This window comes from Lissotriton helveticus, chromosome 12 (assembly GCF_964261635.1).
Source record: "Lissotriton helveticus chromosome 12, aLisHel1.1, whole genome shotgun sequence".
In the NCBI taxonomy this organism is placed as follows: Eukaryota; Metazoa; Chordata; class Amphibia; order Caudata; family Salamandridae; genus Lissotriton; species Lissotriton helveticus.
Genome location: NC_136073.1, coordinates 278,465,541 through 278,738,227, shown reverse-complemented (window position 1 = coordinate 278,738,227; position 272,687 = coordinate 278,465,541). Strand labels below are relative to the sequence as shown.

Genomic DNA, 272,687 nt, shown 5'->3' with positions numbered 1-272,687 from the left:
TAAGTAATGTATCATTGATTGCTAATTCTTGCCCAGTCTCCTCTTGTACAATATAAGCTTGATTTTTATTAAGTATGTCTTACCTTGGGCTTCTTACTGCCTTTTGTATAGTTGCAGCTAGCCAGAGGAAGGTCTACAGCATATTGTTTGACATCTGACATTCTCTGAGCTAGAGAGGTGTTTGCCATTCTCCAAGAAGTGACAGGAACATAAATTAAACTCTTGCCTATGAGTTAGAAGCCTTGCTTAAGATCTCCACTGGACCGACCACCGCTGCATCCACTTCACATTCAAGAAAGCAACCACGCACCAACGCACCCAACAGCTGCCTCGCCGCTGCTGGGGCAAAATCACAGAGGACCAGCTAACCTCCGCCCTCACCCTGAACCCTCCAACCGACCCCACCGGCCCAGATACCACCGCCCAGAACCTCAGACAGTGGATCGAAGAAAGACCGCACATCAGACAACCACGCTGCCCACAAGAACGCCATTCGCAGACATCACCAACTCATCAGAACAACCAAGAGATCCTCCTTCAAAGCCCGCCTGGACAACAATGCACACGATTGCAAAGAGCTCATCAGCATCGTGAAGGAACTCTCCAACCCCAGCGCTAACACCAACAACATCACACCCTCGCAAGGACCGTGCGACTCACTGGTCACCTTCTTCCACCGCAAGATCGTCGACATCCATGATAGTTTCAATGTCCCGCCCGCCTGCCCCGACCACGACAGACCCCACCCCGAACGCCACCTGCACCAACCAGCTGACCTCCTGGGCCCACGTCAACGAGACACAAAAGATCATGAACTCCATCCACTCAGGATCGCCAGCAGACCCCTGCCCACACCACGTATTCAATAAAGCAGACGCCACCATCGCACCCCAACTACGAAAGTTCATCAACATCTCCTTCGACTCAGCGACATTCCTGAAAAGCTGGAAGCTGTTGTGTGCCCCACAAGGCTTACCTTTGTTTGTGAAGTAATTCCGCAGAGACAAGAGCCACCGCCCCTGTACCCACCTGACCCCGTGCGGAAATAAATACCCGGCAGGGAGTAGATAGACCCAGGGAAGGGAGCCAAAAAGGAACTGAAGAAGGCTTTGTGGTAGTAGATCTTGGGTGGTATCATGGGCACCAACTGGAGAGACAAGAGAGACCCAATTAGAAAGAAACCCACACCTCCCCCTTCCTAAGGCTACTTCCAAAACACATACAGAAGGGAAAGTCACCAGGAGCAACTCACCAAGGCTATGAAATCCTTGAAACCCAAAGGAAAGGAAGATGCTCCCGTAAAGGAAAGGAAAACAATGTAAGCGCTCCTGCGCGGTAAGTATTCAAAACACAAGTGCACCAGCACTATCCTTGTCATGCAAGCACAAACACTCCTTTGCGTATGCAAAATAAATGATGAGTAGCGCCCCCCAGCGCTGTACTCACGTGAACCACCTAAGCGCTCCTGTGCGGTGAATAAGCTATAACATAAGTAGGCGCTTAATACATCAGCAAATGAAAGCGCTCCTGCGCGGGAAAGATGAGTGACTAAAACCTACAGCGCCCCAGCGCTATAGGTCAAACAAAGTGATTGCGCTCCGGCGTGGGGAAGAACAATGAAGAATTCCGGCAGGACCAGAACGAAGAGCCAGGCGCTGAACCACAGCACCGAGACAGCCCTCATTGCCGCCACAGACTACATCCGACGCCAACTAGACAACGGCGAAACCTCGGCCCTCATCCTCCTGGACCTGTCAGCCACCTTCGATACGGTCTGCCACCGCACACTAAGAACACGCCTCCAAGAATTCGGGAGAAAGCCCTGGACTGGACCACATCCTTCCTCTCTGGCAGAACCCAGAGAGTCCGCCTCTCACCCTCCCGATCCGAAGCAACCAACCTCATCTGCTGCGGACCCCAGGGCTCATACCTCAGCCCGACACTGTTCGACATCTACATGGCCCCCCTCGCACAACTGGGCCGCCAACACGACCTGAACATCATCTCCTATGCTGACGACACCCAGCTCATCCTCTCCCTTACCAAGGACCCGCATACCGCCAAAACCAACCTCCTCGAGGGTATGAAGGCCGTCGCCGAGTGGAAGAACGGTGACCCAAGCCCACATTGGGCTTCATTAATTTCAAGCGCCCTAAAATTCAGTGTTCTTTGTAGTACATGAGTAGGAGGGGTTACATGCGCACCAGTGTTTACTTAGCAGTATGCTATGTGGGGATTGTTGTTTACAACTGGGTCACCTTTAGTTTTGCACTCTAACTGGAATTCAAGTTACTTTTCTTAGTTAATGGACTAGCTGTGAAGTTGAGTAGTCAAGGTCTACCATAGGAGATTGGTAGGGATCAAAATTGAAATGCAGTATGACAAAGTAAATAGCGCTGAAACTGTACAGCCAGTGCTATAACTTATAAGAAGAATACAGATTGTATTTACAGGCAGATTTAAAAAGAAAAAAAACTATTAATTATATCATACACAACAAAGTCAAAGTGCTACCTCGTTCTGTGGCTGATATATGATCCCAAATGTTTGTGTGACAGGCATAATTCATCCCCAGGGCCAATGGTGTCCTATGTAATCAGGACTCTTTGGGTACTTTTTGATTTTTTGACGTTTACTAATTGGTTCATGAGATACTCAGAAGGGACTTGGTTATATTTTCCATGGTCGGAGATCTCCTCTCTTTGCGGGGCAGTTCACTTTTTATGTTCTCTAGATTATAGCAACAAGGATTTCCAGAAAGGAAGACAGAAACCCAGCAGAGGTCCTGTTTTTACCAATGCATCTGCTGCGGGCTGATGCATAGAACGCCTTGCAGTCAAGACAATGTAGAGTAGTATTGGTTGAATCCTCTTTTGTTGGCCAGAGTGGGTTACCTGAATCAAACCAAGGGTATTTTTGTTGACAGTCGTTTCCCACCCCGGATGAAGAGCATCTGCAGTTTTTTCTCTTTATTGGAGCTGGGTTTTCAAGAACAGAGGTTAAAGCGGAGAGTTCAAGATCGGAGGCAGTTGCCAATATGTTCTGTTGATCCAAGCCAGACAGTGCCCCAAAAGAAGGCTATGGGTGCTAGGCGACAGCTGTTCATCCACGAAGTGGGGGAGGACGAGTTTCACTCTAGCAGAAGAAAGGGATAGGAAGCCCTTCTGTCGCCCAAAGGGTAACAATGGTTTCAGATGGGGAGCGGTCCGAGGTTAAAGTACACACATGCGGTCAGGTCAACAATGGTCAAAGGCAACCTGCAGGGATGCCACCATCTTGTGTATCCATGCACATGGTGTCCCAAATTACCATAATCATTCATTTAACCACAGTGAAACATGCACTATCCACATAAGATTGTCGATGGAACCCAGCTGTAGGGGACTGGATGGTCCTTCTTAGAACCACAGGTAATAAGACTTGTAGTACTGAACAATAAATATGCTGCCACCAGACACATTACTTATATTATGGGGTGGGGATTCACTTTAGGTAACCCCTTGCACTGGAACCCATTTCTGGCTACGATCAGAATGGCAAGAATGTGGAGCGTCTGCAGCGGCCTCTAAGATTATCAAATTCACTGGAGGAAAAAGAGAACTGATTAGGTAAAATGGACAAGATTGGGAGGCACTTTGTCCCAACACTGACACACAGCATACATGTATAGTATATCTGTGACTGGGATCATTCAAGGGCAGTGTGCCTGCCTGTAGACCCCAGTCTTTCCCGCCTTTAGAACGAGAATCCATACACAATTAAGACTCTAAGGATAAACCCATTAGAATATAACTGGGCCAGCTGTAGGATATCTTCATTCCACGGTGCGCAGCTTCGCAAACCCCCCCCCTCCAGTGTTTGTGCAGTTTAGGTCCGGGACAATAAACTCCTTAAGTCCTGTCATGGATTCTAAAAGCAATGTGAAAAGGCTGTGAGTAGAAGAGAGCCCGGAATGATCTCCCTTAAGAGATGAGATCAATAGCGTAATCTACAGTACTGGCCTCATTATCTATTAACGATACTTTTCCTGAACCCCAGCAGATGCTAATAGCTCGGTGGACATCCTGCTCGCCTCGAGCAATCCATCTTACTTTGTTTTAAAATAGCGTGCCTGTTTTAGAAACCTGATCCAGTCACAGTAAGGAATACAATAGCATCTTTTTGTGGACACTTGTGTCGCTGTGAGCATCTGATGAGGACGTGAAGTGGATGTTCCTCCTCGAGATTTCTTTTGTCGCCCTGACTGTAGTGGGAAACTCTTCGCCTCTGCCCTGTAACTATTAATGCATGCAGATTTAGCCAGGAGTCCGCACCCTACATGAAGGTATGATGTGGGGAATCAAATGGTCCGCAGTAAAGTGGTCAATGTAAAGGCCCGCTTATTTGGTGAGCACTTTTTGGGGAGCAATGCATAGGCTTGACTGAATGCATGATTAAGTAAATTTGCAATTATTGCTTGTTGAATGCTTTACACTTTTGGGGAATACTTTTTTGAGTCCAAATTAAATACTCTAATATATTACCAGATATACTTTGGTGGCTGACTTGTCCCTTAAGCAGAGTCTTTTTCTCTCTCTAACCATTTTTTATTATTTTCATCTTATTCATCAAGCGCAATATCCGCATAGAGCATCTACGAAAACAATAATGCAGTTGTAGCAAGTTGTATAATGTTTCTATGCCCATGTGTGCATTCATTACAACACATGACTTGTGTATCAGTAGTAGCAACGTGGGGGAAACAACACAGACTGTGGGAATCACAGGAAGGGGGTTCAAAGCAACACTGGGTGCATGAAGGGGTCATGACACGGAGGGAGGAGTAACAGAAGGAGAAGTCTGGTGGAGGTAAGCAACGTAGGAAGTGGGAGAAAGACACAATGGCAGAGGGGACCGCACAGGGGCAGCAAGTGTGGAGGGGAGGGAGAAGTACACAAGAGCGACAATAGACAAACACACACACTCTTGTAAAGTTCTAAAAGATAAAGAAGAAAGTAGTTCCCAAAAAGGGAGCAATGGAAGTTCATAACTAATAGATCCATGCTCTGACAAGCCCAAAAAGAGTTCGTGAAGCCCACACATGCTAACACGTTAGAAGCAAACAAACAAGAGTAACTATGAAACAAACCAATGGTAAGAAACGGGCAAGCTCTTTATACCAGGACTCGGCAACTCTAACACAGGCGCCTGTCAGTTATCCCTCATTTCAGAGAAGAACATGAGCCTGACTACCTGAGGCTAGCAAAACCCTGTTCTCTGTTTTGGAGAATTGGCAAAATGAGAAAAACCTCTGTACTCAAAAATGTTGGAGAAAGTGTGTTTGCCAAGATCCTAGTGATAATAATTCAACCTCTCTAATGTTTGAGATTCTGGCAACACGCGCAGAATGCTTTATTACATTTAGCAGTTGGTGAAATATACACAAAACCAATCCCCCTGGAAAGGTCCAAACCTTTACAACCGGATACAATCACTCACATTTCACAGGCCACACAGATGCAATCCCTTAGCAGCTAATTGGGAAAGGGGGATGAACCCTCCATCTAAACCTCACACTACGGCATTATCAACAGCATCAGCACCTATACAAAATTCTTATCCTGCAAATACGATAACTAGTTCCCATGACAACCGGAGCTCAGCGCATATTATCCTCAAGGCATTCTCAATCACCCTACTGAATAGTGAAGGAAGTAACTCGGTAAAAGACACTGTCCCTAATCACTGGAATCTAGGTTTATCAAGCAAACCACACACAGGTCATGTGTATACCTCCCATCTATCTCCATCTCCTCAAAGGGAAATCAAAATCCTTCAATTACAATCCGACAGTGTATTTTAGGACATTCCAAACACTCTACACGAAATGAATAAAATTATACACTTCACAGAAAATAGTCACTCTAAAATTAAGCTTATTCAAGAATTAGTTCATGATCTCCAAATCAAATAGACAAAATCGACCGCGCAAACATCTTAAATATCTATCGGAATATGAAATTCAAGCCTTACTTCTATCCTTGCATCTATTCTCCCCATCACTAGAGACAATCAGATATCACTCCTAATGAATACAAAAAGAGCTACTTTGCCCAATAACAGAAAGCTCAACCATAATAATAAGTTCCTGTAGTCCAGACATAAATCCTGGGGAAAACAATGAAATCGCAATTATGGCTACTAAACTGCCGATCAGCAGTGAAACATGCCTCAAACATTGCTACCCTCATCATTAGTCATGAAGTCAACGTGACAATTCTAACTGAATCTTGGCTTCCCAAATCATCTTCCCCTTGCATGTATCTATTGGTTCCTCCCAACTATAACACTGTGTGACAAGACAGACTAAGCAAGACGGGGAGGTATTGCTTGCATACATCACTCAGATCTCTCAGTTACCCTCTTACACACTAATCCTCTTGACTCCTATGAATACCTCAGACTTTCTATAAGAACTGCAGATAATCAACCATGCAAATTATTTGCATTCTACCACCCCCCCATGTGTCAATACCCCTTTGATAGATGACTTAATGGAGATTATTACTGCAAATTCTTCTCACTCCAATTATATATTCCTAGGTGACTTTAACTTACATTGGGGCTATCTTAATGATAATTCAGTGTCCTCAAAGATTTCCTAGCAGACCTAAATCTTACACAAGCCTGCACACTGCTGACACACTCAAAAGGCTCTACATTAAACTCGATTATTTCTAAAGACAAGGCTGTTAATATAAACTTAATTGATCCATGTGATTGGTCGGATCACCATGCCATAACTTTCCAAATATCTGTCATACAAAAGATAAATACTACACAATCCTTCAAAATTAAACAGTGGGTACGAGACATTAGAGACTTAAATAATTAGCAACTTGTAGCACGTTATGAGAAGGCTCTACACCCGCCTAATAACATATTAAACGCTAGCGAATTTATGGAACACTACAATTCAACAATGACTAATATGATGTCTCCTTTAAAACTTAAAAGAATACCAGTTAAAGATAAGTAACCTTGGTTTAGTGTGTCGGTAAAAGAATAAAGGCCAAATCTGAGACTAGCCGAACGGAAGTGGAGACAGCACCCATCTTCCTCCGCAGCTAAAACTCCTAAGACTAGAAATGCTTACATCAAAAGTATTCTCAGATACAAAAAAGCATTCTTTAGAACTGAATTGGATAATGCTAAAAACAGACCCCATAAACTCTTCAAAATGATAAAACAACAATCTAATAAATTAACCAAATCCTTGCAAGAATCAAAATCCCAACTGAGCTGTGAGGAATTATCAGCCTTCTTTACAACCAAAGCCAACTCTTTGGAAAGTGACCTTAGGGTAACCACAGGTAACATTAGAACCCCACTGCCATCCCAAAATGATGAACCCATACACACCTCACAGACAAAGCCCAAATATAATGCACAATGGTCTGCCTTCAAGCTACATGACCATAATGCTGCAGCCAAAACTCCCTTGACTGTAAAACCAAAAAAATCACTACAATGATCCTTTCCCCTCAAAATGCTTGATGATTGTCAATCAAATTGTTATTGTTATCTCCATATGGACAACGATAATCAATGCATCTCTGTCTTGAGGTTCCTTGCTAGACTGCCTAAAAACAGGACAAGCCCTCCCCATCGTTAAAAAACCGACAGGAAACCCTTCCAACCCAAATAATGTTGGTCCGGCGACCAATATTCTCTTATTAGCCAAATTGCTACAAAAATGCGTGCAACAACAACTGAGCCAACACAATGCTAAATTTAATCTACTGGACAATTGCCAATCTGGGTTCAGACCAGATCACAGTAGAGAAACCGCAATACTGCATATAGTGGATGATGCTCTATTGGCACTGGATCACAATAAAACATGTCTATTAGTTCTGCTTGATCTGTAATCTGCTTTTGACACTGTAAATCATGAAAAAATTGCTAGCCCATTTAGAAAACAGCATGGGGTTATCAGGAATTGTGCTAGAATGGTTTAAATCCTTCTTGCAGAACAGAACACAAATATTTATGGTTAACCAGGATCTATTAACGCTGTCTCCTAATTCGACTGGCGTTCCGCGGGGCTCAACACTATCTACATCTCTATTTAACCTATATGTCGAACCACTAACTGAAATTCTACAGCACACTAACATCTCCTTTCAGATGGCACCCAGGCCTATATTAAGATTTCTTTGCTGGAGATCAAGAGAATGAATAATGCCTTAAAGGTGACTTTACAATGGTTACCTAGCAATCATCTTAAACTAAACATTCAAAACATGGAATTCCTATTAATATCGCTCCCACAAAAGCTCATCTGATGTTAAGGAATGGACCAAACTGATCACTGCTCTAAATTGCACCCCGGTCCTAGCTAACTCAACCATATCTCTAGGAATTACGCTTGATAAGAATCTGAATATACAAACCCACATCAAATCTATCATTAAAGAGACACTAATAGGATTACCCAAGATCTCAACAGCTCCACTAATATCTGCACAAGACTAATAACAGGTTTAGAAAATATGACCACATCTCTCCACACTTGAAGGCTCTAAACTGGCTGCCATATGAAGCCAGAACACAACTTAAACTGGTATGTATTATACACAGAGCGCTCCACTACGAAACACCGATGTACCTAGCCCAGAAAATTGAGATACCTGGAAGAGGCAGATCTTCTTGGAGCGCCAGAGACCTGGTGCTGAAACCTCATATCTTTCAGAAGAAGAAAACTTATGACAAAACATTCTCCGGAGCTGCTCCTAGAATCTGGAACTCGCTTCCTCCAGACATTAGAAGATCTCTCTAATGAGTAAATTCCTACCATAATCAACTGCAGATCAAATACATCGCTGTCAGTTGGCTAATGTGTCGCCTAGACCTTCCGGGTATGGAATCCGCTCTCTCCAGAATGATCCCAAGATGTATTATAACAGTCATCTCCACTTCTCATGGAGTTACTTACTAAGTGATCAGACAGATGCTTATGCCCCAGTACGACACTACTGTGTATAGCGGCTTACTACTTATTTAGGAGTGAACTTCTTCTTGACCTTATACTCAATCAGCCCACATGGTATATATGGATGGAATTGTTTTATTCATGTTATCAATGTATTCATATTATTTGTGTTATGATGTCTCCTTACCCTGTTTTGTGCAACTGTAAATGCCATTTAATTGTGAAGCGTTCTGATACCCAACGGGTCATGTTCGTGCCATAGAAAAACAATAAATAAATAAATATAAAAGATAATGAGCAATTGAGGATACACCGAATAGGCACAAAGTACACCTAATGCAAGAAAGTGCCTCTTTACTTTACTTTCATCGAGTTAAAAACGGCCTTCCATAGGGTAGACCTTTGGAACCTCTTATGGACAACATTAAAAAAAATGGATATCCAGGGCCAGTGCCTTTAAGCCGTGATACACCTACATGAACAGATTAAGTACTAGGGTCAGATATGGTAGGGAAGGGGAACTGCTTGGATGTAAAAGTCCTCTGCATGGTAATGGACCTGCACCCCTACCCTGAGCGCCCTAGCTGCATGGATATCTGGACCCTGGTACTGATTTCTGGTCATTGACAAACACTGATCATGCATGTGTACCTTGACCTAGTGCCGTCTCATGGTAATGTGCTATTGTTAGACTCAGAAGGAAACATAAAGCGCTATCCCCATAGTGGTAGAGGTCTACTGCTCTCGCTAAGAGTTAAGTGACATAGGAACGGAATATGAATAATATCTATTGTGTTTTGAAATAATCAATAATGTGAACATGCCTTTTGACCTTTGTCACTGGATTGGTGCCTACACGGTGCACTCATATAATGTTCTGCTGCTGTGTACTTAACTCACCCGTAGCCTACATGATGACTAAATGTAACGCCATACAGCTTGTGATGCTTGCGTGTTGGGTGTGTGCCTGTGCTTGGTAAATAACATGGAGGCCTGTGGGTTCCATTCTGATAGCCCAGGGCCTGGAAAGGCTAGTTGGAGCCAAGGAATTCAACCCCAGGTTGGAGATGTGGATTGCTGACATTCCTGAGGGCACACTGGAGGAGAACAGCAGAGCATCCTCTGTGCACATCAAAGGTTTCTTTGATTCAGAAGGAGTTACTAGTCAGTGGGGCCCGGACTCATTATCAGGAGAGATGGTGGATATGATAAGATTAGCACTGTAGACCCAGTTAATCATAATAGAGGGGAGGGCTTTGCCCCTTGAACTTTTGTGAGGCATATTTCAGTGGAGGCTGACAGCCAGCTGTGATCTCTGGTTACTCCCATTTTTATTTTGAAGGTTTTATATAGCGCGAACAAGATCCTTGCGGATATCAGAGCGCTTTACACATAACTGGGATAAGAAAAAACAAGCGAGTGATTAACAAATGATTTTGTGCACAGAGGAGCTGAGGGTTATCAATGGAGAGCAAAGTAAGATAAGGTAAAAGGTACATAGTAGAACAGTCCAGACATGTAGTAGAAGGATAGATGAAGAGTCTCAGAAGTTCCATAGCATATGTTCAGGTGAATTTAGCCATGAGGATCGATTTGACTTCTGGTTTGAAAGATGCAGTGGAGGGGATAAATCTAGTTTCTGGAGGGAGGGCATTCCAGATCCTGGGTGCCATTCCTGAGAAAGAGCGTTTATAAGTTTTTTCCTTCTGGAATCTTTGTGGTTTCAGAAGAAGATTTTGTGTGCTTCTTGTTGCTCTTGAACAACCTGAAATTGTCAGTTTCTGAGTGAGGTAGCTGGGCGAGTTGTGGTGTGTGGCCTTGTGTTTCATGCAGGCGATTTTCAGATGGATTCTAGCTTCGTAAGGTAGCCAGTTCAGAGATTTTAAGTCAGGAGAAATGTGCGAGCGCTTTTTTGATCCAGTGATAAGTCTCGCTGCAGCGTTCATAGAGGCTCTTAGTGGTGTGGTTGTTGATATGGGGAGACCACAGAGGGCGACACTTCCACAATCTATCCAAGGAATAACTAGGGCTTGTACTGCGGTTTGGAAGCCCTTGGCTGGGAGGAAGGGTTTAAGCTTCCTCAAAGTATTGATTTGGAAGTTAGCTCCTTTAGTTGCCTTGCTGATATGATGTTGCATATTGAGATTGGCGTCAAGGGTTACGCCTAAAGATTTCGCTGAGTCCACGATGGTAGGTTGGATGTTGAGTGCGGTTAGGTGTTGAAGCCAAGCCTGGGTGATAGGGATTTTAGCGGGAGGTGCTATAAGAAGGAATTCTGTTTTTAGAGCGTTAAGTTTGAGATGGTTCTCGGCCAGCCATGTCTGAGTGCTCCTAAGTGTTGTGTTGAGTAGTTTGATGTCTTCAGGGGATTGTATTTTGAGGTAGAGTTGGGTGTCGTCTGCGTTCATGTGAAATTGTACATAAGATGCTTGCAGCAGTGTGGTGAGTGGCTCCATGACTAGATTGAACAAAGTTGGGGATAAAGAGGATCCTTGTGGGACACCTAGTGTGACAGGAACGGGTGAGGACATTGTGTTGTTGATCTTGAATTTCTGGGTCCGGTTATGCAGAAAGGAGGTAAACCACTTGAGTACAGTCCCTGATAGACCCATTCTGACATTCAGCAGCTCGAGTAGCCTTTCGTGTTTGACGGTGTCAAAGTCTGATGAGAGGTCGAGTAGGATGAGGAGGCAGGTATCGTTCTGATCTAAAATTTGAATTGCGTCATCAATTATGTGAGTCATGGCTGTTTCCCTGCTGTGTCCTGCTCGGAAGCCTGATTGGTGTGAGTTGAGGAGGTCAAACTGATCGATGTGTTTTGTCAATTGTAGGTGTACACATTTTCCCAGCAATTTGGCCAGGGTAGGAATATTTGAAATAGGACGGTAGTTATTTACGTCCGTAGGGTCTGCTGTGGGTTTCTTAAGTATGGGCGAAACTTGTCCCACTTTGAGGGAGTCGGGGATGAGTCCTTGTTGCAGTGAGCTGTTAATAATTTTGGTCCATAGCGGGAGAAGCAGTGGGATGAAGTCCTCTACAGCGTTTGCAGGAAGGGGGTCCGTGAGATGATTAGAGGGTTACAGGGTACTGAGCATTTTGCTTAGTTTCTTCTGTGTAGGTGTCAAAGGACGACCATGTAGCATTGTTTTTTGATTCAATGGGTGTTATGTTCCGGGGGCTGGAGTAAAGGCTTAGATCATTGAGGAGATCGTTCCTGATGTTATCTGTCTTTAGGTTAAAGAAATCAGAGAATTCTTCACATGACGGTAGAGTGCTAGTCATACTATGTGATTGTTGAGGTTGCTCCTTGGATTGGGTTTTGATGAACTCAGTACCCTGAACGATGTTAGTGTTAGTCTGCTAGGCATGAAAATCTACATAGTCGTGTCATGGTTGTGTCGAGTTGAACCACACCCGGAACTTCCCACTTGCAGTTCACAAAAAGAGTTGTGATGCAGATGGACAGGCATTAGAGACACTACACCTCACCACAGATATAGAGGGGGTTATGTTGGATTTTAATAATATATTTCCGACTATGTAGATTTTCATGCTTGGCAGACTAACACTAACCATCGTTCAGGGTACTGGGATTTGTGTATTGAATTCCGTTGAGTGGAGGGCTTTCCCAGTGTTGCCCACATTCCCTCTTGGCTCCTTTGTGTATTATATTTTGATGAACTCAAACAGCTTTTTAGGCTGTTTTTTTGCTTGGTCAAGCTGGTGGCTAAAGAAATCTGCCTTTGTGCGCTTGATTTTCCTAAAGTATGCGTTTCTCTTCTTCTTGAGTGTTTTATGGTGCATAGCCGAGGGGGCTGATCTCCAGTTGCGTTCTGGCAGTCTCATGGCTCGTCTATTTTCGTTAAGCATACCATCGTACCATGGTTTTGAGTTCTTAGCGGAGACTCTCTTAAGTTGTAGGGGGGCGACCTCATTGATTATTGAGGTCATTGAGTTAAGGTAGTGGTCGGTGAGAGCCTGAACGTCTGAGGCACCGGTAGGGGGTAGGAGAAGATTGTAGCTGGGGGAAGGTAATGAGTTGGGGTTGAGTTTCTTCAGGTCTCTTTTCCAGACCTTAATTTTGGTTGATTGAGCAGGGTTGAGTTTAACATTTTCATTGATGAAGAATGTGATAATGTGGTGGTCAGACCAGTCACACGGTTCGATTGAACCAAGTTGGGTAGATTCCGCTTTGGAGATGATTAGATCAAGGATAGAACCTTTGTCATGCGTGGGGCGGTTGCAGATTTGGGTGAGGTCTAGAGTGTTGACTTGAGGAAGTTTTTGAGACTATTTACCACCGCGTCTTTGTGATCATTCCAGTGGAGGTTGAAATCACCCAGGAATATTTGAGTGTTTTGACGACCGGAGTTGGTTGTGATCACGTCCATGAGTTATTGGGTGAAGGTGAGGTTGTCCCCAGTGGGTGGTAAATGATATGTAGAGAGCATACTGGTTTGCCCTCGCTAATGACGTCGAGGCAGAAGTGTTCACAGGAGGAGAGTATAGGGGAAGTGGCTCTAGTAACTGAGAGGTTGCTCCTATAAATGCATGCGATTCCACCGCCTGTCTTGCCAGTTCTATCCAATCTGATGATATGGTGGTTGAGGGGTACTAGAATGTCAATGAGTGGCGATGAGGATTCTGTTAACCAGGTTTCAGTGAGAATGGAAACTATGCACTCTCCACTCCCTATGCACTTTCCACTCTCCACTCCCTATGCACTCTCCACTCCCTATGCACTCTGCACTCCCTATGCACTCTCCACTTCCTATGCACTCTCCACTTTGCACTCCATATGCACTCTCCACTCCCTCTGCACTCTCCACTCCCTCTGCACTCTCCACTCTCCACTCCCTCTGCACTCTCCACTCTCCACTCTCTCTGCACTCACTCTCCACTCTCCACTCTCCACTCTCCACTCCTTGTTTCACTCAAAAGAGGACTAGGTACAGGAGCCTACAACGGGTTAATAATTAAAGGGGATCAAACAGGTTACGTCTGTTAACAGTATTCACCCGAAACACAAATTAACTCCATGTAGAATTACAGATGAATGGTGGGCACAAATTCTTTAATAAAATGGAAATGAAACACGGGGAAAACATATACGAATCAATTCAAATGTAAACTCAAATAATCTTAACCAAGCCGACCCGATTTTATGCAGTGCATTACGTTACGGGAATGGAGGCTGAAAGCAACTCACCTGGACTTCGGTCGGCCGCGGAATGGCCAAAACAAACCTCGACGAGCAAAAAAAAATAAACCCCGCCCACGGCCGCGATGACGACATCGCAGAGGCGGAGAGCGAAAAAATCTCGGAACGCCCACGAATCTGGTCAGGCCATGACGGACAGATCTCTGTTCCAATGGCTAGCCTCCATGTATGGAGCTAGCCAATGGAACAGAGGGCGGGACTAAGCCCTACACTGTAGGGACATAAGATTTCTCCTGGGCGGAGCTAGGAGCTCCGACGCCAGGCGAAACCTAAAAATGGGTATTATTACTGTCTTTTTCCATGATGGTAATACACCCGCCTTTGCTATAGCGTTAAAAACATTAGTAAGAAGAGGGGTCCAGAGTTCCTGATTATCTAGGAAGAAATCTATAGGGACACCATCAGGTCCCGGTGCTTTTAACCTAGTGCACTGTTTCAAGGCGTGGTTCATTTCTTCTAGGCTAAATGGTGAAAGGCCTTGTGCAAGAGACACCAGTAGAACTATGGGCAAAGTGAGTGCCTCTCCAGAATTCCCAAATACTGTTTCAAAGTGGGACGCCCAGGCATCCTCCGAGACATGCATATCCCGGTGATAGCTGTGTATTCTTTGAAATAGGGGGCATTTATTGCGCTCCTGAACCATTTACTACCGCGCATTACAGCTGTGCTTTGTATTTTCTCTCATGTCTCCTCTTTCAGCGCCTGCAATATTACTAGTCTCGCAGATTTATAAGTATGACAGAGAGATCTCACCAGAGTGGTGTCTCGTGGGATCGATTGCACAGCTCCATGGAGTAATCTTAGGAATTTGGAATAAGGAACATCAAACCACCGTACTTGCCTTTGTTTATTGTGTATTTTTAGGCAAAGTAAGTTCTCTTTAATTTCTGCTGAAGATAATTTAATTGGGTGGTAGCCCTGTCTGTGCATATTTGAAGTTAATCTGTGAAACTGCTGTGCGAAATGTGGCATGGACGCCAATTAGAAGTAGCCAGATACAGAAGCTGCTAGCCCTGGCTTGCTCTTTGGTACCGCAGTCACTGTTCCTTTCAACCTTCTTCTGAGGGGTCAAGAGAACAGCAGGAGGAACACAAAATAGAAAAGGCTCTCTTTTTCTTCTACTGCTCTTCAGCAGGAATACAAGGCTTTAAGAGGCTAGGGGTGGTTCAAGAACTTAACTATTTCATACCTTTGGGAATCTAAATAACCATGATGTCACTCCCTCCACTCTAGGTGAATCAATGTCCCCGAGATGAGGTTTTACAAATTCGCAACGGGGGAACTCAACATCAAAGCAGATTAATATTGCAGAAAAAATGTGCAAAAGCATGCACTAGCACTCTTAGGAAGGTTATTCCTCATTTTTCAAATAAATTATAATTTAGGAGCAAATACCTAGTGGTAATTACATTTCTGCTACAGGACGTTTCCTACTGATTTAGTGCAGATCATTAATTTTATTTATTTATTTATTTATTCAAAGTTTTATATAGCGCGAACAGGATCCTTACAGATATCAGAGCGCTTCACAAAGACAGGGAAGGGGCAGTAGGAGTCAACAGAGATAATGGGAGACAGTATAATAGTCAATAACATGGTAATAACATGGATAATAAAAACATACATAAAACCAATCCATATACAATCAGGTAAGGGAGTAATATAGGAACAGCACAGGTCATTGATCACACTACAGAGGCATACAGGTGGATCAGTAAACCAGCGTGTATCATATCTTGGTCGGTAGTAAGAGAGTAGCGTAGTAGTGCCCCCAACAAGTAGAGTATAGTGCCAGGGGATAGGGTGAGCAGTGATACAAAGCAATGCAGAGTCTCTGTACCAACATCTATAACGATCAGGAGATCTTGGCCAGAAGGATGGTTTTCACCTCTTTCTTGAAGAGTGCAGTGGAGGAGATCAGCCTGGTTTCAGGAGGGAGTGCATTCCAGATCCGGGGAGCCATCCCTGAGAAGGAGCGCTTGTAAGTTTTCACTTTCCGGAATCTACGAGGTTTCAGGAGAAGATTTTTTGTGCTCCTATTGGATCTCGAACCTCCTGATATAGACAGCTTTTGAGCGAGGTAGTTAGGTGCCTTGTGGTGCACGGCCGCGTGTGTCATAACTGCAATTTTTAGCTGTATTCTGGCTTCAAAAGGCAGCCATTTTAGAGACTTTAGGTCTGGGGATATGTGCGAATGCTTTCTAGAGCCAGTAATGAGTCTCGCGGCAGCGTTCAGGGAGGCTCTTAAGGGTGCTGTTGTTGATAGCGGGAGACCGCTGAGGGCCACAATTCCATAGTCTATTCGAGGGATGACTAAAGCTTGTACAGCAGTTTGGAAGTCTTTGGCCGGGAGGAAGGGTTTAATTTTCCTCAGCGTGTTAATTTGGAAATTAGCTGCTTTTGTGGCTTTGCTGACGTGCTGCTGCATGTTGAGCTTGGCGTCGAGTGTGATGCCTAGGGATTTCGCCGAGTCCACGATGGTAGGTTGGACATTGAGTGCTGTTAGGTTGTTGAGCCAGGTTTGGGTGGTGGACATTTTCGCCGGGGGTGAGATGAGTAGGAACTCAGTTTTCAGAGCATTTAGTTTGAGGTGATTATCGGCCAGCCAAGATTGGGTGTTAATAAGCGTGGAATTCAGATGTTTGATATCTTCCGGGGATTGTAACTTTAGATAGAGTTGTGTGTCATCGGCGTACATATGGAATTGTACATTGGATGCTTGAAGCAAGGTGGCGAGCGGTTCCATAACGAGGTTGAACAGTGTAGGGGAGAGGGTGGATCCTTGTGGAACACCTAGATCTACAGGCACAGGTGTAGATGCACATTGTCGATCTTGAACCTCTGAGACCGGTTGTGAAGGAAGGACGAAAACCACTTGAGAACAGTTCCCGATAGCCCCATTCTAGTACTTAGCAGCTCCAGCAAATTCTCATGTTTGACCGTGTCAAATGCAGACGAGAGGTCAAGAAGGATGAGGAGGCAGGACTCATTGCGATCCAGAATTTGGAGGGCGTCATCAATTATGTGTGTCATAGCTGTTTCAGTGCTATGTTTCGCTCTGAAGCCTGATTGATGAGGGTTGAGGAGGTCAAATTGATCAATGTGTTTTGTTAGTTGTAGTTGGACACATTTCTCCAGCAGTTTGGCCAGTGTGGGGATATTGGTGATGGGCCGATAGTTGTTTAGGTCAGACGGATCAACTGTAGGTTTCTTGAGTATAGGCGTGACTTGCCCCACCTTAAGGGAGTCTGGAATGTGGCCTTGTTGTAAAGAGCTGTTGATGATCTTGGTCCAGAGAGGGAGGAGCAGGGGGATAAAGTCTTTTACAGCATTAGCAGGTAGAGGGTCTGTGAGGTGATTAGAGGGCTTCAAGGTGCAGAGCAGTTTGTGTATTGCTTCTTCCGAATAGGTATCGAAGTACTGCCAGGATGCCTTGTTTTTAGGTTGGGTGTCTGCCTTTCTGGTGTGGTTGGGGTATCGACTTACATCCATGATGAGGTCATTTCTTGTGTTGTCAGTCTTTAGTTTAAAGAAAGCAGAGAAGGCTTCACAGTGTGGGGTGTCATTTGTTGTGCTGTTTGATTGCGTGGGTTGTGCCTTTGTTTGGGTCTTGATTAGCTCGAACAGCTTTCTTGGCCTGTTCTTCGCTTGGTCCAACTGGCGGCTGAAGAAGTCCGACTTTGTGCGCTTTATTTTCCTAAAGTAGGCATTTCTCTTGTTCTTAAGCTTTTTGAGATGCAGTGCTGAAGGGTCCGATCTCCAGGTGCGCTCTGCCATTCGCATATTACGCCTTTCGTCATTGAGCCTGTCATCATACCAGGGGTTAGAAATTTTGGTGGAGACTCTCTTCAGTTGCAGAGGGGCGACTTCATTGACTATTGTATTCATAGAGTCAAGGTAGTGGTCAGTCAGTGATTGAACATCTGAGGCACCTGAAGGGGGAAGGAGGAGGTTGCCGATGTGGGGAGGTAGTGTGGAGGGGTTAAGATTCTTCAAATCCCTTTTCCATGTTTTGGATTTGATTGGTTGCGTAGGGTTAGGTTTAACTTTTTCGTTGATAAAGAAGGTGATACTGTGGTGATCTGACCAATCGCAGGGTAGAATCGCCTCCAGTTGAATAGCGTTCTCTTTGGCAATGATGAGGTCGAGTATCGCGCCTTTGTCGTGTGTTGGTTTATCGCATAGTTGGGTGAGGTCAAGCGCATTGAGGAAAGTTTTGAGACTATTCACCACGGTGTCTTTCTGATCATTCCAGTGGAGATTGAAGTCACCCAGGTATACTTGAGTGGTCTGCCGACCGGCATTGGAAGTGATCAGGTCCATGAATTGTTGGGTGAATATGAGATTGTCACCAGGCGGGTGATAGATGAGATGTAAAGCACAGACTTGTTTGCCCTCACTGGTGATGTCGAGGCAGAGGAGTTCACAGGAGGAAAGGGAGGGGGAGGTGACTTGAGTAACGGAAAGGTTGCTCCTAAAGATGCATGCAATTCCCCCGCCCGTCTTGCCAGGAGACCTGTCCAGCCTAATGATGTGATAGTTGGGGGGGACTAGTATGTCCATAATCGGGGTAGAGGCTTTAGTGAGCCACGTTTCCGTTAGAATGGCTAGGTCCAGCTCCCTATCTGAGACGAGATCCGCGATGTCGGAGGAATGTCTCTGGGCCGATCTGCAGTTTAGTAGGATGCATTTGAGTTTGGGAGAGAGAAGGGTGGTCGAGCTTTCTAGTGTAAGGGGAACTTTTCTGAGGTTGTTAGGGACTGAGCCTCTGTTGTTGAGTGTTGGGAGCCTCAGAGGGTTAGTAAGAATTGTGGGTATGGGGATGTGTGAGTTGGAAAAGTCTTTTACCGGACCTGGGCCATAAGAGCGTAGGAGAGAGCATAGGTCGCGGTCCGACAAGGGGTTGAGAACACGACGGGGGCGGTGGGGGGTAATTGAGTTACATACTGTTCAACTTCTTCCCCAGAAACAGGTCAGAGCTCGTCAGCAGGTATCAGACTGCGGCAGCCTTAGGCCCATCCAGAAATGGAGGTAACAGAACTCCATACGTGTAATGGCTGGAAAAACTATTCCGCTCTTTCTTGACTGGCAGTTAAATAAGGTATGTCCACCTCCCCTTTCTATGCAGAAGATGTGGAGTTTAGGAGTCACTTGACACAGATCTAATTTTTGAAACCTTGGCTAGGACTATAAAAAGTTGCCTCGGGGCTCAAGTTGTTGAAACTGCGCAAAGGTTGAAATGTCCCCCTGTTTTAATCAATATATGGGCAACAAGCCACAGAACTTTGGAAGCCGCAAACCAAAAAGTCATATTCAGTACCACTGACCCTCGGCGCCCTTAGGAGGAAAATGAGTTCCATATAAAAACTATCAAATAAAAGTAAATGTTCTCCAATGGATGCAGGAATTCAACTCCACTTAAAAAAAATTCAAAAGCAAATACAAAAATAAAATAATGATAAGGGGCAAACTGCACAACTCTTTAACGCTAGCTCCTGGGAAGGGTTGGGAGCGGCGAACAGTCGTCAGCTAGTGACAATCTAGCTAGAGCACTCACTGAAGATGAGTGCAATGTCTGTGTGTCATGTTGGTTAGTGCCATTCCATGTCAGGTGCTTTACAGCAGTTATAAGGTCTTCTTAGAGTTTCTAGTTGCTCAAATGGGTGTAATTTCTGATATTTATGTTTCCGATGTCTTTATTGTTTGATTTTTGCTCAAGAAAATGTGTCACTCATAGTCGTTGAATGTACCTCATAGTAATACTGAATGTAGCAAAATGTCACACATAAGCAATCTGAAACCTTGGCAGCTATGTCTAGGGGGTGCAAAGGTTTTATTATGCCAGCCTTATGTTTCCGTACTACTGATTACTTCACTTAACGTCGTTTGTTGAGTGTCCTGCTTTTCCTTCCTCTACACCCAAGTGTGTTTTTGCTGTACTTGAACTCAAACAGCCAATAAATCTCCAACTAACGTAATTTTTTTATTGCACTCTCTGATGTATTAACAAAGCATGCAGACAGGAGCCTGAAGTACAGTGTTTTGTACCTTGCGTGGCTTTTTCTCGCGGTTTACTCAAGGTTCGCAAGGAAAAGGCCTGCCAACTTATGCTTGCATACAAAATGGAGAAAATGAGGAGCATGCAACATTTAATGCTCCATGAAAGCTCCATTACTCACCAGAAAGCTTAACCACTTATAATGTTGCAACCTCTGCATATTTTATGTCGATTTAGCAAAAAGAGGCGGAGGGCGCGAGAAAAAAACACTTGGCATATCCCGCAGGTCAAAGAGACATGCAGGGCTCGCTCTGGCTGTGTCCCCATCTTTGCTTCTGTTTTGATTCTGCAGCAGTTCAGGTTTCAGGCAGACTTTGGGCCCCTGTTAATCAGGCTTTGGCTTGGAAGGTTACATTTACGTCCCTTCTTCTCAGGAGACCTCCACAAAGCCCCTTTGTCTGAGGATGGGAGACCATGAAAAGTTGATACCGTCCTGTTATTAAAGAGGTTCCAGTAGCGGCCCAGCGCGCACTGCCAGGCACTCAGGGCTCTTATTAGCCTCAACAAGGGGCTTTTCATGACTTAATGCGGCCATTCTTCCAGGAGGACAGAGCCACAAAGCAAAGGCACGCGCAGCAGTACACACTCGAGGCCCTGCCAAGCTTACTTTTGGCTAGTGTTTGCACCTGGCTCGTTATTCACCAGCCTGGCCTGTGTTTCAAGTCCAGGCTGATACAAGATATTGGGAAATGCAGTGAAAAAAGACAGCAAAACAAAGAATTCCGTAAAAAAAAAAATCTGAGCTTTCTAAATCGTTTCAGCGTGATTAACTAGGCTGACGGACGGATAATTACCATGTTACAAAAGTATGATAATTTTAAACAAATTTTTTTTTACCGACCAGCTCTCGCCTGTGCCTGAATACCAAAACGTAAAAACATGGCGTTTTTCCACCAAGAAATGTTGAAATCTTATTTTTTGTCCGAGAAGACAGGCGCAGTCCGTGATGCCTTGTGGGTAGTGTCACAAGCTCACAGCACTGTAACGTTTCAGTGCCCCAATCTCCTCTATTTCGGGTCTGCTTGACAGCTCAGCGGTCGCCGTACTTCATGTGATCAAAAGAAGAGCGTTCGAGACGAGAGTACCACCGAGAGGGAAAGCGGCTCTGCCGCGGTGTTGGTTCACCGCAGTACATCTTTTGATTTCTCAAAAGCCATGTGCTTCCACAGAAAGAGTTCTTCATCCAAGCAACTGCGATCATCATGTGTGTATCCAGCAGTTCGATCCAGGCCCTTTACCAAGCAAAGCTGCAGTGTTTGAGCTTTCGGTCTTGCACATGCTAGTGTGATGGCCAGAGCTTGCCCTTTATGGTCACAGAAGTGCCACTGCAGTCCTGTTGAACAACTTCTTCTCAATAATTATAGTTTGTTCTTCTGTGGTTGCCATGTCTTAATGTTTATGTTCAACACAGCAGGGCTGTGTTGGTTATGGTGGCAAACCAATGACCAAGGCTATAAGCTAGATATGTTTATTATGGAAAGTTACAATAACATCAGTGTGTTGGCTCATTTATTGTGAAAAGGATATAAGGACATTTTCTTAAGATCCCTTTCTTTTATTTAAAAAAGAAAAAAGCTTGCTGTGGTCAGAGAGCTTTTAGGATCATTGACCGTCTGTTGTGGAATGTTTTCCCAATTCATCTTCGTCAGACTTCTGCGTACGATGGTGACTAATTTATTTCTGTGAGGTCCCAATGCTATAATACCGTTCTGGTGTAGGCTATGCTCAATAATGCATACATATATACACATCAATGTATCCTATAAAGAGGCATGTATAATTTTGTGCATCCTATAATGATTCATGGAATGCACAGGAACAGAGTTCCAGTTGTGAATCTTTATTCAGAACTCTGTTCCTTCACAAGAATATGCATGCACGTGAGAAGCCTTGCCACTTGTTCTTTTACATCTGTAACAACACAGCATCAAACAACCCTTCCCGCTGTCGCAATGTTTCCTTAGATGAAAGAATGAGTATTCAAATGATGCAAATTGAAGTTATGTATCTAAAAGGGGCAGGTGGACACGAGAGGAGTGGGTCATCTCTGATCGAATCCTCACGATATTTACCATGTAAATATCAAAGCAATAAGGTTGTTGAGGGTTACCCACGTAAAAACTACTATAGTCCAAGAAACCTCAGTGTCTCAAGTAGATGGATTTTAAAGAAATGTAAGGCGAACCCTCACCCACCAACATAGGTGGCATGCTTCATCATTGGGTAACCTCATCAATCTAGAATTGTTACAAGCATAAATGGCTCCCTGTATTCAGGAAGTGATTTTTTGATATATATGGGATCTGATGAATTACATTAAGAATTCGTATTAATTTCCTAATCATCCTTTATCCATGGAAGACTAAAGGGATGGTTAAAAAGCTGATTTGGGATGCTGGGTTTAATTATGCAAAGAACAGATCGAAGCCCTTGTTCGAGGTTACCACTCAAATTACAAACCTATCCACCACTTCCTAAATCATCAGTTGCCCGCTGCAAAAAGTCAGAGACATCCATATCTCGCTACCCACCAGCGACTCCCCAGAAATGGTGGAGATTCTACCATGCACAGAGCTGCATTCATGGTCATCTACAGCGAACGATCTCCAAAGTAACATCCTCGAACCACCTTCAGGACGCCATTCCAGGTTATATTTGCAAATCTCTTGCCACATACCTACACCTCTAATGGACTAACATGGTCAACTCCTCTCTATACAAGGTCTAGTTCCAGGACGACTACAGGTGAGTCAAGTCTCTCCTCACTTGTAAAAACAACCTTTTGAACCAGAGAAAAGGAACAACTATGGCCAAGTTGCCACTCTACTATTAATAGGCACTCATCGAAAGGTGCATAGCATCCCAACTCAAGTCACACATTCGAACAAACAACCTCCGAGACACTCTCCAATCAAGTTTCTGCCAGGGCAACAGTACCGAAATTGCAATTCTCCAAATAGTTGATGACTCCCTTAGAATCCTTGACTCCGGTAACCTCAGCCTCCTGGTCCTCCTGGATTTGTCTGCTGCATCCAACACTGTCAGCCATCTGGGACTCCTTCGGACTCTAGAACAACACTTGGGATGTGGAGGCACCATCCTCAACTGGTTCTTCTCCTACCAAATCAACCGTTCACAAAGTTTGAAAATGGGTAACTCGTTCTCAAGACTAGTCAGTGTACATCAAGGGGTCCCTCCCCAACCCTCTTTAACCTCTTCCTTGTACCACTATGTGTGATTCTCAGAAACAGAAACTGAGGGATTCTGTTCCACTTCTACGCTGACAACACTCAAATATACATGAAAATCTGATCCCCAGAAGACGTTGGCCTTCTCTCAACCATGCTCATTAAGATTCAAAACTGGATGTCCAACCACCATCTAAAACTCAACCCACCTAAAAAAGAATGTATTTTTATTTTGCCTCGGAAAGCAAAAACTCCAGTACAGGAATGGATGGCTAACTTTCCCGCCCTTGATGGCTGCCCTACCAATGTCCAGAGGGCTAGATCTCTTGGTATCACCTTTGACAACCATCTCACTCTTCACAGCCACATCACAACTATAGTCATAAGTGCACAACACCAACTTAGGCAGCTTTGGGGGATCAGACAACTAATCCCAAAACAAAACCTTAAAATAGTGGTGCAGTCTTTTGTGTGTCTCCAGACTAGACTGTGGAATTGATTTCTCTCAGGTATTCTCAAAGCTCACCTAGGCCCACTGAGAGCAATACTACATGTAGCAGCGCACCTTGTTTAAGGTCTCAAGAACTTTTACCACATTTCTCTGCCTTGCTAACCCTCTAATGGCTTCCCATAGAAGAGCAGGTTTAATTCAAAACCACCTGGATTACCCATGGTGCGATGCACTTCTCTTCACCCTCCTATCTAAAAGAGAAACTGAAGAACTCTGGAGCAGATGGGGGTACCAGAAATGCCCAACCCCTGCTCCTGGAACCACCCACCTTCAGTCGAGAATGATAAATGTAAATGAGCCAGTCATTATCTGGTAGTGCTACAGGAATCTGGAACTCTTTGCCTCCCTCCCTCCGCATAACCACCTTCCAACTCACCTTCAAAAAGGACCTCAAGCTCCTCCTAGACACCTTGGTTAACCCCCCTCAACCATACTTAAGTACTCTCTCCACCAGGATCTGAACTACCTTCATTATGTGACCCCCCACCATCTAAATCAATGCTTTAACTATGTATGACCTTTGGCCAAATGCTGCAGGTGTCCCATGTGGTAACTCATGCACGCATCCACCGATGTAAACATCGAAGTTTAATTACTGTAATTCGCTATAACCCATGTATCCTTCTACTGTTGTAAAGCGCTCTGATGTCTTTTGGCCATGTCTATGCTATAAAAAATTACAAAAATAAATAATTATTGCTCTTGTATCCAGGGATGCTGGAACAAATTGAAGTTAACAGTGCACCGCCTTAGGTTCTCCTTGGGTCTCGCGCATTTTTTCAAAAGTAGCCCTTGAGCTTGGACTGTAAGACAACTTTACTGCGAATGCATGTGCCACAGATGGTCTGTGAGATGACCTACAACATTGTAGCAGTGGTCTCACGGTCTACTGTGTTGCTGTTTGAGAAACCTTTTCTGTCTTAAATGTTGCCACACCCCTCACATATTTTCTCTTTATATTTGTAGCAGCCTTAACTCGATGATACAGGTTTGTACATCAACCTGAAGTCTTTAGTCCTGTCCAGGTAGAAGCTGACCGCCTTCTTGGGGTCCAGGCGATGAAGTCTTTCCTCTTCCTTAGAAGGGTGAGGGTAAGAATAGAAAGAGGGCAAAGTGATAGATTGCACTAGGTGGAAAGGAGTGCCCACCTTAGGCAGGAAAGCAGCTCTGTTCCTAAGAATCCTCATATCTGCATGAAATGAAGTAAGAGGGGGCTTGGAGCTAGGCAGTCCTGCCAAGTGTCACGCATTAGGTGAGACTATCGCATTTCAGTGTGGTGGTCCGCATCACCGCACTGAAATGCAAAGTCACGCATTTCCGTTGGTCACAGATCTTTACTTGCACTTAACTCAGTCCCTGGGAATGAGGACGTGACAGGCTGCAGAGAATGGCCGGATAACAAGGGTTCCATTATAGCCATTCACGTAGCAGCTCTATGCAAGAGATGTTCGGCTACAGTGCGATTCCAAACATCTCCACACAGACACTAGATCAGGTGGTAGGAAGAAACTGTGTGACATTTCCGGTTATGCGAAGAATTCTTGTGTTACCCGAGCATTACCAGCTACGCTGTAATAACTCACTACCAGGCCCGGACTGGCCATTGCGGGCACCGGGCAATCCCCCGGTCGGCCGCAAGGGTGGGGGCCGGTTTTGGGCCCTGGGGGCCGTTTTTGTTACAGAGCCGTTTTTGCAGCATAGCTGCAAAATCGGCCCTCTAACAAAATCGGCCGAAAAGCGGCCCTGGCAAAGCGTTCGCCCCCCCGAGGGGGGGGTGGCCGAGCACTTTGCCAGGGCCGGTTTTGGTTCCCAGTCCGGCCCTGCTCACTAAGCAGGCAAATGCCAGATCGGAAGTTATTCGTCGGTTGCTAAGGGGAACAGATCTAGTGGAAGCCTCAAAACTAAGCAGAGTTCAACTTCACATGTGCTAGAATGCGCATTTCACAGAATGGTGCTCTGCTGTCAGCGCCCGTGTTAGGTGTAGAGTTGTGATCTACATTCACCGTTACAAAGTTGGGGTTTGTTTTTATGAAATACAAGATTGCGTGGCTGCACCGTTCGCCGAGAGTCTACAATGTCCAGTTTGGTATTTCATTTTTAAATGAGGCTTATTTTGTCTTCCCTTAACAGACAATATCATCCTAATATTAAAATGCGCAATGTATGTGCTTAAAATTATTTTAAAGCTACCATAAAGCGTCATCATCACTGTGCTGAGCCTGTACTAGCTGTGCTCGCTGTCTGACTTTCTTTGTTGCAATGGATGCACTGATTAGGCCCTGCCACAGTGCCCGGTGCCCCTCCAGTTCGGTGTGGGCCGGGACTCTCAGCCCAGACAGAAAGGAACGTCTTGAGAATGGCCCTTCACCAGCCGTGGTCTAGCTCATACAGTATTTTTCTATCTACGGTGCCCGAAGCCAGAATGCAGCTGCTGGTCTCTCTCAGGTCGGTCGAGTCCTCACTTTTCAAGGTAGGAAGGATTGAGAACATTGAAAAAATATACTGTATATTAACATTTGTTCATGTACACATAAAGCCATTTGTATTCACTTTTAACATGACTTTTCAGTTTTTGTTTATTTTTATGTATCAGTCAGGTATCATTACGCGAAGCTCTAAAGCACGTTTACCTGCTGTTTGTAGTATGAAAATACAGACTTTAGTGATTATTTTTTTCTAATTTTCTACCGACTGGTACAGTGAAGTGAGAGTTTTTTGGGTGCACAAATGGGTGTAAATTCTGATATTTATATGTTTCCCTGGTCTTCATTGTTTTATTTTGCTTGTGAGAAAGTGTCACTCATAGTTGTTGAATGTCACTCATAAGTACACTGAAAAAATGAAAATGTCACTCATAAGCAAGCTGAAACCTTGGCAGCTATGGCTAGTGCTTGCAGCTCACTAACCCTCCTAGCGCAAGTGATTGCAATTAGAAATATTGTCTTAAAAGCTAAGAATCTCAAAGGACAACTATGCAAGGGTTCAAAGGGAGACCCCATTAAAAAAGTAAGCACTACATTCAAATCCCACTGAGGCATGATAAGGGGTGTGGGAGGAAAGTTATTGGTGAGACCCTAAATGAATCTCATGACTATGGGAGATTTAATTAAAGAGGGTTAGTATTGCAAACAGACAAAAGCAGAGATGGCAGAGAAGTAGCCTTTAACAGTAGCTACGCACAACCCTGTTGTGCCAGGGAAAGAGAGAAACTCAGAATATCAGACAATCGGGCACGCAATGGATCAACTGATCTCTCTCCACACCACTTTACAAACTTGGCCCGCCTACCAGAATAGACAGATTTGTTGGAGTGTTTTCTGGCCGATAAAATAACATCCACCACATCCGGCGCGCAAGAGAAAGAACTCAGGTTGCCTTGTTCAATCTCCAGGCATGAAAGTGCAAGTTCTGGAGGTGGGGGTGTAGAACCTGCCCTTTCAATTGCGAGAGGAGGTCTGCCCTGAGAGGGGGGGTGGAGCAGCGGGTGCAATGAGAGGTAATGGAGGTCTGTGTACCACACGCTTCTTGGCCAGTTCGGGGTGATCAATATGACTTGGGCCCAGTCTTGATGAATCTTCCTCATAATTTGATGAATCAAGGGTATAGGGAAAACGGGTAAAGAGCTCTGAGCCCCAATCCAACTGAAACGCGTCCCCCAACGCTCCCCGCATTGGATACTGGAGACTGCAGTGCGCGTTCTCGTGAGTGGCAAACAGGTCTAACCGATAAAATCCCCACATCCTAAAAATGCGATGAACCACCTCCGGATGGAGACGCCACTCATGATCGGCTGAGTGCTGCCAACTGAGACTGTCCGCATGCACATTCAGCACTCTGCCCAGATGATTTGCAATCATGCAAATTTGATGGTCTGAGCCCAGGACCAGAGTCGCAGAGCCTCTCTGCAGAGACGATACAATCCTACTCCTCCCTGTTTGTTGATGTACAATATTGCGGTAGTGTTGTGCGTCAGGACCTGAACCAACTGCCCGAGAAAGGAAGGAAGGAAAACTTTGAAGGCCAAACATTTGGCCCGCAATTCCAGAAGATTGATGTGAAACAATCTGTCGTATGGAGCCGAAAGGTATTTGACCTCCAGATGAGATCCCCACCCTAGAGTGGAGGTATCCATTATCACTGAGGCCACCGGAGAAGGAGGTTGAAATGGCTTCCCTTGAGACAGATTGTCCGAAACACTCCACCATAACAGTTCCGCTGCACTGTCTCTTGATATTCTGACCACCTCCCTGAGATCTCTGTTGTGTTGAAACCATGGCCTGCGTAGGAACCACTGGATGGCCCTCATGTTCCAGCGTGTATGGTTGACTAACAGTATGCAGGAAGCCAATAGACCGAGCAGGCACAAGACCTTTAGGACTGGAACAGCTGCTCCATTCTGAAAAAGTGCAATCATAGCCTGGATGTCTTGAATCCTCTGTAGAGGCAGGAAGACACAACTCACAGTAGTGTCCAGTACTGCCCCTGTAAACAGGTTGTGCGGAGAGGACACAAGGTGAGATTTGGGTACGTTTATTGAAAAACCCAAGTCGAACAACAGACACGTTGTTACTTGCAAATGATGCAGCACAACCTCATGAGACTGCTTTGAGCAGCCAGTCATCCAGATAGAGAAAAACAGGAATCCCTGATCATCTGATATGTACTGCTACCACTGCCATCACCTTTGTGAAGACCTGTGGTGCGGATGTAAGACCGAATGGAAGGACAGCAAACTGGTAGTGTTGAGATTCCACCGTAAAACAGAGATACTTCCGATGCGACTTCAGGATGGGTGTGTAAAAATACGCATCCTGCAAATCGATCGACACCAACCAGTCTTCCCGCTGCAGCACCAGAAGAACTTGAGCCAGGGTCAACATCTTAAACTTCTCCTGCCTGGGGTAAAAATTCAAAACCCTGAGGTCTAGGATTGACCTCAATCGACCGTCTTTTTGGGTATCAGGGAGTACTTGGAGTAGCATCCCTGACCCCTTTTCTGCTCCTGAACCACCTCTATCGCACCTTTCTGCAGCAAAGATAGAACCTCCTGTTGTAGAAGCAACAGGTGCTCCTCTGAGCACCAACCCTCGCAAGGGAGGAGAGGAGGGGGAATATCTTGGAAGGGAAGGGAAGAGCATACCCATTTTCTACAAGATCCAAAACCCAGGGATCTGAAGTAACAGATCTCCAATTTCGAAGAAAATGGGACACCCGACCTCCCACAGGACCAACATGCTCTAGGATGGAGGATCTAGAGCTTCTTCCCTGCGGTACCAGTTGGAGGGACGTAAGAGGAGGAGACTTGCTGCAGAGCTGAGCCTTGCAGACGACCTCTACCTTTTCCTCTGTATGACCAATACAGATGGTTCGCCTGTTGCTACTGCTTCAAATGTTGCTGTTGTTTGGCCCGAAAGGAAGGAGTTCTGCCAAACATGGGAAATCTGCGGTACCCAAAACATCTGGGCTGGAACTGAAGGCCCAACGATCTTGCGGTGGCTCTACTATCTTTAAAGCACTGTAGCACTGAGTCTGCTTTTGTACCAGAAAGGTGAGAGCCATCAAAGGGCAAGTCCAACAGGGTAGCCTGAACATCAGATGAAAACCCAGATCCCATTAGCCAGGGAGCATCCTGGTTGCCACTGAGGAACCCATAACTATGGCGACAGAGTCCGCAGTATCAAGTCCGGATTGAATGACCTGACGGGCCGCAGCTTGGGTGTCCAATACAACTTCCACAAAATGGGCCTGAATATCTTCGGGAAGCTTGGGGGGCACCTCCTTTGCTGAATCCATCAGAGTGTGGATATAGCAATCCCTCAGGCATGACGCATTTGTCGATTTCAGAGCCATACTGGCTGAAGAAAACCCTTTCTTAGCCGGTTGCTCCATTCTCTTGGATTCTCTATCTGCAGGCGTGGATGGGAAAGAGCTTGCAGACTGTTTAATAGAGCATGATGCCTGGACCACTAAGCTCACATGAGATGGGTGTGTGGAAAGGAAAGCAGGATCTCCAGGAGCCAGCTTATATCTTCTTGCAAACGATCTGGACACTGCAGTCAATGGTTTCTGCCACACCTCTAAAATGGGCTCAGTCAAAGCCTCATTAAATGGAAGAAGAGGTTCTGAAGCAGAAGGAGAATGAAGAAATTCTGCAAATCCAGTAGATCAGCTGCCTTCCTTATCATAGAATGGTAAGAGGAAACCTCCAGCGATGGTTGGCCTTTTGGTGAGGAGAGCTCCCACTCAGATGTGCCCAATCCACTATCCTCCAGCAGTCCCTCAAATTCCTGCATAGGGTCAACAGTTTCACCCTCTTCAGGCTCTTCCTGCTCCTCCTGATATTCTTCTTCCTCCAGCAGCCTCTGTGCCTCCCTTCTGGATCTCATCCTAGGGACCAACGTCGGCTGAATCATTCGGGACAGGCATCGATGAGGGCTCCACATGAATAGTTGAATGCGCAATGCAAGGCCGAGTCGGTGCCCGACCAGATCTCGTCCTCCTCCGGCCCTTTTTCTGCTTCTTCGCCCTAGTAATCATCAGCTTGGTCTCCCTCTCTTTTAAGGCTTTAATTCATGTGCCTGCATGACGAACACCCCTCGACGCTGTAGTGTGACGAGAGGCACCATAAACAATCCTCATGGGGGTCAGTGATAGACATATGACCTCCACATTGCTCGCAAGGCTTAAAACAGGACTTCTTCTGGGTAGCCATGACACTGCTACAATTTCAGGAAGAACCTGCAACAATGAAACTCCAGAAATGGAGAGCCTTGGAAAAAAAATGTTAAGAGTCGACAGCACGGAAAAAAGGGAACTGACGTTAGCACGCCAACGAGGACTTCTTATGGCTCCGATGACGTCAGGCGGAGTCGCGTGCGTAGCAGTTCCATTGTGACTGTCTCCTCGAAATGGGAGAGATATGGAGAAAAGTTTCAGTGGAAAGCTGCACATGGGGTAGCTCATAAGGTAAGGACTCCACAGGCAGATGTATCCATCAGAAATATGTTTTTTTTAAATCTGCAGATTAGACAGCACATGTAGTATTTTGTGACAAATGTGGCTTTTCCATAATTCAAAGATGTTGCAGCCTCAAAATTGCATCATTCCAGTGGCCCTGCCTATAAGTCAGCCCAACTCTGGGTTTTGGTGTAAATCAGAGATGTGCCTGGCATTTCCAGGTGTACATCAGTCCAGTTTTAGTGTATACTGCCCAAAACAGGCAATAATATTGTACACATATGGACAGAGCCTACACATTTTAGTATATGTGTCATCCTTATGTGTAGATGTTCATACGTTTATTCTCTGTCAATAAAAAAAAAAGATTAAAACTGTTGCATAATTCAAAAATACTACTATCATCTGGAAATCGCAAGCCTTGGTCAGGAGGAAGTTTACAGGCTCTACAAAGTGAGACAATATATGCTGAACTTTCTGTCTCAATAATGCAAAAAAGTGTTCATTTTGTAGGACAGGTCTGATGCTTTCCGTTTACTGGAAAGAAGGCCAGAAAATGAATTTGGGTAAGCAAACCTGCCCTGATTTCAGAGTTTTCCAGCAGCTACAAACCTCGTTAAGACTGCTCAGTTGTAGAGTGTGTAAAAGAACACAACTTTTAAAAGATTTAGTACCGCTAATGTTTGCCGTGTGTGCCAGAGGTGTCCCCTACAGAGGTGTCGCGTGGGGCTCTGGGCAGAAACCACTGCTGCGATAACCAGAAAAAGGTCACACAGATTGCTCGGAAAAAGCGAGTAAGTATTTCAATACTTCATGTAATTTTACAAGCACTGTAACTACTCATTGAAAAAAGGCCAAGTTACACCACAACAGAAAGCTGTTGATACGGTCATGCGCTGTTGACCTAATAACTGATGCCAGAAAGACCTTGAGTCACAAACTAATGACACAAACTTAAAAACACCTTGCACAAGAATTAAAGGTGCAAGTCTAAGCACGGACAGATGCTTCTATATTTTCGACCTCAGAAGGGTTAAACTCTGAGTCGGCCACTGCAGCATTTTAACGTGTATGTACCGCTTCCATGCAGGTGTCCAGCCACAGGTCTGCGTCCCAATATAAAACCTTTCCCTTCTGTTAATAGACATTTTTAAATCCGTGCATGAAGTGCTGTCCTTTGAAAGTTGCAAAACAAACAAGCAATGACTGGTGAAGGAAGGGGTGGAGGGAAAGACACAGGGGGGGGGGGGTATGGGTGAAGCGAGGGTATGGGGATAGCATCAGGAAAGCTAAACGGAGAGTGGCCGTCATTGTGGTATTGGACTACAAATAAAGTCCCTGAAATCGGTAGGGTGAAAAGGATGCGTGTTGCAGCCCCCAGTGGCGGCTGGTATTCAACTGCGTGGGGAGGGTGAGTCGCAGGGGGTGGCGGTGGGAGGGGTTTGGAGGAATGAAAAAAATAAACACTTACCCGTCTTCTGCCATAGCCGCTGCCTCCTCCTCCTCCTCAGTCCTCTTTGCCCGCTTTGAGGGCAGGAAGCACCCGGCTCCCAGCCTCCCGATAGCCAATTACAACGCAGCAATGCAGCCAGTGCTTAATTTGTAAAATATGAAGTCCAGGTGCTCAAATGTTTGTCGGAGGCCACACCCATTTTCCCGGCTCCACCCACTTCCTTCACTAGCTCCACCCACTTCATCTATTGGCTCCACCCACACCCTCAACTGGCACCCAAGCCATAAACCGTTAAAATGTCACACATGTCCTCAGGCCAGAACGCATGGAAATGTTACACATAGTGGTATCGGATCCCACCTGCACCAGTCAGCCAGAGACAGGGCCAGAGAGGCTGGCTCATGAGTCAGGGTCACTGAGGCAGCGCCGGTAGGGCAGTCGCAGTGAGAGTGGGTGCAGCAAGCTGCTGTGCTCACTGGTTGCAGCATAACTGATGGCACATCGGTGGCAGTAAGATATCATGCGACTGGGAGGGACCAAGCCTACCGGGCCACATACGCGCTCAGCTGCCCAGTGACGATCATGAATAATTATGAAGTGCGGTGCGGTGCCTGAGAGAGCAGGTAATCTAGTAACTAAACCGTAATTATCAATGACATCTGTTTAAACACTTCCCCGCAGCTGCCATGTATAGATTGCTGTTACAGTTTTAAGCTATGTGACTAGGTTAGTGTATTACTAGTAGGTACTAGTAATTCTGATTCTTATTTCCTCCTTCAGCCTGTGCCCCAGCCGGGGCCCTCACTAATTGTTCCTGTCGACACACCTGGCAACTCTAGACCTCTGCTCTGAGTCTGGTGGTGTTTAGGGCAGGCGCTCTCACACTGGCAGAGCTGTGCCACTGTGACTAGTTTTGTATTCAGAGCTCCTCACCAGCAACGTGACTGGGGGCAAATTAACTTCGCTACCGGCTGAGCCAGTGAGTGAGACATAGAGACACTTCTCAAGGATATCGGCAGCTGTATTATTATTATTTCTTTCCCTACCTAGGTGCACCAGTGAAGTGTTGTGACTTTACTAGAGACAGAAGTATTTATTATAAAATTAACGCTACTGTGGTAAATAAATAAATAATACCCTATTTTTGACTAGACATATATCATAACAGATAGCTCAATAAATAAGAGTCAAGATTCGAGGTAGTAGGAGTTTTGCAGGTTTAATACAGCATAAGGACAGGAACAGGACAACCTGCATAGGAATAGGATGACAGGGCCCAGCAGCTGCTGGGGCTGGGTCTGGGATGAGCGCGCTAGCTTTTAATAACAATACATGAGCATATATACATAGCGCAAACACATAGCATTACATTGCAGTAGGCGTAGCAGTGGGTGGAGCAGAAGGCGTGACGCGTAGCAGTCGCGAAAGATAAGAGTAAAAAGAAGGTGTAACTCAGACATGTGATGCAAACGTAACAGAATATGTCATGAATGGGGCGGAAACCATGGAGGGGGCTACCTAAGGAGCCGGGACCTCTAACCTGGTGGTGCGCGCAAACTGGCAATGACGTGTTACGAGGAGAAGCTGGGGGCTATGAACTCTGTGCTAGGAGCAGAGACTAAAGTCTGGAGGGTCGGAGCGACATGTACCTAAACCCTATCTAGTATCTGATGTTTAGAGAACATGTTGATATAAACTAAGAGTCATGAGGGGAAAAGCTAACTGACTCTAAGGCTGGAGCATGCATTTATTCTACCTGTAGTGCGTGATGAAGAATATTAAATGACCATTAAATACAGTATTTCTCTTAACATGGAGCCGAATAGGCTAGACAATGACGGAAACTATTGATGCAGTTCAGTAGCTTAGGAATGCAGAGAAGGAGGGCTGAACTGATAACTGGAATCATAACATATTCTTTGGCAGACTCAGAGGCAGAGCCAAGCTGCACCGGGCACTGCGAGGCAGGAAGTAAGTGAAAGGTCGAGGATACAGGTGGGGGCTGGATCGCTCCTCAGCAAGGCTTCAGGAGACAGGAGCTGAATCTGATGTCCGGGCCCTGTTGAGGCCTGGAAACGGGGACTTTATAATGAAATAACGTGCACACTGAGAAACGTGGCAACGTAGCTTTACATAGGCCTGATATTCGTAGTATTCACGAGGACTGGAAACTGGCATACTAGAGGAGGACACAACTATAATTGCGTCATTAATCGGACATGGGGAGTACATATGCATATTGGTCATGCACACATAACGTATGATGGATGACACGTAGTGACACAGAACATGGCAAAATTTACTTTTCCACATTCCCTCCTTGTCACTACGTTCCCATCAGGAAACATCAATATTCATGATACCATCTATCATTTCATACAGTACCATTTGTTCATCTCGAATTGTCTTGGAACGGGATTTAGAACGGGGCTTGGGACTAGGAATACAAGAGGTAGCACACATGCCGCAAATCGCAGGGCCACATTGTATACAGAGGCAGCAGCTGAATATGATCGCTACTGCAATACCTAGAAAGGACAGGACTTTCCATCCCCATGCAGAAATTATATTCCAGAACCAACCGGACCATGTCCAGGTGCCTGGATCTTGGTGTAATAGATGGGCAATTTTATGAAGTCTGGTTATAGCTGAATAAACAGACGGCGCGTTATTTGGAATGAAAATGCAACAACTGGATCCGATGACTCTACAGGCCCCGCCCCTATCGGCCAGTATGACGTCAAGGACGAGACGATTCTGGAGCACAACAATTCTCATAAAGGATTGCTCTTCGGTTAAGTTACCTAGAGCGGAGGCAGTCTCATCTACTACAGCTTCAAGGGTTCTTGTTAACCTACGGATTAGCTTACTGTTTACAACTGTACCTAAATAAGGGAACACACCTTTATCAATGTCAATGAATTGCTCTGCAGCAGTTTCAGTATAATCGACAATCGGGAGATTTCTCTTGTGTCTGGTATGTACTAGGAAGGAATTCCTATGGTAGTCTGGTGGGGCTAGAAAAACAGGTGGCAGTAGGAAGGCAATGTAACAGGTTCCCTCCCAATCGAGGGGCAGACGAACATATGCGGTTTGATCACAAACAAAGTAAGAATGACGTGAAGCTTTAAAAATAGATTTCCCACTGTCACTATACTTGATAATAGTAATACAATCACTATGTCCTACGTGTACAGAACCATAATTACGAACACATAATTCGCCTTTGACTGGTAATACTGAAATAGCAGGTGAGTCTGGAGTAGTATCAGACTGAACATTCAGGACCATAAAATTCGACGAATAGTTACCTAAATTGTACACTTCATTTTCTAGATCTAAACCTGTTCTGTGGGGGAGACCTTTCTTGTCTGGGAAACATGTGCTGTTAAGAAAAGACATATCTGTTAAGGATGACGTTAACGTGGACCATGCTCCACATGAACCATTATGTGAAAAAGGATAAGGAAAAAGTGGCAGAACTCCCTTTGACGTCTGGAAAGGGGGGAGTCGACCACACACCCAACAATTAGTGGCATTGCTGGTCTGGTGTGAGTAATGTAACATGCGGATAAATGTATTGTTACGCATAGCGAGGCGGTAGGACAGCTCGTGAGGAGGCAGATCACTAAACGTGTGCTCTATTGTAGCATTAGCAGACTTATTTACATGTGAAACTGGGAAACATAGGTAAAATGCATAATTGGTGCAAGAAATCATTATGCTGAGAAATAATATGAAACTTAGAAAAACGATACATCGGTTTGAGTTTTGACTAACTCTCTCACTATGGGGGTCTATTTTATACATGTCAGAAACAGTCTAACCGTTTCACCTAGGGGAGGACTTAGACAATCAAACTGACTGACTTATTTTACTAGACCGGAGTTTCTGTTTATACTCCTGTTGCGGAGTTTTCTCTAACAGGGGAGGGGTTGTGTCAATGTCATTTGCGGGACAGTCCTTAGGAACAATGTTTTGACAAGTCTTGATATCCTGGGAAATGTTCTTGAAGACCGGCTTTAATCCGTAGAATTTCTTGACGTGCGAAAGGTGCACCCAGCCGCGGCGTCCTTCCAATTTCACAGCTGTACGGGTGGTGAGGAGGACCTGACGGGGCTCCTTCCAACGTGGCTCCAGCGGACTTGATCTGTCAAAGTTCCGGACGAGCACCATCGAACCTGGAACGATCTCATGCGGTGCCACCTCGGTATTGTCTGGAAATGCGGCGGCAACCTGTGAACGACATGAGTTGAGGGCAGACATCAAGGAAGCTAGGTAATCTGTCAGCATATTACATGAAACATCAGTAATACTTCGGGGTCTAGGAGTACCCCACATGTTAGGGGGGGCGGCCGAAAACGACCTCATACGGGGACAGACCTGATCTGGAATGTGCGACCATGCGCATATAAAACAAAGCAACTGGCAGAGCTACTAGCCAGTCCACACCCTTATCTTTACATATTTTGGCAATTCGAATTTTCAGAGTCTGATTATGTCTCTCGACTAGACCGGCTGCTTCAGGATGGCGTACACAATGAAACTTCCACTGGTACCCTAACAACAGGGAAACGTGCTTCATCAACTCAGATGAGAATGGCTGACCGTTATCAGAATATACGACTCTAGGGAGTCCATATCGAGGGAAAAATTCACGAACCAACTGCTTGGCAGTGGTCGCGGCTGTGTAATCTGGGACTGGATATGCTTCTGTCCATCTGGACAAAGCGCATACAACTACAAGGACATACTTGAAACCTCGACATCGCTCCATCTGAATATAATCCATCTGGAGGACTTCAAAAGGGTGGTCAGGGGGCTGGAAACCACCTTGTTCCACCGGGACACTTTTACCTGGATTAAACTGACAACATATCATACAGGTACGGACTTTCTGCTTGGCTGCAGCTCGTAAATGCTTGTTGAACCAAATGTTCTGGATACTGTCTAACATTGCTTTTTCTCCTAAATGTGCTGGACTATGTGCGGTATTAATGATGACTTGAACCATAGAGTCGGGGAGAAACCATGCGGTCCTACCCTTTGTTAACCATCCTTGATCTGTCTGGACCCCTCCTTGTTCAGACCATTTCTTGATTTCATCGGGAGTAGCATGTAACTGGATATCTATGACATCTTGAGTAGGGTCCTTAACGGTCATACATGTAGTCGGATCTGGAGTGTGTGTCATGTTAACTGGAATGTCTGGAGTCTGTGCTGTAAGCTTGGCTGTGCGATCTGCTAGATCATTACCTTGAGAAATAATGTCAGTAACTTTCGTATGTGCTTTGCATTTCATGATAGCAATGGATGTCGGTAAATGTATGGCATCTAACAGAGCTTGAATAAGGAGACCATGCTGAATCTTGGTTCCATGAGAAGTCATGAAACCTCTCTCCTGCCAGAGCACTCCAAAGTCGTGTACAACTCCGAATGCGTAGCGTGAATCCGTGTAAACGTTAACTTTCAGGTTCTTGGCGTGTATGCAGGCTTGTGTCAGAGCAACTAGCTCTGCTGCTTGAGCGGACAGAGTGTCAATGCGGTGTGTCTTAATAACTTCAGTGTCAGTAGTCACTGCATACGCGGCGACTAGTTCTCCTGTACTAGTTCTCATACATGAACCATCCACATAAAGTGTCAGGTCAGGATCTGGTAACGGAATATCTGTCAGATCTTGTCTTGGCTTTGTCGTAATGTTGACTACTTCCACACAGTCGTGTGCGGCAGGATTTGAATTAACTGATGGCAACAGTGTAGCAGGATTCAGAACGTTGCAGCGTCTGATTTCTATGTGTGGCTGGAACAGTGTCAATTCATAACCTGTTAAACGTGCAATTGTCAAGTGCTGAGTTTGTGTTCGGTTTAAAAGAACTTCCACGGAGTGTGGGACTTGTACTGTCAAGGTATGTCCTAAGACTATGGAATCACTTTGTCTGATAGCTAGTGCTGTGGCTGCAACTGACTTGAGGCACGCAGGCAGAGCCTGGGCTACAGGATCTAATGTGCTCGAAAAATAAGCACAGGGCTTGTATTGTCCTGCTTGATCTTGTGTGAGAACAGATAATGCTGTACCTTCGCGTTCAGTGACGAAAAGTGTAAAAGGCTTACTGTAGTTCGGCGTAGCTAGAACTGGAGCTTGGCATAAAGCTTTCTTTAACTCGTTGAAACTAAGTGTATGTTCAGATGTCCAAGGGAGGACAGTCGATACGGCTGCCTCCTGTGTCGTTAACTGTATCAGTGGCTTGGCTAGAAATGCATACTGAGGAATCCATTGTCGGCAATAAGAAGTAAGGCCGATAAAGGCACGTACCTCCTTCTGGGTCCTGGGCTGAGGAAGACTCGCTATCAACTGGATACGGTCTGGTGTCAACTGCCTACCCCTCTTGGACAGTAAGTGTCCTAAGTAGACCACTTGCTGGACACAGAATTGAAGCTTCGAAGGGGACACCTTGTGCCCCATCTCGGCTAGGAAATACAGAACCGTCAGTGACGCTCGCTCGCAGTCACGTTCAGAACGGGCTGTGATCAGTAGATCATCGACATACTGGAGCAGGGCAGTGTCAGTTGGCATGTGAATGTTGTCTAGTTGTCTCTTAAGTGCTTGACTGTAAATACTAGGGCTTTCTGTGAAACCTTGAGGAGCGCGTGTGAACATATAGCTCCTTCCATTTAAACAAAATCCGAAAAGGAACTGGCTGTCTGGATGAATTGGAACACTGAAAAATGCATTCTTGAGGTCTATGACAGTGAAGAACGTGGCTTCGGAATCAATGGCTGTCAATAGGGAAGAGATATCTGGGACAACTGGGTACTGAGGGATAATACATTTGTTAAGCTCTCGTAGGTCGATCACTAATCGATATACTGGGGGTGCATTTGGATCAGTACGTTTCATGACTGGAATGATCGGAGAATTACATACGTTGGAGTCAGTTTCTACAACTACTCCTTGAGCCATGAGCTCGTCTATAATTTTGGATAAGGCTGCTACAGCCTCAGGTGGCAATCTATACTGCCTGATTCGTGGTAACACTACACCTGGTTTCAGGGTCACACGATGGGGTGTGATTTGCATGTAACCTACATCAGTTGGACCTTGCGCCCATAAATGCTGCGGGACATTAGACAGTCTGGGATCAAAATCTCGTAATACATAGTGACCCTTAAAGTCACGTAGGAACAGACGTATTCCCTCTGGGGAACAACATATAACTGCACCTAACTCTTTCAGTGTTTTAATGCCTAATAGATTTTCTGGACATGATTTAGTAAGTAACAGATCAGTAGTGCGGGACAATGGACCTACTTCTAGAGTGACTGGCTTTGAAATCTCATTAACGATAGGCTTTCCTGAAAATCCAAGGGAAACATTTCTTGAGCCTGAGAGCGGAGCCCCTGGAACTTCGGCATGACTAATTGTGGTCCTACTTGCCCCTGTATCAATCAAAAACTTTCTGTCTTTCCCTAATACTTGACTGTGAACATAGGGACCTTCTTGATCTACAGGTATCTCGATGAGAGGCAAGCCTACCTCCCTCTCTAGGCTGTTTCATGAATATGGCTGGTACTCTGGATACTCAGACTGTGCATACTGGTACATCTGTGATGTAACATGCTGTGTTGCAGCAATAGGCTGCGGTACTGTAACTGTCTGTGGTGCATTCTGTGACGGAGGAGTCTGTGAAACTTGTTCTTGTCTAGGCGGACGTGGTCTTTCTTTAGTCTTACCAGTAGCTATGTTATGTTTCAGAACCGTACACTCGTTTATGAAATGACCTGGTTGTTTACAATAATTGCAGTTCCCTTTAACGGGTGCTGCAGGATGACTGGCTTGATTCGGACCCCTCTTCTGACTGTCTTGAGGAACAGATTGTGCAACTAGTACTTTCATTTTCGTGTCTTTCATACGTTTTCTTTCGTGTTCTTGTTCTTCTCTGATTCTATTCTGGTGGTACTGGAGCATCTGGAGCATCTGGGACGGAGTATTAGCTTGCCAGGTACTCTCGACCTTCAAAACTCGGTTTTTAATTGGTGGGCTTGAATTCTCGACTAATTTAGTAACGAAAAGGTGAGGGTATGACTCACTACTTGTCTTGAGACCACTGTTGATACTAAAGCACTTTTCAAACCTAGAATAAAAATCACTAATATCTTCATCTTGTTTCTGTTTACAGGCTGAGATTGTGTCCCAGTCTTCCTTTTTCGTTGTCAATAATCTGGGTAAAACTTGAATCAATAATTCTGGTAATTCTTTACATTTCTCTCCTAGACCAGTACCTGGTACTCGTATCTTATCTTCAGCTTCTAGGACTGCCCAATCTATCTTTTTCTCTCCCACCTCCCATTCTTTTTCCTTTAGCTTTTCATACACCCCTGCAGGCAGCAGAACCTTTAACATTTTAATGATATCTGGGTAAGTGTATTCTCCCATACGGAGCATGTCTTTTAATTCTCTATGGAACCCTGCTGGATCTTTGTCATGACAGGGAATTAATTTCTTCATTTCGAGGAGTTCCATCTTTGTGATTGGAGTGTATACAAACACTCGCTGCATTTCGCCACCCGTTCCTCTGACTGGGTGGACTTCTCGTAACGGATTCTGTCTGTCTATGTAGAATGATTTACTTTCTGGGGGTGAGACATGAACAAAATGTGGGTTCAAGAATGTTCTATATTTATGACGCTGTTCTAAAATGACACTAATTAAATCGGTACCTAGACCTCTCCATCTATACTGGAGTAACTCGTTCAGGATATCATGTAACGGGCCTGGATCAGAATGTTGACCCTCATACAGAGTAATGAGGTGCTGAATCATATACATACCCACCAGTCGCTGCTCGGCTGGGGGCATTTTCAGAAACATTTGTGCCACTATTTCGTCTGGAAAAGTGGTAGAATCAGTAATCCATCGGACTGCTGATCGGGCTAGTTCTTGTTCATGCATAGTACTTAACTTACTATAACCGATTCGTGATTTCAGAATGTGATCGGTAGCTTGAAATACTTGTTCTAGGGAACCTTGTTCTGGTGCTGGATGATGGAAAATAGACTTGGGTTCTAGACGTAAATGGCGATCTGGAAATCTGGGTTTTCCTACATACGCTATTCTGGCAGTATTCTCGTCGTCTTCCTCTTCAGGATCAGAGGTACTTTCTTTCTCGCTTACTTGTGCTGCTTTACGCTGTTCGTGTATCTTTATTATTTCTCTACGGATTTTCTTGTACATACTTTCCATGGCACCAATGGTATTGTGCTTTCCTTCGGCTATATTATCACTCCACTTTGTTAGAGTTTTCATTTCTTCCGGGTCTTTAGACGGGTAATCCTGTTCTCTTATTAGACAGTTAATTAAGAACTTTAATATCATGCGCTGAATCTCGGCTTTCCTTTGAGACATGGCATCACTAATACTTCCTGGGTCATCCCCTGTACGGATGAAACGATATATCCTGTCTAGATCTTCTTTCATATTCGGCAGGGTGACTAGATACTCGGTCACCCTCCTTACGCGTACTGAATATAAAACCATATTAAACTCGCCTGGAACTGGGTCATAGACACATTCACCAAGGGTTTGCCTGATCTCTGCAACAGACTTATTACTCTTAGGAGTACGCTGTGATGCTTGAGCATGTAATTCGAGTGCTGATAAACGCTTGTATGGCGGCGGGGTTTGAGGAAGACCTCCTCCTGCGGCCCCTAAACTGGAATCATCAACTGATGCTTTCCGTCCTGGCAGGGTCGGTAATTGTAACGTGGGCTGGACTTGTATGGCGGGCTGACCTGGGGGAGCTGTTAAGGGCACCCCGGTGTCTGGAGGAGCAGGAATTACCTGATTTACAGGGACTGGCGGAGCGCGAACAGGATTTGCATATTCGGGGACTGTGTCGTCCAGATAGGACGAAATAAAAATATCAGCTGCGGTCGGTTTGTGACGTAGCTTGGTCGGAACTAATGGTGGCGGGAAATTACTGGATGCCTCTGGGGTCGTTTTTGGCAAGCCCTCAGCAAGAAGAGGATACATACCCTTGATGAGGGCATTCCTCTGTCTGTCTAATTGCTCAGTTCTAACTCGTTCACCTATCTCGATTAATTCTCTTTCTTGGGCTCGTTCTTGGGATTCTCTACTTAGTTCTGACTTTCTGATTTCTTTTTCGGTTCTCTTATGAGCTTCTTTGCGCCATAACTCGATGGCATCTTTCTGCGACTGTCTGGTTTTCTTTTTCCATAATGCCTCCTCTACTCGCATGATGCATTCGGCATCCCATGTACCCGATACGGGCCATCTATACTTTTCTTCTAACTGTTTGGTATACTCTACCCATAAATCTAGATACAATATGGCGCTTATGCCATGCTTCTGATACATAAAGTGACCTGGACTGTCCCTGGGCGGGACGGGAACTGCTGCTTCCAGCAGACCCTTTCTAGTTTTTAACTGACGTAATTTTGAGAAGAGCGGCATGACTGGACTATAATCTGGACATAATACAATACACAATGAAAACACGAAATCACGTCGCACTCATACCACAACATTAAAATACATGAAGAACATTATGAATAACAGTTCGAACAGAATACCACCTGAAAATACTTGAAATTTCTCGAGAACAGAACTGACTAGAACAGAAACTAGATGCACTGCTGAAACAGTACGAAACTTACCGGTCTCTTAAAGAGACACGTCAGGACCCGCATCCACCGAAGTGGACACTTCGTTTGTGGGACTGTGTACCACCAACCCACAGACCAGAGTCAATTAAATTGACCCTGTCTAGATACCACCCCAGTAACGGTACTCACCGGGCAGCAAGAACGGAAGGCCTCGGACTGGACTGGACTGCTACGACGACGAACTTCGGACTTCAGTTACGGGTGGACCTCCGGATACCTCGGACCTTGGACTCTTGGCTTGGGCTCTGGTCGGGACTCGCCGCGTTCCTCCACCGTCTCGTCTGGATGCTGGACCGCCTCCTCCGTCTCCTCCGTGGGCCTGAGGGATACTTGAGCAGAAATATCTGCCACTGCGCAGAAGAGTTCCGTCACGACTGCAGAGGGTCAGGGGTCGGCGTGGCTTCACCGACGCGTGGGGAAAGGGCAAGTCCCTATTCGGGCGCCACTATGTGGTAAATAAATAAATAATACCCTATTTTTGACTAGACATATATCATAACAGATAGCTCAATAAATAAGAGTCAAGATTCGAGGTAGTAGGAGTTTTGCAGGTTTAATACAGCATAAGGACAGGAACAGGACAACCTGCATAGGAATAGGATGACAGGGCCCAGCAGCTGCTGGGGCTGGGTCTGGGATGAGCGCGCTAGCTTTTAATAACAATACATGAGCATATATACATAGCGCAAACACATAGCATTACATTGCAGTAGGCGTAGCAGTGGGTGGAGCAGAAGGCGTGACGCGTAGCAGTCGCGAAAGATAAGAGTAAAAAGAAGGTGTAACTCAGACATGTGATGCAAACGTAACAGAATATGTCATGAATGGGGCGGAAACCATGGAGGGGGCTACCTAAGGAGCCGGGACCTCTAACCTGGTGGTGCGCGCAAACTGGCAATGACGTGTTACGAGGAGAAGCTGGGGGCTATGAACTCTGTGCTAGGAGCAGAGACTAAAGTCTGGAGGGTCGGAGCGACATGTACCTAAACCCTATCTAGTATCTGATGTTTAGAGAACATGTTGATATAAACTAAGAGTCATGAGGGGAAAAGCTAACTGACTCTAAGGCTGGAGCATGCATTTATTCTACCTGTAGTGCGTGATGAAGAATATTAAATGACCATTAAATACAGTATTTCTCTTAACATGGAGCCGAATAGGCTAGACAATGACGGAAACTATTGATGCAGTTCAGTAGCTTAGGAATGCAGAGAAGGAGGGCTGAACTGATAACTGGAATCATAACATATTCTTTGGCAGACTCAGAGGCAGAGCCAAGCTGCACCGGGCACTGCGAGGCAGGAAGTAAGTGAAAGGTCGAGGATACAGGTGGGGGCTGGATCGCTCCTCAGCAAGGCTTCAGGAGACAGGAGCTGAATCTGATGTCCGGGCCCTGTTGAGGCCTGGAAACGGGGACTTTATAATGAAATAACGTGCACACTGAGAAACGTGGCAACGTAGCTTTACATAGGCCTGATATTCGTAGTATTCACGAGGACTGGAAACTGGCATACTAGAGGAGGACACAACTATAATTGCGTCATTAATCGGACATGGGGAGTACATATGCATATTGGTCATGCACACATAACGTATGATGGATGACACGTAGTGACACAGAACATGGCAAAATTTACTTTTCCACACTACCACAGTGATTTCGCACAAATGAGAGCTTAAATGTCCCTGTTCCAAGCACTTGACTGTATCAATGATGCACTGCATATTCCCAAAATTACGATCACTTTACAAGGACACCAGGCTAGTGCCCTTTCATTTCTGTGATTTGGAGCAGTTTTAAGATTTTCTTAGTTTCTTTTTGCTCCAATATGTGTGTCATTTCTAATGTTTATATCAATTTCCCTTGTCAATACTGCTTGATTGTGCTCGCGAGTAAAGTGTCACTCATAATGGTTGAAATGTCACTCATAATTACACTTAAATTATAAAAATGTCACACATAGCAATTTGAAACCTTGACAGCTATGCATAAGCACCCATGCCAAGATAATGGTTGGTGCTGAATTGCGTATAGGCTATTACCGCTTTCCTGACTTATGCCGCCCGACCTCCGGGTTGTGGGCTAAAGGGCTGTGTACTGTGCGTTGCAGTGCCAAATGCTTAGCACATGTTGGATGTAGGAAGGTTGTCCAAACTAGTTGTATACTGTATCGATCTGCAATAAAAACATATTTTCAACAAAAAAAAAGCACCCATGCCATAAACCATGGAAATGTCACAAATAAGCAAGCACCCAAGCCATAAACAGTGTAAATGTCATACTTAAGCCCTCAGGCCAGAAAGCATGGAAATGTCACACATAAGCACCTAGGCCAGAAAGCATGCCATAATCCGTGGCAATGTCACACATAAGCATCCAGGCCAGGGCTAGGCCAAAAACGGTGGAAATGGCACACATAAGCATCCATGATCCACGCCATAAACCATGGAAATGTCACATATAGGCATCCAGCCGGGGTGTGTTGTTGACTTCCAGCCACAGTACAGCTCTGATCTCATATAGGCATCTCTGGGGCAGGGCTTATCACCACAACACCCAGCTAAGCACCCATCTTGGTAGGGGTGGCTTAATTATGCAAAGTATAACGCAGAATTACCAAAATTACTCCTTTATTAAAATTCAGGCCAGGCCTTCTTGTAAGGAATCAGTGTCTCGGACACTACACCATGCAACAAAACTGTACCAGCATTGATGGACAACGTGGCAGGGCGTCTGGCAGCAAGGATATAGAAGGGAACATAATCACAGAGAGGAGGGGTATGGGCCAAAGGCTGCCAAGAAAGAGGCCATGTGGAGTGACGGAGAAAGAGAAAGTGTGATAATGGGGTAGAGAGTGAGGGAGGCTAATATAAAGAAGCAAGAGAAATAAAGGTAAGAAAGAAAATAATGTGGAAGGAAGAAAAGAAAGAAAGATGCATACACGTGGAAAGAATGGGAAACTGAATGAATGAAATGATGATGTGTGGACAGGTGAAAGGATGGATATTTAATGAGTGGATAGAAAAGTGGGCGCAAGGGAGAAAACATAGCTAAATGGTTAGTTGGTGGGATGGAAGGATGGATGGGCTGAATGGTGCAATGATGGACACGTGGGGGCAGAGTAGATTGGATGCAAAATCAAAGGATGGACAGATAGGTGAAGGATGGTGGCCAGATAGAAAGGTATGATAGGAGGAAGAATGGACGGATGGATGGATGAATACATTAACACATGGGCAAAAGGATAAATGGATATGATTGATAGATGGATCAAAAGATGAATGAATGAAAGGGTGGACGGAAAGGTAATAAAAAGGAGGGCTGGAAGTGAGAGACGATTATAAACAGGTATGTGGGTGGATGAAAGGATGGTGGATAAATGGATGGAAGAAATGGTGAACTGAGCTCTTCAAAGATGTGTTGTGCTTGCTTGCTTCAAAGTGGGGGTCCTGGCTTCTCTTGTTAGTTTCGTACTTGGGTTTTAGGAGCAGGGTTCGGAGTTATTTTGGCATAGTCCAGTCCGAGTGCTGTGCTGGATTGATTTAAACACTGGAAGCGTTGGATCTGGACAGTGCAACCGCGCTCTGTCCTATTTGAATTAGACATTACAATACTGCCCGGACAAAGAGGCCCTACTCGAGATATGCCTAAAGGAAGTGGGTGTGTACTTATATGTAATTGTAATGATAGGCGCTGAATCATAATTCGTAATTGGTCAGGATTAACATCAGGTACCTGGCAGTGGCACCACTATTTCATGATTCTAAATTTTAAAACTCAGCGCTATATCAGTATTAGCCGTATAGTATTATATAGTCAGAGCCTCCGGTGCCACCGCCGTTTGAATTCGAGAGAGGCAGCCCTCGGTCTGGGGTGTTTCCTGCTCCCTACACCCTTCAATGGCAGGAGATATCCTTCTGGCAAGGGTGGGGGGGGCTCTTACTGTCAGGCTGGGGGAGCCCCGCTGACTACTGTGGATTGGACTGGACAAGGCGAGCGCTCCAGGTGTCAGACAGACTAAGTCCGGGGGTGGGGCCCAGGATCAAACGCCGCTGAGGTGTGGGGGCAACGGATGGCTCGGTCTGAGGCCTGGATATAAAGTTGGAAGCCGCCCGGGCGGCACAAAGAGCAGCAGCACCACCAGACACAGAGACAGCCTCGCCCGTAATAACCACTATGGCTCCGATGCCAGGGTCCGGGGCCCACACGACGGGGCCCGCAGCCCTTACTTTTCTACGATCCACAGTTAGAAAATACCAGGCAGTAAAAGCGGAGGGTGAGGTCCCTTACTCCTAGTCCGACATTGTTGGCAGGGTGTCTTTGACAGGAAGATCAGACTGGGGCAGAAACAGGCACATCAGTCTTACCTCATACAAGCGTAAGGGCTGGGGCACTGTCAGGCCCTTGCCTGCCCACATCCTCTTGATAGTCCATGGTCACAACTGGATTACCATAGATCATGTTTCACGCGAATGCCCCTAGGCGGTCAGTCACAGACCAGTACCTCAGAGTCTGGAAGGCCTAGGTCAGACTCAGCCACAGGCCGGTGCCCTTGAAAGACCAGTAACTTCTTCCTATATTTCCTCCTTCTCTCCCCCATACCCAAACGCATTGTGTAGCCAGCTGCCTTCTTAGCAAACTTCCCGCTCTCGCTCTGGCAACATGACTGGAGGTGACGACTTCCCACCCCTCGCGGCGCCCCGGGCAGACTTTGCATTACATCCTGCCTCAGTGGCACCGCGGGCATCAGAATAGGATACATTGTAGCAGCAGTGGCGCAGCTGCAATCACCATGGGAGCAGTGCGTGCAGGCCACAGCGCTGGAGTGATAAGAAATCTGTGAGGGGTTTTGTGTGTTCAGAAATGGTTGGCACACAACAAATAGCGGTGAGAGTAAAGAGAAAAGCTAAAGTTGAATGGTGCTTCTTGGTCAGAGGAAACTCAAAACCTCTGAAAAAAGAGTGGGGAAGAACCCTCCCTTCTAGTTTAAATAAACACAGTCCAGAGCACACAGGAAAATGCATCTTTCTGTGAGGGTAATCACATTCGTCAATAAAGATAAGATCGCACACAAATAGTATTATCTGTTAGTTTTTATCGGTCAAAGTGGTACTCCTATCAAAGGAGATCCAAAGAAAATGAAACTAGCCGACACGTGTTTCGTCGAATCGGGCAATCACCCGTGACTCTTCAGGGCTGGGGGTGATACAAAAAGGATAGTACAGTAATGGTGTCACACATGAGGATCTCACAAGTTAACAATTGTGAGCGGAAATGACACCTTGTGCTAGTGGAAACCATAGAGATTTGTAATGAAGGACATAAAAAGTGACTCCAAACTTTTTAGACAGATAACAACAAAGTGTGTGTGGATAAAAAAGTCAAACTAATAAGTCATGTTATGCTACCAACATTAGACATCATGTATGGGAGCAATGTCAGAACCTAGTAAAAGAATTCGAAAATGAGGATAGAGGAAAAAATGGAGCAAGGGAGAGAAAAGGAAAATCGAGCCTTGGACACAAAAGAATCTAACATGACGATCCTTGCTATACCTATGGCCAAAACATAACAATATTATGTAAAACACGCTACAATGGTGAGTGAATTGAGGTGAGTGAGTATCCAACAAATATAAACATATGATTGGTAAAGAAAAAGAAAAGCACGGACTAAGCTCCTAACATAACAGCGCTGGAGTGATGACCTGTAATTTACAACGAGGCAGGGGCCCTCCGGCCCTGGCAGTTTCTAAGTGTGACAGTCTACCTCTGAGGCGGGCTGCTGCTGCGGCATCCAATTTTCATAATTTTACACACAATCGTGTGCAATACCATCTCTTCACCGGGGAGACCCGTGTGATTTTAGTGAACAGCCAACATCGTGTGTAGACCCGGCCCTGGAAATTAAGTGCTGGTGCTTAGCACCGGAAAGCACTGGCACAAATTAAGCACTGAATGCAGCGTTGTGATTGGTCTGAGCGCAGTGGATCGGCACTCAGCCAGAGAGTGGGATGCTGGGCATGTTTCCCTTGTAGGCTACAATGTAGCCTACATGGAGAACATACAAAGTGCGCATGACTGCCCCCAGCCCGAGACGGCCGGCCTAAGCGTCATGTGTACTTGGAGTGGGCAAACCACTTCTCTCCTGCCCTGCTCTGTGAGCAGAATAGGCTCACCCCTACCCAGCTGAGCAAGGGGAAAATAAACTAATAATAGCAATGAGTTATCCTCATTTTCTTTTTTCCTTTTCGACCTGGTCAGGAGGGCGACGCTCCTCTGCCTTAGTGGAGGAGCGGCCACTGGCAGCCTCAAGGGGGGGAAGGGGGGGTGGCAGTTTTGGGCATTATGTGCCGCTGGCCCTCGCCACTGTGGACAAAGTCAGAGAATTAAAGGCAGCAAGGGTCGGGAGGTGGTGTAGGACGACGCATGAGCTGAGGCAAATTCAAACAAGCATGAAAGGCAGCAAGGGTGGCAGGTGGTGTAGGGAGGGTGACAAAACAAAAAGTAGTGCGTCAAAATCCATGTAACAGAGTCAGTCACCAGGGTGGAAACAAAGAGCTAAAAGGAGCGACAAAGAAAACAAAGGGACCACAGAAATGCAAGCTTTTACGAGCGGCACTACAAAGAACCAATTAGAAGCGATGGGCGTGGCCAAACACACAGAGGGAATACACCATGCCTCACAGAGAAGCGCATGCGCGCTGCCTAAGCTCGACCTAAAAATTGACCCTGGGTTAGACTGCAGGGTGAGCGACTGTGTTTATTGAAGACAAAACACAAAGGAGTAAATGTCTAAATAAAGCTAACATCGGTGGGTAACTCAAGGGTATTTGTATCCTCAGGTCACACAGCCCGTCGATTATGGTGCCTTCAGCTGTAGGGTAGATAGGAGGGAGTGGGTGGGAAGGGACAATTATGAACTGACTGAACAGAGGCGCAGCTACATAGTGCCAAAAAGAAATAGGACTGGAGGTTCAAAAGTGTTCACCGCCTAGGGCCGCAAAACACCGACACCAACACACAAATGATAATTATTCTTTTTTGAGGTTTAAACGCATTTTGAAAATGCCTTGTTTGGAATGTTGCACCTGGAAATGTTCACAACAACAAGAGTACCAGAGGGTCAAGACAATAACAAGGAATATTAGGATAATGGCTGGGAATTTAGTACTACTGGCTGTCTCCTAACTCTTCTTAAAAAGTAAAAATAAGCCAATCAAGTGTATGGTCTTGAACACCCATCAGTCACCACTCGGAACCGCCCTTCATCATTTGGGGTTCTGGGGACCCACACACAAAACTGCCTGATCTTAACCAGGAAAGGGCCTAATAGATGATAAACGGTCCCTCCTGTGGGCAGTGTGGGGTTCACCTTTTGTCAAAAAGTAGTTGGTTATATATATATGTATATGAGTGGCATGGCTAATGGGGTAACAGAAAATTGTGCAGTGCAGATGAAATGTGATACCAAACCATGAAAATAAAGTGGTTAAAATTGGTTAAGGAAGCCAAAAATTAATTTAATCGGATACAGCTTCCAATGCCAACATTAAAAATAGCCAAGACAGAGAAAATTTATAAACTGTCTAGTAGTGGAACGTGGTCAACATGTTTCAGCAAATCATGGCCAAGTGGCCTTGCTTTCTTCAGGACCTTTTTCAATACGACTACTGCTACTGCAAACAAAACCAAAGTGTGAACTTAAACAGAAATAGTGTTCTAAAAGTGAAACAACTCAGATACTGGTATACAAGTTACCTGGACCTCCTAGGTGTACTCTTCCGTATCTTCTTACAGACTCGGTTGTTCACTAAAAGAGTCAAAAAAATAGCGTGAGCACATCACACACAACCTGTCTCCAAACATCCTTGTCCAAATTATCATAAGTAAATTTAATCATTGATAAGGCCCATAACGAAAATTAGGCCAATAGCACTGTATGCACTAATGTTTCCCAGTGTGCATATAACGTGAAAATTTTCAAATTTCATATAATGCATCTTACCCGATGTGTAAGATGTGCAGACCTCACCCCACCTGGCTGCGGCTCAGGACATAAGTGAAGCACCGCTCTGTCAAGGTGAATAAATGCACGAATGAATCACTCACCATAAGTGTATTAAAACACAGCATAGAAATCGCTCCAACTGGAAATGTCACATTTTGTGTTGTTATGTCCCATGATCCTACTGTTACGGTAGGCAAAAATTAAAGTTGGTCAATTAAAATTGGTATCTGCGCGAGCTGCCAGGTAAATACAGGTTTTAGGCTACACAGTGAACTGCTAAGAACAATATATCAGTTTATTCCATTTGCATCTTGGAAACGGTATTTCGTTTTTTCTGCTGGCAGCGCAGTGTGTCCAAAATCCCATACATCTCAACTGGGCCCAGTCCAAAACATTTGCACCTGGTAAGTGGACCTTCCATCTTTGCTGCCAGGAAGTGCTCCTTGGGAGTTCCAGAAATGAGATGCATTGCGTATACGTGACTAATTAACGCCACAAGGGGACTTGGAGAGTTCCCCAGCACTGCCTGATGTCACTGAATGGCTCCTGTCCTTGAGACATAGTTATTACAGCGAGAGCTCTGCCAGCAGGTTTCAAAGCTCCCACTTCCCTCCCCGTGCCAGGCTCTTAGCTAATGTCTGGCACCAGCCAGTGGAAGACTTTGAGGAGCCAAGGTACTTCAAATTTGCAATAATATCTTCAATATGCATAACAGGCTGGTGACAGTGCAGATTAGCCGAAGGATCTCACCTTTTCACACACCAGTGTCAGCAATTTTATAGATAGGAATGTGTCTAAGGAGAATATATGATGTTAGAACGCAAACCATTACACCGCATGCTTTTACAACGCAGCTACCATTACATCACATGTTTTTACAACACACACCATTACAACGCAAAATCATTTGAATGCACTAAAACTTCAATAACAGAGCAAACCAATACAATGCATACTATTACTACGCATACCATTACTATGCTTTTTTAAAAATATAATAGTATTTAAATAATATTTTAACTCTAAGTCTAACTAACCCCTGGGACGGGATGCAAGAGAGATAGGGGTTTTAGGTGGGGAAGTGTATTAATTCATGGTTATCCAAAATTAATAATTGGGTATTACAATGAATAATCTGGTATTAAAATTAATACTTGTGTACATTTCCCATAATATTCTCTTTAATCACTTAAAAAGTCCCAATATTTAAAAAAACAAATGTAAACTAACCCCTGTAAGAGGATGCAAGTGAAATACGAGTTTTGGTTGGGGAAGTGTATTAATACACGGGCATTAAAAATAAATATTCATTTATTAAAATGAATACCTGTGTATTTTAATATGTCACAAAAATAATAAATACCTGCAAATTATTTTTTAAATATAAAATGAATCCTTGAAAAAAGAATAATATATTTTTTAACAAAAACAAATGAACAAATGCACAATTATTAAAACACCATTTTCCAAAAAACAAAAACGAAAACCCTGCAACTATTTATATGAATGCACCTTAACCCACAACTCACCAAAATGGTGGACATTACTAGAAAAAAGATATAACAAACATTTTTAAAACTATCAAAATAATTATAGTTTTTGTCAGCTTCTAAATCACAAAAAAAACTGTGCACAAAAAATATTTTCTTTTAAATTATCATTCAACATCAAAAAAACTTATAAAAGTAGCCAACCACTATTTTGAAAACAGTGGTAAACTGACTTCCACAGTGACTACATGCGTTTTTCAAGGCAGGCAACAGTTGAACTTTGAAGAACACAAACAGTGCCATCTACAGTCTGAAGTAAGTGTACAATATAATTATGTTTTAAATACAATATTAACACATAAACCGAAAAATTACATTAAATATTTCACATGTTTTACATGTCCATCCGCCGCTTTTCCGCCAGTCGGCAATCGTTACGATTGCCGGCTGGGTGGAGCTGGGGCATAATATGGTGGCGGTGCCTGGAAGCCACCACCATCCATATTATGATGCCTGTTTGTAAAGGCCTTTCCATGGTGGCAATGCCGCCATGGAAAGGCTGGCGAGGGATGTACTTTAGGAGCCCGTAGCGGGCCCCCGGGGGGGAGGTGGGGAGTGCACTTTGGGGGTACCCATGGTACCCCCCGCATTCCCATGCACAAGGTGACAGACACCGCACAGTGCCTGCCACGTTGTGCATGGGAATGCACAACATGCCTTTTAACCATTGCGATGGGTGCTGCTGAAATGTGGAATGCGACCACCAGGGTGGCAGTCGCATCCTAATCAGTGGTGCGGGATCGCCGCACGTCTGGTGCCGTTCCCAGCACCACTAGGCTGGCGGACGGACGAAAGTCCGCCCGTCATCCTAATCAGCCCCTAAGAGTAACACCCCAAACCTTTTCTGACATTAATATTCCTCCTGAACGTTCTATAACATTTTCTAATAAACCATTTCTTTTAAATGACAATCAAAACCCTCATAAAAGAAAACTAATCTTTAGCACACCCCATAATCTTGTTAAGTTGGAGAGTAGTGATATTTGGATGATGATTGGGACGTTTAAATCCACACACCATCACACCCTATCCATTCACCCAAATATACACTATTCATGCCTATATCAACCATATAGTTGCTCCATTAGTGTACAGCTTACTCCATGATAAACAATACTCAACATACACTACTACAATTTGAATTTAAAAAACTAACAGCACTTTGTTTTTTTCCTCCTGACTGTGTAGACGAATACTACACTATTACAGTATCTGAATACTTTACTAATCGAAGACAAATTGGCACCCCTACTAAATTACTTCGAAGACACATGGATTGGCCATCTAAGCAGGCCAGGTCGAAGGAGGAAACCACATTTCCATGTGAAGTGGTGGAACTGCTACTCGACCTGCTTAGGGAGAGGAGCAAAAACAAACAATGCCGTAGAGGGATGGCACAACTCCTTCAAAAAATCAATTTGGAAAACTCATCATAACTTCTATCACTTCCTGGAAATTTTGAGGAAGGAGCAAAGTTTCCAAGAAATGAGAATGTCGCAATCTTGAACTGGTAGTCTGAACCTATGAATTTCAAAAAGAACTAAAGAAATGTCCGAGCGACTATTGGGTGCAATTCAACAATTTTCGTTGACGGTGGCTTCAGACTACCTAGATAATATTGCACACATCGTCCATTTCTAACTTCATTATCTCCTATACCTCCTTAATTGCCTGTTTTGACTCAAAATACCCCCTAATTCAATTGTCATAATACTAAAATTATATTAAAAGTCGGGTTTTCTTACCTTCTGATGTCTTCTTTTTTCAAATCTTGGACTTACGTTTAATTCAGTTTTTCACCAAGAGTCCTTTGTAGTCATTTAAACCATTGCAAATCTATAATCCTTGTTGAAATCCTTGACCGAATGAAACTTTTTTAAAAAGAGCACAGTTCTGCGTAAACATATTTTTACAGTTAATGAATAAACTATAAAAATTTCTGTGCACACCAACAAAAATCGCACCCAAAATAAAAATCCAGAAAAAGTAAAATAGTGGGGCATAAAATGCAACAAAAAAAAATCCAGTGATGCAATGCAATATTGATCGAAATCCAAATCCGAAATAAATCCACATCCAAAAATCCTACGTTGCAATCTCTTCTAGAAAAAAAAATTACCATCTCACAAAATCCAATATGCAATGGTTTAAAAATTGTCCAAAATGTTTTTTTTCAAAACACGAAGTCTTTTTGAAAGTTCCTACGACCTATCCCTATAACTGCGATGCCGCATTAACTCCCCCCCCAAAAAAAATGTTGCTTCAAAAACTAAACCAAATACGATTACTTTCATTACACTTTGGTTTAATAAAATGTATAATCTTTATAATTTAATACATTTTATTAAACAAAAAGTGTTACAAATGACTGAAACCCGATGTGGGCATACTACTTCAACCTGTTTTGCAATGAATTTTTACGTTAATACACACAAAATGAACATAAAACACATTTACGATTTCTAACTACTTCCCTCCTCTCTCCTTAAAATGAACATTACCACTATTTTTAATTTTTAATAATTAAAATTCGCCTTACCTTGATGGAGCTCTCCCTTGCATCTGATCCATAGCGCAACGATCCTTGTAATGACGAAAGTTACGTATACGCGGCAACGTCATGTCTTTCTGTAAAAACGAAAAAAGTACAATTTTCACCGTTGACTTCAATGGTGAAACGTGGGAAAACCTAAATTGAAATTAAAAAAAATATGTTACTGTTCATTTAAAATTCTAGATTCTTTTAAAAAAAATATTATTATTAATAGAATATTTTGTGAACATTTTTTGCATATTTATTTATGTTATAATTTTTTATAAATGATATTGAGGTGTTAAAAATGTGTATTTGTATTGTTCCATGCTTTAATAGTTCAATTATGTTTAGTATATTTTTAAATTGCATTTAGATTTAATTAATATGTATATTAAAAAAATGTTATTCTTAACATTTTTTAAATTCATTTTTTTAATATATTACATTTTGCTCTGATCCCCTCTCTCCAAATACTTCCTTTTATTATAAGAACTTAATTTTTCAATTAATTGAAAAATATTTTTATATTTTTTATGAATGTTAAAAATACATGTATTAAATAATAGTAAAAGTACTCTAGTATTAAAATTATTACCCGAGTATTCATTTACTACCCCACCCAAACCCTTATTTTCCTAGCATCCCATCCCACTAGATTTGTGCAATCTATGTTTTAAATAAATACACTTTTATTACATCATTTATTACTTTAAAAACATTTTTTACCTGTGTATTACATATTTTTTAAATTACCTGAGTATTAATTCAATAAATGATGAGTTCTTAAATACTATAATTCACCCCCTAATGTTTCATTTAAATGTGTTTTTTTAACCTTTTAAATATATTTTTAGATCTTTTATCATATAATACTCTATTAATAAAAATATTAACTGAGTATTAATAAAACACCCCCACCCAAATCCACAATTAACTATTTCTTAAAATATTACCTGAGTATTCATATTCCATTGCAAATACTCTCAAAATAAGTTTAACAAAAATCTAAGTTAATTAATTACAAATAAAAACTTATGTCAATATATTACCTGAGTATTAATAAACACTCCCACCCAAATCCACAATTAACCATATTAAAAAAATTACCTGAGTATTAATATTCCATTACAAATACTCTACAATTAATATTGAAGAAAATTAAAGTTAAATAATAACAACTTAACTCAAATATTTACCTTACAATGCGTTGTAAGGGCATGTGTTGTAATGTAGTGGCTCACAACGAATCTCAATTTTGCACACAATAAAGTAAATATACACACTTACATTCAGATTCGGAGGAAAAATATTAGTTGGAACAAAAACCAATGGGTTGCTGGTGTGGGTGCCCTGGAAGAGTCTAAAGGTGTTCAGTGGCCATGTCACACTCAAGAAGTACTACATTACATCATCAACTCTTCCCTCCTCTATCCCCTCTTTACTCACCTCAGACCTCTCTACTACTCTGATCTCCGTATAACCCTTTCTAGACTCTTCTCTCCTCTGTCCCTCATTGACTCACCCCAAATCTCATCTAATATGATCTCCCAAATAACACTTTCTAGACTCTTTCCTACTATCCCTCCTTTATCCTATTCCATCAAACTAACAGACTCACACGTCCAGTGCTCAAATTAATAAAAGTATATTTCCCTACACAAATCCATCACTAATACTTTGGGTTCCGTAGTACAGTGCTACTCGCTGAAAAGCGCTTCAACACCTTGTTAGGGGTAGTAAGCGCTATATGAATACAATTTTTTTATTTTATTTTATTTTTTTTCAATTTTCAAAAAGAGCTTTATTTCTCACAGCAAATGAGCCACACAGTCGAATTCCTACAACCCTGGGGCCGGCTGGCGAGGAACACAAGGAAAAGCAGAAAAGCTCAACACTGGCAAGGATAACACAACCTCTCTGCCGACAACCCAGGGGTCCGGCGGCGTAATAGGTGTACCGGTATTGATAACAGACTATTGGTACTCAGTTGAAAACAGTGTGTATTATACATCACCCTGTGTATTGATGCGTGATGGCGCCTGTGTGCCTATTCTGCGTGACCCAGCGATCCTTCAGTGACAACAATTTATCTGAAGGTTTATGACCAACAAAACCCAAACACTAGTTACCCACCCCACTCCCAAAGTCGCATACCCCTAATTCCCCCCATGCGTGGCTCAATGTCTGAAGCCCCCCGCCCACCCAAATGTAATCGGTTCTGCAATCATGCACAAACAAGACAATGCAGGTGGTAGTGCGAAGAACCCTGTGAAACGCCTTACTCACAGTGTACCTGAGCTCCTGGAGACAGCCCTGCTTTCTCGGCAATCCGAGCCATCATCGCCTTAGTGGCAACAGCATCTTTCAGAGCAGCTCCTCCTCCAGTTCCTCCCCACTGTGTGGTTCTATGCTGCACGCAGGCGAGCCAGTCGCTACTGTGGTCACTACGTTCGCTGGCGGCTCCTCTGTAGCCGACCCCTCCATCGCTGTCGCCTCCGCGTCCCTATCTCTTAAATGTGTTTGGTACAAGCCCCAGAAATTCTTGGGGCGACTGACAGGGGGGAGCAACTCACTGTAATGTTCTGATTGTGTGCCCCAATATAGCATATCATGTGCCCAACGATTCTTCGTCGGGAGTGGCCCTCTCATCCAGCAGAGCACCACAAAGCGCCTGGCAACTAGCAGTCCCATGTCAGTGAGTCTCCGGACAGCCGTCGGGAGACCCCTGGAGTAGCCGAGTAGTGCAAGTGCCGGATCCGGAGCCAACTCAAGCTGCAGAATTATGTTCAACTCTGCGAAGACGTCATCCCAGTATTTTGAAATCCCAGGGCACCTCCACGCCAAGTGCATAAAGTCAGCAGCTGGTACGTGGCATATTTCACATTCCGCCGATTGGCGAAGACCGTATCTACACAGTCTCTCTGGGGTGTAATACACTCTCTGGAGGAACTTGAAGTGGACTAGCCTATTTCTGCCATTCAGGAAAAGTTTCTTAGTGTTAGTACAGCAATATCGCCACATATCATTGTCAATTGTGGTCTGTAGGTCTCTCTGCCAGGCCACCCTGGCTTTTACAAGTTGTTGTCCTTTGTTGGATATAGCCGTCTTGTATAGGTTAGTCAGCAACTTGCATGGCGATTCTGTCTTAATGACATAGGTCAATTCGGGGACGTACGGCGGTTCCGCCAAGTCTGGTCCCAGTAAGCCCAATAGGGCACTGCGCACTCTATGGAATTGAAACCTGCTCAACAGGGACGCAGCTCCGCCGTCCGCCGCCACCTGCTCCCAGGTCTTAGCAGTGCCGTCCAGGAATAAGTCGCCCACCGTACAAATGCCAAACGCGGATAATGCCTGCACCACTCCTTTCTCCCTAACAGGCAGTTGCCACAAGGCCCAATCCATCCAGAGGCATGCTAGGCGAGTATAACAGCGCTCCACTCCTGGCCTGCAAGAGGGAGTGCCAGGCGTGATTCGTAGCGGTTATGGAGTCCAAAATACCCGTTCTGCGGTCTACCGGCCTGAAAATCGTGGCAGGAAGTGGTACTAAGTCTGCAAAAACCCGCTCCATACGCACGTGCAGGATGCACGGATCTCCATGGATCCACGTGTGCAGGTGGGCAGCCTGCGCGACCCTATAGTAGAGCTTGAAGTCAGGAGCGCCTAAACCACCCTTGTCGTACGGCAATGTGAGGAGAGTCCATCGTACTCTAGGCTGCCCACCCGCCCACGCAAGCCTAATCATGAGCTGCGTCAGTGTTAAAAAAAAAATCTTCAACAGGACCATCGGGATGGCATGGAACAAGAATAAGAACCTGGGCAGTGCCAACATTTTCATTATGGCTATGCGTCCCATGAGAGTCAGCGGGAGCTTGCACCAGGCTTCCATGTCGTCCTCTAGTCTGCTAATGGCAACCCCATGGTTTTCCTTCATCAGTATCTGTGGGTCAGTATGTATGCGGACTCCCAAATGTCTAATCGGGTCCTGTGACCACTGCAGAGGGAATTCCATATCAAACCTTGTAGTAGCCGGGGTGAGGGGGAAAGCTAGCGACTTCGCTCAGTTGACCTTCAGTCCAGAAAGTGCTCCAAAACGGACCACCTCTCTGAGCATAGACGTCAGGTTCTGTTCAGGGTTACGAACATACAGCAGGGTGTCATCTGCGTATGTCGATGCCACGATTCGATATGATGGAAAACCAATACCCTCATTACCGTGATATTCTGTCAAAGCGCAGGCAAGTGGTTCAGCTACCAGCGCGTATAAAAGAGGGGAGAGCGGGCAGCCCTGTCGGGTGCCTCTGCTGATCGGGAATGGGTCTGTCACACGATCTCCAACGCGGACCCTGGCTGTCGGCCCATGATACAATGCGCCTATCATTTGTAGAAACGGCGCGCCCAATCCCAACCGCTGCAACACCTGTCTCATGAACGGCCACTCAACAGAGTCAAAGGCCTTCTCCATGTCTAAGAAGACCGCGATAGCCTTCGCATCTTGTTTCACATGTTGTACAGTACCGAGGACCGTGCGAATGTTATAGGTCAAATCCCTACTCGGGATAAATCCCGCCTGCTCCGGTGCAACCAGCTTGGGGGAAAGGAGAGCCAGTCGGGTAGCCAACACCTTCGCATAGAGCTTGGCGTCCACGTTTAATAGGGACAGAGGTCTGTAAGAGCTGCACTCGCCGTGCGCCTTACCTGGTTTGAGAATTGTGACTAGCAATGCTTCCCGCAAGGAGCCCGGCATACTACCGCTCTCACAGATGGAGTCAAAAAGCATGGACAGGTGGGAGATCAACTTGTCTAGAAAGGCTTTATAGAAGCTCACAGTGAGTCCATCCGCGCCCGGAGCGCTGCCAGATCACATGCTCGCCAGCCCCTCTTGTATTTCATCTCTTTCAATGGGCGACATAAGGAACTCACGGTGCGTGTTCGTAAGCATGGGCATTTCTATATGTTCCAAATAGTCCGTCGTTTCCTCCGCGAGTTTCCCTCACTTGGAGGAATAAAGGTCGGAGTAATAACTCCGAAACCTGTTCGCTATCTCAGTGTCGTCAGAGAGAACCTGGCCGTCCGCAGACTTCAACTCAGTGATCTGAGGCTTTCCCCTGCTACCTTTCAGAATTCGAGCCAGGAGCGAGCTAGGTCGCTCTCCCTCACCATATGTCCTTGCAGTCGCATATTTTCCCATGTGCTGGACTTCCCTGTCTGCTTCCTCATTATATTCAGCTATCAAGGGTTTCACTTCCTCCATCACTGCTGGGTCCGAGGCGCTCTCCTGCAGCCCCTCAAGCGCTGCCAGCGGCTCTTCTAACACCTTGCTATATGAATACAATTACAATACAATGCAGTCATTGTTCAGGTAGCTGGAGCTTCAGATGTAAGAGAAGTGGAGGTCAAGCCAGTTACTACGACTTCCTCAGAAATCTTCAGTAGTGCAGCAGTCATATTTGAGAGTAGAATGTGAAAACGTAGGCAGAAAAAACACAGACTCCAAACCATACATTCAAAGCCTCACTACAAAAAGTTTGAGCTTTGTTTAATCACACCCTAAAGCACTTGCTCTCAAATATTTTAGAACTTAAGTTAAAACTCTAAATTAACCAAGTGCTATTTATATGCAAGTGAGTTTTGGCTCCATATAGGAAAATGAAATTGAAGTCTAAATTATTGTAGGGAGATATTCATTTAAGGTCGAGGTTATTTAACTCTTCCTTTTGGAACAATATTTTTGCAGACGGTGTTTTGTAGTCATGTTTTCACATTGAAACATTCTGCTATGATTGTGGGTGGGGCATAAGCTGGACACCAGAAGTATCTATCTAATTATGAGATGCCTTTTATCAAATTCTTACACATTTTTACAGCCCATTTTTTAATGTCTAAACATTCTGGTGTTTCCATCTACCATATAAATAAATATGAATTCCAGGTAGTGTATTTAGCTTTATAGGTGTTCTAATTTTTCAATAACACATTTACAAACTGACTTTTTCTAGCCACACCTGTTAACAAAGTGTATACATATTTAGTCATAATGAAATGAAGGTGTTCATTGACAAATGGCCGCTCAAACAATCAATCAGAGTACTTGTAAAGCGCGCTACTTACCCGTGAAAATCTCAAGGCGCTAAGGGGAGGGGGTGCTGCTACTGTTCGAAGAGCCAGGTCTTGAGGAGTCATCTGAAGGTGAGTAGGTCTTGGGTCTGCCGTAGGTGGGTAGGGAGGGTGTTCCAGGTCTTGGCGGCGAGGTAGGAAATAGATCTGCTGCCGGAGGTTGTTCGTTGGATGCTGGGAACAGCGGCGAGGGCGAGGCTGGCGGAGCGGAGCTGGCGGGAGGGGGTGTAGAAGCTGAGTCTGCTATTCAGGTAGGCTGGTCCGGCATTGTGGAGTGTTTTGTGTGCGTGGGTGAGGAGCTTGAAGGTGATCCTCTTGTCAACGGGGAGCCAATGTAGGTCTCTCAGGTGGGGGTTGATGTGGCTGCGGTGGGGGACGTTGACGATCAGTCGGGCGGAGGCGTTTTGGATGCGTTGTGGTCGTCGTAGGTGTTTGGCTGGGATTCCTGCGTAGACTGCGTTGCCGTAGTCCAGTCTGTTGCTGACAGGGGCCTGTGTCACCGTTCTTCTTGTTGCAGTCGGGATCCACTTGTAGATCCTGCTGAGCATGTGGAGGGTGTTGTAGCAGGAGGAGGAGACGGCATTGACCTGTTTAGACATGGAGAGGGAGGAGTCGAGGATGAATCCTAGGTTGCGTGCATGGTCGGTGGGTGTCGGTGCTGTTCCCAGTGTGGTCGGCCACCAGGAGTCGTCCCAGGATGAGGGGGTGGGTTCGAGGATGAGTACCTCCGTCTTGTCCGAGTTCAGCTTCAGACGGCTGCTCCTCATCCAGTCGGCGATGGCCTTCATTCCCTCGTGGAGGTTGGTTTTGGCGGTGTGCGGGTCCTTGGGGAGGGAGAGGATGAGCTGGGTGTCGTGAGCGTAGGAGATGATATTGAGGTCGTGTTGGTGGGGCACTTGTGCGAGGGGGGCCATGTAGACGTTGAACAGCGTCGGGCTGAGGGATGAGCCCTGGGGGACGCCGCAGATGATGTCGGTGGCCTCGGATCGGAAGGGCGGGAGGCGGATGCTCTAGATTCTGCCGGAGAGGAAGGACGTGGTCCAGTCAGGGGCCTGCTCTTGGATTCCGGCTTCTAGGAGGCGTGTCTTTAGAGTGCGATGGCAGATCGTGTCGAAGGCGGCTGACAGGTCCAGGAGGATGAGGGCTGTTGTTTCGCCGTTGTCTAGTTGGCGCCTGATGTCCTCTGTGGCGGCGATGAGGGCTGTCTCAGTGCTGTGGTTTCGTCTGAACCCGGACTGGGACGGGCGAAGATGTTGTTGTCTTTCAGGTGGCGGGCCAGTTGCATGTTGACGATTTTCTTGATGACCTTCTCCCGGAACGGAAGCAGGGAGATGGGCCGGAAGTTCTTGACGTCCTTGGGGTCCGCCTTGGGCTTCTTGAGGAGGGTGTTGATTTTGGCGTGTTTCCAGCTTTCCGGGAATGTCGCTGTTTCGAAGGAGCTGTTGATGACCTTCCGTAGTTGGGGTGCGAAGGCAGCATCTGCTTTGTTGAATACGTGGTGTGGGCACGGGTCTGACGGAGATCCTGAGTGGATGGATTTCATGACCTTGCGTGTCTCGTCGTCGTTGACGTTGGACCAGGAGGTCAGGCGGTTGGTGCTGGTGGTGTTCACAGGGAAGGTGGGGTCTGGCGTCGTTGGGGCGGTGATGGTGTTGAAGCTGTCATGGATGTCAGCGATCTTGCGGTAGAAGGAGATGGCCAGTGAGTTGCACAGTTCCTGTGAGGGCGGTATGTCGTTGGCATTGGCGCTGGGGTTGGAGAGTTCGTTTACGATGCTGAAAAGCTCTTTGCTGTCGTGTGCGTTGTTATCCAGGCGGTCTTTGAAGAAGGATCTCTTGGCTAATCTGATGAGGTGGTGATATCTGCGGGTGTCATCCATGTGGGCTGCGTGGTTGTCCGGAGTGCGTTCATGGAGCCATATCTTCTCCAGTTTCCGGCATGCACGTTTGAAGGTCTGCAGCTTGTCGGTGAACCAGGTGGCTCTCTTGCTAGTGTGGTTGTTGGAGGGTTTCTTGAGTGGGGCGAGGGTGTTGGCGCAGTCGTTGATCCACTGTCTGAGGTTGCAGGCTGCGGTCTCTGGGTTGGTGGGGTCGGTGGGTGGGTTTTGGGCGAAGGTGGTGATCAGCTGGTCTTCGGTGACTTTGCTCCAGCAGCGGCGAGGTAGCTGTTGGGTGTGGTGGTGCGTGGTTGGTTTATTGAAGGTGAAATGGATGCAGCGGTGGTCGGTCCAGTGGAGTTCGTGGTGTGGTCGAAGGTGACATGGGTGCCTGTGGTGAAGATGGGGTCCAGCGTGTGGCCAGCGGCGTGGTTGGGTGCGGTGACGAGTTGTCTGAGGCCGAGGTTGGCGAGGTTGTCGATCAGGGTGGCGGAGTTGGCGTCGTTGTTGTTCTCGAGGTGGAATTTCAGGTCCCTGAGGAGGATGTAGTCCGTGGAGGTGAGTGCGTGGGTGCTGGCGAGGGAGTCGCTGAATTGAGCTCGGGGTCCGGGGGGTGTGTAGATGAGTGTTCCTCTGAGGGTGGTGTTGGGGTCGGTGTGGATCTGGAAGTGCAGGTATTTGGCGGTGTTGAGGGTGTCATCTGCGTGGGTGGCGACCTTGAGGGTGTAAATGTGGACGATAGCTATTCCTCCTCTGATTCCATTGGTGCGATCCCTGCTAGTGATCTTGTAGCCGTCCGGGATGGCATTGGCGATGTCGGGCGCCGAGGAGTCATTCCACCAGGTCTCGGTCAGGAAGGCCACGTCTGGGGCGGAGGCGTCAAGCAGATCCCAGAGCTCGACGGCGTGTTTGCGTGCGGACCGGGTGTTGAGGAGTATGCAGCAGAGGTGGTTAGGTCCAGTCCTTGGGGTTTGGTGGCTCTGTCGCAGGTGAAGCTGCAGGTGTGGCAGGAGAAAGGTCCGTGAGTCCGTTTCGAGGCGGCTTGGCAGCAGGGGTGGTTTCGGCTGGTGTTGAGTGCGTAGAGGGTGCTGATGTCGTAGCGGAGTCTGGTGTTGTGGCGTTCCCGGGGTCCAGGGGTTCTGGCGCTGGGCGTGGTCCAGGCGCAGACGGGTTTGCCTTTGGCGCACCAGCGGCACGGCCTCCATAAGAGGGGGAGAGGGAGGGAGGAGCAGCTGGGAGGCGGGAGCGGGGTGGCCAATGGGGAGCAGGGGGGCGGGGCCGTAGGGACACAGCGGCGGAAAGGAGCGGGAAACGGCAGGGAAACAGGCAGGCAGCAGGGAGCAGGTACGAGGCAGCTGGCGGCCATGTGGTGGTGTGGGGAGCGACCTGCCTGCAAGCAGGGTCAGAGGTCGCTCCTACGCCACTGCGCGGCCTCTTTAAGAGTAGGAGAGGGAGGGAGGAGCAGCTGGGAGGCGGGTGGCCAATGGGGAGCAGGGGGGCGGGGCCGCAGGGACGCAGCGGCGGGAAGGAGTGGGAAACGGCAGGAAAACAGGTTGACGACAGGGAGCAGTTACGAGGCAGCTGGCGGCCGTGTGGTGGCGTGGGGAGCGACCTGCCTGCGAGCAGGGTCATAGGTCACAGGCAGGCCCGCAGAGGGGCTATACTGTATCGGACTACCAGATGTCTAAATGCACATTCAAAATATGTATCATCCATCAACTAGATGCATAAGTTTCTGATGCACGAGGCATTAAGGCAGATATGTAATTATGTCTAAGGTGGCGTGGGGAGCGACCTGCCTGCGAGCAGGGTAAGAGGTCGCAGGCAGGCCCGCAGAGGGGCTATACTGTATCTGACTACCAGATGTCTAAATGCACATTCAAAATATGTATCATCCATCAACAAGATGCATAGGAATCTGATGCACAGGGCTTTAAGGCAGATATGTAATTATGTCTAAGCCTGCAACAATTTTGCCTGAAAAAACATTATTTTTTACAGCAAATTTAACTCAAATTGAAACGGTAAGAGATATATTACTTACAAGCGACCCTTGACCCTTCCAGGTAGGTCGCTCCCCCTCCGCACAGCACTGCCTGTGCCTCCCTGCCCAGCTGCCGCTGCTGAGGAAGTTCGAGGCCCTCCTCCACCCGCAGGCTACCACCTGCACCTCATCCCTGGTGGCCAGTGGTAGGCCGTAGGTTTGCTCATCCTCCATTGTATTGCCTGTATTTTCTTTCATTGCTCCCGTTGTAGTGACTGCATTTTCATTGTTGTGTCTGTGACTGCTGTTGTCTGTCTCCCCCGCTGTCTGTACGTGGTCTGTGCCCGTTCTCTCCCTCTGTTCCCCTCGCTGCCCCCGTGTCTCTCTGTCCGGTTTTTCCTTCTGTTGCTTAGCCGCCCCTGCATTTCTGTGACCTTTCTGCCTTCTGTGCCACTCGTTTCCCCCGTTTTTTGTGACCTTTCTGGCCTTTCTTGTGACCTTTGTGGCTCTGTGCCACTCGTTTCCCCCCGTTTTTTGTGACCTTTCTGCCCTTTTGTGTGACCTTTGTGCCTCTGTGCCACTCGTTTCCCCCCGTTTTTTGTGACCTTTCTGCCCTTTCTTGGGACCTTTCTGCCTTCTGTGCCGCCCGTTTCCCCCCGTTTTTTGTGACCTTTCTGCCCTTTCCTGTGACCTTTCTGCCTTCTGTGTCACTCGTTTCCCCCTGTTTTTTGTTACCTTTCTGCCATTTCTTGTGACCTTTTGCCTTCTGTGCCACTCGTTTCCCCCCGTTTTTCTGTGACCTTTTTGCCCTTCTTGTGCCCTTTTGCCTTCTGTTTCCTTCGTCGCCCCTCACCGCCCCAGCCGCTGCATCCCCTGTGGCTCCACCCCCCTGACTGCCCATTCGCTGCCCCAGCCTCCCGCCTCCCAGCTGCTCCTCACTCCCACCTCCCCATACATGCCGGCCGCTGCGCGGTCGCACAAATGGCGCGCGGCAAGCCCGTCTGTGCCCGTCCATGCCTGGACCGCGCCCAGCGCCAGAACCCCTGGCCCCCGCCATGATGACCATCGCCACTATGATGCCAGCACTCTGCACGCTCTCAACCCCGGACAGATCCACAACTGCTTCAAGGCCGCCCACAAACGCACACACGGTCCCTTAACCTACCGGAACTGCAGCTACACCAGCCACAGAGCCGAAGAACCACCCGCCAAGAAAGACCTCAACCACCTCCGATGCACACTACTGAACACCCGCTCTGCACGCAAACACGCCATCGAGCTCTGGGACCTGCTTAACAGAACCTCCCCGGACGCCGCCTTCCTGACAGAGACCTGGTTGAACAACTTCTCCGCACCTGACATCGCCATAGCCATTCCAGACGGCTACAAGACCACCCGCAGAGACCGCACCAACGGAGTCGGAGGAGGAATCGCCATCGTCCACAAGAACAGCATTAGGGTACCGACCCCTCGGATCCCGACCCCAGTTCAGCAACTCCATCGCCTACTTCATCAGCACGCACGCTCTGACCTCCACCGACTACATCCTCCTCGGAGACCTGAACTTTCACCTTGAGAACAACAACAACAACAACTCCACAACCCTGATCGATAACCTGGCCAACCTCGGACTGAGACAACTCGTCACAATGCCCCCCCACTCCGCCGGCCACACGCTCGACCCCGTCTTCTCCTCAAGCCCGCACGTCTCCGTCAGCCACACCACCGAACTCCTCTGGACCGACCACCACTGCATCTACTTCACCTTCCAGAAACCCACCGCACCCAACAGATCCCCCGCCGCCGCTGAAGCAAAATCACTGACGACCAATTACATGCAAACCTCGCTCTCCGCCCACCCACCGAACCCTCCAACATCGACATCGCTGCCCACAACCTCAGACGCTGGATCGAGGACTGCGCCAACACCCTCGCCCTGCTGAAGAAACCCCCCCCAGAGACACCAGCAAAAGAGCCAGGTGGTTCACCGCAGAACTCCTAGATTCCAAGCAAGCCTGCTGGAAACTAGAGACGAAATGGCACAGTGAACAAACTCCGGACAGCCACGCAGCACACAGGACGCCGTCCGCAACCACCACCACCTCATCAGGACTGGCAAAAAGACCTCCTTCAAAGACCGCCTCGACAACAACGCACACGACAGCAAGGAGCTCTTCAACATCGTGAAGGAACTCTCCAACACCAACGATATCCCCCAGTCGCAAGACCCGTGCGACTCCCTCGCCACCTTCTTACACCGCAAGATAGCAGACATCCATGACAGCTTCAACACCCAGACAGCCCCAACAGACAGCAACACAACAGACCCTCCGCACACCATCGACCATGTCCCCTTGCTAGCCTGGACCAGCGTGAGCGTCAATGACACCATCAAGACCATAAGCACAGTCCACTCCGGCTCTCCGTCAGACCCATTCCCGCACCACATCTTCAACAAAGCAAGCAGCTCCATTGCACCCCCACCTACGCAACGTCATCAATCTCTCCCTTGAGACCGCAACCTTCCCAGAGAGCTGGAAACATGCAGAGACCAACGCCCTACTAAAAAAACCCAAGGCAGACCAAAGAGACCTCAAAACTTCCGACCCATCTCTCTGCTCCCCTTCCCGGCCAAGGTCATCGAGAAAATCGTTAACAGACAGCTAACCCGATACCTTGAAGAGAACAGAATCCTGGACCCTTCCCAGTCAGGGTTCCGCAGCAACCACAGCACCGAGACCGCCCTTATCGCCACCACCGACGACATCAGGACCCTGCTAGACAACAAAGAGACTGCAGCACTCATCCTCCTAGACCTCTCCACTGCCTTCGACACCGTCTGCCACAGCACACTACGCGCACGCCTCCACGTGCAGGGACCCAAGACAAGGCACTGGAATGGACCACCTCCTTCCTCTCCAGCATAACCCAGAGCGTACTCCTCCCCCATTCCGTTCCGAATCCTTCAAGATCATCTGCGGCGTACCCCAAGGATCCTCCCTCAGCCCGACACTGTTCAACATTTACATGGCCTCACTTGCACACATCGTCCGACAGCACGACCTCAACATATACTCCTACGCAGACGACACTCAACTGATCCTCTCCCTCACCCAGGACCCCATCACCGTCAAAGCCAACCTCTATGAAGGAATGAAGGCCGTCGCCGACTGGATGAAGATCAGCCGTCTGAAGCTGAACTCGGACAAGATGGAGGTCCTCGTCCTCGGCTCCAACCCGTCAGCCTGGGACGACTCCTGGTGGCCAATGGCACTGGGGGCAGCCCCGACCCCCACCGACCACGCACGCAACCTGGGAATCATCCTCGAATCAACGCTCTCAATGACCAAGCAAGTCAACGCCGTCTCCTCCTCCTGCTTCAACACCCTCCGCATGCTCCGCAAGATCTACAGATGGATCCCGACAGATACAAGGAAGACAGTCACCCAGGCCCTCGTCAGCAGCAGACTCGACTACGAAAACACCCTCTACGCGGGAGCCCCGACCAAGCTCATCAATCGACTACAACGCATCCAAAATGCCTCGGCATGACTGATCCTCGATGTACCATGAGACGGCCACATCACCACCCACCTGAGAAACCTACACTGGCTCCCCGTCAACAAGAGGATATCCTTCAAGCTCCACATCCACGCACACAAGGCACTCCACAAGACCGGCCCAGCCTACCTCAACAGACGGCTCTCCTTCTACACTCCCAACCGCCAGCTACGCTCCGCCGACCTCTCACTCGCCACTGTCCCGCGCATCTGAAGAACAACCACCGTCTGGAGATCCTTCTCCCACCTCGCCACCAAGACATGGAACACCCTCCCACTGAGCCTACGACAGACCCAAGACCTGCTAACCTTCAGGTGGACACTAAAGACCTGGCTGTTAGAACAGTAGTGGCAACCACCTCTTCCCCCCAGCACCTTGAGACCCTCGCGGGTATGTAGTGCGCATAACAAATGACTGATTGATTGATTGAATAATACAGATTGAGATACCTACCATCACTTTTCACCTGACCCAAAAAAAAATCATGAATCCTCCTGAGTCCTCTCTCAGAATCCAGCCAACCTCCTTCTCCCTCTCCTGTCTGAGCTCTGAGTGGCTCATTCAATGGCCCTTGGATCTGCCTTCTGACCCCTTCGATTGATATTCGCCACTCAATGTGCTGGATACGTTATATTTGTTTACACGTCCATAGTGCTCTGCACATTTCTAAGCATGTTAAAGGAGTTTAACGTGTTATAAGGAGCAACAGCCATGTAATCGCTGCTATCAAGGACGTTCTCATAGCTGCATCACCATTCATCATAGAGCTTATCAGCAAAGCAATGGTAGTAGAAAAAGAAGAAAAGTTAACTGGAAGAAGCAGACCCGAATAAATCTTGTGCCTTCCGATTACACAGCACAGGGAAATTACAAGTGACATGCTGGCATCTCTAAATATTTCAATGACAATTTAGCAGATACCAGTTAAAGATTATCAGCAAATTTCTATTGCTCCGATGAGTCTCCTATTGAGTATTTAACTGGAGTGTATGACCTATGCATGTAGGTATATAGCAGCCAGTACAACTACGAGGAACAAATATCCGGTTCCGTCTCTCCCTTTTCTAGGTAGGTATCCCACATTGAGACCCACACTTCCGCACCACCCTTGCCATGAGCGACAATATGTCAATGTCTCCATAGGGTCGCCTTAGGACATCCTTCCACCAGTTCAGGATTAGAGGTGCTGCTGCCTTCCAAGGCATTGCTATGTGTCTCTTTGCTAAAATTAAGGCCACATCTATAAAAGTCCAAACCTATTTCGTTGGTATTGAGCAGGTCATCAGTCCTAGGAGGCATACTGTGGGTCTTTCAGTATTAGTCCCCATCACCTCGGTCAGACCCTTAAGTACTTCATCCCAGAATAGCGACACTCCAGAGCACAGCCATATCATTTGCAGTAAATCTGCCTCTTACACTTCATGGCCAGTTAGTTGATGCTCAGGGATACATGCATCCTATACATGTTGGGGTCAAGTAGGTGTGAAGTATATATTTAAATTGCAAGTATCCACAGCTATAATTTCTGAAAATGGATTTTACATTCCCCATACATTTTGTCAATTGTACCTCAGAGAGCTCAGATCCCAAACGTTGCTCCCACCATTCCTTTGGATATCCCATTTTCATCCCCACATGCTGCAGGAGCTCTGAGTACAGGCATGTGACCGCCTTTCTGGGAATGCCATGCGCCAGTATTATGACTAGATTCCAAGGAAGGTGATTGTTTTCCAGACTACCAAAACACATTGTGCAATGACAGTGTGCAAACACAGTTTGACTCAGTTAAAGTTGGCAGGGCTACAAAAGGGGTGAGCGATCATCAAACCTGATAGCACTCTTGCTTCAAATCAAATGCTGTATAATCTTCTGCAGGAGCACTTCTGATCAGTTTTTACTTGTTAGTCCCGCCCACAGGAACAAGGCCACTGGTGCAAAAGTCATTGTCAAATTCCTAGCCCTTAACTTCATTGCTAAAGATCCGACCTGCTTTGATTTTGTGCTTTTCGTGGTAACCGACTGTTAACACATGACATGTGGCCAATTTTCCAGTAGTACTCGACCTGGTGAGCATTGATGTGCAAAAATGAAGCATCTTCACTTAAAGGAACTTGGAATGTGTTTTCAAACATACACACTAGAACCGAATGAAAGCAGGTAGGCTTCAGCAAACAAGGAAAACTCTATCACACTGAACATTAAGATCAGGAAAGAAAACAGAGAAGATATAATAAGATTTCGAAAATTAGAAGTAAATGGGTATTTTTGAGAAGTTTGGCTTTGACACCCAAAAAAATCAATTTGGACACTTACCAATAATGCTTCTGGGGCTAAAGCAGTTTTTGCACTTGCTCAAAAGTCAACGGTACCTTTATCTCTTCTCTAGAAGGCCAGTGTGCACACCAAGTGATCAAATGAATTAGAGGCATATCAAACCCGCCTTTGATGAATCGAGTGTGCTAGAAGTGTGTAGCTGAACTACTTCAGGGGTACCTACTGAGGTAAGAGCATCATGATCGCCACAGGTAGGCATCAGTTACTTGAGATACGTAGATACTGATCACCATTAACACCGGCCAGTCTCATCTACTCTACCTTCACGGCACCAGACTGACAAGATGAACTTCTCTCTAAGATTCAAACATTGTGACCTTGCTGAAGTAGCCACTGTAGGTTTCTTAATAGTCTTAGACACAATAGGCTTTACAATACTGCTTTGATCCTCAGGCTTGGCTTTGTGATTGGAGGGACAGTTCTCTTCTGGATTACTTTATTCATCCATGCCATCTCACCATATACCTTGTCTTGCTAACACTTTTCAATGTTCTTTAAGGACACATCAGGGATCTTATTTTAGCATTCTGAAATTTGGTGGTCTCTACCTGATGGGTTTGCTGGTCACACCTAGTCAGACCTAGGTGGACGAAGCAGAGGCAGGCCAATTGGTAATTCATTTAAAGCAAGGAGCTTAATGGCATGGATTAGAGGCAAATTGTAGGCACAGTCGATAAAATTAAATTACAATCAGACTTTTGGCCTGCTTATATTACCAGGCAGCGGTCTCAAATTTTCCTCAGGAGTTGGCTTTGAGATAGATTTTGATACCACACCTTCCTCAAAGGTCACAACACATACATATATCAATGAAAATCATTTGTACAGTGGAACAGAATTTGAAAATGGGAAATGTTTATTTGCTGGTCTGCAGAAATTAAGATTTTAAGATTTCCAGATCTACACGTATTCAAGTCAGTGCAGCCACACAAGTCTTGATCATGGACAGTGCTCACTCATAATTGGTGTTCTGAGGCAGTCACTAGCCAAATCAGGCTTCCACCTGTGATGCAGAGGTTGCAGGAGTTACCTAGTTTCTTGGTTCGTCCCGCTTCAGTCTCACTAAACACCGTGGAAGAGGGAAAGGGGAGAGGAGTTAAGAAAACAGGAAGCAAGGGAAAACAGGGAAAGACAGTGACAGAACCGCTCAGAACAGGGAGGCGTAGGAAGAAACAGAGAAAGGACAACATGGAAATGGAGGAGAAGAGTATAAAAATGGCATTTCTCCCTGTCCAACAGGAAAACGCCAACTTGCTGTAGAGCGCAAGCCAAGTGGAGAATGCTACTGCAAGAAAATGCTAACGTACTGAAGACTCGCTCATGGACAGAATCCCGGAGAAGAATGCCAAAGAGTGAATAGGGGTTGAGATAGATGCCTTTTCCTTTAGGGCTCGAGGATGTGCAAAGGCAAGGTGGAGCCACCGAAGCTGAGACAAACAAGCAGGACCAGGACGTCATGGCGTTCTCAGTTGGATGCAACACTTTCAGAAGGAGAAAGTCTGAAAAGGACACAAGGGAATGGAACATCTGAAGACGTGAACCAGAAGTGGAAGGGGGTTGCTGCTAAACCCTTGTGGGCATCACACCTGAAGTCCCTAAAGCCATACTGCACCCTAACTTGAAATAGATGGGAGCTGGCCCGCATTCCTTTACAAAAGGGATCCACGTATTATTAGTAACATTGTTATAAATGTTTGTTTAAAAAAACAGTTCCCTAAGGGAAACCGGAGACTGTGTTTTTTAAAAGAACAGACGTAGAGAAAGAATAAGGTAAAATAAAAAGGAAAAGAGGTTGTGGGGATAAATCCTCTTCGGGAACTTTTACTAACTTGAGACTTGTTTCAGCACCTTTAGATCCTTACGGGTGAGTAGCGCGCTATACAAATTTTGCTGATTGATTGATTTGTTCAAGCGTTCCACAAGGACAACTGACACTGGATGAGGTGCTGGCCTCTTCTCAAAGCCAGCAAGAACGAATGCAAAACAATACTGTTACCTTGGAGGCAACCGATGGGGAAAATACCACCAGATATAAGGACAAGATTGATCAGTAAACTGTGTGCTGTGACTTTAACAGACCAGAAAATAAAAACTAATTTTCCCATGAGACTTTAGTTTAGTTAGGCTGTCCTGTTTTCAGTGTTTATTTTTAGTGGATGTCAGCAGTATTTTCGCAGTGTTTTCCAAACCTTTTGTAATCTGTGCTTAACAGTGATTATTCAACTGCCTAACCTACAAAACAGATACAACTGTGTTTTTCCAGTGTTTACAAAACATTTTTTTTTGCGATGATTGTTATCAAGTACATATTTAATTAAAAGGAGAAGTAATGCAGGATGTGTATGTACTGTCTTCCCGTTGGCAGTGTGTCGAATGGACTTATCTTAGAATGTTTAAAGCACAGAAAGTCTAAGTAATCCACTGTCACATACATACCAAATCACCTCTCACACTCACTCTGTCTGGGTTACAAGACTATTAATGGAACATAAAGTAAGAGTGCTGTAGTCAAGTCTTTTTTTCGAAACAAATCCCTGGACACAGTTGGGGGGACATTCATCTATGGCCTACTGAATATTATGACTATGTAGACATGGTCTTAACCCTGCCATGGGCATAGTACCTTGAAAAACCTTTAAAAGTTTTAATTATACCACATTGACTAGTAGCCCTGCATTTTAAGGCAGCTGAAACTTGATGCTTTACGCATGTTTGCAATAGCTTTTCTGCACCTTTTGCCTGACCACATTAAAGTGGTGCTGCTGTTGTGTGGACATACATAGCTGCCATGTCTCCCCATGGCAAATGTCTTCACTTTACGTTAGTCCTGACTATTTAACATACATCACGCACTGTATTCTGGTACCTGCCATGTTGCGGTTAACACTGCAGCAAAGTGCAGTTGGGTTAAAAAGCCAGGATTAGCTGATGTTATAGCACAAACCAATGGGACACCTTGTAGTTATGAATTATTTTGATATGTGGGACCTTGTGTCTTGTTTTTACCACGAGCCCATATGCATGGTGTCTGCACTCTTTTCACAGGTACCTGCCACTAACCCTTGTGTTAAATGCTTCAAGCCTGGGGTGTTTGGCAGGTGTCCTGCTATCAAGACTGGAGTGTTAGAAAAGGGGGTTGAGGTTTCAAAGGGTTTTACACATTCAGTTTTAGAGGGTAAATGTGATAAATACATATTGGCTGGGGTTCTTCTTAGCAAGCTACCTCACCAGTGAAAGAATTAAACACTGCTAATTGTTCAAATATTATTTTAATATTCCCAGATCCTCAACAGTGTATAAAATAATTAGGCTAGACACATGATTTTAAACTCTGCACCTTTAATCCAAGTACACAAAACTGGAGAAAACATAAGGAAAATAGGAGCAATATTGTAGAAACACCCCTAAACAAAAAACGGAAGCACAATATTCTTAGACCAGTCATTCTTGCTGCTAACTTGCACAACAAAGTAACATTGTGTTGGCTCCTTGAGGAAGAAATAAAAATGACTCATCCTCTCTCACCTTCCTTCTTTTTTACTTACATTTTAGTTTGTGGTGGTGTAGGTGTTTATCAGTGTTTATGTTTACACTAATGAGGGTTGTTTCCCTTTCGTTGGGGTTTTATCAGTTATTATATGTTTAAGCCTAAAAAAGGGTAGCCTGTGTCTCTGTACCCAGTCAAATCAGCCACACCACATCACTGCATGGCTTCATTCATATGAACTCAAGAGTTCAAACTAGGGTGGTACAAAATAAGTGTTTATGTAGTCATAAATTGTACCAAAATGACCACCTACACTTACTTGTATGTTTCTACTTTGACAATAATAAATGACTGCATATTTGATAATTAAGAGTTATTTTGAAATAAAAATGTTAATTTGAACACCTAGTGGCCCATTAGGATCTCGGAGGGGATCGCCACTGCCCGCATGGTGGTAACGATCAACCCGAGATCCGTCCCTGCCCACCACCCATTTCCCCCCACCATATTACTATGGCGGGGGGGACCACGGCGGAAGGATAGACCATCTGCCGCTTTTCCGCCCGGTCAACAAGTCGACCGGGCGGAAAAGAGTTTAATATGGTGGCGGTGTCTGTCAGACACCGCCTGCCATATTACTATGGGTGCGGAAACATGCCCTTCCGTGGCGGCAGAAAGGCATGCGGGAATTGCTTGCGGGGGCCCATTGCAGGCCCCCAGGGACTCTGGGGGGTGAGGGGTGCACATGGGGGGTACCTATGGAACCCCCTGCAGTTCCATGCACAACATGGCAGGCACCGCGCGGTGCCTGTCATGTTGTGCATGGAAGTGCACGACATGCCTTTCTAGCATTGTGGTGGGGGGTGCTGAGTGCACCGCCCGCCACAATAATGTCAGGAATGCAGGATGCGCCCGCCACTATGGCGGGCGCATCCTAATGGCCACCATGGAACCCCCGCCCTTATAGCGGGCGGTCCCATTTCACGATAGGATGTTGTCCACCCGCCATCCTAATGACCCCCTTCATTTGGTCAAGTGGACATGATCAAGCCACCAGGCTACAAACGAAAATTGGTACACCATGGTCATTACCAGTTAGAATGGAGCAAGATTTTTTTGATCTTACTTTTACATCCCCTGCTGCACTCGAACTATTTTCCAGTCCATATTTTTTATGAGGTAGCCTGCCCCTGTCTGACATGTACCTTTCTGCTTTCTTTTACAAAACCATTTGTGTCATAAGGGTCTGCTTCCTAGCCATCTGGCACAACCTAAGTTCTTTTTAACAGGATTCCCATTATCAAGGCTCAGTGTATACCCCAGTGAAAGACTTTGGGAGCAGTTGGACGTGCTATATTGTAATAAGCGTGGAGTCATGAATTCCCAATAAAGACTACAACAGCAGTCAGTTGAGGAATGCATGCAAGAGGATACAGCTATAGATTAAAGCACCTCTGGACTGCATGGGAGAATGGCTCCAAACACTTATAGTGCATGGAAGCTTGAAGATTAAACAGACCTAATATGCACATTGAAGGTGCAGTCCTCATCAAGTAGGACCACTATTGACTAGACCTTGGAGTTTGGCGTAGGTGGCTCCCCAGTGCAGAAGGCCACATATAGTTTTGTCCACGATTTGTGCACCTGCTCACTATCAGGTGAACATAGTATTAATGTTTAGCTTCAGGAAATTAGTGTGCATCCAATGTTGGACAGTTCTCAATCACTCAAGCTGGCTGCAGAGCTTGGAACATGTTAGACGAAACAAAAAATAATTGGATGACGTTTCAGAGCAGCCAAAAAGTTTGATGATCGGAGTGAAAATGCCTTACATAAATGTTGGAGGCCCTATGGGACTGCACATTTTAAGGGGAAGCTTTGTGAGTGATATGGTGATAGATTTAGGGTCTAAGATAACCCTTGAGGAAAGAGGGAAACCAGGCAGATGCAGTTTTGGAGATGCCAGCCTCCTAAAGCCCCATTTTGAGGACAGCGCAGTCTATGGTATCTAGCGAGGCAGATCAGGCATGCTAGATCTGGTCAACCAAAACAGATCTCATTTCAGGTGTCAGGATACCAACTGATACAGGATCTCTAGGCATTAAACAAGCTCCTACAGACTACCATGTTCAGGATGGAGAAGCTGTAGGCAATAGCTGAGTTCATTATGCAATTCAGGGGCATATTATCAAGAACGGCGTTAAAATTATCGCTGCTTTAACGGCAGAAAACTGCTGCTAAAGCGGCGATAATGGGCTTGATAATATGCCCTGGAGAATTCTAATAGAAGCCCATGTTCACACCAGAAAGCGGCAATCATTTTTAACGCCGTTCTTGATAATATGCCCTTCAATTTTCTGTGCACTAGATAAGCAAAATGCCTACATAAATATTTGGATACACCATTTTCACCAGAGGTTTCTGTGATTTCTTTATTGGTTGTCTGTGCTTTACTTTGCATGTAAGGCAGTTAAGTAAGTTCTGACACCACTGGTGGGCATTCTTTCAAACAAAAGTATGTCTCCTCCCTTACCACAAATCTAAAATACCGGGTGGTTTCTGGCACACATTTGTCCAGGTTTCAACAAATCCAATCACATCTGCTGCCACTAGCGGGTCTCCACATTCTAGTGGTGGACAACTAAGAGGCAGACAGATTAAATGGGAGCTTTCCTTTGTCTAAGTTCTTCTTCCAGACTCAGTATAACTTTTTAAACATCATTTGCAGTTTGGTTGACAAAGCATGGCTAGAGCCGTTTTATTCCAGGCTGAATGTGAACCTGCACAGGTTTTCCTTCAGGCTTCCTGACTCACCAGCTTGCGGGCTGGGGGTCATTGCCCTTGCTCAAGTGACCACCAGGTCTGGTGAATATCTTTTCTCTCTTTTCCTCCAATCCCTCAAGCTTGATCATAAGGATACACATACCATTCTAGGAACTACGATTAGACAAGGAGGATTTCTTCCATTACTGCAGAACTCACTCATTTGTTTGCACGTCTCAGTTGCAAAATAGAGGGCCTCAGGCTCCAGAGGAGGGGGTTTCCAAGGAAATCACCATAGGATTTCAACAGTTCCATAGAGCTTCTAAGCTCAGGATATTTGTGCAGCATTAGGGATTATTCCAGGGCTGATGCGACTCTATGAGTTGTCTTCCAGTAAAGTGTGCTTTGATTTAGGTTTTTTCTTTCCATTACAAAAGTTTTTTCCTAGAGCTGTTAGCCACTACCCTTCAGTGAACAGCAGCTGTCACCACCTGGGAGTCCTGGGGATTCCAATAGGCTATGTTTCCTATCTAATTCATAGTTTAGAACTGGTCCAGCCCTCTTTTCAGTCAGTTCTTCCTTTTTGAGATTTGCCACTGTCTTGAAAATATTAATATCTGACTCTTTGAAACGTTAAAGGATGTATATATGTATACAGTATTTTTATGGCGCAAACCTTACCAAAAGGCAGCGAGCTGATGAGTGCAGCAGCACAGGGTGGTCCTAATGAACACAGGGATGTTGTTCCAGATCCCCCTCAAACACAGAAAGACCGTCACTCACGCCCTGGTCACCAGCAGGTTCGACTACGGCAACGCACTCTATGACGGAATAAACAAAAACCTCACCCGCATGCTACAGAACATCCAAAACGCCACCGCAAGACTGGTCCTCAACCTGCCAAGCCACTGCCACATCTCCCAGCACCGGCGCACACTCCACTGGCACCCCATCGAAGCTAGAGTCACCTTCAAGATGCTAACCCACGCTCACAAGGCCCTCCACGACGCCGGACCAGCATACCTGAACAGCCGACGCAAATTCCACGCACCCCAAAGGACCCTTCGATCAGCCCAGCTCTCCTACGCCGTGGTCCCCCGCACCAGAAAGACCAGATCGGGAGGCCGCTCCTTCTCCTCGCGCGCGGCCAGTGCCTGGAACAAATTTCGCTCCACCTCAGACAGATAACATTGCTCCCCATCTTAGCAAGAAACCTCAAAACCTGGCTCTTCGACAGACCCCCTTCTTGATGGACTGGAACCTGCAATCCCCCCCCCCCCCCCAGCTCCTTGAGACCCTTACAGGGGAGTAGTCGTGCTTAACAAAAACTTCCTTTGATTTGATTTAGATCATGGGTGCATTGATGGAAAAGGCCCGGTGTCATGTTTTTTAACAGCTCTTATTCTGAAGAGTGATAGTGTCCTGGTTGCCATTGTGCGGAGTACCACTAGAGAGGGCCTGCATGATCAGTGGGGGTGGTGGCTATGATATTATTTTTAAAATGATGCAGCTGGGTTTGATGATGATGATGCAGGCTGGAAAGGGCAGCCAATGGAATCCATTTGGATGAAGGTGATGTGATCTGTTTCTCCAGGCCCTGATGATATGTGCTGTTGCGTGTAGAATGTCCTTAATAAAGGCCTGTGTGGATCCTGAGAGGCCATGGTGCAGGACGTTACCATCCATCCAGAAGTGAGAGTGGTGATGGCTTGAAAATAGTTTTGAAGTTGCTTTCTGGAACAAACAGCTTCACTTTCTTTAGACGAGAGAGCTTGTAGTAGGCCACCTTTAGTTTTTTTGCAGTGTATTCTTTAAGGGTGAGGTTGGTGAATCCAAGTTACATGGCATTCAGTGAAAGTTGGGGGTTGAAGCCTTCAAGGTTCATTGCGCCAGATGTGTACCGTTTCATGACAGTTATTCTTGGAAAATAATCGGAATTCTGTCTCTGTTAGGTTGAGCTTCGAGTAGATTCTGGACATCCAGGTCTCGACGACGTGCAGGCACTTTTAGGCACAGATATGAACCACCTTATTTAAATAAATTGGCTATACACAGATATAGATATCAGCAACATATATCTTTTATTATTTTTGTAGTATATCTTCTTTCGAATCAATTTTCATAATTTATTCATTTCAATCAGAAAGAGGGGGGAAATACCATGGGAACAAGCAATCCTGTAAATATTGATTTACATTCAGAAAAAATTGTCCAACTCTATAGAAAGTAAAAACATCAAACGTCAAAATTTTTAAATGTATGGATGATATAATGATGATGAACACAATGTAATTAAACAGATTCAAAAACTAATGTACAAAAATACGATGTATACCCCCTCTCATGTATATATCTCTTTTTTTTATTGTTTATTATGTAAAGGAGAAAAAAAGAAAAAATATTGTAAATATATATGGATGGTTTGGCCACTAGAGTGTATTTTAGATTGTATATATAATATGTGACATGTAACCTATATACACCGAGTTAGATTCTGATGTAACACTGCTTTATTGAAAACTAATCTGGTCTATAGTTACTAGACACTTAAGAACTCAAAGATGCTCATGGTTAGACTTTTGGGCGATGTGATGCCACTGGGATATGGAAATAATGAAGGATACCTACCTCTATATGATTAAATTATATGGTTTTGAATTTTTACATCTCCACGGTACATTTTCGACATCTTAATGTAACATTACCAAGCGCACGCACGATGCGTGGTATTAGAGCGGTTTATCCCTTCTTACCAACACAATAACGATTGCTCACCTATCAACATGAGCTTTCTTAGTTTGAGTGATCTACACCACCAATCGGATTAATTTAGAGTAATGATGGCCAATGGGATAGATCGCTATATCTCGTTACATGGTTAAACATAGTAAAACCAACCCGGTTGGTCTTGAACTTGCCCCGCGGTTTTCTAACCCTATAAAAACGCCTCTACCACTCTGAGCAGGTTACCTGCCTGTAATAGGCCCTTCCGCGTTTGGAAAAGTAAGATATGGCACGATGAGGAGAGTGAAGAGAGAAACGATCTGACCACTAAATAGGTTTGAACTAGGACGATTAAATGGTGCAATGTTGATACACCACAATAGGAACTGTTTAGACAGTTCCTATGACCTAGTATAAGATATAGAGATCTATAATATGGGACTAATGTAGTGTTATTCTCCTTTTTGACCCTACCCGTTTAAACAGATGAATATCCTCCCTGGTAGGACAGCCGTTTTCACATCTTTTGTGCATCGTCTTCACCACCATCAGTTGCCACAGTTAATAATTCTACAATGAAATCAGTGAGTATTGATATTAATGTTAACATCACGCTGATTATCTATCTAAGCGTTATTGGATCATCATTTTATCTCCGTTTTAAATAATACAGTTAAGGTGACCATATTTTTGTATTTCGGTCTGTATCTGGCAATTTGACCATATATCGGACCCCCAGTACGGACTTTTCCCCTTGGTCAATCATCGAGAATTTAATGGTATGTAAAAGTATGCGCAAATGTCGCAATAACTGCTCATTCAAGATAAAACCTCCGACCCTATTTGTGACATCAGTCTTAATAAGTCTGGACTCGTAGTACAGCGGTTATCCAATTACGAATATATTCTCATCCTGCTTATATAAACAAGATACCTTTTGCTAGGCGATAATGCATTTATCTTGTTAACTGGTACATATCTGCCTGATATGATCGCTATCAATACGTTATTAACTGATATTTAGTAGAGCGCTCTAAAACAGATACCCTCTGAAGTACATGCATACCATGTCCATGACCTTCCTATTAGTCGGGGCAGTATGTGTCTAGAATTATTTGATCTACAATATAGGTGATTACTCTCTAATATAGAAACGTGTCTTTCACAGTGAGGTTCGGAGCCCACGCATTAACCTTTTGACATTCAATCAAGCAGAAGTTTTTCTATGGATACAAGCATCTCCCTATACTTGGTAAGATCTCTTTACTTGCCAATATGAGCAGGCATTTAAATGCACATTAGTAACTTCTAGTCCTTGTTCTTTAAGGTGGTCTACTTGATATTTCCATGTCTTTCCATTGGTACTCTGGTCCCTGATCCTAGTTGACTAGTCGGCACAGAGGGAGGACTCTTCTATGTTTAAATCTATTATGGAATGCTATCGATCCTAACGTATTTTGGTCATTCAGTATATTTAATTATACAGAATAATGTAATGTCTTTGCGAGAGTGGATCAAATGTGTATAGGGGTCTTAGTGGTAGATAAAAGTGAGTAGGTTACATATGTATAGTTTGTATAGTTTGTATAAAATGTGTATATATATGATATATGTATGGCGATTTGTTACTTGTAAATATGAACTACAGCCTTGACAGAAGAATAATGAAAGAGAATATATTACGAATGTAAAGATTTTCATAAGTTTGTACTAAATGATGTATAACCACCTAAAAATTAATTAAGGAATATTTGTGTTTTTTCTTATTGTAGTTTTGTTATTGTGCAATAGACGGCTACCTGATGAAGGCATGTATGCCGAAACGTGCGTAGTTGACACCTGCCGCACTGCCTACATCACTATTACGTCTATCGTATTTATGGATGTATGATTATATGTTGTTTTTCTTTCCCCCCCCTCTTTCTGATTGAAATGAATAAATTATAAAAATTGATTCGAAAGAAGATATACTACAAAAAAGAATAAAATATATATGTTGCTGATATCTATATCTGTGTATAGCCAATTTATTTAAATAAGGTGGTTCATGTCTATATTGTTGATTTCTCTTTCAAATATATGTTGGTAGAACACAAACTATTTTCTTCCTTTTTAAATCATTCTCTAGCTAACCCTTTCCTTATTGGTAAATTTCCCTATTTTTGGCTAGATGTTAATATAGGGGTCTCTTGCTTCCTTAACTTTTAGGCACAGAGGCAGAGTCACAAACGACCTATGCACTCGTGGAGGAAGTCCCGCACTCATGGCAGGTTCTCTGTACTGCAGTTACCCATTTTGGAAGTCCCACCACGAGTACCGGCCCCCCACCACGACTGTGGGGCCTCCACCATGAGTGATGAGGCCCTTTGTGAATCGACCCCCTTATGTCTGAAGCAGAGGAGCCTTTCAAGTAGAGTTGCGTATCATCGTCTTAGTGAATCTTGATGCTGTATCTGTGAGTAGGGAACAATATGTAACCTTCAGGTACTCTGCAAGGGATAGGGATATTTTGGAAGCTAGAAGTGCCCCAGTGAAGGACACTGCTGATGAATCCTATTCGAGATTCCAGGGTGATTACGAAGGAGACATGGTTAACTGTGTCGAAGGCATTTGAGAGGTCCAGCGATATCAGGAAACAGGAGTCATGTTCTTCTGTGGTCAGAAGACCATCATCTACAATGTACAATGTAGCAGTCTCTGTGCTGGAGCATGCTCTAAAGCCAGACTAGTAGACATGCAGGAGATAGTTAGTAGTTGAACAGACCGTTTCTTTTTAACTGATATTGCTAATGAACGGTGAGTGGGTGATGGGCCGGTAGTTGGTGAGTTCATTAGGGTCTAGTGTAGGTTTCTCTAGAAGTGGGAGGATAAGGCCTGTCTTGAGAACTTTGAGACCATGCCTTGAGTGAGGGAGGCATTGACAATGGTTGATGAAAAACCATTGTCGACAACATCTGCAAAAGATAGGGCTTTGTAAAATGATCATTTGGGATCCTATTGGAAGGGTTTGTTATGAGAGATGAAGTAGGCTTGCTGTTGTCAATGTGCTCCAGGATCTTTTGGATTTTTTCACTGAAGAGGTTGAAGGTGTAGAGTTGTATGTTTGTAATGACCAAACACTTGTGGCTCCTGATGGACTCTGCAGAACTCTGCCGTAATCATTAGAGTGTAGTGAATGCAGGTTTAAAATGTTGAGTTAGAGGTTACACGCAGAAGAATAAAGACGTGTTATGCTAAGCTCCGTGTGTGCCGTAGTCATTGGCGAGTACTCAGGCTGGGCAGGACGCTATAACTGGCGACGAGATAGGAGATAAGGAACCCGGAGATCGACAGTGCTATTCCAGAGTGTTTGCTGTGGTCCAGCAAACTGCTTGTGCATGACAAATATGCCGAAGCGCGGAATTGACGAACAAGTTACTTACCTTAGGTAACACCTTATCTGGTAGAGACGTGATCTAGCTGCAGATTCCTTACTTTTGAATTTGCCAAGCGTCAGTATGGATACGGAAAATTTTTCTTTGAGAGAATACCCCTGCAAGTCGGTAGGTGGCGTCGGTCTGCAATATCCGTGCTGGAAGTGACGTCCACGTCACCTATATAAGCACCACCTCGATGTGCTGACCTCAGTTACTTTTCACGACTTTCCAAGTCAGAAGCGGGATTCCTTGAAGCGCTTCAGTGCTTTGTCTGCCTTGTCTCTGTAGAGACAGGTGCCACCAAAGGGCATGTCCATGAGCGAGGCCTGGACATCCCCTGAAAAGCCAGATGTTCTCATCAAGGTGTGGCCCCTAACAGCTTACACTGTGGAAATCGCTCTACCCAGCGAGTTGGTTGTGTATAAACCACATCGAAAGGAGAACTTTGCTGCATCTCTCCCATCTGATACTGCTTGGGAGAGGATGACCCGGGCCTCCACTAGGACCTGTGGCAGCACCTGTGCAACTGTTTTCCACAGAGAATAGGAATATTGGTCCAAAAATCATGCAGCATTCATCCAACTGCAATGCAAGACTGGCGGGAGAAAACATTTTCTTGCCCCCAATTATCAAGCTTCCCTGTCCAGAGGAGAGGCAGGGAACATGCCATGAAAAGTGGAGGTTTGGAACATCAAGGTCTCTGGAGTGGGGTGGGTGGTGAGGAAGTTTGGGGCACCCGGGGCAGGGCAGTGGTGGCGGGCTATCATACTGTTCACAGGAGTGCTGTGCTGGGCTTGGGCCATGTTCTTAGAAGAACGTTAGTGAGGGCTTCGTTGAATTGGAGCAAGGGTTCCGAAGATGAAGCCCCCGACTGTAGCACCAATGTCAAGATGTTAGTTTTGACCGCCACTGTGGTGAGCTGACGGTCAATTACCTCAGCTGCCCTGCACACCACCATTGCATAAAATGCACCGTCCTCCATAGCCATGATAGGAGAAGAGGGCATGCCAGTGTCTGGGGGGGTGTAGTCACACCACTGGCCTCACCCAATTCCTTATACCAGACCATGTCTTGCTAGTAGTGCTGGTAATCTAAAGGGTCCAGTGACTGCTCCCATTCTTCTACCAAGCCTGGCCTGTCTGAATAAGTTGTAAAGGAGAACGGAGGGTGGGGCCGGGAGCCGTTGTTTAAACAGGTCCTGCACACAGGGCTCCTAGAGGACTATGCTGCAAAAGGTATGCAATTCCTAAAGTGGATGGGGGAGAGACAGGTCTTTCTTTATGATGCCCTCACACACCCCGAAGGATGTCATGCTTCATCATTGGGCTTTGCTCCTCGCCAGGCCGGCGCTGTAATGCCCGACGGGCTCACCGTAAACAGGGCTCTTTGCCGGATGGTTTAGGTAGATCCTAAATGGTGTTAGACCTCTCATCTATCACTCAAGAATGAGAGATGAGACAGCATCTTCGTGACCTGGGGTGTTTCTGCAATCTTAAAGTCTGACAACGGCCCACATTTCAACAGTCGATAATTCAGAGACTTTCTCGGTCATAATAATGTGAAGCAATTCCAATGGCCTTATCAAACGTTTCATGAGTACTCTAAAGAAAGCTGTCTAGCAAAGCTTGACCTTAAAGCGGTTTTAAATTCCACTCTTCAAGCTCACTGCTCGACCTCTCACTCGACCACAGGTGAAACAGCCCTGCAACCTTGATGTTCGGGAGAGCCATGACAACCAAGTTACCTCAATGGATCAACAGAAAAGCAAATACAGAGGAAGAAACATGAATGAAAGACTTGGATCATAAGATGAAAATGAAGACCTATGCAGGCCACATGTCGACTTGCAAAAGATGTCATGGGTTAGAGATCGAGTTTCGTGCATGATCCCTTGGAGGCTGAGAAGGGACTGAGTTCCTGTTTTGTGGAGGATACACACTTTTTAGATGGTCCCTAGTTGTTTTGGGAGGTGGAGTAAGTTGTTACTCTCATCCTTTAAATACCTTGTTCTGCTAGGAAGCCGGTGCTTGGCGTTCGCTCCCTTGGATCCTCGCTTTGCCCTCTGTTTCCAGTTCCTGACTCCTTGCTCCTTGCCTGCCTGCCTGCCCTCCTCTCCAGTTCCTGACTCCTCGCTCCTTACCTGCCTGCTCTCCTTTCCTGGTATCCTCCTTTGCTCCCATTCCATATGGTGCTTCCTTCCTTCAGTTAGCAGTAGTCAGGCTCCTCAAACTATCAGCCCTGGGTGAGTTTCTATCGCCCACCCTGTTGTGATTGTGATTACCGCGACCGCGCGCATTCCTGCGGCAGGACAGCAACTTCTCACGATCTACGCGGTGATGGAAAATCATCGTGAGAAGTTGCTGTCCTGCCGCCGGAAATTTGGAGCCCTGTTATATTGTTTTGGACAGGGAGTTATTTTAAAAAACCACAACCTCGCCAAGACTGAAGCACCACATACAAGTGTAAAAGGAAAAAGTTCCCTTTAAACAAAGATCCCCATATCAGGAGGATATACATCATTTCCAAGTCTTGTCAAGATATCCTTATCTGACTTCAACAATCTAAAGGTTCCGGACGGCAGGAGTAACCCCAAATCTTTTTAGTTTATCAGAAAATTTACATCAGCGATCAGATAACATCCGGCTATAAAGACAGAAATTAAGAAGTTATTTGGAAATCTTAGTACAAACCCTCAAAATAAAGAATATCGACGCGGGCTCAGTTTTACCAAAACAATTTATCTACACATCCAAAAAATTCCGATCATAATCATTCGTGGCTGCTCCAGAAGAAGGCGCTGGTCGCCGAAACGCGCGTAGAGTACCAACTTGCCACTCATTCCCCCTTTACTTGTTGTTTACCAAAAGAAATGTTTTAATACATAAAATGTTTTTATTATTATGTCAATTCTCTAAATGTAGAATTTTTTAATCTGAACCTTTTTTTAAGTCTTGAACTGTGATTTTTTGCTTAATTCTCAATAAAATACTGGAATTTTACTTTACTGTTGTAGCTTAATTTCCTTTTTTCTAATATTGACATTGATCTGTGTTCTCTATGATTGCCTAGATTGTTACTCCCTTCTATCAGTACCTTCCTTGTTCGGTGCGTGAACCAGCCCCAGCTCAAGCCGCCGCCCTCCTCCCACCCCCATCCCTACAAGTTGTAAAAAGAATGACACAGTATCATAGCACTACCCTGCCACTCCCCATAGAAGTAGAGATATTAAACAAGTGGCAGTTTTGCGACATGAGTCTCCAATAGTAGCCCTCAAGGGGCCCGTGCAGCAAAGGATCAACAACGGGAGGAGGAGACCATACCACCAGCTACAAGTCCACAACGACGCTCCTCAAACAGTTAGGGAGCAAGTGCCCTCCTCCTCCCCCGTAAGGATGCAAAAGAGAAGCATACCCGTCCCATCCCCAGGCCCCACAGCCCAAAGTACTTTACGATTCAGAGAAGTCCACAGCATACGTCCGTTCCTGTTCAGTGCTCCGCCGTCTCTCGCGACGTCCCCCATCGAGGACTAGCAGATCTCGACCTCCAGGAGGGCTGGCTCTGTGCATCTACTTCCAGCCCCTCGACCGTGGACGCCGGGGACCCGGCCTGAGTGTCTCTCCAGTTCTCGCCACATGCCCGGTCACGAGCTCGAGAAAACTCCCGATCAATCCAGTCCTGTACATCCGCCGAGGAAGTGAAGAACAAAGACTTGCCACCAAAGATAACCTTCAACTTGGCCGGGAAGAACATCATGTACTTGACCTCTTGTTCTCGCAACGCTGCCTTGACTCCCGTGAATGAGCTCCGCTCCTTTTGTACCTGAAGAGTGAAGTCCGAAAAATAACGGATAGTGGCATTCTCATATTGTAGGTCACCAGCCTGTCTCGCCGTCTGCAGGATTGCGTCCCTGTCGCTGTAGTTTATGATTTTTGCAATTATTGTCCGGGGCGGAGCCCCTGGCTTAGGTTTAGGGATTGGTGCCCGATGGGCGCGCTCGATGGAGAAAAAGCGGGACAGCCGTTTAGGTTTGAGGCAAGTGAGGATCAGCTCTTCCAAAAATAGTTCAACACTGGGCCCCTCAAGGTCCTCCAGAACTCCCACCACGCGAATGTTGCTCCTGCGGGCCCTCCCTTCCTGATCCTCCAGCCGCAGGGACATCTGGCGGTGTTGATGTACCAGGTCATTGACGCGTTGTTCCAGTGCTTTCGTCGAGGTTTGGAGTTCTCGGATCCCAGCTTCATTAGATTTAGCCTTCTCGGAGGTTTTGTTAAGATCTGCTCTCAGGAGGTTGACCTCTATGGAGACCTTGTCGATCTTGGTTTCAAGGGTGGCCCCAAGGGTCTGAATGGCGGCCATAATGGAGGCCAGAGAGGGTTCCCCCTTGGTGGGCGTCCCCCCAGTTGCACCCTCGGTCTGAGGCGCTGTTTTCTGAACCGTATATTTATCCAGCTTGTTGGACTGGGAGGTCGTGGACTGTTTGGGCCTCATGTTGGAGGAGTCCGGTCACTTCGGCCAAGGGAGGTGCCCCACAGGCACTGCGCCGCACTAGTCAAACCCCAGGGCCACTAGACCACCTCCAGGCGTTTCCGCGTTTCCGCGTCCGCCTCAGTAATATCCCCTGTCCGGGTCCAGGTCCCAGGGCAGTAGGCGTCCGCCGGGAGAGCCCCGAAAGACAGACAAGGCAGTGTTTCCGGAAGCGTCCAGTGCCCTCACCGCTGTAGCTCCTCAGTCGCCAGAGGTGGGCCCCTAAACATACAGTGGGGAGCAGTGTAGTCCCAAGCCGCTCCAGGCACAGGGTGGGTCACCGAGCATGTCCCCAATAAATCAGCAGGATGAACCGGGTGTGAGGAGGCTTCCGGGGACTCAAACGGGCAGTTAAACACTGTTTAGGCCCATACATCGGCCACCCAGGAAGAAGCAGTCAGGGCGCAATGGTGAGCAGTGGGGCTTCCTCACACAGGCCCTCTACGAGCCACGGCCACCACAGCCCGATTTAAAATGGCGGCCCGGGCCTCCGCCCAAACAGGGTGTGCTCCGGAGCGCCGATCGTCGGGACGCCCCACGACAGTATGGAAAGCACCAGGGGGGGCCTCCGAGAGTCAGGAGGAGGGCCCCCGACCGGCATTCACAAGTCCCAGGGCGGCAGATCTATTGTGGCGCCTCAAGTTCCTCCCGGACGATGAGCCCCGCCTAGGCCCCAAACCCGGGCACTCTGGTGATTCCGCGGCCGCACGGAGGCGACCTTAAGTGCAGGCAGGCACACGGCGTATGGTCCCGAGGTCGCAGCACCGCTCCAGAGACTCGCAGCGGGATGGGACCAGGATCGCTGCCCTCCGCTCCCCCGTAGCTGAGCGGCAGTGTGCGGGGAGTGCGGCAGCAATACTAATGTGCGGATTTTACCGGGATGAAGGGCTGCGGCTCCGGGGAGCTACGGGGCTAAGCGGCCATCTTCGCTGGCGCCTGGCCATGCCCCCCAGTCATGGACATTTCTAATGCCTGCCCACAGATTCAGAAGGTACAGTCGGGACATGTGACCCAAGCATCACAAAGACTTATTGAAGAGCTCGAACTGTATGTATTTGTAAAAAAAAAAACATTTTTTATTGAACAGAGAAGGAGTTGTAGTGTCATGTGAGTTTATAATGACAGAACCCTGTGGCTCCTGATGGACCCCATAGAACTGTGAAGTAAGCATTAGAGCGTAGTGAATTGAATGCAGGTTTAGAATGTTGAGTATGCGGTTACACGCAGAAGAATAAAGACGTGTTATACTACGCTACCTGTGTGCCATAGTCCTTGGCGAGTACCCACGCTGGAGAGGATGTTACAGAACGCATTGCACTTTTTTTATGGAGTGAGAAATACATGTGTCGAACAGTGGGGGTGATGCAGTGCTTGATTGTTTTAAAAAGCATTCTGTTTCTGGTATAATATATATTGCTTTGGCTAATATGATGAGATGCCTGTGTGTCCCGCAGAGAGACTACAGTATTTTTCTTTTTTTATATATGTTTTTATTAATAGAAGAAAAACAAGAGAAAATAGTACACATATCGGGTATCATACAATAGGACACATTACAACGGTGGACAGGCAAATAAACTAATAAGGTACAGATCAATTAAGGGAGTTCGAGACACCAACATTAGTGAATACATGACAGGAGAAAGGACATCACAATCCGCAACCCCGCTAAGCTGAAGCAGTCAGAGTCTGTCCACCCACAAATCAGGATAATTAAACCAAAGTAGACACCCGAATATGAGAAAACTATCAGCTCAGGATAAACAATCCGCCTCTTGTATAAGGAAGGAAGAAAGGAAAGGAAAGAAAAAAGGCCATAGAAACTAAATAAAAACAAAACAAAAGGACCCCCCCATCCTGCACCCCTGCAGATGGCTACGGCCTGACCCCACTAGCAGCGTGCCTGTCGCCCCACTAACTAATTCCTAAAAGAAGGAAAAGAGTGGAGGAGGAGATGTCATACAGGCTCCCGGTCTCCCCTTCCCCCGCCAGAAGCAGAACGACCCCTACATTCAAACAAAACGTTATAAAAGGTAAAAATTACTAGCCAAGCAGATCGGGGAAGTTATAAAAAACGCCCGACTCCCGCATCATTATAGGTAGCATGTCCCGGTATTCAAGAAAGTCTTTATATCAAACCCAGACAGTCCAACTCATCCCTGGTCCTTCCAATCCTCCGTGCGAGCGCCCACCGCTAGAACCGCCATAATCACCGGAGAGACAAAGCGTTCAGGAAAGTCAAAACCGGCACAATCGAAGCGAGTCCAAAGTTTTAGTACTCGAAATCCACCAAGTACACAGATATACTCTTCCACCGACATTAAGCCTCGAGAATATATTAGAACCAACTGGGAGAAGAAAAATGGGAAGTCAATCCGATCAGTACTGAAAGTGTTCTCCAGGAGTAAAAGATCAGCTGTGTCTATCTTGGGCGGTATCGCTATTGAATATGTTGAGTTTTCAATAGTTCCGAGCTCGCAAGCTGTTTTTCGGGAGCTGACAAAAGACGCCAGTTCTGGGTTCCGCAGGGGTCCCTCCTTCTCGAGCATAATCAGCTGCGCGGGTAACACCACGTGTTCTGGTTCTGGCAAAGGGTCTGAGTCCGGTCTCAAGCACACAGTCTCTACTGTTACGACCATTTTTTGGATGATGGCATTGACTTGCGAGTGAAGCGCCCGAATGGCGGTCATTACTGTTCTCAGCGACGGTGTACATTCCGCCCGCTCCATATTCTCTCGCTCAGCGACAGATCAGATCGTTAACCCCGGAGGTCGAATACTCCGGGGGGAACAGACACGTGCGGGGCGGACGGTAACGGTGGGCGATCTGTCGATCCTGCGATCTCTGCCCCGTCGCCGCCAGCGAGGATCCAAACCCGTCGACCCCGGGGGGTACAGCAGGTTCTCCGGGTAGAGGACTCCCGTCCACAGTCCCAGATGCGTCTTGCCACCGTTCCCTTAGTATCAACCGGACCACAGGACCACCATCCAAATCGACCAGGATATTCTCCACTTTCGGAAGACCAGACTCCGCCCAAGTCCCGCGGCCGTTGTTGTCCAACTCCAACCCGGCCGGGTCAGTACTCGAGGCCCCGGCTCACACGCTGGGTTAGGCCGAGAATGAAACACGGCGTAACTTCCTCATTCTAAGCGATAAAGATCTCGGGATTGCACCTTTAGGTGCAGCAACGATTCAGCCACGCGGAAGTCTGGTGAGAATGCAGGATTAATAACAGGATATATCAGCAACTGGCGGAGGTCGACGGAGCCGGGAGCTTACGCGGCCATCTAGGTTGCTAGTGTAGCTCCTCCCCCAAGACTACAGTATTGTGAGGTCATCTGCTGTTCTGTTGTTTTTCTATTTGGTTAGCCGTCTGTGGATTGACTGTTAATTGTCAGCAAGGTCTTTAGAGTTCCAGGGTGCTGAAGACTCCGGCTTGTACGTATGTTTTTTAATTGGAGCGCTGATGTTCACATGGTTTTTTTTTTTAAGTGTTTAAAATGTTTAGAAGGGTATTGGAGTTGGATGTGGAGTTGACAGGGTAAGAGATGAGTTCAAGCATTTGTTTGTCTATGGAGAAGCCTTTGAAGGATCTCAGGTTTGGTCTTCTCGTTTGGGTTGACTTTGGCTTGTTGGCAGCATGCTCAGCAGGGAAATAGCAATGGTGAAATAGCTAGTCCAGTCCAGGGTTACGGGTGGTTTGCATTGGATTGTTGATGATGCTGAGAAGACAATGTCAAGAATGTGGCTTTGGAGTGTGTTGGCTGAGTGATATGCTGTACCACATGGAGTGTGTCGATAAGGTTGAGGAGAATGCCTCTTGAATTTTTAAAAAATTTCTGTTGTCTGCAGTTTTTAATTCACCCAAGAGAGTAAAGTGGGCAAGTCGAATGGACAAGGTGGCGAGGAGATCTGACCAAAGCTGGACTGGCCATAACGAGTATTGGGGCCGATTTTGTTACTGAAGGTAGGGGGGGGGCGTTTTTGTAGGAGTGCAGCCAGCAGTTTTGAACCCCGCCGCAGAGTTCCTTGTATATCCAGTAGTTTTCAGGCAGCAATAAAAGTGTCAATATAACTCTGGTGATTAATGTACCTGCTGGAGAGAGAAAGGGGTTTTGTCTAGTGGTAGTTTTGACTCATCTAAGCTAGCACAGAGAGCTTATATACATACTGAAAAGGACGTGTACAATGCAGATGACAGAACAGTATTTTATCTGCGTAGCTTAGTTGGTTACTACTTATGTCACAAAAACACTTTTATTACTGGGCAGTTCAAATGTTACAATTATAATCTAGCACAGTGAGCAATGAAGTGTCATCAAAGAGCTGCATGTAAACTACATGGTACAGGTTAGAAAATGATGGTTCCCAACCACAGAATCTTTCCTTATCCTAATGTTGCTAAAAAAGGGTTTGTTTGTGTAAAAATAAAGTCTTATTACTAAAGCCAACGCCAACCACTGTGTTACATTCTGAATCCTCGGTTTGTACTTCTCTAGACCAAGCACTCTCAAAAAATGTCTACCAGTATGGATAACATGAATCCTACACCTTATAGTCGATTTTGTCTCATGTAAACTTTTCTATACACTAATTTACACATGTATGATTCATTGTTTCTGTATTTGTGTGTGATGTAAAGTGCTCCGGCAACCCTACACTGGTATGAGAGGCGCTATAAAACTAATGAAATACATGTGAGATAGAGGCTATGGGGAGATGAGGGGCAATGTTGAAGGGTGATAGTGAGGGAATCATTGAAGGGCCCCAAGAATGATAGGTGAATCCTAGGGCACGCTGAGATCATCATTTACTGCCTTAAAAGCGAACAAAATGTGATATGTAATGGAAAATGTGTTGTAGCATGCAACATTTTTTACCAAAGTTTCTGGGGTGGGGGGATAACCCTCCTTGTATTGGTTAGGCTTGCTCGCTGCACTCACTATGCACATGATGGGGGTTGGTCTAAGAACACTTGCCGGAGCTGCTTTGGGTTCCGAGTCCGGCCCTGTATCTGACTATTCATCAAAGAATTCCTTGTTCTGTAGTTGAGAGAGTAGGTTGTGGTTTGAGTTGCAGAGTGTGAAATGCATGCCTGCAGCTCCATGGAGCAGAGTGTTACTTTCTTGACTAGGTGCAGGACCTGGAAGATTTATGGATGACAGTAAGGCCTCCTCCCTTCTTATCCACACAATGGATACTTTAGACTGTGGGAAGGAGGATGCCTAGGAGGTGCAAGGTTGTGGGTGTGATCCATGTTTCTGTGATGAAGGGGCATCATGAGGTATGCAATGTCAAGTGCATGGAGTACTGCAGAGCTAACGTTAATAAGCATGAGTTGGAATGCGTGTTCTGTAGTTTGAGGGTCTGTGCTAGTTAGGGATATGTAGGAGATTGGGTGTATGTGTTGTGCGAATGCAGGTTGGGTGTATGTGTTGTACGAATGCAATGTCAGTAGGTCGATGTTGGGAGATGGAAAAGTCCTTCGCATTGGTTATGGACGTGAACCCCTGCCCTGAGTGCCTGACTGTTCTGTTGTATGGATCCCTAATGCTGATTTGTGTTGCAAGAGGCAAACATGCATGTGCGCCATGACATAATCCTGTCTCATGGACTACACTCTTGTTGGACCTGGAGGAGTGCACAAAGCACTTCCCTCAGTGGTTGAATGCTACGACTTGCACCAGGAGTTAAGCAGCACCAGCGTGGTGGTGGCAGCATTCCATGTAGTGATCAGGTACTTTTAAATCTGTTTTTATCAAAGTGGGGAGAGGGATGGGGGGCTTTTTTCCACTTGTCAGAAGTGGGAGGTCCAGCACAACTAGGTGCCCCAATCATAAAGTCAAAGAAGGATTGTAGTGCTGTTCCTCTGGTCGGGGTTGAGAAAGTCACTAGAGGTGTGGAGCCCACTGTGTCTCACTTGGATTTACAGGGGGAGTCCATTTGTTGGAATTTAATGCCCTCACACACCCTTGCAGGTGTCATGCTTCATCATCTGGGCTGCTCCTCGTTGGGTCGGCGGTGCAATACCCAACGGGCTCACCTCAAAGAGGGGCACTTTTTCGGAGATCTTTTTTTCCAACAGCCGTTTGGTGAAGTGCGGGTTTGGGGCCAGAGAAAGTGTAGACGCGATCGTGAGTTAAAAATGAGGCTGGGAGTACCTGGAAGAAGACTTTTATTCTGGGGGTCTGCTGCCTCAGTTGAAAGTAGTGTGACTGACACATTTTGGGGAGTAATGTCCCCTGTTATTGTGTCGGTCGTGATTCATTGGACGGTCAACATGTGAACTAAGCTGGCTTGGTTAACCACCTTAGTTCACATAAGACACCAAGCCACCTCGGCCACTGTTACCTTCAAGTTTGCTGGTTCACAGGCTAGTAACTATCTCTCTTTTCTCTCACAGGTATGGCCTGACAGCTGGTTAATTTTTATATATGTAACATGTACACCTTTGTTTCCTTCAAACAGGCAGTTCCAGCCCATCACAAGTACATTTACACTACAGAAATGTTTTGATTGCATCCCTGTTGAACTTATCAGCGCTAAATTAACGCTAAGATACCTCAGTGTAGATAGTTCAATTTCTATTGGTCCTGACAAATCGCGAGTTGATTGACACACACGCGAGAAACATGTTGACCGTCCAATGAATCACGACCGACACAATAACAGGGGACATTACTCCTCAAAGTGTGTCAGTCACACTGCTTTGAACTGAGGCATGAGAGCCCCCAGAATAAAAGTCTTCTTCCAGGTAGTCCCAGCCTCATTTTTAACTCACAATCACCTCTACACTTTCTCTGGCCCCATACCCGCACTTCACCAAATGGCTGTTGGAAAAAAGATCTCCAGAAAAGTGCCCCTCTTTGAGGTGAGCCCGTTGGGTATTGCACCGCCGACCCAACGATGAGCAGCCCAGATGATGAAGCATGACACCTGTAAGGGTGTGTGAGGGCATTAAATTCCAACAAATGGACTCCCCCTGTAAATCCAAGTGAGACACAGTGGGCTCCACACCTCAAGTCACTTTCTCAACCCCTACCAGAGGAACATAACCACTATCCTTCTTTGACTTTTTAATCTGTATCACTGGAAAGAGGCCTACAGGCTCACTCACTTGTTATAGTTCGACTGCTGTGTGCTTATCTTACCCATGGCCTACATCTGTTAGATGTAGAGTGCTGCCCATGAGTGGTGACTCAGTGCTGTATGTATGAGTGCCAGGGAAGGGTACAGTACAGGGATAGATCAGTGCTTTGCAGTACATGCATGGTGAGTGTGATACATTACATGAGAGATTTAATGCTGTGCAGTGCATGACCAGTGGAAGCATGTGCTGGGTGTATGTGTGCTTGAAAGGGTTATGTGTTGTGCAGCGCACATGATGAATGTGTGCCTTGGCCATGTGTGTGTTTGCACGTAGCATACCACAATACAGAAAGAAGACAATACTGAACAGTGCGTGGAGCGAATGTGTGAGCTGAGTGTATATGTGTCTGTGAGGGCACAATGCATGGTGGCAACAGTACTGGATAAATGTATGTGCTGTAGTCATACACTGAGTGGTATTGTACCAGTAATTATATATTACACGAAGTACGCAGGGTTCCGTTTTGGAAAGCCCAGGCCTGCCTGGCGAAGATATGAGGAGTAGATGAATTCCTCCAGACACATTTGTGTTTTGCTGCATTCCGTGAGTTGGGTGGGAGTCACTGGAGGAAGGGAGAGAGAGCCTCCCCTGTACACTTCCAAGGTGTGCTCTTTGATTCATTGATAGATCACAAGGAAGCGGCCTGGACACATCTCATGGGGGACATCACCCAGGGAAACCAAGACCACCTGCTCTGAAGCCTGGGGCACTACCATCTACCTGCTAGCCAAGACCACTGTGAACTTCGAGGAAGAGGAGTTTGTTGGAAGGAGCGATGTCCAGTGGAGAGTCCAACCGAGTGGACTCCCAGTACAATTTGTGAGGAGACAGCTGCTGCCTTATCGGGCCATTGCCCGTGTGCAGATTCCAGTCATCGACCCCCATTTGCCAGGAGGGGCCGCCGTTAAGATAGCCTTGATCAGAGTGCCATGTGGAACCAGTAAAGCGGTTTCGCACCTGCAGCAGTGACCCCGTATGCCAGGAGGTGCTGAAGTGAAAGTTTTTGCTGGATCAGAAATGCAGAGGCCTTGTTGAGCCTAGCGGTGACCACGTGTGCCAGTAGGGACCGCCTTAGCACAGACTGCCCTGTGGTGAGCGTCAGCGGCTGGGCAAGTGGAGATATGGCAACCATGTAGGCCAGTAGCGAGGATCGGGCCTGACTCCCGAGAAATATGAGCCAAAATGGCAACGAGGATTGAGCCAGAACTACCGACGTGAAACTGAGGAAGACACTGTGTGTGCATCACTGCATCAACAGGACCCCAGCCAGGAGCGCAGGAATGCAATCCACCCCCATATACCCTTCCTGTGCGGGGAATGCAAGACTTAGCATGCAGGAAGGGCACCAGAGAACCTCTGGTCGCTGCTGGAGCCAGCCACGTACGCTCAGAAGAGACCTGCGTGCAGCCGATTCTCCGCACAGGACCGAAGCAGTGTGAGTGCCCACGTTTGGGGCACTGCTAGTCTCCTCGCTGATAAAACGGGTAAGACTGATTACAGGCGTCAGGGAACTCGCTACTGAGGGCGCTGCGGCGCCAATAAACTTTTGACTATTTTACAAAAAGGCTGAATGGACTCTTGAGTTAAGGCCTACAAGTGAGCATTCCCTGGATGCAGCCACCAGTGAATGGGAAATAACCCCAACACATTACAAAGAGCGGGTTGGAGAGGGAATTGGTAGTGAAATACTAGAGCCCTGACCTCAAGGGGAAATATGTTATTGGTTATATATTTTATAGTATTACTTTAAACCCTTAGAGTTAGAAATACAATACTTCTTTTTTGCTACACAAAGAAGTAATTTGGCTAGACATTGATTTATTGAGATTGCTGTGAGTTATGAGTCATGTTCACTGACCTGTATTCACACTTTCCCCTGAAGGAGCCATGGACTGTTCGACCATAGCTGCCACTGAGAGTCAAGTGCAGAAGGGGTACTTGGCCCAGTTGCACAGGATCCACAGAAGGTCAGACCACATGGCATCAGGAGTAAAATGCCACCAGCCCCACGGTTGGACCAAATAGGACCATGGCCCTCTGAAAGGGGTCTAGTCAGTCTAGGTCTGATTGTGATTGTTTTTTTAAATTTTTATTGGAGTTTTCAAAATTATACCTAACCATAAAGTAGGGTTATAATAGGAGCATAGCATTTCAGTGTAGTAGTACAAAGAAAAACTTGTATAACATCAACGTACATGAAAGTGCGTCCAAAGCAGTCATAGCTAGGCCGATACAATCTCTAGATATATATCTGTACCCCAATAATTCAATCAGAATAACCAGATATTTGATACAGTGATTTTGGAAAGAGGTACATTCATTACGGTTTGTATTTAGTTAACTACAGATCCCGTGGGTGCAGGCTGCGCCTGTGTGGGGGTGCTATTGCTTTCCTGGGCTGCTAATAGGTACATTTGAAACGGTTGCCAAACGTCTACAGGTCGAGAGGTCGGTGGCTGTAGTTGCGCATATGTGTCACTCGTGGTATTACAATATGTCATACTATGAAGCCATGCATTGAGTGTGTGGGACTGTGTGCAGGCCCATTTAAGAGCCATTTCACGCGTGGCGATAAGAAGCGCTATAGCAACAAAACGGCTTTTGGATTTGGGAAGATCATGAAGGTATCCCAACAGTGCCAACAAGGGCGATGGCGCATTCTCGACCTCCACCATCTTGGATATTTTCCCAAATATCGATCTCAAAATAACCCTCTATTCTAGTGCAAGTCCACGTCGTGTGCAAAGTCGGCCTCCGGACAGCGACACCTCTGATTGTGATTGTTGAGACTGGCAGTTTCGGGTACTGGGTGAAGAGCATGATTATTTCTTACAGTAGTGGCTGCCACAAACAAAAAGTTGTGTGGTGAGTGGAGGAGGTGCGGGGTGGAGCACGCTGGGGGCTACCTTTAGCTGCCGGCCGCCACGTGCCTCGGTGTTCCTCTGCTTCCTAGTCCCAGCAGACACTGGGACAACAGCAGAGACTCCATGTGCAATCCCCGCGCTGCTCTCATACTATGAGAGCAGCGCGGGGATTGGCCTGAGCGGGCTGGTTTAACGCTCGCTCAGGCACAGGGAGTCGGTGCTGTTTCTCCAACCCGGCTGTGCAATACAGATGGGTTGGATAAACCTAACTGAAGATGTGTGTTTGGACGGACTAAGACGGCCGGCCAAACACATATGCGCACTTAGAAGTGCACTTCACTCCACTTCCTCCCTCCCATGGCCTGGCCCCGCCCTACACACACTGTCTCAGCCCACAGCTGAAAAATAAAACAATAATAAAATATTGTTTTCTTTTCCAGCTGGTGGCTCTCAGTCAGCGGGCAACACTCCTCTGCCATTGCGGAGGAGCCGCCCCTGATATTTTACCTTGTAGATTTCAGTGGAACAAAGTTTCTAGCCCAAGGCCTTTCCTGGCTCAAACATGAGATAAACTTGTCGGTGTCCATCCTTTACAGGCCCAAAAGGTGATGCCCTTGTCTGCTCTGAGTAGGGACACCTGGAAGATGGGATTCCCTGAGGAGTAGACTGATTAGGGAGAAAGCCGGAAGTGATACCACTTCGTGTGCCAATGGAAGATGGGAAATGTATTGATGTCACTTGGCTAGTTTCTTCTTTTAAAGAGGGTTTTGGGGGCAAACAAGTGAAGTCACTGCCTGTGCAGCTGTATAATGGGAAATTAATTGATGCGACTTCCTGTGCAGATGCATCATGGGAAAATGCAGTAATGTCACTCCCAGTGGAGATGGATGATGGGTAGCAGTAACATTGGCCAGATGTCTGGGAGAATTTGGAGCTCTCTTTCCCACTGCTTACATTTTAAGAGAAGATTTTTCCTGAAATCTGGTTGGTTTTATTCTTAAGTCCCCCTTCTTTCTTTTTATATAGATCTGTAGATCATATTTCATTTTCTTTTTTAAATCTTCGGCTCCTCCGCACCTCTCTACAGACACCCAACGGCTGAAGACATTCTTCTTCGTACTGTGAATACGAAGAGTACCAGGGGCCTTAGTTACGAAGAACAAATCTATGAGTAGATGGATCTGGTTACTCTTCCTCTATGGTTCAAGGCAGTTCAACCCAGGAGGGTGCAACTTTGTCAACAGGGCCCCACAGTGCACCAGGTGAGCACGCAGTAGAGCAGTACTGGTGAAGGACAAGGGGTGAAGTTCCACTCTATTCTGTTCTTAGGTTTTGAAGTGTTTAATGTAGTTTAGCTTATTGTTTCTTGAGCTTGCATGAATCCAGTAGCATCCTGGTGCAGAATATTGACTTAAACTAAGACCTTACAGCCAAATCACATGGTTAATTACTCCTGAATTACTTGTTTTGTAAGTTTTGAGAGCAAAACTGACAAGAATAGCTAATGGGTACAGGAGCTGAAAAGTTGGCACAACCTCAATGGGGATATTGGATTCAAAATAATGCCTTCTTAAGAAGTCCAATTGAAACCGCAAGGGCTGACCACACGGATCATAAGGAAGGAAAATAGATAAGACACAACGCAACCACAAAATGTGGAATTGCAAATATGGTCAATGTCTGGATTCATGCACTTTCGCTTTGAATGCCAATGACTTTCACAGGTTAGCTACTGCATTTATTGCAGTTTTGAATAACAGTTTATTAAGAACCAAAGGTACCATTGCGTCTCACTGGCCTTAAGAAGCCCAACATCTGCAGTCAGAACTTAAACACAATGCCATCTTCATATCTCATTTACTTTTGGCCTTAAAAGTACTTAAACATGTCCGTGCTGGAGAATAACATACAGGTATCGAAATCAGCATAACACGAAGGGGTCTCCTGAAAATGTGATCTGGAGATGTGACCTGGGAGAATCTTCCTGACTTTACATCCTAGGTAACCTACTGAACATGAGAGGAACGTGCAAAAGTGGAATAAAGCTTGAGCCACGGGCCTATGAATCCTGGAGAGAGAAAGTGTTCCTTATTACAGGCAGTGCCGAAGTTCTATTATATACTGTTCTTAGCTTTAAAAAGAGTGAATGTCAGGACTCATTTGGGGTTCAGGGGTTTTTCACCCTGTGGTACCCTATACGTATGTGCGCTGCCTTTCATACATGTTGAAGCATGAGAGGTCAATGCATGGCAACTGCTAGAGTGCTGCCGCATTAAAAGTAAGGGCAGGGATGAATAAAGAGAGGTACGGACCCAAGTGCTCACTGGCAATCTAGATTACCCAATTCTCACTCTTCCTCATCACAGTCTCTCTGACCCACCCCCTGCAGAGTCCGACGGGTACATTTGACAACAGGCACATATGTAGGAGGTCAGCCATGTGCTCCTCAGACAAAGTCTTTGATTTAAAGCACTTACCATCACTCACACACAAGCGTCTACTGGACCTGGCTCCATCTTACTACAGCAACCCTCTTCTGTCTGCTTCACTAACTGCACATTTTAGACTATCCGGACAGCAAAGTACATAAGCAAAGCAAAGCAAAGCTCAAGAACAACTATGTGGGACAAGGCTCCAAAATATGCAATCCTCAGAACCAAAATGGAGCACTGAGATCCTCAAAACTTGTCTAGTTCCCTCTACTTTTGTAGCACAGCGCTGCCCAACTAGCAACAGAGATCACACAGACACAAATGCCACAGTGGGAGCACTTCCAAGGCTGCTTCACCCGCTATAGAGGTTTTTCAATTTAAGGCCCAGACAGCAGCCTTGTATGGTGCAGAACTTTGGGGTCCGCATTGCAAGCGTAGCTTTGAAGTAGGCGAAAATAAATTTGTCCGTAAGCTACCGTTATTACCAAACAGAACTCCAGTGCTTCCGGTTTTCCTTGACATTAACTTAAAACGCACTGACAGCCTTGCTGCATTACGCCCCCTCTTGTGCTGGATAAGAATCTGGACCACGGATGAGCTTGTCCATTATAAAAAGGGGCTAAAAGAGATAATGCCTTTTGGTCTTCTAAAAGATATTCCATGGTTCAAACACATTGCTACCTGGTTTACAAAAATAGGATTACTAAATTATTGGGAACATCCCCTTGAATTAACAAGGGCCTGTAGCAAGATAGTAAAATCGACATTTTGGAACTACTTAAGCAGTACCTTGCTACAAGATACCAGTTTGGGATCTTTAACTATATCGTTTCTCCAGTTTAAAGACACCCCTCAATTTAAATCCTTGCTGGATGAGGTAACCCTCCGGTGGCGAAATCGTTATACCTGAAATTCAGATATGGGGTTTTGTAAACCAATGATAAGAAATCCAAATGGGGCAGCAATCCAAATGATAAAGATTCTGATAAGTGTAGCTTCTGTAAAAATGTTTCCCTAGTCAAGGAAAATGGTATGCATAATGTATTTGTTTGTCCTGCATACCAATATCCAAGGGAAATATGGATTAAACCTTTATGTAATAACCTCAAATTAAGACATTGTAGCCAGGCAGAGCGGATCCTACGATCTGACACCACATGATTGGTGGTTTTTTGTGTATCAAGATTTCTCTGCAATGTAATGTATTTGAGAGCCAAAAATGGTTTGAAACTGTAACTGCAGTAGTATGCTACTCTAGTAATCAACGGACATAATCAGCCTATCCAATTTAATTTCAAATAATGATTGTTTTTAACTTTGGAAAAACCTGTGGACAACTAACTTTTAGAGATTTGACCTAATAGCAATACTGCTAATTCTGATGAAATATCTGCCTTTTTAAGAGAAACCCCTTTCTCTTTCTAAAACTCTTTTTAACAGTTTTATACTTATATTTATATTCATATTTACTGGATTTATAAATAAATGTTTTTACAACTAAATATGTTTTTATCTGTTGAATGAAGATGTACTGTGGAAATTCTGACCCCATCTCTGTTATTTGGCTTAACATTGTCGAGGTTGTATTATTGATGTGATTTTGATATTAATGTGATGTAATATCTTATGCACTTTTATGTTCTAAAATAGACCGAAAATAAAGTATTATTGTAAATGCCACAGCAGCAGGAAGAACTGCACTCTGGGAATGGGCACACCTTGCACTTCCTGCTTAGTGCCGTGGCTTAATATTACTCTTATTACAGATGCATTTTTTTGGACCAGTGAACGTGTTGGATGTTGACAGCAGCATAAATGAGCTACAGGAAAGTGATACAATTCCCCACAACTAAAAAATAGGATGAAATTGCTTTATATTGCTATAAAACGTCTGGGCAATATTTCTATTCAGTTTTTACCAAATGTATATTCATGGGCGTCCGCAGAATTTTTTCCAGGGGAGGGCAAAATGTTAACGTCATCACCATCCTCCGACATGATGTGGCCAGGTGGGAAACAAGAAACTATGGGGCACAGGAGGAGCCATGTACCTCTGAATGCCCCTCATGCTATTTTCCAAACTCTCTGCACTTGCTAGGATATTCCTGTCCATGTGACAGACCGGCTACCACGATGGCACTGCTGAGCTCCACAAGTATTTTCCATCTATAGATATTCTGTGTAATATGTACACCTTGTGCACTCATGTCTATCTGGGTGTGTGCAAAGAGCCACAGAGACTGCTTCTGGGGTAGATTCCAATTCGGCGTCAAGAGACCTTTGGTATACGTGCGCTCAATAAATTGCCTTTAACATAACAATAATCTTATACAAAGAGGCTGAGGCAATAGAGCATTGCACCTAACAAACAGTCCATGCACAGTCGTGTGTATGCAGCGGACATTTAAATAAATAAAATAAATAAAAACAAAATAACAGCAGGTTGGTCATCAGAGTCGAGAGTGGTGTAGAAATAGTAAAAGGGTGGATGGGAGATAGGCAGGTGGTGGGAGCTTACAGGCAGGCAGGTGGATAGTAGGTTAAAGGCAGGCAAATGGGTGGGAGGTTAGAAGAGGCAGGTGAATGGGAGACAGGCAATTGGATAGCAGGTTAGACGCAGGTGGGTGGGAGCTTAGCGCCGGAGGAGGCAGCAAGATGGGAGCTTAGATGCAGGCAGGTGTATGGGAGACATGCAGGTGGATAGTAGGTTATAGAGGCAGGTGGATGGGTGCTTAGAGGAGGCAGGTGGATGGGAAGGTAGAGGCAGACAGGTGGATGGGAGCTTAGAGGGAGGCAGGCAGGTGGCGGTTATTGGCAGATGGATGGATCCGACCAGGAAGTGATAGTGGTGGCTGTCTATTAAGTAAAAATGTAGTGACATACTCAAATGCATTCAAACTTCCCCAGACAGTGTGGTATATTGTTTCCTCCACGGGGCACTGTTGGTGTCAGGTGGAGCAGGGGCTGGCCTTGTACCCTTAAGTGGCCGGTGACTGCTCCATAATGCGGGGTGAACTTTTCTCCCATACACCTTTGGCTGCAAGGCCCTGTTTGTGCACATCGCTATAGTTAGTACTTTCGGTTGGCCATTTCCTTGCTTTTCCTGTTCTCAAGTTGGTCCAGACCTCACACGCAGCATCTCCTAAGGGTGCCAGGGGCAGGTGCGTGCTCCCTATCCCTGTCACCCGCTCGTGTCCAGGAATGTTTGGTGCTGATGCTGCTCTGAGCAGGCTTCATACTAGCCTCCTGTCCTCTGAGGTTGGAATGCCTGTCACACACACTGCACCATCTACAGGGTGCAAAGGGCATGTTCCTCCCCTTACCCAACCCCCACCCTCCTCCAGAACCTCTGGTTCAGGACTGTCATAGGGCTCAGAGCACACACCTTCCTCACCTCCTGCCCCCTGAGGTGGAAGCGTTCCTCACACAGGTGTCCATTCCCTCTCAGTACCAGGGCAGTAGCTGGCTGGAGCTCTGAGTAGGCCTCTTCCTGGGTGCTTCTTCCCTCTGGCGGGTCCGGCCCTCACACACAGCCCCAACAGACGAGAACCGCGGTCAGGTGCCCACCCGCTCAGAGCACCACGCCCCAGCCTCGAAGGCTCATCCACGCCACGCCTTAAAATATGCATTACTGGAGCCCCTACCACCAGGGGTTGAGGGTGAAAGCCAGGGTGCTAGGTCGCCAGTCTCCATTGATCATGGGGAGGTCTAGGTGCGTTGCCTCCGAAGCCTCCACATGTCCCCAAGTGTACCTGGCCACTGTGGTGCTGCTCTGTTGCGGACCGAGGCGCATTCAGAGCTGGACTCAGTCCTTTTACAATCCTAGCACTGCTTATTCCGAGGACTCCGGTTAAAACACTCACATAGACAGATCAAAAAGATTGACCTAAGTGCCCTTCAAGCAAAATATTTACATATTGTATGGTGAATGGGAGAGAGTGATGTACTGAGCATTCTATGAAGCAGGTGTGACTGCCACGTACATAGCATATCTCTGCTGTGAGAGTACCTTCTCAAAGCGGAATCCCACCATAGGTGTCCAGCGGGCAGGTATTTTCATAAAGAAGTGTCTGGTGTAGTGGGTACACATAGATCGTGCTAACGTCCATTCCGAGGCTGCACTTTGGATTAGAAAATGTCAGAAAAAGACATTCCCAGCAAAAGCTATTACTTCCTTTTTAGCTCGATTTGACAGGGGAAGGAATGAAGCACAGGAGAGGAAAGAGAGGGTAAGAGGCAGTTCTTGGAGATGAGTCACGGTTTTTCAGCAAGTAAGGAGCTAGACCGAGACAGAAAACAGGAGAGGTTATGACGTACTTGAAGCTGTGGGAGCAGGCAGGCCCGGACCTTCTCTCTTATCTTGCCGATCAGCCGTTTTCCCACTCATCAAGCAGGGCCTGCAGACAAGCACCATTGTGGAGGGCTGTCCTTGACCCTATGCGCGGTGCTTTACAGCATAAGATAGGTGGCGCAGCACTCCGTCATGACAGGGATTTGGAGCTGCTGGCCTAAAATATATAATGAAGAGGCCTGCTCGCAAAATTAAAAGATCCATCCATTCTAGTGTCACGGCAAGAGCTAGGACAGCAAGCAATATAAAAAAAGAATGGCACCTGCGCCACAGCACCAGTACCGCTGGCCTGGGTGATCCAGGGGGGGGCAAGTGCCCCTCCTTGCCCCCCCCTGCGGACGCCCATGTGTATATTACTACAGAAGGAGGGTAACCAATATCAGAATTACGTCTCCCTCTAAAACAAACCATACACCTTCTGCACAAATAAATCGGGCTCCAAGAGCATGTACTGTGTCTTGGACCAAAGGCAAGGAACCAAACTGTAGATTGCGAGTGTGGGTTTCACACCCTGGCTGACACTGACATCAGAGCTTTAGAAAACGGCTTTGAAGAGGAAGCTTTAAAATCCCATTAAAACAATTTCAGAACTCATTCCACACCTTAGGAGCCTAATACTTCCATTGTCTGAAGTGGATGACTTGCACGACTCAAAATGAAAGTTAATTGAGAGTTGGGAGAGATGCCTGGAGCATTCCTCGAATTTCTTCTTTTGTCGGTTCTGAGAGCAAAACTGAAGACAACACCTAATAGGTGCAGAAGCTGCAAAGTGGGCAGTCCCTCAATGGAGGCCCAGAAGGCACAATAATGTCATCTTAAGATTCCCGATGCAATCAACAAAGGGCTGCCCACTGACCACACGGAACCTAGGGCAGCAACATCAATAAGACACAAGACGACGAACAAATGTGGAGTTTCTACCATGGCCATTGTCTGGGTTCATACATTTTTGCATTGGATACCAATGACGTCTACTTTTTGTGTTGCACTGATAGCATTTTTGTATAACTCTGTGATAAAAATGCAAGGGACCATTGTGTCTTAATGGCCTTAATAAGCCCAACATCTATAATCATAATGTAAACGCAATGCAAGTATGTCCTTGACATTTGGCTTTAGAAGTACTTATAAATACTTAAAGGACTCAAGAAAAGCAGTGCTTGCCATGTTCTTGCATGTTCTATTGTCTTTCTCGGTGTAACTACCACTGGTTTGCTCTCTGTTTGTCACCCTTATCATACCAGCCCTGTTCCCCTTACTCTCAGCTTCTCTTGCCTGGTGCAAAAAGATTTAGAAGAACTTCCCTCCGATGACCTGCCTTGACAAGGACTCTCTGTATAAGGGTTTTACCATCTGAAAGCTGAGGTTGGAAAGGTGTATAAAGACTGAGCGCCATCTAGTGCCCGACGCCAAAATAACCAGCTGCAACTGCTTACGAAAAAGAACGATTAAAGCACATTGCTTGCCACCATTCTTAGACCAAAAAAGAGGTAGGAGTTTTTAGGCATTAACACATGTATGACATCCCTGAAGAATGTGTCACCCGTCCTTTGGCCCGAAGGGGATCAGGGAGAAGCAGATGAACTCACTGAGTGAGTGTTGTTACTAGGACACTCTTTGTGACCTGTTGCTACACAGCGCTCTACAGAAAGCACTTTGCCCTCTAGGCTACTTTATACCGCGTCAAACCCGTGACCGGTAAATTACACACACACAGATTCTTCTATCAAACGCAACAGGGAATATGTGGCGTACTGACCAGAGCTGCCAAACTTGAAACAATGGGGGTGGAGGGCATGGTGGGTCAAGCACGAATATCAGGCTCAGTCCAACACCCAGGATTATGTGATAATCACCTAAACGCCCAGTGCCTTAAAAAGGTGCAGCAATCTGGTCATTTTGTAAAGAGCTCCAATGTCCTTGAAAGAGGTGGTAAAACTGCAATAGCCAGCTTAGCTATCTTAAATGACTCTACCCCTAGGCCTTGCTGTATACACTGAGAAACCTGCAGCACGTGCCTCAGCCATGCTGTGACGGACTTGGCCCTCACTTGTCCGCCTCCTTGCTGAAGCCAGCCTTCCCACGTCCTACTTTCCCCCATGTAGGCTTGTTCCTGGAGTCATTTTTGTACGTCCATGCCTATTTACAAGGATGAAAGAAAGCTACAAGTAGTGCCCGTACGGGCTAGTGTTTGAAGTCTCTGAAAGGATCAATGTAACAGTGTGTCTGCTTCCTTAGGACCCTTCAGATCGCCTCGCTCAACCTATGAGACCTCTTCCTGTGCCAGACTCTGCTGCGGATTTCCTCCTGTGAGTGCTGTGCGCTATCTCAGTTCCACTCTTAAAACACAGCTGCATTGAAACATTTAAAAGACATTTGTGTTTCTTGCATACTTTTAGCTCAATCGACTGCTGCGTGCGGACTGAAGTGGAAAGCCTCTGTATCTATTATCTATGAGCGAGGGTGCGGCGCAAGTAGGGTGACCAACTGGCATGGGTGCAAATTCAGGACGGTGAGTGTAAAAATTCAGGACAAAGGGTCAAAATTCAGGACAAAAATTCCAGACAGGAGGTCAAAATTCAGGACAAAACTTCGGGACAAAAGGTAAGTTTTACAAACACATCCGAGGAGGTCGCGCAATAGTATATAAATAAGTAAATAGACAACCACTTAAGTACAAATCAAAATAAGTTTATATTATGTTGAGTCAATCGGTTTTTCAGTATGCCCGCAGCTTGCTACTTTAGACGATTCAAAACTCGCATCTCGCTCCAGCAGGTATTAGTCATCAGACAATGGTGAACCACACCTGAATATAAGTGAGGTCGCTTTTATTGTTGATTGAATACTTCTGGATATACAAGGAACTTTGCAGTGCCAGCCCCCAGTAAATAAACCGCCCCAACCCCCTCTCGAGCCTCCAAGGGAAACACCCGATCCAGCCAATCCGGCCTTGCCACCACCCTTCAATGGTGCCGCCCCTCGCCTTCACATAGACTGTCTCTCATGTGTATTTAATTTCTTTTTTAGGGTTAATCATCCCAAGTATGTAGGGCAGGGTGTCGGAGTGCGATACATCACACACACACACATTATATAGAGACAATGAATCACATAAATGTGAAAGTCAATGTATAGGAAATGTTACTTAATATAATGGGTGCTACAAGGTGTAATTCTTTCATCTATCATTCTGTCCTTCCATCTGTGTGCTCATCTATATCCAAACGTATTCAATCATTTGCAAATCTATCCGCCATATATCCTTCCTTCCATCCATCCCAATCCACCCTTTCACTCATCCGTCCGGTATTCAACCATATACTCTTTCACCCCAACCATCCGTACACTCATCCATCCACTCTTCCACCCATCCATCTATTCACTCATCCATCCAGCCATTTACCTTTTCATCCATCCAGCCATTCTTTCACTTACTCCTCCATCCATCCAGTCACTTCTCCTTCCACCCATTCACCCTTTCAGTCATTCATCCTCCCTTTCTCTCTCCATCCCCCTTTCACTTATCCATCCATCCATCCTTCCACCCATCCACTTATCCATTCATGAATCCATCCATCAAGGCTATTACTCATCCATCCTTTCATTCATCCATCCATCCGTTCATGTATCCATACACCCTTTCACTTCTTCACTCATTCATCCAACCTTTTTTCTGACTACCCCCTTTCACTCACTCAATCAATCCTTATATCCACTCTTTCACTCATCCATCCATCCACTTATCAATTCATCAGTCCATCCATCCTTTCACTCATCCATCAATCCATCCATCCTTTCACTCATCCATCCACCCATTCACTCACCTATCTACCCTTTCACTCATCCAGCCATCCTTTCACTCACTCATTCACCCATACAGCCATCTATTTACCTTTTCTTTCATCCATCCATCCTTTTTCATTATCTATCCATTCACCCTTTCATTCATCCATTCATCCTTTCACTAATCCATCCAGCCATTCACCCATTCCTTCACTTATTCACTTACCCGACTTTTCACATTATGAGCTGAGCCTTTGTCTGCAGAGTTGCAGACAGAAGAGGCACATCAAGAACTTCACCCTTGCTATAGTTCCGAAAGCAAGGGGTGCGGTGGTTGAGGGTTCACTATGCCCCTGCACATAGGCAACCTGAAAACTAAGAAGTCATGAATCGTGCATGATGCAAACTGCCAGGACATGAGGTGACTGTGACATGGTGGTGTTTCCAGGACTTTAAGTGGGGAAAAAAACCTGGGGGGGGTCTCTTCAAAGGGATGTTCGATGTCATTAAGGGCGTGGCTTAAAACACCTAGGCTAAAAATCTGTGCTTAGCATAGTGTTCCACCCGATTAGTATTTGCTGTTTTGGTCATTGCATCCAGATATATAATATAGCAAGTATCGTTATACCAACAACAAGCCAGGACTATTGGCTTTGTTAATGGTTGTTAGTTGCTTAAAATAAAAAAGCAGCAACCATGGCTTTGTTGAATATAATACTGATTTTTTTACTTGTTTCACAGGCTTCTTTATATTAACTGTATTCTCACGTTGCAGCATGGGTGTTTTACCTTGTATCTATCTTACAGAATGCCCTGCTGTACACTGAGGCAGGAGGAGGCCACCACAACAGCCCAGACTGCCCCCATTCTCATTCTGTATGTGGCAATCATAAGCCCATACAGAATAACAATGGGCGGGGTGGGGCTGCTCTTGTGCTCTAGGAGTGTGAGGTGGCCCCTCAGGGGACAGAGGCTTCTCGCAGGGGAGCAGTGCTGCTCCCTCCAAGGCCATATTTACGGACAAAAGGCGTCTGTAAAAGGGATCCTCACAGACGACGGACGTGAGGTCCAAATTACGGACCATCCGTGAAATTTACGGACGGTTGGGCAGCCTAGGCGCAAGGGCCAGAGCAGCCGACTGTGGAACCAGGTTCGAGTCTCAGCTTTGGCACATTATCCTGTGATTCTGGGTAAATCACTTAATCTGCCCATACCTCAGAAACAAAAATGAATGAGTCATTGTGTAATATAACGGGCGCTCATGTAAAGCGCTCCAATACCTTCGGGTGGAGTTCCCAAATCCCTGGTTTCTAATTATGTCTTAATGCTCTCACCATCTCAGCTGCGGCCTCTTTTCTCGCATCGCCTCACAGTAAATGAGAGTCACTACCACGTGCAGCTTGAACTTCGGCCTTAGAAAAAAGCCGCAGGATCTCCCAGGGCAATCAGTAGGAGTTAAAATTGCCATAAAACTGGTAGTTTATCACCTAAATTGTGACACTTGAGCATTCGGGCTGTAACAAAATATGCCCCAAATATTGGTGGATGTCCAACCACCTCTCGTCAGCACCCGCTCAATTTGAGGTCAGGGGAAGTGGTTTCCTGACAAGGGGCCGCAGTCGGCTCTGCTGGTGGAAAGTGTTGCTTAGAGCAGCTGCTGGGGAGAAAGCCCATGCAGGATCCATCTAACTTGGGAGGCAGTGGTCGAAGTGAGGGAAAAAAGTAGGGGAACTGTGGGCAGAGACTCCGAGGGCAGGGATAACCCAAGGATTGGATGAGTGGGCGGAATCAGAGGTGTGGTCAGAATGTGCCAAACATGCCGATTTTTTTGTATTTGTTTTGCATTTCACCGACGAGTTACAGCTTATTGTGTTATTTAATTCAACCAGTGGATACTCTTGTTTATTTAAGGTTTAATAGGAGTTATTGGCATTTAAATACATTCACAAAGTGGGATATATTTCCAATCACATAATGTCCCAAATACACTTAAAAGTGGAATCACAAGTCATTTGTCTCCAAGGCATGCAGTTTCTCTCATTAGCACTTCTCCTCCCTCCTTCCACAAGAGCAGTTCAAACATGAATCAGAAATATCCTAGTTTGCAAATGTTTACTATATAATTGTGGCTCTGCCATATTTGCCACATAATACATCATCCACTGTATAATCTTACAGTTTTAACTAATCATTTTTGTAGCTCAAAAGGATAAAAAGTTACAAAAAAATGTGACGTGAGTTGCTGCAAAGTGGACGGCCCTTTGCAAAGGTTGACTGATCACCTTTCTCACTGCTGCATTTGTATGTTATACTGATACTAATGAGGCAGAATCTTTGCAGAGACTTAACGTGTAAAAATGTCTAAATAATAAAATATAAGAAAATATGTTGCATTACGATGTAGCCTTTTTTTTGTTGCATAATTTAATCAACACTGCAACATAATTTTTTGCCCCATCGCTGCATAATTCCAGTGGCTCCAGAGCAGTTAGCACATGTTAAAAGTGCTTGTGCATGAAGCAAAGAGACTGTGAAGTTTGCAAACTAGGTTTGGTGTGTGTGCAAATCCTGAATTGCCGATCCTTGGTGAGTTGCAGCTACTACTGCTGAAACAAGGCCAATAGAGGTACCAATGGGTGAGGCGGACTGGCCTCGTTGGCAGGGCCGGTGGCGCCCTGTGCAACAATGTTTGTTGGTGCACCCAATGATCACCTATGCCTCGGACTCCCTCACCACCACCCTTTAACAGTCCCCCTCAAGTCTCCATAACCACACTCTTTCTCAGATGCATTTAATTTGATTTACAGCGCCACTCATACCAGTGTACGGTGTCAGAGCACTTTACATCACACACACTACACAGAGACAATCATTTATACGTGTGTAAATCACTGTATAGGAAATGTTACATAAGACAAAGGACTACAAGTTGTAGAAGCCACATGACAACCATACTAGTAGGCAGTATAGTTTAATAGCTCACTGTTCTATGTTAGGATTTTACCTTATAAACTGTAAGTAACAAAAGGATCTCTCTGACAAAAGCAGTAACCTACTAACCTAGTTAACATTATGTGCACTTTGTAATCTGCATGGTACATGTTCTTTGCAGCAGGCACATTAACCCTCTGTGCTACCTTTCCAGGAGTCAACCCTTCCACTAGACAAAACACCGATCTCTCTCTAGGAAGAACATTAATCACCGAAGTTATCATGACATTTTTAATGTTGCTGAAAATTACTGGAGGCCAGGAAGGGGGCAGCAACTTTTTTAAAAACCATAAGATACTTGCAAACACTACGCACCCACCCGAAATAGGTACCCAGTGCGGTCACACCGTTCGCACCGCCTTAACCTGCTCAAAGTTCACGTGACCTAAGTGACAGAGTCATAGTGACTGGATCACTGTTGCTCTAGGGTGTGCTGCTTCGTAGGCCTGCCTGCAAGACTGGAGATGAGCTTCAGTATGGATTGTGGTGGACAGGCCTTCAAGGTTAACTCACAATTGACGCCACTAGGGTACACCTGCTTGTGCTAAGACATCAGGCCTTCTAAGGTCTAGTGGGGACTTCTAAGGTCTAGCATAGGAATATGGTCCCTCAGTAAAGTGGTCTGGTGGACTGGTCATGAAGGCTGAACCCGGTCCCCCAGTCCAAATCCCACAGCTCTGGCCATAGTGCCACATCCTCTAACCCACTGAACACCATACGGCCTCACTGAGAGAAACTTGCACTGCCTTCAGCTACAACCTAATTGTGCCCGCTATAAACACTTGGATATGGCTCAATTAAAATGATGCACTGGATAAGAGTAATATGCTGCCTAAAAAAAAAAAGTAAAAGCAAACACTCATAGGGAATGCAAGATTAAGTAAAGCATGTGAAATGTAAGCAGAAACAACATGGTTACCTTAACAATTTCTCACTCACTATTCAGAAATCAACGAATGGTTTTACCTGAAAAGTTAAGGACATGGCTACTGGGCCCTGAAGGGAACCGTTTCAATGTCAATTGCTTATATCCTTACAAAACGTAAGCAGTATGGTTTAAAAATAACACATCCACAAACATAGAGCCATAGTACACATTTTATTTTCCAATCCACTCATCAACCAGGTATTACAATACATCCAGGAATGGTGAACTTCCCCACCTAAGGACAAAAATGCTGTTTAAAGTAAGACGAGAAAACAAAAGTAGCGCTTCACTGCAAAGTCTGTAAAGTGAGGCTGGTGTGTTTGGATGTGAATAAAACCAATCTGGCCACTTTGCACCCACTCTGTCTTGCTTTATTTAGTTATGTATTTATTTTTCATATTTAAAACCTTTTATTTCTCTCCATCCCGAGGCAGCACTTTGGAATAGATGATGTCAGAAAAAGGGCAGTTCCCGCAAGAGTGTTTTTCTTTTTTGGGTCCATTTCACAGGGAAGCAACTAAATGAAAGAAGGAAAGAGAGGTTGTGAACCGTTTCTTCAAGTCACGGTTTCCAGTAAGTTAGGAGCAAGACAGAAAGAGAGGGAATAATAGGAAGTGGGGGGGGGGGCAGCTGCCAGCACAGAAAAGAGGAGGACATTGTCCGTGTCTTCTCTGGGCAGTAAGGAAGAGACTGAGTCCTTTTCCTTCTCTGCCCATCCCCGAACGTCCACGAAAGCAAGCCGAGCCTTATCTGAATGCCTTGGCTATTTCTGCCGTCCTGGGGCAGAGTTTTTAAAAGAGAAAGTAGGGGAAAGGAATCTTTTTAATACACTTTAACCACTGTTGGGAGGGCCCCTCAGAAAACCAATCCTGCCAATATTTTCCCCATCAGCCCCTACCATGTAAAGCACTGTGGACAGCAAAAGTCCACAAAAGACCCCAACATGCTGGGCGAAATGAGACACAAAGTGTGAGTGTAATTTACCTTGTTTTATCAGAAGATAGATCCTATTATGGGTCTGTCATTGATGTAAATAATAAGTGTCGACAGTTCATTATTTTCTCCACAATTTCCCAGAAGTCACTGAGGTGGTGCTGCTTTGGACAAAAACACAGCCAGCCTGGCAGCACACTAGATGTGGCAGGTCGGATGTGGTACAGCCCCTGCAGCTTCACATCCGCTGGCCACCAAACGATGACATAAATGTAAGATTCAAAGGCTTGCTCCCGGACCTTCCTAGTGGCGAATGGGTGATGCTACTCATAGTTACTCACTTGAAAAATGTAAGTCTGCTGTGCTGTCAAGCCAAACTCTGCACATATTGACAATACCGTACACCACCAGCCCGGCCACCTCTAGCTTCAACTGCAATAGGGGTGAACATCAGCTTTTGATATCGTTCACTAAAAATAAAAGCATATCTTTGAAAAAAAGGAGTTTATAGACGTGGCACGAGTTTGAAAAAAATAGGTCCACATTTTTCATTTTAAAATTTTCAAGTCTAATCCATAGTATGCCTACTATGCTGGTAGGTGTCAGAACGTTTTGAGCTTTAAAGAAAAAAAAAGTTTGAATTGGCTGTGGAGTTCATATGTGGAACTCGCTAGCCAGATTGCTTTCATATGTTCCTTTTGATCTTTTTCACCAGTCTGATGCCTTACAGCAGAGCAAGTTTCCCGCAGATGTATTAACCTTTTCCATGCTCATGACGAGCTCAGCTCGTCATGAGGCACGGCACTCCGGTGCTCATGACGAGCTGAGCTCGTCATGAGCCGTGGAACGCTCACACGCGGGGATAATACCCCTGCTGTGCTGAGTGTTCCACGGGAACGGGTGTGGTTATGACGAGCTCAGCTCGTCATGAGCACACAAGCACTATGCCTCATGACGAGCTGAGCTCGTCATGAGCACCGGGGCGCTGTGCGCGCCCCCCGCACAGCGGGGTAATATGCCCCGCACAGATGGGGTTAAAAGCAGTTCCAACCAGGATAACTTGCCCACGGTGCTCAAGGCCTAAACTGCCAATGGGAGCACAGGGCGTACTTCTCAACATTTGATTGCCTCTCCCTTATCACTCACAGAAGCACAACAGCTAATTGATAATTTATTTATCTATTTCTGAGAGTTTGTCAATTTCTAAGAAGTCAATTTCGCTTTGCCAAGCAAATGAGGTAACTTGGTTAATGAGACATTGATTGATTTTACAAGAAGTGAGTCGTCCAGATGCTCAGGCATAATCCTCGAAGCTAAGGAATGCCAGCAGGCACCTGAGGAGGAGCACGCAGACGGCGACTTCAATTCAAGTACAACACCCCAAACCGGATGCTACATCCGTGTGTTCACTCACGGCTCCTTCAGCTCAATGCACCACCACCCTCAAACCGGAAGGTAAACCAGCTTGCTCACTCACGGCTCCTTCAGCTTAATGCATCCCCGTCCTCAAACCGGATGCGACACCCGCGTGCTCACTAACGGCTCCTTCAGCTCAAAGCAACACCGACCTCAAACCGGATGCGACGCCCGCGTGCTCACTCACGGCTCCTTCAGCTCACAGCACCACCTCAAACCGAATGCAACTTTTGTGTGCTCTCAGATAACACTCCCGGCTGCAGCTGTCCACTGAATGTTCACATAACAGACTTCAGCCAAGAAGTCATTCGTTGGATGCCTCCATGACACACCTGAGGGTGGTCCAGGGAATAAATGTGTATAATAAATGCTCACAGACATTACTCGGGTTGTGAGTGTCTCTGGTTTCAAATAACGCTCTAGACTGCCGGTGTCTCATGGATGCTCACTGATAACATTCTGGGTAGGAGGATGTCTCCTCAATGCTCATGTCTGAACCTGTGGCGGGTGACTCTAAGCTACAGTGGTCTGGTGATGATCCACAATACCACTCCAGGCAGAAGGCGTCTTCTGGTCACCCACTTGCACCAATCTAAGTTGGAAGGAGATGCAACCACACTCACAAAGGAACTTTAGGCTCAAGGTGCCTTCCAGGTCCTCACTCTTCTGTTTGAGGAAGGGGTGCCCTGATATTCACAGATAATACTCCAGTATAGCTGTTCCTACTGGGTGGGTGCGCATCCAAGATGCACCGAGGGATGATGGGGAATTCTGTTCACAAACATTGATATAAGCTGAAGGTGCTACCTGACAACTTAGTAAACACAGGAGGCTGCAGATGTCTCTGGATGCACAGACTAACCTGTTGATGACAGTTCACAGGCATCAGTAGCCAGTGTCCCACAAGGGGCTCTTAAATAGTAGTTGAAGCGTCTGAGGCTTGTAGGTTTGGTGCCCCAGAATCCTTAGTGTTAAAAGCTGCGGCTCAGTGAGTTCCCCTTCGATTGTCAGATCACAACTGAGATTTGGAAAGAGTTGTGAATGATCAGCTCCACCACACAGGGACCCAGAGAGCCCTTGGCTGCTCACGGGAGCCCTTGATGTAAAGCCTGTCTGTGTACTGAGTGCTCACACCAGGGTCTGCAGAGAAGATTCCAAGGTCGGTACACATTTCCTCACTTGAACAGACGGTATTCTTTTGGAGTTTTGATCCAGGTGGGAAATGCTTGACACCTTAGCTCCTTCCAGGCCTTTTGATATGTGGTTGCCGCCTGCTTGTAATCCCAAAATGTTTCCAGATTTACAGTGCTGTAGAAAAAGACAAGCACAAATTAGTGTTACTTTAGGTTTCCTGAGCACTTGCTCATACAATGAGAAAATAATCTGATTTGTAGGAATGCGCTTAAGAAATTCACAGGCAAGTGTTGTGTTTAGAAGACACCATCCACTGAACGCATCCATGAAGAGGATTGATTCTTCACAGACAAAAGAATAAGCAAACATTGAAACCTCCCTTCAGACGACAGACCTCACCAGACCCAGCCATATTATACACAGTACATAAACGATTCATTCATCCTCTGCGTACTGTGTGTACTTTGCTAGGCACAGTTTAGCATGTCTTCCTACAACATCACAACTATACTGACCATTGATCAGAGCCAGCTGTCTGTTCTTGCCCAAATTAGTGAGACATAGATGTACAGTGGCAAGATCCATGCCACTGTCACAGACGAGGACAGCCTGAATGGGTGTACTGACTAGGCCAGAATCCACTTCAGAACCCAAGGTTAACCCTACTAATCCCTTGTAAGTAAGTAAGTAATGTTTATTGTATAAAGTGAATTAAAACTAATACAAAGAATGGAGGTAAAAAGTACATGATTCACGAGAATAGCAAAAACAAGTAATTAAAACAGATAAAGGAACGTTTGCTGATAAAAAGCTGTGGCAAGCGTTACTAGGGCCATTAAGCCTAATGACCTCAAGTCCTTTGATTGTTCATTAATACCTTGGGGAATGTACTACCACTTGCACTGGTTCTTGTTGCCTTATGGGCAGTGTTAGTAGCTTCCTTGGTGCTGACCTTAGGACAATTGTCAACAAAAGTGTGCCTCCCAGACCATACATACATTTACATACATTTCTACTATAGGAATCTACAGTCTTCTTATACCTGTCCATAAAATGACCTTTTTCTTTCGTTATCTTTTCCAAATGAATATTGCTGCCGTGATTAATTTGCAATTTGCGAATTTATATTTTTTCCTATTCAAGTTATGTACACATTTTTAAATATACATAGACTATTTACAAATTACACCATGACAACAGAAGACAATAGGTATTCAATAAATAAATAAACTGCATTTTGTGCAACGTGAGAAGTGTTAAGTTGCAGTAATCTATGTCTAATGATTATTTTAACAAATGTTACATTCACAAAAACATCAAAATGACTGACATTACAGTGCTTTATTACTTATATGCAACACATATTTACAAACTCCTCACACCTCAATTCCTTTGAGGATGAATCTTACATTTCAAAAACAACAAATGTTATGGCCTAACTGGTGTCCCTAGGGTGATTTTTGTAGGGACTGTGCCAGTACCTGGTGGACTCTGATCAGACCTCTCCCAAAGAATTGGGAAAGAAGGCAGACAAATGGGTCTGAACCAGGGATAAGTAGAAAAATAATGATGGTGGCGGTGACCAGAAGAAGCAAGATTCTTCTAAGGCCCAAGAGAAGGCTGGGCAGAAGGGTAAAGACAAAAAGGAGTCTTTCTTGAAAACGTATCATCAGCTGTCACATAGAACGTGGATACTCCATATTTAGATACATACCGCTTCCACTATATATCAGCCCTAAAGAAAGTTAAGGCATAACATGTGGCTCGACGAAACACATGTTGGCTGACAGTCTAAGTTATACTACTGCTGTTTCAACTGGATGTACAGAAACTTTCCCTTTGGCTTGAATTGATAAATTGGATTAAAGTGGACTAATAATATACAACCCTTTGATTGGACGTCTGACTTTGTTTGAGCATTGAGTGCTCAGAACCTTTGCTTACAATTAAATGTATGTTTGGACAGTGTGGGTGTACGCCCAGAGTTCTGTCTATGTGTGCTGTTGAAGTGTGGTATGTGACTGATGTTGTTCATTGTGTTTGCCACTGATATGACTTTGCAGCGTGTTAAACGTATCACAATAGCCGACTGAGAACAGCTCTCTCATCATTCTCTGATTAAATAAGTGCTTCACAGATAAGGAACTTGTTAGGACAGATAAATGCTAGTATAATGGTAGGTAGTGAACACACTAAGCCGCAATACTCTGGTCATAAACCATCTGTTTCCAAGTAATCTTTGGTAATTCAATATGCTGATGGTTAGTTTTCACACAAGATTCTTGTTGGACTATGATTAACAAGAGGAACAATATATGTCGGGTTCAGACACAGTTTAGGTTGGTTACGTAAAAGTAATTAAGTAACTCCTGGCAATTGATATAGTGGTATCCCAACACATAATTATTATAGAGTGTAAGCCTTAAATAATAAAACAAAAATATTAACACCATGGTCTAATACAATGAAACGTCAAACTAATACAAGACGCTAGAGAAGGATATGGGAAGTGTGCACAGTCGACCATTATGGTACATTCTGTAGAATTGTGAAAATGATTAGCTTAAAAATAATACTGAAGTAGCCCACGTGCACAGAAACAAGCTACTGATAAATTGGTTTTTAAGATTAGTCCTTTGTTTCTTTTAATATGAGTCACATCCTTGATCATTCTCCTTAGGATGTCATAAAAGATAAAAGGCTGAAATGAGTCGACTTTAACATGCAAGAGATCTACTGAAAAACTGTTAAATAAGAGACGGAGTGCTACAGCAAATAAGGGAAACTAAGCTAAATCCTACACTGTCAAGAAATTCAAGTCAAGGTGTGTTATTCAAGGACTCCTTGGAGTAGAAGAATGAACAAGTTACTTACCCTCAGTAACACTGTTTCTAGAAGTGACTATCTAGCAGTAGATTCCTCATCTTTTGAATATTTCCCAGGAGTCCACTGAATCTGGAAACATATTAGCAATACGCATGCGTGCCGGAAGGTGGCACTATGCGACATCGCACTGATGCCGTTTCACTCTGGAAATAATGTAAGGTGCCTATGTAGGTGCCACTCCCGTGCATTGACAACAGTTGCTTTCAAGACTGTCTGTGCCCCCAGACGCGGAGCCTCAGTAAGCAAATTGTTGTGACCAGTGTGCAGATTCCTAGATCTTATTATTGGATAGAGACAACCACATAATGGGGAGGACAGGAGGGCCGGGGAGAAATTTGCAGCTAGAGTCTCTACCACATAGAGTGTTACTAAAGGTAAGTCTGTGGATGAACTCAAACCAGAAAGTCCTGCAGGAACGAGTGACAAAATGCCACTCTCAGAAAACGGGACTATTCAGACAAGTGTTTTGTGAATGTAAGGAGGGACGCCCACGTCACCACCAGGCAGGTGTCCAGGACAGGGACTCCACATGTCAACACAGCGGTAGCAGCTTTGGTCCTGGTAGAATGAGCATGTAGTCCTTCCAGAGGCTGCTTTTTAGCAGATCATAATGCAGAGCACAACCCAGCGAGAGATGTTTCTCTTCTGCACAGCCTGGCCCTTTATTGCTCCAGAGAACCCCCATAAAGAGCTTTCTCAAGAGTATCAGCGGAAAGGCATAAGGCATACAAGAATTTTGCGTTCCAATCAAGGTGAAAAGCATCTCCAATCGAGAGACACCTCAGAAACGCCAACACGTAAAAGTGCGGACATTGAGCTTTCTCAGCAATGGCAAACAGATCGAGCCAAGGTTCTCCACATTTGTGGAAGAGACCTTCTGCCTCCTCCGAATGTAAATGCCACTCACGATCTCCTAGGCTCCGATGGCTGAGCTCGTCCGCCCTGGCATTTAACAATCCTGCCAGGTGGCCCAGACATTCCCAAAGGTGAATGGCCTCCTTGCACAGGGTTCATGATCCCACCCATTCTGTCTGCCTGTTGCAGTACCACAAGACGGTGGTGTTCATGAGCACTTGTACCAGCCTCCTCTTGATGGGTGGAAGGAAGGCTTTCAACGAGGGGTTGGCCTAACGGCTAAGGCGCTCGACCTCGGACCTGGGGATCTGGGTTCGAGTCTCGGTAACGACGCCAAAAAAAAACCTGTGATTCTGGGCAAATCACTTAATCTCCCTGTGCCTAAAATGAAAGTGTGTCCTCATGTAACGTAACTGGTGCTATGTAAAGCGCTCTGATAACTGATTCCCTTCGGTTCTAGTTCGCGCTATATAAAACTCTACAAAAAAACAACAAAAAAACGCAAAGCGGATAGCCCTCCGCTCCAGAAGGCTGATATGGAGCCAGGACTCCACCAGAGCAGAGGCCTCCCACCCCTGGTATACAGCGGTTTGCTATGGCTTGGCAGGACCTTTACCGTTCCCGCCAAGCCATAGCAAACTGTGCTCTGCTTCTAGCGAGCAAGAGCATAAAAAATGCTCTTGGTTGCTAGAAAGGGGGCACAATTGCTTTTACATAGAGGGAGCCGGCAGGGACCGTGGGGCCTGCAGGCACTCTCCACAGTCCCCATTAGTGGTGAGTAGGTGCCCTGGGTGGGACTAGCGGTACAAAAGGGGGTGGTGATGGACGGAGCATCTGAATCAATCAAACACTCGCACCCAGTCAAAAGATCTGGGTTTAATCCATCACTGTTCTTTAACCCACTCTGCCACCCCAGTTCAGACATGGCTATATGCAAATCAGTCTGACCCTGTGCCTCATGGGAACAGTCCAGCCCGAACTGCCAAGCCATGTCTTCCCTGGACCGTAAACAAGCTTCCGAGGACCGGTTTCTGGCATTCCAGCCGTCTTCAGCCCGGCTTGCTTGAATCCAGTGGCAAAGTGAGCAAGGGACTCTCATCTGAGCATACCCGGCCACACTTATGGCGGCCAAAAGCGGTACGAAAGGGGGTGGTGATGGACGGAGCATCTGAATCAATCAAACACTCACACCCAGTCAAAAGATCTGGGTTTTAATCCATCACTGTTCTTTAGCCCACTCTGCCACCCCAGTTCAGACATGGCTATATGCAAATCAGTCTGACCCTGTGCCTCATGGGAACAGTCCAGCCCGAACTGCCAAGCCATGTCCTCCCTGGACCGGAAACAAGCTTCCGAGGACCGGTTTCTGGCATTCCAGCCGTCTTCAGCCCAGCTTGCTTGAATCCAGTGGCAAAGTGAGCAAGGGACTCACGTCTGAGCATACCCTGCCACACTTATGGTGGCCAAAAGCGGTACAAAAAGGGGTGGTGATGGACGGAGCATCTGAATCAATCAAACACTCACACCCAGTCAAAAGATCTGGGTTTAATCCATCACCGTTCTTTAGCCCACTCTGCCACCCCAGTTCAGACATGGCTGTATGCAAATCAGTCTGACCCTGTGCCTCATGGGAACAGTCCAGCCCGAACTGCCAGGCCATGTCTTCCCTGGACCGGAAACAAGCTTCCGAGGACCGGTTTCTGGCATTCCAGCCGTCTTCCGTCCGGCTGGCTTGAATCCAGTGGCAAAGTGAGCAAGGGACTCACGTCTGAGCATACCCTGCCACACTTATGGCGGCCAAAAGCGGTACAAAAGGGGGTGGTGATGGACGGAGCATCTGAATCAATCAAATACTCACACCCAGGCAAAAGATCTGGGTTTAATCCATCACCTTTCTTCAGCCCACTCTGCCACTGGGACTAGGGCACCCACAATAGAGGCTGCACCTCAGGGGATAAGGTCCCCGGGGACGACATCGACCCGGTGAAGGCGCCGCGTGGCCCCCCTCCCTTGAAGTTTTATACAATGCTTTTTTTAAATGGCTGGGCCGCGGGGGTTGGGCTCTCTGGGGCTGAAATTGGCCCGGGAAGGGGTGGCCACCAGCCCCCCTCCCCCAATTCAATAAGTTCTGGCCCCGGGGCATGGGATACCCAGGGACAAATTTGGCCCAGGGAAAGGGGGCCACGTGCCCCCCTCCCCTAATATATAAAACAACCAAAGATGTCACCGGAGGCCCGTCCCCTTTCACCACCACCCTGCAAACACACCTCCTGGCGCACAACTGGTTGGGAGATGAAGTCCCCAAGCTGCAGAGGGTCCTTGGGGACCAATAAGCCCTCCTGTTACCTCCAGCAAGTCCCAAACAGCGAGATTGCTGAGAGAACTTGGGGGACCACTCTCCCTTTCTCCACCATTCTGCAAACATCATTTGAGATGTCATCAGTGATGTCACTGACTATGTCATGAGTGATGTAATATGTGAGTTCATATGCAGGGCATTGTGGGGGCATAAGTTATAGTTAGCTTAGGTAACTATAACTGCTGAATTTCACTGGTTTTGTATTAGTGAAATCTGAGCCTAACTATAGCGTCCCTATAACCTTTTGTTTTGTATATATATTCACACAAACACACACACACATATATATATATTTTCTCGTGAAGGAGATTGTCGTGCATTTCTACAACGTGTTCGCCAGTGACACGTTACTGGAAGCCCCCGCATTACAAGTTGGCTCCGTTCTCAGTGGCGTGGGCGGCTGCGGCTGCTCGTTGTTGTTTTCCGAGGTATCGGATGTTCGGAGCTCACCTTCAATCTGGGAGGAATGGACGCGATGCTGAGGATAGTATGCCTCACAATGGGCCTGATGCACTGACATTTGGGCCCTCTTGTAATGGACTCCTAGAGGCAAGGTTGATGCGGTGTGGGGACTCGAGGGGGTGCTTTGTTTCTACACACATCAGGACAGTGGCAGTGTTCTTTTCCCCGAGTCCCTTCGAGCCACATTGTTTTTTCACCCAATCCAGCATCGCCCGGGACCAGAATGGTGCACTCTGCAACATGCGGTCCACCGCTACACAGTGGACCGGTATCATGGGCGCACCAATCCACTTGGAGTCAAGGGTGAAACCAATCAGCTCAGAGCGGGACATATTTTATCTGTGTTTGGGTACGCCTCCTGAATCACTTACCTGGCACTGAAGAAGGCCGTCAGGCCGAAATGCATTTGCCTCGTGTATTTCAATAAAGCAGCCTCCTTGATGTTCCCCTGCTGTGGCTTCCACTCTTTTTTCGTGAAGGAGATATTGGGGGGGGGGGTGTGTGTGTGGTGTGTGGTGTGTGGTGTGTGGTGTGTGGTGTGTGGTGTGTGGTGTGTGGTGTGGTGTGGTGTGGTGTGGTGTGGTGTGGTGTGGTGTGGTGTGGTGTGGTGTGGTGTGTGTGTGTGTGTGTGTGTATATATATATATATATATATATATATATATATATATATATATATATATATATATTTCATATATACACACATATGCACCAGAAAGAAGTGACTCGAAACAGATGGACTTACCAAAGAAAAAATATATATTTCCACTACAACGTTTCAGCTCCCGCATTCCTCATGTACAATGTTGTAGTGGAAATATATTTTTGTCTTTGGTGTGTCTATCTGTTTGAGTGACTTCTTTCTTGGATATTTTATTTCTTTGTGACTCATTATATCCTTTGGGATCCAGATTTTTGCTCTGGCTGGCTGTTGTTTTCTTGTGATCATATATATATATATATATATATATATATATATAATAAACATATATATATTTTTTTTTTCCAAGGGTTGTTGATGTGGAATTAAGAATAGTCAATTTATATTTGCCTACATGTAATTACCTTCGCAACAGTTTGATACTCCTCAATAATATGTCTATCATACTTTTGCAGCAATTTTATTATGCTCGATATTCTGACACACAACAAAATTCACACAAGCACCATCAAACTACTCCCTTTGCAGTGTGCACTGTGCATAATATCGCCCACTATGCTTTCAAATGCTACACGAAAAAACATGTGCAGCCCAGACTAATCATTTACTTTGTAAATGCCTTTGGAGGTGGAAGTGCCGGATGCACAATTCATAAAAGCACTGCAGTGCCCGTAAGGGAGTGGGAGCAGCCTTATCTGAAGATACAGCCAACGCTGTATTGAAGTGACCGCGGCAAATGGCACCTACCAGCTGTGAGTCACTCCTAGTTTATTAGTCGCAAGTCCAGCAAGAAATAAATACCTCATAATGGAAGAAGATTAGATACCAACAGTGGGTGGGACCAGGATGCACAAATAACCGCAGTGTAAAGAATGGCAGGTGCAAAGGACAACCTGAGAATGTGGCCTTCAGGATCCTTATCATGTTCTCATTAAAACTGTTTACAGAGCTGGGCATTAAAATCAGCTTGAAAAGGATGTATAACCAATTAATAAGGTATACTCAAAAGGAGATTGTGTTGCCGTGGCTAACCATTATAAAATATGTGTTACCCTGGAACCACTAAGGCTGAGTTGCCATGTTAGCCTCAGATGACCCTTGGCAGGACGTGTCATGCACAGCCTTGTTAACCTACTTCAAAGAACTCAAAATCTTGAGATATTGTCTAGCACTGGTGTCAGAATAATAGGCTCTTAACATAATTCCACAGATGGTTTGACCTTCTGCAGGTCATAATTCGTATAACTTAACACAGGCGGTCAACTTCAAAATGAGCACAGTCAAACTGGCCGTTCTCTTTTTGGGCTGAGAGGAGCCCAGCACCGCACCCTCTCCAAAACTGGGACAGGAAATTGACCCCATTGAAAAATGCAACCACCTGATCGGTAAGCAGGGCTCTCTAGCTGCTGCTCAAATCTGTCAGAATGGACTGTTTGAATATTTAGTTATTGGATTTTCCACAATTGGCAAACAAAATATGTTTGAAAATAATAATGAGATAAAATGCACTTCAAACAAAGATCAAGATGAGATGAACGCCCCCAGCTTAACAGGCTGAAGATAGAATCAGAAACAAAAGAAGTCCGTCAAAAACCTTCCTCTTGTTCTTACTAGAGTAAGTCTCGTCCTTAAAGTAGCTAATTTCGATATTTGAGTCATCTAACTTTACAAAACCTACATTCTTCCACTCATGAAAAACTAATCTCTTAGCAGCTATTGTTGCATATCGAACCCAGAACTTTGTAGCGGATATTGTATACATTAAGGAACAATTTGTAACCTACACTTCCGTTTCTTACAATTGAACTGTTTCTCTCTATTGTTAACTTCCAATAACATAATGTTTTCGGACAGTCCATCAACATATTGTGTGTTTAGTTTGTACTGTTGGTCCCCCCGGTGGTCACCCCTACACTTAAAACTGAGGACTGGGACTCTCAAGTTAATTATCCCACGATTGCACACTCACAATCATTGCATTTGATTTGAGTTATGGTGGGTTTGGATGTTGTGTGAGTTATGGATTGTGGTACTAACCAACTTGCATATTTGAGTGGTTTTTAGTTTGAACTTGGCAGGCGTGGTGGTTGGGTAGGGCTGTGGGATAAAATTACAGAAGGCGATTGGGGGGCTATGCATTTTGATTAACCAAAGGTTGTGACAAAACTGCTTTCATTGTCTCGTCATTTGGGTAGTCGGCCTTCCACAATCCAACTTCATTAGGTTTCATTTAACCCCCAGTACATCCTCCCAGCTATAGGCCTCAAAGGTGATTTGTCCCCAGGCAGGAGAAGGAATCCTGTAATATAGAAACGATTTGACCCCTTCAGTTGCATGGACGTAAATGACTGACTGGATATTGATGCAGGATTATCTTTGACCAGGGTCTCTTCCAAGCAGGGATATTGGGGTATCTCTTATTGAGGACCTCAATTTGCTGGAGACGCTATCTTGGAATATTGCAGGCTTGGGTAATAAAAGAAACAACACCTTATGGCTTGATTTCATTTAACCATGTTAGCGTTTTGTGTTTTCAGGAAAATTGGGCAGTGTCCAAGATTTTCTTTTTGGAAGATTTTAGATTTTATTCCTCACCACCAACCCCAGTTTTGTCAGGTAGAGTTAAGAGTGGATACCCGGTCTCCGAATCTCCGAGCGGTCTTGTTAACTTTCCCCAACTCACTTAAATTATTGGTACTTAATCTTTATAATCCCAATACCACTTCGAGCACTCCGGAAGGTTTGGGAATGTTGAAACAACTTCTAGAGGATATCAGAGATGACTCATTTGCCTTTATTTCACTGGTCCTTACAACAGATTTTAATTTTCGTATGTGTAGAAAACCCAGCTGTATGATGGCATCAGGGTGGGATAAAGAGTTATCAAGATATTTGCATATGGAACAAATGCCACAAGGTGACCTTCTGAATTTGCTTTTATGCAAATATAACTATTGTTTTTTTGCTGGCTACATTCCGACCTAGGATCCTATTGTGAAAACAGCCTAACATTTATTGGGAAAGGGTCGTCCAATATGATAGATTATATTTCTGTTCTCCACTCTCCACGTTAATGAATTCCTATAAGGTAATTTGTAGAGCACACGGTGCTCTTAACCCTTTTGCTTCGCTGGGACATGCTTAAAGGAGGTCTCCTGAGTCACTGCAGCATCTGCAGAAAGTTACCCCAATGAATAAAAGGTTCAGGTTTAAATGGGATAAAGTAATCGTCTCCAAACCGCTCGCTAACTCGAATCAAGATTTTGAGGTTTGTCTCTCTGAGGAGAAGACGAACACTGCAGCAGTGGCCACTTTTAATATTTGTGAAAAGATCAGGGAGAAGCTAGCGCATCCTTACCTGTCTAACCGGCATGTAGGGGGTTCAACAACATTTGTTCTAGGGTGCATACAAAGCTATTGAAGGCCTTGAGGAGTAATCCCAGGGAAAAGAGTATGGTTGTGGCCTGTCGACGGAAATATAAAGACTGAATAAAGAAGAGGAAAAAACAACTAAGAGAGGAAGGATGGGAACTGTTATTGAAGGCAAGTACTCATAGACCTAGTGCTATATTTTGGGAGTCAATCGTCTGATTTTCACTATGTGTTCGCATATTCCCAACAACACTTGATCAATTACTTTAAAGGAATTTACTATTCACATGTTAAATGCAATCAGGGGACCTCGTTGACCACTATTTCTAGTACTTCCAATATTTCCTTCACAAAAGAAGAAAATGCCATTACACTTTTAACCAAGAATAAAGCACCAGGCCCAGATGGGGTTCTAGTTGAGGTTTTTAAATTGGAATCTAGTTTCCGGGCAACAGTAATTACTCAAACAATGAATCCTGCAGCAAGAGTTGGGATTGTGAAGTCCTCGTCTCAGTATATAGTGGTCCCAATATTTTTTAGGAAAGGGGACACAAAATCATCCCGCTGTAATAAGCCAAACTCCCTGATTCATTTGACTATCAAGATTCGTAGACACATGGTTCTAGCCACACTTACTGGTGGGCAGAGGATAATCATATCATTTCAGACTCCCAGTACGGTTTTAGGTCGGGTCAGGGTACCATCAATCAATGTTTCAACTTATATTTTATGATAAATAAATATATGGTGGATAAGCATGGAAGTCATCTTATGGTTTTCATGGACCTTATGTCCACCATTGACAAGGTTAACAGGGAGAAATTATGACCTTTGTGGATTTCCATTGGGCTTGAGAAGGACATAGGCCCAGATGTACAAAGCTTCCCATTTGCATTTCTTAAATAGCGAATCCGTAGGAATCACTATTTAAGAAATGCAAAAGGATATGTACTAAATTTGCGTTTCCCTATTAGCGATTCCTACAAAGTAGGAATCGCTATTAGGGAATCGCAAATAGGAAATGCCATTGCTTTCCATGGGCAAAATAGTAAATGGTTTGCACTTCCTAAATTGCGATTTCCTAATACGAAATCACAATTTAAGAAATGGAAAGCCCTATCGAAGGGAATCAAAGTTTTCCCCCGGCACATCGGACGGGGGCTTTCCGTAGGTGGCCTCAAGGCAAATGTAGGGTGCTCACGGATCTGTTTGATGGGGGCTCCCTCAAGACTTTTGCGGACTGCAGGGAGGAATTTAGAGTGCCGCTTGCGGCCGGACTGCAATACGCTCAACTGAAACACTGGGTGCTAGCAGACGATACCTATCATGCGGCCACACGCGCCTTTACTCCGTTTGAGCAATTGGCTCGCTCCTTTACAGAGACGAAGGGACTGATCTCCAAAATCTACCGGATTTTGCAGCACCGCACACTCCGCCTTCCCTGCCATATCAGCAACGCTGGCACTCCCTCTCGGGCGTTGACATCACCCCGGCACAGTGGTCCAGATTATGGCGTGACATACCCCGGATTTACCATAGTATATCGCAACAGGAGAATGCCTACAAAATGACGACTCAGTGGTACTACACGCCGCAGCGGTTACATAGAATGTTCCCGAACTCTTCCCCCGTGTGTTAGAGGTGCAGATCTGCGACTGGGGATTTCCTGCACATATGGTGGACCTGTCCCTTGCTGACCCTCTTTTGGAAGGAGGTCTTAAGCCACATCAGGGGGGTGCTGGGGTTTCCTCTGCCTGAGGCCACTTGTACGATACTACTGGGTATTAAACCTGCAGGATTGAAGGCCCTCACTCTGAGCGACTGGGCGCTGGCGCTTCAAATGCTGGGAGCGGCTCAGCAGCTCATTCCTCTGTACTGGAAGAAGGTAGAAGCCCCGCCCATCGCTGCGTGGTTTGTGCATCTCTGGCATGTCATGACAATGGAACTTCTCACAGCCCGGCTGCAGGCCCGAGATGTGCGCTTCAAAGCAGTGTAGCAACCCCTGGTGAAATATCTATGCACTACAGAACAGGCGCGTCACATGCCCCCTAAGCTGCGGGCGCTACGATTAGTGGAGGATGCTGTAGTTTCCCCTGACCCCGGTAGATTGCTGGTTTGAGTGTGTGAGGCTTTGGGCATTAGCAATGACGTCGATTGCCCTGACGACTAACACAGTGCCCCTTCATCCCCCCTCTCAGCCCCCACTCTTGGCATCCAGTGGCTCTTCTCTCTCTTCGTCTTCACTTTTCCTCTACTCCTACTGTCTTCTCTACCTTGCTGTCCTTTTTTCTGACGGTCTACTGAAGTTTTGACCATCTTGGTCCTATAGTTCTAACCCTTTGGGTTTAACCCCATGGATGCTCAGCATATTCCCCTCCTGTGCTGAGATTTGATGATTCCCATTATTCATGACGAGCTGGGCTCGTCATGAGCGTGCGAGGAGGCTACTCCATGACGAGCCCAGCTCGTCATGAGCGTGGAAGGGGTTAATGGTTCCAGATGTTCCGAGGATTGGATTATCTTGTGCAGTTATTACACAGGCTCTGTTGACTGAATATGACGCGACCGGCCCTTATGGGTTGTAGGTAAACCGCTGTGTATAACCTTGAGCTTGAGTACTGGCAACGGTTTTCCATTTTTTCATGGTGTAACGCGGCCGGCCCTGTTGGGTTGTAGGCTTAACGCTGTGTACAAATCACTCCACTGCAACCCCCTGTTATGGGGATGAAATAAAAAGATTTGACAACAAGAAATGGAAAGCCAAGGGTGCCTCTGGGCATAAGGCCCCCCTGACGGCACCCCGAATTTCCTAGTGCACATGTAAGTGCACATATGCCCTAGGGGCATATGTGCACTTCATGTTACATTAAAAATGCATTTGAAAATGCATTTTTTCATTTTGCACTTGGTTACCATCAACTTCAAGTCGATGGTAAAAGCACTGCCTAAATACCAGATTCGCATTTAGGAAATGCTACGTACAAGTGCTTTAGGAATCACAAATAGCTAATCCATTTCTGTGATTCCAAATCACGATCACAATTTGCGATTTCTACTGGTTAGAAATCGCAAATTGCAACAGTTTGTGGCTCTTTGTACATCTGAAAAGACCATTTAGCAGTTCTTAATGGGCCGAAATAGCGATTTGGCCCGTTAAGTAATGCTACATGGTTTCGTACATCTGGGCCTTAGTCTACTTTCTTGCTGATCTGCATAGGAGTATGACTGCCTGCGTCCAGTATGGCATAGATGGGTCCTGCCAAGGAAGTTTTGAACACAAGACAGGACTGTGTTCTCACCCCTTTCCTTTTTATGATGCATGTAAACCACATGGAAACCCATCTACTTAGAGAAGTAAGGAACATATTACATATGGGCAGTTGATATGTTTCAGTACTTCTCACTGAAGATGAGGCGGTACAGTAGCAAGAAAAGCTTAGAACTCAGGCATCTTCTCGAATTTTTGTGTGGGTTTTATGGACTTTCACAATCTTTCTACTTATTATAATAAGTCACTTGTTTTTGTAGATGGTCCGAGGTCAGAAAGACCAGAAAGCAACGGGCACACGGAAATGAGATTAGCAGGATAAGGAGCTTTTCATATTTGTAAGCCCAGTTTAATGATAAAGGGACATGGTCACCACTTCTGTCTTGTAAAAACACACCCTCCTCAGGTCTACTGCCACTGTTTTTGATTTTTCTGCGAGATTGAAGAGTAGTCCCCAAACCCATGTTAAAGATTTAAAAGGCAAATGCATTTTGGCTGTCAGCATAAGGCTGTGATATCTGGGGCTATGTGGATACAAAAAAAAAACATCTGGTGGAGAACACATTTCAGAGACACCTTTTACCGCTGCCACAGAGTTTTTCTAGATATATTGTCCATAAGGATGTGGGTAACTAACCTACAAAGTACCAGACACACTGCCTGCCTCTTCCCACAACACACCAACATTTTACAAGGCACCAAATGGACAACGATTCATTATGAGTTTACAAGTCAGTGGAGTCTAATGCCTCTCCCAGAGACCTATAGCATGGTGAAGTGTGTGAATCATTGCCAATATCTGAATCAGAAGATGCCTCGGCAGTCATGTCTCTAGTCACTGCCGGGGGTGATCCAGACCATCCCAGCCTTAGTCTTTTCCAGGGGCCTTGGTGGGCGCAGTGTCTTCCTTCCCCAGCGTCCTTCCTCTGCTCTCGTTCTTGTTGATTCAGAGAACATTGGGTCTGGGGCACAGCAGTCATTATGGGTTGCTCCTCAATGATTCGGATGGTTAAAAAAAAATATCTTACCCTGGAAATTCATTCTGAGCTTGGTGGGAAAGAGCAAAATGTACTTACTTATGTCTTTTAGTCATAGCTTCTGCTTCACCTGCTCAAACAAATTATTTGCCGCTGTACTAGTCGTGAGTAGCCTGGTAAGATGGGGTTTTTGTGCGATCATGCCGAATCTTCCACAGGCCCCTGACTATTTGGAGGACCAGATCTCTGTCCCTCAAGTTAAAGAAGCTGATAATTATCGGTCTAGGGGTACTCCCGGAGCAGGCCGCATTACCAGCACACGCTCTATAAGGAAGCAGGCTGAGATCTGCTCTGCAGGCAGGCAGGAACGCAGCCAGTTCGCAAGGTACTGCTCTGGACGGCAGCCCGCTACACCCTCTTGGAATCCCAGCACGTGTAATTATTGTGCCTTGAGTGGCCCTTTGCATCTTCTATTCAGGTCTCAATCTCGCCTCTTAAACTTTTCAGTTTCTGAATGGTGTGGCCGCTCCTTAAGCATGTCCTCCCAGGCAGAAATGTGAGTCTCCAATTCTGTCACACAGCCTCAGGTTTTGCGCAAGTCCTGTTGGAGCAGCGCAACGTCTGCACCAAACTCTCCTATTTTTGTCTCCAAAGCCTCGCGGGAGGACCAAAAAGCTGGTAGTCTGGCCTTTGTCCCAGGACGGCCCACTTCTCCAACCCCCTCAGAGTGTGCAGCATCTTGGCCCACCACAGCAGTGTTAGGTAAAGGATGAGGTCTAGGCTTGGCATATTGGTCCAATTTACTCTGTCTGGGGGGACCATGTCCCTGGTCATGTCAATGTAGCAGATGGGGACCCACTAAGCCAATATGTCCAACCCATCAAACCCCTTGCCTGGAAATGTGCAAGTGTGGCACGAGCTGTCGGAAGTCCTCTTCAGACTATGAATGCCTTGCACTGCTCCAGGGGTTCGGCCTGCACTCGGCGAGGAAGGTCACAAAAGGTGAGAAGCCCCACAGACTCTACCCCCAAAGCATGGCCCAGGCCACACCCCACCAGGACTGTCCAAGTTACCAAGGGACATCCCTGTACTCTCACACGCCTGAGTCAGATCCTCAGGCAGCACAATGCCCAGTCGGGGCTGACCCCAGCAGCAGGGAGAGGGCCTTGGCTGCCCCAAGGGTCCAGTCCCACCCAGGGTCAGTCTCGTCTCACCGAGCCCACGGGGATGACTAAAGCTGTCTGTGTCTTCTACCAACGCCCCTCTACCCGTAGCACCTTCCACAGTGCTCCATATGCTTCAACAAAATTGAGCTCCATGCCAGGCAGTGGGGAGCCTCATAGATCCATCACAGCACACCTTGCTGCAGGTGCAACTGGCGCAGGACTTGGATCGTCCGCTGCACCTCTTCTCGGCTCTAGTATCACCGCCAATGTGGGAGGACTGCGGCTGCCACATCAGAGCCTTCCCCACCAGCCATCTCTCGAGGTAGGTGATGGGGGTGAGTCCCACTGTTGTGGAACACCAACCCCAGGGACAGCGCACCACCTCAATCAGCAACTGCAGGCCACACAAAGAGTCGGTCTCTGCCTCTCTGCCTGTCCGTGCTGCTTGCCCATAATTTCTGGATAGGCAGCGGCGCAGCTCTGCACCCCCAGTGAATACCAGTAAAGGTGGTACCAGCCGGACCACCACCACAGCCGCAGGGCTCCCTGGGACCACAGCATTAATGTCCCGACAGTAGCGGTGACATCAGCTCCAAGATGTCAGAGCAGGATGCTAAAGGACAGTGTCCCCAATCTTGGGCAAACGAACCACTCACCCATGGAGCTGGCATTTGCTGCCTGCTGCTATTTAAAGTGCAAACACTGAGATGTGCCCTTGCAGTGGGTGTGTGCCGTACAATAATACAGCAGAGTTGGCATCTGTAGTGGCAACACTCTTTGTTACAAACATTCACAAAACATTCACAAAAGAACGCAAAATCTAAAAATAGAAATTTAAATTGCATTCTCAATAGACGTTAGAACATATAGAAAAAATATTAACAAACATGTAAACATAAAACCATGGCCAAATTTAAGGTCACACAGCAAAACGCAGCAGCGCTGCTGTTGTCCACAGTATAAGGAATTCATGAGGTATATTAATTTACTATTAAAAAAACTATTTGCGCATGTATTAAAGAATAGGTGAAATCCATCGCTTCTCTCATCATACACATAAAATATAAAAAGCATTAACATACTTTAACTACTTGTGAGACACAGGTACACCCCTGTGAATAAGGGTTTCCCAAGCAGGGAGGAGAGGAACATCACAGATACTCAAAACACTAAATCATGTTTGGTAGAGAAAGATTCAGGCCTTAGAAAGGTGCGAGAACGGTGGTGAAGGTAATTTACAAGAGATAGCAATGATGTAGCAGAAAACGAAGAAAGCAGAGACATGAAAGAAGAGAGATAAAAGAGTGGAGTAGAACAAGAGTAGGGAGCAATTTAGATGCGGAGGATAAAAAAAGGCAGAGCAGATGTGAAGAAGAGATAGAGAGAGGAAAGGGAAAGCAGTAATGTAAAGGAGAGAACCGAGAGGACAACGAGAAGAGAAGCAGTAAAGTGAAGAGACAGCTAAGATGGTTAGAGAAGAGATATAAAAAAAACATCGGTAGAAAGGAAAGCAAGGGTACAAGGGTAGAGGTAAGAGATCTGGGTAAAATTGAAAAAGAGGAGAAGGCAAATCAGATAAAAGGGAGAGTGGTGACAAAAGAATGACAGCAAAGGGGTACTGTGGTGCGAGGAGACACACTGGAGCAGACAGAGGGCACATAACACTGCAATGTTTGTAACTTCCCGCAACTGAGTTCTATTTCCAGCAAACGTGTGAGTCCATTAATCCTAGTGTTCTCATTTTCATAGCTGTCCAGAACAATCAGTAGCGCAACTTATTTTGGGTAAGCTTCCTAGACGTGCCAACTTGCACCTTTGTGCCTGATGTTCACTGTCCACTCCAATTGAGAGATTTCGAAGCCCCAAGGACTCAATTTAGCCAGAACTACTTTTTGAGAAAACCTCATCAGAATCTGACCAAAACCCCACATAGGCACGAAACAGAGCCGATGTTTAACAACACTTTCAAAATTCTACCAAGTACTACCACTACTTTTTGTCACACACCTTTAGCTACCGTGCACAAAAAAAAATCTCTTTGCATTTTCAGTCAGAGCTAGCGAAAACTACATCCTGAAAGAATCTCATCTGAATCTCTTTTTTGTGGTTTTACCTATTTCCAGTATCGTCTTCACTGACCATTACTCCCTTTTCCATAACCGGTATCTGTGGATTATTCCACATTGGGGAGCCCGCCCCTGCCTCAAGGACTTCCCACTTGTAAATGTATGCTTTAACATCTTTTCTAGTTAATGGGATATTGGGGAAATTAGCTTCTCCAGAGCTTTTAAATGTACACAAATAGAAAGCTTCCTTTCTGATCCATACTGGGGACTCTCCTTTGTGGGCCCCACCCAATGGGTTTTCTTACCTCGCCGGAAATGTATTTCTTGGGTCCGCCAGAGTGTTATTAGTCCATAGGGTTAATGTTTGCACTGTATGTACCGTTTGCTGGTGCACATTTTTAATGAAACAATAAAACCGATTTAAAAAAAAATCCTACACGCTTGCTGCATGAAACACTCCTAATGTCTCTTCAGACAGGCCTACTGAAATTGACTTTCCAGATAGGATTTTGCAGCCTTGATATGGATATCACAGCCTATGTATTATGCGGTACAGGCTTGAGAAGAGTGTGCAACTCCACTTTCTGCCAATGGACAGGGAATTATAAAGAGTGAACAGAATTATTTGGCAGTGGACAATAGCGTGGTACCAACTCCTACTGTGCTTCCAAAGCTACTACATTATATACTGGTAAATATAATTTTTCAGTTAACATTTTAGGTCTACTGTGAGCCAAGACCTTTTGATTCTATTAAAATGATAGGTGTCATATACTTATTGTAAGGGTTATATTTTACTGTATGTTTGCTTTCAGTCGACCCTCTTCTTTCATTGATCTGTAGTTGTATCATTTCTTCTGCACACTACAGCATACAGAGTGAGGCAACGGGTGAGCCACCACAGCTGTTGGCAAACTTCACTTTCAGTGACAGCAGCATTCTATCCTCTCACAAGGAGCAAATCCACAAAACAGTTGTCAATGTCAGGAACTACTATAGAAATGTGTGTATTCGGAGATTTGAAAATATATATTTTTTGCTTTAGGACAATTTGTTTTAATCTAAATTGACGATGGCTCGGCAGCTTCCTCAACAATAATATTTTTGCAAGAACCACCACAAAACAAAATATGCACTGACAAAGTCAAAAAGGCTTGTAACACTACCGTGGATTGGGGGTCTAGAGGGAAGGTTTATAGACATGTAAGTGTATGTTCCCTGATTACTGTTCTGAAAACCACTATATACACCTACAGTCTCTTACATGTGTATACAGTGTTGGAAGACCCCTAGTTTCTCTCTCAACTATCAAAATGTGTTATAACATAACACAGGGGAAGGCGTCCCTTAAGGATAAGACCCCTCACTCACCCGAAGGTGACATGCTTCATCATATGGCTCACTGGTTAGAGGCGGCATACCTGTAAGCAGAGAATGGCCCAGGACCAGGGTTCAATTCCTGACGCGGCAGGGTCTTGGACCAGGGTCAACGGACTCGATAATTCTCGCCTCAGTGCCTACTCTAACCAGGGAACACACTCGGTAACTCTGGGCATTAAGCTTGCCTCATCTCTACAACGGCCCCCCACAGACGCCGGGGATGTCTGCTTTCACCCTGGAGATACCCAGAAAAAGGGACCATCTCACAGGGAAAACCAGGTCGGGTTCCCCAGCGGTCTACATCGCCAGGACACTCGGGTAGAGTAACAGTGCACGTTACAAGTATCCCACATTCCTTACCAATGGGAAAACCTAGTCACCACTGGGAGCTACTACTTCAGGATTTAAGGAAGGAGCTCAGAGATGTTTTAGGTTTCAAGGAAGTAGGATGATAATCCCATATGTGTGATGATGGGTTGTAGTGAGGTTATATGCAGCGCTGTGTGAAGGAAGGGTGTGAGTTAAAACTGCCTAGATAGAATCACCAATTAAGCATTTTTTCTGCTCTGCAAACAGAAACCATGCTTGAACCTCGTTAATAGGCAATTTCTATTTGTTTGTGGGGGCGCAGGCGAGAAAAGCAGGAGAGCCCTTGAATTTTGGAAGGGCTTTACAGCTGGTGCTGCAACGAATGAGGTGTGTCTCAATCCTCAATGGAATAACAGAGGTGGCCCCTTAGGACACAAAGGTCTTCCTCACTCATTAACCAACAAGGGCCTGCAGCGGCATGTGGACCTGTAAATTCTCCGCCACTCCAGAGCAAACAGGGTTTGCCGCAAGAGAATTACTAGGGCACAGCAAACAAGAGAGTGCGTGCTTCTGCCTGCAAGCTGGCACGCGTCAGCTCAGTCACCAGCTGGCGCACACTGGGAACACAGGCGTCCGCGCGACAAGTGGTGGCTGGTGACTTTTTCAAAGTGGTGGGGCGTAAGGTTGGGGTCAAGTTTGGCTTAGTGATCGAGCATAGTGAGCAAGGGTGATGGCGATTTGGGAGTATTCTCCCTCACAAAACAATTGAAAAAAAAATCTGAGGAACCATCGCTCCACACAGCTAGAATTGCCACATTTTGTTATTGTTATTGTTACTTTAGTTTGTATAGCGCCAGTTCACCCACCGGTCTCAAGACGCTTTCAGACCAAGAAACACAACCAATTTTCCAGGCTAGCAAAGAAATAAGGTATCTTATAATTAAAGGCCAAAAGCTTCCCTGAATAATGTTGTTTTCAGTTGTTTTCTGAACTGTATGAGATTGGCCTCCTTACGAAGCAAATCTGGCAACTTATTCCACAACTGTGGGATTTGTGTGGAAAAGGATCTTCCACCCTTTGTTGCCAATTTGAAACGAGGGCAAACCAATAGTTGAGCATCCGAGGATCTAAGTGATCGTTTCGGATTGTAACGCGTCAGACGATCCTTGATGTAGACTGGTGCTTGTCCGTATATTGCCTTATGTGCAACACACAGGCTCTTGAATTCCACCCTCTGCTTCACCGGAAGCCAGTGAAGTGTATGTAATAGGGGGGAGGCATGAGCTTTCCTGGGAAGCTTAAAAATCAGGCGAGCTGCATCGTTCATAACCACTTGTAGTTTCTTGATCAGACTATTTGGCAGGCCTAGATAAAGGACATTGCCATAGTCCAATCGTGATATAATCGTGGCTGACACTACCGTGCGGAGCATCGACTGAGAAAGGAGAGGGACAAGTTTGCGTAATTGCCTAATTAGACCGATACACACGCCAACTACAGTAGAAATCTGGGCAGACATTGACAGATCACTGTCAATTTTTATGCCGAGACTTTTTACATTTGCTGCTGGTATTGGAGTGGGACCAAGTTCTTGTGGCCAGTATCCATCACCCCAGGGTGATGTTCCTGTAGATATCACCAGGACTTCTGTCTTTTCAGGGTTGATTTTCAGTAGGTTGGCAGTCATCCAACTGACTGTAAACCTAAGAACCTCTAGCACATGCGCCTGGGCTTCAGTAGTGTTCTCAATGCTAAAGAGCAATTGAGTGTCGTCGGCGTAGTTAAACACTCGACAGCCCATGTGCACTAACGACTCAATCAGGGGTTTTAGGTAGAGATTGAAAAGTAGTGGAGATAGTGCTGAGCCCTGCGGGACTCCACACTCCACCATACCTACATTTGAGAGATCATCTCCCTGATGAATCCTCTGTTGTCTCCCAGTTAGGAAGGATTCTAGCCACTTGTAGGCTACACCTTTTATTCCCAGACTGGCCATTCTATCCAGGAGCAGGTCATGGCTGACAGTGTCAAACGCCGCTGACAGATCTAAAAGTATCAGGGCCCTTGGTTTCCTACTGTCAGCCATGCCTCTGAGCTCATCCAACACCGAGAGCATCACTAACTCGGTGCTGTGATGTGCCCTAAAGCCCGCCTGACGTCCATGGAGCAGATTGTGGGACTCCAGAAGAGAGGATAGATCTTGCAGCACGTGTTGCTCCAAGATTTTTGATAAAAATGGTAGTTGGGAGATCGGTCGATAATTTTTTAGATTGGCTGAATCTGCTCCTGTTTTTTTTAGCAAAGGTCTAACCCGAGCCTCCTTAAGGCTGGGTGGAAGGTATCCCTTCTGCAATGAACTATTGAGGAATGAGAGGATATGTTCCTCCAAGATAGGACGTGCCGCCCGGAAAATCCTAGGGGGACAGGGGTCGGCCGGAGAACCAGATTTGATATTGTTCATCAATTGTTCAAGCTTAATAGAATTTATTTCAGGAAAGCGTGAGATAATACATTCCTGAGAGACAGCAATATTCTGCAATGGAGTAAAACCACTAACTGTATTATTTTTAATCTCAGAAAGAATCGTTTGCACTTTTTCTGAGAAATACTGTTGAAAAGTGTTGCTGTCAAATTTTGTTTCGATTTTGACCGGTATCTTTGTCAGTTCATTCAAAATAGTAAATGTTTCCTTCTGAACATTTTGCGCCTGTTTGATGCGAGTATCAAGGTATTCTGCTTTGACTGTCAGAATCAGTTTCTTATAGGCATTTAATTTAATTTTGTAGTGTTCACGATCTATTTCCTCCTTTGTTTTCCTCCAATGCCTTTCCACACGGCGGAGCTCTTTCTTAAATTCTCTCAAAGGACGGGTAAACCAGAGAGCGCCTTTCCTCAGCCCTTTGGCTTTTTGTAACTTTTCCGGGGCAATCTGATCGATCGCCTGAGTTAATTTTTTTGTTAAATTCATGTAGTCCTGATCCAGATTGCCACTAAGGGGCTTAATGCGGTGAGGAAGAGTGACTGTCAAGGTTTGCAAATCAACCTTCTTCCATTGCCGAACTTTTTTCGTTTCTGGGACTGAGCTTGTGGAAATCCATTTGATGGAAATACCAAAGTTGATCAGATAATGGTCCGACCAAACACAAGGTAGGATATCTTGAATCATCACTTCCGGGTCCGAGGTCCAAACAAGGTCAAGCGTATGTCCCTTGTTATGCGTAGGCCCTTCTACTAACTGCTTTAGACCACTTGTGGACATAGAAAGCTCCAGTTGTCGAGATGTCGAGTCTTTGGGCATTTTTTCCCAGTGTAAGTTAAAATCGCCGGTTATTATTACCTTTTGGTATCTAGTACAGATATCTGATAGGATGGGGGCAAAGAGATCGTTAAATATTGCAGTAGTATTTGGGGGCCGATATATTGTAAAGAGCGCAAAACAAGAGTTATTTGAAATCACCTTTACTCCCAAAAGGTCTGCCAAATCCACCGATTCCGCCATAAGTTTTTCGACTCTCAAGTATTTTTTAAAAAGGATTGCAACTCCTCCGCCACGTGAGCCGTTTGCACGATTATGCCATACCGCCTCATATTCTACCGGAAGAGCTGCTAGGATATCCGGTACCGAATTATCATCTAACCATGTTTCGGTTAGGGTTAAAACGTCTATATCTCCCTCTTGCAAGAGGGTAAATATTTCTAGGTGGTGCTTGTGGAGGGATCGAGTATTCAAACTCGCAACCTTCAAATCAAGTTGACCCAAATGGGAACTTGAACTGATAGGTTTCAAGATATGTAAATCTTTTAACGTGCTAATAATGTTTGGGCTCAGCCTTACCTTATTAGAGTATAAGTCATGTAGAGTATCTGACGAGTATTTAATACTAGAGCCAGCCGTCCTGGCCCCTGGGCCCGTCTGTGCACGGACGGGCACAGACGGGCTGGACTCTGGCGTGACTCCGGCGTGCTCCCGCTGCGCGCGACCGCTGCGCGCAGTCATAGTCCTTTTAAATAGTTTGCAGTAATTGACGCCGCCTAGCACGCTGCCCTGAGTGGCGCTGCTATGAAGAGAATACCCCCAAGATGGCGCTACCTAATTCACAACGAGGGACAGAGGGGCCGCCAATACGGTGAGGTCACAATTATTGTGCAAGTAGTTGGCGCTAAAAGCAGGGGAGAAGTAACGGAAATTAAATCAAATGAAAAAACGGGTCTTTTTAAAATTATTCCCAGTTCGAGCCTGGTGCCTGCCAAAGCGCTGCTGATCTAAGCGCTGCGCAGATATTGTGGGTGTTGCTAAAAACAGGGGAGAAATAACAGAAATTAAATGAAATAAAAAACGGGTCCTTTTAAAATTATACCGAGTTCGAGCCTGGTGCCTGCCAAAGCGCTGCTGATCTAAGCGCTGCGCAGATGGTTGTGGGTCTTGCCTGGTTGCATCTCCGCTCAGGTCTACACTGCCATGCCTAAAATTCCCATCTTGGTTGGCCCAGCAGATATTCACTAGACCATCACTCAAAAAGTGCCCCCTTAGTGCATGGTCTGGACGAACACCCTAGAAGGCCCTATGGCATGTCATTTTGGGTCGCATTGGGCATTCAACCCTACAGTGCCCTTCCTGTGTGCCAGCTCTTGTCTGCAATCAATCATCACTGATGCAATCTCCACCTGGTGTGTGGCCTCCCAGGAATCCACTGGACCATCTCCTTTGGTAGGCCGTCTAGTACCTCCTCTCTGGTCTGCACTCAGCCATCATCCACAGTAGGCCCCTTTTGTCGACTCGTAGGTCGCCACTTGACCAGCTCTCATTAAATACCCCTCTGGTGTTCGCCAGACTACAACCCTCTAAAGCTCAGATCGAAAAGGGCTCTATTTATAGAGAACCCTGAATCCGGCAAATGCAGAAATGTATTATCTTGTTTCTCGTTTGGAGGATGAAGTGAGGGTGTGTGTTTAGCTACGAATCAGAGCAGGCATTTTATTGTTGAATCTGCATTTGTTTTGAAGCCGAGGTTTTTGACCTGTTAACTATGCAAATTCGAGTAGAAATAAGGAAGAAGGGACATAAATAATAACACAGTCCATTTTCATAATGAACGTTGTCTCTTGGAGGGAACACCAGATAGTATTATTAATAAACCCGTTGTTGTGAAATAGCGGCAGCTTCACCACAATTTGAAATTCATAAAGTTGCAACGTTTCGAGCGCCTTGTAAAGGCCTTGCAGTAGAAGTTAATCATTGCTAGCCCCGGTGATTATTCCTGGAAAATTGCAGACATGAACTCTGAAGCAAAGCAAGGAAGGTTACTAGAGTCGAATAATGCTAGGCCACACCCTACGTCTTGTTTTCATAAGCACTGGCATATAGCGATGACATATCGCGATCAGGTTTTCACACTAGGATCCCAATTTAAAAGGCAGTTTAATTACTCTTCAGTACCTGGGCATCCCGAAATTTATTGTATTTAGCCTTTTTCCGTGGACATAAGTGAAGAGGATGTGGCCTTAAGAACTGGGATAATTACTTTCGAACTGGGGGACCACGGTTCGAGTCCCGCAAGGGCTCAATATCTTCCAATTCGGGGAACATCATTTATTCTCCACGTGCATGCCTAAAGAATACATCTGACCGTGTGCAATGTAACTAATGTTGATGATGTATAGTACTCAGTGCTTTAAAAGGAAAAAAATAAGTGTAGGTACTCTCCAAATAGAAATGTGGACTAGGGGGTAGGGCTAGGGGGCAGAGCTATGGGCAGCACAAAGGGATGATACAACATCGGCTCAGTCCATGGCCCAAAAGATATTGCGGTTTACAGTGAACTGGATGACGTCTAACCTATTAAAAATCAATCCAGATAAAACGGAGGTCCTAGTAGTTTCAACTATTGCCTCACCCTGGAATGATCTGTTCTGGCCCCAAGAACTTGGACCTACCTCAAAGCCATGCCCCAGCGTAAAGAGCCTTGGTATTAAGATCGACCAGGAGCTCTCGATGACCAGCCAAGTATCCGCTGTGGTCGGATCATGTACCAACTTGATTAGGCAGTTGCGAAAGCTAGCCCCTGTGCTTTCTACAAATATGCTTCGAACTATTGTTTCAGCTACAATAGTCTCCAGAATCGACTATGGGAACGCACTATATCTAGGTCTTCCAAAAAATGTAATCAACCGTCTACAAGTCACCCTGAATGACGCAGCACGGCTGATCTTTGGATTACCTAGACAGACCCATGCTTCCCCTCTGCTTTACAGGTTACACTGGCTCCCTATAAAGCAGAGGGTTGAATTTAAAAGCCTGTGCATTGCCCATAAGGCAATTTATGGGCAGGCGCCTGCCTATATAAAAGAGAGGCTTGAAGGGTATAATCCCAAGCGAGCTCTACGATCCGCCAATTCTCAACTGCTATTATGCCCGCGTTTTAAAATGGCGACCAAAGGTGGTAGATCCTTTTCAGTCCAAGCCCCTACCATTTGGAATAAGCTACCGGAGGTCCTCCGTAAAGAATCTAATCTTCTCCGTTTTAGGAAATGTCTGAAGACATTGCTCTTCAGGGACGCTTTCGCATCCCTGTAAGATTGGTCGGTAATCTGTACTCTTCGTCACCCTACTTCTTGTTGCTGTACTTTGTCAGAAGCGCCTTGAGACCTGTCGGTGATTTGGCGCGATATAAAACTCAGATACAAATACAAATACAAATGTGGCCAGGGGCCCATTTAAGCATAGATGCACGCAGACAGGGCATTCAGTACATGTATTTTAGAAACGCTTACATTCGCTGCTGCCCACATTAATAAACATTGATCCCCACCTGCTGTGCTACAGCATTACTATCGCCACCTTCCTCCTCTGCCTGGTTGCAAACAAGTGCTGCTGTACTCTACTACGCCAGCAGGAAGCCTACTCTTCGATTTCACGAGAGTAACGAAATATGTCTGTTAGCCGGCCCTGCTCACACACGTACAGTTCTATGCACTCCACAGAGCCTAAGTGGACACTGTGCAGACGCACAACGCCCATTGAGCTCAAAGGGTTTCAGCCCCCTCCACCACCCTTGTGTGTGGCAGCCCGGGCAAAGACAGCTTCCCGGGCACACCCTCAGGAAGAATGAATTAAAAACTGTAGATCTGTCATTCACCGGCTAGACAGAGTATGCCATGTATCCTATCCCTGATGAATGAAAGCCTGGTGGCTCCGCCTCGCGCACACCCGTCTCTCCCTCTCTCTCCACCTGCTAATCCCTGCCCTCTCCCTCAATCCGCTCACCACTTCCGTCCTCTGCCTGAGGACTGGCTCACTGTGACAGCACCTCAACGGGTTAGGCGCCCGCTGCTCGTGTGTGCACAGCCTTCAGTCCCTGGCGACCTGTCCTGTTGTTTACAGCGCCATGAAACAAGTCAGCAAAGCGATACAAAAGGGGATGATGGACGGAGCGTTTGAGCAAATCAAACACTCACCCCCAGTCAACTGATCTGGGTTTAATCCATCACCATTCTTTAGCCCACTCAGCCACCCCATTTCAGACATGGCTATATGCAAATCAGTCTGACCCTGTGCCTCATGGGAACAGTGCAGCCCGAACTGCCAAGCCATGTCTTCCATGGACCGGAAACAAGCATCCTGGGACCGGTTTCGAATTCATAATCCTCATCAGCCAGGCTATCTTGAATCCAGTGGCCAAGTGAGCAAGGGACTCACGTCTGAGCATACCCTGCCACACTTAGGGCGAACAAAGCGATACAAAAGGGGATGATGGATACAAAAGGGGATGATGGACGGAGCGTTTGAGCAAATAAAACACTCACCCCCAGTCAGCTGATCTGGGTTTAATCCATCACCATTCTTTAGCCCACTCAGCCACCCCATTTCAGACATGGCTATATGCAAATCAGTCTGACCCTGTGCCTCATGGGAACAGTCCAGCCCGAACTGCCAAGCCATGTCTTCCATGGACCGGAAACAGATCAGTTGACTGGGGGTGAGTGTTTGATTTGCTCAAACGCTCCCTCCATCATCCCCTTTTGTATCGCTTTGTTCGCCCTAAGTGTGGCAGGGTATGCTCAGACGTGAGTCCCTTGCTCACTTGGCCACTGGATTCAAGATAGCCTGGCTGATGAGGATTATGAATCCGAAACCGGTCCCAGGATGCTTGTTTCCGGTCCATGGAAGACATGGCTTGGCAGTTCGGGCTGAACTGTTCCCATGAGGCACAGGGTCAGACTGATTTGCATATGGCCATGTCTGAAATGGGGTGGCTGAGTGGGCTAAAGAATGGTGATGGATTAAACCTAGATCAGTTGACTGGGGGTGAGTGTTTGATTTGCTCAAACGCTCCGTCCATCATCCCCTTTTGTATCGCTATGAAACAAGTCAGCGGCGGTAGGCGCTAAGGTATTCATTCAATCAATGAATCAATCAGAGCATTTGTAAAGTGCACTACTTACCCGTGAGGGTCTCAAGGCGCTGGAGGGGGAATGTTGCTACTGCTCAAAAAGCCAGGTCTTGAGGAGTCTTCTGAAGGTCAGCAGTAGGTGGGTGGGGAGGGTGTTCCAGGTCTTGGCACCAAGGTGGGAGAACGATCTGCCGCTGGAGGTCGCTCTTCGGAAGCGGGGGACTGTGGCGAGGTCGGTGGTGCAAAGCTGGCGGGTGGGGGTGTAAAAGCTGAGTCATCTGTTGAGGTACGCTGATCCAGTGTTGGGGAGTGCCTTGTGTGCGTGGGTGAGGAGCTTGAAGGTTATCCTCTTGTTGACAGGGAGCCAATGCAGGTCTCTCAGGTGGGGTGTGATGTGGCTGCGGCGGGGGATGTTGAGGAAGTCATTTCAGGAGTTTGGCCGAGTCTCCTGTGTAGAGGGTGTTTCCGTAGTCCAACCTGCTGCTGACGAGGGCCTGGGTGACCGTTCTTCTCGTTTCGGTGGGGATCCACTTGCAGATCTTGCGGAGGGTGTTGAAGCAGGAGGAAGAGACGACGTTGACCTGCTTTGTCATGGAGAGGGTGGGGTAGAGGATGACCACTAGGTTGCGTGCGTGGTCGGTGGGTGTTGGAGCTGTTCCCAGTGCGGTCGGCCACCAGGAGTCGTCCCAGGCCGGTGGATGGATCCGAGGATGAGGACTTCAGTCTTGTCTAAGTTCAGCTTCAGTCGGCTGTTCTTCATCCACTAGGCGATGGCTTTCATTCCTTCGTGGAGCTTGGTTTTGACAGCATGGGGGTCCTTGGTGGGGGAGAGGATCAGCTGGGTGTCATCGGCGTAAGTGATGATGTTGAGGTCGTGCAGTCGGGCGACGTGGGAGAGCGATGCCATGTAAATGTTAAACAGCGTTGGGCTGAGGGATGAGCCCTGGAGTACGCCACAGATGATTTCAGTGGCTTCGGAGCAGAATGGGGAGGTGGACGCTCTGTGTTCTGCCGGAAAGGAAGGAGGTGGTCCAGTCCAGGGCCTTCTCTTTGATTCCAGCGTCATGGAGGCGTGTGCGTAGTGTGCGGTGGCAGACTGTGTCGAAGGTGGCTGACAGGTCCAGTAGGATGAGGGCCGCGGTTTCTCCGTTGTCTGGTAGGGTCCTGATGTCATGGGTAGCGGCGATGAGGGCAGTTTCGGTGCTGTGGTTGCTGCGGAACCTGGACTGGGACGGGTCCAGGATGTTGTTCTCCTCGAGGTAATGGGTCAGCTGTCTGTTGACAGTTTTCTCGATGACCTTCTCCAGAACGGGAGCAGGGAGAAGGGCCGGAAGTTCTTGAGGTCCTTGGGATCCACCTTGTATTTCTTGAGTAAGGCGTTGATCTCGGCATGCTTCCAGCTCTCTGGGACGGTTGCAGTCTCGAAGAAGATGTTGATGGTTTTCCGGAGATGGGGTGCGATGGTGGTGCTGGCTTTTTTGAAGTTGTGTTGTGGGCATGGGTCTGACGGAGATCCGGAGTGGATGGTTTTCATGACTTTGATGGTGTCGTAGTTGTTTATGTTGGTCCAGGAGAGCAGGCGGTCGTGCGGATGGTGGTCCTTGCGATCCTTCCCCAGACTTCATCCCTTTACTTCATTCACCAAAGAAAGGCAGGCTCAGAAAGTTCGAGTTTTCGAGCCTGGGCTAAGACAGCTCCTGGGCAAACACACAGCCGCACCGCACCCGAGTACTTCACAGGTCTTTAGAAGACCATTTGCTTGCTAATAAGGCTTTGTTCTTTTTCAACCCTTCCTAGAGCCCCTGCATCTCCAATCTGACTATTGCTGGGAGAATTAGCCGACTCCAACCCTCATCCACCCCCCACCCCCATTTGGCTCTAGTTGCGCCTCTGAAACTGTGTCAGTAATCACAGTGTGAGTCGGCCCCCTACCAAACTTCCTGCCAGCTCTGAATGAATGCCTTCTGAAGGCCGCAACATTAGCACATAGTAAAGCGAGATTAGCACTCGATCAGTGTACGGATCCACTCCTTGTCATCTGTGTTGCACTTCTTTTTTGAAATTGACAATTTCACTGAGCTTGGCTCATATCCCCATGAGTACCGATACTCTCTTAGGACAAAGAGAAGTTCCGGTACTTAAGCGCCGAAAATTTAGAAGTGCCGGTACTCAGTACCGGTGAGTACCGGCCCATTTAAAGCACTGATAGTACTCTGATGCCCTTGGGCCGCTTTCCTACTACAAAAACCATAAACCAAAAAAAATCCAGCGAATGGCATTGTCCCTATTTTTTAAACCAAACTGTACATTTTTCTGGACAACACTGCATCATAAATATCTTTCAGATGCCCTAAGCCCTTATGGAAAAAAAAAGTCGCGGCTCGCAATACTCGCGGGGGGGGAGCATATCTCGCAGGGGAGTGGGGGGGGAAGTCTCACGCGGGGTGAGGTGCCGCGGGGTTTTGAAAATAAAGTAGCTTAAACTTACCTGACTGGGTCCGCCGCCTCTGCTGTCTGCTTCTGGGCCAGGGCCTGAGTTTGGCACCTTCACCGTCGTCTTCTGTGTGAGTGGCTGGCAAGCCCTCTCAGGCTCTCAGCCAATCCAGACGCTGCTCCAGAGTCCAGCAGCGCCAGGATTGGCCTGGAGCAGGGTCACTCCCTGCCCATTAGGAGACCGGGTGCTGCGAATGAAGCAACCCTCGCTCTCCTAAGGGGAAGGCTTAGTGTGCATGTTCGGGTGGGTCTTAAAAATGACCATCCCAAAAATGAACATGCGCGCTATTGCGCGGTCTCTCACCCTGAATGCTGCCGCAGCCCCATCCCCTTCAGGGTCCCTCATTCTATTTCTGACGCTAATTCCATTCCAATCAAGAGTCATGTTTGCTGGAATTAGCGTCAGAAGTAGAACGATTTGTAAATGGGGCCGTGGGCCCGTGGCATTGGTGGGGCAACGCCCAAATGCCCCTAATGGACGCACCACCACTGCGCGCGACACGGCCACGGCTCAGCACTAGCACACTGCACTTTTGCACCGACCGACCAGCACAAAGTTCAGGTTTTTATCAGCCGACCAATAGAAAAACGGTGTCAGTGCTAGGCCCCAGAGACCCGGCCGCAGGGTTCCTTGGGCCCCGCTGTGGGTCAGAGCTGCGAGGCCCAAGGAAGGGGACCCCGTCCCCTGTGCCTCGCAGCTATGCTGCATGCATTATGACAGAAAAAAACACAGGAGTATGACCCATAACCCATTTGAGATCTGGGTAAATATACGATAGAAAACAACAATATCTCAAAAGGTATCAATAGGGGAGTCATGTATACCAGTATGTAAAATACATTACGAAGAACGAAAAAGCGGGATCCTCACGTAAAGTTTTTCAAAAGTGCACATGGCATCATATATTTGGAAAAAAGTTTAGAGATGGTACAGTTGTAACAGCACTGTAAGCATAAAATGCATAGGCAGCCCAACTTGGACTTGGTGCACAATTGTGCTTGTGACACATACGTGGCGACGCAAGTGACAAGGTGAAAACAGCGGAAAGGCGCGTAGTGATAAGTGAAATAATATATACAAGTGACTGTGTGGTTTAGCATAAAATGATTTACAACTCGTCTTCCTCATCATGTTGGCTGGACTCATCGGAGGCAAGGTAGTGCAGACTGCACAGGACGATGCCCCCTCCTATGGGAACTTCGTTTTCTTTGTTGCCGATGTGTAGCAGTTGTTCCTTGTCTGCTAAGAAATCAGCTTCTGCCACGATCTCCATAGTAGGAGCTAGGCGTCGGTCTCTTCTGGAGCACAAAGTCTTTTTATTATTGAACAAGCTACAGGCTGCACAGTGTTGAAGCTGACAATAATGGAGCAGTTGCTGAAACCTGAATCCGATGGCTGTTGGTTACGAAGCAAACTTGGATTCGCCAAGTAGAAGCTGCTATGAGACCATTAAGCATCTGCGAAGACGTCGAAGATTCACGGAGTTCCCGCGTAATCCGTCTGAACCAGATTGCGTAAAAATTCAATCTAACAATGGAGCTGATGAACGTGCGCATTCTCTCGAAGAGAAGGAGATTCAACGTCATGTCAGCAATAAAAAAATACGTGTTTGAGAAAAACAAGTTGTAAAGTCCCAGCCCAACACTAGATGGCTGGGTGTGCATAGCATGTGTATCTAAAGTATGAATAGGCATTTATCTGCAAACTGAATTTCCGTTTAGACACTTATGTTGTGTACTGAATTGCAACACTTATACGATTTCATTAATCTTTATTTCGGCGATCTACCATAAAAGATACAATAAAATTGATACAACAAGAACAACAACACTTTTACGTCGAGAACAAGCCAGGAGAAGATGCAAAAAAGGACGCCATCACGTATTCATGGGAAGCAATACAAAAATCACTACTTGTTACCTCAATCAGTCTAAAATGATACTAAATGCAGTAAAACAGTATATCATAGATACTAAAATGATACTAAATGCAGTAAAACAGTCTGTCATAGGACTAAAATCATACATGTAGTGCCATAGTTTTGAGCTTAAGTGACACAAACAAGGGCTAAAGTTACGGTGCCCTAGAAATTAGGAGCAGTCTCTTGTGCCAAGCTGCCTCTAGAAATTTGGCCATTGCAAACACAGTTACTTTAGATAAGTCAGTTTTGAGGATTCTAAAGGCCTCAGAGCATTTACGAAACCCTAGGTTCTTACATAAGGGGATTACCCAAAATCTTCTGGCAGCATTGTAGGCAGGACAAAAGAAGACTAGATGGAGTTCGTCTTCCAGCCTACAATTGCAGCCGGGGCAATTCTCCAGGGTTGGCTGCTTCCATTTACTCGTGAATGCTCTTAACGGAAGAGTACTGTAACGCCATTGGAGGAATAACTTCCGGGCCAGGTTTGGGAAGATGTCATCAAGGACTGGCTCAAACCTGTAAGAGTCTTTCACCACAAGGAATGTGTTAGCCAATGAGTCTGGGCGTGTGCCCTGTGTGTGAGATGCTAGGTTACATGCATAATAGGTTGCCACCAGATGTTTCCGGGGCATACCCTGGCAGGCGACTAGAGGATCGCTCCACAGGGACGGAAGGCCCAGCCGGTCAAATTCAGATTTGATATATTTGAACCATGGAATATTCTCTATAGCAGGTTGAGCGAGGATTCCCTGCAATTCCTGCCTATAGTTGGCTAGCTCAGGGGTGGACCATAGTCTTCTCCAAAAGGTTAGAGGTTTCACACCCACCACTTGATCCAAGGGCTTTAGATCCAGATCCAGCCTTAATAGCAGGAGCGGTGTGCTTGTCGGTAGCTTTAATAGTTGCCTGAGAAATTTATTTTCTAAAGTAACCAGATCTTTTTTACAAGCATACCCCCAGAGTTCGCTATCATAGAGGATCGCTCCTCTGGCCTGGAGTCTATAAATCTCCAGCGGAGGGGCTAGCGGCCTAATGGATGATCTGTTGGAATTTGCTAGCCTAATTATACCCCCTGTTAGTTGCGCCAGTCTGAGCTGTGACTTAACCTGGTGATCGCCCCGTTCCAGTTTATCATTGATGGTCACGTCCAGGTACTCAAACGTGTAGACTCTTTCTAGTTTATTCAGGCCTATGGACGGATTAGGACGTGTCTTTTTGGGGGGGATTAAAAATCATAAACTTGGTTTTCATGGCATTTATTTCAAGACCATGCTCTCGGCAGAATGCCTCGAACCCCTCCAAAATACGCTGGATCCCCATAGGGGATTTTGAGAGCAATAGGGTGTCATCCGCGAACATAATCGCGGGCACCCTAGTGCCACCAAGCCTAGGTGCATCTGAGTTGATGACGTTATTTAAAAAATCGATTACCCCGTTGACAAAGAGGCAAAACAGGGTCGGTGCAAGAACACAGCCCTGCCTTACCCCTCTGCCAACGGGGAATCTATTGGAGAGACAGCCCAACCTCCCACACCTTACCTGTACATAATTGTGAGTGTGTAAACGAATGATGACATCTAGGAGAGCGTGGGGGAGGCCAAGTTTAGCAAGTACCGTCCAGAGTTTACTCCGCGGGACCAGATCAAATGCCGCTCGGAGATCGACAAAGACGGTATATAAGGTACCCCCCTCCACCCTCACCGTCTTCCAAAAAAGAAGGGCCAACCGGAAAAGTTGGTCCGTGGTTGACACCTTACTCCTAAAACCCGCCTGGAATGTACTCAAGACTGAATGGTCTGTCATCCAATCCTGGAGGCAGTCAAGAATCAGCCTCGCAAAATGTTTTTGCGAGACGTCGATGAGGCTGATTGGCCTATAGTTGGCTGGGAGCAGGGGAGAGCCCTTCTTGAAGATTGGTACAATCTCTGCTCCCAGCCAAGTATTCGGAACAGCCATTCCTGCGAGGACTGCATTAAAAAACCATTAACAGATATGGAGCCCAGACCATGGGTTGGTGCTTAAATAGATCACCCGGGATTTTATCTAATCCGGGGGCTTTCCCTGACGGTAGTTTATATATTGCAATAATAACCTCGCCTAGAGAGAACTGCAAAGGCTCAGCGCCTTCCATGTTTGGGGATTGGACAATTAACCCACCCGGCGACAAGGGGTGTTCAAATGGTACACCGACTTGCGGCTTGGGCAGACCCGGGGCAGCCTCTTCATAAAGACAATGGAAATGATCCTCCCAGACCGCAGCCGCAATGTTGGCCTCAACTGCTTGAATCGGCTCAGCTGAACCTGTTTTCACAATCTGCCAAAATTTGCGAGTGTCTCTTGTCTGGAGAGAGGCCAGCATGTTTTCCCAGTTTGTATGATCCCAAGCCACCTTCGCGTTGTGGATGGCTTGCTTTAACTCCACCCTCCTTGACCTGATTACCCCAGGATCCCTGGGATGCTTCAGTGCAGCGAGCAGTTTACCCTTCGCCTCCCTGCAAGCTGAGTTGTACCATGACTGTCTTTGTGCCCTGCGGGGCCCTTTCCTCACAACTGGATTCAAGAGCTCCGCAAGGGTGCCCACCAAGTCCATGTGGAGAGTGCTCAACTTAAGAAAAAATTCTTCTGAGGGAGATTGATTTATAATTGTCCCCACGGATTCTAGTGTGGGGAGTAACCTCCCATAGAGCTCAGAGATGTGGGCAGGATTATCTAGGAGTTTGGTCCAGCGAACTCTGCGCCTATCGTTAGTTAAGGTTAAGTTATTTACTGATGTTGCCTGGTCCAGCTGGTCATCCATGGGTCCAGATGGCAAGGCCAACGAGAGAGTCAGCGCGTTGTGATTGCTCTCACTTCTTTGGACCACATCGAAGGCCAGGACCCTCTTCCAATCCAGGGTCTGGACCAAGATGTAGTCCAAGTGAGACTCTTGGCCGGGCCTATTGAAGGTCGGTCTAGAAGGGATATCCCTCCCAGATCTGCCATTACAGGCCCTCAGAGAGTTGCTAAGAGTGAATGCCAGGATTTGTGTCGCTAGGGGCGTCCAAGGTTTGGCTGGGGGACCCACCAATTGCGGTATTCCCCACTGACCATCCTCTTCCCCGAGTGCTCCCTCCATTGTCAAGGTGAGCGGCTCAAACTGACAGTTGAAATCTCCCCCGACCAAAATCCTAGCACCCTTTGGGATGTGTGGGAAGAATACAGAGAGCTCCTCAAAGATGGGTGACGGCATTGTTAAACCCACCGGTCTGGAATAAACATTAATCAGTGCGAGTTTTGTATGGTTCAACCATTCCAATAGTACGCACTGAACATCCAGTGAGTTGGTTTTGAGGGCCCTAGCCTTGCATCCCAAATGAGATGCCACCCAGATACAAAGGCCCCCCGAGGGCCGTCCTCTCCCCACCCATTTAGCTGGGATGGTAAAGTTCGCATAGCCCAGACGCCATTTGTCCTCCCGTGCCCATGTCTCCTGGAACATGCAAACGTCTTGGGTATCAATAAAAGACCCCCAATTGGGAGAGTCTAGTTTGCTCTGCAGCCCCGCTACGTTCCAGGAGAGAATAGACAAACATGAAGTGCACCCGCTTATAGGCAAAACATGGTCAGATGGCGTAGCCACAATAGTAGGTGACAGCTCAAGGGGGGGTTCATTACATTGGGCTCCCCCACTGAACACACCATCGACCATTGGTTTTATTTGGGCACCCGTGAACTGATCATGCTGTAAACTTCAATCACAGATGTCCAAACCAGAAAAAACATCGAACCTATTTGCTGTCTCCAAGGGTGTGAAAGGTCTCAAGTGAGCCATTCTACTATTAGGATTACTCTTCGACCGGACTGGTACCGTATTCCACCCAAAGGGGTCGGCAGCGTGGTGGAAGTGTGGAATTTGAGGCGGGTAGCTAATATTGTAGGGCAATGGGGGGGCAATGTGGATGGGTATCTGACCACCGATATAGGTTGGAGGGAGGACCAGGGATCGGGGATAAAAATAGGTCAAGGGGCGCGGGATAATGGAATTACTGCCTCCACCCTGAGGCCAGTTTAGAATATAATTAACTGCTCGAGGGTCCCTAAAGTTTATGACAACAAGATCTCCATCGTTGTCCTTGACCCTGCTACCCAACCATGAGAGTCGTCTTACATGCACAATCTCCCCATTGATATTATGCGTAAGTGGTCTGTACTGGGCAAGCCAGTGCATAATTTTATTTTTAAGCTGGAAAAACCCCTCCCTCTTATTGACTGGCAGGGTGGGTACTCCCGACAGGACAACCACATATGGGGCAGCTTCAGGAGGCAGTTCTGTTTGATGGCTTCTCCAGTGGGGTGGTCTGGTGGGTCTGATGGAGGCCCTTGTATTCTGCTGTATGATCCCGGCAGAGGATTTTACAGGACCAGCCTGGGTTGGATTGGATGGTATGGAAAACTGGATTATTGATCTGTTTGGTAGGGGGAGCCTTCTGTTGCTTGAAGGTCGTTGTTTTACTAGTTTGGGGAGTGCCTTTGGGAGTGCCAGAGGTGCACAAGGTCACCTCGGCTGATGATGCGAGGACACTACTCGACAGTCCCTTGGTAGCCGCAGCTTCAATCGCTTCAAGCTTTTTCTCCACCCTCCTCAGCCTCTCTATAATAGGTAAGATGAAAGACCTTATTAGATGTTCCATGTTATCCAGGGAGGCAACACTGGGAACAACCATTTCAGAGGGATCAGCAAGAATGTCAATTGGGGCATTAATGGTCGTAGGTTGTCCAGCTTGTACCGATGGTTGCGGGGGAACCAGATTTGGGATATTAGCATCGGTTACCACTGGGGCCAAGTCAGTTCTGGTAATTGATTTAGAAGATTTTCCAAAGTCCGAGTGACTGATCTTTGGCTTTAGCGGGTTCCCCCCCTTCCGTCTTCTCTTTGCAGGTGGGGGGGCGATGGATGTTTACCTGCACATGTTTTTTCGATTTAGTTTGAGCATGTTTAACCTGAGCCAAGGTCCGGATGGTCAAATCGGCATCAGGGAGTGTCGGGCTAGGGGGGAGGGTGAAGTTTGCAGACTGGCCTGAGTGGCCCAAGGGTGTTGGAGTGCAATCTCTCAATAGGAGTGGAAAACTTTCTAGAAGTAAAGGGTCATCATTGGTGGGAGTACATCCAAGAGTAAAAAGGGGAGCCTCCAGGGAGGAATCGGCAGAGACCTTGTTCTTCATGCTTTTGACAGAGCGACGACGCTCTGCCCTACGCTCTGCCAGAGTTTTCCCCCTATCAGGATCAATCCCGGCCTTTGTGAAATAGTTATCAAGAGGGCCATTGAAACTACACCCTACCTTGTCAGCAGATGGGTGGGCCGGGCTCCGAGCCATGGGAGAACCAGATAGCAATACAGTTAGCAGGTGAAAGAAAGTAGGCCCTGCCCGGCCTCACTCGGTCTCTGAGGGCCTCAGAGGGCCCGCCCTTTGCCCGGGCTTCGCCCCGAGCTCCGTCCCGCGCGTGTCCCGCGTCCGCGCTGGTGGATGGAATTAAATAAAAGGGAGGAGAGTGGCGGGAAGAGTCGCAGGTGCGCTGGTGCCTGAAGCGCTACTCCTGCTGGGACTCACAGTCCCACACCTACAAACCGGACAGACTTCGGTCTCTCCCCGGTGATCCCGGTGATTTTCGAGTGTTCAATGGCTTCCCAGTGTCAGCAGCAACCCAAATAATACACAACGGCTGCGAGCGGCTCCCGCGAAGCGGGGCCCGCAAGCCGTTTTCTAGCCGCAGGGGGAGGAGAGGGGCGGGAAGAGTCGCAGGTGCGCTGGTGCCTGAAGCGCTACTCCTGCTGGGACTCGCAGTCCCACACCCACAAACCGGACAGACTTCGATCTCTCCCCGGTGATCCCGGTGATTTTCGAGTGTTCAATGGCTTCCCAGTGTCAGCAGCAACCCAAATAATACACAACGGCTGCGAGCGGCTCCCGCAAAGCGGGGGCCGCAAGCCGTTTTCTAGCCGCAGGGGGAGGAGAGGGGCAGGAAGAGTCGCAGGTGCGCTGGTGCCTGAAGCGCTACTCCTGCTGGGACTCGCAGTCCCACACCCACAAACCGGACAGACTTCGGTCTCTCCCCGGTGATTTTCGAGTGTTCAATGGCTTCCCAGTGTCAGCAGCAACCCAAATAATACACAACGGCTGCGAGCGGCTCCCGCGAAGCGGGGGCCGCGAGCCGTTTTCTAGCCGCAGGGGGAGGAGAGGGGCGGGAAGAGTCGCAGGTGCGCTGGTGCCTGAAGCGCTACTCCTGCTGGGACTCGCAGTCCCACACCCACAAACCGGACAGACTTCGGTCTCTCCCCGGTGATTTTCGAGTGTTCAATGGCTTCCCAGTGTCAGCAGCAATCCAAATAATACACAACGGCTGCGAGCGGCTCCCGCAAAGCGGGGGCCGCGAGCCGTTTTCTAGCCGCAGGGGGAGGAGAGGGGCGGAAGAGTCGCAGGTGCGCTGGTGCCTGAAGCGCTACTCCTGCTGGGACTCGCAGTCCCACACCCACAAACTGGACAGACTTTGGTCTCTCCCCGGTGATCCCGGTGATTTTCGAGTGTTCAATGGCTTCCCAGTGTCAGCAGCAATCCAAATAATACACAACGGCTGCGAGCGGCTCCCGCGAAGCAGGGGCCGCGAGCCATTTTCTAGCCGCAGGGGGAGGAGAGGGGCGGGAAGAGTCGCAGGTGCGCTGGTGCCTGAAGCGCTACTCCTGCTGGGACTCGCAGTCCCACACCCACAAACCGGACAGACTTCGGTCTCTCCCCGGTGATCCCGGTGATTTTCGAGTGTTCAATGGCTTCCGAGTGTCAGCAGCAATCCAAATAATACACAACGGCTGCGAGCTGTTTGATGGCCCCTGGGGAAACGGCAATCAGCTGCAATCCAGGTCGGCAGCTCCTGCACACCCAGACAAAGTGTCCCGCGTTGATCTCCGACTGCTCCGCTTATCACTACACAAGTTCAGGGGGGCGTGGCAAGCAGCAGGGAGAGTGGACCAGGTGTGGTGATTAGGTCATGCGGGGACTCCTGGGATTTGGAGTCCCTGCTACACAACTCGCAGCCCCGCTGCAGGGCAAGTCCTCGCCCCTCACGCTCGAAACCAAAAACAAAGAACCAGTTTCTCCTCCTCTGGCCGCGATGAGGGACCCGCGAAGCGGGTCCGGCGAGCTGTTTGATGGCCCCTGGGGAAACGGCAATCAGCTGCAATCCCGGTCGGCAGCTCCTGCACACCCAGACAAACGAAGGCAAAAGCTCGCAGCACCCCACACTTATACAGTACTTGCTGCCTCGCTGTGGGGCATTGTGTATATTTTTTATTTACTTAATGACATTCACTACCATAGTTGTCTATGCATTAGAGAATATATTCATGTGTTCTCATGATATTGATATCCTTTTACTAGATGTAGTGTCTCTAATGTTTACTAGGAAACAGTGTGTCACTACCGAACTGTTGATGTATTTCAAAGACTGCTGTGAAGAAAGTATGATAAAATAATAAAACATGTGTGTGAGGCATTTAACACTTCTACCAAGACCTACCCACTGGGATGAATGTTCAACTCCAAACAATTTCCCCTCATTGACCAACCCACTGGGATGAATGTTCAACTCCAATCGATTTCCCTACATTGCACCTCCACTCCTTGTTAACTTTCAAAGGGCCTGCGATTTCTTCCGGTAATTGATAGCCGGGTCTGGTGGCTCAGTGGAGTAAAGCATCTACTGCAAGGGCCTGTGTTCGACCTCATGGTCACAGGTTCAAATCCCAGCGGGTCCACTCAGCCTTTCATCCATCTGAGGTCGATAAAATGCGTACCATTGAGTTGGGTTTTAATAAACATCTGTTCTTCAGCACCAGGACACCTACAGGTAATTATGCGCTTTACAAATACACCTGTTATGTTATGTTATAGCCTTACTTTTAGGAGTATACTGTTTAGACAGAAAGAGGTCCCCTTTGCAAAGAAAGGTTCTTACCAGAGAGATTCTGGCAGGTTTTTCTCAGAGGTAGAAGTCACCAGGTTTCGAAAAGTGTGAAAAAGTTCTACAGTGCAGATCCGTGACCTGTAAGGAGAAAAGATAAAAATGTGACCGTTTGGTTATACAGGGATTAGATTTCATCATAGCTACCATCAAACAGCCCAAACATTTCTTCATTTTTTTTAAAGGGTGTCCATGCTTACAAAGGAATTACATCGCCTGTGCTACTTTCCACAAATTCAATTGGTCTCATCAGTTGCATGGGGCACTATTGCTTCGAACCGTCTCCACTAACCATCATCAACCTTTGCTACAATGTAAACAATTTTCTCCTTTCCAAGAAAACCTACATTATTGATTTGAATTTGGGTGTCAGACTTTCCATTCAACAACATGGCAGACCAGTCGCCCTAACTTGAAGGGCTCCTCTGCCACCATGTCTGATATAAACCATTTCCTTTAAGGTCGGCACATTGCTAGCCACTACTTCTTATACCTTGTATACCAGTCCCTCATTAGACTACAAGTAGCATGAAATTTTACCAATGCCTCTAGACAGTTATGTTATGTTATGTTAATTTTATTTGTATAGCGCATGGCTACCCCAGCAACGGGGCGTCCCAGCGCTTATGGACATGCCAGAAGGTACAGCAGCGCAGCCAGTGAGAGTAAGTTAAATGGAAGAGAACAACCAGGTTTTAATCTGTTTCCGGAAGAGCATATGATTAGTGGTGGCCCGGGCCCTTAGGGGGATCGAGTTCCATAGCTTCGGGGCCAAGTACCTGAAGGAGCGGCCGCCGGCTCTGCTCCTCCGGATCTTAATTGTACCGGCAAGAGATAGATCCGCCGAACGGAGGGCGCGCGTGGGGGCATATAGGGCACACAGTCCCTGCAGAATTTGGGGACCAGAGCCATACAGAATTCTATGGATTATACATAGAGTTTTGAATTGAATGCGTTGTTTGATTGGCAGCCAATGGAGGCGTCGAAGAATCGGGGAGGTATGACAGGTTTTTGGTAGTGCAAACAGAATGCGGGCGGCAGCATTCTGAGCTCTTTGTAGCCTATTTATCACTGTCAGGTTAGAGCCCAGCATAAGAGCATTACAGTAGTCTAGATGGGATAAGACTAGAGCCTGGACTATAACCTGGCGAGTGGGGGGCTCAAAGAAGCCAAGAATTGGTTTGAGGGAGCGACCATAACAGGTGCCTGCCACTTTTTTTGCATGAGTCTCTAGAGCAAGTGAGTTATCCGACATCACACCCACATTTTTAACTACCTCCTTAGGAATGGGTGGAGGTCCTAGTGTGGGGGGCCACCAGTGTTTGTCCCATCTCTGAGTTTCATTGCCTATTAAAAGTACCTCCGTTTTGGAGGAGTTTAACTGAAGACAGTTCTGAGACAGCCTGTTTGATATGGCCAGAATATCTTCTTGGAATTTGGTTTCGTCTACCTCAGTGTTTTTGGAGAAGGTAAAAATAAGTTGTGTATCGTCCGCGTACGATATTAACTTAATCTTACGATCTCGAGCCAACATAGCCCGGGGGCGGACGTACACATTGAACAATGTGGGGCTAAGCGCAGAGCGCTGCGGAACCCCGCACTCCAAAGAGTGCCTGCTGGACGAGTGCGGCGGGGCATGCACCTGGAAGGAACGGTCGGATAGAAATGACACGAACCTTGTAAACTTTACTTTAAAATAAGTTGCTAGCTCTAACCAATGGATTATATGAAATTGTATTAAAAAAGTGCTAAGCTTAACAATAATAACAGCCATATATATTTGTTTTACATTTAAATATAATCTAATTAATGGGATACAGGTGCCCAATGTAGTAGCAAAAGAAGTAATGGCATTGATCTAGTGTATAAGATGAGGTAATGATTAGACAAAGTAATAGGGTTTAGGTAATGGCACGTGACCCTGGCAAAAATGTAGCTCTTAACCATGGCAAAACAAATAGCATAGCTGGAGGAATCTCCACCTATAGCATAGCAGAATGTAGGTGGTGGCAAATCAGGCAGTGTTATTTGGTAAGTAGGTAGGTTTTAGTATTCAGGTAGTGTGGTAGTGCACAGTGACTCCTACCAAAACCAATACATTATGTACTATTCGAGGATTATATGTAGTCTTGCCTTTCATATTGTATTAAGATCACAATTAATATAGAGACCTATATATCAGCTCATCTGATTTTATAAATGGTGCACTGTCTTCTTCAAATTCCCAAGGGTTTTGTTCTTATCCTCCTGGTTTCAGTATAAATAAACAGGGACAAAAACCAAGGTTAGTATAGTACTGCTTTTGGGGTTAGGGTACATGTTGCTATGAAACAGCGAAAGTAAGCAACAAAACTGGATACAATGGCTGCCTGAATACAGTACAGTGTTCTGGATTTAGGAGACCAGGTGAGAGTTTCCCAAGTGGCTCCCTTGGAGGGCCTGAAGTGTCACTGCAAGTTAAAGGGGAGGGGCTGGTTAAAACTAAACATCGCTAGCATTATATTGTACTTATAAGTTCAATGCTACAGTGCAATATCTAAACACAAGTCAATAAAAGCATAAAAAGGAAACTTGATTTTAGAGTCCAAATTTCAAAGTCACTTTCATTTGGTCGTTCAATAACCGCTTTCCATCACCTACCTATGAAACAGGTTATCATCAAAACAGCTTCTGCTTTATAGCTGTGCAATCTACTTGTTTAGCTCCCACATCTATTATCAGATATTTAAGAAATGTACACCAATTACCAACAGTGAATGGGCATAAAAATATTAAGGATCTGATTCACAAGTATATTTTAGTGAGCAGGTGTGACTTATTCCTGAATTACCCATGAAGGGCCAATAGTAGTTCCTACCCTTTTTTGTGAATAGTGCTAGTCTCACCTCTATGTCATGTACAGCCTTGTCAGTATCTTCCTGGTTTCCTTCTGGGTCTAAAGGCTTCAGTTAAATCTTACTTTCAAATATACAATGTTATATTATCCAGTTCATCTGTAACTTACTTTAATTTATGTGCTGAGTTATTTCCAGATCTCTGGTGAGCTTTTATTTAGCACAATTTAATCTGACAACCTTGATTGCTCCTGCTGTACGTACAAGATCTAACGAGCAGCGACAAAGCCAATAGGTGTATCCTTGACAAGCTGGAACAATGGTTATTAAGGTCACATTTCTTTTTATTGGAAGTATTAGCCTCTAAAAGAAATATGCAACTGCCTACATTTGCAGCCATATATATTTTCTTCCTGGAAGTCAGGTGTACTTAGGACAGGTATTGAAACCCGGTTTAGTTTTGAAGCATGTCATAGGAAAATAGGATTCTTATTGGAGTAAAGAAAAATGTGTTATTGGTTTTAAAAAACAAGTTACTTATCTTCGGTAATGCATTATCTGGTAGAGACTATACAGGAATTCAATATAGTAGGATATTGAATAACATTTATAACATTTATGACAACTTGGGGGATAGACGCAGGTTGAAAAATATAGCACTGTGTAATGTTAGTACTAAAAAAACGAACTAGTGTACATAGTCAGAATATATTTCTTGTTAATGCTAGCCTAATTGTAACAAACCAATGTACATAGTCAAAATATATCTTGTGTTTGACATATGCCGAATCTACCTCTTATCAATGTGATACGCTTACTATTTAGAGTTATAATTACCTACCTCAATCCTATATGGTAATGCAATGTGAATTGTAGCAGTATGTTACTCCTACTATATGGAACTATAACTATCTACCTCATTCGATCCGGGGGCGGAGCTTGCAAGCGACGAGAATGGCCGCTTAGTTCCCGAGCTCCGCCAGCGCCACCGACAATCCTGCCCTATCCTGCACTAAAATACACTTGTTGGCCCCCCTTCCCGCTCACACGGGTGTCGGAACAGCAGGGGACTCCGGCGACCCGCCTGCGGAAGACATCGCCTCCACACACGGCAAAGGGCGGTTGGTTCCCCTAAGTGAGGAGAGGGCCTGCGGACCGCGGCCTCGAGTGGACCCAGTGCCCGGTGTGCGTCAGGAGACGTGCGGCCGGGGAAAACGACCTCGCCCCCTTGACCCGCTTGCCCCGCTCGACCCAGCGCCTGCAGCTGCGGGAACGTCGGCGGGAGGCAGCCCTTCCATCGGGACCCCGGCGGGAGCCGGTCAGCATTACCAAGGTACCGCGGCGAGACTGGGGGACTGGCCGGGGGGGGGGGGGGAGAGAGAAGACCCACGGCGCCATTTTCAGCCTCTCGCGGCTGTGCACCTGGAGGTGCGAGTGCTGCGCAACACGAAGGACAGGAGAACAGGGGTGCCGTGACAGTGCACCTGTGGTGTTTCAATCGATTGGGTGGCGGCTGCCCCCTTGTCTTCCTCCCCGACCCTCCAACGAAAGACGGTGACTATCGATCTTTGCCAAATATGGGGAAAGGGGACAGAACCCAGAGCAAACTTCCCTTCTCGCAGAGGCGGCTGCCCGTGCAGAGACCCCCTTCCCAGTGCGATGAAGATGCGAGGACAGGAGAGGTACAAGATGAGGGCTCGGACATTAAAACTATGCTCCGCTCCATGGAACAGAGTATCCAGACGAGCATAACGGCGCTGGGATCCAAGATGGACGCCATGTCATACAGAATGGACCGAATGGCAGAACGCCTCGATAAACACGCAGAAAAGCACGACATGGCCGAGAGGCGAATCACAGAGGGGGAGGAGGCACAGACTGAATTGGACACTGCCCGTAGGCGAGCAGAGACCCTCATAAGAACACTTCAGGACAAAACGGAGGATTTAGAGGCGCGGTCCTGTCGCTGTAATCTCCGCATTACGGGCTTGCCGGAGTCCACTCAGACTGGGAAGATGGAGTTATTCGTCGAACGACTGCTCACCACGCTTTTGGGGGACGAGGCATTCTCGGCAATGTTTGTCGTCGAACCCGCGCACCGCGCGTTGGGCCCGCAGCCCAAACCGGGATGCCCTCCCCGCCCAGTCATAGCGAAGTTGTTAAATTACAGAGACAGAGACACGGCACTCAGGCTGGCTCGGGCCAAGGGAAATCTGCAATTCGAGGGATCGGCTATCTCCATATTCCCTGACTTCACGGCCAGAGTGCAGGAGGCACGGAAACATTTCGCGCCCCACAAGAAACGCCTCAGGGATATGGGCCTTGACTACGCAATGTTGTACCCGGCCAAACTACGTGTGAACAGGCAGGGCCATTCTCATATCTTCACGGACCCGGCGGAACTGCAGAAAGCTTTGAAAACTTGGGCTAGGGAGAAGAAGGACGGTCAGGCCGATCTCCGGGCGGAGGCGGACAAGAGCCAACTGGATGAACAAGAGTGATTCTGTGCTTCTGGTGGTGCGCGCTGGGGGGCTGAGCGAGCCTCCAAAGTCGGCCATTCATCCCCATCTCCTGGTGGGGTCTGGACACGAGAAGATGGCCCACGATCAGACAAAGACGTTTCGACAGTTAAGTGGGGTTGGGGATCGAGGGATGGAACAGGCTACTTTGTGATCAGACCACTTACAGACACATAGACTAAAGACATCTGGTCCGCTCATTTGCAAACTGTGACTAAAGACGCACGTGGGGTAGCTGGGGAGGGGGAGTCAATATGGAACATTTGGAGAATGTAATGATGTCATATATGATAGTGCATTGACCCAATATTGGTGGTGCAGGGCGGGGGGAGGGAGCTGGGCGTAAGAGCTGGGAGTTGGTACAGAGGACGAGTTGGCTTGCGACCTTTGCCCCAGAGTGCACTGCATATGGGAATGTTGAGACAGCTGTTGGGGTGGGCTGGGTGGGATGGGGACCTGCAAGGCCGAATTGGGGTGGGCCTGCTGTGGGAGGTGGGTGGGCATCTGGCGAATGTTTTTGGAATCTTGTTGTTTTGTTGACTGCCGTTAAGACGACTGCTGATTATTGGCTCTGTTTCACTGTGCGAAAACCTGATACATACAAGCCTTACATGCTGCTTGCTTCCTCCCTCTCAGGGCCTCTGAGGCTCTCACAAAGTTGCTCATGTTCTACGCATTTAGGTCACGTACATGGCTGAGGTCACTGCACAACTGACAGGCAATGCCACTGATCACCTGAGGGCTCTGACATGGAACGTGAGGGGCCTCAATGCTTATAGGAAGCTGCGTAAGGTCCTGAGTTACTTGCATAGACACAATATTGATCTTGCACTCATACAGGAGACCCACTTACCACTCAACAGCAAAATACTAACACATAAAGGGGTAGTTGGTTGTAGTGTAGCGGCGGGATTCACCACACATTCACGGGGGGTGCTCACTTGGACTAATCCACGCTCCAAGCTAAAGCTGACGCCTCTAGAGACAGACCCAGAGGGGCGCTATGTGATCTGTAAATGTCAGGGTAAGGGACACGACCTATTGGTGGTGAATGTATACGGCCCGAACTATGACTCCCCTGATTTCTACGCTGGGTTGTCACAGAAGTGTAAGTCGTACGACTATTCCAAAATGCTGTGGGGGGGGGGGGATTTCAACTTGGTATTCAATCCAGACCTGGATAGGTCTGCAGGACCCCCCGGTACCCGTCGGCGGCTGCAGTGGTTATGCAGGCTGAACTGGTTCATTTAGATCTCCTGGGCGTATGGCGTAGTCGGCACTACTCAAGGGGAGGTTACACACACTACTCCGCTTATCATGCACTCCACACCAGAATAGATTACTGGCTAGCATCACAGCAGCTCTCGAATAGTGTCAGAGACTCTCTGGTATGGCCGCGCACTCTATCTGATCATTCCCCTCTCCTCCTGATACTGGAGACGCCAGTTAAAAGAATCCCTCCATTTACGTGGCGCTCCCCCCCGTACTCACTGTTGGATGAGGTCTTATGGGGAGAAATCGGGAACGAAATTGATAACTTTTTTTAGCTCAACGTCGGTACAGTGGACAGCTTCCAGACACTGTGGGAGGCATTTAAGGTCTACATCCGTGGGATAGCCATGGCAAAACACTCTAGTGTCCTGAAATCCATAAGGCAGAGACTGCAGCACCTTGAGAATCAGCTCACCCTATTAGAGGAGAGGCTGCGGGTTGAACCAGAGGGGGAAGTCATAGAGCAGATTAAACTATTAGTCACCGAATATAACGAGGAGGCGGACAGGGAGGTGCAACATATGGGTAAATACGCCACTGCCCGCACCTACGGAGAAGGAGAACGACCGGGCTCCCTCCTGGCCAAAATAGTGCGCAATGAAAGACGCCCGCTGGTGGTCGGTGAGCTGGTGACAAGTTCGGGTGAGATACTCACGGATGAGGAGGAGATTACTAGGGAATTTAGGCAATACTATTCCAATCTCTACAAATCCAGATCGTCGGGAATGGAGGAGGAAATAGACGACTACCTAAGCTATATCTCTATGCCCCAGTTGTCCAACTCGCAGAGGGAATTCCTTATGATGCCCATACAAAAGGAAGAGATAGTTGAGGCGCTGGAGGGAATGCGATCTGGAAGCGCCCCAGGGGCAGATGGATTAACAGTTGGCTTTTACAAGGCCTTTCGGGAACAGCTGGTGCCTTTCCTCTCCACTCTCTTCGATGATATATGCTTGGAAGGTAGTATGCCTGCTACTATGCGAGAGGCCCTGCTTATAACGCTACTTAAACCCGGGAAGTCCCCTAAAGAATGCGGCTCATACAGACCGCTGTCCCTGATCAATGTGGACGCGAAACTGTATGCCAAGGTGCTGGCGACCCGACTCGCTCTGCTCGCGCCGGAACTGGTTGCGCCGGAGCAAGCTGGCTTTATCCCTACTAGGAACCTCACATATAACATACGCACAGTCTTGGGGACGATGCAACATGTGAATCCGGAGAATAAGGCACTAGCCATCTTCCTCGATATGGAGAAGGCCTTCGACTCAGTTGAATGGCCTTTTATGTCGAGAGTGCTCAGGAAGTTGGGGTTGGGCGAACCCTTCCTACAGATGATAGGTGCCTTATATTATAAACCTACGGCTCGACTGCGAATAGGCGACAGGGTCACGGAAGCTTTTGATATAGGCAGAGGCACCAGACAGGGCTGCCCCCTGTCTCCATTACTGTATGCCCTGGTGGCCGAACCCCTAGCGTGTGCGCTCCGAGAATACCATAGTCACTAAGGCATTAGTTTCCCTACATATAAGATCTGTATTTCCACATACGCAGACGATACCCTATTGTACGTCCGAGACCCGGAGATTAACCTTTCTCCGGTGCTGAGGGAGGTGGTGCAGTTTGGTGCCCTGTCCGGTCTGAAGGTGAACTGGACAAAGTCGGTGGCGTTCCCACTGACCCCGGTGACGCGTCAATTTGATATGGATTACCCATTACAATGGTCTGAGGACCCGGTCAGATATTTGGGAATCCAGCTACATCCTGATCCGGACGTCTTGGTGAGGGAGAACTATGGGGTCGCCTACACCAAATTGACCGAAGATGTGGACAGATGGTGTAATCTGCCGCTGTCCCCGACGGGCCGAATCGCACTCATGAAAATGATTGTATTACCGAGGTTTTTGTTCCTTTTTAGTAACATCCCGGTGATCCTTTCTAAGGCATTCTTCAAAACGCTGACCCAGACTCTCACGCGTTTGGCCTGGGGCGGCGGACAACCCCGGGTCCAGTGGCAGGTACTCACACTTCTGTATGAACAGGGTGGTCTGGGGGCTCCGGACATGGAGAGATACTATCGGGTTGCGCAAGCAACACATTTACACACATGGATCCACGGGGATCGCAATATCCCGCACGTGATTCTGGAGAGGTTGTTCACGGATCCTCTCCCTCCCCCGGCCACAGTGTTTGAGCCTGCCACTCGCCGTGTGGGTTCACTAGATTCTATTACGACAACGAACCATGCATGGCACGCTTTGGCTAGGAGACAGGACTGTGCTCTGCTGTACTCTCCTCTCGTACCGGTAGACTGGGCCGTATGGCTGGCGCCGTTGCGGGAGAAAGGGGTCACACGCGCCCTCAAACAACTCGGCATATGCAAGCTGGGAGATCTGTTCAGGGACGGGAAGGTAATTTCCTGGGATCAGGTCTCTCCCGCCCAGGCCCCGGTGACGCTGCTGCACCGTTTCCACCTTCATAGGGTCCGAGCGGCACTCCAAGAGCTGTTGGGCCCTGACATGGCGGAACCTCCCGAACTTCCAGAACTGACGTATGTGATTAAGAGGCCATCATCCAGTAAATTGATCTCGCGATTATTTAGAGCAGGGCTGTTGCATGGGGAACAGCAACCATCGAAAGCCAGATTGGCATGGCAGCATGACCTACATACGCAGATAGATGATGCAATGTGGCAATACTGCTGCCAAAACACTAAGAAGGTGTCGCTTAATGCCCGGCATAGACTAATCCATTTTAAATTTTTACAACGTGTATATTATACTCCAGAACGCTTACATAGATACGGACTCCGCCCCACATCGGAATGTGAGCGCTGCCATGCCCCGGTAGCGGACTTCATGCACCTAGCGTGGTCCTGCCCGGGAGTTAATAAATTCTGGGAAGACGTCTTTCTGAAATTGGGTCAGATACTGAACACTGAGCTCCCGGTGGACCCTGCGCTGGCGCTACTGGGACACTCCAAGATACACCCGCTGGCGATACGTCGCCTGGCCGACATGGGCCTCCTCATGGCCCGGCGTGTGGTGGCGATATGCTGGATGCGTGGACCACTGCCGACTAAGCACAGATGGGCCAGGGATATGCTGTACAGCTGTACCCAATCGCACACCTACAGCGAACTCCTTCCGCCCGGTAGCAGACCAAAGAATTTCTGGGGACTATATCTGACTTACCAATCCACTAAGGACAGCGCAGACACAGTTCGGGAGGAGACGGATGACGCCGTGACGCGGCAGGGAGAGGAAGCGGGCTCCGATGATTAGATACACGTTAACCTGCAGTCCTGGTGGGACCATTGGGGCACACTTGGGACATGGGGAGCACCGGTGGGATGTGGGACGCGGAGGATAACGCTTCAACATGCTGCACGCAGGATTAAGGGATCATACATGGGTCAGGGGGCTCCTGGCGGTAGAGTGGGGGGTGCGGGGGAGGGGGACGCAAAATTGGCATTGAGGTGGACATGGTGGGACAGAGACCTTTTTTAACATTGTGGGGATAGCGTCGGGCGGATAGGCAGTCTGGGGGGTTGAGTGGGAACGTTGCGGGTGTTCTGTTGGAATTGGGTTTCATTTGCAGTCACGTACTCTACACTTGGTGACCCTTACACTATCGCGCCCACCCTGCTTACACGCATCCAAGGGTGAGGGAGCGGGGCAGGGGGCACCGGCATATAATGACACTGGAATAGGTAGCGCACACTAAGGTATATGCCGCCGGACCTTCGGGTTGTCGGCTCATTGGCTGTGTTTGTTAGTTATGCACTGTATTCTAACGATGCCCTAGTTTGCTGCCGGCCCCCGGGTTGTAGGCGGAAGGCTGTGTATATTACCTGACACCTAATAAAAGTTTATAATTAAAAAAAAAATAAAAAAAAACTATCTACCTCATGCCCTATATGGTAATGCTATGTGAATTGTATTGCTAATCTACCTCATGTATATGTATCTGTGAAGCGCTCTGATACCCAAGGGTCACGTTCGCGCTATATAAAACTTTCTAAATAAAATAAATAAAATAAATATCTAGCTGCAGATTCCTTACCTTTGAAATTACCAGGCATCAGGCTGCATACGGAAACTTTTGATGAGCAATACTCCTTACGCGTGCAGTCGGGTGGCTCCATTCGGCCCTGCATAACATCACAGCGTCAGTAGTGTCGTTTATGGCGTCGCAGTCAACTATATAGGCCCACCCAGGAGTGCTGACGTCAGGACTTTTTGTTTTTTCCATGCCAGAAGCGCAGAGCCACAAAGTAACTGACGCAGTCCTGTGCAAAACTAGGGCCCTGAAAGGAGGGTAACCCTGGCCCTACAATTTTAGTCCGCAAAACAGGGAGGCATGGGTGGAGCTGTGAGGAATCTGCAGCTAGATAAGAGTGTCTACCAGATAATGCATTACCGAAGGTAAGTGACTTGTTCATCTGATAGATACTTCAAGCTGCAGATTCCTTACCTTTGAATTGGATACCATCCCGGCGGTGGGCTGCGAACTAATAACTTAAACTAGAGAGTCCTGCAGGACCGAGCGGGCAAAATGCTCGTCTCTGCGGACCTGACTGTCCAGGCAATAGTGTTTTGCGACCGCGTGCAATGATGCCCACGTTGCTGCCTGACAGATGTCTTGTGACTGGGACACCTCGAGCCAAGGCCGTAGTCGCAGCCTTTCTCCTGCTGGAATGGGCCCTTAAAGCCTTAGGGGGATGCTTCTTTGCCAGGGCATAGCAGATCTTAATGCAGAGAAAGACCCAGCAAGAAATGTTTTTTTTCTGCACTGCCCTTCCCTTCTTTGCTCCTACGTACCCCACAAAGAGTTGGTCATCCACCCAGAACTCTTTTGTGCGGTCATGGCAGAACGACAACGCTCTTTTTTGGGTTAAGTCGGTGGAGATGCTCCTTTTCCTTAGAGGGATGCGGAGGAGCTAAAGCCTTTTTAGGTCTCGCCTAGGCAGCGCGCATACGCTGTCTCTCGAGATATCTAGTGATCTATATGCGTGGGGAAACTCCGCCTATTACTTAGTAATTTCTCGCTGCTTGCCATTAGTTAACTTTTTTTATTTTTTTTTAAGCGGGCTTACCATTGCCTCTTCTGCCGACACGTAACTTCCGGTTATTCCGAAAGCAGCACCACCTAACTACAGGCTTGTTACGTTCTCGCTTAAAATAGTGCACATTAACATGCGTGCGCTACTTTACATAAATGCATCTGGAGGGACACCTCCATTTATGTGGCCAGGACGGCATCCAGTTTCTTGCAGAAATGCGCCCAAGACCGCAGCCATTTTTGCGCACTTGAAGCGGTGCCGATTGCAACAGTTTCTAGTTATAGCTTCCATCTAAAATGTGCTTCTCTGCGCTCGAAACGCGTGCTGTGATCTGCTCTGGGGCGGAAGTAGCTACAACAGTGTCTCCACCATGCCCCCATCTCTGGCGTTTTATTTGTCTTCTGTTTCCAAGATCGTTCGTCCCTGAGTTTGTTTGAAAACAGATGTTCCGTCAGAGCTGGCGCTTTTTGTTTACTGACCTAGTTTCTGTGTCCGGTCAAAGAGTGCCGCCCAGAGAGGCAAATATTTTTTCTACGCGTCGATAGCATTGACAATTTTATGTGTCCGGCCTCTCGAGCAGTAAACCAGGTGACTAACACTTTTTCCCACAAAGGTTAACTTTGCAGCACAGAGAGGCAAATTAACTGAGTTGTTTAAACAGGAAGCGCATTCTTCGAGTATCCGTCGCCATAAGTTCAATGCGTCTTGATCACTTTGAAGGTGTGTCATTGCCAGGCAGAGGTACATGTATGTTATTTATCTGGGTTACACAGCGCCTGTGATCTGAATTTGAGCGATGTTAAATGAGTGAAAGAACAAAGCATAACCCAGACGCATTGTAACGAGTACCAAGGTGACATTTAGTCGGCCAATGTAATTTTATTACACCGTAAGTCCCAAAACAAGTCGAACCGCTCACCCATAAAAAGAATAATTGTAACAGAAAAGTAACGTTTCTCCACACATTCTGAAATCCTCTTTCTGCATATCTTTCATATCATGTCTTTAATCTTCAGCACCATCTTTAATCCTGTACACTTATACACCACACGCACAATCGCACACACGCATGCATGCACGCACGCACACTTAGACACAACCCACAAACAACCAAACCATTCATGCTTAAGCAGCGCATTTTGTTTTCCCTTTGTCAGTGTCAGTATTTCGGCAGCTGTGTACCGCCGTTACAGTCATCCTCATAAAGTCACAATTGCAGTTTGCACATAAGGGACCATCGCTCTAAAGTGAGGCCAAGGATTGTCGGCGTCTGTGGTCCGAACACCGGTCTGATCCGCTGAACGCACTGTGGGAAACTCGCACCGAGCCCCAGGGCCACAGTTTTTAACCACCCCCATCATGAATACCCACTCGCCCATGAGTGACGGCAGGTCACCATTGGCATATGAAATTGTTTTTGACTAATGAATAAATAAGAGAGTATTTTCGAACATATGAGATTTTGCTATAGAAAGTGGGAAGATTTTGTTTTTGTCCTGATGAAGGTAGGCAGCTACCCCCATTGGACCCACTGAAACGCGTCGATGCTCTAACTTTGGGAAAACACCACGGATATATGACATATGCAAACAACAGCTTTTGATTATCTAGCTAGAATTTGTTTCTGCCTAAAGCTTTGTGCATACAATTCACCTATTTACAGGTCCTAGTACCATGGTGATCCCTGACTTGAAACTAATTTTTCTTGCTGTGTTTTTGTCCCACATGCTGATTTATGTTGTTTAATGAAATGTTTTTAACTTGTCTTTTACACTGTACAATGAATTTTTAATTATATAGCTGTGTTTGTTATAACATTGTTAATAAATTGTAAAGCTATCTTTTTTTAATTTTTCTTTTGCACTTATTTGTTTTTCTGGTTCATAGTGTGAAACTCTGTGAGTGGGTCATATACATCTGGTTGAACGCTGAGTGTGGCTGTAAGATTGAGTTGTTACATTGGTTTCCCAGGGGAGCTTTTTTTGACATGGGTAAATATGTACCTGTGTATAGGAATCACAGTCTACTTTACTAGAATATTGAGTAGAACCCACTTTGTACCAAACCCAGATCACTTGGGCAGTGTGATACAGGGAGAGTTTGGCTACACACTGTACATATAGCCCTAAGAAAGTCATCCATGAAGCCCATGATGAAGCAACAAAACAGCCTCACCGATGGGCATTGTACATGGGATTTTTTTTTAGCTGCGAGATCCGCAGATGAACTGTGTAATAATAAAGATTATTATATCCCTGATATTCACTCCTATTAGTCCCTCCTCTTCTCCCTTGATACTGCTCGGTACTGCTACTTTCCTCTGCTTTGACTGTAACACGAAGCCACATATTGTTTTTTTTCCTTTTATGCAAGCGTTTGTACTAGTTGAACATGGTACGCCAGATGTAATAACTGGACATTACAGAGCTAATTAGAAACCTTAAGAGCCTAGAGCTACCTCAAACATATGAAGGATAACCCTATGATGATACTTCAGACTGTGGCCCAGACATACACACTGTGACTGATACCCTGATGTGAGAGTTTTCCCATTATTTCAGAGTAACTCCTCTTTTGAGATGCATTTACTTTAGCACTCAAACTGATTCCGAGCTGAGTGTGTTTGTACAGCCACTCTTATTCCACCAACTACTGGTGAGTGGTGGGCCAAGAATGTCCACAGAATGGGGAACGGGCTTGTACCTATGCCCTGCGGGCATGATTGTGTGAGGAACTGGTATCCTGTCTTTTACTTTGAGTCAAACTAATCTAGTGTGTGTGCAGAAGCCAAGTTCTGTCCCTGGTAAATTGAGGTCCATAACCTGTTCTGTGACCTGCAGGGGTGCACCGTGCTAGCCCTCATTGTGAGCAATGGACTACTCTCCATGCCCTGGGTGCACTGTGTTCTTCAAGTCTACAGTGTGTCTGTGTTAAGAAGAGGCAAGCCTCCTGGCTCCTCTGGTGTAAAGTTCCGCTCTTATGTGAGAATCAGAACCTTGCACTGGCATCCTATGTGCATGTGGAGTGTGCATATGAGCAGCGGGGGCCAGTGGGATCAAATAAATAAATAAAACTAAGGTGATGTCATTATTAGCACACACCTACTAATATTAAGTGACTGTATACCATATACTCAATAAGTTTTTGTAAAACATCCCTGACAAGTGGTAACTTCACAGGCATCAACATGTGATGAAATTCAAACGTCACTTGGTTTGATTTCAACCCCAAGCTCAGCATCATTAAATAAATAATGCGTAGAAGAATAATGAATACAAAGCATCTTGTACCACTTTTTGATAGAGGTGCTGCTATATTCAGCCACTTGTGTGTGCATTTCTATGCCACACTGTATTCCCAGTCCCACTATTTCTAAATCTGGGCCCAAAAATCATTTAAACAAGTATTTGCAATGCAAAAGGTCTGGCATTACTTAAAGTTTGAGCTATTGGCGTTGCTAATAATAATGCAATGGCAATAGATCAAACTCTCAGTAATGCGAGAGCTATTGCATTGCAAATCAATTGCGGCACCCGCGCTTTAGCTTTAAACATCTTAAGGTAAAGCACGGGTGCCACGATTGCTTTAAAGTAAAGAAAAAGACAATAAACATGTTTTTCTATTTCTTTAATTTTGAAGAAATTGCAGCACCCAAAGATGTTTAAAGCTAAAGCACGGGTGCGGCCATTGCTACAAATGGCGGCACCTGCGCTTTAGCTTTAAACATCTTAAGCTAAAGCGTGGGTGCTGTGATTGCTCCAAAAGTAAAGAATTTTTCTAGTAAAGTTTTTTTCTATTTCTTTACTGTTGAAGCAATCGCGGCACCTGCGCTTTACTTAAAGCCTTAACCGGCATTCTAAAGAGTGGGCGGGGCTCCGTCGGCCGTTGGCCGACGGCAGCACCCGCGAGGTAGCACGGAAGGGGTTAAAATGTTTAAAGCTATAGCACAGATGCCGCGATTGATTTGCAATGCAATAGCTCTCGCGTTACTGAAAGTTTGAGCACGGAAGGGGTTAAAATGATTAAAGCTATAGCACAGATGCCGCGATTAATTTGCAATGCAATAGCTCTCGCATTACTGAAAGTTTGAGCTATTGCCATTGCATTAATATTAGAACACCAAAAGCTCAAACTTTTAGTAATGCGAGAGCTTTTGCATTGCAAATGCTTGTTTAGATGATTTTTGGTCCAAGATATAGAAATAGTGGGACAGGCTCCTAAAATTCGTCCTTTCCCACCCTCTTATCCCATAGCTGTAAATGCGTTGCAGTCTCAAGGCCTAGCCTGTATGAAAAACGTACCCTCAGTAACGATCTATCTTTTGGATACTCTAGCGGCAGAGTTCTCACCTTTGAATATCCCCGGGGCCAGACTAGATCTGGAAACTTTGGCATACCTCTCTGGCGACATAAGGGGTCTTCCTTGTTTTTGCTGCAAGTCTGGTGACAAGCCTGTGCTGTGGGGTGGGGCTAACTTTAAATAAGCTGATGAACAAAATTGGTTTCTAAGTCTAGTGGCTAATAAAGCTTAGAGGGTTCTCTATACAAACAATGGTAATACATTTAACTAAATAACATATAAAGGTAACAAGCTTTCTGTACATTAGTGGCTGCACAGAATGCATTTTCTTGAGGATCAGGTAAGAATCTCTGTAGGCAAAAGGGTTTTCATGTTCAGTGCATTTTACCATATGTTAACCTCAGATGTTTTTTTTGTGGGTGTTTTTTTCGCTACGAGGTAAAGTTGACCTAAAAGGTACTAGTTTGTAAATAGAAGATTTCAAGACAACACGGGACACCGTTTTTGGAAGTAATAAAACAGAGAAACAATACTTCGAATCCATTGCCTTTAAACATTAGAATATTATGCCAGCAATCCCTAGTCATCATAGTTCCGTCATAAATAGACTTCAACTAGCACCAGTCTAATAAAGAAATGGCCAACATCATTTAATCATGAAGGTGGTAGTTTTTATTTTATGGTAATCTGCGGGGCAATATTACTTTACCATTATTTAATGAGTATATCTCCTAAAGAATGTTCAAGAAAAATATACAGCGGAGTGATCTTTTGTTTATTTTGTCATGTCTGGGGTAATGAAAGCATTAAACCAACATAAAGAATAGTTTTGAAACCTAATACAACATGCCCAGATTCAAAACACTGAAGGTATGACAGTGTGAAATACAACAGTCTCTCATTGAGCCAAATTAAAAAATATATACGTTACGGGACAAGGCATGCAAAAAGTTCAATTTGTTGTCCACGCTCTAAAGTAAAAAATAAAAGTTTAATGTATATTATGATTAATATTAAAAAAGTTCAATTTTGGTTAAAATTGTTATAAGCCTGAACTGATAGTAAGGTCTACATTCTTAATAACAAGAAGAAGATAAATATAATTGGCAAAGAAGGGAAGGTTAGGCTTATTATACAAAGAAGCTAATTTCAAAAGGTAGGAGATGTCAGCTGTTTCTGTATCTATTTTAAGAGCCTGTGATAAGAACAACCACTTTCTAGGCAAAAGGAAGGAATTAAAAGTACCTTTTACTGTGCCCTACTCCTTGAGTATCATGTCTACACTGTATTTAGTATGCTATTGTAGGATGTGCAGTGTCTCTCTTTCAAAACACGCCAGGCCCTATCATTTGATGCAGTGCAAATCTCTGAGACCAGGACTGAATAGTTTGGTATTTTCCTCAAATGTCTGTTCTGACACAATATTCAGTGTTCATTTATATCAACTGGCTGAAGACAGCTTTAGTTGTCTGTTGCGAACACTAATTTAAACTATATTGGGGCACAGCATAATGCAGATGGTTACACACTATGCATGTAGTTCATACAGTAATTACCTAGTTCACAATTTTACATGCATGGAATCATGGTACAACCGTGCCTACTTGTGTGCATTACAATACAAGCCAGATGGGTTAAAATTACCAATACTTGTTTATACTTGACCTACTGTTTCACGTTATGCAGTAGTGTCTATAGCTCACCTTGCTTGAGGTGTTCCAATAGCCTTCTTGGTAGCCCCTTGCTTGTAGCCATTAGCAGTGACATCGAGTGGTTGTTCTGGGACTTTACACCAACTGATCGCTACAAAGAAAAGGACAACAGTTTCTCATTGCTTATGCCATCTCATTATCTACAGCGGTACTTTAGGGGATGGGTATTTAAAGAATGTTATGCCTCAGTTCCCATTTATATAAAATAGAAAGTGAATGACCTCAGGTGCCATCAGATTCGCAATCCCCATAAAACATAAGATCTAAAACAATTTTTCAATCCAGATATATGTTCCAATTGCCTCTACTAGTGCAGATTGCGCTGGCTCATATGGGAAATTGATGCCTCTTTATGATGCACTACCAGTAAGAATAATTAAGATGCTGATGCGGGTGAGTGGTGCAAGTAGCACTGGTTCGTGACACTGTACAGCACTGTTACGCGATGATTCCTTCTACGGCTGCGACGAGCCATAGTACATGCATTTCTCCAAGTATTGTTGAATGAGATGTTGTTATCCTTTTGCCACAATATAGAGCAAATGCAAATTGCGCCATTGCAGCCAGAAAGAATGGACGCCCGTTAATGGAGATCATGCGCCTACCATGCACTTGCTGCAAACAACAGGGATTATAGTTACTCAATTTAACGGTACTTGATTTACTGGTCTAAGAAGGATTGAAAGTTGGAAGCCCTTGGAGAAATTCAAACTTGTGACCTTCCAATCACAACAGATGTCAGCAGTGAACTCCTTCTAATTTAACATCTGTCTCCTTCGTTGCCAGCTATGGGAACAAATTATCAAGCAAAAATCATTTTGAAGACTATGGGCGATTGTCAACCACCACATACCAGAGCAAAAGACATGGAGGAACATTAGGTAGACAAGATGAGCCTCATCTCCAGCTTGCCTCCAAAGAACAGAATTTTCCCAATTGCACAGTTGACACACTCTGCTGTTCATACAACTGAAAATGGGCATTCTGGTTTGAAAGAGAAGACTTGTATCACTCCAGGAAGTGTCCTCCTACAAGTCAACACAAAGAGTAATGCATTGCATTGTCAACAAATAACATAGGCAGTAAACTCATTGTTGTAACCAATCTTAAAGCACAGAGTATGACAGACATTCAGGTAATGCATCTTTTCCTTTCTCATAGGCACGCAGGTATATTTAACATCATGGGGATACCCTGTAACTCTAGGAACCTGGGAATTCGCCTAGCTGGGGGTGAAGGAGTTGCCTACGGCAGAAGGCACCTTCTTTGCCCTCAGCTATGCAAATGTGCACATCGACTGGAGGCAGGAGCAGGTGGTCTGGACGAGTGAGATGGAAGACTACCTGGAGCATATCAAATTGTGGCTAAGATATATCAAACACTTGCTGACTGTGAAACAGTGAAGAAAAGATCGCAAAGTAGGTTTTTGAAAAACTGGACAATAATCAGTTTCATTTAAGTTTAACACACACAATGAGCTTTACTTTAGTCAGAGACTGAGGCATAAATTTGAAGGAGGTGAATGGGAGAATCGTATAGTAAATAAACAGCTGGAAATCTCTCGATATATATGGGCAATCAACATCCTGCGCACTTGAACTGGAGTATTCCATACAGGGAACTGCTTCAGGGATGCAGGAACTGCAGCAATGATACTGCATACCAAATATAGAAGAATACAATAATCGCAAGATGTGGAGATAAAGAGTAACCTTAGCATATCCTCCAAAAGGCTACAGAGACATTGACACATGGAAAGCAGTCATCAGCCTGCGTGTTTGAACTGGAATATCCTGTGCAGGAAAGTGCTTGCAGCACACAGTAACTACAGCAATGAGGCTACATACCAAAAATGCCACTTGAGGGTTACAAATGCAAAGAGAACGATCAATGGCTGGAAAGATGAATAATGTCAAACATTCACCCCCAGTACAGTATCACTCTAAGTGGGATGGGTATGCCCAGACGTGGGTCTCGTGCGCACCATGCCACTAGATTCCAGCTATCCTGGCTGATGAGGGGTGATACCCCGAAATAGATCCTAGCATGCTTGTTTCCAGGCCAGGGAGGACCTGGCTTCGCAGTATGGGCTGGACTGTTCCCATGAGGAGCAGGGTCAAGACTGATTTTCATATGGCTAGGTCCAAACTGGGGTGGCCTAGTGAGCAAAAGAACGATGGTTTCAACCCAGATATTTTGACTGGGGGGTGAGTGGTTAAAAAGTTTCAGCAGTCCGCTATCATCTTGCTGTGTTTGCTATGTTCGCCCTAAGTGGCCAAGGGTATGATTAGACGTGGGTCCCTTGATCGCTGTGCCACTGGATTCAAGCTAGCCTGGCTGATGAGGGGTGATACCCAGAAACCGGTCCCAGGATGTTTGTTTCCGGTCCAGGAAGGACCTGGCCTGGCAGTTCAGGCCTGAATGTTCCCATGAGGATCAGGGTCGAGACTGATTTGCATATGGCTGGGTCCAAACTGGAGTGACTCAGGGCCAGATGTAGGTAATTCTATTTTACCGACTCATAAATACCGAATTTTACCGATTCGGTATTTATGAATCGGTAAAATAGAAGTACCGAGATGTGGGTAAATCCAGATGTGGATTTACCGATTCTTTAAAAGTCGGTATTTACCGATTCGGTAAATACCGACCGGTAATGCCCCATTCATTCCTATGGGCTTTGAAGCCCATAGGAATGAATGGGGCATTACCGGTCGGTATTTACCGATCGGTAAATACCGATTTTTGGCAAGGGTGCAGGGGGTGTCACTTTGACACCCTCTAGCACCCCCAAAAAAGGTTCGGGGGCCATATGGCAGGCATACCTGCCCTAAGGGCAGGTCTGCCTGTCATATGGCACAGGTGTGCATGCACACATGTGCATGCACATCTGAATCGGTATTTCACCATCAAATTGAATTTGATGGTAAAATACCGATTTCTTAGGCCTTGTGGGACTCAGAAGAGTCCCACCTACATATCAATTTTACCGATTCTGTAAAAATACCGGTCGGTAAATTTACCGACCGGTATATTTACAGAATCGGTAAAATTACCGATTTGCCCAGTTTACCTGCCCCTACATCTCGGTAGCCAAATACCGGTCGGTAACGGCCGAATTCGGCCGTTACCGACCGGTATTTGGCTACCTACATCTGGCCCATAGTGAGCAAAAAAACAATGGATTCAACCCGATCACTTGCCTGGGGGGGTGTGGTCAAAAGGTTTCAGCACTCTGTCCATCATCTTGTTGCGTCTGCTCTGTTCTTTCTTCCTGCATACCCGGCACCTTGTCTCTAAATGATTCTATTGTGTTCGGTGCACACATAGCCCCTAATTGCCCTTCAAAGGGGTCCAAATATCTTTAAACAGCGAGACTCATATTCAAACTTGTTTTGCTGGATTTCCTATTTTTTACCTGGAAGTTGTTCAGGCAGCTTCCATCCATTCCTTATTGTTCTTCAGATAAATTCACATATGTGTGGCGCATCGGCCTAGATATCATTGCTTTTTCCCCGTTACAGAACTGTATATATAGCTTCACTTTGCCTCCTGCACAATTTTTAGCAGGTGAGCTCTTTGGACTTGTTTTGAACCTTATTTCCTTGGTGCTCGAATCTTTATACTTTTGATTGATTGGCATTGTGTCAATGATTGAGGTGGCTGGGTTCATCCTGCTAAGAAGTATATAAGTAAAGTAAGTAAATTTTTATTGCACAGTTAATTAAAACTCACAATTTAAAATACATTGTTAAAAGAAAAAGTGGTTGCTGACGGAAATAAAAGTATAAGTATCAAAAGTTGAGATGATTCACTAGTTCTACTTCTTCTGCATTCAGGCCGTAAGTTCGAAAAATGTCCTAGGACTTGTTTCCGGCTATTGGGCAGGTGTTTCTTTCTGTGCCTCCTTGATTCTCTTTGCCACTGCATCAAGAAATTTTGTAGTTCTGCAGTTTAGTTGGATCTCGCTTGGGTTGAAGCACAGTTTAACTGCCTGTCGGCACGACCTGACCCCCTCCTGGTTCCATTTTACACGTCGTAGTGTTCTCCTTATGTCCATTAAGCTGGGACAAATACATATTATGTGGGTTAGGTCTTCCGGTCCTGCTAAGAAGTATATAGGATAAGGATTATTTTGAATGCATCATGTATTTGAAACTTAAAACATAAAAACACTTCTCGGTGACATAAACGGGCATAATATTATTGCCCGCTCTAGCCTTGAGAAAGTGGCTCTTATGCTTGTTGCTTGATGGGTCAAAGTCTCCTGGCATGGTATCCACAGTGTCCTAATCTGGCGCTGTATAATGGTCGTATGCACTGCTACCCACTGATCTGAATTGGAAACAAGGGGAGTGTCATCTTGTCTTTTCACATCCTAATCCTTGTTGCTCAAATCTGCAGGCGTCAGGGAAGTACTGCCTGGGCGCTTCCTCTTTATGGCCTAATCAGTGTGGTTTCAGAGATGAGGGTATTTTCCCCTTAGTGCAAGCCAGGAGTGTAGCAGTCAAGGCAGAGGAGCCTGTCTATATGATCTAGACAGAAGGGTCACAGGCTGTGGAACTTGGCTGCCAAACTTGAAGTAGCGTAGGAAGGAATTTGGCATTTAAATCTTGATATATCTCTTAAGAAGCTCAGGAGATTTCAAGGCGCCTGAACCATGCGAGATCTGGGTATATATTCTGAGTGCACACAGCACGGGTATTTTTGACTAAATTGTATTACTGGGCGAAATGTTCACCTTCTACTGTGAAGCACTGGTTGCACTTCACTTTAAAATGGCTTATGCTTCCCCAGTTGGGCCCTTGCTCGTGTAAACTGGAAGCTCCCCTAAAGGGCATCAAGAAGTGTTGCAGTAAAGATAGGTGAAATGGTGTGGCAACAAACAACCTATCCAACTGCTGATTGGCTGGAAGGCAGAGAAAAGGCTTAAAACAGCTAGAGCAGTGCTGAGCTTAAACTGTATCCTGTGAAGAACTGCTTACACTTTATATTTAACTGACTTCACTTCCCAAATCGAGCCCTTGCCTGTTAAGGTCCGCTGCTGAAATGGGGTCAAGAGATGACGCCGGTAGGATCAGCAAAAGGAGGTAGTGATAAACAGCCCAACCAGCCCCTGATTCACTGGAAAGCAGAGAAAAGGCTATGAACTGCCAAAACCATGCAGCAGTGACGCACACTTCATATGCAAAGAGTGTGAAGTACAACGCTGTTGTGCCAGTGGGATGGAGAGAAGTGTGCAGGTGATCTTGGCAGTTATCTTGCTGGCTTTGTTAAATTTCTCTTCAAAGAAGAAAGTATTCCTTTTGGACAATTCTTGAGGACACGCTGTGTCAAACAGTCCAACTCTTCTTTAGGAATGCAGGAAAGCAGTGGGGGGAGAGAGGGAGGAGCAATGATTAGTGCAGTTTAATAAAGAAGCTTCCTGAAAAGTGTTAACAGGCAGATTTGTAGACTTCTTCACAAAGTCCTCTACTAGGGGAACGGTCAACTGGCTATAGGATTAAGCGCAATCAAACTGAACCATGTAGCACTGTTTCATATCCACATAAGGGCTCACTTAATAAAACAACTTCCTCTGAAAGTTGTGAGACCAAGTGTTTTGAAATAGTCTGTCCCAGTGGAACCAAATTTCTGCTAGCCCTCCGAGTCCTCATAAAGAAAGGCCTTGGGGTAAAGGAAACTGTAAGCAATACCATTCGTGAAAGCACAAAATGTCACATAGAGCAACTTACAGACCAGAGAGAGGGGTACTATGTAGCACCTGGCTCCAGGACATTGGAGGAAATGGCAATGGCTGTGTCTCTAAACTGATAAAATTGAAATCCAGGAGGATTTGCTAGAAATCCTTGCAATTACTGCTGATATCAAGCTACAGTGTCTTAGTCACCTGGATAAATAGGCCAAAGGAGAAGCAACCAGCTCCTCAAAATGTACCTGCTCTTCTATTCTACTCTCTTCCCACAATGATTGGGACACTTGTTGATGGTAGTAAACAAAGCGATATCAGTCCCTTCCACTAATAGGGAGGTTTTGAAGAAAAATGGATAATGTTAAGCAGCCAACTGAGCGCTACATAAGTAGCAAAATCCCTGTGGCAAAAAAACGAAGTATTTGAAAACAATTAAGAAGACATATTAAGGGTCTCAAATGTGTTCTCATCAACTAGGTGTGAGAACAGTGAAAGATGTAGCACCTGATATTTTCAGATATTTGCTTAAACACAGATACCATCTTATCAAGAAAGAACAAGAAAAGGTTAAAAAGCTTAACAAAAAGGATACACAATTATATAAACTAGATAGGAAATAACTATGTCGCAGGGCCAAAGGTTTTCCCAACCTTTGAGAAACAAAAAAGTGAGACGAACAGTAACAACACAACTAACAAATAACTTTTCTGCTAGTATCAAAACGGTCCCGCAGGAAAACGTTTAGACCATCTTGGTGGAACAGCTCAAACAGAAAATAATGTTGCACCCCTAGAACGTCAGTCTGAGCACATAATTCCAAAGACCTTTCAGGCTCTGAAGCACAGCAAAATAGATCCAATCACTTCTAGACCACTTCTGATGCACCTCAGATACTTCAAACACTGCCACTAAACAACTGCCGTCCTGATATCCTTGACAACCACTCTAATCAACAAGGGACAACCCAAGACTTGCGTGGTGGTGAGACCAGCAACCGAAACAGAAAGCTGTCTAGTTTGAGCACTAGAGTCCACTTACACTTGGAAGCACCACAGCCTTCTGACTTGCCCAGCCTAGTACACATACCCCAGACTATAGAATGGTAATCCCCGGACGGCCTACAGAAGTGAAGACGCAAAGTGCAAATTAAAGTGGAGTCTTCTTGTAGGTCATCTACATTTTTGTCATCCCACATTGGGGCATTGAGCTCTAACAAGCAAAAGTTAGATGAGAGTATTTTTCAAGCTAATAAATATAATGTGATCAAACCCAGTGTTCTAGAAAATAAATTGTTGGTCTACCCAGAGTATTTATCGAAAGCATAAGAGATGTCCTTGATAGGAGTAATATAATTTCCCTCATTAAGTCGCAACCTAAATTTGTGCAATCACCGTTCGAAGGACAACAATTCTTTGGCATTCCAACCAAGTTGAGACCGACCCCAGAGAATCAACTGAAGAAGTCTAGATTAACACTCACGCTGTGGAACTAATTTTCAAGAGCAGAAGCGTTTTCAAATATGAAGAAGTAATCACCACAGAGAGCCTATTCCCGGTTGGATGGACTCTCTCCTAAGGAATCTTACCCCAGGTTTATTGCCACTGCGAATGAGCGGTATAGGCAGACTATGGAAGGTTGTATGAACCAAGAGACTGATATCTCTGATAAGTGGTACTTGCTGAACTCGGACCACATGTCTACGATCCAAGTCCTGAACTTGGCCCTTAACTCTCCTGTACTCAAGTCACTCCTTTCCCTTTGAGGGCCACAACTCTTGTGGCGATCTGAGTTCTTACCCACTTTTTTGATGGAAAAGGAAAATTGTTCCGGACCAGTTGGCTTGATATTGTTTTTATATTGTATACCTTTTTTTCCTTATGATCCTGCCAGGGATGGATGGGAAAACCGAGGAATGTTGGAGGAAATGATTTGGTTGTCTATGTTACAAGCTGATAAATATGATGCAATACTTAAACCTCAACATGATGAGGAGTGAACTCCTCTAATTGAGCATACAAGGCCTAAACGCCCATAACAAACGAAGCCAAGTTTGGAGATACGTCCCAAAACGCCACCCAAATGTTATCTTTCTCCAGGAAACACGCCTACTCAGAAAAGGTCATCGGGGGATAAGACACCCTGAATATCCCCATCAATTATGGGCATGTTCTGCCAGCAAAATCACAGGTGTGGCTCTTCTGTGCAACCCCACATTGGGTAAAAGCCGCTAGCCGTCACACTAAGGATTCAGAAGGCGGCCATTTAAAATTGAAGGACAACTCAGACTATGCTAAATCTGTACGCCCCAACACATTACAAGATCTTATTTTCACACACTACTAGCGGAGCAACTTTAAGAGGTCCAAGGGGGAATCATAGAGGGGGTCTTCCACTCTGCATGGGACATAGAAAGAGATAGGAACATGAATTCTTGTCAAGGGATAGGAGCAATGTTGCCCCCTCTAAAAGTTGATCACAAAACTGAGACTAGTCAATGCATGGTGCCATTTGCACCTACTCATTGTAATCCCATCTCATTGTAATCCCATGGACATACCACCTACTCATGCATAGACTTTGCATTTATCACCCACTTTCTACTCCAAACTCTTGACTAGGAGATAATTTCGGTATCTAATCACGCTCACCAGGCACTTACCTGAAAAGATATGCTTTGTCCGCTTCAGGGTCCACCCTACTGCGGTTGATCCCGCAAATATTGAGAGGTCCAGTGAATAGGACTACCATTCATGATACATTTAAGGAATACTTCTTAAGTAATACTGCACTTAATGGTTCTTGCCATACACTTTGAAAGGCACAAGGTGGGCACTCTTTTAGCACATAAAATTAGACTACACAATATCAAATCATATATTGCTCAGGTTAAAAACACACTCTGGCTCATGGAATACAAAGGAGAGGGTAAAACAGGAAGCCTTCTACAGATTCTTTTAAGCACTAAACACTCAAGGGGGAGAGAACCCAGCTGACATCATGCCTTACCTTCACAATTGTGACTGGACACCTATCCTCTTTCTGCACAGGGACCTACTTGAATCTCACACAGACGCAACTGAGCTGGAACAAGCTCTGGAAATGTCTCCGGGAACAAAGTCTCCCTCTCACAAGAAAATCTAACCACTTTGTTTAACTCTTGTACACAACATAATAGTCTTACTCCCAACAAGTGCAAAAAAGAGATTGCAATAATCCCTAAATAGAACAATGGCCTGGCTAACTGTGCATCTCATCTCCCAAATGCCCTTCTAAACTTAGATGCAAAACTCTACACCAAAATACTTGCAATGTGACTGGGCCCTCTTCTTCCTGGCCTATTGATGCGGACCAATTCAGCTTCATTCGCAACTGACAGGGAGCAGACAATATTTGGTGCCTAGCTCATCAGGTCGAAAAAACTCATAGGCACAGCATAGCAATTGTGCTCTTATCCCTTGATGTGGAGAACGCATTCAACTGCGTTAGCGGGGCCTTTCTCAGCGCGAATCTGGGCAAAATACACCTTGGTCATGTATGATAAAGAATGGCTGCCTATACCTCTCCCACAACAGTCATCTGCATCACTGATCAGTGCACCAATCCCATTAATCTAGCAAGGGGTACTAAACAGGGTTGACCCCTCCTCTCTCCACTTTGCCCTGTTGGTAGAAACACTGGCTATGAAGATTAGGCAAACTCAGGAGAACTTGGGTATACTATTCGGGGAGTGACCCCATAAAGTAAACCTGTCTGCAGATGACTTACTTCTTACTCTGACCAACCCCTCCGAGTCTTTTTCAGGACTGGTGCAGGGCTAGATGACTCTAAACTGGTATCTGGCTTCAGGATGAACAAAGAAAAATTCCATGTCCTCAATCTGAAGGTTCCCCCTTACATTCTCCCTTGTTTGCAAGCACTAGCCCCCTTCACTGGACTTCTACTTCCATTAGGTACCTGGGACTTAATATAACGAGTCGTCTTGAAGGGTGGTCCAAGGTTAACTGGGTTGAATACCATAAGGCACGTCCTAAAAGACATTAGGAGATGGTGCCTTTTATATATTTCATAGCTAGGTTGCAACAATGTGATTTAAATGAATGTCCTTCCCAGAAAAATGTATCTCTTTCACTTACTTTCAACTCCCATACCTCAACAGTTATCACCCTGCTCCAGACCAAAGTGCGTTCTTATATGGGGAGGTAAGAAACATGCATTCTCAACAAGTTTTTTATGCAGGACTCGCTATGGTGAGTCAAATTTCATCAGGGTAAGCTATTTTTACGGCCTACTCGCCCTTTCTGGCAAGCTGCCAAAGAACAGCTGTTCTGTTCACTCACAAAGAGAATGAATAATAAAGATGTCTATAAATCTTGTTTTTATCTTGTCACATTTGCTCAGCATTCAGAGACAGACATCAGAAGTCACTTTGTCTTCCTACATTTTCTTTTCTTTGTCTGACTGTGAAGTTAAATGATTTTGTAAAGTGAACTGTGTGACTATCGTGCTGTGTAAAGTGTGTGAAATTAAAGGCTGTAAGATAGTGTTTTTATTCTAACACAACGTTGAGCTAGCTAATATGTGAACTGTACAAACACCTCAAAAAATTTCTGTAATTATGGAGGCAAATTTTTATATTTCTGTGTGGTGAAAAAAGATTTTTTTAGAGGATGAAAACAAAGCAGAACACTTTACTTGGTGAAGTGCAAGTTATGAATATTTTGCTGAAAACCCAATTTCCAAGCATGGTTTGTATGCTGTATAGTTTTATCAGTAAAACTGCAGGTTAGTGGGAACATTTGTGGCAATTTCAATGGAAAATGTGCTGTCTGTAAATGACGGTGCACTACCACATCATGCTTTAGTAATATATTTATTAAAAGTGAGTATTTAAACATGAATTAAGAAATATTCTTAACCCCACTCTGATGACAAAGCTATTAGTGAACTAAGAGGCAAGTCCAGGGTCATTTGATCCCTATATGGTGGTTCGATTCTTATTACAAATGGAGCACGATTAGTCTATTAAATTTAAAAATATATATTTTTTGTATAACTGAAATGCTGAACTCTTATATTTGAAGGTGTTCTTATATGTTGAAATGAAGAAAAGGTGGTACCATAAAATAAAATATTTGCCTAGTACCACACAATTTTAGACCAGTTTACTGGTCACGTACCTTGCAGTTAGGTAGAGTATATTATTTAAATTACTAGACCTGCAGGTCTAGTAACATTTTAATGATTTTTGTAGGCCTGTGCTAATCTTATGGAATATATAGCTGGGCGGCACACTTACTTTATCTTTCGGAGTGGGTGGTGAGGTAAAGTGAGAAGAACTATTCTGCCCGTTATGAGACCTAGTCTGGCTTCCCGACAAAGTAGATCGAAGAGCACCTATATTGCTGCACCAACAAAGACTGTGTTGGATACGTGGTACCTCGTAGCTATTAAGAATCAGCTTACCATATCCCCTTCTCCTACTACGCCTATAGCAAGAAACCCCGACTTACCCCAGCAGCAGATTCCCTGCAATTTCTTGAGTGGTCTGAGAACTACAGCAGGACTCAAAGTTATTTTTTTTAATTAATTAATGCACAGAAGACTTTCAAATTTCCGAACAATGCCGGCTGCATTACTACCACTCAGACACTGGGCCATACAGCTGCCAAATGCCTTGGTTACCACAAGGCCACCCATTTTGAGAAAAATTGAGAAAATGGTCCACACATTTGAAGGAATGAAGGGCCTTATATCTAGAACTTATCACAATATCCAAGATTCTAAACAGCTCACCAAGCATCCATATCAATATCAGTGATGGGGGACTGGAGGTGGATATGCAGGGCAAGCATTAGGCGCATTTATGGAGCAACATCCCCAAAATACATAGAAGCATTCTCCAGAGTGTATTGCCATACAAAATAATATACCAATAGTATAGGTCTCCAGTAAGACTGAGTCAGATGTATCCCTCAACGTCTACACTATGTTGGAACTCTGACCAAGAGATGGGTACCCTTTCCACATATCTGGTGATCTTGTATAGTCATACAACTGATCCCAGCAGATCCTGGGTATGCGACAACTAGACAGAGGATATGACTGACACTAACTGAGAGATTATTTGCCACATGTCGGGAGCGGGTATACAGCTTATTGCACTTTTCTGGGGAAAAAAACCCTTTGGCTAGTGTTCTATAGTTCCACAGACTCTGGCAAATATTAGTCACAGAGCAGAAAACTCATAAGATCGCTCACTCCGAAAAGAATTTCAAAGGTAAATGACAACTTCTCACAGATTACGAGTAGATGGGAATTTCTATGTTGTACCTCCCTTGAGACTCACTGGGCTCCAAATTTTGGAATTACCTACATCCCATGTGCTGTAGTGAGTGAACATTCTCAGTCATACCCCTTACTCCCCGCTACATGCTCACAGTCTACACTGCACACCCTGGTTGATACCGAACAGACTCTTTCATGGCCCCCAACCTGTGATCCTCCTTACTTAGCAATAAGGTTCTCGACAACCATCCCCAGAGATAGCCTAGCCTATAGCTAGCACCCTCCTTCTTTCTCTTTGTAGGGCATTAGGTTTATGGTTAGGGGTTGTTTCTCTGTTTATTCTACATTAAATAGAGTAACACCTATTATAGCGTATGACCCTGAATAGCATACATTGTGCAGGCGCTGAATACTTTGACATCTGATTGATGATGTAATGCATTACTGTTATTTACAATTTATGAAAACTATTAGTAAAAAGATTTGAAAGAGAAAAGCCTCTTTTGCCTCTTCATCTGACTATAGACATATAGCTTTACTCAATGTTGAATGGAAATGCTCCACAAAGATCAAACTGGAAGACCTTGAAAGTTGGGTTGGAAAGAACAACTTCCCTTTTTTCCCCAAAACTGACTTTCAATAATATTGCAGCTCTAAGGATAGCTTGATTGTGCTAGTCTCATTAATTTATCAGACAACATATATGTAGGATTCCTTGTTATGTGCTTCATTTATTAATTTTCAAACACAATTGTTGAAAATACAAAGCCCCTTGGCATAACAGTCAACAGAAATCTCAAAATGCAAGCTCAAAGTAGCTCCAATTAGCAGGTCAACATGAAGTGCACTTCTACATCTTAAGATTCCTGAAGAAATTGAAATTATTCATACCGGCTTCCGACCTCAAAATAGCAATACAATCATTAGTATTATCTAGATTTGACTATGGAAATGCGACAATGTTGGGAATTCCCAAATCAAGACTCGCACCACATAAGGCAACCCTCAACGCTGCAGCAGGACTGTTAAAGGGACTGCCTTTTCTCTGTACAGTGCTCTGATACCTCTGGGTCATGTTGACGCTGTATAAAACTCTCAAAATAAAAATAAATAAAATAAAAACCTTCACTAACTTTATTACAACTGAAAGTGGCAAATACACCAAAGCTTTAGTTTAGTCCATTTTTAACTGAAAAGATATTTGTTCAGGTATGAGAGATTTGTTGACTGATCGAAACAAATCTGTTAACACAGAACTGGCTTGATACGCCTGAGATGATAGAAACAGCATTTGTCAGATTTCTTTGGTGTGTATTAGTGGTCATTGCAGAGACCATGATGATGCCCACATTCCTCATCCTTTTACTGATAGTGACAGGTTTTCCAAAAGAGTGAACGTTAGTAGTTTCAGAGGACTCACCTGCACCACTAGGAACAAGCTTGCCTTTACTTGCATCATGCACTGGAATGACTGCAAGGTGGCTATGTTGGAACTGTAAGACAGACTGCAGTATTACTACATCCTGAACTTTGAAGCCATCAGGTAGGGACTGGATGTGCTGGCACCTAGACCAAAATCAAAAGACACCATTACATGTCACCCGTCATCAAAATAAGTAATTAATATCCTCAATTCCACAGGGGAAACTGTACAACTGTCAAACAAACATGAGGTCAAAGACTTGTATGAATCAGGTACACAGCATTGGGTGGTATAGTGTCAAATCGGAGGACAACGAATTAAGACAATACATGATTGACTTTAAAGGTTATTTCAATGAGATTCATTAGCTCGGATCAGAAAGCAGTAGTGTCTGCAGTAGGTACAGAGCTGGTTATGTCTGCTGATCCCAAAACCAACACCATCCCCTAATTGGGAGATAGAGTAAACTGGAGTATGGCATAATGTGAGCAGGGAGCTAGACTGGATGAGTGGATGGTATTATCCAACAATGAGAACAGATGATTTTGTAAAGAGGAGGTGTGATTGGGGCACACCGTAAAAAGTGTTTATCATGAATCTAGGATAAAGACGCACACGATTCAATAAAAAAGAGATCTAAACAGTGAACAATCTAGTCAGCTAGTACTGTATATGAAAGAGGACCGGAACATAGCATGTGCAGGTGACTGTGTTTACATTTAATGCTCTATCTTTTCACTAAGATGTTGGAATCTACTTTACCTCCTGATTAGAGCTCTTTCCATGGCCTCTTGGCTGTAAGGACACTTTCCTATCACAAATGCTGAGAAATACACAGGCTGCTGCAGGAAGTGCATAAGGAGGGCTCCCTGGCAGCCAAGCACATTCCAGCGAGCCATTTTATCACTGCAAGACATAGAGCATGTCCTATCACCACGGCCTGGCTTCACGCGTAGTAAGCCCACAAGATGGTAGTCCAGCCCAGGAGCACAGCTGTCTTGGAGTTCACCGGGCACACACTTTGCACCAGTTCTATGGACATCCACCACCTTAGCTCCACTTGCGGAACCAGTGGTAAAACATTCTGCAACATTTAGACTGCTCTGAGGTGCAGAGGATGCTAATGTTAGCTGCTCTCCAGAGGAACAATGAACGGTTTCTGTATCAGCGATTAAATGGAAACTTCCTTCACAAGTGATTCTAGAGACAGGAGTCGCTTCTTTTCTGAGCGTTGAAGGTACAAACTCCACTGCTACATCAGGGATGGAATGCAAAATGTCTGCTCCGTCACCAGCAACTACCATGGTGGAATCTTGCCCCAAGTGTGCACCAGGTGTTCTGACATCTGCACCTTCCCCAGTGCCAGGAAACTCAGGGTAGTGTCCGTCACTAGACAGTGGCAGAAAGATAGCTGTTTCCTTCATTATGACCTCAGGCTCCCATTTTTCTATTCCATCTCCATCATATCTCACTCTCTTGCTTGGAACGCTGTGTGTCATGTCCTGCAGTTCTCTTTTGTTGCAAACAGTGGTCCCAAGAGCAATGTTGTCATGGGCTTCTTTTCCTTGCTGCAACAGCTTCTCAGATGGAATTGCCTGGCAAGGCTGGTCCTCCTCCTCCATCATTGGTATAATGGATGCATCGCCACCTGTCAAGGGGAAATGGATAGCAGACAAGAAAATACAGTCACAAAACTAATAAACATGTCATTTTTTAAAAAGAAATATTAGCTAAACAAACTGGTGATTCATCTGGCATGGGCTAAAACTGAGCTTCAGTACACTGGGGAAGACATATTTTATTTCTCTAAACATAAGTAACGGCATGTAATTAGATAAGATAACGCTGCAGCTATGAGTCTTTCACAATTGGCTCTGACCTATGCTCCGTGTTACAAATCTTCCCAAACCTAGGTCTGGATTGTATCCTTTGAACCTCTCACATTCAGATCTTATCTGTGGTGAAATTCACATGCATCTAAAAGATGGGCATCATAAGCTTTACATGCAGTGATCAAAACAGTATTGTAGGTTTGAAGGTTCCTTCCTGCCTCCTGACGTTATGAACATCCCAAACCTTTATTACATCCATGCTATATGTATTTAGTCCCCAGGCCCAGAAAAGATCACTGCTATACATCATACCAGAACGGATTCTTAGGAAAGTATGCAAATCTCCTACAGCCAGAAGTTACAAGCTTCTCACTGTTGGGTGAGATGTAAGGTATCAGTCTCAGTTCTTCCAAACTCCGATCAGATCCATGATGCAAGTTTTGAACTTCACATAGCGAGAGGTTATAAATGTACCAGTGATGTATCTAATTATAGTGCAGGCTTAAAACACCTCCGCAACAGGTCAGAAGTATGTTGCCAGCTCACCAGAAGCAGACGAGATCAGTGGCGCATGTTGCAAGCATCCCACGATAGGATCACGTCTGTTCCAGATATTAGATGCCGCCAAAAGCGAAGTTAAATTCATCCTGTATGTGCATCTCCAAATAAGAGGAAGAGTGTTGTGAAAAAGCCATTGAGCTGAGGAAATTTAAGTTTCAAAGAACTCCAGAAGAGAAAAGGTAAAATTCACACAGATGATCGCCGGTCAGTAGTGCTAAGACCATCTATGAGCTACTTGAGTCTCTTCTCAGGTGTTTGTTGTCACTTACTTCGTATTGGCTTTGGAACTTTTTCTTCTCCGTTTTCTATTCCAAGGCTCTTGCCATCAGCATTCCTAATTGATTCAGTTCCGGGCATTCACTCCCTTTTCAGGCCTCAAAAATCATAAAAAGTTTATCAGACCTGCAGGTCTAGGGACTTTAATAATCTATTTGACCTAACGGTTCTGTACTTGACCCATGAACTGGTCTCAAATTGTGTGATCCTAGCCAAATACTTTATTTCACAGTCGACTTTTTCTTCATTATCACACATGAAAGCACCTTTAAATATATGTGTTCAGCATGTGCACTGCACAAACAAACTCTTGCTTGATTTAATAGACTAATCGTTTGCTCTATGTAGGTTACACATGACCCCAGACTTGCATCTCAAGTCACTCATAGTATTGTCATCAGGGAGGGGGCAGGAATGTTACTCAGTTCATGTTTAAAAACTCACTTTTTGATAAACATATTACTAAGCATAATGTGGTTTACAAGTAACCCATTTTCCACTGAAATGGACACTAACATTCCCACTAACATGCAGTTCTACTGAAAAAACTATATAGTGTACAAACAACAATGTGGGGAATATTTATCATTTGCACATTACCAAGTAGGGTTCTGATTTGTTTTTTTCCTAGTAAAACCTTTGTTTCCATCACACAGAATTACAAAACAAATGTGCTTTCCCGACTACTGAAATATGTTGTAAAATATTTGTACAAGATCTTTAAATATTGTGTGTAAGAAAAGAAACAGACATCCTACAGTCTTCCATTTCATAAGTGTTGTACAGAACAATTCAATTTATAAAATCCTCTAACTTCACAGTCTGAGAAAGAAAAGTAAACATCAATCTTCAGGATAAAATAAGCAGCAAATTGTAAAAAGATATGAACTGACATTTGATCTCGGTCTTTGAACACAGAGCGAATGTAACAAGATAAAAACATGAGTTAAAGGCATCTTTATTGCTCATTCACTTGCTGAGTGAACAAAACACCTGTTCTTTGTCAGCTTGCCAGAATAGGCCAGTCCTCTGAAAAATAGCTCACCCTCAAAAAATCTTACTCGCCATAGCGAGTGGGTGAGGATATTTCCCAGGGTCTGCTTTTCTCTGAATAACTGCCTTGTGTTAATTACAGTCCTTGATTTTTCCAGTTCCTTATTCACTCACTAGCTGCATGATAATTTAAGCCAAGCAGGGGCTGGCATGAAGATCAGTTTCCTTCTTAAGCTAATCTATTACATGTACACTATTCAGATCACACTTAGGCCATCTTATGTACTGTCAAGGCAAGAGGTTAGTCTATTTGCTCTTGAAATCAGGAGTGATACATTATCACCTTGCAACCTGAACCCCTTGATGCACAATGCCCATTGCCCATTCTGTTCACTGTAAACTACAGAAACACTCAGTTTCACAATGCTACCAGCTTGAAAATAGCTATAAGATGGCAATTTATCACAATATAATATATATAAAGCACCAGCATGCACAGGGTAGTTAAAATGATGTTTGCAATACAAGAGGTGCACAAAAGATTCATCTAAGTGGTTTTGATTACTCACATGGTGTGTGACTGGTGAAAAATAAGAAAGAGATTCCTTGTTTAAGCCTCCACTTTCCCTTCTCCGTGCCTTGAATGAAAATGCTGTCCTGTGTGTGAGATGCACCTAGTGAGAGCTGGTGCAGGAGGTACCTGTAAAAAGAAGGTGTAACAATGAGTAAATCAGGGGTGGAATTGTCTTAAGTTCCCTATATTGTGCTTTGTCTGTTCACTAACTACTTTATAAGATGGGTGGCACCTGCCCTCGGTTACCCTCTGGTTACTTTAGAAAGGCTCTTAACCTTTTTCTGTACTTGCGCTTCTCTCACAAATCAAGATAAGGATACTAACTTAATTTTTAGCTTCCAATTTCAAATTCCTTCACATTTACAGAAAGTTCGGAAGCTTTCACTTTTCAATTGAGTTTTTTTTATGTAAGTTTTAATAATTTGCTTAGAATATTTCATTTTCTCAACGGTTGTGGGCCCCCTGATTAGGTTTCATGGACCCTCAAGGGTCCAAAGCCTACCGATTAAGAACAGCTGAATTAGCAGATAGATAGCCCCCACACTACACTTCCTAATCTCTTCTCCTCACATCATAATCACATATTGCAAACCTGAATTTGCTTCTTTTTAAAAAAACAATTATCATTTGTGTGCTTTAATAAATGCAAACATTACAGGCCACCTCGTGGTAGAATGGCCACGGTTACGGTGTTTGAAGGTAGATTAGAAAAAGGGAAGAAATGTTAGGACCCCACCCAATATAACAAATATCTCGACTATGAAGAACAAATAAAAAACGTTTCCATCAAATTGTGTCACATTGAAAGGAAGAGGCAGAAAATGTGCACTTGGAAATGACCGACAGTAGAGACACCAAAGGTGGCAAAATCGACTCCAGTGTGCAGAGAGCTATTCCATGGATAGTGTAAATAGCTAACCAGAATGCATGCAGATCAAAGCACCCTAACAACTGACCACCTGGAAGGGTGTGAAAGAAAAAGAGGAGAGACAGAGAAGTATTCATCAGCACATTGGGATTTTGAATTAATGATTCAGAGTCCAGATTCATGGAGGCTACTTCCACTTGTACAAAGATACTTTTTGCATCAATGATCACTCTTAATTCAGGGGTATACAATACACTTGCTTGAACATCATGAGCCCCAAAACCTTTTCAGAGTCTCTGCAGATCCCTCAGCTTAAATGCAGTCTTTGGATTCTGCATTACCTTTCGCGTCTTGATTGCCATCATGCGACTAGTTGATACTGCATCCCCTTGAGCATACAATGTAGCACTGTGGATCATCGATATTGCCCTTCTTCCTCATATGCACACAGCACCTCTGTGACAGACTGACAATTGTCCACTGATATCATATCACTCTGTATCAAGACCTCAGGGTCATCACATAGGTCAGTCTATTTGGCAGCTCTTTGCCATCCTATTAAACAAATACTGGATGCTGTCCACTCTGCCTCCATATTAGATGAAGAAGCAATGACACATCTTTGAAATATTGCAAATGTCAATCACACTGGAAATTTGATCTCTATACCTATGCTGTCACACCAGGGTATGATTCTGCTTTCTCCAGGTCTATTCACACCAGGGCATGGGTGACACAGTGCCCTTATAGTCTGGTCTGTCCCCCATCTGTCCCCCATCCTTGTCACATCAGTGATAGAGTGAAATTGATCTCTGCTCCCATCTTCAGCAATAAAACGGACCTTTAGCTTGTAATGCCTTATCTTTTTACTGCCACGTCACAGACAAGTAATAGTGACCTGGTGCCTCTGGTTACCCCTTCCTTTTCCCTACTCACTTAACTAGCAGGTAAGGCCAAGGACGCCTTTGATTCTTCCCGAGGTACGAGAATATCTACTTCCCAAAATGTTATCTTGTGTATGACAATGAGGTGCTAGTTAGTGATGAACCCAACAGCCCAAAAGGCCAATTTGCTTTGGTCATCAGCAATCTTCCTTGTCAAATTCAATTAGTCATAAATCTTTTTGTGCTAGTGGGTCTGGTTATTTCAGGTTTGAGAAGTGCCACTGGGTTTGCACTTATAGTCTCAGGTCCTCAAATGGTCTTCACTGATACAGTTCTTTGCTTAATTTATTTATGAGGCTCACACCCAATTGCCTTTAAACTCAATCAAAATTACACATGTTTCCGGTCCCACCAAATACTCGTTTCTTTGCATTCAACTCTTCCCTTTTAACTACCTGCATATGACATTACTATGCTGTCTTACCATATAAGATTTACTAAAACGTTCTTAAGAATTTATGTAGCTCATAAGAGTGATGGTGACAGGAACTGTGTCTTGTCTCGCGAACCCAAGAAATAAACAAAACAGAGAACTAGCAAGATTTGACCAATAAATAAGGAGGGATAGTTTTAACTTGAATGTTTAGTGAAGATCAGGCTATCCAAATATACTTACCTCTGGAAACTTCTTTTTGCAACTACTTCTGCATGGCTGTCATTGAGAGCATCACCTATACACAGCAAATGGAAAATTACTCAAAGTAGCATGCACAGTCCTTGTGCTCTTTCACATTACTATGACTTAGTGCTGGGAGAGAAGGCCAGAAGACATGCACACAGGATTACAGAAATGAAAACAAAGGGTGTTGAATGTATGTTAAGTTCTCCCACACATCCACAATCAACGCAGTCCAATACATGTCCGATGCTTGGTTTCAGCAACATAGCTTACTTACTGTAGATCTGATCTTACCTAAACTGCAGTGCCTGGGAGAAGAGTAGGTAATGTCACTATAAAAGAGAGTTAGGCATAATACCACCAGTTTTACTACAGCCACAGCCATTTATCCGGGAGAAGGCTGGAAACTGAAATATGACCAGGGGCAGCAAATGTAGTAAGCAATTTGATTACCATGCAGTGGTGTTTCCAAGTTGCTGCTTTCAGTTGGCCTAACTAATTTTATGATATAAGGCAACGTTTTAAGTTAACAGGTCAAGCAACAGGAAGGTACAACATGCCCTGGCAAAAAGAAGACATTAAACAAGGCAATACGCAGGTCAAACCTTTTAACCTTTATTTTTTGGTTGTTAGGGGTTCTCGTCTCATCTTGCCATGTCTTAGAACGCCTTAAAAGCATGCAATTGCTGCTGTCCTGAAACTGGCACTGGTGGTACGCGAGCTCCAGATGATACAAGTCTGGTAGATAATATGTGGCCCACGTACCCTACAACCACTTGGACTTGTTTTGCTTAATGAAAGGAAGAGGTCTCGCTTTTTAAATGTGATATTTTGGTAAACTCAGCACTGTTAATTCTCAGCGTGGCCTCATATTAGTTCTACAGTTTATCCCCCATTTCAAGGACTGGTGAAATGTAAACTAGTGGAATAAGGCTAATGTAGAACTAGGGAGTGTCCTAAAAATTAAGTACGGCTAGCACCTCCTGGCCTCTTTTGGACAATGTTAGGTAAAACAATGTCAGGCCTATTTGCCTACTTACCTTCTCTGCTCATCTTTGACTGGCCAATGCATTTTGTTCCCGTTCCCATGGCTACAACCTCCGTAAGAACTGTGGAGACAAAATTACATGTTGTGTATCTTAGGATCGTTCTTAGGAAGCTAATATCTGAAAGTCTTTAAAGAAGGCTTTCAGTAAAACGTTTAACTGCTTTATAAGACTAAAGAAGCAGACATTCCCTGAATCCTCAGTTATGTAGAAGTTGAAACATGCTTAGATCGCTGACCTCATAATGCAACGTTTGAAAAATCACATTTTCATGACCTTTCGAAGTGTATACAAATGGAGGAAATACAGTCCATTGACATAAGAGTTTGCAGACGAAACTTTAAAAATTCGTTGTCCCTCCCTTAACATAAATGGAAAGTTCTCCAATTTGTTTTCTCTACACAACTGAGCACATTTAGGTACAGACTTCATCTGGTCAACTGGGCCCCAGTGTTAGCAGGACAGAATCCCAAAATAAGAGATATTCAAGAGTGACACAATGGCACCTACTTTTCTGAACTGTCACTATGTAAAAGAGTCCATCTCGGTTCATGTTAGTCCTTTTGTTTTTTTTACTTCAAATTATTTTCATTTGATTTTAGTGCATCTCAACATATATTGCCTTGGGCCTCAATAATCAAGCTTTACACTGCTATTCAATAACCAAACTATCAACTTGAACAGGTGACCACTATCTCCCCTCAAGGCCCCCAAACACTAGCTTACGTAAAAAGAGGATATGGCATACTCATCCGCCGGCTTAGCTTCAAATATCTGGGTTGCCTTACATCCTGAGCTCACTTGGTCCCTTAATTTGGCACCCCTGATGCAGAAAGCCAAAGCTGATCTAATTAAGTGACAGTCTCTTCAGCTGAATTTTATGGGTCGTATCGCTCTCAATAAAATGATGATCCTACCCCGATTTCTTGACACCTTTCAAAACTTGCCACTCCCGATATTGCAGAAATGGTTCCAACCATGGATGGGGTAGCGATCCACTTCCTCTGGCATGGCTACAGGACCCCGTCTTGCATTCGCACATTGCCAACTGGGCCCCTACAAACGTAGGCTAGGGATGACCAACCTATACCTCTATTACTTGGCATCACGTCGCCTGGTCATTCATGATTGGTGCAACGGGGGATGATTGGAACTGGTGTTGCTGGGGTTCCCCCAAATACTATCCATCCTATGTGGCTCACCCATTCCTGATTCCACACCCACAGTGACCAAGGTAGCCCTGCAAGTTTGGAAAGCTGCCTTGCGCCATATTCGTTGGGCTGCCACACTCACGCCGCAAACACCTCTCAGGCATGGTACCTGGCTGCGAGAGGTGGTGCCTCTATTGGGCTTTGGAAGATGCGATCTTATTCGGATCTCCCAATTAGTAGATATTTGGGCAGGATTACACATAGGCTCCTATCAGGAACTTCAAACAACATATGCGCTATCCCACACACTGTTTTTCAAATACCTTCAATTGCGACATGCTCTACATTCACATCTCTCACAGATTGACTCATTTCCTGAATTTAGCCCACTGATGGGCCGATCGGGCAAAGGTGGAATCTCATTGATTGTTAATACTCCGAGCACACTGGATCCTCTTAGCGCCCACTGGGATAATTGGGTGGGACCTCTTAAAGAAGACGACTGGCTCGACTCGCTGATGACACCAAGGGTAATCACGACTTCTTCTAGACTATGACTGATTCAGATTTACTATCTATACACTGCCTATCTTTCCCCAGCTAGGCTTCATCGAGCGGGACTGCTTCCCAAGCCTACTTTTATTTTTAGATGCGGTGCAACACATGCTGATTGTTATCATGTAGTGTGGGTATACCCCGAAATAAAAACATTCTGGACCACGGTGATGGGGAACTGTCTTGAGGTGTTGGGTTGGGAGGTCCCCCTCTCCCCTTTGATGCTTATATTGGGTGTTATTGAAGGTTCTGGGGGCATGAAGGCTGACAGGTCGTTTTGGGGTACGGCCCTTATGGTTGCCAAATGTGACATCACCAACCAATGGAAATCCCCTTCCCCACCCACTCTTTCCTAGTAGTGCCAAGGTGTAGACTGGTCCCAACAGCAAGAGAAAAAGAGTCTACGAGGACAGGGGTTGTCCCCATAAACACAGCCGAAATTGGAGAAATGGCTGAGCCAGTAACTTTTGGTTTTTGATTGAGGTTGGAGGGAATGCTATTATCGCTGTTCTGTAATAATGCACTATTTCAATTTAATGCCATGCCTTAAGATTGTGCCTTGTACTTTCCTTTGATGGTCTAAGTGTGTGTCACAACGTTCTTAATTCTTCTTGCAAAAATGGAATATATTTGTTTTCAAAGGGTAAGCTAGCTGGCCATCCTTCACATCTCTAGTCAGTTGGTGAGATTCAGACCCAGATAGTAAACGGAACTAGAGAGGACTGTTGCCGATCCTAAGCAACTGTAGATGGGATAGAGAGATAGAGAATGAGATATTTTTGTTAGCTGATCTTGAACCAATATACTATTTCAAATTGGTCCAGCTCTTTAATGGCTGCTGGGACAGACCTTGATGAGTCCGTCAGTGAGAGCAGGATATCATCTGCAAAGGCACAGGTCTTGTGCCCTTAAAAAGCGATGACTCTTGATAGCTCTGTGGGACTGGATTTTGTTTGCTAATGGCTAGTCACAAGAGCCAATAACAGAGGGGAAGGGTACATCCCTGCCTCGTACCATTGTAAACAAGGAAGGTGGGAGATCTCTTTCATATTTGCACATAGCAATACTGTGGGTGAGTAGTATCCCGCAAGGTTCCAGCTTTTCATAATCTCCCCAAATTGCAGTTCCTTCAAAACATCTTCAAGGAACATCCAACTGGCCTGATCACATGCCAATTCGGCATCAAGGAACATCAAGAGTGGAGGAATGTTGTGCCTGCCGGCCTTTTCCATCAGATACAGTATTCGTCTACTATCATTGCTGCTCTGTCTCTGCTTCATAAAACCCACCTAATCGGGGTCCATCAGGTGGGGAATGAATGATTCAAGGCAGTTGGCTAGGATCTTAGTGAAGACTGTTAAATCTATGTTTATGTATGTACTTTGATATTCATGTGGATATCCTTAAAGAGTAGCATGGTTCTGGCTCTTAAGGGTCAACGACAGAAACCCTAATGTTAAACTGATCTGTGCTCCTGTGATTTGGCTACAAGGCCCACACAAGAAGCCACAACATATAAATACACTTCAGAGATATAACAAACTCCTCATTTTCTAGCCCACTCCTCTCTACTATAAAAACAATGCCCCATTGAACAACAGTTTCAGACTCTTTTCCTGGAACTATACAATCATGCTGGAGTGTAAAATGAAAAGGCGTCAGGGTACTCAAACTCATGCTTACGTTAAAAACAAACTCAACCATCATTTTTAAGGCTACTGAATTAGGGGAAGGTAAGTTATACCAGGGTTTGATTTTAAGATTCTTCTGAGAACACATCACAGAAACGTACAGGCTAACTAAATCAAGAGAAGCTCCATAGAAATTGCACACAATGCATCCTGATTTGAGTAGCGCACCTTGCCAAATGAACAACTAGTAGCTAGGGTTAATGACTGCAGAACCAAGTTCCTGAAGTAAGTGAATGATGAACAGAGGCAGATCAACAATGTTACATGCAATTGCTAGATATAACAAGATTAGGATACAGACTGTGCTGTCACCCACTGAATGCAAAGATTGTTAAGCAATACAAAGACAATACATGTTGTGCTTAAATGAGACTGAAAAGTGGCTTACAACAAGTAAGAATGATTATTAGACTTAGTATGGAACTGTAATTGCTTTGTTATTGCACATCCAAATGTTTTGCTATGTTAGGGAGTGGGGACACATACAAAATGGCATAGATCCTTTAAATCAAAAAAAGAATTTTGCCAGAGTTCAGGGATGTGGAATTCCTATAGCCCGACGCCCAGGACATTTTGTTTGGGGTCAAGGGCAACAAGTTTTAATGTGCATTTTGTCCTTGGGACAAGCAGGCCCAACCCCCAGCAGCACACACCCTTTGGCTGCCAGTTTGCAGTACCACATTAAGGATCAGGGAATGGCATTGCCTGCAGTTAAGTTAATATTTGTGTGCATATGTTAATGCTGTTCAAACTTGTATTTATGGTTCATTAATTGAGAGCCTTTCTTATTAGGCTGAGCGCTCTCAGTAAATGTAAGTTCTGACAGCGCTACTGACAGTGGTTCCAGTATAAAAATGTGGACACAAGGTTTCAATGTTTAAAAGTTTAGCAATATGAGGATATGCATAATGCTCCCAGAATGCTCTCTGATTAGATGCAAATATTTGCAGAAGCTTGAAAGTAAGATTAATGATTATTTGCTTTCACTATAAATGTTCCTAAAAAATGAAAGTAGGAAAAACATTTTTGTGCTAAACTACTGTAAAATTTCAGGTACCACTTCTTTGCAGCATCATTTAGTCAAATCTGTTAATGCATGCTAGTATTTTTCCAAAATATTCATATTAGAAAATCAGTGTAACCAGTTTCAATACGATTTTGGGAAACAAAAATAAACAAGCATTGGCGAAGCCAATAGGTCTGAAATGGTGTTCAGCTTTTTAGTTTTGGCAATGCGTGACTTGTTTTGGCATGGTTTTTATAAAACCTTATTGATGTGTGAGCTGCTAGATCCTCACCATTATAATAAACATTGGCAAAAGCAAAAATTGCTTTTGGTCTCAAAAAAGCATACACTGCTACATTAGTTAGTGGCACTGAACAGAACTACTTTGTGTGAAAGAGTAGAATGCTGTCACTCACCGTGAAGCCCGCCGATACAGAGAGAGAATTCTAATAAACACAAAAGGTCATGGTTAACCCAGACCAAATTAGGGGCCCACTTTTTAAAGAAAGTCTCAAAAGTGCACCTTTGGGATATGTCCTTGCAGTAAGGGCAGCTATATGGCTTTCGTGAATTCTCAAGAATTTACAGCAGTCGGGCAAGAAATAGTACTCCTAGAAAATATTTGTGAACTGCATTTTAGCATGAGCAAATGTGCATGTGTAGATTTGCTCTTGCGATAACCTGAGAGTTTGAAAGTTTATTTTCCCTCCAACCACTTTATTCCCAACACTGGAAGAAGGTTTACGTCTGCCATTGTCAGGAGTAAATTGCCAACATTTCTCAGTATTGGACAAGATTAGAGAAGAGTTTTTGAAAACCCTTAATGCAAGTTAGTAGGTTTGCATAGACTCAAAAGGACACTCCAACCCTGGAACTATTGTTTACCACTACCTTCAGTCCCAGTATTTAGATCTGCAGAAACGTAGAAACATAAAGGGATTGCTAGTATTCAAACACTACTATGGTATGTGCCCTGGCATAATCAGAGAGGCTATATAAGAGCTCTTATATAATGAGGTTGCTGCCATAATGTTGCGCCGCACAACATGGCACCAAAGGGACAAGTGGATTTTGTTACAGGACAAGTAGATTTATGAAGCAACCTGTCCCATGGACAAGTAGATATTTCAATAAATTCCACACCCCTGAGAGTTGCCTTGCCACTGTCCTCGTGGGAATAAATGGTCAAAGATCCTTAGAAAACGAGTACTTGATTAGGCTTCCTAGGGTGTTAACCATAACATCAACAAATCCTTTCATAAGTTTTACTGGGCATCATTCAAGCGAAGACCATATGAACAGATGAATGGAAACAGTGATGCAAGCAAAATCCTCCTATTTTAACAACTCGAAAATGTCCAGAATAAGAATGTATAGCATTGAAAATCCAATCTGTACCAATATCTAAATACAAATTATTTGCTGCTGATCAGAGCTCTCCAAATTACTTTACGGCATGGCTAAATGACTGTGATGTGAATCTTAAGTATACCTATTTGATTGTTTCAGTATTTGATTCGTGGAAATGTAGGTTAAACATTCTTTTATTTTGGATATGTTATGCACAGTACAATAAGGTTCTATGACAACCACCTCCACAACCAATAATCACACCTCTAACAAACTGGACAGAGAACAGGAAAAACTACCAAGGACTCTATTTGGCTTGAACATAATTCTTCCTGCTGATACTTTTAAACTTACACACGTTCAAACCTTATTAATAATTAACACTAAAAGTGCCTAGAGCTACAGAGGCATACTGTGACAAAATATGCTTGCAGACTAGAGTACTGACCTGGCTGGTGTCTAGTGCTGGGGTCACTGTTGGGCTGGGACACTACTTGCACTACAGCTGCCAGTAGAGTCCATTCTCTCTTGGGGTCTGGCATACCCCTCTTGGGAAGCTTGGTGCTGTAGTGCTTGTAACACAACTCCGCAATGTCATCAGCTGACCACATTTTCCTTCAAAATTAAAATCGGAAAGAGGTTTAGATCACAAGGTTTTGCACAGCTCCAGAACACTGCAATCAAAGGTAATGCTGCTTTACTCCTGTCCGACAAAATCTAGACCTTTAGGAAAATCACATCTTCATTGAGAGTAGGAAGAAACACACTGGTTGCAGTAAGGAGGAAGCATTGTTGGAAGCAATGGCCTATATATTTTATTTGGCCTATATATTTTTATTATATATCATTTGTGTATATTTTTCGGAGGCAATGTACTACATTTTCTTTTTACCACGGTCACAACCAAGCTGCAAGGCACAAATGTAACTCTAGACAACTGCATTTGTGCACTGGTTTGGATCACCAAATGTTGTTGAGAAGGGGTTATGCTTGTTAAGGGACATCAGAGGAATAATTGGTTGTGTTCTATCATGTCTATATTAAGCTGAGCAAATATGTTCGCCTAATTGGGTTTTGGATGAAAAGTAAATGATTTAAAAAGAAACGATGCATAGCAACTATTCTGCACGTCACAGTTTTCTAGGAAATCATACACAGTACCTACTACTACTACTCAAGGAGTTTAGTATGCCGATTCACATTCTTTTCTGTGAGTAGTTCTGTGTCAATCAAAGCGGAGACGCTGCTTACCCCCTGAATTTTCAGGAGCAAGAGAAACGGTTACTTGCAGAATAACGCACTGTGAATTGGACCACTGAGACTTGAGTGAGTGCTAGCATTTTCCTCTAATTGTGTTGATGAGTAAATATGTGGATTGTATAGACAAAATGTATTAGGAGCACTCTGAATGAGTCCGGAATGTAGGAATTACTTAGTACATGTGTGCATCATGCTGCGCCTAACTAGTGTTTTTCTATTTTTTAAGCAACTGCAAGCATTTTACAGAGGCTAGACTTTGTTTAACCGCATGCGTGCGGGCGGGATTCCGCTCGTACGCGGAGATTTTTAAAAGCGCATGTTACGTGACGAGCTGGGCTTGTCATCAGCGTAGCAGGAGGCTACCTCATGACGAGCCCAGCTCGTCATCAGCGTGGAAGGGGTTAAGCAGCTGCATTTTAACGTAGCTGATCCGATAATTGACTTGAGCTAAAATGAAGGCATATTATTGCTACGATAAATTATTGCCTTGTTTATGGGCTGTAAGGAACAAATGTTTAACTATTCATTAAATAAATATTACCTGAATAAATGCACCAGGCACGTAACTTAAAAACAGCCAAGCAATATAAGATGTGACACTTTCAGCCAGTTTAATAATTTATCCAACAGCACACTGTATGATAAAACTTGAAGTTTGACTTTTATTGCAAGTCTCGGTTGGCTAAAATGCAAGGAACTCCCTGAAGGTGTCAAAAATGGCATGACAGTCAAACACTAGTGATAGGCTTTTCTTTTACAACTTTTGTTTACTGGTGTTACTTCACCTAGCTCAACTAAATAGAACCATGGCTACAACTCCTAGAGTGTATAAGGCTTTTAAATTAAAACACAGTACTGGGATAAGAAGTCATCTGGTAACCTTAAGCCAATAGGTCTCGTCTATGCAAGAGCTACTGGCTTTGCCAATACGTTTACCAATGTTGAACACAAGTGTGGCTGCTGTTCAGCATGGTTAAAAGTTACCGATGTAAATAAAGTAGAATGGAGTGGAGTGTTGTGTTGTGTCGTAAAGTGGAGGAGAGTTGAGTGGCATAGAGATGTGTAGAGGAGGGTTGAGTGGTGTAGAGTGTTGTGGAGTAGGATGTCATAGAGTGGAAGGGCACAGGGATGAGTACTGTTGAGTGGTGTGGAGTACAGTGTTACAGAATAAAGTGGCATAGAGTGTAGCAGAGCAGAGAAGAGTGGTATAGAGGGTTTTGTGTAGAGTTGAGTAGTCTTGTAGAGTGACATAGAGAAGAGTAGATTGTTGTAGAATGGGGTGGCATAGATTGTTGAGTCGAGGGGCATTGAGTGTCAGGGTGGAGCAGTGATGTAGGGTGGAGACGTGCGTCATAGAATAGGGTGGAGTATAGTAGCATGGAGTGCTGTAGAGAGGGTTGCGTAGTGTGTCGTAGGGTAGAGTAGTATCATAGAGTGTTGTAGAGTGGAGTAGCGTTTAATGAAGAAGAGCATCATAGAGTGGAGTATTGTGGAGTGGAGTAGATTGAAGTAGAGTGAACTTAAGTGAAGTTGCGTAAAGCATCAAGCGAATCTACAGTGTATTCAGAGACTTAGGCATGTCCTCAGAGAATATAGGAATATTTTTCTTGTCCGAGATGTAGTACATAAAGTGGTGGTAGCAGCATACCATGTTTCGAGATTGATAGTGCCATCAGACCTTTTTATCTGAGTCAGTGAGAGAATAGACCACTGCCTTCTCATGCAAGATGTTTTGCTGTCATGTGAATACCCCAAACACTGCATTGACAATATGTGTGGATCTTGAGTGTGTGCTTGTAGTACATGTGCAATAGTAGTTTTCTGTATGTGAATGAGTTACAGTACTGAAGCTAATAAGATTCATTGTAGACGTCCCTAGTTTGGCACAAGATCGAGAACTGTTTCCCCAGACAGTGGCTGTACATTACCAGCATTCCTGAGGCTGGAGGACAGAACGCCAGACAGTGTAGTGAAGAGGATGGAGACAGAGCTACCTTTAGAAATTCCATGAGCAGGAGGCTGCTGATTATTTCTTTCGGAGCACTGCCATGTGGTGGATGGTACGGGTATAGGGAGGGGACAGCTGTTTCTATTTTTCAATGTGAGAAAGTTTCTGGGTAAGGCCCGCCCTTTTGTGTATCCCCATTTTCTGCTTCAGAGAGCGTGATAACATTCAGGTGCAGACACCTCCCACTTCATTGTTCTCATTCTGCAAGCGCTCAAGAGAGCAACTCCAAAATGGTTCCGAAGTTTGAGACAGTGGGTCCATATATCCTTTCTAGACTGTAGTTGCCTTGGTGAGCATATCAGCCCAGTCATGCCTAAAACTGCCTTGGTGAATGCATTGGTCTACACCTGCTTCGATATTCCTCATCAGACCAAATGGGTTACATCCACCTTACTAGTCGCGATGAGTCTACAGCTACTGAACCCACACCCGTATGGTGCTTCCAAGGCTGCTGATCAAGACAGGACCAATCCAGGCAGGGGTGTACGGAAAAAACACGCCCCACGCTCTGCCTCTTCAGCAGCTTTGGAGTAACTGCATCCAATTATCATGGGCCTTCGCCTCAATGGAGTTAAGCGGTACAGTTCGTGCTAGTGAAAGACTAAGAGATGGAATTTCTAAGGGGTGTGGGCAGTTCTGCCCTCATTGCCAACACAGGTTAACCTCTCTCTAGCCCATTTCCTGGTAACCCAGCATTTTCTTCCCTGAAAAAGACTGCCTGAAGCAGCCCCCACAGCCACTGTCTTGGACAAACTAGACACTATCCTGGAAGCCTTAAGTTCTACAGGCTCTGCAGAGAACAGACAACAAAAGAAACTAGCAGAACGAGTTAAGCAAACAAAGAAAGAAATACAAGATTTACACCCCGTGTACCAGGAGCGCCAATGTCAACCACAAGACCTAACAGATCAAATATAATTCCTAAAGTTCAGAGCTGAAGACGCTGAGGGCCGGTCCTGGAGGAATAATCTAAGGGCAATTGGTCTACTGAAGGGCGCAGAATGGAACAACTCAATGCAGTTCTTTAAACAGTGAATCAAGACATTCTCGCCCGCCCAGAACCTTTCTCCTTCTTTTGCCATTGAGAGGGCCCATCACATCCCAGCCAGGTTCCCTCCCCAGGGCACCTCACCTTGTCCCCTCATAGCATGCCTCCTGCACTACAGAACTAGGAAGGAAACCCTCAGGTGGCATGTCTTCAGGGTGCAACAAATTTGAAAAACATCAAGTCCTGCTCTTTCCGATCTATACATGCTAGCTGTTCAACACCAGTGCACTCCCTTTCTGTAGGTGAAGAAGTTGTTTAAAGACATGGGTATCAAATATTCACTCCAGTCCCAGAGAAGCTCAAGTTCATGACTGACCAAAGTCCTTTTACTTTATGGAACTGGAGGCTGCCTGGGATTGGGTCGAGGGGTGCTGTACTGCTTCTCAGTCGGCTGATACATACAGAGGAGAAGCTAGCAGACCAAAACACTGCTGGCGACACCGGAGAGCTGAAATGTCAAAGCCAACTGACACTTCGTTCATGCCATCTCCTGAACAAAACAGAGGCGATAGGCTCTATCTGCAGCTGCCACTCTTCATTACCCAGATGAGCTTTCCCCATCGTCTGTGTCATCAAAAGACAACAATACCTCCTCCTCATTGTTCCCGCTCCGTAGCCAGGGATTTTCCAAATGGCTGATGGCTTGCTGTAGAGTAACTCTTAGACTCCTGCAGCTGATTTCACTCTGAAACGACCAGCTGCCTTCAGGATCCTTGATCACCCCTAGACATGAACCAAGGGATGGGATGGAGTTCACCTTTGTTGAAAATTTGCCAGTCATGAGGTGGGGGTTGCCATTCCCTGCCCGGTTTCTCTGGCTTGCCATGCTTCCTCTTTTCTCCTGCCCTCAATGTGACTTTTACACAGGCCAAACTCCTGCTGAAACTACTAGGTGGGCCTTCTTAACAGCCCTACTCTACAGATGGCTGGCAGATCTATGGGTGTGTTTGCATTTCGCAGAAAAATAAAGACTTGGCTGTTTGGTCAATAACAGCTGCCGATTTAGCCTCTGTGGGAACTTTACGCACTGTTTCTAGCGCCGAGACGCCTACGGGCATTTGTTCGCGCTCTATAAATTGTAAAAATAAATAAATAAATAAATTCAGAACTGATACTACATGCCCTGAGCTGCCACCGATCAGCATCACGTGCGTTCCGCACTACCAAATAGGACCTACTTTTACCTTCACGCAATATACTGGCTCCTCAAACGGCTTCCTATACCTTAGAATATTGGCATATTCAGGGGAGGCATACGGATAGCGGGTGCTTCAAGAAACATTCCTTCCTTAAGCATAATGGCGTTTTCTTGGCATTTCTCAGTGAGAGACACATGGCGGCATCCGAGGTCCCTGACTTCGAAAAACATGGCAAGGGCAAACTTTCTCCACTACCTACTCTGCCTCTACAAGGGGTGTATTGATTTGGGTCAGGGCAAGGGTCCCATTCTCCATGAAGTCCATGATCATAGACCCGGAGCAGTAGATCTGCTCTTGTCGAAGACGTACTGAATGGGCTCCTGCTGGCACGTACTGTATGGGTTCCCACTGGCACCGAGCAGAATATATACCCGAACGCATATCAACCTGTATTCCTTACACAGCTATCAGGCACACTCTAAATAGATCCCACCCCAGTTGCCACAGACACCTAGTTAGTAACGCCTGGTTGCTCACAACTTGGCTCCAACAATGGTCACTGGAGGACCTCTGGAGGCAACATAACTCAGGACTTGTTTATACTTCTACTACTCCCCCACAAGATCTGTATGTACGCGTTGACCATATCCTATGCTTGACTCAAATTTGTTCAAAGTTCTCCTCTTCAGACTACTTGGGTAGATACATTGTGGGCCATAGCCCTTTTATAATGTGCCTCCTATGGGGCAAAGCCCTCACTCCTACTCACAACTGGTGTCCGCAGGGTTGGTGCCCTTGAAGACCCCACTTTCTGCGGCTCCCTTGTGTTCTGTATCCATGATTACTTTGAAGATAACAAAAGCTCCACTGCATCTCACTCAACAGAGAGGGGAGCCTTCAAGGTAGCTATCTGTGGTAATTGTATATAGGAGATCTTAATTGTTAGTAGGAAACTTCAGGAACTTTCCAAAGCAGAAAAAGCTTCAAGTCGCCTGAAGCAACAGATCATTGGCAAACCTATTTTACGTGAAGCTCTTCACACTGCCCAAACCCGCAAGACCTCCTTACTGGGGAAGCTTGGGTGTCTAGATGATTCAGCATTCATTTTCCATACGCTTACAGAAGGGGACAGGCTGGTAGTTTGCTGGCTTTCTTGACCGCTCGAGACACATTGCATGTCCCAATTATTGAGCTCAAGAACTCACTAGACACCTTGGTGTTTATGCAACAGTAAATCCTTCTAGGCTTTCATAATTTTAAACATCTACACTGTGAAGAACCTGGGTACTTCCTGGCCCAAATAGCGGAATTCATCAAGGATCTTCCACTGCCACAAGTTCTCCCACAAACCTGGGATGACATTGATGCACCAATTACACCCAAAGGGATCAAAGAGATCATTCAGGACCCCACAGCTGTCAAGATGCCTGCAACCAATGGCCTACGATTGCCTTTTATCATGAATACCCATACCTCGTAGCTCCTAGACTGGCCAAATTCTATGATGTACCTCTAGAGGATAGTGTCTGCTTGTATTCAGTTGCTTAAGCCAGGAAGTCCCCCAAGGGATCCATCCTACTACCTGCGAATCACCATCCTCAACTCGGACTGAAAAATTATTGGGAAGCTTCTGGCCTCCTATAATCTACCTGTTGTCCTCAATTCATCAATTCAGATCAAAATGGATTCATCCCCAACATTAACACCCCACTGAACGTCATGTTCCACTATAGACTCCTAGCAACAGCTCTTCTGGCCTGGCCACGATCTGCGGCTCTTAGCCTCGATCTCAAAAAGGTATTTGACTCTTTGTGCTTGTCCTACTTTTTCAAGGACCTACAGCACTTCGGTTTCGGAGACCACACCATCCGGCTGATGAGGCTACTATACACATGCCCCACAGCGAGGCTATAGGTGGGTAAACTTATTTACCCCCTCCCTTGCAATCGGCAGGGTGACTAGATGGGGTACCCTCTTGTCCGTCCAGCTTTTTGACTTGGACATGGAGCCGTTAGGAGTATGATTAAGGACAGAGAAGGGTAGGCCACTTGCAGATGGGACACATTCTGTTTCCCTAAATGCAGATGATGTCCTTATATACCTTAAACATTTCATAGGAGAAACTTCCAGAATCACCTATCTCTTAAACAACTTTGCTGCCTCCTCTGGGCTAATTGACTAAAATCATGTACCTTTTCCTTTGTGCCGAACATCACAGAAAGACAGACAAATCTCGGATGGTGTACCCTTTAATGGGCCGAAGTAACATTTCGCTACCTTGGGACCAGAATCTATAATAGTAATCGAGATCTGCTGGACAAAAATTTGACCTATGCAGGGACAACCTTCATTACTCACTTGACTGTCTGGAAGGCTCTCCTATTAGCCCAAATCTGTCACATTGACCTCTTGAAAATGGTGAATTCTATTCAACCTATAATATTAATTTTCCAACCTACCCACCACACTCCCAGGAGGTTTTTCCTCAGCTTGGACATACTCTTGGGTGAGCGGTTCAGGTGCTACCAATGGCGCAGAGTGGAACTTGCAAGCTCCACCTTCCAGTTGAGGAGGATGGTCTGTGAGGTCCCCATTATGAATTATACTACCTTTCTGCCAAGCTTCAACGGTTGAGTAGATGGCTTACAGGTCTCTCCCTTGATGAGGAAAGCACAGAATTATTCCCCCTCCAACTAGATGAATTTAATGGACTTCTGGTTACAAACGCTTGTGAGCTCTGCTCACATCCTCACATCCTTCAAGTCGGGCTATGGTGCTATTACTGCGAATTACACCTTTCTAACTGGGTGACTCCATACGCTCCAGCTATTCCCCTTCTGTACCTCCAAAAACCACATGGCCTCCTCAGGCAGAGAGAACTGATATACTGGCATAATTCAAATCTCTCAACACTGGGTGATATCTTTGAGGAAGGACATCTACTCTAGTTTGCCAAACTCACAGAACAATCCTGTCTCCAGAGAGGTAATTCTTCATGCATCGGAACACTCACCAGAACATTCACCAATGTTCATCACCAAGCCAGAGACACATTCATTTACCCCATGGGGTGAGATCGCAAACATATCACCTAGTTTTACAAGATCCTTCTTCTGCACACTTAACTGCACACTTTCACTAATAGACCTACGCGACAAATGGGAGATGTGGTGGGCAGTGTGTTCCACTCAAAAGAATGGTCAAGTCCCCTAGCTTTCCCACACCAAGTATCCTACAATGCTAGGTTCAAATTGATTCTATTCTGCTCATTACACAGAGTGTATCCCACCCACGCTGCTGTCAATGAGTCCACACTATTCCACTAAAAATGCAGATTTTTTTCACATGCTCTGGGCATGGGCCTCCCTGAGAAATTACTTGTCCCAAATTGTAAAACTAATTTCCACCATCACAAAATACACACCCCCTTGATTTCGTATAAGTGGCTTTTGACATTTTCAAGCAAAAAGACAAAGGTTGCATTCCATTTAGCCACCCTTGCTCTCCGCATAGTGAAACATACCATCTCTATGCACTAAAAGGCCAAATCCCCCGCCCCCTCCCCCTATTGGCCTTGCATAACACCCTTTTCAAATGGGCAGAGGCTGAAAGTAAAGCCTCGCACAGAGAGGAATCTAAAGGTCTTCACAGGCACACTATTGCTGGGACTTGGATGACTATCTCGGAAAACATATAGGCATCACTAGCCAAGGATGTCTTGACGCAACAACCCTCAAGTCCATTCAACACACCAAAGACACTCCTCCCTAGCAATTCAGTTCCCAACAATTGCAGCTCAGGGCCCTACTAGTAACACGTTAAATGCCCCCAATAACTGCATACTCCCTCCATGTGATTGCAATGCTTGTATAACAACTACAATTGTATCCCACCTGGTTCCCCTGCTTCTTTAGCGTTCTGAACTTTCTAATGACAAACATGGAGACAGGTGGCAATCGTTTACGGTCTCACAATGCAGAGAGACGCTTGCAACGCTGCATATCCACTAATAACTGCAGTGGTATCAAAACTCTTGCACTTTTTAATTGTATAAATGCGTATGAGACTCAAATTGCAGTGAATCCCAAAGTAACTGCATTTGTGTTATTGTTGCGCTAAATCCAAGTCAACTGTTACTTATGATAAACCAAAGTCTGTAACAGAAAAAAAAAATCAAAATACAAATAAAGTTTGTTTTAGAAAAAAAAAGATGGAATTCCCAACCACTACACCACCAGTGGTAAGAACTCAAGAAGATAAGTCAACTTATTGCACGTTTGATTTCACAGGCACCATTATCCTCACCTGAGCCTAATTTATACATATACCAGAACTGCAGGGGGACAAACTTACTTAGAGTCATCTAGATGAGAGATAGCAAGGAGATAAGAAAGAGGGGTAGAGCCAAGTGAGTCGTGACTAAGATCACCATTTCCTTTGGTTTTTCTAAGATCACCATCCTACATACTGGATTTAACTGTATAGTAATGACTGCTTCCCCAAAAAAATACAGTAGGCTTGACATCAACATTATTGTGCCTTTTGGTTGTTTCTTAAGTTCTGGTTTCATGCCCCAAACTGAATCCTCGAGAAGCCTGTGACTACTGCCATTCCCTACCCTGATAGTCACGTTCAGAAAGAGTTGCACTTGGCCAAGTTTGCAAGACCAATATAGGGTGGACTCCTGTGGCAAACTACCTCAAACACAAAGGCTGAAGAGTAGTAGCCCCTGTGTGCTAGGGCACGCCGAAGATGCTCTGGCAGCATACTACAAAAAGCCAGAAGGAAGATAAAGAAAGAAAATATGAAAGAAATATCAAGATAAGCAATTGTGTTGAATACCATAGGGTGTGTCACTTCTTATCCCTCTAAGTAACTTACTAATATCAAAAGTGCTTCAACATCTGGTCTGGGGAACTATTTAAACTGCAGTACAATACACTGCAGGGAATGAGCATGTATGCGTGCGACAGGGATGTGAGAAAAGACAAAAAAGGTTCTGTCGGGTGAAGGAATAAATTGCTTTTGAGTGAAGGCTAGGTTAGCTCATAACACCATATAACCAATAAGAATGAGAAAACCTCTCTGACAACAGATATAGTTCAAAACTTTTATATAAGAAACAAAGTCACATTTAAACACCGGAATTACTTCATTCCATTTCAGTTTCAATCATATGTGAAAAGTGACTATTGGTGAGCAAAGTGAATAGTGCAACAAATTCAGTGACACTTATTTACAATTATATACAAAGTTTATACACGGAAAAATGGGCGGGGGGAAAAGATTTTTGGCGGTCAGAGTTCTAAGTTAATACTCCAAGGAGACAGATGGTAACTGTGCCCGTTCCCGGAGGTTTCTTGACCAGTATTGTGCGTCGACGTTTCGATCCTAGTGTGCCCCGATTGGTGGTCACGCGGATCTTTATCAAGACAGGGGGGAGGGGGGCCTGGAAGAGATTATAAAGGGGGGGTGTCAGAGAGGTATGGATCATTTATTTGTGCTGATACAATCTGGTGAGTGCATTATACTCACAGGGGGGGGTTCTGGATTCACAGGAGGCAAATGTTACACACTGTAGGGAAAGCCAATAAGTCGATCTGGGAAAAAGGTAACTAAAATCAGTCCATTTTCAAAAACTGACAAATCAAGCGTTTAGACAGGTGCTGTGTGGGAACATGCAATGCTTGCATGCAGGAAGTGATCACATCAGGAATCGAGTGATGTCCTGACACTCAAGTTATTGTTTATGTCAAATAAAATAATTTACCAGGAGAAGCGGCATTAAAAATAACCAGCGCTCAGGGTTTGGTTTACGGGCTGCAAATTATAAAACCACCGGTCGTGCAGGATTATTAATTTACCAGCGCTCATGGTTGGGTTACAAGTTATATAAACGACCACCAGACGCGCATGAGGAAACAGCAACACTGAAGCGGAATTCGTGAGCTGACCAGTGCCTAAACCGGGTATGGGGAAAACATGCTTGTGTTCTGTTGCGAACACCCCTAGTGCTATTCAGATGGCTTACCCAAAGTGGAGAAACGCTTTTCAGAAGAGCAGGGTACCGACTGTCATTGTTCGCGGTTGCTCGATCAATGGAGATACTGGGCGCGAGGACGTTAAGCACGTCGGTCGCATAGCAACGCCGTGACGTCAGTGTGGTGCGTCATAGAGCCGGCGTTGTGCTAGGCCATCATTGGGTGAGAATGGCGGGCCCCTGGGTAACTAGGCAACGCGAATACTGTTACCTGTCGCGCTAGGAACTGTGTCAAACGGCTGTTGGCGCGCAAGAAAGGATTGTGTGGTTTAGGGAACAAATATCAGTAATTCAATAATTCAGTGTGTGATTAAAAAACACATTCAACAGTAATTCAATACTTCAGTGTGTGATTAAAAACACATTATAAGCGATCACAGAGTGGACAATGTTGCAATTAAGTGAAGCTGGAAAGGAAAATCACAAAATATAGAACATCATGCAGGTTTGTTCCAGCATATCATGGAAGAGCATACTACAACATATAATTCAAGATTGATGAATAAACTCATGCTCATAATAGTCCCATTTGTTTAGAAATCTCCTCATGTTCGTTTAATCCCTGGCTTACAGAGTTCAGAATATGGATCCATTTACACTCCTTTCTATTGAGGGCAGAGGTAATGGAGCCACCACGTGGGTTCACATTGATTTTTTCAAGTATACGCCAGCGTATACTGTCTGGATCATGATTCTAGCTAACAAAGTGATCGACCATGGGGGCCCCCTGGACTTTACAGCGGATTCTACTCATATGCTGCAATATGCGAGTCTTAACCTTCTGTGTTGTTTGGCCCACATAAGGTTTTCCACATGGACACAGAACGATGTAAATGACGTTCGAGGTATTGCAATTTGTCAAGGAGGGCAATGTGTATGTTTTGTTGTGGTGTGAGAAAGATGGTCCATCAATGCATAGCGGGCATGCTTTGCATGTGCTGCATTTGAAGTGTCCTTTCACTGCAGGCAGGCCCAGTTGATCCCTCAGGGTGACTGGTTTTGGGGGTGCCAGAAATGCTTTTACCACGTTGTCCTTTATGTTCCGGCCTCTTTTGAAGGCAAATAACGGGTCTTCATTGGTATTGATCTCTGATGCAACCAGATTCCAGTATTTCTTTATTGTTTTCTTCATGATGTTGCTCTTGGAATGAAATGTAGTAACACAGACCAGATTGGGGGAGACAACTTTCTTCTCTTTTGGAGCAAGCAACTCCTCTCTTGGATAGTACCAGGCTCTTTTTTTGGCACGTTTGAGTAATCCCAATGGGTAGCCTCTTTCGCGTAGGCGGTTGGTAAGTGTCTCACACTCTATGAAGAAGTCTGTTATTTTTGTACAGTTGCGTCTCATACGTAAGTATTGCCCGAAGGGCAAGTTGTCACGTAGATTACGTGGGTGGTTAGAATCATATTTTAAGAGGGTGTTTCTCTCTGTAGGCTTTCTGTAGAGGTCACAAATGATCAGTCCATCCTCAACCTTAAATAGGAGATCCAGAAAGGCAATGTTCTTTTTATCGTAGTTCATCGTGAACTGGATATCGTTGCATCTGGTGTTCAGCCAGGTGAAGAAGTCTTTTAAATCAGCTTCAGTACCAGTCCATATCATGATCACGTCATCAATATATCTTTTCCATATTGATATTGAGTTGATGTATGGATTCCTTGCTGTGTATAGATGTTGTTCCTCATATTGGTCCATATATAGATTCGCTAGGCTGGGTGCATAGGTCGCGCCCATAGCCACTCCCTTGCATTGAATATAGAATTGCTGCTGGAAAACGAAATAATTGCGTTTCATCGCAATCTCCAAGAGATTGGTAAGGAAATCCGTTGGTATCCAGTGCGGCGATGGCCGTTTATCCAGTACATCACGTATGGTATTGATTGCCTCATTTTGGGGTATGGATGTGTATAATGAGGCAACATCCAATGTCACCATGAGTTGAGTGGCTTCATCATAGGGTTGGCCTTCCAGTAGTTGGATGATATGCATTGAGTCTCTCACATAAGATTTGGTTTCCGCTACCAATGGTTGGAGAAAATGATCTATAAATTGATTCACAGGTTCCAAAACGGATCCACAGCCGGAAATAATCGGTCTTCCTGGTGGATTATCCATCCTTTTGTGTACCTTTGGCAGGGTGTAGATGGTAGGAATGCGGGGTTCCTTTTTAATTAGGAAGTCTCTTTCAGGCTGACTCAGGAAGCCTTTTCTGACACCATCGTCCACCAAGGTCTCAATCAAAATTCTGATACTTGATGTTGGATCTCTCTTGGTTGGTTGGTAGCTTTCTTTTACGTCGAGTTGACGTTTGATTTCGGCCACATAATCATTGGTGTTTTGTAGTACCACCGCTCCTCCCTTGTCCGCAGCCTTGATGATGATAGAGGTATTGCTACTAAGGCCTTTCAATGCAAGGTTTTCATCCTTCGTGATATTATATTTGATGTAATGCCTTTCCTCTAAACTCATCATCACCTCTTGCATGACTATTTGTTCAAAAGCCAGTATTCGTTGGCTCATACAGTGGGCGCCAGGAGTGAAGGTAGACTGTGGTTTGAATGGCGTGGCTGCTGTTTTTGGGGTATAGTCGTTCTTGCCAAAGTGGTATTTGAGCCTAATCTTTCGGAAGAATTTTTGTAGTTCCAATTTAGTTGTGAAAGCATCTGGTCTGCTGGTAGGAACAAATGATAGTCCTTTACTGAGAACACTTCTTTCAGCCTCAGAGATGCAGTGGTTAGACAAGTTAATGATGGGATCTGTAGGGGGAATGTTGGTTTGGACAGAATCTTTCATCACAGCGGGATGTTCAACGACCGCTAGTGTTGGTTCTCCTCTGATTGTTGTTATGATTTCCTCTGAAGTATTCACAACATCTATTTCCCCAGTCGGTGTTTCTACCATCAATGTGTTGGTGGTATATTCTTCTCTGGTTTGAGTTATCATTTGAAGGTTCGTTTCTTGGTGGAGATATCTTTCCCCAGTCGGTGTATGTCCCATCACTGTGTTGGTGGTGTTTTCTTCTCTGGTTTGAGTTACCATCTGTAGGTTTGTTTCCTGGTAGAGATTTCGCCATGTACTTCCGGCTGGTAGAATCTTACTCTTGTGTTCCCTCTCGCCGCTCCTCTCGGTTTGTTCCATGGTCTTCTCGGCGTCCAACCTTGATGGGCAGTGCCGCCTCGGTTGGATTGGCGGTAGCCTTGGTCTAAAAAATGCTCTGGGGCCTGAGGTGGTTGCCTGCTGGTAGAGGCTCCCTCTTGTTCGGATTCCGAGCCGCTCCCTGCTGATGAGTCAGAGAAAGTTGCGAACCTTCTAGGTCCTTGTCTGTTTCTATTTGTGAAGAAACCTTGGTCGTCTTGCTGGTAGTATTCGTCGGCAAGATAGGGATAAGTGACTTTTTTGTCGTAATTACGGATATCTTTGGTGAGTTTATCCAATTTTCTGTTTAATGTCACAGTGTTAAACTCAGCCAGAGTTTTTTCAGCTTTTTCCAATGCCTCTTTGGCGTTTGTAAGTGCCCCGTCTTCAAGTATCTCTTTCTTTAGATCCGCAATTTCTTGTGTTAGTTTTTTCACATAGTCTATGGCTGTCTCCACCCCTAGCACCATCCAGTGCCTGGAGCAGTTATTGGCCACAAAACTGAATCCTTCCCTGAATTTTGGCACGTCGATGAAAATGCCAGGCTCGTTTCTGACTTGTAAGCCCTTGGGAATTATATTGGATGCCAGATACTTGGTGAGGACGTGCCCATGCAGGCGAGAACGGATCAATTTCTTTTCTAGTCTTTCTATTTTCAACAATTTTTCATTAAGTGTTACATCAGCGGTTGATCTATCTGAACCTAAGAGGAAGCTAGAAGAACTTTGCTCTTGTATTAACTTCGCTATGTATTCTTCACTGTATGAAAGAGTTTCTTTGTCAGACATTATACGATCTTAAGTATTTGTACATTGAGAAAATTTACATGAGAGAAATGAATCAACAACAAATGACCCTCGCAAGTCAGCACTTGCAAAATAATGTTTTACCAAAAAGGGGTAACCCTGTGTCCCTCAGAACCTGGGTAAGTATGATTAAAGACAAAAAAGGTTCTGTCGGGTGAAGGAATAAATTGCTTTTGAGTGAAGGCTAGGTTAGCTCATAACACCATAAAACCAATAAGAATGAGAAAACCTCTCTGACAACAGATATAGTTCAAAACTTTTATATAAGAAACAAAGTCACATTTAAACACCGGAATTACTTCATTCCATTTCAGTTTCAATCATATGTGAAAAGTGACTATTGGTGAGCAAAGTGAATAGTGCAACAAATTCAGTGACACTTATTTACAATTATATACAAAGTTTATACACGGCAAATGGGCGGGGGGAAAAGATTTTTGGCGGTCAGAGTTCTAAGTTAATACTCCAAGGAGACAGATGGTAACTGTGCCCTTTCCCGGAGGTTTCTTGACCAGTATTGTGTGTCGACGTTTCGATCCTAGTGTGCCCCGATTGGTGGTCACGCGGATCTTTATCAAGACAGGGGGGAGGGGGGCCTGGAAGAGATTAAAAAGGGGGGGTGTCAGAGAGGTATGGATCATTTATTTGTGCTGATACAATCTGGTGAGTGCATTATACTCACAGGGGGGGGTTTTGGATTCACAGGAGGCAAATGTCACACACTGTAGGGAAAGCCAATAAGTCGATCTGGGAAAAAGGTAACTAAAATCAGTCCATTTTCAAAAACTGACAAATCAAGCGTTTAGACAGGTGCTGTGTGGGAACATGCAATGCTTGCATGCAGGAAGTGATCACATCAGGAATCGAGTGATGTCCTGACACTCAAGTTATTGTTTATGTCAAATAAAATAATTTACCAGGAGAAGCGGCATTAAAAATAACCAGCGCTCAGGGTTTGGTTTACGGGCTGCAAATTATAAAACCACCGGTCGTGCAGGATTATTAATTTACCAGCGCTCATGGTTGGGTTACAAGTTATATAAACGACCACCAGACGCGCATGAGGAAACAGCAACACTGAAGCGGAATTCGTGAGCTGACCAGTGCCTAAACCGGGTATGGGGAAAACATGCTTGTGTTCTGTTGCGAACACCCCTAGTGCTATTCAGATGGCTTACCCAAAGTGGAGAAACGCTTTTCAGAAGAGCAGGGTACCGACTGTCATTGTTCGCGGTTGCTCGATCAATGGAGATACTGGGCGCGAGGACGTTAAGCACGTCGGTCGCATAGCAACGCCGTGCTTCAGTGTGGTGCGTCATAGAGCCGGCGTTGTGCTAGGCCATCATTGGGTGAGAATGGCGGGCCCCTGGGTAACTAGGCAACGCGAATGCTGTTACCTGTCGCGCTAGGAACTGTGTCAAACGGCTGTTGGCGCGCAAGAAAGGATCGTGTGGTTTAGGGAACAAATATCAGTAATTCAATAATTCAGTGTGTGATTAAAAAACACATTCAACAGTAATTCAATACTTCAGTGTGTGATTAAAAACACATTATAAGCGATCACAGAGTGGACAATGTTGCAATTAAGTGAAGCTGGAAAGGAAAATCACAAAATATAGAACATCATGCAGGTTTGTTCCAGCATATCATGGAAGAGCATACTACAACATATAATTCAAGATTGATGAATAAACTCATGCTCATAATAGTCCCATTTGTTTAGAAATCTCCTCATGTTCGTTTAATCCCTGGCTTACAGAGTTCAGAATATGGATCCATTTACACTCCTTTCTATTGAGGGCAGAGGTAATGGAGCCACCACGTGGGTTCACATTGATTTTTTCAAGTATACGCCAGCGTATACTGTCTGGATCATGATTCTGGCTAACAAAGTGATCGACCATGGGGGCCCCCTGGACTTTACAGCGGATTCTACTCATATGCTGCAATATGCGAGTCTTAACATTCTGTGTTGTTTGGCCCACATAAGGTTTTCCACATGGACACAGAACGATGTAAATGACGTTCGAGGTATTGCAATTTGTCAAGGAGGGCAATGTGTATGTTTTGTTGTGGTGTGAGAAAGATGGTCCATCAATGCATAGCGGGCATGCTTTGCATGTGCTGCATTTGAAGTGTCCTTTCACTGCAGGCAGGCCCAGTTGATCCCTCAGGGTGACTGGTTTTGGGGGTGCCAGACATGCTTTTACCACGTTGTCCTTTATGTTCCGGCCTCTTTTGAAGGCAAATAACAGGTCTTCATTGGTATTGATCTCTGATGCAACCAGATTCCAGTATTTCTTTATTGTTTTCTTCATGATGTTGCTCTTGGAATGAAATGTAGTAACACAGACCAGATTGGGGGAGACAACTTTCTTCTCTTTTGGAGCAAGCAACTCCTCTCTTGGATAGTACCAGGCTCTTTTTTTGGCACGTTTGAGTAATCCCAATGGGTAGCCTCTTTCGCGTAGGCGGTTGGTAAGTGTCTCACACTCTTTGAAGAAGTCTGTTCTTTTTGTACAGTTGCGTCTCATACGTAAGTATTGCCCGAAGGGCAAGTTGTCACGTAGATTACGTGGGTGATTAGAATCATATTTTAAGAGGGTGTTTCTCTCTGTAGGCTTTCTGTAGAGGTCACAAATGATCAGTCCATCCTCAACCTTAAATAGGAGATCCAGAAAGGCAATGTTCTTTTTATCGTAGTTCATCGTGAACTGGATATCGTTGCATCTGGTGTTCAGCCAGGTGAAGAAGTCTTTTAAATCAGCTTCAGTACTAGTCCATATCATGATCACGTCATCAATATATCTTTTCCATATTGATATTGAGTTGACGTATGGATTCCTTGCTGTGTATAGATGTTGTTCCTCATATTGGTCCATATATAGATTCGCTAGGCATGGTGCATAGGTCGCGTCCATAGCCACTCCCTTGCATTGAATATAGAATTGCTGCTGGAAAACGAAATAATTGCGTTTCATCGCAATCTCCAAGAGATTGGTAAGGAAATCCGTTGGTATCCAGTGCGGCGATGGCCGTTTATCCAGTACATCACGTATGGTATTGATTGCCTCATTTTGGGGTATGGATGTGTATAATGAGGCAACATCCAATGTCACCATGAGTTGAGTGGCTTCATCATAGGGTTGGCCTTCCAGTAGTTGGATGATATGCATTGAGTCTCTCACATAAGATTTGGTTTCCGCTACCAATGGTTGGAGAAAATGATCTATAAATTGATTCACAGGTTCCAAAACGGATCCACAGCCGGAAATAATCGGTCTCCCTGGTGGATTATCCATCCTTTTGTGTACCTTTGGCAGGGTGTAGATGGTAGGAATGCGGGGTTCCTTTTTAATTAGGAAGTCTCTTTCAGGCTGACTCAGGAAGCCTTTTCTGACACCATCGTCCACCAAGGTCTCAATCAAAATTCTGATACTTGATGTTGGATCTCTCTTGGTTGGTTGGTAGCTTTCTTTTACGTCGAGTTGACGTTTGATTTCGGCCACATAATCATTGGTGTTTTGTAGTACCACCGCTCCTCCCTTGTCCGCAGCCTTGATGATGATAGAGGTATTGCTGCTAAGGCCTTTCAATGCAAGGTTTTCATCCTTCGTGATATTATATTTGATGTAATGCCTTTCCTCTAAACTCATCATCACCTCTTGCATGACTATTTGTTCAAAAGCCAGTATTCGTTGGCCCATACAGTGGGCGCCAGGAGTGAAGGTAGACTGTGGTTTGAATGGCGTGGCTGCTGTTTTTGGGGTATAGTCGTTCTTGCCAAAGTGGTATTTGAGCCTAATCTTTCGGAAGAATTTTTGTAGTTCCAATTTAGTTGTGAAAGCATCTGGTCTGCTGGTAGGAACAAATGATAGTCCTTTACTGAGAACACTTCTTTCAGCCTCAGAGATGCAGTGGTTAGACAAGTTAATGATGGGATCTGTAGGGGGAATGTTGGTTTGGACAGAATCTTTCATCACAGCGGGATGTTCAACGACCGCTAGTGTTGGTTCTCCTCTGATTGTTGTTATGATTTCCTCTGAAGTATTCACAACATCTATTTCCCCAGTCGGTGTTTCTACCATCAATGTGTTGGTGGTATATTCTTCTCTGGTTTGAGTTATCATTTGAAGGTTCGTTTCTTGGTGGAGATATCTTTCCCCAGTCGGTGTATGTCCCATCACTGTGTTGGTGGTGTTTTCTTCTCTGGTTTGAGTTACCATCTGTAGGTTTGTTTCCTGGTAGAGATTTCGCCATGAACTTCCGGCTGGTAGAATCTTACTCTTGTGTTCCCTCTCGCCGCTCCTCTCGGTTTGTTCCATGGTCTTCTCGGCGTCCAACCTTGATGGGCAGTGCCGCCTCGGTTGGATTGGCGGTAGCCTTGGTCTAAAAAATGCTCTGGGGCCTGAGGTGGTTGCCTGCTGGTAGAGGCTCCCTCTTGTTCGGATTCCGAGCCGCTCCCTGCTGATGAGTCAGAGAAAGTTGCGAACCTTCTAGGTCCTTGTCTGTTTCTATTTGTGAAGAAACCTTGGTCGTCTTGCTGGTAGTATTCGTCGGCAAGATAGGGATAAGTGACTTTTTTATCGTAATTACGGATATCTTTGGTGAGTTTATCCAATTTTCTGTTTAATGTCACAGTGTTAAACTCAGCCAGAGTTTTTTCAGCTTTTCCAATGCCTCTTTGGCGTTTGTAAGTGCCCCGTCTTCAAGTATCTCTTTCTTTAGATCCGCAATTTCTTGTGTTAGTTTTTTCACATAGTCTATGGCTGTCTCCACCCCTAGCACCATCCAGTGCCTGGAGCAGTTATTGGCCACAAAACTGAATCCTTCCCTGAATTTTGGCACGTCGATGAAAATGCCAGGCTCGTTTCTGACTTGTAAGCCCTTGGGAATTATATTGGATGCCAGATACTTGGTGAGGACGTGCCCATGCAGGCGAGAACGGATCAATTTATTTTCTAGTCTTTCTATTTTCAACAATTTTTCATTAAGTGTTACATCAGCGGTTGATCTATCTGAACCTAAGAGGAAGCTAGAAGAACTTTGCTCTTGTATTAACTTCGCTATGTATTCTTCACTGTATGAAAGAGTTTCTTTGTCAGACATTATACGATCTTAAGTATTTGTACATTGAGAAAATTTACATGAGAGAAATGAATCAACAACAAATGACCCTCGCAAGTCAGCACTTGCAAAAGAATGTTTTACCAAAAAGGGGTAACCCTGTGTCCCTCAGAACCTGGGTAAGTATGATTAAAGACAAAAAAGGTTCTGTCGGGTGAAGGAATAAATTGCTTTTGAGTGAAGGCTAGGTTAGCTCATAACACCATATAACCAATAAGAATGAGAAAACCTCTCTGACAACAGATATAGTTCAAAACTTTTATATAAGAAACAACGTCACATTTAAACACCGGAATTACTTCATTCCATTTCAGTTTCAATCATATGTGAAAAGTGACTATTGGTGAGCAAAGTGAATAGTGCAACAAATTCAGTGACACTTATTTACAATTATATACAAAGTTTATACACGGAAAAATGGGCGGGGGGAAAAGATTTTTGGCGGTCAGAGTTCTAAGTTAATACTCCAAGGAGACAGATGGTAACTGTGCCCGTTCCCGGAGGTTTCTTGACCAGTATTGTGCGTCGACGTTTCGATCCTAGTGTGCCCCGATTGGTGGTCACGCGGATCTTTATCAAGACCGGGGGGAGGGGGGCCTGGAAGAGATTAAAAAGGGGGGGTGTCAGAGAGGTATGGATCATTTATTTGTGCTGATACAATCTGGTGAGTGCATTATACTCACAGGGGGGGGTTCTGGATTCACAGGAGGCAAATGTCACACACTGTAGGGAAAGCCAATAAGTCGATCTGGGAAAAAGGTAACTAAAATCAGTCCATTTTCAAAAACTGACAAATCAAGCGTTTAGACAGGTGCTGTGTGGGAACATGCAATGCTTGCATGCAGGAAGTGATCACATCAGGAATCGAGTGATGTCCTGACACTCAAGTTATTGTTTATGTCAAATAAAATAATTTACCAGGAGAAGCGGCATTAAAAATAACCAGCGCTCAGGGTTTGGTTTACGGGCTGCAAATTATAAAACCACCGGTCGTGCAGGATTATTAATTTACCAGCGCTCATGGTTGGGTTACAAGTTATATAAACGACCACCAGACGCGCATGAGGAAACAGCAACACTGAAGCGGAATTCGTGAGCTGACCAGTGCCTAAACCGGGTATGGGGAAAACATGCTTGTGTTCTGTTGCGAACACCCCTAGTGCTATTCAGATGGCTTACCCAAGAAACGAACCTTCAAATGATAACTCAAACCAGAGAAGAATATACCACCAACACATTGATGGTAGAAACACCGACTGGGGAAATAGATGTTGTGAATACTTCAGAGGAAATCATAACAACAATCAGAGGAGAACCAACACTAGCGGTCGTTGAACATCCCGCTGTGATGAAAGATTCTGTCCAAACCAACATTCCCCCTACAGATCCCATCATTAACTTGTCTAACCACTGCATCTCTGAGGCTGAAAGAAGTGTTCTCAGTAAAGGACTATCATTTGTTCCTACCAGCAGACCAGATGCTTTCACAACTAAATTGGAACTACAAAAATTCTTCCGAAAGATTAGGCTCAAATACCACTTTGGCAAGAACGACTATACCCCAAAAACAGCAGCCACGCCATTCAAACCACAGTCTACCTTCACTCCTGGCGCCCACTGTATGAGCCAACGAATACTGGCTTTTGAACAAATAGTCATGCAAGAGGTGATGATGAGTTTAGAGGAAAGGCATTACATCAAATATAATATCACGAAGGATGAAAACCTTGCATTGAAAGGCCTTAGCAGCAATACCTCTATCATCATCAAGGCTGCGGACAAGGGAGGAGCGGTGGTACTACAAAACACCAATGATTATGTGGCCGAAATCAAACGTCAACTCGACGTAAAAGAAAGCTACCAACCAACCAAGAGAGATCCAACATCAAGTATCAGAATTTTGATTGAGACCTTGGTGGACGATGGTGTCAGAAAAGGCTTCCTGAGTCAGCCTGAAAGAGACTTCCTAATTAAAAAGGAACCCCGCATTCCTACCATCTACACCCTGCCAAAGGTACACAAAAGGATGGATAATCCACCAGGGAGACCGATTATTTCCGGCTGTGGATCCGTTTTGGAACCTGTGAATCAATTTATAGATCATTTTCTCCAACCATTGGTAGCGGAAACCAAATCTTATGTGAGAGACTCAATGCATATCATCCAACTACTGGAAGGCCAACCCTATGATGAAGCCACTCAACTCATGGTGACATTGGATGTTGCCTCATTATACACATCCATACCCCAAAATGAGGCAATCAATACCATACGTGATGTACTGGATAAACGGCCATCGCCGCACTGGATACCAACGGATTTCCTTACCAATCTCTTGGAGATTGCGATGAAACGCAATTATTTCGTTTTCCAGCAGCAATTCTATATTCAATGCAAGGGAGTGGCTATGGGCGCGACCTATGCACCCAGCCTAGCGAATCTATATATGGACCAATATGAGGAACAACATCTATACACAGCAAGGAATCCATACGTCAACTCAATATCAATATGGAAAAGATATATTGATGACGTGATCATGATATGGACTGGTACTGAAGCTGATTTAAAAGACTTCTTCACCTGGCTGAACACCAGATGCAACGATATCCAGTTCACGATGAACTACGATAAAAAGAACATTGCCTTTCTGGATCTCCTATTTAAGGTTGAGGATGGACTGATCATTTGTGACCTCTACAGAAAGCCTACAGAGAGAAACACCCTCTTAAAATATGATTCTAACCACCCACGTAATCTACGTGACAACTTGCCCTTCGGGCAATACTTACGTATGAGACGCAACTGTACAAAAAGAACAGACTTCTTCAAAGAGTGTGAGACACTTACCAACCGCCTACGCGAAAGAGGCTACCCATTGGGATTACTCAAACGTGCCAAAAAAAGAGCCTGGTACTATCCAAGAGAGGAGTTGCTTGCTCCAAAAGAGAAGAAAGTTGTCTCCCCCAATCTGGTCTGTGTTACTACATTTCATTCCAAGAGCAACATCATGAAGAAAACAATAAAGAAATACTGGAATCTGGTTGCATCAGAGATCAATACCAATGAAGACCCGTTATTTGCCTTCAAAAGAGGCCGGAACATAAAGGACAACGTGGTAAAAGCATTTCTGGCACCCCCAAAACCAGTCACCCTGAGGGATCAACTGGGCCTGCCTGCAGTGAAAGGACACTTCAAATGCAGCACATGCAAAGCATGCCCGCTATGCATTGATGGACCATCTTTCTCACACCACAACAAAACATACACATTGCCCTCCTTGACAAATTGCAATACCTCGAACGTCATTTACATCGTTCTGTGTCCATGTGGAAAACCTTATGTGGGCCAAACAACACAGAAGGTTAAGACTCGCATATTGCAGCATATGAGTAGAATCCGCTGTAAAGTCCAGGGGGCCCCCATGGTCGATCACTTTGTTAGCCAGAATCATGATCCAGACAGTATACGCTGGCGTATACTTGAAAAAATCAATGTGAACCCACGTGGTGGCTCCATTACCTCTGCCCTCAATAGAAAGGAGTGTAAATGGATCCATATTCTGAACTCTGTAAGCCAGGGATTAAACGAACATGAGGAGATTTCTAAACAAATGGGACTATTATGAGCATGAGTTTATTCATCAATCTTGAATTATATGTTGTAGTATGCTCTTCCATGATATGCTGGAACAAACCTGCATGATGTCCTATATTTTGTGATTTTCCTTTCCAGCTTCACTTAATTGCAACATTGTCCACTCTGTGATCGCTTATAATGTGTTTTTAATCACACACTGAAGTATTGAATTACTGTTGAATGTGTTTTTTAATCACACACTGAATTATTGAATTACTGATATTTGTTCCCTAAACCACACGATCCTTTCTTGCGCGCCAACAGCCGTTTGACACAGTTCCTAGCGCGACAGGTAACAGCATTCGCGTTGCCTAGTTACCCAGGGGCCCGCCATTCTCACCCAATGATGGCCTAGCACAACGCCGGCTCTATGACGCACCACACTGACGTCACGGCGTTGCTATGCGACCGACGTGCTTAACGTCCTCGCGCCCAGTATCTCCATTGATCGAGCAACCGCGAACAATGACAGTCGGTACCCTGCTCTTCTGAAAAGCGTTTCTCCACTTTGGGTACGCCATCTGAATAGCACTAGGGGTGTTCGCAACAGAACACAAGCATGTTTTCCCCATACCCGGTTTAGGCACTGGTCAGCTCACGAATTCCGCTTCAGTGTTGCTGTTTCCTCATGCGCGTCTGGTGGTCGTTTATATAACTTGTAACCCAACCATGAGCGCTGGTAAATTAATAATCCTGCACGACCGGTGGTTTTATAATTTGCAGCCCGTAAACCAAACCCTGAGCGCTGGTTATTTTTAATGCCGCTTCTCCTGGTAAATTATTTTATTTGACATAAACAATAACTTGAGTGTCAGGACATCACTCGATTCCTGATGTGATCACTTCCTGCATGCAAGCATTGCATGTTCCCACACAGCACCTGTCTAAACGCTTGATTTGTCAGTTTTTGAAAATGGACTGATTTTAGTTACCTTTTTCCCAGATCGACTTATTGGCTTTCCCTACAGTGTGTGACATTTGCCTCCTGTGAATCCAGAACCCCCCCCTGTGAGTATAATGCACTCACCAGATTGTATCAGCACAAATAAATGATCCATACCTCTCTGACACCCCCCCTTTTTAATCTCTTCCAGGCCCCCCTCCCCCCTGTCTTGATAAAGATCCGCGTGACCACCAATCGGGGCACACTAGGATCGAAACGTCGACGCACAATACTGGTCAAGAAACCTCCGGGAACGGGCACAGTTACCATCTGTCTCCTTGGAGTATTAACTTAGAACTCTGACCGCCAAAAATCTTTTCCCCCCGCCCATTTTTCCGTGTATAAACTTTGTATATAATTGTAAATAAGTGTCACTGAATTTGTTGCACTATTCACTTTGCTCACCAATAGTCACTTTTCACATATGATTGAAACTGAAATGGAATGAAGTAATTCCGGTGTTTAAATGTGACTTTGTTTCTTATATAAAAGTTTTGAACTATATCTGTTGTCAGAGAGGTTTTCTCATTCTTATTGGTTATATGGTGTTATGAGCTAACCTAGCCTTCACTCAAAAGCAATTTATTCCTTCACCCGACAGAACCTTTTTAGGTCTCGCCTGTCGATGCGCATGCGCATCGAGCAAGCGAGACTATAGGGGCTCATCGACTCTTTATCTAACTTGCAAGGAATCGTGGCGATTCCTTGCAGTGCCCGTGACTTTTAAGCTCAATGCGCATGCGCATTGAGCTTAAAAGCGCGTGCACATGGCCCCAGCCGCCTGCCTTGCCTACTCTCCCGCCCCCTCACTTCTTGATTGCACGGCCGCTAGGCCGTGCCTCCCCTACTCCTCCTCCTACTCTCCTCCCCTCCCGTCTGTTCCCGCAATCCTCCCACACCCCCGCTCCGCCCCCTCACTCTCTCTGCCCGCCCGCTCTCCACTCCATCAGGCAGCCAGCCGCACTTCTCCCACACCCCCGCTCCGCCAATAAAAACATGTTAAAAGACACTTTGAAACCATTTTCCTTGCAACGTTGGAAGTGGGTCGATATTGGTGATCTTTTTCTCAAACCAAAATTCAGAGGGAAATGAAATTCCTACTTTTAACGTGAAAGCGCGTAAACTTCAGTTTGCGGGTGCTAACCGCATTAGTTCAAATTACACGAAGGTCGAAAGGGGAAAAGGTTGCACATCCCTACTTGCTGAGCAGTCTTGTGAGCGGTCTTCCTCGCAGTCGAAGTCCTCCGGTAAGTCCAATGCAAAGCCCTCCCCTTCCCGCCGTGTCGCATTTCTCCTCCCCCCTCCCCTCTCCTCCGTCCGTTCACTTCATGAATTAGCATTCAAACACACAAACTTCCAGGAACTTTTTAAATAAGCAACGAGTATATTGTTCCTGACGTTTACATTTCATTATGAATTTAAATCACAGTATCTAGCGGATAGTCCAGGCACTTTTTAAACTGCTCAAACCACCGAATTTCATAAGCATTTCGCCTTGTTGTGGAGATCTGGGCACCCTCTAGCTGGATTCTTTTTACATTCAGACCATTGCATTGAGTTGTTTAATTGTGTCTCAGCTGTATGCAGTTTTCTTATATGGACCGCTTTTTAGCGTAGATTACGGTCTAGTTACCCATTCAATATGGCGCATAAGCTTAGTCCTCTTTTCATGCGCATGCAGGAAGCGCATTCAGGAGGTACAGGCTAATTAAATTCAGTCACCCGCGGATTTTCGTTTCCGTGCTTTTCGCGTTTTTCGTGTTCAGGAGACAACACCACAGGCTGCTTTCGACTGGTGAGTAGAGGATTCTAGAAGTGCTTACTCTTGACTGGGAACTCGGCAGGCATCTCCAAGTTTTAGTGCGGGTAAACTTATCGCATTTACGGTCTTTTTACAGAGCGTGTTACTCAATGAATAAAGATCGTGTTGAAAGGAACCCCACGCTACCTTTCATCTTTGGTGAGTCTGTTTTACGATTTTTGGTAACTCTAATTGAGAAACGCATTCGAGAACAGATGTTGATATCACCAAGTCTTACAGCAGACACACTCACAGTATTACGGTCTTTTTACGGAACTGGTTTAAGAATGAACATACAGCGTTTTTAAAGGGATTCGCCTGTGCCCTACACCTTCGATGAGTTGTGTACTGAAATTTCACGTAGATGCAAGTGAGAAACGCGTTGTGTACAACATGCAACAGCATTTTACATTTAGAGTGCTCTGTTCTATGATTGCAGATTTGAACAAACTTTTCGCCTTCATACTATTTTGAACAGTATCGTGACATCAGAATTTTGAAGTTCCTTCGTTCTTGGTATCATGACTGAGTCGCATGTAGACGCATACATAAAAGATTGACATTGAGCAGTGTGCTGCAAGGCAGCACATGGTTTCATGCTGTTAGTTATGTGGGCTGGAAGTGTTACTGCACGTCTTCTCCCACAATGGGCGTGTTTTGTGTGCTCATGGTCTTATATGTATGTGCGCCTAATACCATAGCAGCCTGTCGTCGTTCTTTTTCTCGTACCTTTTGTGTCACCCTCACTCACCCCCACTCACCCTCAACCCCTCACCCTCAACCCCTCACCCTCCCTCACCCTCATTCACCCTCAACCCCTCACCCTCACTCACCCTCACCCTCACTCACCCTCAACCCCTCACCCTCACTCACCCTCAACCCCTCACCCACCCTCAACCCCTCACCCTCAACCCCTCACCCTCAACCCCTCACCCACCCTCACTCACCCTCACCCTCAGCCTCACCCTCACTCACCCTCAACCCCTCACCCTCACTCACCCTCACTCACCCTCAACCTCATGCTAAAGATTTACAAAAAAACCTATTAACAATTCTAAAAGCACTAACTCTAATGCTGCGAGACCTATTGCATTTCTAATGCTTGTTTGTCTTTAATCATACTTACCCAGGTTCTGAGGGACACAGGGTTACCCCTTTTTGGTAAAACAGGGATGTGAGAAAAGCACAGCTAATCACTGGGTTTTAAGGAGGCCAAGTACCTCAACTCACTTCCTGGCCCACAGCAAGCACCGTGCTACAACACACTTAAGCAGGATTTGATAGGCACCCATTTTCGTTATGAAATGAAGCAGAATGAGAAAGCTCGCTTAAGCTACTGCACAGGTGAAAGAAAGGCGTAGCTGAAAGCTGCCCGGAGCACTTTTCGTTCGTATTCAATGGCATCTCAGTCGGGAATCTGGGCATCTCATGTTCGAGCTGCATCCATCGCCAGTCCTATCAGCTCAGTTGACTGCAAACAACAATCATTGGAGCTATCAGTGTGACGTCATGGGGGCATAAACCTCATGTGTGGTTCAAATTCTCTGTAGTAACGCACACGCGTTGGTGCTTAAAGAATTGTGAATGACACTGGGAGCAGGATCTGTTTAAATTGCCACACCACCCCTGAAAAGAGACTTGCAAAAATAATTTCAGTGTTTTAGGAATGTATGTAAAAAAAACATAAAGGGACTTTCCAACAATCCTTTGAAGGCACGAAATGCATGTTTCACAATTAAAGTGAATTGTGTTACTAATGCTTAGCTTTTTTTAAATACACACCGACTAGTTACTGCAGGTTGTAAACGACAGTGCTTAATAAAGGGCACAAACTGCCCGCTGACAATGGGTATGAGATTGCTGTTAAAATAGTGTCTGACACCAGCTTCTAACAGCGCTTCGCACTCTGGGACTCGAGGTTTTGAATTTAGCATTATAAAAGCGTAGGGCTAATCATCCCAGCATTTAAGCACGGCACATTGTGTAGTTGGTATATACGAAATATTCTGCCCGTATTAGGTTTCCCCTATTACCATTCGCTTGCGAATGGAATATGCGAAAATTCAAGGGCTTGATCGACTAGTGAAACCACTGCGGTTTCACTGCGGTTTCTTCACAGTGCATGTGAGGTCACGTGAACACAAAAGCGGGTCACGTGACCACACAAGCATGAGCATCTCTCTAATCCGCCTGACCCCACCAGGCTCTCCCGCCCCCATCCGGCTTCCCTCCGCGCATCTGCCTGCCACACTTCTCCCCTCGCACGCATTGACCGCCCCCCCACCCGGCTTCCTCTATTCCTCACCCTTGCTCGTTGTTGCTTCCCGGGTGTTTACTTTCTTCAACCATTAAGTCCTGCCGCCCGCAGCTTGTTGTGTTTGCCACTTCTTGTTTACCATCGCGCTGTAACTTTTAAATATGCTCATCTCCATTCCCCATCGCGCTGTAACTTTTAAATATGCTCATCTCCATTCCCCCTCCTCACCCCCCTCTCTCACCTACAGCAGGGACGCTCACAAAGCGGGTGCATTCCTAATTAAAGAAATCTACTTGGACGCTTCGTCCTTTCCCCTCCCTCACCCATCTATATCTCTCTAATCCGCCTGCCCCCACCAGGCTCTCCCGCCCCATCCGGCTTCCCTCCGCGCATCTGCCTGCCACACTTCTCCCCTCGCACGCATTCCCGCCCCCCCCCACCAGGCTCTCCCGCCCCCATCCGGCTTCCCTTGTCTCCCTACCCGCAGTTTAATCGTGGTAAGTTTGTTGGTGTCAAGAGCTTAGAATCCCATGTTTGACTCTCGGTATGATGCCATAGCTTGTTTCCTTAATTTCAATCATTATGGCCAGTTGTTAGACTACTAGTTCCATGATGCAATGCCCCCCTCACATTATCTGAATCTACAAGTTAGGTCCGATGCGAGCTTTGTTAAACTTCCGCATAATAAGTAGAGCTAATTGTAATACTAGGGACAGCTATCTAATCACTCATTTTGTATTTCTTATGTGTATCACAGTGTTTGGCCTAGTCCCGGTTCTGAGGAAGAACCCTTAAAGAAATTTGGGGTTCTGAAACGCTTATATGCCAGCAACTTTTTTCCGCTTTTGCCTGCCTCTTTCTACTTTGTCTGCCCCGGCACCCTTTCTTCGTGCTTCTTTCCCCTCTTTATTGCCGACTGTTCATTCTTTTCCCTTTATCCTCCTTCGCTACCACTTTTTTATTCCTTCTTTACGTCGCTACATACCCCATCCCTCTCTCCGTCTTTTTATCTTCCTAGTCTATTTATTGCCCCCTCACGCTCCGCTGTCTCCCTTCCTTCCTTATTCTGTCCTGTGTCTCTTCCATTTGCTCTCGCCGTGTGTTGTAATTAGCACGACCGTGCACCTCCCACCTCCTTTCCTACCACTCTGTCTAACTCATTCTCCCAAGCCTAACACAGGCTCTCTCTCACAGACCACCCACCCCCTGTCTGTGTAATACAGACCTACGGGAATATGTGTGTAACATATATGGTATGTGGTCTCACACTGCCTCCGTGTCTCACAACCCCCGTGCCTGCGTTACAGTCGTCTGTCTCTCGCCCACCACTCTTCTCTACATTGTTCGTCAGTGTCTTGAAAATCTGTAGCTAAGTCATCTTACATTTCTGAAAGGCGCAGTTAGAAGGAAGGTAAAAAAAACAATACCTGCTTACCATTACAGTTGTACAAATGTAACAATTCTGACAACACTAGGTGACCCAAAATTGCAAGAGTCGCCTGACCACCTTCATATTACTGTTTTCGTAATAGTGTATTGAATTGATAAACAATTTGCTCATGCGCTTTTTTAAAGAAAGACTGACAATGCCATGAGCGATTCCGGAGTTGGGAGCACAACACTGACCTCTTCCGCCGTATCGCCCCACTGCATCATGGTCTGTGCAGTTCAAGTATTTCCAGGAACGGTTCAAAGTTCAATTTTCAAAGTATTTCACCTCAATCGGTGCAAGTAAGTACTTGTATCTAGATCATCTCTAGACACGAGCCTAGCTCGTGTTTCGGGATTGATTCCCTCATCAGTAGAGATAGATTCGGGGTCGCAGAACAGGTTGCCAAACTCCCGTCATGGGCCTCGTTGCCCCTCTGGCGCACAGGTGCATCTCCAACAAGCTCGTCAGCTATTATGGCTACCGGGAGCCATTAAAAGGGGATTCCGGAGTTGGGAGCACACCACTGACCTCTTCCGCCGTATCGCCCCACTGCATCATGGTCTGTGCAGTTCAAGTATTTCCAGGAACGGTTCAAAGTTCAATTTTCAAAGTATTTCACCTCAATCGGTGCAAGTAAGTACTTGTATTTAGATCATCTCTAGACACGAGCCTAGCTCGTGTTTCGGGATTGATTCCCTCATCAGTAGAGATAGTTTCGGGGTTGCAGAACAGGTTGCCAAACTCCCGTCATGGGCCTCGTTGCCCCTCTGGCGCACAGGTGCATCTCCAACAAGCTCGTCAGCTATTATGGCTACCGGGAGCCATTAAAAGGGGATTCCGGAGTTGGGAGCACACCACTGACCTCTTCCGCCGTATCGCCCAACTGCATCATGGTCTGTGCAGTTCAAGTATTTCCAGGAACGGTTCAAAGTTCAATTTTCAAAGTATTTCACCTCAATCGGTGCAAGTAAGTACTTGTATTTAGATCATCTCTAGACACGAGCCTAGCTCGTGTTTCGGGATTGATTCCCTCATCAGTAGAGATAGTTTCGGGGTCGCAGAACAGGTTGCCAAACTCCCGTCATGGGCCTCGTTGCCCCTCTGGCGCGCAGGCGCATCTCCAACAAGCTCGTCAGCTATTATGGCTACCGGGAGCCATTAAAAGGGGATTCCGGAGTTGGGAGCACACCACTGACCCCTTCCGCCGTATCGCCCAACTGGATCATGGTCTGTGCAGTTCAAGTATTTCCAGGAACGGTTCAAAGTTCAATGCCATGAGCGAGCACGGGCACAAATTAAGCTGTGCTCTACCTCAACCCTCCAAAAAAGGAAAAACACAACCAAAACCTTCGGAAGCTGCCACTAATGCCCCGAGGAGCGTGAAAAACCGACAATGGCCTTCAGAAGGGTTACAGCTCTTCCTAATAACCAAAACTCTATCCAGCATTGGCATTACACACAACAGACCTATAAGTACGTGCACAGCCACCTACCATAACAAGAGACAATAGCGAAGTAAGAAGGTTCAACAGACAGGCTCAAAGATCAGTACTCCGTAGTAACAAGAAGGTGACATGTGGCACTTAACAAATTAACAAAATGTAAAATAAATAAAGATGGAGGCAGTGCCAGCTTGAGAACCTGTATGAGGAGCCATATAGTAGCCAAATGTGTTCTCCCACAACCTCAAATATCTGTCTGCCCCACCCCCCTCTGACCAACACAAACTTACTCACACATACAACAAGCACTGGCGTTGCCAATAGGTTTCGCATTTGGAAAGTTGGAGCTATTGGTTTTGTAAATGACATTTTATATTTATAAATTGTTATTGACAATGCCAATAACGATATATAAATATAAAATGTCATTTACAAAAACCAATAGCTCCAACTTTCCAAATGCGAAACCTATTGGCAACGCCAGTGCTTGTTTTTTTGATGCATCGGCTTGCTCTTGGGGCCAAAAGAGACCACTAGCTCGTCTCTGCCCATCACTTCTTAGTCGTTTTTGTCGCCAATATACTGCATTAAGAGCCGAGTAGGATGGCATCACGTCCAGTCACGCTCGAAACCATGAAACGACATGAAAATTATGAGGCTGAGCTCCACTGAGGCTCCAGTATAATAAGAGACTACCCGTGGAAGAAACTTTTCACGCCGTACGATTCAATTGTATCATATCAAATTCTTTCAACAAGCAGGGCAGACGCAGATACTCGGTTTTTCATCTCAACCAAACCCCCAGTGCCATTAATATGTGTACATCACCTCTGTAATCCTGCCCACCAAAGAGACAGCGATAGAGACTGGTTCTTTTAGCCGACGCCTTCCGTCACGTGAAGCACGTCGTCACGTTTTGATGACGTTCGTTGCGCCCCTTTCAACTTCAAGCTGGGCAAAAAAATGCAAAGCGGTGTGTGTCTGGTGGCTTGTGCGAGTTAATCAGCGCACGGACAGTTCGGACCTAACTAAGCGACCGGGTTAGCCGTGAGCGAGGGTGTGTGGGGACCCGCAGCTGCCGGCAGATTATTTGTCAGGACAATACGTTTGTTCTACAGTACACAATTGGTCACGAAGAGGCTGCATTTTAAAATTACAGGGTTAGGACACCTGCTGCAGAGTAATTTTGAGAGAACTATAACAGCGTTAAGATAACTAGAGGTTTACTCAGTTCTGTGTTTTCTCCAGTCACACCTTTGACTCCTATAGCAGCATAGAGGGTTAATGTACCTGCTACAAAGCACACTGTGTAACATCCAAATCACAAATTCATATTTTATTTAGATAAGTAAAGTGTGCTACTGGTTTTGATACTGAGATCATTTTGCTACTTGCACTTCATAATTTGCAAGCCTTCTAGTATAACACACTGATCTATTTGCCGATATCTAGGAGCTGCATGCAAATTGTGAATCGTGGGTTTAGATTGTTATTGCTTTTTTCTCTATCTGTTGTTATTTTAAGATTGGGTTTCTCTAGGAAGTAATAAAGTCTTGTTAGTACAGACCCACACAATCACCACATTACGTTTTATATCCCCACATTGTGTTTTTCCTGATCATTCACTCGTAACACATGTCTACAAATAATATGTGATTGCTACACCTAATAATCCTTTTTGTCTTATCTAACATTTCCATTACATTGATTTACACACTTGTATGATTTATTGTGCCTATGTATGATATAAAGCGCTCTTACACCCTACACTGGTATGAGTAGCGTTATAAAAAGGTTTAAGGGGGGTGATAGTGGGTGTCATTTAAATCAATATTTGATTAATTACTCATGCAGATAGATAAATCTTGCATTCTTGGATTGCAAGTACATCGCTTACATAGAGATTTGAACAAAGTTTAAAAACTGCCTTCCAATAGTTTATCTTAACTACCTGTGATGTGGGAACACGCTGCGTGCCATTGTTTCCTTCCATTACATTGGTGTTTAGTGTGAGAAGTTGGCCTGGTATATGATATTCACTATTCTAGTGAGCACCTTGCACCAGTCCAAACAACCCTTATGGTGATGGTTGTAAAGTCAACCTTATAGACCAGCTATCCTAGTGGTGGCATGACAAAAGCAGTCTTAGGCTAAACTCAAGAGGGCATGTGAAGCCAGCTGTTTTACCATATGCAAACCTTTTAATACCAAATGAAAGGACGCCACACAGGTTATATATTCAAAATATATATGTATTTATTTCTAAATAGGTCCCCTTAACTCTTTATGAGCACAGGAGCACAAGCGTATAACAAGTAACTTAATATATCATACAAAAGTTGCACAAATATGGATAGGCCCTGGTGGCCCGTAAAACCATATACTAAAATAGTGGTATAAGTACCACGTCACAAACAATGGTAAGGCCTAGGGCCTTGGGAATCGCTGGGGCTACACTGGACTAACAGCAGTTAGGACGTGGGAGGCCCACAGGATGCGGGTGCAGTATCTAAATGCACACGCGTGCACCAATAGAAGTCAATGGGTGCGTAAAGTTAGAAAGTTGCAGATTTGGAAGTCTTCCGACTAGACTAGAACTTAACCACTTAAAACTAGGACACTAGGGATGTAAATCTCTACAGGAGCACCGCAGTACTCGCTGTTGGCGGTGTCGGATCTCGATTCGGAGTCAACAGGCCTTGGCAAATGCAACCCACGCAGGAATCGAAGATGGCTTCTGGATCAGACCAGCAAGGTCTGATGGGCTGCTCCTTTTCAGGGGAGCAAGGGCCAGTCTGGAGCAACCAGACCAGCATTGGAAAATCAAAGGTTCATCGTCATAGAGGCCACTAGCCAACGGGCAAGTGATCGGACAGACGCGTTGAGCAGGAAAATGCAAAAGGGCCCCACGCAGCACTCGGTGAGTGTGGAGAGGTGATTTTCGGTGCAAAGGATGCTCGGGGCTGGGGCTTCTCAATCCCCAATGCACAGCTTCGAGGGTGCCTCAGGAGCTGCACAGAAAGCACTTCGCTGGCTTTCCAAGATGGCCGGTCCCACGTCTCGCGTCGCCTCCACGGGTCTCAGCTTTGCTGTGGCTGTGGATCGGACTGTTGGATGTCTGGAAGTCAGGGTCTTGTCAGGCTCTGTCGTTCGAGCTCCGGCGGGAGCAACAACAAAGCAAACCGTTGAGCGCTTGATGGTGCCTGCTTGCACAGGGTGGTCACTCCTTGACCACAAGGGAGATTCTTCAGTCTTCTACGTCGAGTAGGATGTCGAAGGGTCCAGAGTTTCGTATCAGAGTTTCAGTCAGGATTATCTAAAGTCTAAGGACACAGCTCCTAACTTTATTCCAAACCAAGGGGCTGGATTACCTGCTAGGTCCCTCCTATGGGTGGGACCCAGGAAGGGGGTGGTTACACCCCTTTCCCTTTGTCCAGTTTCGCGCCAGAGCTGGGGCCGGAGTGCCCCAGCACCGGTTTGAACTGGACTATGCATGGGACACCTTGTGTGCCCCAGGCAGTGTCTCGTTTCATTCAGCCCTCCCTGCCCCAATCCACTATCTCCTGTCTGGGGTGGTGCTAGCACCTCCCTGTGACAGGAAACCTATTGTAAAAGCCTCCCTCGCTGAAAGGGATCCCAGCAGCAGGAGGTCAGACTTGTGTCTGTGGCAGCAGCATCCATTTTGTGATGCTGAGGCTCTGGTTAACTTTAACCGGGATTAATGGAAGTAACATGTCTTCTCCCTCTAGAAGGGTGGAATGCTACCCCCGTCGCCAGAACTGGCGAGAGGGTAGTATTCCAAAGCGTATGACACCTTACACGACATGTTTTGATAAAGCCAAACCAAAGTTAGCAATAACCGCGAGGATTATAATGCTTTTAAGAGTATATGGTATTGCAATATCCTAGAACAGCTATAAGGACATGGTTCCAAAAGCTGCAGACAGGCTCAGCTCATGCTAGAGCACCATCTCACATAAAACCAAGCACTCTGCCTCCAGGATTGTTAAGGCCTGCCATAGGAGTGACTTATAGGTGCATATGTGTCCAGATAAGGTTAGACATAGGAATACTATATCTAAGCAAGGGGTGTTTACACAACCTTGCCCCAGCTGAGTGATCAGCCAGTTGTGTCAGTTTGGATGGCCAGCCAGGGGTGGCAAAAGATATGCTGCAGCCCCTGGTAGGCCTTGGGTGCACCTATGCCCTGGGTACCTATAGTACACTATACAGGGGCTGATAAGGTGCCTCAATATCCAATTAGTTATGTACCTAGGGTACATGGAGTCCATTTTACAGAGAGCGGTAGATAGCCTGGGGCCCCGATTAGCAGGATCCCAGGCCAACTAAGTCGAAAACCAGCTAAACTCAAGGCAAAAAATCTGGGGTAACCATAGTCAGGTATCCACCTTCCTACATTTAGGTGTTAGGCTTTAGAAGGGTCCCAGCCAGGAGGACCTATGGGCCTTTAAAGTAGGTCTTTGATTTGCTCCCAGCTTGATGGTAAAATAAGAAAGCCCCCTAGCTGCCTTCACGTTGCTGCACTAAACTGAATGCAGACAACGTGCATGCGCATTTGAATTATGTTCTGGTGTCAGAATATAACACCAGGGCAAATTCAGTATGTTTCTCCGGAGGTAAATTGCTGCCAGAATCAGGATGAAGTGGGTTCCCCTACTTTCCAGCAGTAGTCTCAGGGTATTTGTAGCACCAAACTGAGTTATCTTCGAACCAGGAGAGGCTCTTCGAGAAGCAGCTGAGGAGCTGGAGTGTTGCAGAGGAGGTCTGGATCCTGGCCTATGTAAGCACAGGCAACTGGACCTGCAAAAAGAGTACACATTGGCAACGAGCAGACATATTAATGCCCAATTATATAACAGACTAACAAATCTGCTATATAAGCATAGAATGTCAGACACATTTGGGTTGTTTTCATGGAGATATACAATATATTAATGTTTCCCAGGAACTTTTTAGGGCACTCAACATTTTGAAGCATTGCACATTTTAAAGCTCATTATTTAGGAAATTTTGCACAGCACTTTTTGGGGCTTATATATAGTAACTGCTGCATTTTAATGATGGCACACTGGGGTGCTGGGCTTACAAAACCACGTGCACTTAGCCATTTTCTTGCTGCTTCCTGGCTCCGGTTATTGACCACTCTTTTCTACTATGGTAGTCTTTTAGTGCATCCCTAGTGCTGGCGTAGTGCGTTTCCAACCATGCAACAGCTGCAACTGACCATTCAATGGTCATACAAAACTGTCTCCTATAATTTACAACATGAATATTCAAAGCATTGACATCATCATTAACCAAAGGTCTAGCCAGCAGAATAGCAAGCCAACGCTACACATATTCTATGTCCAGAACATAAAAGAAGTGTAAAATATAATTTACAGCAACAATTGATACTGAAAAACTAACCGTGGAATGGGGTGTGTTGTGTTGCTTATCAACAGCCATTGGAATGCAATGACTCTACATCGGACTTAGAATGTTCGCATCGGGGGCACTAAACATCCTGTCATGAACTTATAAACAGGGCATAACTGTAAATGTGACGGTGTCATAAGTGTTACACCAAAATTATCCACAACAATTATGTTCATTTTCACACATAGTAATCAAAGGAAGGGAGGACTCCTTAAGGATACAATAAGGGACCAGGGGAGAAAAGATTCAAGAATTCAACAGGTCCAATAAGACCAACTCTTGGGACCCTTCACAGTAATACCCTCGTAACTCAAAAATGGCAACTCTATCTACACAAATACATGATTACACAGTACAAGGAATGGTGAAGCCAACAAATATAAAGGAGCAACATATGGTCTGTTAAAAAATAAACAGTTTATTACAAATTAATAAAATCACAGGTAATACACATCAATAAAATGCCTTATGTTAGAATTATTTCTGGATCTTTTTTGTTTAAGGAAAAAAGTTGATCCTCATCCACATCTAAAATCATACAGGGTCAGGTTATTCACAGTATATGCAGTATATAGAAAAACACAATTATCAAAGATGTCCAATTTATCAAAAGTTGTCGTTATTCACAATATCTGCAGTTAAAAAAATCACAATTGTCAAAGATGTCCAATTAAAAAGTTGTCGACGCAGCGTTTCGGTGTATTATGATATCACCTTCATCAGGACAAGACAGTTCTATACAATAGAAAACGTACAATTAGAGACATTCATCACAATGATTTACACAAGGTATTTTTTCACACAAAAAAGAGAAACACTTTCCTTATATTATCAATGAGGTACTTCATATTATCACCATAATCATAGGACACATATTTTACATAATAGAGGGCATTGCTGTACTTAAATAGTTTACGAATTTGAGTTAAGTTGGGTATAACTAGCGGGTAAACAATTTGGAGTGGCTGACTATCACTCACAAATAGCTGAGCTCGATTGCTTCATATGCATACCTGTGGGTATTGGTTGGACCTCTCGTCTTAATTGGAGGTGATTTTATTGGTGTATCTCTATAGAAAAAAACTCTGATATGGTCTGTTTGGTATCACGTTCCTTTCTGTGTAGGGACATAAAATTTTGTGAAATAACCAAGCATTCATGGGGCCAGGTCTCATCTATTTACATGGGAAGATAATGGCCATGTTTTACTCATAACATTTAAAATTACCTGTCATGTTCAGGAACCCAGTGATGAGGATGTTACTGGAGGGGAGCCACCGCTTGTTATTTGGGGTTAGTTACCTATAACAAAATGCATGCGCTTAACCACCTGTTACTCTTTATGATCCTGGTACAGATACAATTATTTTTAACCATTCTACTCACCCGCAATATAGGATTACTACAGCGTGACTGGGTACTTATAATTCTCATTCAGCGCTGAGTTTTCGTTCCTCGTGTCTTTCTTCAATTAGACCTGCGAGGAGTTATAAAAATTATATCTCTTTTATTCTGTGGTATCTCTCTCATCTTGTTCTTTTAATACGCATCAATTTGATTAGTTTACAGAGCCTGCTATGCTAGTAACTACTATTACAGTTAGTTTCCACATTAGAGATCTATCAGCTTAGGGTGTCGGTTTACGGTTGAATTTAATGGTCTTTTGCTGACCCACCGTTTGTAATGTATTACTCCCAATGAAAACCTTTCCTTTGGAAACATACTTTTCTGTAAACATCCTTTGCCTAAAGTGTTTCCTTCTACCCGTATTTGTATTCTTAATTATCCATATCGCAATGACGTGTGTTACTTTTTTTGGGTGATACAATTAATCATATCTGTATTAGCTTAAGAGCAAATGCACGGCTCGGCAGACATTTCCACCATGTGGTATAGACTGTGACGGCTACGGGTCGATTTATCATTCCGCCTCACGTCTGGCAGAGGCAACAAACATGTAATACCAAGTTGCCGATATTCAGTTAAAACAAATGCACGGCTACAAAACCCTTTACATAATGCCGTGTCGAGCATGATGGCTCCGGGTCAGTTTATGCTAATACACCACGTACGGCTAATTACCCAGTACCCAGTCACGCTGTAGTAATCCTATATTTACAAAAATGAGTAGAATGGTTAGAATGGTTAAAAATAAACGTATCTATACCAGGATCATAAAGAGTAACAGGTGGTTAAGCGCATGCATTTTGTTATAGGTAACTAACCCCAAATAACAAGCGGTGGCTCCCCTCCAGTAACATCCTCATCACTGGGTTCCTGAACATGACAGGTAATTTAAAATGTTATGAGTAAAACATAGCCATTATCTTCCCATGTAAATAGATGAGACCTGGCCCCATGAATGCTTGGTTATTTTACAAAATTGTATGTCCCTACACAGAAAGGAAAGTGATACCAAACAGACCATATCAGAGTTTTTTTCGATAGAGATACACCAATAAAATCACCTCCAATTAAGACGAGAGGTCCAACCAATACCCACAGGTATGCATATGAAGCAATCGAGCTCAGCTATTTGTGAGTGATAGTCAGCTACTCCAAATTGTTTACCCGCTAGTTATACCCAACTTAACTTCAAATTCGTAAACTATTTAAGTACAGCAATGCCCTCTATTATGTAAAATAAGTGTCCTATGATTATGGTGATAATATGAAGTACCTCATTGATAATATAAGGAAAGTGTTTCTCTTTTTTGTGTGAAAAAATACCTTGTGTAAATTATTGTGATGAATGTCTCTAATTGTACGTTTTCTATTGTATAGAACTGTCTTGTCCTGATGAAGGTGATGATATAATACACCGAAACGCTGCGTCGACAACTTTTTAATTGGACATCTTTGACAATTGTGATTTTTTTTAACTGCAGATATTGTGAATAACGACAACTTTTGATAAATTGGACATCTTTGATAATTGTGTTTTTCTATATACTGCATATACTGTGAATAACCTGACCCTGTATGATTTTAGATGTGGATAAGGATCAACTTTTTTCCTTAAACAAAAAAGATCCAGAAATAATTCTAACATATGGCATTTTATTGATGTGTATTACCTGTGATTTTATTAATTTGTAATAAACTGTTTATTTTTTAACAGACCATATGTTGCTCCTTTATATTTGTTGTCTTCACCATTCCTTGTACTGTGTAATCATGTATTTGTGTAGATAGAGTTGGCATTTTTGAGTTATGAGAGTATTACTGTGAAGGGTCGCAAGAGTTGGTCTTATTGGACCTGTTGAATTCTTGAACATTTTCATACATATTCATTAACACATCTGGGTTTAGTGATCATGCTTACAAACCTTATTCACTTACCATTGTTCACGAAAGGGGTTCCACTTTAACCTCCGATGCTGTCACCTGATCCTCTGCCTTCAACTCTTGCACCTTCTGACTAGAATTCCCTTCCTCCTTGCAATGTATGCCTCTTTTTGCATGATCACCCTCAAACCTTTGGACTGATGCTGCTGGGTTTTCAACTCTAAGGTGGACAGTCCTGCCAAACAGGCCTCAGTGCCAGTACTCTAACCCTTAAAAACATGTATAACTGGTTTACCCACAATTTATATAAGTTAACTTATCAGTCCCTCGTATATGGTACCAGAGGTACCTAGGGCCTCGAGTTAAGTGCCCCTCGTTGACCTCAGCACTTATTGTGCCACCACAAGTGTGACGAAGCAAAATATGACTCCCAGCCTGCTGGCAGAGCAGAGCTGCTTTCAACTGCTAGCTCAACTTTGGCATTTAAGCCAAGGGCAAAGCCTAAACCTCATTTTTTTATATTTATAAGTCACTCCTAAGCCAGGCCTTCTGAATCCTAAAGGCAGGTACCATTCTATTAAAAAGAGGGACATGTTTTATTAACCTTATATTAAAACACTATGTTGTCGTTTTTACTGTGAAAAGGCTAATCACCCTATTGGAGAGCAGGGAGTTACACGCTGACCCCTCAGCAGTGCTAACATCCAAATGGGCCTGCTAAATATGATACATCAAAGTATCGAGATAATTGCTGCATTAAACCAGACTTGTTGCTCAAGTTGAATTTAAGGTAAGTTTGTGCACAAATAGCAACTTTAGAAAGTTGCCCAAAGTTTCCAGTAGCCTTTTACGGTTGCACACAAGCCTTTGTCCTCAAGACAGCATTCTGCTCTCCCGGGAAAAGGTTAGAACCACTCTCAGGAAAAGGAACTAAGGATCTGCAGAGAATAGAGGGTTGACCTTCAGGCAGCATGTTGAGGTTGGTGCCCCCCTTGGTGGTGCTACTCTTTTTGATCCTTCGAGGAATCGTTTTACCACCAGAAATATGAAGAGGCTTTTTCCTGTTGTACCTCTGATGTAGGCCACTATTGCAGCCTGGTAGACCTTTAGTGATGCGTATGTCACACCTCTGTCCAGGAGGTGTGAGAGGTATGTTAGTACATTCTCCCGTTTTGTCCTTGCTTCCATCTTAATGTTGCCCGTGCACCCAGGAATATTTCTCCATGTACCACTTCCTCATGCTTGATTTTCTAGCCTCCCTCAGTATTTACATTGCCCTACGAGGTAGCTGTTGGTGTCCATGTTCTAGGTTTTCAGGAGCAATGCTGCTGGGTTGAGTGTGGCTGTTTCTGGATGGTACACTCTTTTGTTTTGTATGGTTAGCAGGTCCTGTGTTGCCTTAATTGGAATCATCTGCCCTCTGATTTGCATATGGCTGGGTCTGAACTGGGGTGGCGAAGTGAGCTAAAGAACGATGATGGATTCAACCCAGATCTGTGACTAGGGGAAGAGTGTTTCAAAGGTTTCAGCGCTCCGTCATCATCTCCTTGTATTTGCTTTGTTCGCCCTAAGCTGGCAGGGTGTGCTCAGACATGGGCCCCTTGCTCACTTTGCCACTGGATTCAAGCTAGCCTGGCTGATGAGGGTTGGTACCCCAAAACTGGTCCCAGGATGCTCGTTTCCAGTCCAGGGAAGATCTGTCTTGGCAGTTCGGGCTAGACTGATCCCATGAGGAACAGGGTCAAGACTGATTTGCACTTGGCTGGGCCTGAACTGGGGTGGTGAAGTGAGCTAAAGAACGATTATGGATTCAACCCAGATCTGTGGCTGGGGGTGAGTGTCTTAAAAGTTTCAGCGCTTCGTCCATCATCTCCTTGTGTGTGCTCTGGACATCTCCAGCACATCTGAATAACATGTCTGAATGGCCCACTGTGGGGCCGTGAGCATGATGCCCCTTGTTGTCTGGCTTTGTCCAATACTCTATAGATCAGGGTAATGGGTGAAAGGCGTATGCAAATGTTCCTGACCAATTCACCTGTTCATATTAGATGATGTCTTACCTGCTCAGTTTGTCTGCTCTGTGTTCTACTTCCCCAGAAGGTGTATTGCTATTAGTGTTGTGTTCCTTTGGATCACATATCTCATGTGCTAGACTTGACAGTCGGAAGGACTTTGTTTCCCCTGGTTTGTTGAGGTAAAACACTGTCATCATGTTTTCCGTCTGGATCAGTGCTGTCTGTCCCATCACATGCACATTAAAGGCTTTCAAGGGTAGGAAAACGGTCTTTAGTTCCAGGTAGTTTAAATGTTTCATTGCGTCAGTGGGGCTTCAGAGTCCTCCTGCCTTCAGGTTATCCGTGTGCGCTCCCCAACCCTTGTGGGATGTGTCCATCATTATGGTCACGGTGGGGGCTGGTGATTTGAAAGCTGTCCCTATCCCCACATAGGTCAGGTTCCACCAATATATCTCCTTTTGCACCCTTGCTGTGACAACCACTCGATCCTCCCAGTGGCTTGCGACTGTCCGTTGCAGATCCATTCTTGTATGGGATGCATGTGCAGTCTTGCATGTGGTATGAGGGGAATGCATGATGCCATCATGCCCATCAATTTCATGACAGTCCTCACTGTCAGAGATAGTCCCGTCTGGTAAGGGCGAGTTTGCGCTGCAATTGCAGTCATTCTCTAGGTGACTGGTGTAGGAAGCTGGCTCTGTATATACTATACCAAAGTAAGGTATAGTGTGCACAGAGTCCAGTGGAACCCTAAAGGTAGGCAGTGGTAAATGTAGATCATACCTTACTCTATATTTGTGGTAGTGCGGGCAAGCAGTAAGGCTTTATGAGAGTGTAGTGTTAAGCATTTATTATACACACTCAGGCAAGAAATGATGTCACACACATAAAGACTGAACTCGGACCAATTTGTTGCTATAAAAAATATTTAGTTATATTTTATTTTCTAGAACCAAGCCAAGCCTGGTATAGGTAACTATAATAATACCATGCAAGGTTATGCAGTGAAATGCAGTTGGTTGGTTTACAGGTAAGTCAACAGTCAAAATTACTTTTCAGTTACCTTGTAGATTACTGTGTACGTTACTTTTGCTACTCAGGGTGATATGCCTAGATATCACACTGGAACATTTCCTAGACAAAAATTAAGTAATTACATTTTTATACATATGCAGTTTCTTAAGGTTTTCATACAAACAAACTCCAGACTTAAAAAGTTTTTTTACAGAAAAGCGGACAATGGGAGAAAACAATGGTATCGATTTACTGGTAAGTACTCTGTTTTGGGAGTCGGTTTCTTGGGATTAGACGAAGGATTCCCCCAGGGTCAAGGATGCACTCTCAAAGCACCCTCTGTGGCACTAGTGTGTCCGTGTGCGGAGGTCCAATGTTATCCAATGGGCGATAGGGGACCTCCGGTTGGTGGCTGTTCATGAGCAGGCCACAAGGTTGTGGGAGCAAAGCTCCTTGTGTTAGGCTCAGGGCAAAGGGGGGGTCATATTTAGCACACTAGGAGCACCCACAGGGGCGTCTGGGTGCAGGGTGCTGTTTTGGCATTGGGTGCCTGTTGATTTCAATGGGGATTCTCCAGTTGCAACAAACACTGCAGGCTCGGGGACGAAGATCTTTTGGAGACGAACACCGGTTGGAGAGGTAAGTTGGGATGTTTTGGGATGCCAGAACACTGTCGTTTGGGCCACCCAAGGCCGTGGGACGTCGGGTGCAGGGGTGTATTTTGGCGTGTTTTTTTTTTTAACCGGCTCCGGTCAGGGGATCTTCCAGAAAGTGGATGCAGGCATCGGTTGGAGACTTGAGGCAGGTCAGGGATCACCAGACCCCCAGGTCAGGATCACTGGGGGCGTGGGGGGAGTCCTCAGGGTGTTGGGCCATTCGGGCCGTGGGAATCAGAGTGCAGAGTGGTGTAGACTCGCGGATTTGGCCGGGGCCAGAGTCTATGGGTGAGCAAATCCGGTGCTCATGGAGACAAAGTCTGGTTTGGGAAGGCAGGGCAGGTCCTCCAGGTTCTTGGGGGCTGCTGGCTGCAGGACACACCGGGATTTCGCTGTAGTCGGTCGAGGTTGCTACAGGCCGGTAGGGCTTAGGGCCAAGTCAGTTGGTGTCCTCCTCCTCTTCTTCTTCAGCACGGCTCTTCCGTCCTTCTTCTTGTCTGAGGAGGCAAAGTTAAGGGTTGCCCGTAAATACTAAATTTAGAGGCGTTACAGAAAGGTACAGAACGGTACCAATGGGTCCTTGCTTGGGGTGGGTACACCCCTTATTATGCCACCCTCCAGTGGGAGTGGGCATGAGCCTCACTCTGGTTGGCTGGGTCCCCTTATCTGCAAGATGGAGGGACTGAGAGTTGTGCTTCACCTTGCCTCCCCCACCTGAGGGGTGGGATTGACAAAGGTGGGCATATCTCTCCTCCTATCTCGGTTTTCGGGCCGATTCTCCTGCCCAAAGTGGGGGCCAGTTGCTGGGAGCACCAAATGGCTGGGGTAGCTCACAAAGACTTTGATGCTTCCCTTTCGTGGACCCTGCCCATCCTGGGGGAGGAGTCTTGGCACCTCATCCCAGGATGTGCTTTGTTTCAGGACCCCAAGAGCTGCAGACTCTCGACCCAGGGGTCCAGAAACATGTCTGGTGGTGGCAGATGGCGAGCAGCCACTTAGCCAGGACACTAGAGGTAGGTTGTTTTTCAGGGTGGCTTCTCTAAGATGCCCTATGAGGGCATTTTTCATTAAACCCCATGCTGGCATCAGTGTGGGTTTAATAGGCTGAGAGGTTCAATACCAAACTTCCCAGTTTTCAGTAAAGCCATTATGGTGCTGTGGAGTTGGTAATGACACACTACCAGACCATATAATCTTTATGGCAATACTGCACTTACAATGTCTAAGAATTGACTTAGACACTATAGGGGTACTGGGCTCATGCACCTATACCCTCACCACTAGTATAGTGCACCCAGCTAGAGAGGTGACTTATCTATGCTAGGGAAGTGGCCTGGAGGCATGGCACACAGGGATGTGTGACTAAAAGTCAAAAAGTATAATTCTCTTTGGGTGCACCACTTTACAGACGCTCTAACGGACTCACATACAACCAACCGTAAGTCACAGATACAAAAACAGGCCGGATATTGAAACACTTATAAATATCATTTAATAAAAAAGTACTTTATCTCCAATATATCGTCAAACAATCTAAAAACATGAGAAATGCATAAATTAAAATCTCAAAATAGGAAAGGGCTTTGAGACATATAATTACGTTTGTCATTCAAATGCATTAATTTTGAAAAACATAAAGACTCACTCTTATACAAATAGTTTGCTTTCTTTCAATATATGGTTCAGTACAATATAAATTTAATAACTCAAGGCGTCAATGCGTTCCGGTGGTTTATAACAATGGAACCACCTTCCTCAGGACAAAAATTACCTTTTCCTCTCCTATATTTAATCGTCAAACCGGTTTAAACTTAACCAAACACCCGTTTGCATTGGTTGCATCTTTATTGCAGGATCATATATGGCCTGCCACTGTTCTGTATCTTGACTTATGGTTGGTTGTATGAGAGTCAGTTAGAGTGTCTGCAAAGTGGGGCACCCAAAGGGAATTATACTTTTTGACTTATAGTCACACATGGTGACCTGTCCCTTTTGGGCATTGTGGGGGCCTTCTCACTGTATTTTGGACACAGGGATGTGTGCCACGTCGACTCTTCACTCAGTCAGAGTACATCAACATTAGGCAAAAAGTGGGGGGCAACCATGCAAAAAGGGGCACTTTCTTACAACTGGGTATTTCTGTATTTGCAGTTCTTGAGTCTAGGGTTGCTCTTTAAATACTTTCACCTGTTCTGGTTGCAGTGAAGATTTCTCGTGAATTATGATGAACCTGTGGTGGTGTTACTGTGTGCGTCTTGGTGGGATTTTTTTCCGACCTTGCTTTTACTAGTCAATCATCTAAGTAAGCGTAGACATTGATGCCCTGCCTTCTCAGCTGCAGTGTCGCTAGACATTTTGTAAAAACTCTTGGTGTGGATTTTATGCCAAATGGTAGCACTCTGAATTTGCAGTGTATTCTTTCCAGGACGAATCTGAGGTACTTCTTTGGACTCTGGGTTATTGGTATGTCCAGGTAGTCATCCTTTAGGTCAAAGATGGCCATGAAATCTCCCTTCCTCAGGAGTGATATTACCTCTTGTGGCATTGTTATTTAGAAATGTTGAACCCATATGAATTTCCTTAGCTACCTGAGGTCTAGGATTGGCCTCCGTGTCAAGTCTTGTTTTGGTACTAGGAAATACAATGAATAGATGCCACTGCCTGCCTCCCTTGGGGGAACCTTCCCTATGGCTCGTTTTTGAATAAGTTCTTTGAATTCTCTTTGCAGTGTGCGAGTTCCTGTACACTTAAGGTTTTTACTCTTGGAGAAACATACGTCAGTGTTTTGGTGAGTTCTGTGCAATAGCCATATCTTATTATTTTTAAAATCCAATTGTCTAAGGTGATTGACTTCCACTCCTGGAGGAAACTTTTTATTCTGCCCCCCCACTGGTGTTTTGTGGTGGGGCTATGTGGCGAATGAGTCACTTGTTTGCAAGTCCTCACCCCCTGGGGGTTTGGCCTCTTCCTCTTGGCCTTACTTAAAAGGGCTACCTTGCTGGGTGTTGCCACTGCTAGTGCGTCGGCTTTTGTGATGCCTGATGAGTAAGGCTTTGGTGTCGTTTCTGGCATTGTTGGTCACTTGGAAAGACTGCTCTGCCTGTGGGTCTTCTGGCAGTCTTTCCTCCTCTCCTAAAGGATCCTTTGAACAGCCAAACCCCCATGGCCTTTGCAGTGTCATTGTCCTTTTTAGGTCGAGCATTCGAGACCTCTTGTATATACTTTAGTATATACTTATATGTGTATGTACTTTGTGGGCTCTGGAGATCAGCTCTAGGGCTTGTTCGCTTCCTCTTAGGGATTTTCTTTTGCTGTTCAACTGTCTCTATTTAACGGTCTTGATAAAAAATGCCCAGTTGAGGTCAGTAAAATACCAGAATTGCATTCTGCCGAGGGACTTTCCTTTTAAAAAAATTCTGGCAACTGCCTCGATTTAACTTTCTTGATAGAAAATGACCAGCAGAGGTAAGTAAAATACCAGAATCAGTTTAGCATTCTCTAGATTCCAGTCCATAGAAATTGTCTTCCTCAAGCACCCATAGACAATAATATTTTGGACTATACCATTTCCCTCTGAAAGGCAAGATTTCTCTCCATGAGTTCCCATACCGAGTGTGTCACGCAGTTTGGTGCTTACTTTCCCTCCATGTTAAAGAACAGTAGATGTTTCAGCACCCAGGCTAATGTGCTGCATAGCTAAATACATAGAAGGTCCCAAAGGTGGGAGCGATTGCATTTCAAATGCTTGTTTATTGGTTGCAGCGCATCTTCTACTGCTTGTCCAAACAGGGCCTTACCTGTGAAAGGCATATTTATGACTGAAGCCTGCACCTCCGGTTTGAAACCTGAGACTCTCGGCGAGGCATTCCTTCTGACTGTGGTGCCCATGCTCATCTGTCTGCTATGTCCATGGGAGAATTAAGGCAGGAGTTGGTGATGTTTTTACCCTCCTGGACCACAGCCTTGGCTGTCTTGCGGCACTTCTCTGAAAGGTGTTGTATCAGCCCTTCGATCTCGTCTCACTGCTGGTGCCCAAAGCTGTGGAGCACGTTGGAGTTGGCTATACTCCATTCTGTGGCCGACTCACTCTCCATTTTCTTGCCCACCAGGTCCAATCTTTTACTCAGCTTCTCTGGTGGTGGCCCAGTTGATGTGGGGGCATTGTTTCTTTTCCTTGCGGTCGTCAGAACAATGGAATCCGCAGGGACGTTCCCCTTGAGGCCAAAACGCCTACTGACTACCACAGTCGTCTTTTCCATCGCTTTAGCGGACCGCAATAATTTGTGGGTAAGGACCGATTACCCCTCTGATCCCAGCTACCAAATCCAAACGCACTGAGAAAGCCCAAGTCCGGATGACCATTGTAAAGGGGTGAAACACATGTTGGCTATAAATTGTTCTCACCTTGCAATAAAACACAACAAAATTAATTGGACTTGATTCCAGGGAATATTTGATTACTTTTACTCGTTCTGACATATTCACACGTTCCCCTTGACGTACTTGATATCCTGAGTGGAATGCTTGTACTTCTTTCCACACAAAAGGTTATTACTCTTGCCGTGGCTTGCTGTCTGAAAGCCTCTTTCTCATGGTACAGGAAGCTGGTTAGCATATGCAGATAGTGATTTGCTTACTGGGAAAGCATCAAGGGTTCCAGTAAGAAGCACAACAACTCCTTTTCATTCCCTTCTTGTACCCCATGTGCGTCTTCTGTCCTTTTGATAAGGCTGCTGTACAAGGACAGGTCAATCAGGGGGCGACTGCCTCCAGGGGTAGTTGTCACCACCCTCCTCGGGGGACTCTGCATCGAGGTCGTGCCATGTATCTTCGAGCTGACTGTGTTCCTTGAAAGCTGCCGCCTCTTCGTCCTCGAGTTCGTAGAACTCCTGTTCTTCCTCGTGCAGCTCTGAGGTCTCGGCGACCTCCATGCCTGGTTGCTCATCCTCCGCCTCTGTGTATCCAGACACTCTTGTTGGGATGTGAAACTCTCTCAAGGGTTCACCGAATTCCTTTCTCTGGAGAAGGCCCATCATTTCAGCCTTGAGCCTTTGCTTTTTTCTGTTCAGCCTTGTGGAATCTCTGTTTGACGTTGAGTATGGGTGGAGTCTTCTTTTTCTGCATCAGTGGTTTCCCTGCCCCATGTCTTTGCTCTTCTCCTTCGTTCCCTCTCAAGCACTCTTTTGCGTTGAGGGTTCCGTCAAAAATGTGCCCCCCATCGGTGTCCTTTGGTTGGGACCCATGAGGCTCCTTGTATTTATGCTGTCAGTCAGTTATTGGGTGTTTCGACGCTGAGGCTGCTTTTGAGGGAATCAGAGCCTTTCAGGCCCTTACCTTCCACCGTCTTCTTTCAGTGTCTTCCTCAATGCTTCTCTCCTTTTGGCATTGCCTGCGGCGTCTTTGATGTCAGACTCCTCTCCTTGTGCTGGTTCTGCCTCCTCGATATTCTCTTCATCTTCGCTGAATATGCCAAGGTCTTCCATGGATTCCTGCGTCTTGTGGGTGCTAGACATGGCGTAGTGTGCTACTCTATGTCGACATCATACTGTGTCTTCGGCACAGGCTTCACCATCTTCGTCCTTGTGGTCTTTTGGCAGGTAGAGATTGCAGAACTTGACATTTTGGGCAGAATTTAAATGGAAAAATTTCAATGACCCTCTGTTGCCTCTCTCCTCTTAATTCTCCAGCCAAGTTGGTTTCACTTTTGGGGTCGGGAAGGCCCCCCTTCACTGTTCGTACGTTCTTCTGAATGGTTTTTTGTATTCTTCAATGCTTTTCTGTTTTTTCTCCTGTTATTCCTAGGTATTCTTTGGAGCTCCTCCGTCGTGCTTCCAGATCCAACAGCGGGAAAAAGAATCTGAAGATGGTGACCAGGCACAAACTTCTCGGGCGCAGTCTGACATCACGTCGAATATGGACTTACCACAAAATGGCGAAGAAAGATAAAACATGTTTCCGGACCCTACCACTACATGGCAGAATAGATGCAAATCATGTGAATCCAGAAAAGAATTTGTGCTGCAAAACCAGTTTTTCAGAGAAAATAGGTTGAGCTAGGGAGCTTCACACACTAAGAAAATGGAGTTCTCCTGTTGGGAGTGGGCGGAACAGTGCCTTTTGGCTTAGCTAGATGCCACACTTTGCAGGAACTAACATCAGTGAAACAATGGTTCTTGTGGAAAATATAGACCACATTTTTAATAAACATGCACAATGGCATATATTGCTAGGAAGGCTGTTAAGAGGGAGACGCCTATACAGAATATAGTCAGGACACCAATTACTGTTTGCACACAATCATTCCTGGAAAATGGTTCCTTTTTATGAGTCACTAATGTTTCAACCCCACTATTAAGGGGGGGGGGGAGAGGGTCTCAACAGGCCCTAGAAATGGGGACACCTGCAATACAATAATGAAGATGTACTGAGCAAAGGTATATATAGAGAAAAAAATATGGGATCGAAAGGAGGAAAGGTTCACCTGAAAAATTCAACAATCTGAAGACTTGGTGGGTGAAGTGTAACACAATACCAGTGAGAATAGTAAAAAAATTCACAAGGGACCCAGTCGGGAACTTTGGAGAGAAAAAAAAGATGGGGGATTAAAGTCTTAACCCTGGGTAAATAATCACCTGATGGGTATACTGTTCATATTGAGGCTTACACAAGTTGGGGGAGGTTTGAAAACATATCTGGGTAGAACACGTAGCAAATGCCAAAATGCGGGGACTGACAAGGATGTTACTCCATGTGTTACTGGATAAATAGTTAAATGAAAACAAGGGGTGCCGCTCGTAGCCGTTTTCAGCGTGATCACTTTGCCGCTTTCAGAGACAGCCCTGCTCAACTTCACTGACTCTTGACAGCGTGGACCTGCTTGGACCCTGGGAGCTCTGCCGATTTTGGGTGTGTAGTACAGACTACGGGTGGGACTGCGAGGCCCAGCCTTCACAGCGCTTTCCATCTACGCTGCAGCTGGGGCCTCTCTTCCCGCCCCCTCCTCCCAGCAGCCTTATTACGGCTCGCGGCCCCCGCTCCGCGGGAGCCGCTCGTAGCCGTTTTCAGCGTGATCACTTTGCCGCTTTCAGAGACAGCCCTGCTCAACTTCACTGACTCTTGACAGCGTGGACCTGCTTGGACCCTGGGAGCTCTGCCGATTTTGGGCGTGTAGTACAGACTACGGGTGGGACTGCGAGGCCCAGCCTGCACAGCGCTTTCCATCTACGCTGCAGCTGGGGCCTCTTCCCGCCCCCTTCTTCCTGTATTTGACTCACGAACACTTCCGCGCTAGCGGGACGCGCGTGGGACTAGCCGGGCCAAGGGCGGGCCCGTTCTAGCCCGTTCCAGACCGAGTGAGACTGGACTGGGCCACCCCCCTTGTGTTTGCATCCCGTGCGCTTATAAACTGTATGTACCTTACACCTACTTGTAGATTGTAAATTGATTGTGTATTAGTAAGGATGTCCACCAGAGAAAGTAGAAGTAAGGCTGCGAAGGGGGTAATTCAGTTAACAGGTACCCTTGACAATTTTATTACTAGGACGAACTCAGTAATAGATATGGGTATAAGTTTAATGGAGCAGAGGGTTTCACTGGATCTAGCAATGGCCAGAAGAATGTCACAAGACCCAGTAATGGCTAAAAGATCATCTTTGGGGCATATAGCATCAGCTAGAAGTCCAGAACGCTCAAGTCGACGTGCACCACACCTCAGGGCCGCTCCTTCAGTCACCAACTCCTATTCAGGTGCCCCTGCAACTGCCCAATGAGCCTACACCCTGTCTAGGGCTAGCTGTGGTGGGTGACAACACACCAGAAATTGTAGAGCTGGAGGCTTCGGAAGATGAGGCTAGCACAAGACAATTACGTGGGAGGCAGGAGGGTGCCATATCAAAACGAAAACGTCCCACCGCTTCTGCTTATGCAAGGAAGAAGGTAAACATTATAAAGGTACAGGAGAATAAGAATAGACCAGGTAAAGAAGGGGATGGAGCAGGAACTGTGACACAGGCTTTATTAAGTGAGCAGGGTGAAGCTGAAACTGCTGCAAATCCAAATATAATAGAAAGGGTGCTAGATCCCTTAATACTAGGCAAGACGGGAGATAGTATAGTTGGGAATGTGGATGAGGGAAATGTGCCTTTATTAAGGGACATAGGGGACCTTTTAAAATCATTCTTAAACCCATTGGAACGAAGACTGACACGAATGGAAAATCAGTTACTTGAGGTTGAAAAGAGCATCATAACATTGGCAAGCCTCAGCATAGTGGGGTCAGCGTCTAATCACACTGTAGGTGCCGCTACAGTACCTTCGGTGCCTTTATTAGACATCAATAAATCCCAACCACCACCCCAGGGAACAAATGCCAATCACACAAATGCAAACATGGTAAATCCAGTAGGTAGTGTTTCAATAGCCAAAGGAATTCCAGCAAGGGGCACCAACATTACTAACATCATCCAGCAGAGCCAGAAAGGGTACCAACTAGGAAATAAACCTAGGGGAGGTTATATTAATCTCCCACCAGATGTTAGTCCATATGCAATTGTCTTGACAGGCGTTCCTAAGCTAAACAACCAACCCGAGGAAACTTTTTGGACACTAAAAAATAAAGTCTCACATTGGTTAAATGAAAAGAGGCCATTACTACACCATATAAAAAGTAAAATACTAATGGTTCGTAGAGTTCCATGGGTAGGACCTACAAGGAAAGTAATCCCAGGAGACTGTGTGGTTGTAACGTTTGAAGAACCACGTACTGTGCACCATTTATGTTCATGGAATCCTCGTCTTCACGACAGAAGCACCACAATTGAAATCAGACCACTCGTTTTTTTTATCCATCCAAAATGTGTTCTGAGGGTGTTGGAAGTTGGACAGTGGTGAACCATCACACTCAGGGTGGGCCAAGTGGTGGGAACTTGGGCAATCCCAGACAATGGATGGGAGTACCAACCTTTAATAGATTTAGCTGCTTAGAAGCAGTCGACTGACTGAATCCATCAGCGAGTTGTGTAAGTAGTACCAAAGCTAGACCATGCAGGCTGAGGCCCATTCCCACTAATAAAACCAGGGGAGGATATATGGAGGTAAATGGAGAAGTGTATGTGGGTGCAGAAAGTAAAAACAGCCACAGTGCACGCGCTAACCCCAGGGACCCAAGTGCTGCTATGTCATTAAGTAGTGTTGGAGTAATGGTGGCAGCTTGTGCCCAGGGGGTGAGACAGCTAGGTCCATCAACATTAGAGTCTGGGAGTACAAATAGTGCTATTATGCAGGTAGAACGAGGTAGAACATATAAAGATCTGGAACCACTGGGAAAACAAACATCGAGAGCCGTGGCATTAAATACAAGGCCCCCAACCTTGGAGTCACTCCCTACATGCAGCCGTAATGTCAAGACACTGAAATTAATATCATGGAATATAGCTGGTGTAGCCAAGAACTTGAGGGACCCCGAATGGGCTAAGTATAGTGACTCTAGTGACATTTGCCTTCTGCAAGAATCATGGTCACTTGATACCCCACATAGGGTAGGCTTCAAATCCTTTGGAATTGGTGCCATACCCTCCACAAGGGGAAGGCCTTCAGGCGGTTTAATTGCATGGGTTAAGGTAACCCTAAGGATTCAGGTTGAAATCATAGATAGGAGCTCACTAGATATATTAGCATAGAAAATTACAACATGCAAAGGGAAATCCCTCTATCTAATTAATGTCTATAACAGCCCTGCCCCTGCATCCAAAGAATCCCCCACTCTTGCTAAACTGGACTCTTTTCTAGGTAAAATAGTTAGCAGGGAAGCTGTTATTATAGCTGGTGACCTAAACTGCAACTATGAACCTGTCCTAGGGCTCAGCGACGTCTTCGAGGAAGAAGATCATGCTAATAATATTCCTGCAGTGGACAATAGTGAACCTGCTAAATGTACAGTCCTGGCAGTTCAATTGGTGAAGTTGTCTGCGGAGCATGGTCTTAGGGCCTGTAATGGACATCTCCCATCTGACATTTCCAAAAAACCAACATTTTCTAGAAACAAGTGTAAAAGTAATCTAGATTTTGTAATTGTGTCATTGACTATCTGGCAGCACATGATCGATCTCGAGGTGTAAGATAGGATAGAGAGTGATCATTGTCCCCTGGCTTTATTGTTTGAATCTTGCTTGGTCATGGGGGCTGGGAATGGTGTGTCAACAGATGTACACAGTGGCTCGCGTGAGGCGATCCTTGTCAGTAATAACAGACGAGCATTAAAATGGTCCCATATATTGGAGCACGGTGCGATCCTTGCGGAAATTTATTTACAATTTTCAATGTCTTTTGGGGTCTTTACAGGTTCCTTGTCGAGGATAACAACCCTGATCATTTTATGGCACTTCACAATGATTTTTTAAAAACATTGAAAGCACTAGTCACAAAAATGCCAAAGAAAAGCCAACAAAAATGGAATTATTTGTCTCACAGCAAGCCATGGTATGGCAAGTTATGCAGGGAATCTAAGGGGTCCCTTTTGTTGGCGATTAAAACTAAATCCGCAGAAGATGTTAAAATAGCAAGGAAAGTTTATAAGCAGGTGCAAAATGCCTCAAGGAAGACTTGGGAGGAAGATAGCTGGGCGGACTTGTTGGTGGCTGCCAAAGCAAGGGACACTGCAGGGTTCTGGTGGTTAGTCGCCAATGGTGATCATGAAGGGAGAGTTGCAAAGGATATTTACCTTGACAAACTTACGTGGGTCAACCATTTCACGACCCTATACATAAAGTATGATACAAACCTCAATAATATTGGCGACGATGCACCATGGCTTACACCTCCCAAAGAATATCTGAAATTCTCAATAGAGGAAACTGAGGCGGCAATTAACGCAGTAAAAAGAGGTAAAGCGCCTGGTTTAGATAAAATACCGGGGGACCTCTACAAGCATGATCTGAAGGTATGGGCACCTTATATAAATTATTTGTGTAACATGCTGTCCCGTAATGTAGATTTTCCAGAAAGTTGGAGGGGAGCTGAGATCGTTTTAATTTTTAAAAAGGGGGACCGGTCGTAACCTTCAAATTACCGGCCAATTAGTCTAATGGACATCCTCCCAAAAATTTATTCGAGACACATTTTAACTCGTGTAAACGAGTGGTTGGATGAGAACATGGTCCTCACGAAGTACCAAGCTGGTTTTAGGAGTAAAGTGAGCACCATTGACCAAGTTTTTCGATTTTGCTGTCTTTACTGGAAATATGTACATATCAAAAAGGGCCATTTATACGTTGCTTTTGTAGATCTCAGAGCGGTGTTTGATCAAGTGCCGCGAGATCTCCTCTGGAGGACCCTATATAAGGTTGGGCTTCCTAGTAGTCTGTTGGTCCAGATAATTGAGTTGCATGCCAGGAACTTTGCCAAAGTGAGAGGGGGTCCAAATGGGGAATTAACCCAGAAAATACCTATCGAGCGCGGCGTCCACCAAGGCTGCGTTCTGGCCCCTACATTATTTTCCCTCTTTGTGAATGACATCCCAGCACACTTAGAGGGTTGCAAAAATGACTCACCTAAATTAAATGGAGAAAAGGTATCCGCATTATTATTCGCGGATGATACTATTTTAATTTCGCAAACTAAGAAAGGTCCCCAGGCACTGCTTAATTCTTTTAGTGATTATTGTAACAAGAAAGGCTTAGAAATCAACGGAAAAAAACCTAAATGTATGGCCCTAAATCCCATCAAACCAGACAAAGGTTGTTTAACTTTAAATGGCCTAAAATTGGAATCGGTTCAAAAAATTTCTTATTTGGGGGTCACGCTCGATTCCAACTTCACATGGAGCTCTCAAATTGAAAAAAGTAAGCTAATATATACACAGAATATAAAACCTATCCTTAAGAAGCAAAGTTTAAGCATTAGTAAAGCTGTGTCACCTGTAGTGGAGTTATTTAAATTCAAAGTCCAACCAGCAGCCCTTTATGGTGCTGAGATCTGGGGCCCCATGTCAAAGGATGTATTTACTATTATGGATAATAAATTTATGAGAAGTTTGGTAAGGGCTCCAAGAGGTACTCCTTTGGTACCTCTTGAGTTGGACCTAAATGTCAAAAGGACTGACCACTACACTATTGTCCGGCCACTAATGTTTTGGGTGAGACTATGGCAGACACCTGAATTGCTTGACTATAGGAATGGGCTAAAAGAGATACTGTGTTTGGACATATCGAATACCAATCTATGGCTAAAACATGTTAGATTGTGGTTTACTAAAATAGGACTATTGCAATTTTGGGAAAACCTGGAAGGGTTACCGCCGAATTCAAAACGGATTGTGAAAAGGGCTTTTTGGGGTTTCATCTATAACCAAATAACTAACGGGAATAATGGGGGGACCCTAGCAAATAATTTTTTTAATTTCAAGGATGAGCCTCTTTTGAGACCTTCCTTGACGAAATTGAGCCCCCACTTGCAAAAACCCTTTTTATGAAACTAAGATACGGTAACCTTATGACCAAATCAACCCTGGCGCGCTGGGCAAGAAAAAGGGCTTATGGGGCAACAACGACAGATGGAATTTGCACTATGTGCGAGGGCAATTCCAAGGAGGATGATCTTCATATCCTTTTCTTCTGCACAGCCTATGTGTTGGCTAGAAGGAAATGGATTAAACCCCTAGGCAACCTTTTGGGACTAAGGTCATGCGAAATGGCATTAAGAATGTTTAAGACAGACACAACTCAAACTATAGTATTTAGCGTCAGCAGATTTCTGCTTTCTATTTACTTTGTGCGTAGGAAAAAGGGTTTAAAGCTGTAATGACAAAGGGCTGTCTGGTGTGTTTTAAGACGCGCTTTTCGATTATTGTTAAATAGGTCAACGTGATGATGTTTTGTTTTAAACACGTTTTGTAACTGCATTGATTTTATTAGATCACAACTGTGTTAGCTGTTTTTTATGAAATGGTATTTGTGACTCGAATGTATTTTATATATGAAACTGTTTTGTGATTCTTTTATGGCAATTTAAGCCGAAATAAAGAAATTGATGATGATGAAAACAAGGGTCCAAAGGGGTGTTATGGGGACAGAAGAGAAAATGAATATGGTTCACTAGTACAAACTTACCCAGGCTTGTATTGACATCTGGTGTGTTCAATCAGCGCGTCTTTGAAATAAAACGCTTGTATTTAGAAGACCGGGGGCTGCCAAAGTCAGCTGTGCCGTTGTGGAGAGGAGGAAAAAGGGACTCCGTATACGTGGATAGTTTCGAAAAGGGGAGAGGATGTTGCCTTATAGCTAGAGCGGTCGACCTCGAAGCTGGGGAACCGGGGTCAAGTCTCGGCAACAGCACTCAACATCCTGTGTTTCTGGGCAAATCACTTAATCTCCCTGTGCCTAACAAAAATTAACATGTCCTTCTGTAATAAAACTGGTGCTATGTAAAGTGCTGGGATACCCGATGTCTTGGGTCTAGTTTGCGCTATATAAAAAAAAAAAAAAATAATAAAAAAAAGTAAGAAAGAACACGGGCCGAGTACATATTTTTTTTTAACCTTTTTATTGGATTTTACATTTCAGACATGTCATACAGAAACATTCTCATCTGTTAAAAAATTACATTCAGTGGGTTCTGGTATCAAGGCCAACGGGCGTGGAAGCGTTCATCTGGGCAATGGTTCCGCAAGTGATGGAGAGGGAGCCTCCTTGTCGCCTCCTCCAGCGATGTCAGGGGGTAGTAAAGAGACTGTCAGTGATGTGAGGATCGCTGTTCTCTAGTCCCATGTCCCTTGTAATATGTATCATGAAATGGTCATCCAGGTTCTAACTGAACTAAGGGCCTCAAAACTAGGGAAATACAGGGGCAAGGGTGGGAGGTCTTGGGGTCGTAGCGTAAGGGGGCCATAGTGATGGTGGCCCGTGTCACTCGACTGATTTCAGACACTTTGCCATGCCTAGCTTTGTCGCGCATCTAAGAAGGTGGCCTAAGGGGGGGTTGGTGGGGCGGGGGTGGGGCACACATGACCTGGGGAGGAGGCGCACGAGTCTGGTGTCGTCCGTGGGCTCTGCACTGGGTCTGTATCTGCCAAGTATGCTTGTTGAAAGGTGTGGAGGAGTGTCACCCATTCTAAGGAGATAGGGCACCTACGGATGCCGCGGGCTTACTCCTGGCGGATGAGGTCTTCCTCTGCTGCGGCCCATTTCTTTACCGCCCACCACCACGCTGCTATGGGGGGTCCCTCAGTCGCGCGCCAGTGCATCGCTATGCTGCGTTTTGCTAATAATATAGCCAGTAGCGCAAATTTGGTCTCTACATTCTTGCGTTTGTTACGTTTGAAGATACCTAGAGCGCAGGCCTCCCATGTGTGAACGTCTGTGAAGCCGGGGACTGTTCGCATAGTAGCGTGTACTGTCGCCCAGAGGGTTTGTAGTCCGGGGCATGTCCAGAACATGTGAATGAATGGGTCATTTGGTGTATTACATCGGGGGCATTCAAAATGGGATGTCGGGTAGAAGCGTTTCAGCCGTGCCGGTGTGAGGTAGGCGCGGTGTAATATGTTAAACTGAACATTCTTGAACCGTTGGTTGCGGGACACTTTTTTGTGATGGTCTAGGGCCTTCAGCCATTCTCTGTCATGAAGGTTACGTCCTATATCCTCTTCCCAGCGCAGCCGAAAGCTCGATAGCGATGCCTGAGTGAGTTCTATGATAGATTTGTATATCCACGTGACATGGTGTCTGCCCGCTCCCATATGGAGTATTGTGTGTAGTACCGGGTGGGTCACAGGTTCCCCGCCCCGGAGATCCCATGTTCGCCTACAGTCCGCCACCAGCTGTCGATGCAGTAGGAATTGGCCGGCCGGTAGCCCCCACTCCTCAGTCAGTCCCGTGAACGAGGCCAGTTGACCATCGGTGAACAGAGCCTCCGTTTCAGTGAGCTGGAGATCAGTCCAGACCTGAAGTTCTCTCGCCATATAGAACTCAGACCCTTTTGGGAGTCCCGCCAGGGGCAGCAGTGGGGAATATACCGGCGTCCCCTTGGACATGCGATAGATCCGTATCATACATGATTTGGCCACCTTAACCAGCTGCGGATGGGTCGGGTTGGGCCTCGTGCCCGGGAGAAGAATTTGGGTCAGCTCCGGAACAGTCAGCTGTCCGCCTTGGGTCTCCGTTTCTCCCAAGTTACGCTGCGCAGTCCAGCGTGATAGCCACTGTAGCTGCGCCACCAAGAAATATGCTTCAAATGACGGGGCCCCTAGCCCTCCCTTATCGCGAGGCAGCTGCAGGGTCGACAGGCCAACTCTGCTACGGTACAAAAGGGGATGATGGACGGAGCGTTTGAGCAAATCAAACACTCCCCCAGTCAACTGATCTGGGTTTAATCCATCACAATGCTTTAGCCCACTCAGCCACCCCAGTTCAGACATGGCCATATGCAAATCAGTCTGACCCTGTGCCTCTTGGGAACAGTCCAGCCCGAACTGCCAAGCCATGTCTTCCCTGGACCGGAAACAAGCATCCTGGGACCGGTTTCAGATTCATAATCCTCATCAACCAGGCTATCTTGAATCCAGTGGCCAAGTGAGCAAGGGACTCACGTCTGAGCATACCCTGCCACACTTAGGGCGAACAAAGCGATACAAAAGGGGATGATGGACGGAGCGTTTGAGCAAATCAAACACTCACCCCCATGAGGCACAGGGTCAGACTGATTTGCATATGGCCATGTCTGAACTGGGGTGGCAGAGTGAGCTAAAGAACGGTGATGGATTAAACCCAGATCAGTTGACTGGGGGTGAGTGTTTGTATTGTCAACGCTCCGTCCATCATCACCTTTGGTTTTTCTTTGTTCGCCCTAAGTTGGCAGGGTATGCTCAGACGTGAGTCCCTTGCTCACTTTGCCACTGGAGGCAAGCAAGCCCGGCTGAAGACGGCTGTAATGCCAGAAACCGGTCCTGGGAAGCTTGATTCCGGTCCAGGGAAGACATGGCTTGGCAGTTCGGGCTGGACTGTTCCCATGAGGCACAGGGTCAGACTGATTTGCATATGGCCATGTCTGAACTGGGGTGGCGGAGTGAGCTAAAGAACGGTGATGGATTAAACCCAGATCAGTTGACTGGGGGTCAGTGTTTGTATTGTCAACGCTCCGTCCATCACATTTGGTTTTTCTCAATTCTGCTACGGCCCGCCCCCAGACCAGGGAGATTAATAATGAGTTCAACTCTCGAAAGAAGGGTCGCGGCAGGACTACCGGGATGTTTGCAAAGTAGTAAAGGAGCCTGGGCACCATAATCATTTTTGACAAGGCAACTCCTCCGATGGGAGCCAGGGGTAGAGCCCTCCAGAAGCTGATCTGTCCCTTAAGGCCCCCGGAGGGCTCGGTAATGATTGTCCTCCAGGATGTCCCGGGGTTCGTGATAAATACGGGCCAAGCACATAACCGAGCCTGGAGAGTATGATCCAGTACGGGCACTTAGTGCGTCTATAATGAGATGTGGCCAAGTCTGCCGGAGTCAGCCGTACAACAATGATGTCCCATGGGCGGGAGACCTACGTTAGTCAGTGTCCGGAGGAAAGTGCCATGAATCAGGGGTGAGTCTCTACGAAATGGTTGTAACGTAGAGATACGCCACTGTACGCCCGAAGTGCAGCGGGGGAGACAGAGTACCGACCTCAAAAGTCTGTTGGACTCGGAAGAGCATTCATAGTGCAGTCTGTCGCCCAATACAGAAGTTACTGCAAGTTAAAGGGAACCAGGGGTTTTGCTGTAACCGGAGAACAGTAGCAACTAGTTTTGTGCTCCACTTCAACCAGACTTCTTAGGGGCATCAACCAGACGCCAAAGTCGTCCCACCGTATTCTTGGACCAAGGGGTGGTCACAGGAAGACCCCCAACACTGGCTCAGCTTCCTTGAGCACCTTCAGCTTCCTGTATCCCTTGCATCAGGATCAGTCCATTGACATCTGTGGCGGTTCACCCATAGGACCTGGAATTAGACTTGGAAGCTGCTTAAAATACATGATAATTGTTCAACTGGACTGGATTGATCCCTCTGACTGGCTTCCTGTCAAGTTGGGGCCTTATAGTGGTTTTCATGTTACTTGTTATGACAAACCCTAAAGCGCAATTCACAGTAGATTACAATTATTTATACAACCTATTTTTATAATCTGGTGTCAGATTATTATTGTGTTGTGTTTTCTTCTTATACAGCTGTTTTGGCACTTCTTAATGCTTTCCACCTGTTCCTTTGACTAAGCCCAATTGTCCTGAGCCACAGCGAGGAATTTGCAGCATTCTTTACTAGGAAGACGGAAAGCATAAAGATGGACCTGCTTAACGACCTAATAACTCTCAAGACCCTCATACTGTCTCTCTCCAACTCCCACACCACTAGCCCCATCCCTCGGCTCCTCAAAGTTCAACATCAAAAACAACGCGTCATTGTCCTCCTTCAACTTTTACAGTGAAGGATCTGTACTTAAAATTCTGACTGCCCTGAATCCTTCCAACCACTTCACAGACCCCATTCCCCGCAAACTACCTGAAAGACTTTTTATCACTGGTACTACCTCTGTGGACCAAGGTCATAAACACATCTCTCCTTCAAGAAACCATCCCATATATCCTTAAAGCAGGACAGGTATCCCCAATCTTAAATAAGCCAGCAGTGGACCCATCGGACTTAAACAACTATCGCCCAATATCCAACAACAGCCAAACTCCTAGAGAAATGTGTTCATACACAGTTGGGCAACCACATAGACCATTTCAACCTGCTCAACCAATACCAATCTGGCTTCCGAGCAGGTCACAGTACGGAATCAGCCATGACAGTCATAATTGATGATGCACTAAAAATCCTGGACCAAAACGAAACCCGTCTACTAATCTTGCTTGACCGATCATCGGCGTTTGACACAATCAAACATGACAACTTGCTAGTCCAACTGAAACACAGAGTGGGTTTATCCGGCTCTGTACTTACTTGGTTCACCTCCTTACTCCATAACAGATCACAAAGATTCAAGGTCAATAATTCCTTATCCAAACCCGTACCAGTCACTCTAGGAGTACTGCAAGGATCATGCCTCTCACTCACTCTTTTCAACCTCTTTATGGAAACACTCACCGAACTTCTCAGCACATCTTAGGTCCACTATCACATGTACGCAGATAATACGCAACTCTACATAAAGATCCATTCACTTGAGGACATCAAATCGCTCAACTCAACGCTGCAAAAAACTCAGTCCTGGCTGGCAGAAAATCATTTGAAACTAAACACCCTCAGGACCGAATTCCTGCTAATCTCTCCCCCCAACCATTCCACCATCATTCACGACTGGCTGAATCACCCAACAGCACTCAAAGGTCAACCACTCATTGTCGATTCAGCGAAATCACTGGGAATAACGCTGGACAGAAATCTTAACATGCAGAAACACATCAGTGCCTCTACAAAAGGAGCAAACTTTCAAATAAACAACTTGAGAAAACTGAAACCCTTTGTGCCTGCATACGACTTCAAACAGGCAGTGCAACCCATAGTAATTCCAAGAGTAGAATATGGATGTGGCGCCCTTTGCGGCCTTCCCAGATCAACGACAGCCCCGCTAAGAGCCACAATCAACACAGCGGATAGACTGATCACAGGCTCCAAAAGAAACTGTCATATCTCTCCGGACCAAAGAGCTCTCAATTGGCGAGAATTCATTTGAAAATCGCATGTAAGGCCCTACACCACAACGCCCCAAGTTATCTAACACAAAAACTGACACTCTTGTGTGGTAACAGATCCACCAGGAGCTCCAGGGATCTTCTTCTGAAACCGCAAAGATTTGCCAAGAAAAAAGAAACCTAACTGATCCTTCTCAGGAATGGCCCCCAGGATCTGGAATGCCTTACCACCAGAACCCCTCTACTGCCTCTTTCAAAAAAAGAAGTGAAAGCGATCCTGATGTCCAAGTTTACGTGAACTATTTTTATACCCGGACTTTTAGCTACTACCCTGTATTGGACCGCTCTAAACATGATTTGAACTATATTTTCAGGGACAATATGCGGTCTAAAAATTAGGTATATAAACTTGTAATGTATAGGTTATCTATTGTTAGCTAGTTCTATGTACTAGACTCAATCATATATTTGTCTACTATATTTGTATCTGATCCCTACAGCTTTCTTTTAAAGCGCTCTGATACCCGCAAGGTTCTTGTGAGCGCTATATAAAATGCTCAAAATAAATAAAAAATAAACAGCTCCCCAAGACTGACAATCTTGAATGGACCGGATACAGAATTGTTACTTTTATTATATGGTGAGCTCACAGAACCACACCATATAATAAACCATTTTCCTCACAATCCTCTTCCAAACAATCATGCAGACTCATACTTTAGATGTAGAAACACTATAAGCAAGTCACAGCAGACAACTATCACAGATGCCAAACATTGACATCATTTAAGAATGCATAATTACACTCTTGCGTCTCCACCCTTAAAGGTACTGAAAACATGCATTTCTGCTCTCACTCTTTTTCCTTTTAACCCCTTCGGGGCTGATGACGAGCTGGGCTCGTCATGGAGCAGGGCGCTCGCACGCTGATGACGAGCCCAGCTCGTCAGGAGCCCCACCCTCGGGGGAAGCGCCAGCGCTCCCCCAGAGTCTGCCCGATGTTCTGCTTTTCTGCCGGGATGGCAGGGGAAGACCTTCCCCTGCCTCCCCCCGCCCGCGTCATCAATGACGTCAGCGCGCGAGGCGCGCTGACGTCACTGGGGGTTCCTTTTGTTTACCGACGCGCAGGGAAGCCATTTGCTTCCTGCGCGTCGGATTGGAAAGAGGTTTGTTTTGCGGCTGGGGCAGGGGGGAATTGTCTGAAACGTTCATCGAGGGGAAGGAAAGGCCTTTCCTTTCCCTCGATGTAACTTTTGAGCATTCCTGCTGCACGATCGTGCGATCGTGCAGCTGGAATGCTAGGGATTTAATTTTTTTTTTGCCACTTTCGTTGTTCGGGGAGCGGCCCTTTGGGGAAGGGTCGCTCCCCTCTTTGGGGGATCATTATTTGGATGTCTTTGTGTGCCTCCTATGTTGAGGAATGGTCGTTTTTTCAAAATGAAATGCTTATGGGGGACATTTTGAAAATAGTGTTATTGTGCTAATATTTTTCAAGGATGCAAGTGCCTCTGTCCTTCATTTCTATTACTTTGTGTTTATCTGAAGTGGCTAAAAAACACACCTGTCCTGCTAGGCAAAGCTCACTATTGTTTTTGGGCAGATTTTTTTTATTTTTTTATTTGTGCTGCAATTCAAACACATGCTTTGTCTCCAGTGACCATGTGTGTGTTACTATGCCATCGCAGCGATGTGCGAAGGGGTCCCTTGAGTGAGCTGTCCATCATAGTGGAAAGGCCACAAATGTTTTTGGGCTGATGAATGTTTTCCTGAATTTGTGCTGCAACTCGATCACCTGCTTTGTCTCTAGTGACCTTTGTGTGTGTTATTATGCCATTGCACCGATGTGCGCAGGGGTCCCTTGAGTGAGCTGTCCATCATAGTGGGAAGCTCACAAATGTTTTTGGGCTGATGATTGTTTTCCTGAATTTGTGCTGCAACTCGAGCGCCATCTTTGTCTCCAGTGACCATGTGTGCGTTTCTATGCAATCGCACAGATGTGCGCAGGGGTCCCTTGTGTGAGCTGTCCATCATAGTGGAAAGGACACAAATGTTTTTGGGCTGATGAATGTTTTCCTGAATTTGTGCTGCAACTCGATCACCTGCTTTGTCTCTAGTGACCTTTGTGTGTGTTATTATGCCATTGCACCGATGTGAGCAGGGGTCCCTTGAGTGAGCTGTCCATCATAGTGGGAAGCTCACAAATGTTTTTGGGCTGATGATTGTTTTCCTGAATTTGTGCTGCAACTCGAGTGCCATCTTTGTCTCCAGTGTCCATGTGTGCGTTACTATGCAATTGCACAGATGTGCGCAGGGGTCCCTTGTGTGAGCTGTCCATCATAGTGGGGAGGTCACAAATGTTTTTGGGCTGATGAATGTTTTCCTGAATTTGTGCTGCAACTCGAGCGCTTGCTTTGTCTCCAGTGACCGTGTGTGTTACTATGCCATCGCACCGATGTGTGCACAGGTCCCTTGAGTGAGCTGTCCATCATAGTGGGAAGCTCACAAATGTTTTTGGGCTGATGATTGTTTTCCTGAATTTGTGCTGCAACTCGAGTGCCATCTTTGTCTCCAGTGTCCATGTGTGCGTTACTATGCAATTGCACAGATGTGCGCAGGGGTCCCTTGTGTGAGCTGTCCATCATAGTGGGAAGGTCACAAATGTTTTTGGGCTGATGATTGTTTTCCTGAATTTGTGCTGCAACTCGAGCGCTTACTTTGTCTCCAGTGACCGTGTGTGTTACTATGCCATTGCACCAATGTGTGCACAGGTCCCTTGAGTGAGCTGTCCATCATAGTGGGAAGCTCACAAATGTTTTTGGGCTGATGATTGTTTTCCTGAATTTGTGCTGCAACTCGAGCGCCATCTTTGTCTCCAGTGTCCATGTGTGCGTTACTATGCAATTGCACAGATGTGCGCAGGGGTCCCTTGTGTGAGCTGTGAATCATAGTGGGAAGGTCACAAATGTTTTTGGGCTGATGATTGTTTTCCTGAATTTGTGCTGCAACTCGAGCGCTTGCTTTGTCTCCAGTGACCGTGTGTGTTACTATGCCATTGCACCAATGTGTGCACAGGTCCCTTGAGTGAGCTGTCCATCATAGTGGGTAAATTTAGGAAAGATGGTGCACTCTGCTAGTTGGTGGGCGTTGCCAAACGGGGATCTTCTGTGTGAGTTCACATGCCTCTTATGTGTATAAATGGTCAGAGACTGATGAGAGCAGCAGATGGGGAGAAAGAAGCTCCTGGTCATAGGAATTGTTTTTGGATTGCGCTTGTGAAAATCAAGGATGCAAGTTCCTCTGTCCAGCATCACAGTTAACCACAGTAATTCTGTTGTCCCCCTCCCCACCAGAATCCCTGATGACGTCAACGCGCACAGCACGCGCCAACATCTTCAGGGATTCCCAGGCGGTCGGGAAGCCATTTGCTTCCTGTGCCTGGAGGTGTTAGGTTGGTTTTGAGATATTTGGGGGGCTTTAGGGCTGCAAAGAGGCATCAGGGGAGAGTTAAGTGAATTTCCTCTCTTCTGATGTCTCTTTGCAGGGCATTTCTGCCTCACGGTCGCGCACAGCATTGCGATTGTGCGGTGGAAATGCCCCCACTAGCACCAGGGATCTTATTTTAGATTGTAGGAAGTGACCCATTGGGCAAGGGTCGCTTCCAGGTGGGTCGGATTTTAAATTTAGATTTTCTGGCTCCCCCCCCCCCCCCCCCGGTGGGCAAATCAACTCGTACTTTTGTCCGTTTTGCCCTTTTTGATGGCCCATCTGTGTGGATGTGATTTTGGGGGTAAATTTGTGTGTTGTTTATTCATTTGTTATGTTGTTTGTGAAATGTAGTATTAATTTTTTTTTCTTCTTTGTTTTTGATCCAGGCTTTTGCTGTTTGTATTGGTGTAGGTTGTGGTACAGTTAATGCTGGTGTTGCAGCTTGTGTAGTTGCATGTGCTTGGTAAGTAAATGTTTTTGTACTACTTTTCCTAGATGAATGTGTTTTTATGAAAAGTGAAGTTATTGCTGTTTGTGTGGCTTTGTGTTTCTTGATTGTTAACTTTTTTTTGTATTGCTGCTTGATGTGTACTTTGTCTAATCTATACTTTTTTTTTCTTTCCAGTGGGATTTCCTTTCTTTTTGCTGTGTTTCAGCAGAGTAGGTGCTGGTGAGTGTTCTTATATTTGGTTAGATTTGAATTGTTTTTGAGTGTATTGTTTTTTGTATGAAAACTCTACCTTGTTTACTTCTTACTTTGCACAATGTAGGTTGTTGTTCACTTGTGTGTGTAGTCTTCTTGCTTTGTAAGGATAATGGCTGCTCGCAGGATGACTGCTAGGCAGGTTGTTAGTTTGCTTTTTGAGTCTTCCTCTGACCATGGTCCAGACACTGACTCCGATTCGGAGCATGAGGTAGGTGCAGAAGATTCAGGCAGTGAGTTTTCTCTTCGCATGGTATCATCGGATGATGATTCTTCTTCTAGTGCTGATGAAGTGCCTGTGTTAGAGAGGGACATTGATGTGCCGGTAGAGAGGCAAGAGCCATGTGAGCGGCAGCCTAGGTCCTCAAGGTTTCCCTTTTTTTCTCGTCGGGAAGAGGCAAGTGTGGTAAAGGCTGCGCCCAAAAGGTTTCACATTGCTGTGGTGCGCCAAAGGTTATCTGGTGCTGCTAGTCTTCCTGTTGTAGAGCAGCATGAGGCATCTGGTGCTGCTAGTCTTTCTGTTGTTGTTGAGCAGCAAGTGGCATCTGGGGATGCGAGTTCTTCTGTTGATGTTGAGATGCAAGAGGCAGCTGGGGATGTGAGTTCTCCTGTTGGTGTAGAGATGCAAAATGTATCTGGGGATGCTAGTATTCCTGTTGGTGTAGTGATGCAAGAGGCATCTGGGGATGCTAGTGTTCCCGTTGATGTAGTGCAGCAAGAGGCATCTGGCCTGCAGGCTAGGGTGGCTTCTTCTTCTGATGTTACTGATGACGTCTGGGTTGCCCCTGGCATGGTGCAGCCGGAATTGCCAGACTTCACTGGTGTTCCAGGGTGTAGAGTGAATACTGACAATTTTTTGCCAATTCAATTTTTTCAGTTGTTTTTTGACGATGAGTTTTTGCAGGAGATTGTGGAGCAAACTAATTTGTATGCAGAGCAGTATTTGAGGGACCACAGTGCCAGCCTTAAGCCCCATTCTAGAGCTACCCATTGGTCTCCCACATATGTTGAAGAGATGAAGAAGTTTTTGGGATTAACTTTTTTGATGGGCTTGCTAAGGAAGCCATCAATGTCTTCTTATTGGTCCACTAGTCCCTTGATGGCAACATCTATATTTCCAGCAGTTATGACTCGTGATCGATATATGCTTCTTCTTCGCATGATGCATTTTGTTGATAATGATTTAGCGTTGCCACGCGATCACCCTGATTGTGACCGTCTTTTTAAGATTCGGCCTGTCCTTGATCACTTTGTTGATCGTTTTCCTGAGATCTTTGCACCTGGAAGAGAAATAGCTGTGGACGAGTCTTTGGTATTGTTCAAGGGCCGCTTGGTTTTTAGGCAATACATTCCTAGTAAGAGGGCACGCTATGGCATCAAACTGTATATGCTGTGTGACAGTGATACTGGATATGTTTATAATTTCAGGGTGTACACCGGTAAGGATTCCAGCATTAACACTTCTGCTTGTCCGTCCACTTTTGGAGTGACTGAGAAAATTGTGTGGGAACTAGGTAGACGATTATTTAACAAAGGCCACCATTTATATGTAGATAACTTCTACACTAGTGTGCGTTTGTTCAAGGAGTTGGCCAAAGTGGGCACTGTTGCATGTGGCACGATGCGCAGTAACCGGAAAGGTTTCCCAATAGAACTTGTTTGCAAAAGGCTTGTGCGGGGACAGTCTACTGCATTGCGATGTGGGAAGCTTCTAGCTGTGAAGTTTTCAGACAGGAGAGATGTTTACATGCTGACTACTATCCATGACGAAAGCACTGAAGCTCTGCCAGTTCGGGGTGAGACTGCTGAAGTGTGTAAACCTGTGTGCATTTTAGACTATAATAGGCACATGGGTGGTGTTGACAGAGTAGATCAGAGGTTGGAACCTTATGCTGCTCTTCGAAAGGCTTACGTTTGGTACAAGAAGTTGGCTATCCATCTTTTCCACTTGGCATCCTTTAATGCTTTTGTTGTTTTCCAGAAATCTTGTCCTGAGTCAAAGATGCCTTTTGTTAAGTTTCAGGAGACTATAATAGGCAGCCTTGTACTAGTGGAACAGGCAACTGTGCCAAGATTTGGAGTGGTGGAGGAAGTGGCTAGACTGAAAGATCGCCACTTTCCAGAATACATTCCTCCCACAACTGCAAAAGACAATCCCACTAAAAGATGTAGAGTCTGTTGGCGAAGAGAAGTGCGGAGGGAGTCTCGTATGCACTGTCCTGACTGTCCTTCAAATCCTGGATTGTGTGTGCCAGCTTGTTTTAAATCGTACCACACACAAAAGAAGTTTTGGGAGTTTCATTGAGCTTGTAAGTGTACTGTCTGGTCTGTTTTCTGTAATATTATTTTGTTTGCTTTTAGGTTTGCATTAGTGCAAAGCATTTAGTTTTTGAATTTGTGTTAGCAGATTTGTAGGTTTCTACATTTGATTTGTGGTATTTCTTTAAAAAATTCTAATTTCGATGGTGGTGTGTGCAGGATTGTGCTTGGATTGTTGGTGTGCGTGGACTGGCGCTTGGCTGGTGGTGTGCGTGGTCTGGTGCTTGGCTGGCATAGTGCATGGATTGGAGTTGTGCTGGGGGGGGTGAGTGGATTTTTGCTTGGCTGGCGGAGTGCATGGTTAGGTGCTTGGCTGGTGGTGTGAGTGGATGGCGCTTGGCTGGTGGTGTGCGTGGTCTGGTGCTTGGCTGGCATAGTGCATGGATTGGAGTTGTGCTGGGGGGGTGCGTGGATTTTTGCTTGGCTGGCGGAGTGCATGGTTAGGTGCTTGGCTGGCGGTGTGAGTGGAGTGGTGCTTGGCTGGCGGTGTGTGTGGAGTGGTGCTTGGCAGGCGGCGTGTGTGGAGTGGTGCTTGGATGGTGTGTTTGTGGAGTGGCGCTTGGCTGGTGGTGTGCGTGGAGTGATGCTTGGCTGGCGGTGTGTGTGGAGTGGTGCTTGGATGGTGTTGTGTTTGTGGAGTGGCGCTTGGCTGGTGGTGTGCGTGGAGTGGTGCTTGGCTGGTGTTGTGTTTGTGGAGTGGCGCTTGGCTGGTGGTGTGCGTGGAGTGATGCTTGGCTGGTGGTGTGTGTGGAGTGGTAGTTGGCTGTCGGTGTGCGCTGAGTGGTGTTTGGCTGGCAGTGTGCATGGTCTGGTGCTTGGATGGTGGTGTGGGTGGACTGGCGCTCGGCAGGCGGTGTGTGAGTAGTTACTTTCTGTTGGTCACTACACACACTGCTAGTTGAGTGACACTCCACACAGTCCATCATTTTGTGTAGTTGCAGTGTCAGAAATGTGGGCGTGTGAAAGTGATGGGCCCTTGAATGGCGCTGTTTGCTGGTGTGAGTGTTGAAATATGATGGGTCCGCGGCTGGCGGTGTGAATGTTTTGTATGTGTCACACGTACGAAAGGTGTATGAATGGCCTGTAAAGAGGTTGGTGCCTTGACGTGGCTTTACAGCTCACGAGCTGTGAGTCAGCGGTTCAGTTTATCATACTTTCAATTATACGCAGTGTATTTCATTTTTGATGAAATTACTTGCGTATCCAATTGTATGTACTGAATCATCACTCACCCTCGTGCCAAATCCAACCAGTATGTGTGTGTGCTTGCGGATTAGATGGGTGTGCAGTAATAGTTGTTTTTTTCTCTTTCTGCATTAGGGTGTACCTTGTCCCTTATTGTGATTGTTGTAATGTGTTGTTTTTCCATTCGGATGCTGTCAATGATCTGGTTTGTATCAGGTATGAAAGGTGCGTGAATGGCCTGTAAAACGGTTGGTGCCTTGTCGTGGCTTTACAGCTCACGAGTTGCGAGTCACTGGTTCGGTTTTTATGCATTTATTTATTGACAGACCATTTCATTTTTTTGAAATATCTTGTTAATAAAATTTTATGTACTGAACCATCACTCGCCCTCGTGCCAAATCCAACCTGTATGTGTGTGTCTTTGAGGAACAATGGTGAAAATGTTAAGTTCACCAGCTTTTGCAAGAGGGGTTACCTGGGTTTTTGGCCCCGTGCGAGACAGCCATCTAGGGAAACCTACCAAACCCACACATTTCTGAAAAGTAGACACCCGGGGGGTTCCAAGGAGGTATGGCTTGCGTGGATCCTTCAACGTTCCTTTACCCAGAATCCCTTGCAAACCTCATTTTGTGCTTGGAAAAAATCATTTTTTTCACACGTTTTAGTGTGGGAAAGCGTGGCATCACTAGGCTCATACAAATTACCACCCACCCAGCGTTCCCCAAGGTCTCCCGATAAAAATGGTACCTCACTTGCCTGGGTAGGCATAGTGGCTGCTTTAGGAAAAGGCCCAATTCATACTGTGGCGACCA

The 272,687-nt window shown here is 45.4% G+C and overlaps 1 protein-coding gene across 1 annotated transcript; it reads right to left on the bottom strand.

The window, feature by feature from the left end:
• Window positions 1-112,585: 112,585 nt before the first annotated feature.
• Window positions 112,586-234,001, bottom strand: ADAT1 (adenosine deaminase tRNA specific 1). The gene is made up of 11 exons (XM_078669208.1): window positions 233,939-234,001; window positions 201,481-201,647; window positions 195,274-195,342; window positions 194,231-194,285; window positions 191,798-191,928; window positions 188,329-189,214; window positions 187,564-187,709; window positions 174,158-174,257; window positions 156,463-156,549; window positions 114,929-116,084; window positions 112,586-114,865 (listed from the first exon to the last, which is right to left on the bottom strand). The coding sequence occupies exons 2-10, from the start codon at window positions 201,641-201,643 to the stop codon at window positions 115,952-115,954; spliced, it is 1,770 nt and encodes a 589-aa protein (XP_078525334.1). The 5' UTR covers window positions 201,644-201,647; window positions 233,939-234,001; the 3' UTR covers window positions 112,586-114,865; window positions 114,929-115,951.
• Window positions 234,002-272,687: the final 38,686 nt, after the last annotated feature.

Coding starts and splice junctions, on each gene's coding strand:
- ADAT1 (XM_078669208.1), bottom strand. CDS start 201,643: ATGTGGTCAGCTGATGACATTGCGGAGTTGTGTTACAAGCACTACAGC. Junction 189,215..191,797: donor TTTCACCAGTCACACACCAT/GTGAGTAATCAA, acceptor TCCCCTTGACAG/GTGGCGATGCATCCATTATA. Junction 116,085..156,462: donor AACCTGCCAGAATCTCTCTG/GTAAGAACCTTT, acceptor CTTTTTCTACAG/CACTGTAAATCTGGAAACAT.